General features: G+C 40.6%; 38 protein-coding genes, 2 long non-coding RNA genes and 1 other non-coding gene across 69 annotated transcripts in view; 19 read left to right on the top strand and 22 right to left on the bottom strand.

The window, feature by feature from the left end:
- The first annotated feature begins 1,316 nt into the window (after positions 1-1,316).
- LOC116918964 lies at positions 1,317-6,046 on the top strand. 2 transcript variants are annotated; one of them, XM_045171107.1, is made up of 10 exons: positions 1,378-1,394; positions 1,482-1,669; positions 2,728-2,910; positions 2,981-3,103; positions 3,822-4,016; positions 4,206-4,392; positions 4,938-5,087; positions 5,239-5,376; positions 5,501-5,630; positions 5,751-6,046. In XM_045171107.1, the coding sequence occupies exons 3-10, from the start codon at positions 2,752-2,754 to the stop codon at positions 5,857-5,859; spliced, it is 1,191 nt and encodes a 396-aa protein (XP_045027042.1). In that variant the 5' UTR covers positions 1,378-1,394; positions 1,482-1,669; positions 2,728-2,751; the 3' UTR covers positions 5,860-6,046. The 2 variants fall into 2 exon arrangements, with proteins under 2 accessions (XP_032780676.2, XP_045027042.1); XM_032924785.2 differs by having other exon boundaries at positions 1,317-1,669.
- Positions 6,047-6,703: 657 nt separating this feature from the next.
- Trnat-cgu lies at positions 6,704-6,775 on the top strand. Its single transcript has one exon. It is a non-coding gene; the product is annotated as a tRNA-Thr (tRNA).
- Positions 6,776-7,572: 797 nt separating this feature from the next.
- LOC116918956 (myocardin-related transcription factor A) lies at positions 7,573-17,541 on the bottom strand. 5 transcript variants are annotated; one of them, XM_032924774.2, is made up of 8 exons: positions 16,385-17,541; positions 13,347-13,456; positions 13,094-13,250; positions 12,510-12,575; positions 12,276-12,407; positions 12,029-12,196; positions 11,855-11,956; positions 7,573-11,783 (listed from the first exon to the last, which is right to left on the bottom strand). In XM_032924774.2, the coding sequence occupies exons 3-8, from the start codon at positions 13,242-13,244 to the stop codon at positions 9,226-9,228; spliced, it is 3,177 nt and encodes a 1,058-aa protein (XP_032780665.2). In that variant the 5' UTR covers positions 13,245-13,250; positions 13,347-13,456; positions 16,385-17,541; the 3' UTR covers positions 7,573-9,225. The 5 variants fall into 5 exon arrangements, with proteins under 5 accessions (XP_032780665.2, XP_032780666.2, XP_032780667.2 ...); XM_032924775.2 differs by lacking the exon at positions 16,385-17,541 and adding an exon at positions 16,049-16,067; XM_032924776.2 differs by lacking the exon at positions 16,385-17,541 and adding an exon at positions 15,911-16,026.
- Positions 17,542-17,713: 172 nt separating this feature from the next.
- LOC116918968 (ras-related C3 botulinum toxin substrate 1) lies at positions 17,714-19,489 on the top strand. The gene is made up of 6 exons (XM_032924788.2): positions 17,714-17,955; positions 18,254-18,325; positions 18,384-18,501; positions 18,566-18,628; positions 18,698-18,832; positions 18,896-19,489. The coding sequence occupies exons 1-6, from the start codon at positions 17,921-17,923 to the stop codon at positions 19,049-19,051; spliced, it is 579 nt and encodes a 192-aa protein (XP_032780679.1). The 5' UTR covers positions 17,714-17,920; the 3' UTR covers positions 19,052-19,489.
- LOC116918970 (putative ATP synthase subunit f, mitochondrial) lies at positions 19,483-20,287 on the bottom strand. The gene is given in 5 exon segments (XM_032924791.2): positions 19,483-19,599; positions 19,663-19,746; positions 19,749-19,778; positions 19,844-19,942; positions 20,125-20,287. Coding segments are annotated over 5 exon segments (324 nt in total). The 5' UTR covers positions 20,204-20,287; the 3' UTR covers positions 19,483-19,567.
- A 121-nt stretch (positions 20,288-20,408) lies between these two features.
- Positions 20,409-22,032, top strand: LOC123470606 (probable tRNA pseudouridine synthase 1). 2 transcript variants are annotated; one of them, XM_045171109.1, is made up of 8 exons: positions 20,409-20,553; positions 20,615-20,721; positions 20,779-20,850; positions 20,931-21,068; positions 21,126-21,246; positions 21,321-21,466; positions 21,543-21,641; positions 21,892-22,032. In XM_045171109.1, exons 2-8 carry the CDS (start codon positions 20,622-20,624, stop codon positions 21,921-21,923), a joined length of 708 nt encoding a protein of 235 aa, XP_045027044.1. In that variant the 5' UTR covers positions 20,409-20,553; positions 20,615-20,621; the 3' UTR covers positions 21,924-22,032. The 2 variants fall into 2 exon arrangements, with proteins under 2 accessions (XP_045027044.1, XP_045027043.1); XM_045171108.1 differs by lacking the exon at positions 21,892-22,032 and having other exon boundaries at positions 21,543-21,840.
- Positions 21,962-29,887, top strand: LOC116918954. Of its 5 annotated transcripts, none has more exons than XM_045171100.1 (20): positions 21,962-22,097; positions 23,155-23,252; positions 23,313-23,762; positions 23,821-24,177; positions 24,241-24,582; positions 24,674-25,009; positions 25,063-25,422; positions 25,482-26,150; positions 26,209-26,925; positions 26,989-27,255; positions 27,315-27,442; positions 27,507-27,690; positions 27,750-27,846; positions 27,915-28,174; positions 28,233-28,312; positions 28,374-28,508; positions 28,570-28,689; positions 28,754-28,935; positions 29,003-29,138; positions 29,204-29,887. In XM_045171100.1, exons 3-20 carry the CDS (start codon positions 23,708-23,710, stop codon positions 29,372-29,374), a joined length of 4,596 nt encoding a protein of 1,531 aa, XP_045027035.1. In that variant the 5' UTR covers positions 21,962-22,097; positions 23,155-23,252; positions 23,313-23,707; the 3' UTR covers positions 29,375-29,887. The 5 variants fall into 5 exon arrangements, with proteins under 5 accessions (XP_045027035.1, XP_032780656.2, XP_045027034.1 ...); XM_045171099.1 differs by lacking the exon at positions 21,962-22,097 and adding an exon at positions 22,133-22,421; XM_032924765.2 differs by having other exon boundaries at positions 23,155-23,762.
- Positions 29,888-30,033: 146 nt separating this feature from the next.
- On the top strand, positions 30,034-33,893 carry LOC116918959. Of its 2 annotated transcripts, none has more exons than XM_045171105.1 (16): positions 30,034-30,471; positions 30,543-30,644; positions 30,703-30,769; positions 30,826-31,272; positions 31,347-31,628; positions 31,690-31,829; positions 31,888-32,065; positions 32,126-32,225; positions 32,358-32,548; positions 32,612-32,688; positions 32,751-32,885; positions 32,945-33,070; positions 33,137-33,297; positions 33,355-33,490; positions 33,554-33,644; positions 33,703-33,893. In XM_045171105.1, exons 1-16 carry the CDS (start codon positions 30,391-30,393, stop codon positions 33,756-33,758), a joined length of 2,370 nt encoding a protein of 789 aa, XP_045027040.1. In that variant the 5' UTR covers positions 30,034-30,390; the 3' UTR covers positions 33,759-33,893. The 2 variants fall into 2 exon arrangements, with proteins under 2 accessions (XP_045027040.1, XP_032780672.2); XM_032924781.2 differs by having other exon boundaries at positions 32,283-32,548.
- Positions 33,894-34,100: 207 nt separating this feature from the next.
- LOC116918958 lies at positions 34,101-39,045 on the top strand. Of its 2 annotated transcripts, XM_045171102.1 has the most exons (19): positions 34,101-34,356; positions 34,439-34,556; positions 34,920-35,098; positions 35,202-35,337; positions 35,414-35,559; positions 35,702-36,082; positions 36,146-36,281; positions 36,349-36,485; positions 36,563-36,690; positions 36,762-36,887; positions 36,955-37,101; positions 37,214-37,356; positions 37,421-37,773; positions 37,840-37,916; positions 37,975-38,112; positions 38,195-38,317; positions 38,373-38,530; positions 38,601-38,736; positions 38,840-39,045. In XM_045171102.1, exons 1-19 carry the CDS (start codon positions 34,179-34,181, stop codon positions 38,915-38,917), a joined length of 3,018 nt encoding a protein of 1,005 aa, XP_045027037.1. In that variant the 5' UTR covers positions 34,101-34,178; the 3' UTR covers positions 38,918-39,045. The 2 variants fall into 2 exon arrangements, with proteins under 2 accessions (XP_045027037.1, XP_045027038.1); XM_045171103.1 differs by lacking the exons at positions 34,101-34,356; positions 34,439-34,556 and adding an exon at positions 34,699-34,851.
- Positions 39,046-39,183: 138 nt separating this feature from the next.
- Positions 39,184-40,205, top strand: LOC116918969. Its single transcript, XM_032924789.2, has 2 exons — positions 39,184-39,554; positions 39,637-40,205. The coding sequence occupies exons 1-2, from the start codon at positions 39,516-39,518 to the stop codon at positions 40,117-40,119; spliced, it is 522 nt and encodes a 173-aa protein (XP_032780680.2). The 5' UTR covers positions 39,184-39,515; the 3' UTR covers positions 40,120-40,205.
- Positions 40,206-40,231: 26 nt separating this feature from the next.
- On the bottom strand, positions 40,232-42,834 carry LOC116918961. Of its 2 annotated transcripts, none has more exons than XM_045171106.1 (10): positions 42,556-42,834; positions 42,376-42,493; positions 42,085-42,293; positions 41,982-42,018; positions 41,762-41,908; positions 41,349-41,700; positions 41,183-41,262; positions 41,076-41,113; positions 40,803-41,016; positions 40,232-40,737 (listed from the first exon to the last, which is right to left on the bottom strand). In XM_045171106.1, the coding sequence occupies exons 1-10, from the start codon at positions 42,710-42,712 to the stop codon at positions 40,404-40,406; spliced, it is 1,686 nt and encodes a 561-aa protein (XP_045027041.1). In that variant the 5' UTR covers positions 42,713-42,834; the 3' UTR covers positions 40,232-40,403. The 2 variants fall into 2 exon arrangements, with proteins under 2 accessions (XP_045027041.1, XP_032780674.2); XM_032924783.2 differs by having other exon boundaries at positions 41,183-41,277; positions 42,556-42,833.
- Positions 42,835-43,047: 213 nt separating this feature from the next.
- On the top strand, positions 43,048-128,535 carry LOC116918957 (peroxisome biogenesis factor 1). The gene is given in 23 exon segments (XM_045171104.1): positions 43,048-43,205; positions 43,264-43,497; positions 43,561-43,601; positions 43,658-43,731; positions 43,791-44,338; positions 44,415-44,731; positions 44,793-44,911; positions 44,974-45,081; positions 45,139-45,301; positions 45,381-45,543; positions 45,640-45,802; positions 45,913-46,097; positions 46,155-46,289; positions 46,358-46,411; positions 46,413-46,423; positions 46,592-46,651; positions 47,519-47,708; positions 47,830-47,992; positions 48,593-48,704; positions 48,886-49,061; positions 81,309-81,461; positions 92,159-92,195; positions 128,444-128,535. Coding segments are annotated over 20 exon segments (2,997 nt in total). The 5' UTR covers positions 43,048-43,121; the 3' UTR covers positions 48,959-49,061; positions 81,309-81,461; positions 92,159-92,195; positions 128,444-128,535.
- LOC116918963 (transcription factor Sox-1b) lies at positions 56,863-59,417 on the bottom strand. Its single transcript, XM_032924784.2, has 3 exons — positions 59,016-59,417; positions 58,784-58,850; positions 56,863-58,639 (listed from the first exon to the last, which is right to left on the bottom strand). Exons 1-3 carry the CDS (start codon positions 59,212-59,214, stop codon positions 57,481-57,483), a joined length of 1,425 nt encoding a protein of 474 aa, XP_032780675.2. The 5' UTR covers positions 59,215-59,417; the 3' UTR covers positions 56,863-57,480.
- On the bottom strand, positions 75,689-81,974 carry LOC116918960 (putative transcription factor capicua). Its single transcript, XM_032924782.2, has 5 exons — positions 81,498-81,974; positions 79,830-80,551; positions 78,286-78,480; positions 78,024-78,179; positions 75,689-77,901 (listed from the first exon to the last, which is right to left on the bottom strand). The coding sequence occupies exons 2-5, from the start codon at positions 80,530-80,532 to the stop codon at positions 77,609-77,611; spliced, it is 1,347 nt and encodes a 448-aa protein (XP_032780673.2). The 5' UTR covers positions 80,533-80,551; positions 81,498-81,974; the 3' UTR covers positions 75,689-77,608.
- LOC116918965 (transcription factor Sox-21) lies at positions 110,461-112,689 on the bottom strand. Its single transcript, XM_032924786.2, has 2 exons — positions 112,188-112,689; positions 110,461-112,060 (listed from the first exon to the last, which is right to left on the bottom strand). Exons 1-2 carry the CDS (start codon positions 112,480-112,482, stop codon positions 111,171-111,173), a joined length of 1,185 nt encoding a protein of 394 aa, XP_032780677.2. The 5' UTR covers positions 112,483-112,689; the 3' UTR covers positions 110,461-111,170.
- A 17,596-nt stretch (positions 128,536-146,131) lies between the features above and the next one.
- On the bottom strand, positions 146,132-148,599 carry LOC116918978 (dnaJ homolog subfamily B member 6-A). 2 transcript variants are annotated; one of them, XM_045171096.1, is made up of 5 exons: positions 148,151-148,599; positions 147,951-148,068; positions 147,272-147,651; positions 146,894-147,200; positions 146,132-146,832 (listed from the first exon to the last, which is right to left on the bottom strand). In XM_045171096.1, the coding sequence occupies exons 1-5, from the start codon at positions 148,449-148,451 to the stop codon at positions 146,736-146,738; spliced, it is 1,203 nt and encodes a 400-aa protein (XP_045027031.1). In that variant the 5' UTR covers positions 148,452-148,599; the 3' UTR covers positions 146,132-146,735. The 2 variants fall into 2 exon arrangements, with proteins under 2 accessions (XP_045027031.1, XP_032780692.2); XM_032924801.2 differs by having other exon boundaries at positions 148,144-148,282.
- A 981-nt stretch (positions 148,600-149,580) lies between these two features.
- Positions 149,581-152,425, top strand: LOC116918974 (BRCA1-associated RING domain protein 1). 2 transcript variants are annotated; one of them, XM_032924795.2, is made up of 6 exons: positions 149,581-150,466; positions 150,534-150,996; positions 151,065-151,157; positions 151,210-151,406; positions 151,465-151,787; positions 151,857-152,425. In XM_032924795.2, the coding sequence occupies exons 1-6, from the start codon at positions 150,387-150,389 to the stop codon at positions 152,306-152,308; spliced, it is 1,608 nt and encodes a 535-aa protein (XP_032780686.2). In that variant the 5' UTR covers positions 149,581-150,386; the 3' UTR covers positions 152,309-152,425. The 2 variants fall into 2 exon arrangements, with proteins under 2 accessions (XP_032780686.2, XP_032780687.2); XM_032924796.2 differs by having other exon boundaries at positions 150,520-150,996.
- Position 152,426: 1 nt separating this feature from the next.
- Positions 152,427-155,905, bottom strand: LOC116918972 (ER membrane protein complex subunit 1). Its single transcript, XM_032924793.2, has 6 exons — positions 155,672-155,905; positions 155,476-155,585; positions 153,678-155,413; positions 153,186-153,615; positions 152,882-153,121; positions 152,427-152,787 (listed from the first exon to the last, which is right to left on the bottom strand). The coding sequence occupies exons 1-6, from the start codon at positions 155,761-155,763 to the stop codon at positions 152,627-152,629; spliced, it is 2,769 nt and encodes a 922-aa protein (XP_032780684.2). The 5' UTR covers positions 155,764-155,905; the 3' UTR covers positions 152,427-152,626.
- Positions 155,906-156,036: 131 nt separating this feature from the next.
- On the bottom strand, positions 156,037-158,645 carry LOC116918976 (alpha-(1,3)-fucosyltransferase C). 4 transcript variants are annotated; one of them, XM_032924798.2, is made up of 3 exons: positions 157,715-158,645; positions 156,216-157,653; positions 156,037-156,141 (listed from the first exon to the last, which is right to left on the bottom strand). In XM_032924798.2, the coding sequence occupies exon 2, from the start codon at positions 157,490-157,492 to the stop codon at positions 156,236-156,238; it is 1,257 nt and encodes a 418-aa protein (XP_032780689.2). In that variant the 5' UTR covers positions 157,493-157,653; positions 157,715-158,645; the 3' UTR covers positions 156,037-156,141; positions 156,216-156,235. The 4 variants fall into 4 exon arrangements, with proteins under 4 accessions (XP_032780689.2, XP_032780691.2, XP_045027030.1 ...); XM_032924800.2 differs by having other exon boundaries at positions 156,069-157,321; positions 157,402-157,653; XM_045171095.1 differs by having other exon boundaries at positions 156,069-157,653.
- Positions 158,646-158,662: 17 nt separating this feature from the next.
- LOC116918981 (dermonecrotic toxin LarSicTox-betaID1) lies at positions 158,663-159,956 on the bottom strand. The gene is made up of 3 exons (XM_032924807.2): positions 159,701-159,956; positions 158,977-159,633; positions 158,663-158,891 (listed from the first exon to the last, which is right to left on the bottom strand). The coding sequence occupies exons 2-3, from the start codon at positions 159,574-159,576 to the stop codon at positions 158,805-158,807; spliced, it is 687 nt and encodes a 228-aa protein (XP_032780698.2). The 5' UTR covers positions 159,577-159,633; positions 159,701-159,956; the 3' UTR covers positions 158,663-158,804.
- A 111-nt stretch (positions 159,957-160,067) lies between these two features.
- Positions 160,068-161,826, top strand: LOC116918975 (alpha-(1,3)-fucosyltransferase C). Its single transcript, XM_032924797.2, has one exon. It carries the CDS (start codon positions 160,384-160,386, stop codon positions 161,719-161,721), a length of 1,338 nt encoding a protein of 445 aa, XP_032780688.2. The 5' UTR covers positions 160,068-160,383; the 3' UTR covers positions 161,722-161,826.
- A 95-nt stretch (positions 161,827-161,921) lies between these two features.
- Positions 161,922-162,982, bottom strand: LOC116918980 (dermonecrotic toxin LiSicTox-betaIA1ii). The gene is given in 1 exon segment (XM_045171098.1): positions 161,922-162,982. A coding segment is annotated over 1 exon segment (882 nt). The 5' UTR covers positions 162,804-162,982.
- Positions 162,983-163,294: 312 nt separating this feature from the next.
- Positions 163,295-190,389, bottom strand: LOC116918971 (rap guanine nucleotide exchange factor 4). 4 transcript variants are annotated; one of them, XM_045171092.1, is made up of 22 exons: positions 189,859-190,389; positions 186,494-186,636; positions 186,294-186,409; positions 177,593-177,805; positions 173,922-174,111; positions 170,332-170,624; positions 170,005-170,251; positions 169,711-169,909; positions 169,477-169,622; positions 169,092-169,236; positions 167,240-167,434; positions 166,751-167,090; positions 166,098-166,188; positions 165,806-166,018; positions 165,585-165,731; positions 165,415-165,515; positions 165,187-165,312; positions 164,901-165,079; positions 164,710-164,815; positions 164,520-164,643; positions 164,314-164,439; positions 163,295-164,186 (listed from the first exon to the last, which is right to left on the bottom strand). In XM_045171092.1, the coding sequence occupies exons 1-22, from the start codon at positions 189,894-189,896 to the stop codon at positions 164,062-164,064; spliced, it is 3,603 nt and encodes a 1,200-aa protein (XP_045027027.1). In that variant the 5' UTR covers positions 189,897-190,389; the 3' UTR covers positions 163,295-164,061. The 4 variants fall into 4 exon arrangements, with proteins under 4 accessions (XP_045027027.1, XP_045027028.1, XP_045027026.1 ...); XM_045171093.1 differs by lacking the exons at positions 186,294-186,409; positions 186,494-186,636; positions 189,859-190,389 and adding an exon at positions 181,877-182,657; XM_045171091.1 differs by lacking the exons at positions 177,593-177,805; positions 186,294-186,409; positions 186,494-186,636; positions 189,859-190,389 and having other exon boundaries at positions 164,326-164,439; positions 173,922-175,134.
- A 1,885-nt stretch (positions 190,390-192,274) lies between these two features.
- LOC116918982 (retinal rod rhodopsin-sensitive cGMP 3',5'-cyclic phosphodiesterase subunit delta) lies at positions 192,275-193,621 on the bottom strand. The gene is made up of 5 exons (XM_032924808.2): positions 193,309-193,621; positions 193,174-193,236; positions 192,970-193,105; positions 192,773-192,894; positions 192,275-192,703 (listed from the first exon to the last, which is right to left on the bottom strand). Exons 1-5 carry the CDS (start codon positions 193,347-193,349, stop codon positions 192,622-192,624), a joined length of 444 nt encoding a protein of 147 aa, XP_032780699.1. The 5' UTR covers positions 193,350-193,621; the 3' UTR covers positions 192,275-192,621.
- A 62-nt stretch (positions 193,622-193,683) lies between these two features.
- LOC116918973 lies at positions 193,684-196,393 on the bottom strand. The gene is made up of 5 exons (XM_032924794.2): positions 196,119-196,393; positions 195,944-196,058; positions 195,814-195,887; positions 195,611-195,750; positions 193,684-195,556 (listed from the first exon to the last, which is right to left on the bottom strand). The coding sequence occupies exons 1-5, from the start codon at positions 196,256-196,258 to the stop codon at positions 194,010-194,012; spliced, it is 2,016 nt and encodes a 671-aa protein (XP_032780685.2). The 5' UTR covers positions 196,259-196,393; the 3' UTR covers positions 193,684-194,009.
- Positions 196,394-196,572: 179 nt separating this feature from the next.
- On the bottom strand, positions 196,573-198,735 carry LOC116918979 (protein artemis). 2 transcript variants are annotated; one of them, XM_032924803.2, is made up of 5 exons: positions 198,217-198,735; positions 197,880-198,141; positions 197,372-197,813; positions 197,058-197,306; positions 196,573-196,992 (listed from the first exon to the last, which is right to left on the bottom strand). In XM_032924803.2, the coding sequence occupies exons 1-5, from the start codon at positions 198,338-198,340 to the stop codon at positions 196,912-196,914; spliced, it is 1,158 nt and encodes a 385-aa protein (XP_032780694.2). In that variant the 5' UTR covers positions 198,341-198,735; the 3' UTR covers positions 196,573-196,911. The 2 variants fall into 2 exon arrangements, with proteins under 2 accessions (XP_032780694.2, XP_045027032.1); XM_045171097.1 differs by having other exon boundaries at positions 197,880-198,164; positions 198,217-198,353.
- An 803-nt stretch (positions 198,736-199,538) lies between these two features.
- LOC123470604 lies at positions 199,539-201,460 on the top strand. Its single transcript, XR_006644381.1, has 2 exons — positions 199,539-199,956; positions 200,087-201,460. It is a non-coding gene; the product is annotated as an uncharacterized LOC123470604 (long non-coding RNA).
- Positions 201,461-201,731: 271 nt separating this feature from the next.
- On the bottom strand, positions 201,732-204,281 carry LOC116918984 (mannose-1-phosphate guanyltransferase beta). Of its 4 annotated transcripts, none has more exons than XM_045171082.1 (7): positions 204,125-204,253; positions 203,535-203,563; positions 203,140-203,366; positions 202,875-203,066; positions 202,616-202,771; positions 202,171-202,560; positions 201,732-202,077 (listed from the first exon to the last, which is right to left on the bottom strand). In XM_045171082.1, the coding sequence occupies exons 2-7, from the start codon at positions 203,545-203,547 to the stop codon at positions 201,946-201,948; spliced, it is 1,110 nt and encodes a 369-aa protein (XP_045027017.1). In that variant the 5' UTR covers positions 203,548-203,563; positions 204,125-204,253; the 3' UTR covers positions 201,732-201,945. The 4 variants fall into 4 exon arrangements, with proteins under 4 accessions (XP_045027017.1, XP_045027018.1, XP_045027019.1 ...); XM_045171083.1 differs by having other exon boundaries at positions 204,129-204,245; XM_045171084.1 differs by lacking the exon at positions 203,535-203,563 and having other exon boundaries at positions 204,125-204,281.
- Positions 204,282-204,979: 698 nt separating this feature from the next.
- Positions 204,980-209,049, bottom strand: LOC116918987 (peroxisomal targeting signal 2 receptor). Its single transcript, XM_032924812.2, has 7 exons — positions 208,832-209,049; positions 208,576-208,751; positions 208,395-208,508; positions 208,227-208,335; positions 207,957-208,150; positions 207,145-207,893; positions 204,980-206,199 (listed from the first exon to the last, which is right to left on the bottom strand). Exons 1-6 carry the CDS (start codon positions 208,941-208,943, stop codon positions 207,645-207,647), a joined length of 954 nt encoding a protein of 317 aa, XP_032780703.2. The 5' UTR covers positions 208,944-209,049; the 3' UTR covers positions 204,980-206,199; positions 207,145-207,644.
- On the bottom strand, positions 205,804-207,150 carry LOC116918989. Its single transcript, XM_045171086.1, has one exon. It carries the CDS (start codon positions 207,006-207,008, stop codon positions 206,331-206,333), a length of 678 nt encoding a protein of 225 aa, XP_045027021.1. The 5' UTR covers positions 207,009-207,150; the 3' UTR covers positions 205,804-206,330.
- A 47-nt stretch (positions 209,050-209,096) lies between the features above and the next one.
- LOC116918983 (GDP-fucose protein O-fucosyltransferase 1) lies at positions 209,097-210,760 on the top strand. The gene is made up of 6 exons (XM_032924809.2): positions 209,097-209,257; positions 209,334-209,573; positions 209,650-209,841; positions 209,917-210,089; positions 210,176-210,409; positions 210,482-210,760. The coding sequence occupies exons 1-6, from the start codon at positions 209,158-209,160 to the stop codon at positions 210,683-210,685; spliced, it is 1,143 nt and encodes a 380-aa protein (XP_032780700.1). The 5' UTR covers positions 209,097-209,157; the 3' UTR covers positions 210,686-210,760.
- LOC116918988 (nucleoside diphosphate-linked moiety X motif 17) lies at positions 210,692-211,881 on the bottom strand. The gene is made up of 2 exons (XM_032924813.2): positions 211,094-211,881; positions 210,692-211,042 (listed from the first exon to the last, which is right to left on the bottom strand). Exons 1-2 carry the CDS (start codon positions 211,700-211,702, stop codon positions 210,749-210,751), a joined length of 903 nt encoding a protein of 300 aa, XP_032780704.2. The 5' UTR covers positions 211,703-211,881; the 3' UTR covers positions 210,692-210,748.
- Positions 211,882-212,050: 169 nt separating this feature from the next.
- LOC116918990 (STING ER exit protein) lies at positions 212,051-213,114 on the top strand. The gene is made up of 4 exons (XM_032924816.2): positions 212,051-212,310; positions 212,378-212,534; positions 212,591-212,774; positions 212,841-213,114. Exons 1-4 carry the CDS (start codon positions 212,193-212,195, stop codon positions 213,042-213,044), a joined length of 663 nt encoding a protein of 220 aa, XP_032780707.1. The 5' UTR covers positions 212,051-212,192; the 3' UTR covers positions 213,045-213,114.
- Positions 213,115-213,266: 152 nt separating this feature from the next.
- Positions 213,267-215,665, top strand: LOC116918986. The gene is made up of 7 exons (XM_032924811.2): positions 213,267-214,041; positions 214,107-214,160; positions 214,331-214,448; positions 214,526-214,620; positions 214,682-214,799; positions 214,874-215,112; positions 215,194-215,665. The coding sequence occupies exons 1-7, from the start codon at positions 213,931-213,933 to the stop codon at positions 215,413-215,415; spliced, it is 957 nt and encodes a 318-aa protein (XP_032780702.2). The 5' UTR covers positions 213,267-213,930; the 3' UTR covers positions 215,416-215,665.
- A 762-nt stretch (positions 215,666-216,427) lies between these two features.
- On the top strand, positions 216,428-221,150 carry LOC116918995 (pre-mRNA 3' end processing protein WDR33). The gene is made up of 11 exons (XM_032924825.2): positions 216,428-216,587; positions 216,828-217,173; positions 217,324-217,455; positions 217,533-217,670; positions 217,750-217,901; positions 218,390-218,487; positions 218,552-218,912; positions 218,981-219,957; positions 220,021-220,179; positions 220,249-220,419; positions 220,489-221,150. Exons 2-11 carry the CDS (start codon positions 216,853-216,855, stop codon positions 220,959-220,961), a joined length of 2,982 nt encoding a protein of 993 aa, XP_032780716.2. The 5' UTR covers positions 216,428-216,587; positions 216,828-216,852; the 3' UTR covers positions 220,962-221,150.
- Positions 220,974-223,269, bottom strand: LOC116918997 (4-trimethylaminobutyraldehyde dehydrogenase A). 3 transcript variants are annotated; one of them, XM_032924830.2, is made up of 8 exons: positions 222,893-223,269; positions 222,540-222,829; positions 222,353-222,484; positions 222,173-222,272; positions 221,985-222,112; positions 221,740-221,928; positions 221,437-221,663; positions 220,974-221,371 (listed from the first exon to the last, which is right to left on the bottom strand). In XM_032924830.2, the coding sequence occupies exons 1-8, from the start codon at positions 222,900-222,902 to the stop codon at positions 221,152-221,154; spliced, it is 1,296 nt and encodes a 431-aa protein (XP_032780721.1). In that variant the 5' UTR covers positions 222,903-223,269; the 3' UTR covers positions 220,974-221,151. The 3 variants fall into 3 exon arrangements, with proteins under 3 accessions (XP_032780721.1, XP_032780720.1, XP_045027016.1); XM_032924829.2 differs by having other exon boundaries at positions 222,540-222,836; positions 222,893-223,268; XM_045171081.1 differs by lacking the exon at positions 222,893-223,269 and having other exon boundaries at positions 222,544-222,688.
- Positions 223,270-223,443: 174 nt separating this feature from the next.
- LOC116918999 (28S rRNA (cytosine-C(5))-methyltransferase) lies at positions 223,444-225,752 on the top strand. Its single transcript, XM_032924836.2, has 7 exons — positions 223,444-223,749; positions 223,809-224,085; positions 224,474-224,730; positions 224,791-224,909; positions 224,974-225,146; positions 225,210-225,343; positions 225,409-225,752. Exons 1-7 carry the CDS (start codon positions 223,603-223,605, stop codon positions 225,643-225,645), a joined length of 1,344 nt encoding a protein of 447 aa, XP_032780727.1. The 5' UTR covers positions 223,444-223,602; the 3' UTR covers positions 225,646-225,752.
- Positions 225,753-226,130: 378 nt separating this feature from the next.
- Positions 226,131-228,359, top strand: LOC116919000 (inositol hexakisphosphate kinase 3). The gene is made up of 5 exons (XM_032924837.2): positions 226,131-226,300; positions 226,369-226,625; positions 226,684-226,986; positions 227,047-227,200; positions 227,269-228,359. The coding sequence occupies exons 1-5, from the start codon at positions 226,244-226,246 to the stop codon at positions 227,656-227,658; spliced, it is 1,161 nt and encodes a 386-aa protein (XP_032780728.1). The 5' UTR covers positions 226,131-226,243; the 3' UTR covers positions 227,659-228,359.
- On the bottom strand, positions 228,188-228,796 carry LOC123470605. Its single transcript, XR_006644382.1, has 2 exons — positions 228,361-228,796; positions 228,188-228,298 (listed from the first exon to the last, which is right to left on the bottom strand). It is a non-coding gene; the product is annotated as an uncharacterized LOC123470605 (long non-coding RNA).
- A 4,144-nt stretch (positions 228,797-232,940) lies between these two features.
- LOC116919002 lies at positions 232,941-235,126 on the top strand. The gene is made up of 5 exons (XM_032924839.2): positions 232,941-233,100; positions 233,824-233,921; positions 233,988-234,182; positions 234,253-234,455; positions 234,566-235,126. Exons 2-5 carry the CDS (start codon positions 233,825-233,827, stop codon positions 234,719-234,721), a joined length of 651 nt encoding a protein of 216 aa, XP_032780730.1. The 5' UTR covers positions 232,941-233,100; position 233,824; the 3' UTR covers positions 234,722-235,126.
- The window catches only part of LOC116918996 (gamma-tubulin complex component 3), a 3,849-nt gene continuing 556 nt past the window's right edge, over positions 234,772-238,064 (bottom strand). The window contains exons 3-13 of one of the 2 annotated variants that reach the window (XM_032924828.2): positions 237,951-238,064; positions 237,770-237,872; positions 237,589-237,707; positions 237,368-237,524; positions 236,732-237,292; positions 236,491-236,665; positions 236,089-236,429; positions 235,803-236,023; positions 235,625-235,729; positions 235,483-235,560; positions 234,772-235,415 (exon numbers count right to left, since the gene is read on the bottom strand). In XM_032924828.2, the coding sequence (XP_032780719.2) occupies positions 235,236-235,415; positions 235,483-235,560; positions 235,625-235,729; positions 235,803-236,023; positions 236,089-236,429; positions 236,491-236,665; positions 236,732-237,292; positions 237,368-237,524; positions 237,589-237,707; positions 237,770-237,872; positions 237,951-238,064 (2,154 nt within the window). In that variant the 3' untranslated portion in view covers positions 234,772-235,235. Of the gene's footprint in view, positions 235,416-235,482; positions 235,561-235,624; positions 235,730-235,802; positions 236,024-236,088; positions 236,430-236,490; positions 236,666-236,731; positions 237,293-237,367; positions 237,525-237,588; positions 237,708-237,769; positions 237,873-237,932 lie in introns of both variants that reach the window. The other variant, XM_032924827.2, reaches the window with a different exon arrangement.

The following is a 238,064-nucleotide window of genomic DNA, read 5'->3' as shown; positions in this document are numbered from 1 at the left end:
TTTCATTATTATTTCTTCTTCCTTTTAATGCTTTCCAAGAAATCTTCCTGCCCTCAGGTGAGTAACTTCGGAACAAGAGGAACGATGCACAACTAGGAAGACCTAAAAGGAGGAGTTTTGCTTCCGAGGACAACACGAATTGTTGTGACGGTTTTTAAAGGCTCCTCCGGAATTTGTTTCTTTTTTTTTCTGGTTAGAACTTTTGAGAGCGTATCTTCTCTGTCGGCTGCATTCATTCCTTCTTTCTGTTACTCCTCCGTATCGGCAAGAAAGAAAGAAAATATTTATATTCACGACCGTGAGTGGGAGGCGGAGTCATCCGCACAGCGTTTGAGGATGGGTACATGACGCTTCCAAGGACTTTTCTTTTTCCGGAATTTCTTCTTGAGAAATAAAAAAAGTGCAATCAACCAGCAGATGCCATCCACCTCGTAAAAAAAAACTTTTTCAAAGAAATTTCAAATAAAATGACCATCAATTCAATAAAGGACACGCACGGACGCGCAAAGAGGATACGTCCAGCTCGTGTGTGTTAACTTTGCGCAGTGCAGGTGTGTATATTAGCCTTGGACGGTGCGTGATTTTGTGATGCGCGAAAAGAAGAGTGGGAGGACATTCGTGAGCCGTGCGTACAACTCCCACGTTCGTCCGTGCCGTCCTACTGTACGGATGAACATAAAAAAAAAATCTAACAAAGAATTCGGGTTGTTGTACATTTTAAAATGTTGTACCAACGGCTGGCATTGCGCTGCATTTTGCCGATGGGCAGTTTTTGGTTTCCACTTGATTGGAGAGAATCCGTTAAGCTTCCGACATGATGAAATGTGTCACCCAATAAAAAGAAATTGAAGCTGTTTACCGACGTGAAAGTTAGATGGCGGTAGGCAACAATGCATTTGAATTTCAAAATAAATACGACTTTTTACTCTGAAAATAAAATATAAAAACATAAATAAAATTAGTTTCGTTTTTACCCACACACAAAACAAAACAAAAATAAAAAAATTATATGTAAACAACACGAACACCAGAAAATTGTAAAATTTTGTTTAAACATAAAAAAAGCGAGGAAGCGAAAACAAGGAATGTTTGGAAGCACAATAGTCTTTGGCAACAGGCCGTTTCTCTTTTGTTTGTCTATTCTTTTGTCTCAAAAATAAAATTCTTTTTTCTTTAAATCTTAACACAAAAAGAAAAAGAAATCTATGCGCACGCGCATACATAAACGGAGTCGGCGCACACCGTTTGTCTCACTCTGTGCGTAGATATATATAACAGAAGAAAAGCAAAAAAGAAACCAAAGTCTGCGTGAGTGAGAACAAGAAAAAAAAGGAAAGGTCGACAAAAGAGAAACGGGATCCTTGCAAGAGAGCGACTCTTCGCTACTAGGATTTGTAATTCCTTTTTTTTTTTTTGCGCACGTTTTGGCTCCCCTGCTCTGTTCTTATATTTATATTTACTGTGGTTGTGCGTGTGTTCAGTCTCCGTTCAGCGGCTCCGGGAGCGAGTAAAGTTTTAACGCCCCAGTGCAACAGCTGTTGTCAACTAAAAAAAAAAAAAAATTTTGAATGGAATTGATTGTCATCGGCCAGCCAAGGCCATTGGCAACAAACTTATCAACAAGCCATTAGCAATTTTCAAGAAGAAAAAAAAACATATTCAATTATAGGTAAACCTTTCCCTTTTATTCTGTATGTAATTACTAGTCAATGTTAATTATTTTCTTATCAAATGAAAGCGTCGTAACAAAAAATAGTTGTCCTATTTTTGTGAGGTTTTCCGTCGTTCGCGCATGGATAATATTTTCGATATAGGGGACCCGCTAAGAGTGTGTCGCCTGTAAATATTTTAGATACACACACACCCGCGCCTTGTGGCTTGATAAATAATTTTGTATCATACCTTCCCCCCCAAAAAAAAAGAAAAGAAAAAGTTTTCAATGTCTTCGAGCTATTGGCCTTTTAACTCACGTATCGAGAACTGTAAATCAAGTTGCTGTTGTGGATGTACCACATCTTCAACACGTCCAAAGTGTTTCTTTTTTCTTTACGCCCAGTAAGAAAGACCCTTTTTTACACGAACACAGAGGAAAAGTTTGCCTTCGTTCTCCTGCAAATATTTCATCCGCAATTCTTAATCCGCAATGGACCTGAGAATAGGAAAAATCACGGAGCCCACCCAAAGTACGACCATTAGCCGAATGGGATTTGCACTTAATGAACGATTTATGGATCGCGCAAACGAACGCAATAAATGAAGTCTTCCTCTGTATGTATATATAAAAAGAAAAGAAAACAAATGAAAGTTAGTCCTGAAGAAAGGATTACCCCCGTCTTTGTTTCCAAAAAATCTCATACTTTCGTAATACTTAAGGTTATTTAGTATTTACTGTGGGAAATAGACCGTCACTAGGATGTTTAAAGTGTTACATTTCCCTATAAGTAAATGTTACAATTTACCAGATCTTACATCCGCAGCGTTTTCCCGCGTGTGTATCAGACACTCCATTTCCCACCTTCAGTGTGGGGGGAGGGGTAGGAGGAAATCGATTGGACAGTGTGTCTACGTTGAGAGACAAGTTGGTGGTGAGCGTCCACAAACCTTGTTTTAAAAAGAAATGATTGCATGGGCACAGAAGTCAATGTAATAATAGCCGAACATAATTGATTTGTTTGTGAAATTACTTGAAGGTTGACTTCAAATATGAATTGGTTCGTACTTGTTTAGAAAAAAAACGTCAGATTACATACCATGTCGTCGGATCCGAGTGAAACGGCTGCTTTGTCAGGATTGGAAACGGTTCGTTTGAAACGTCACGGCCATCGACAGGCGAGTCGTCGTCGTGAACGATGTCGCCCAACATTCGGATGTTTGATGATTACCGTCACATTCACTCTACTCGGAACGGCTGTAATTATCCTTTCCTGTCACCACAAACATTTAAAAATATTAATAAAAAACTGTTTACATTTATTTTAAGGCTTTATCAGCTTCCATTTTTACTGATTATTGGGAGAGAATCGACTATAACGTCAGTTCAATCGACGCTATCGCTCGTCGCAGTAACGGAACTCATCGACTTACTTGGCTCTTTAACAAAACAGTAAGTCTTTTATGTTATTCCCTCCTTTTCTTTAATACGTAGACGTCCATAATGCATTGCCGTCGTGACTCATCACTATCGCCTGAGGCGCGGGATCTCTCTCTTTAACCTTTAGGGAATGGTTCCATCAGAAAATACCTCCAAAAATTTTGATAATCACATAGCCTATTATCCTTTTTTAAAAAAAAAAAAAAAAGTAAAGGATCCGTGAAAAAAAAATATAAATAACCCTCCGTGCACGGTTGCACATTTATTGAACCACGAAAAACGGAGTAGATTCTAACAATACGGTCGCAAAAATATGAAAGAATATGCAGTCAAGTAAAATTCCCTTTAGGTAACCTCAGGGGCATCTATTCGTCTGCATGTCTGATGAGTTTGTACAGGATCAATATTACGAGCACCCCCCCCAACACCACCAGCCACTAGTGTGTGGTTCCATGGCCCAAGACGAAGAATAATATATTCCTCTATTTTAATCGTCGTGCTAGGTGTGTTAAGCCACACACACGTGCGGTAGGATTTTCAATGGGGTCGACCGATATTTCGTTTTTAATCTTTTAATTGAATCGAGTTGCACCATTGACAACCACGGTGAATAGCAGATGCGTCAAGTTTTGCCGGAACAGTCACCAGCTGTCGTTCACGCAAACGAGAAGCGCGGCGTAATAATTTGCAATAATAAATAAAAGTTTCATCTTCGATTTGCCGTAAATAGGTGGCGCGGATCGTGTTAAATCCATTGACGTCATCATCTTGGCCATCGACCGCCAATGGCAAATTAGTTCGAGTTCCGTCTAATTTTCACCTGGGCAAAAGAAACGCCAGCGAGGGTCTCTCATTGGACAGGCCGTTCGGTGCCCCAAATTACGTACAGTTCGCCTCTATCGACCGCCAGGAGGAAGTATCTAAGGTATATATATACACGCTCCATCATTCATTCATCACGACCACCACCCAACAACGGGAAACAAGAGGATGGGCAAGATCGATGAGGCAGCGCCAAAAAATTGATCCATCAACGTTGTTGATTGTACGACGTTTTTTCTGTGTTTGATCGAATAACTTTTTATGTTTCTTAAAAACCCCCAAAAATGTATAGATAAGATGGAATGGATTTAGTCATCCGGAAGAATCGTTCAACAAGTCTCGTATTCTCTCGAGACGTAAGAGAAGGCACGTGATGACAACACACGAACGACAGAAACGCTCCCGCCGCCGTCCCGATTCTTTGTTCTATCTGATCCCGCTGCACGGCGGCATCTGGCATCTTTGCGTCGATCTGCAGAGTGGGTCTCTCTTTATTTTTCTTTTTATTTATTTATGTGGGTACATATAAAATCCCTCGTTACTTTATCCCCCTGGAGGATAAAAAAACACGCAACGGCCATTACAGATCCCTCCACATAGTGGGATTTAGCTAAATCTAACTATAAACTAAATAAGGAATTTTTTCTATAGTGGAATGTATCTATCCATCTTTTATTTCCCTTACCACCCACAAAGTTTATCTAAAACGCATTTGATACAATGTCCTGTCGGTTAAATTAAACGAATAACTTAAAATTCCTTTTGATTTCAATAACCCCGTTTTTTGATTGCAAAAATTCCGAATAGTTTTTATCATGTTACATCCTTCGCGCATGAATTGGCCATTCACGTTCCGTTTTGCGCATCTTAAAAGTTGTTTACATACAGATCAATGCAAAATCAAATAACTGGCTTTCCCGTTTGTTTTTTTTTTTTTTCCTTTTACATCAAAAGATTTTAATCGTTGAAAACATTAAAAAAATGCAACCTTTCCTCTTTTTTTTCTTTTCTTCTTCTCGTATAGACGACCAACTGAGAATGTTACAAGAAATGGGACTGGACCGTGAAGCTTGTACGGAATACCTCACCGCGGGAGCAGCTGCAACAGCCTCGGGCATTGAGAATGACGCATTTCGTGTGACGCCAAACTACCTAAACCTTCACGTTCAATCCAGTGAGTAAAAAAAAAGAAAAAATAGAGCGGGGAAAAAAAACTTTCTTTAATTACTGGACTGCATGTTCGTAAACCACCCCGAGGACTTTTTTGGCAAAAAAAAACAAAACAAAACAAACGATTCACGCGAAAACGTTCTGTTTACTCACAGAGATGCACAATTTATCGATCTCTTGCGCCATGGTTTGCGTTATCCTTCTCGCATCGGCCGCTCTGCTCGGCGCGTTTGGAATTATAAAGCGTCAAATCAGCGCCGTGCTTATCACGGGAGTCATGTACATTCTAGCAGGTATTGTGATTTTCAAATGATTTCTTTAGGCTAACGTAAACCTTTTTCGTAGAATAAGAACGTTTGAAGTGGGGAAAAGAATTTAATTCAGACGCCTTTGGCGTCTTTTTTTCATGTTATTCAGCTCTCTTTGCAGTCTTCTCGCTCGTCATCATGCACTGCAAGCGTAACACTCGACGTGAAACGGGCTTTGTCGACGATCCGTTAGTGACTCCAACCGAGTACAACGAGGCTCGCATCTTTTCAAACAGCTGGTACAATTATTTTCTTTTTTTACCCTTTTCCCCTTTTGCATAAAAAAAAAAAAATGACGTCAACTTTCTAGGAAAAAAAAAACGAATTCCGTAATTATTTTTCAACGCTGAACTTTACAGGTCGATGCTACTCGGATGGACGGGCTCTGCGGTCATTTTCGTCGCCAGTATTTTTTGGCTATTTCTGGCCAAGGTTATGCGATACAATCAACTGGCGTTCTTTTTCTGATACCTCGGGATTTTTAATTATTGTTCTTTTCCATCCAAAAAACTAAGTCACGCTCTACCTACGCCCGTTACTAACCGTTCTTTATTGTATCGAACGTGTCTCTCTCTCGCCCTCAACGCTATAAATATACTTAAACTGTATGACGCCAAATCATGCCAAAAAATATACGGTTACTTGTAATATTTTACAACCAGTCTTTAAAAAGAAATATATGCAAATTCAGGATAATAGAGAAACTCTGTAGCCTTGTGCTGTCACTTGACGTACGAGACGGGATTTATAGTTGCGGGTAGCTGCACGGTTATTCATCAATCAACAAGTTATTTTTTATGCTTGAAAGAATTCTTGATAAATGGGTTTTTATTACAAAAACCTCTGACGGGCTTCGAGTACGTGTGGTAACCATGGCAACAAGGGCGATTACGCTGTGGAAGATGTGTCGCATCATCACTATTGCTATAATGATGACGTTTCGGCTGACATGGACAAATCTGGAACGAAAATGCGATGGGAACGAAGACGAGCAAAAACTGTTGAACGGGTTTTTGTCAACATGATGTAATTCTATACAAAGCTGATAGCGATTAAACATCAGTCATACGTGACGTGTCTTTGACGGATGAAAGTTGTGTTCAATGCAGTGTGCTATACTTCATCTTTTGAACTGTACGAAATAACGGCAAGTAAACGTTATTCTTAGGATACAAATTCTTTCGAAAAAAATCAATGATCAAAGTTTTCTTTGGAATCGAAACGAATATTAAAGTAACTTTTCGTTCGCCAGAAAATGTCCACGTAAATGACACACCGAACAAAACGTACATGGCAAAATGAATCGACATGAGCCTGTTTAGCTCAGTGGTAGAGCGCTAGTCTCGTAAACTAGCGGTCATGAGTTCAATCCTCATAGCGGGCATAACTTCTTTTTGATAAAAAACTAGATTTTTCTTTCGCAAGTTCTTATTTCTTTCTACTCATCGTATCACAAGATTTAAATTTGAAGGTTTCGACACGCTCGGATGAATTTTAAACCAATTACGATTGCAACGAACAGAAAAAGTTTGAATTTTGCTACTTACCCTTGGACAATAGCATGTAGAGGATCACCAAACCACTAGTCACAGTTGAACAAGTTCGGTAAAAATAGGTCAACTCTTGAGAACAATTTACAAGGTCATGTCAATGGCCGACTCAATGTCCCATTGCGAATAACTGTTGAATTGTTGGATAATGGGAGGACGTGAATATGAAACCACGTGCCAAACACGCTTTGGCTAATCACAACAAACACCGTTTGGCCTTTATTGTTTTTAACACAATCAACACATGGTTGAGAACAAAGAAAACGTGCATGGAAAGCAAGAAGCACAATCATGCTGGTTTCACCACTGTTGCAACTTTTCGGTGTTAATTAGGCTAATTATGTATCCATGGTTCCACGCTTTGTGCTACACAACCCATAAAAGACTTGGCACGTCACTTAATTGTTTTCAATCCTTTCCCATTCTCATTATTCGTAATTGAACAGAGAATAGAAGCAGCTCAGAGCTGGACAAAATCGCGAATGGCTCCCTCCAAATTTAACCATGCCGTTCAGCGATGCCGAATGTTTGCAATTACGCCAACACATCAAAAGGATAATTTAATTTTTCCTCATTTCTAACGATAATTATTTCTCATGAAAATAAATAAATAAGAAAACACAGACCATCATTATTTGGACAATAGAACGTTCTTTTTTTTCTTTTCTTTCCATTTTTTTTTTTTTTGCAGTGTTGCATATTTACATTAAAGAATTTTCACAATTCACCAGCGTATCAGCGAAAGAGAAGAGCGAGGAGGTAATAAAGCACATTCTTTCTGGTTTTAACACCAATCGCATAACTTTACACAAACAAACAAAAAAATAGGAGGAAAAGAAGAACAAAAGAATTCAATCGAGGAAGAAAAAGACGAGAGGCAGTTATTATGTAGACAGGTTGTATCGATTAATAACACGTACGCAGCATTCTAATCGTCATTATTTTTAAACTTTACACGCGTTCAAACGAATAGAGAGAAAGAGAGGCAGGGGAGAGGCACGCAATAAATCGCTTTTAGTAGCAATTATAATCGCAATATCGGAAGCTTTGACATGGAAAACAATAAAGAATTACATTTTCTTTTCATCAAATTAGTGGCCATCTGATCAAGACACGAGCACGCTTCATTAGAGACAATCTAAACAATTCACGCATTCTGAGACTTTCCCAAATTGCTAAGCGTTTTTCCTCGTATTTTTTTTTTTTTTTTCATTTTTCTTTTTTTTAAGGAACATCGATTTCACGAAGCCCTAATGTGGGTGGAGGATATTGAATAATAATAATAACACAAACAACCAAGCCAAGGCATAAACGTTAAAGAACGCGGGAGCGAGCGAACACATATATCTCGTACAACAAAAACAAAAAACGAAGAAAAACAAACACAAGCTTTTTAAAGGAGAAGGGATGGGACACTGGTCAACTTCACTATAAGACTGGTCAATACATATAGAGAAGGAGGAGATCATTTCCTCTATTTCTCCATTGGTAAATAATCGGGTGGCGACGTTCTTCTTCTACGTGTTACTCAATCCATTTTTTGTTTCTCCATTTTGTCTCTGTTATTGATCCACTGAATACAAAAGAGTTAACTAACCGCACTCTGTCTGCTGTGGAGGATCTTTTGAATAATAATTATTTAAAAAAAAAAGGAACCCAACCGGGTGGTTAATTCCTTCCCATCTTATCAAAATAACAAACTTTGAAAATAATAAGAGGGCGACAAGGGAAAAAGAAATCCTCACATCTAAAAAGGGAACAAATAAGAGTCACGGCAAAAGGGAAAGAAAAAAAAATTCATCTGGATATTGTGGAATGTTGGAAAACTAAAGAAATAATATTATGAATTGGTGGGCTCGAATGCATATTCTGTAAGTTTGAAAAATTAAAAATAATAATAATATCGTGTGTTCGATCGACACACGCACACACCAAGATTTATTAAATTTTTATTATTTTTTTTTAACCTGACAGGATGATGGGAAACCGCAAAAACCACACACTGGTAGGACAACCAAAATCATTTGTTGTCTCGTTACCCTGGTTTTCAAGGCTGTAACTCTCACTTTCTTCCATCGCTTGTGAGAGACCGAAACAAATCTATCATTGTAGTACTATATGGCCAGAAATGAAAAGAAAGTAACAATCAATTATAGGCAAGGTAGCGGTGAATTTCAATGAGCTACTGGTCTGGCGCAGGAGAAGATTGCGTGTGTGTGTGTAGACAAGATGAATGGTTTGATTTTGAGAGGGAGGGTGAGAATAGAAATAACAATAATAATTATCAGGCTGTAAAGTCTAGCCTATCCCATGAAAGGGTGTTACCCAATCCCGGCAATTTCATGTCAGTATCTTCCAGTGCAAAGAGATCCGTGTAGGGATCGGAAGACAAACTGGAAAAGAGCGGATCGCCTGATATCTGTTGATGCGACAGCGTCTGCATCGGTTGATTCAACTGATTCAACTGGTTTGACGTGTGCGAAAAGCTCTGATGCGACGACGGCTGTTGCAGCAAGTACGGATGCTGATCGGAACCCAAACTGGAGAATCCCGAAGTGGACGACGACGTCGACGAGGCCACAGACGAGTTTGAAGACAGCGGCAGCGATGGAGAACCGTTTAACGGTGGCAATAGCGTATCGAGCCAATCGGAGACATCCATCTCCATGGCCGTCACTTCGTCATTGCGTCCATCAGCGGCCGATGATGACGAAGGCGTGACGGTCGGCCCTGTCGAATGGTTTTCGTAGACACCCAACTCCATGGCCTCACCCAGTGAATCTAGGTCGAGATTGAGGCCAAGCTCGTTGATGTCTATATAGGGAAACTTGATCTCTGTGGCCGATACGGCTGGATGTGAAAGCGCCTGTGGCTGTTTGGTCAACAAATGAGATGGGAGTGGCGGAGGCATGGGCGGAGGATCACGAGGAGTCGTTGGTGTTATTGGATCGTGAGCCGCACTAGGAGGCAGCTCACCGTTGCGGATTAGTATATCCAGCACGTCGTCCACCAACTGCGATTTGATGGAAACGCGAGGTTTTCCAGCCGACGTATTGTTGCTCGGCTGCTGGAGCATGCGGGATGCTTCACTGTAGTTGGGCGGAGGAGGTCTCCGAGGATGGCATGGCTCGGACGATGGTTCACAAGGTGAAGGCGATGCGAATTCTGGCACCTCGCCAGAGGATTGTGACGACGCTGCTGCATTGTTACGGGACGTTTGCAATTTGGCCGCGTTCCGGTTGGCTCGGGCCGCCATCCGGCTCGATGTGGATCTGCCCGATGACGCCGGAGAACTTGGAGGTCCTTGCTGCTGAATTTGTTGCAATTGTTCCAATTGCACTTGAATCTGCTGCTGCTGCATCTTGAGCTGTAGGTGTTGCTGCAACAGAAACTTTTGCTGCGACTTTGGATCGTTGGACGTTGCCACATTGGCAACTTGTTGAGCTTCTTCGTGAGCCGACGCGGCCGCTTGTTGTCTAAGCAGTTGCTGTTGTTCCACCAACAGGCGCTGCTCCTCTTGCAAGCCGCGCACCAAGTCTTCAATTTGTTGTTCGACTGGCTGTTGCTGTGACGGAAGTGGCGGAGGTGTAGGCGGAGCTTCCAGTTTGATTTCTGTTGCATCCAGCGTGTTGGAAGAGGCATCGTTCATTTCAATATCCATATCCATGTTGATGACGGAAGGAGGACGGACGGAACAAGGACTGGGAGACATTGAATACGATGCTGCTGAGCTGGTCGGTGAAAGAGAGGGAAGGACCATGTCGCTACTGCCCGCCCGGAAACTACTAATGCTTCCGTCCAAGCTGCTGCAAGAGACACGGCGGGAAGCGTTGCTGGTCGGAGGTGATGGCATAGGACCCACATCGTCGGCCATCAACATTTGCGCAGCTGGCTGTGGCTGTTGTTGCAATTGGCTTTGCGATCCGCGCCGAGATAAAGATCGGCTAGCTGTTAGTGTTGCGTCTTCACCGACAAACGGCCGGAGTCGATCAATCAGTTGCGGTTTTGATCCGGACACGGGCAAGTTACGCTTCTTCAATTCAGCTTTTAAATCGCTAACTTTCATCTCTTCTAGACGGACAGTGATCCGTGTCGTGTTGCTTGGCGTGGCGGACATGACGGAAGCCATGGATTCGCTCTGTGTACTAGGAGCCGGTGAAGGAGCCGCTGTGGTAGAACAGGTCGACGACGGTAGAGAGGCAGACAAAAGGGCGGCCGTCAAATTGTTGGCTGCATCTTCAGTTGTTGCGGCGGCGTTATGAGCCGACGGACTACTACAGGGCGCTTTGGCCGGCAAGATGATTTGCGGGTACTTGTGTTGCCATTCCAGCTGCCACTGAAGGAACAACTGCTGTTGCTGTAAAAGAAGCTCGTAAGATGATTCCACATCGGACGGGACGGCCGGCTGCAGTTTCTGTGCATTTGGTGGGCCTTTGTATTCGTGGAATTTGATGGTGCGCGGCTTGGGCGGACATTTTTGTTTCGACTTCTTCCTGTTACGGTTCTTCGAGATGTCCACAGCGGTTTTGATTACTACGGGCAATGAGCTTGAGGAAGAAGGCACAACTGGAAGAGGAGGAGGCGGTGGTGGAGGGACAGTAGCGGATTGCTCTACTTTCTTCTGCGGTTGCGGAGTAGGCATGGGCGGAGGAGGAGGTGGAGATGGCGCCACCACCAATGATGTGGCCGGTGACGCAACAGAGCTGAGCGATCCAGGGCTTGATGCTACTGTCGCAGGGCTTGAAGAAGCTCCTGCTGTCGTACTTGAGCCACTAACGCCTGTCATACCTCCATTGCTTAGGCATCCATCCAACGATCCGTCCTGGCTGGGCGACAATGCACCTTTTTAAAAAAAAATTTTGTTTTAAATTAAAATAGGATTGAGCAACACGAAAGGGTATTGTCCTATTTACCCTCTGAACTGCTATCGTCGCCTTCGGGCGTGACGTAGCGAATGGGATGCGACGGTCGGATAGCTGAACCTTCACAAGTCGCCCGAAAAGAAATCTGGCCCTCTGTGTGAGATCAAAGGAAAGCGTTAAAAAAAATGCGCAACACAATGGAATGAGTTTTTAAACATTCCATACCTTTGACAGCTCGTTCAACATTTTCATCTGTGTGAAGGATGTTTTTCTGGATCAATTCCAGCGGCCCAGGCCGATGAGACAATTGGTCGTTGAGCGAATCAGCCAATCGGGCCCGTTTCAGCATACGCTGACGCTCAGCCAACGATGGATCCACTTTGCCTGTATCAGCTGATGTTAAAAAGAAAACACAACGGTGTTTTTGTTTAATGATCAGACAATGCTGTAATCAATTGCAATTAAAATATACCTTCGAGGATGTGTTGGCGGATGAGCTCAGTCCTGTCCGGTCTGTGTTGAATCTTGTGCTTAAGCAGGTCACCCATTTTAGCCCGCTGTAGTTTCTGTCGTTGTTCGTGGAACGAAGCTGGAATTTTTAATGCTGTCCATTACGCAAGCCACAAACACACATGCACGAAAACGCAAAAAAAAAAATGTCGTTAACGGAAATGAAACTGATTGAAAAGAATGCCGTATCACTTACGCGGCATAATTCCTTGGTCCACTAATTGCATGTAGGGCCGTCTCATCATCAGCTTCACCTTCAGGGCTGCAAAGAGAACAACACAGCGTGAATGAAATGCGGCCAGAAAACTATGTTGCCATCGCAAAGGATTTCTCATCAAAGTGACGCTAGCACTGAGACGGCGCCAAATGTTTTCCAACAATTTTCTTTTTCTTTTCTTTATATCGAAAACTTGTTACTTCATATCGTCAACAAATAGCGAGAACGGATGAAACATTTTGGCTTCCCATCCTGTGCCAACCACACCAGCACTTTTTAAACATAAAGACTATCATAATCTCGGTTTAATGAAACAATACGATCTAAACGGCGTCATTTTGTCGTTTGGTTTTGTGGTGATTCGACAAAATCGCAACGTCGTTACGATTTTTAATGAACGCTAAGTTGACTTGACATAATCACAACAATTGTAGCCCTAAAGCATTTATGAGCTGCGACATTTTTTGGCTATTGTAAAATTTATTTAAGAAGAGAGAAAGTTGTAAAAGAAAAAAAAAAGCAAACTATTTCTTAACGGAAGTAAACAAATGCGAGAGTCTCACATTGCTTGTTGCGATCCATGCATTTCTGGAGCGGCGAGTCGTCCACCCTGGGCGGTGACGACGGTGGCGACGGCGAGTCGGAATCGGATGAGGAGGAGTCTTCCGACTTGCCACTACCTCCCTCGTGCTCTGACAACATTTCGTTGTTCATCCGGTCCTTTGGTTTTTACGTCATTTTAGTTTTTGATTACGAAACATTTAACACCTATTGCACAATGCTCCTTTTTTATCTTTTTAAATCTTATTTACACACCTCAAACCAATCCGGATAAATGGAGTGGAGAAAATGGAGAAGGTCCCGATCCAAATGGACCGTCCAACGTTGATCCTCCAAAGAATGCGACTCGCAAGGTCCACCGCAATCTAGTTTTTAAAGAAAAAGAAAAAAAAAAAAAACACATAAAACGAAAGTGGTTAGTGCCAGTCCAGAGATAATTGTCATCCCCCGAGGGTGTTTTATTTTGTAATTTTTTAGTTCGTGACGAAACACATATCAAACATGCTACTGCCGGACACGTTGAAGGAATTGCAAGGTCGTGTCCGGAATAACCAGACAACCACACAGAAAAAGAAAAAAAGGTTTCGCTATTTTCGATCCGCTGCGTAGTGATGACTCTGTGCTTATCGTCGATCTATTCTTGTGACCTTGCAAAAAGGAGAAAACGTTTTGGGGTTCGAAATTTCCTCGACCTATTGCCAAAGCATTGGAGAAAAAAAAAATGGGGCAAATAAATATAAACGGGCGGATCCAAAGGTAAAACGGTCGGACAGGATCGACAGGCATCCCCGCCCAAAACGACAAAAACCATTTATTTAAAAACCTGTAGTTTTTTTTTGCTGATGACATCAGAGTCATAGGGGGAAACAAGAAGGAAAAGAGAGAAAAAAAAAAACACGGTCATCGCGTCAGCGTTATTAAGTGGCATTGGAATCAATGGCGTGTCCCGAAATAAGTCGTCATGACCACGGCCGGGAAAAAAATTTATAAAAATGGATAAGAATTCGTCTGCGTTATTAATATGACTAACAATAACAACAAATTAAATTTTAAAAAAATCACCGAAAAAAATTTAAGATGTCAAACGACTAAAATATTTGCATACTGAGTCATTTGACGTCAATCCCTGCTTGGCTTTAAACCGTCCTTTACCGTACACACATCCGACCATTTTATGTTTTTCTTTCCTTCACCCAACGTAATGGAACTGGCAAAGAGAGAGCGATGAATGTAGTGGGAACACACAAGGTAACATTTAAGAAAGATGTTGACGGATGGGATGGAAAGTGAACGAGGGCGGCATCAAATAGGTCAATTGTGTGCAAAAGCATCCGGTGGCTGATTCGCTTCAAGGATGAGACAATTTCAAATCGGTTCCCCATCATTTGGGAGGTAAGGAAAAAAAAAGGAACTCAACGGCCGACGTGAGTTATAAACGAGTTAATCGAAGCATCGGAAACAAAACTCACGATTGGTTTTTTTCTCACGTTATAACGTCCATTAAACTAACCTGTTCGCATAGGAAAAATGCTGTCGCGTCTGAAAATCTACAGGAAATTCCACGGCTTTGAAAAGTCTGGAACAATGCGGATGACTTTTCTCGCCATCGTTCGCCGCACTTCCGTACCCTCTGCCACAAACACCGTTCTTCTCTCTTGCCCAACTCTTTTTTCTTTTTCATCTTTTGTGTGTGTTTGGGTCGGTTTCGTCGAATCTGACTGGAGATCGTACACGCCGGTAAAAATACATTCGACATGCCCAAACAAACATTCCGGCGTCGTTGGGAGAAGAGTCTATGTACACACACACCCAGACACACGCACATAGAAGAATCTATTTCCCCTTCTACCTAATTTGAAAAATAAAAAAGGGAAGCATTTTCTTCTTCCTCTTGTTGAGCAAGGCGAATATAATTAGGCTAATGTGTCTTTGAGGGACGGGCTAAATTTAAAACATGGCTAGCCATAAAGAAGAAAAGGGCGAAACAAAAACAAAGTCTGTGGACGAGACGTTTTTTTTACGCTGTGTTGAAGAAGAGGCTCTCACCTCGGCAATAGGAGCAACTCACGGTTGCGTGAGTGCCGAAAGTTGTTGCCACAGTGTCCGTCAAGGTGCTCACAGGCATTTGAGTGGGAAATCGACACCAACGGGACAAGGGGAGGATGAAAAGAAGGGATTTTCCAGTTGTATGTTTCAGCAATGTAGCCACATGATTAGCAAGTCGAAGGTGGAAGCGCGTAGGAGGACTGCGCTGATCCGTGCCCGACACGCGGGCGCCAACTCTCGACTGGTGGATGATGGTCGGACATAAGGGGGGACAGTGGGAGCTAGCCCAGTCGAAAGAGATGACTCCGAAATTATAAAGAAGAAAAAGAAATCTAGCTAGTGATGCCTGGGTAACTATTAACAAGCTAAGGACGGACGAAAAAATAAAAAAATCGACTACGGTTGTGGCTTCTTTCTCCTCCTTTTTCACGCTGAGGCTGTACTTCTCTCCCCCCTTAAGCTCCGGGCAGCGGACGTGTTTCGTTTAAAAATAGAAGCAAGGCGTCGTGAGATCGTTGACGGCCTGTACGAAAAGAGTCGGGACTAGAGTGGAAGGCAGAACAAGCCGCACTGAATGTGTTGCTTGGAAGACAAACAGCTGCCAGAATGGAAGGGATGAACTTTTTCATCACAACTGCAGAGCTGGAGAAGGGTGTGAGCTCTTTTTTTTTTTTTACCCTCTTTCTCTATAATCGTGCACACAACAGAAACTGATGCACAGCTGCACAACATCCAGACACCATCACTTGATCGTTTCAGATGATAAAACACACCTGTGTTTTCAGACCACAATTTCCTTGTCTGATTATTGACTGACTCAGATGCTAGATAGAAAGCGTAATGGCCCAGGTTGTAAAGTATCTTAGTCTAGCATTCAGGGTTCAACTAGACTAAGCTGTGTTGTAAAGCACCTTGGTCGTATAAGAAATCCACTTCAGCTTGTACTGGTAGACCACCTCACAGCATCTATAGACTTGGCAAAATGAAGAACTATAAACAGTTTCACTAGGAGCGTGGAGAAAGCTCCAAACAAAAAGAATAAATATTTATCAGGCTTGTTTCTCTACAGAAGGCCACCACCCCTCGCGACAAGACACCTCAGATTTTGTTCATAACATACGCACGCACGAACACACATACACACGAACAGCAGCCAGTACATAGAATGAGAGAAGAGAGAGACAGAGAGAGAGAGAGGAGAGAGAGGGCCATAGCTTCTCAACCAAAACATGCTGGTAACAACTTACTGAATATTTCGCAGCCTGGTCGAGGCCGACGTTTGGCGAAAAGCTGCCACGATAGATGAGGTTGAAAATCACCAAGTTACACAAAACAAATCCAATTTAACGTAGAAATTCCCTTTAAAACAGCTTTATTTTCACGAACAAATTCAATAGCTGTACGACTCCAGCTCCATGACAGAGGATTGACGTACGCAACGTTGCCGTTACTACATTTCACTGTCTTCGAGCGCACAGAACCGTACGTCGGTCTCACGGGGTTTCTGTTGCTGAGTTTCAGCAAACGCAACCAAGTTCACTCACGGCTCTGTTTCTACAACGCCATTCCACCACTCGAGTTTCTCAACTTGAGCATGGTGTTGAACGATGAAATATTCGTGGGGTCAAATAGAAACCACTTTGTCACAACCAAGCTAGACGTGCTCGAGTGTTTTTGGGTTGCCGAAGCTCAAATAAAAAGATCATAGCTGAACCCACTTTCGCCCAACGTTTTTTCACGTTAGTCTTTTATACTTTTTTGATAAGACGCGATACCCTTATAGTCCCTGTTTTTTATGTGCTACTAGTCTTATAAGATAGAGCTTAAAAAGACCTACTTTTTAGTTTTATTTACGAACCCATTAAACCCGTAAGATTTTCAATAGAAATGTTTAACCAAATCCTTGTTCAGTTTTCTTGTAAATCTAATGCTTGTCCTCGTTTCGATCTTCTGCACGTTCCTGTCTTTAAAATACCCTCTCCTCTAGGACTTTGCGCTATCTTTATATTTCCACATCCAAAAATGACGAACAGTTTATGCTGTTGTACGCCAGCATTATCGCTGTCTCGGATAACTGATGGCCCATTCATCCGACACGCGCAAGGAACGAACAATTAAACCCATATGCTGCTAAGGAACGAAAAGAAACCTGTTTCGATTTCACATTCGCACGTTTTTGACGTCTGATCGTCTTTTTGACAGGTCGTTTCATGATAACTGCCTGATCAGTTGCCCTTGTCTATTTTTCCTTGATCTTCTATCGCCTCCTTCACTAGAGATACCTAGAGGGATTTGTAGAGATTATTTTGTTACAGGAATTCGAGTACGAAAGAATTTGTTACAATATTTTAGTTCAATTAGCACTGCCAGCCCACTATAATTATAAACGTGTATTGCTAAGAAAAGAAAGAAAGAATTTGGGAAAACCCCTGCATCCCAGATTTCCACTTCTTGACTGACTTGTTTCTTGGGAATTGAGGCATTTGGAGATCACTCCATTTGTGGTCGGCAGATGGCATTAATAGTTTCGACCTTCTCCATAGCGATACGGCCCTCTGATGGGCATTATTTGCACCACGCTTCAATATCCCCAGCCCCCACCCAGACAGTAGCTTTTTCCTCTTGTGGAGTTTCATTAGATCATTATAGTAGCAGAGAGCGAGCAAGAACACAAATTTGTTTTGCGTTATTAATTTGTGACCGATTACGAATAACGTTTTTCATCCGGGTGTTTTTTTTTCTACCACAACTTTTGGTTAAACGTGTGCAGTGTCTAACGGAGAATGCAAGCAATCAAATGTGTAGTGGTGGGCGACGGGTGAGTTAGCTTCAATTTCCTTATCAACCTTTATTATTCAAGGACGACACATAGTACCCACCCTGTTTGCAAATGGAGTTCTTAATTTTGCGTAGAGTTCTATATACAAAATTTGATGGACCTGCTGTCATGTCTTGATTGCAAAATAAAAATAAAATATGCCTCACTTGTTGCCACAACTAGCAGTGTCCCATAAACATTGCCATATTGGGAGTGATTGCAGAATCAATGGGGGTGTCCTCAAACTTGTGAGATTACCTGACACTTCATTCTAGCTTTTTGATTCTCTTTTTTAAAGTGCTGTAGGTAAAACATGCTTGCTCATCAGTTACACTACCAATGCCTTTCCCGGAGAATACATCCCCACAGTGTAAGTGGTTTTTAACACTAATTTGGAACTATAATGATATTTAGTTTATCTGTTTCAGGTTCGACAACTATTCTGCAAATGTAATGGTAGATGGTAAGCCTATCAATCTAGGATTATGGGATACAGCAGGTCAGGAAGATTATGACAGGTTAAGGCCCTTGTCATATCCTCAAACGGTAAAACACTTGTCAGTTTTATTACAAGTGAGGCATTATTTCTAAATATTTAAAAATTTTTTAGGATGTTTTTCTAATCTGTTTTTCTCTGGTCAATCCTGCCTCTTTTGAGAATGTCCGTGCCAAAGTAAGGAAAACACAACTCAACAATTTGTTGTATGTTATAAATGTATTTTATGAATCATCCACCTTGCAGTGGTACCCTGAAGTACGTCATCATTGTCCGAACACGCCGATTATACTAGTAGGAACTAAGCTCGATTTGCGCGACGATAAAGATACAGTGGAGAAGTTAAAAGAAAAGAAACTCTCTCCAATCACTTATCCCCAGGTATGAAGACTTGTACAATTTTTTAGTTTGTTGCTTTAACTACTTGTCATTACTGTACAATAGGGCCTTGCAATGGCGAAAGAAGTTGGTGCTGTCAAATATCTTGAATGTAGTGCTCTGACCCAGAAAGGATTGAAAACAGTATTCGACGAAGCAATAAGGGCTGTCCTTTGCCCCGTTCCCAAACCAAAAAAAGGGTCCAAATGCGGCTTTTTGTGAAGACCAAAACGTTTTCCTTTCATCTGTTCTGTTTTTTCCTTCTGGCCAAAATTCATGTCATCAATTCTTTTAAGTTCAATTTCGTAATCTTTCTTCGTTACACTCCTGGTTGCGAATTCTTCTTGTACAATTTGCGAGTTGTTAAAGGTGAATTAACCCCCCCCTAAAATTTGTCGAGGCGCGCGCACAACGCTGAATTGAAATTACGTTCCAGGGCTTTCTATCTCTTAACTTTAGTGCCGACTCGAAACTTTCGACCTGCGTTTGCCATTGTTAATTCTTAGCTTACATCATTTTTTCTTCTTTCATGTTTCACCTATCATTTTTGATCACCTTTATTATTTTTTTTTTTCAGACTTTGTAGGAATTGATTTGAGTACCATCATAGATGTAATGCTGATCAACAAAAAAAAAATAATAAAATAACAAAGAACTTTTTGTTTTCATGTATTGGTTTTATAAGCTATTGAATTGGCTATACAAATGGAGTTGTCAGACATCTTGCATGACCAACTTTTACCAGTGGTATTTGACGTTACGGTGGTGCTCTGAAAATAAAATTTGCAGGTTAATGAAACTCCCAGTTCCAATTCAATTTGTGTAGTACTTACTCATTTTTCCATAATTGAGGGCATAGAATAAAATCATGGAACCAACAGTAAATTGCACAAATGGGGCAATTCCAACCTTTTTGGCTGAAGGTACTTGTGTTGCCAGCGCCAAAAACCTTAACAGAGTTTAATTAGTTGTATATCTCAATTTTGATGTTAAGCAATTTTATATGCAACTCACCACGGCTGAAGCCTCCTGCAATACCTCCCAAACTCAGGTTTCTACGTCCAAGCCACGCACCAAGTTCTCCCAATTTCACATTGGCTAGGGCAGTATCAGCTTAAGAACCAAAAGTCATTTTATGTCAGTATCTGCACATTGATCTTACTTTATAACAGAATATTTAAATGTGAAATATAAAAATATAGCCACGACCCGGTTTTACAACGAACACAAATTGCAGATACAGCTAATTTTCCTAAACCAATAATTTTTTTGAATAACCTAAACGCGTTGTTAACCTTTTCCATAGAAGCGGGCTGGATCATAAGGTCCATGGACTTTTGGGTTGTAGCCTGCTGGATATTCGCCCCACGCCATTGTAATTCACTGTTAAGAAACGAGAGGATAACCTAGAAAGATGGTGGCTGATCAGGACGACTACATTTGAGGTTGCCATTATTGTAAACGTTACTCTTAAAATTTGATAGAATCCAATAAAATTTATCACCCACGCAAACCTAATAAAAAGGGCACCTTTCTTCCTCGAAGAAAATCTTTAATTTTTGTCTTTCACTTAGTATTAATCAATCTGGCACTTACTAATATGCAAAGTTTTGAAAACTGTCCATGCTCATGTAAAGAACATATGATCATGCTTGTTACCTTCCCTTATGTTTGTGTGCACCTTTACTGTAAAGTGGAGTTAATACTAAGTCTGTTATTACTAAGTATGTTCCCATAGTTTTCAAAGAAATACTGTGGACTTTTCTTAATTTTGTTACGTTTCAGGATAATTATGAGTATCACTCGGTTACAAGGCATTTTCCCGGTGTTCAAACCGCGGGGTATTACTTCCTCTCAGTTGCTAGAAGTCATCAAAATAAAACTAAATAAAGGTAATATTTGGGTAATATGTTTTGCAATGATTTTTTGTTTTTATGTTATATTGTTAGAAAACACGAGTGACACTCCTGTTAAAATGGGCCATGGAGGAACTTTAGACATAAATGCCACAGGTGTACTGGGTATGTTGGCATTTTTTAATTTGTTAGTTATTTTTTTATACCTGAACATTCTTTTAAGTTCTTAAGTTGAAAATATATAGTGGTTGGGATCAATGATGGATGTTCAAAGCTGCCAGCCTTCTTAGGTGGATCAAAAGTCTATCATTCTAGTTGTGTGTTTGGTAGAGCAACTGACTCCTATAACAAGGAAGGCAAAACTATCATGGAAAAATCTTTTGGTATGAATTATTTAAGTTGTACACAACAGCTTACTAATACAGCTTTTTATGTACTAGATCATATTACACTCTCTGATATAAATAGCTTTTCTACAGCAATGAAAGGGCAGGTTTTACAGAAGCCACCGCCTTTCTCCGCCTTGAAGTTTCAAGGTAAAAGGTTGTCAGATCTTGCCAGGTAATTAAATTAATACTATTTCTGAAAGTCAACCAATGTTTGTAAGCAATTTTTTCACCGTATCTTTTTCGTAGAGAAGGAACAGTGGTAGATCCGAACCCACGGTTGGTGAATTGTTACGACTTCAAAGTTATTGAATTTGTACTTCCCAAACTAACATTTGAGCTATCATGTAGCAAAGGTTTCTATGTACGCAGCCTGGTTCATGATTTAGGATTAGGTAGGCATGTGCAGATTTTGAACCACAGTAGATGTAACATTTGGCAATCTAAAGTTGTTGTTTTTTCGAATTTTAGCTTTAGATAGCTGTGCTTACCTCGACGAATTGGAGAGGATTCGACAAGGTCCTTTTGAAACCGATCATTGTCTGATGGAGGAAGATTGCACAGTTTCAGGTATTAAACAGAAAATTCTTGATATGTGGCAAAGTACAGAGGAATATCTAGATTGTCAAATGACCATGTACCGCTCATTAAATGCCTCCAAAAATCAAAGTCAGTTCCCTGTGAAACATAAGCACGGTGGATCAAACAAGATTGGGAAAAAACAGTCGCATAAATGGGAATTTGTCAAATAAATGACAGTTTGATTATTTATTTTGTTAAACAATGCTTTTAAATAATTATCGCTATTCATCGTCGTCAGAATTGCATATGCCATATGCGTCTGCAGTGTGAAGCGGTGTTGGCGGTAAAACTAAAACCGCAGTTTTTTTTATCTACGTCGGCGGAAAGGCAGTAGGGTTTCGATACATATCAATTTAGACCGGAAGTGAATGGCATGAAATGGATCGGGCGGAAGTCAAATATTCGACATAGCTCTCATGCAGTTACAAACTTATGATTTTACAGGTAAATATTTTTAGTATTTATCTTATCTCGTGACTAGTTGCACACGTCTTTATCTATTCTCTCGCTCTTCGCAGTTTGTAGCACGATCAGTATTGTAATTCGTTGACTAGGCTTTGTTCTACAGTCAATCTTGAACACTTGGCATACGATATTGTCGGTTGCAGGTTACTGTGGGTTGTTATTTAGCTGCATCCGTCATGCTCGTAGCCTACGCAGTGACTGCCGTGTTTATTCTTAATTGCGATTTTCGCGCAATTGGAAATGAACTCTTCCCTGCTCTACCGCCCTTGTCCCACAGAGGTGCTATGGTGACAAACTATTCTGGTAGGAATTTCAGAAGGTTTATGTCCTGTACCCAATGAACCATATTATGTCACCTGATTTGCCAATTTTCATTAACTGGAAATCGAATTTTCAAGCCATTGCGTTATGAAGTTGCGATACGAGATATGTGTGGCATCAAGACAACAGCACTCTCAATTTGTAACACGTGAACTACATAAAATTAATGTACTATTACGAAATAGCCTTTTTTCTTTTTAATTTTTATCGACGAATGAAGCAGATAATGTACAAGGTTGGCAAAAGTGAACTAATTTGCTGTCCTGTGGCGATCATTAACCGATGTTGTTCTGTGACCAGTTTTTTCTTTGGTGCACAAACATAATTGCCTTGAAAGCGGTCTTTTTTATGCAATACGTCTCATTCAGTTGCCTCTCCACGGCGATCGTGTGATACGATCAATGTGTCACTTGTCTTTCCACTCTTGACTTTATGGCCTTTGACGACATTTTTGTGGGGTGACCTACGCAACTGTCTATCTTAAATTGACATTTGTATTTACTTAATGAAATAGGAGTTGTTTGGCATGTCATTCGCTTAGGAGTCACAGAGATAAAAGACGAAAACATGTAATTTTAACCGCCAATTCAAACGCGATGCTGTGAAGCGTTTATTTTTTCTTTTCACTTTCTACATTCGTGCATTCCACGGGTTACATAATCAAAGGAGGGAAAAACATAATTTGAAAACTAACCATTGATTTACTTGTTTATAGGGATCACGGCGTCGATTTGGAATGGACTGGAAGATAAGGCTTTAAAATCGCCTACTACCGACTTGTTTGTGAGTGATCAAGCATCCATATCAGACAACGTAACGGAATCATCTATGTCGACAGTTTGGACGATTAAAAATACTATTCTGAAACGACAGCTTCTTCCGCTGTTGAAACTTCGTCCTCTTTGGCAAACAGTCCACCGTCGACGAGAAATTCCAGCTTTGAGCAAACTTCCCTACCTGATACTTCGCAAACCACCTGGGCGGATTTCATTGATGTACCTTCAACCACTTTAGATTCCAACATACTATCATCTGTGAATTCCAATGCTGTGGACTCACAGACGACTTCACCTGCCACAACTGGAGTCGCTTTCTGGACTACTTTATCGACTACTTTGTTGATAAACGACTCACTTGAGTCATCTACTGCTAGTAATGGTATAACCTCAGAGTCTTCATTTACCGACAATCTGACTTACCCGACAACAAGCGTTGCGACGTCTTCCAATTCAACGACTGGAACGACGCGATTTCAGCAAACCTCTGAAATGAGCACCATTATTACTACACCAGGAACTACCCCCACAACCACCCCACCTATATGTAATTTTAGTTTTTAAAGTATAATCGGATAACAGGTATTAGTTGGCGCTTTTTACAGGTACATGTCAATCCATGGAACTGGTATTGGGGCCCACACAGGTTGGCAGCAGTTGGTTTGCTGTTCCATTCAACTCAACTACTTCAAGTACACTGTGTGTACATAGAAATCTAACTGGATTGAACGTGACTCTGTATGGTCCCTTTGAAAAAGAAGAATTCCCTGCAGAGCTTCAAACTTGCTCTCCATCAATCGATTGTTTGTATGGAACAGATCACTCTTTTTTGTTCAATTCGACGTTGTGTTGCAAAGAAGACATTGTCGTTCGCCAATGTAGCAACTACACATTCACGATGATTCCTCAGTATTCGTCGTGCATTGGGCATCCTGTCAACACTTCGATTTTTACCTTGCCAGGTTCGACTTTTTCTTGATTTAATGCTTATGTAAGGAAATTATGTTAATCACAGTTATTGGCAGGTCCCGACGCGGCACCTAAGGAAGTTGAAGTCCTTCAAACGGGAAGTAATTGGGTCGTTATGAGTTGGCAGGATCTTAAATTCTGTGAAAGAGCAATTACTTCCTACCTTATGAGATTCGATTCTTTTTCTCCTGGTGGAGGTAATAACACCCAAAGAATTCGAGTTCCTTTGGAGTGTACAAACCGATCTTCGACTGGGATGACAATCTTCGACTCCAAAATCTGCCCAGAACTGTTGATATTAGATGCTTGTTCCGTCTACTCTGTTGTTATCGAAGTGGAGGTCTTTGGCTCGTACCGATCGCAGCCCAGCGAAAAGGCCACGCTCAGAACCAAACCTCGTCAGTAATCTGATAATACTTTTTTGTTTATTCGTTCGACTGAGAATAACAAACATTTTCTTTTGAAAAATGTAACTGGGCGTGAAAACAGCGGAGTATTTGCAGACACAAATTGATGAACCAGTCGAATCCGGTTCAGATTGGTTGGCATTTCGATGGAACTTGTCCGTATCACAATGTCAAATGGCCACCACCGGGTTTCAGTTTAATTTAATTAGTGTGCGTGAAAACAGCTCCAAACTGTATGAGTGCAACATAACTTCCCAAAACACTCCAGATTCGAAATTCTTTTTCAACACCAGTTTGACTGGTTGTGATCAAAGAATAATAGTACCACCCTGTTCAGATTATCACGTGGCTGTCATCCCCAAAATATTCGATATCTTTTATAACGAATACCGTGACAGCTCAACGGGCAGAACCACATGTAAGTTACGATGCTATGTTTCTTTTCGACAAGGTTAACGCCCTTTTGAACAGGTGAAACCATATCAGCTTTTGTTTTATCGATGAAAACTGGGTCTGACTGGATAAGTTTCAACTGGACCACGTCCGTAAAGGATTGCAGGGACGTCTTAACTGGTTTTTGGCTTAGCATAGCTCCAAGTACATTCAAGTCAAGAAAAGATGATAACCTTCAATTCATACCTATGAAAGATTGCTACTGTAACTTGAAAAATGACGAAGACATCATGTTCAATACCAGTTTCTCATGCTCAAACAATTGGATAAGCCCTGGCATCTTTCCGTGCTCGCAGTATGAAATCTACCTTATACCACAGTTCTTTGACAGTTTGAATGGAAGTGCTAACCCAAGTATCATTAGCAAAACTCTTCCAGGTGATAAATTTAACACAAAAGCAGAGTTATTAAAGCGATAATGAAAACTCTGTATACAGGTTACCACATAACACCTGTAACACAAAATATTGATGCTGGCAAACATTGGATCAGTTTCGAATGGCAAGCGTCAACAGAAACTTGTCGTAAAGACGTCACTGGTTTGTGGATAACAATTAATTCTATTCCGCCAAACCAAACGGTCACGAATGGAAGCCTGCTGTACTTTTGCCCCACCGAAACTAACGACGTCACATTTATCAGCTTCAACACGAGCTCCAGATGTTTCCATGAACAGACCTTATTCCCGTGCAATTATTACACTTTTGAAATCAAGCTTGATATCAATGGACCAATAGGACGTACCAGCCTTGTAAACAGGACGACGACACCTGGGCAAGATGCCACGGTGTTTATAAATGCGCAAGATTCCGGCACGGATTGGATTACCTTTGAATGGCAATCTTCAGTTCGTGAGTGCCAAAAATTTATCACGGAATACCATTTAAACATTACAGATGTCTTCAATGGCGTTTCCCAGTCGAAACATTTATCTCGAAGCTGCAGCACAAATCCCTTGGTAATCGGCTTTAACAGCAGTTTACCCTGTGCCGGATTAGAAATCTCTCCTTGTTCAAATTACTTAGTGTCGTTAGTGCCACAGTTTCACATAGGTACTTCAATAATAAGCGGAATCGGCGCAGTAATCCAAATAGGATCCAAGTCGGGTACAAAATGCCACTTGATAAATTATTTAATTTTGCGTCATATTTCTTTTGTCTTTAGGTAATGGAGGGGAAATTAAACAACCGATTGTAGCTTCCCAAGGTACAAATTCGCTCACCTTGACGTGGTTTGAACCAACATGCCGTTCAACTGCCAATCTAGTGTACTATAACGTGACCGTCATACCAAATTGGAATTCAACAACACATGTCAGCAAGACATTTTTAAAAATTAAACCCGAGTGTCTTGACAAAATTCCAAACGGTCAAGTATCTATGACACTGAATGAATCTGTTTGCGATCGCGGTTATAAATTCGATTCTTGCGCTCCCTACGTCATCAAGATTCTGCCCGTTTACCAATTACCCAGTGCCAATGAAAATATTTTTGGTTGGGAAACGAAAACCCAAACACTTCCTATGCAAAACGAGGCGTCTGTCAACAACTTGACTGTGCAAGATGTTGGTACACGATGGATAATCGTTTCCTGGCCGATGCCAACATGTCATTTACCGATTAGTGTGTGGAATCTCACAGAATTATCATTGAAAAGTTCCGTGATCCTGCCTCCAGATTGTCCCACGTATATGAACGCCACCCATTTAACTCTTAACATCTCCGACTCGATACTCTGCAGAAATGGTGATCATCCCATCAACTTTGAAGTGCCCTTTATCCCATGCACTAACTATACACTTGGCGTCCATATAAAGTACCCCAATCTGGACGTCCAACCTGGAAGTAATAACATTGTTTCAGCTACCACTGAAATCGAACGTAAGTTTTCTTACGGATACACAGCTTAATTTTAAATGTTAAATTGGAATTCAATTTTTTTAGTTCCGGGAGTTGTAAGTAACTTGACGTGGAGTGGAACAAAAAATAGCGTTTTGCTTGAATGGGGTGTCCCGAAGAAGAATCCTCAATGCGTCGAAGGCTATCAAGTACTATGGAACAATAAGGAAACTTTAACCAAAGATACCTATGCCTCGCTGAATAGCTTACGACCATGCACAAGAATTCTCGCATCGGTGAAGGCTCTCCCAAATTCAATATCTGATTTGCATGAAAGCGAAATTCGTGTCTTTGTTTACACAGATGTTGTTGGTAAGACGATTGTTGGTGTTAGGTCAATGTAGAGATTGTAATTTCTCTGTTATGTATAGATCCCGCACCTGTACAGTCTGAAGTCAACGTAAGCATTCTAGACAATGAGTGGACGCGGAACGTATCATGGCTAAAACCTGAAATTGACGATTGTATTTCAGGATACAAAGTCAGCATTAAAGAATCAGTAAGTTTATTTCAACGATACTTACTTACCACCAACTAAATAATATCGCCCTTTGTTTATTCAGACTTCAACGGATGTTGTGTACAACGAGACCATTTGGGGGAAGAATTCAACATGGATTTTGTTTAACGATGGATTTGAAAAAGAACATTTATACAATGTTTCTATCGCCACCTTTTGCAATTTCATAGGAGAAACTTACGTGAGCGATCCTACCTCACATGCCTTCACATGGGACACGGCATCAGGTATTTTATTCTTTCACTTTATTATTTGGTACATCCCAACAGGCGAATCTATTGGACAGGTATGATAGACACCACTTCGTTAGTTTGCGGAATAATTTTCCCAATCTTAGCGCTTGCAATTTTTTACTGTGCTGTACTACGTCGAAAAAGCCAAAAGTATGCGCGTACATTACTTGGTTATTTAATCCTTATCAATGCACTACAATCTCTTTATTTCATTACAGCACTATTTTGAATCCCAGTCTCACAGTCGACCAAGATAAACCAACATCTGTTAACCAAACGCCACGAGCAATGAACGGTAGAAAACGTATTTTAGTGAACGAACTGAGACGAACAATCGAGTGGTTAGAGACAGACTCTAATTACGAACTAAGCAAGGAATTTGAATTGATAAAATCAATGTCGTCAGATAAGGCAAGTTGCTCGGTGGCCAAATTGCCTGAGAATCAAGCCAAGAATCGCTACTGTGACATTCTTCCATGTAAGGTGTTTTTTTTTTTTCGTCTCGTAAACACATGACGTCAAGTTTCTCTTTTTAGATGATCATTCGAGGGTTAGACTAAATACTGTACAGGGAACACCTCCACACTCGGATTACATCAATGCCTCATTTATATCGGTACATTCCGTTCACAGGTGCACAAAATTTGATATAGTGAACTGTACGTTGTGTTTTACAGGGTTATGTAGGGAAGCGAGTTTACATCGCCACTCAAGGGCCTAAACCATCAACCATTGAAGACTTTTGGCTTATGTGTTTCAAACAAGATGTTAAACTGATTGTGGCCCTCACATCGTTAGAGGAAAGAGGACGGGTAAGATAAGTCTGTCTTATCTTGAAATTTTATCAGGTTCTCAGTGTGCATTGGGTTGTAGGTAAAATGTGCCCAATACTGGCCGTCTAGCAAATCATGTGAATATGGTAATATGTACGTTGAACTGATAAATGAAATACGAGAAAGCTGTTATACTGTTCGGGATTTCTTGATAACACAAGTAAGCATTTCGCCTACGAAAAGTTTCACTATTCTCGAGTGACGGTACTTTCCTTCTTGTTTAGATTTTTAATGGCGAATTGAGTGCTCCAAAATTTGCAAGGCAAATGCATTATACTAAATGGCCAGATTTCGGTTGTCCAGAAAATCCAGAACAACTCATTCATTTTATTCATGCAATGCGAGCTGAAAGCGTTTCACTCTATAATACTTACCGGATAGCTTGTCCTATCATTGTTCACTGCAGGTGAATCATCCAACAACCTTTGGCTAAAAGAACCAATTAAAAAATTTCCTAATTTATTATTAATTAGTGCTGGAGTCGGAAGAACAGGAACTCTGATAGCGTTAGATATTCTCATGGAACAGGCGCGACGTAAGAAAATTATCGACGTGTTTGGTACAGTACTTAAATTACGTGAGGATCGTGATCGCATGGTGCAGAACGAGGTAAATTGCAAATTGATTCGTCCCAAGTGGAACGTTTCTCACTTTCTTCCCTGCCGTATTTACAGGAACAATATCACTTCCTTTACAAATGCATCGAGAGCTACTGCCGTAATGAGTTACAATTGAAAGATCGTTGGTCTTTAAATTCGGCCGATTATCAATCGCCTGACAGTATTGCGCTTACTCCTCTCTCGTTTTTCAAGAAAGGTCAAGGTGCTGCATTTAGTGCAGTGTAATAATGCTCACTAATTCATTGCCCATTTTCCGATGTAAATATTAGTTTATTTGCTAGTATGGTTTTATATTTTAAACTATAACTTTGTTGGCTTTTGAAAGCCAACTTCGTGTATTTGAACAGCATACGGTGTCAAGAGGACGGGTTGTGAGTAGGTTTAAAACGAGCTCTTGTCTATACAATCTGTGAGCGGAAAGTTAGATAAGGACGACTAACGTTAAGCAAACAATATTTGCATTACGTGCTCGTCCCGATTCTTGTGGTGGACTCGATGCTCATTTAAACGCTGGCCAAACTGGTTCTGATTTTATCAATGAAACATTATAGTCTTTCGACACTTGGTCAATAATCTTTGATCTATTGTCGTCTACGTGCATTTTCTTCACCTGCCCTTATTTTTATGTATGATGTCATCAAACTTGGGTTAGAAAACGAAATGGCTTTGGTTTTAAACCGATTAAAAACAGACGAAGCGGACCGTTAAAACAGGGGCGTAAATATACATGTGAGATGATATCGCATTTCATTGTAGAGGTAACGCCTGTTGAAAACGCAATCACATGCGAGACGGATAGACTTTGTGGCTATAGTAAGTTCCCTGTGCACGGAATATTCCCAAGCATAGGAACTTGATTTTTTTTTTCTTTCTTTTTGTTTGAACATTGTGCTATCTTTCCTTTTTTTTCGACTAGAGAGCGATAAGACAGTGTTGGGTGCGGAAGTTTTGGTTTACTTGTGCACCAAACTCTATGATTGTGGCTCTAGCGAAAGAAACATTGCGTTTTACATAAATTTGTGTTTTCTAATCAAAAGCGGATATTTCAGAAGGTAGGATATATTATTTTGACTGCAACAGACTGACTGGCCAATAGAAAGTGAGTGTCAAACGTGCTACTCGTTCGTGCCATTCGATCCCGTGAAAAAGAGAAAAGCAGTTACAGTTTGTATGTGCATGGATTCGTTCGAAAACACGTGATTCTAGTCAACAAACTCTCTTTGTATTTTGTTTTTCATCTAATGGCCTACCACAGTGTTTTGGTAGCCATCATTACTGCTTATCTTTCAGCCATCGCTTATGGAAAACTAATCAACACCACTGTAAAACACGAATCAAATTTTACCTACAAAAATTAATTGTGTTTTATTAACAGTATTTTTGTTTTATCAAGGAGGCCAATAGCAGTCATGCCTTCTCACCAGATGAAAAATTTACCACTCAAGTTGATCTATTGACTTCGAAAGTTACATATCCAATGACCACATCTTCGACGGTAATGAAAGCATAAATTATACCCATAGTTTTCCTCCATGAAAACTTGTTTTATATAGGAATCCAGCACTTTTGTTAAGCCATCCAGACAGTCAGAAAAAAATGGGGCAGTCAACACTGTTGAAGGTATCCATGTTCTAAATGAAAATTTATATCGTTTTTAAATTGTTTTCCATCGATAGTGACATCAGAGGCTTCTTCGATTACTACATCTCATTCCTCGACTATCTTTTCAACAAAGTACACGTCACCAGTGCCTGTTGAAATTCATAATTTTACCGCATTCTGGCAAACGGATGAGGATGACGGAGACCATGTCATGGTGTTTTGGTTTGAAGAAAGTCACAAGAATCAACAAATAGGATGGAAGCTAGTTCTTTCAAAGAAAGCGGAAATGCAATCAGCGGTTATTCATTACAATTGTTCTCGGCAAGCAAATTCTGGACAACATCAATTGAAACTAGAAAAATTATTACCAACACGGTACTTTTTCACCTGCGGCGATGGCAGTCAAGATAAAAATGCCGAATTAATTATCGAGCCTTGTTTCTCGTACGAGTTCAGTCTCGTCCCTCTTGATGGCAAAAGTAACCTGAAGAAGACAACCGAACTGACACCTTTTGTAAAATGTAGGTTAGAAATCAAGAAATATTTATTTTAAAGATAACCACATAGATTGAGAAAATATGGAAAATTTATTTAGGGCCATCCAAGATCGAATCATCTTATGATGTAGGCAAGAGCAACCTGGTGATTCGTTGGGAACCATCACTTGAGAATTTGAATTGTAATTTGAAGTATCGCTACAGTTTAAGTGTCGATAAAGTAGGTAACATTACCGAGACTATCGATGATAGACGAATTGAATTCAAAGTTGAGCATTGCACGAATTATTCAATTGCTGTTTGGAGCATCGGTGTAGAGGGCAGTAATGAAATAATATCGAGACAGCCAGCTCGACACATCGGTAGAACTGACACTCAAGGTAAATGCCTAAGTTCAAACTGGATAACACCAGAACTAACAATATTTTCTTTGCTCACAAGGTTTTGAAATTAAAGACATGAAAGCCAACGCAAAGGCTATAAATCAAACATGCCTGATTGTTAACTGGTCACTGAATCGCAATGTTAGGCAATTGGTCAACTGTGGTGTCTCATTTCGAATTCATTTGGACCCTCCTTCGGTACCTTAACTTCCAGCTGAATTATTCAGACAATCTTTAATTATGTTGACTTATTCAGGAGGTTGGAGAGTACGTGTGGGTGTTGAAATATGATAAACAAACACAAGAGGAAATGGTCTGCCAGCTGCGACCTGCAACGGAGTACAAGGTTCATATTGAAGTTTTGGATAATCAAGAAGGAATCCAGCTTGGTTCTCGGTTATACTCGTCATCAGTTAGCATACAGACACCCAGCAGTAATCTGTAGTTTACATTAAAAGTTTTATTTGCAGTCTGATGATACATTTTACCGATAGCGTACGATGCAGTTACAGTAGGACTTATCGTCGTCTCTAGTATTCTTATAATGATGCTCATCTGTGTTACCTTATATTGCTTCCGATCGTGGCATTCAAGGTAAGCTAATTCTAATTTGACTATCGTTGTATACAAGCTTTACGAATAGAAAAATAGGCGTGACCAAAGATCGCAAGTTGCACAGCAAAATTTCCGGTTAAAATCATCATTTTTGGGTAACGTGAACCGAAGACGCGCTCATCCCGTAAAAGTGCGAAATTTAGAAACAGTTACGCAGCGTCTCTGTTCGTTGGCTGGCCACCTCTTGGAAATGGAATTTCAAGATCTGGCCATCTTGTCCGATAATCGTCGCCCAAAGGACGCTCCCGTCGCTTTGTTATCTACAAACACAATCAAGAATCGCTACATTAACATTTTGCCTTGTAAGATACTTTTCAATCGCTATCGTGTTGAGCATTTAACCCCGGGGAACTTCAATTTTTAAGATGAGCATACCCGTGTTCCCCTCAGTTTGTTACCGGACAGTCCTGACTCGGACTATATCAACGCGTCGTATGTCGTGGTAAGATTAATTGGCAAAGTGCATTTAATTTTAATTTCTTAACGTCATTGTTCCTGATATAGGGTTTCAGCGGCCCAAAGGAGTACATTGCTACACAAGGACCGAAAACTTGTACCATAGGAGATTTCTGGAGAATGATTTGGGAACAAAATGTGTACGTCATCATTATGGTGACAGGTCTTGAAGAAAGAGGCAAAGTATAGTAAATTCAAATTTATCAAAATAATGTTCATTTGATATTGGCTTTTCTTGGTAGCCCAAGTGTGACCGATATTGGCCAGAGGACGCGGAAACTCCGCTTGTTTGTGACAGCCTTTCCGTTTCTCAATTGAACGAAATAGATTTTGAAAACTATACCATCCGCAGCCTCGAAGTCAAATTGGTAACAGACAAACCATTATGAGTAAATGTATTGATTGATGTTAACATTTCGTGCACGTTCACGAAGAGCGAAAAATCTCGAACAGTGAAACAAGCCTATTTAAAAGGTTGGCCAGATTTTGGTGTTCCTGAACGTCCTGAAATTCTGATTCGATTTGTTGAAGTCATTCGAATTTTGGTAAATGAGACACCATCATCGTCAAATCAACCCATTGTGGTGCATTGCAGGTATGCCTTCCAAAGTAATACCAAGTACTAGACTTGACATTTTTAACTATTTTTCAGCGCTGGAGTAGGTCGAACAGGAACTTTCATCGCCGTAGACTGGCTGATGCAAGCAGCTCGTGTACAAAAAGAAATTGACATCTTTTCTACTGTATTGCGCATGAGAGAATGCCGAATCAACATGGTCCAAAGCGAGGTTTCATTAGTCTTATTTTTGACGTTTGAAACAGTAATATTGATTCTCTTCGAAAAACTACAGGAGCAGTACGAATATGTATATCGATGTATGTCTCACTTTGTCAACACTAGACTTTTCTCCTCGGGAAACATCGAGGATACACCGGACACAGGTTTTTTTTTCTTAAAATTATGTCTCGAATTTTAACTATTGAATAACTTCGCATTCAGATGCAGAAAACTTGCTGACTAATGGAAATAATCAATTGCTGAACGAGGTAGCGTAAGGAGGTCGATTGCGTGATACGGCACGGTCATTTGAATGTTTTTTTCCTGTATATTTACATGTATCAAGAATTGGAAGTTCATTGTTACGACGCTTGTAAATCTTTTCAAAAGCATAAACAACTGGTACACCATGATTATCTTTGGTTTTTTCATGGCGCTCTATTCTTTCTGTGGCATCTTTTACTAAATTTATTCGTGTGAGGTTATTGCAGTATTCAAATCAAACGAACGGAGGAAATAGATAAGGCCGACTGATCCTGTTTGTGGTTGCTCCGGTTTCCTATTGTAATGTCGCAATTAAAAATGGCCCGTTTGCAGTTCTTTTCTATCCGATTTTCAGTTTCGTAGAATTCTTCAGTTCAGAAAGAAACCAATAGCATATAAAGTGCGTCCTTATTCTCATAATACTTGGAAGAACAATGACCCTCCTGCGATTGCATTACTTGCTGGAGACTGTAATAATAGTTACCTTAATAAGCTACAACTGGGTTCTGTGCATAGAGGAAGGTTCACAAGGAACGGACGCGAAAAGTTGGTACAGGAGTATCGAAAATCCTGCTTACAGACCATTCGAGCCGCATATCTTTAGTACTTTTAGTAAGAATAGAAAAACTAGGCTAAACTCACTAACATGTATTTTAAATTGCACTTAAATTATAACTCTGAAAATAAATTACAGAAATTAGAAATTTCCGTGCTACAGTAACAACAAGAGAAATTCTCCTCACTTGGGATCTTGTGTTAGATAAGAAGGCTGACAAAAAACCGAATTCTAGGAGGATGCTGCAGATTTTCAGGTTTGTTTTCTTTATACACATCTATCTTTATTATATTTCGCCAAAAATTGTTTCTTCTCCTGCCTCCCTCCTGGAACGTTTTTGAAAGTCGTTGCCTTTTTTTCTTTGCATTAGTTGAAACGTAACATTTTCTGATTCTTTGAGATACTACGGAAAAGTCTTACCGTCCCTCCATAGTTTCCCACAGCCTTTGGCACAGCTGTTTTCTTTCTTACCTTTCCTCTTTGTGAAGAGTTGCAACCTAAGGGCTACACGTGTTTTTGGTACTCTCTCATATTGCGTGTACTAGTGTTAGGTGGTATTTTCTTTCTACGTATTCCAATCACCTAAACATGGCTTCAATATGCTTGAAAAATGTTTTAGGGTTAGAAGTTCAGTGACAGAAAATTACCAGAACAGAATTGTGATGAATGAGTGGTGTTATGTTAATCAACATCTTTGGGAGAAAACTGCAACATGTGAATACCCTTATTTCCCGATCGAAAATTGTATGAATTACATGTTTATTCTTGGCCTTCAAAATTCAGCCAATGTCACTACAGGTAATTTCCATTCTATAGATATTTCAGTTTAAAAATTAAACTTGAAGTAAATCACACTATGTCATGTAACATAACATTCTGCTTTGGCATCTTCCTTTTTTAGTGCCCATTATTCAGAATTCTGCAATGTTGAAGCTGACTCATGATGAAGATTACCCAGTAAAACTAACTTGGAAAATTGACTGCAACACAACTGATCACATGAATTCAGTTTCAGTTTCTTTCCCTACAGATCCAAAGTAGGTTCAATTTGGTTAAGCGTATTATACGCCTGTTCACATTTAACGCTTCGTATCAAATTTCTCTCATTTACAGGTATAATGTCATAGTTGATGCCAGGTGCAACTCAACAGCAAAATTTTGTGAATTGCGTCTTGCCAAGGCCCAGATACCTGATTGTATACCTCATGTTATACACGTTAATCAAGAAAAAGCCACATTGGACGTGGAAACATATTATGGTAAGATCAATCCTATCGTCAACAAAAGGCAGTCCCGTATCAACTAGCCTTATTTTACGGTCGTATATACATTTATATATTTTTAATCTCTTCATTTTATTTATTCATTTTCCATTGAATGAATTTTCATTGTGGATTCAAGCACACGCGGTGCATAATCTCTCCGTCAAGGTGGAGCTTGCAGACATTCAATTAGAATGGAATGATCCCATTTGTCCTCTTGGTTCAAGTGATACTGGTGCCTTCTACTCATTGATTGTGTTTGAAACTAATACGCAACAGAATGCGTATAATAGTCAAATAGATTCTTCGTGCATTAAAGGAATTTCAAGGCGCAGATTGACATTCAATAAAAATAGTGCAAATGGATGCCCTGGCATGGGAGAAGCCCTGCGATTTCAGTCTGCCTTAAAATCGTGCATCAACTATTCCATCAACCTTGTTCATCCAGAAAAAAGAAATGATGCATCACTGAAGAGATTCGGATCGTTACCTTTCGTGTTGCAATCGCTTGAATCTAGAGGTAAAAAACATCATTACGATTATTGACTGTGAGATTTTAAAACGTGGCTTCTTGTCGTGGAAGAAATCCAAAATCTTGAAATTGTTGACATTTCGTCAAATGGATTTCAAATCAAATGGGAAATTCCCGTTCGCTGCAAAAATGTTAAAAACGTAGTAATACCCATAAAAATTAATAATCAGATGCCAATCTATTTGAGGTAAAACTGTTATATTTCATACGCATTTACCATGCTTAATGTTGACTCTTTTTTTTTCTATTATCAGCCTGTCGGATGCTAATACAACATGCACCGATAGTACTTGCGTCGTGAATTGGGAACATCGTTCAAACATTGTGCCATGCACAAATTATAGTGTTAAAGTTGGCATAGATACGGTGCAAATTATAACTCTTCCTCCAGGTATTTTTGTATCAGGATTATCTGTTGCGATTGTTTCGTAGTATCCGTGCTTGCAATTCAATCATCTTTATCGTAAGGGGCCCCTGTGGTTAACGCTCTGAGCAACTCATCCTTTGATGGCTCCATTGTGGAGTGGCATGTTCCAGTTGATTGTCTCGATTTCCTATCCACTCCAGCAGGATTGAAGAATGTCATACTTGAGCAGGTAAGTTACCATCCTTTAGAATTTTTCATAGTTCCTAATAAATGAGTCTTTTTTCGCAATTGCATTCCTAGCAAAACACAATACTGTATCGGAAAATCCTGCCATGTGACGTGGCACTCTCAGAAAAAATTTTATCCATGTTCAACTTATACCTATTCCATTGGGCTCGTTTGATGTCCCCGTCAACCCATTACCGGGTAATAATCTTTTTACGTGTAACAAAAGATTTAAAACATTGTCGACTATTCCATAATGCGATTGCAGACGTTCCGGATGGAGTTGCCACTGACGTTTCTATCCGGCCTGAAAAACAAAGTAGCTCTGATCAGCGTGGTACAGCAGTCATCAGTTGGAATCATCCAATTTGTCAAAACTCCAAAAATTCTCGGATGGCAAATCTTGATCAGAAAGGTGCGTTCAAACACGGAATTCGTGAGGAATATTTCAAATCTCGCATCCCGATTTGAATTTGACGTGAAACCGTGTGAAATATATCATTTTATCATCCGAACACAATACGAAGATGGAGGTGATCGCTACTCGACGAGAGAGAGATCTTTTGAAGCAAACTGTCCCGAGAAGTTTCTTGGTGCCAATCATTGCAATTGTAATTTTATTACTGGTCGCCTTCATCATTGCATTCGTCTTTCTAAGAATGCAGAGAAGGTCAGTCCCGGGAAATTTCTATGATACATATTCTTTATAAGAGTTAAATTAATGTTAAAATAAGGGAAGCGATACAAAATCAAACGGAAGTTAACAATTCTATGTCGACAACTGAGAGCCGGAACAGAGTTACGTCTATAAGTCGCAGTAGGCTTCCGTCCTTCAACTTCAACAGGATTTCGTCCAATAGCCGACAGAGCTCCATGGGAAATGCTGAAGATGATTTAAACACTTTGCCTCAAATGACAAAGCGACCACTGTTTGTTCGAGATTTATGTTCTTTCGATGCTGGACAAGCTCGCATGGAATTCTTTTTAATTAATAAGTTGACAGAAATTGAAGCAAAAAAATTGGCTCGAACAATGGCCGAACGCCCGGAAAATAAAATCAAAAATCGATTCTTGAACACCCACCCATGTAAGATTTGCTTTCTATACTGAAACATATTCTAAAAATGTAAATTTCTGTCTTGTGTTTGGCCAGATGATTTCAACCGTGTTGTACTATCTCACTCCGAGGAGCGCCAAAACGACAGTTACATAAACGCCTCCTTTATTCCTGTAAGGTATCCCATTTTACCTGTGGGTAAGTGTCACTTTAACATTTTCAATTTTGTAGGGATTTGATGAGACAAAAAACGAGTACATTGCTGCTCAAGGCCCAAAGGAGAATACTGTAGGAGATTTCTGGCGAATGATATGGGAACAAAAAGTAAAACTGATCGCCATGGTTACTTCACTTCACGAATGCGGCAAAGTATGCACAATTTAGTAATTTATTATTCTGCAGTAAATAGTATGACCTGATTGTACTTGTCTAAAAATTTATTCTAAATTAGAAAAAATGTGAAAAATACTGGCCCGACCAAGGTGAATCGGTGGTTTATGGGGACTTGAAATTAGAATTGGTGAACGAAAGTGTAAACTCGTTCTACACGGCACGGAATATTCTTATATCAAAGGTATTCTAAAGAAATAATTCAAAAAATTCCATCTTTAATTCTTCCTTTCATCTAGTCCTCTGATCTGTGGCGAGAGATCCAGCAATTTCACTTTACGGCATGGCCGGATTTTGAGATTCCTGAACAGCCTGAACAGTTAATTCGGTTTATTGAAATTGTTCGCAGGGAAGCTAGACAACTGAACTCTCCATCACCCATCGTTGTCCACTGCAGGTAAACATGACAATTAAACTATTGACAACCTCTTTGGCTGTAAAAGTAACAAAGCTACCTCTGTTCATAGTGCTGGAGTTGGAAGAACCGGTACATTCATAGCTCTCGATTACCTAATCCAACAAGTACTCATCACTGATGTTGTTGACGTTCCAAGGACAGTTCGTCATCTTAGACGCTTCCGCACATCAATGGTTCAATCGGAGGTAAGTCGCTAAACCGCAGTACTTTATTTTTAACTTAGTAATACTCTAATGATAAAAAATACGGCGTCTATTTGATACGTTATCAATTCCTTATTTCTTTCAGGCGCAATATATTTTTCTGTATACCTGCATTGCTCACTATGTCAAGACAAGACTTTCGTCTAACGGAGGACAAATGTAGCGCCATATTTATATATTTTTTAAATTTTCTCCCCAGTATCTGTGTCGTGTTATTGCACTGCGGATTTAAAGCGGTAAGGCCGGTTTAAAAGTGGATTTGATTTAACGGAAGATCTTCTGTATTCGGAATTTTTGGTGGATTCATTTATTCTCCTGTTCTTGATTAAGCTGTTAGTTCCAGGAACCAAAACGATCTAGGTTTTAAATTTACTTAGATTATCAAGTGAATTCATCACAGAAACCTTTTTCTTCTTGATGGCTATAAGTCGTAAATTCGAGAACAAGCGGCTCTTCATTCTCTTGGGTTTACAATTGAAGGTCGAAATTTGATGAGGACCTTCAGATTTTACATGAACAAAAGACACAAACGAATCCCTAAAGAGTTTGCAGTTGACAAACTGTTGTAATGACCTCGAGTGTAATCCCAAAATATAAGCAAATGGCTGCATGTGACCCAGAAAGGTCAGAAAGGCCCGCCCACTAGTTCAATTTTTAGGTATAAATGCACGGGGAACACAAACTGGATCGTCATTCGACTACTTCAATCGACTTGAGGAACTTCATCCAATACGCAGACCCATCAACTTTAGTCGTACAACATGGCTTCATCGGACCGAATTCTCCAAGTCCTCTTTATCGTAAGTTCCTTCAGCGTTTTAATTTATTTACAGTTCTTCCATTTCAGTGCATAATATTAACCATCCTTTTCGTTCTCAATAGCTGGGAAGCATTCTGCTGATTACCTTGGATAGTTGCAATGGCATGGTGCTAAATAAAAATGCGATAGAGAAGTCAACCGACCTCAAAGAAGATCTCGAACAAAAATTTAACACGACGGTAGTAAAGGCAGTGGAAACTAAAACGTTCTTGATGGACGTAATGTCTTTTTCAATCAACAAAACGGCGAATGTGCTGTTGGCCACTAAGCAGCATTTTAAAGAGGCTAAGGATGCCTTCAAGACGAAAATGTCAGCGTCTGTCAACAAAACTGCACACAAGCTGGAGGAAATGAAAGATGAACTGCACAGTCATAAACGAGCCAAAACAACGACCAAGCAGCCCGGTCAAATCGTTTACGTAACGAGGGATTACCTTGTGGCACCAGTGTTCCCAATGGCAAACGAAGCTGCTACATTCCCTATGTTATCCTCTGAGGTCTCTAGGAATTTTGTACCAACAGGTATTTCAAACCATTTTGCGTAAAACATGTCCTTGAAAATCCTCCTTCTTCGGTAACTGTTCATAAATTGTATCCCTCTTTGTAAAAATATATTGACATGTCACCTTTAGCAATTAAAGTGCAATTCTTATGATATAAAGCTGTGTCGTTTGTTTATATGACCGAAATTCACGTTTTTCAAACAGTCGATTTATATAGGATTAAGAGAAGAACTATCATAAATCATCGTGAAGACAAAATGGTGACAGTGAGCTGGGAAAAATAGGGTTAGCAGGTTAAGACTAAGAAAAAGCGGATAGGGCGAGTTCTAGACGGGAGGGCAACCAGAATGGTATTCAATGTTGCAGTATGGTTTAATAATTTCGAATACCTTAGATACGAAAGCTGAAGGGTAGTATGGGGAACCCAGTTGTGGATACATGGTTGATACGCCACCGCAGCCGTAAGTGGCTGTTGATGACATGGACAGCAGAAGCAATAAAATAAGCACACTGGCCAGAACGAGAAAAGCCATTGCAGCAGCACAATATAAGAGAATTCGAAGACAACATCTTAAAACGTCCAACCCTTCCAATATCTTTGACTTCTTGACCGACAGTTGTTCGCGATTCCCACTGACGGGGCCTGCCGGTGCAATTTTACTAACCGTACAAAATGTTATATAATTTGCAAACTTATAATTATTTTTTCCTTAGCGTAAACAAACCTGATGGGAGTAGAATGAACAAATTCGTTGAGATCGGTGTTGATATTTTGTGTTTCCAAGTTAACTAGGCTAGATATTGCCTGGCTGCGGGTGACCCCAGCTTGTTGATGGGAGATTTCATTTCCTTTTACTGCGCTCGTACTTCGGAAATCACCGAAAGAAGAACTCCTGTTCACTGGCTCATCCTCATACTCTGGCTCGTTGAGCATGATATCTAACGTATTATCAGTGTCATTTGAGTAATTGGGTTTCAAATCAGGAAGTTTAACTTACTCCAAGCAGCTGGATGAATGAAATCGGGTTTTGCAACACTGTAACAGACCCAAAGGTTATCAAGTCAAACAAATAGCTTACACTTAATCGTGAATAGAACAAGTCACCTCCCCATCTGTTTTTTCCAAGGGGTATCGCCTAAAGACGACTGCAATTCCGCCGCTAGATTTTCCCCAGCTTCTTGTCCCTTAACGCGATCAAACTACACCGAGTCAATAATCTTATTCCTTAATAGCGGAATCTTTCTGAAAGGTAGTCGCTTTCAATACGTACCTCATTAGATAACACTGGATCGTATAACAACTGATGGTCCATTAAATCCTGTGAAATGCGCTGAATTTCCTTATCCTTGACTTCCAATTCCTCCTCCTTCACGCGTATTGTTTCTTCAAGGTGTCGAATAGCATCAATTAACTGCTCACAGCGTTCTTCTCCTTTTGTGCGATTTAGTTGCATGGTTTCTAACTCTAGAACTTTGTCTTCGAGTTCCCTTCGACACACGTCGTACTGCGTTGTCATCTTTTGTAAATCATCTTTCATTTGTTTTACTCGGCCTTGAAGTTGGCTGTTGTTTTCCTCCAAAAGTTGAGATTGTTGACCAATTTCAGCCACTGCTAGTTCCACTCTTATGCAGTTTAAACATTTAGTTGAAACAGAATCTTAATTTGCAAACCAATATATTTTACCTGTTTATTTTGTTTTTCAACAAAGAATTCTCAGATTTCAGAGAGATATTGCTTTCTTCCACTGCATCCATTTGCTCTTGCAACAAAGTGTTCTGTTTTTGAAGACGGTTATACTGGAATTGAAGCTCTTTTACATCAACCAGTGCACTAATAAAGGTGTAGAAGGAATTGTTCAAATGACAAACATTCAGTAATTGTGGTTGCATTAATCCTTATATACCATTGTAGCTCTGAAGAGGATGAATCCCTGGAATCAGCTGAGTAACAATAAAATATAAATAATGGAATCATCATAAACATCATTAACCATACACTGCTCATACATTCACGGAATGGGGAAGAAATGGAATGCTGCTGGGTAGACTGCAGGTTATTATTACACGCACTGATATCCAACATCAATGATGAGTCTTCAGTTTTAGAAGTCAATTTGTTGATACAAAGTTTGAGAGCAGATTGAAAATCTTCAACTGTAACCTCTGGATTACTATTAAAAGGGTCAAGTGCAACCAGCATGTGTTGAAAGGTTTCTCTACAAAAAGAATAAAAAACAATAGAACATTAGGGTATTGGATACTATAATACCATAACACCACTTAAGAAAACAAAAATACCTTATTTCATGGCTCTCAGAGGCATATTTTAAAAGGAAATCAACTAAGACTGAAGCCCGAACATATCCTGTTTGTGCCTTGTCACAGCAATTAAAGATACTTTCCACCACAGCTTCATCTGGTGAAAGAGAAAACCATCCGATGAAAAAAGAAAACACTGGAAAAACATTAAGCCTTTACCAGTCATGGAATGATTGAATGGTGGTTGATCTGAAAAACTTTCCTCGTCGTGAGCTCCAAATCCTTCGTCAAAAGACTCTTTACTGCCCTTCTTCTTTTCCATTGGTAGAACTTCACCTAAAGCTTCATAAATAATCTCACTGTCCATATTTAACATAGGTTCTATGTATAAGATTTTATCACACTTCCGACGTGTAGCGATACGATCAACCTTTATAATGTTTCTACGTCTAAAACATTTGAAACACTATGGTATTTTTAATGAGCGCCTGATTCTACCTTACCTTGCACATTGAAATTCTGGCGCCCGAGTTAAACGTTGCCATTTACAACAGACTGCAATAAAATATAAATCTTCTTGACCAGTAGCTCATTTTAATAACACAATAATCTCAAAAAATAATGTGAAAAAGAAAATAGTTTTTTTTACAATGCGTTGTCGTAAATACTTGATTTTACATTTTTTCGTTGTTAAAAAATGAGGGAAAAATAATCATCACAAACAGCTGATTGTCTGTTCAAAGTTCGAATCGTCGAATGTTGGTTCTTACTTCTGAGTTCTTAACATGTGGGTTGCTACTTTGCATACTGATTCCAGAAAAACGTGTTTTATTACAATACCTCAAAAATGGGGTGTAAACTTGTCTAATGTAACTAAGACTTGAGAATGTTATTCATTGTTCTAGAATACATATTGGTTGATTTTAGATTATAACAATAAAAATCCAGCAGTCCAATATTTCTGCACCTCCTGTTTATGCTACATGCATAGGCGAAAATGGACTTGCCGAGAACGAAGATGTGGTTATCGGTGCACAGTTCGCCAGATTAAATGGCCTGGTTCCTGATTTGGAGACAGCCTTTGAAATTTTTTCAAAAAATGTTCCAATAGCATCTTCAGTCCTAGCAGAACCATGCGTGGAAGAGGATTGGGAACTACTGGTAATGGTTTAGTATAGGAAAAAAATTGTGTTGTCAATGTCAAAGGTTTTGCATCTTTTGTAGGAGCTGAATGTGGATCAAATTCAGTCTGAGCTTCTGAATAAGTATGTAACTCAAAGATAATAGTGAAATACCTTGTGCTTACCCTAACACTTGTTAGAGTTCGTGTTGTTTGGTCTGGAGCAAAAATACCCATATGGCTTAGTGATTTTGTAAGCCTATCTGTAAAAATAAGTATGACTGGATGCTTTTTATTTTTTATATGTTACCCTTAAAATTTGTCTTTCTAACAGTTGAACTTGAGCCTAAAGAACCTGTTGCACTACTGGCTGCAGACACAGAAGTCCATGTCTGCCCACCTAAAGCTCAACCTCATATAGGTCCAGTTGTTGATCATCAGTTATCTTCGCTTAAATCTGTTCTATTAAATCTGCTGAACCAACGTTTTCCCAAAACTCCTGAAAAATTAACTAGCACTGCTCTAGAACTTAGAGTACTCCCAGTTGAAGAAAAAGACACCTTCCTCAAATTAGCTCTAGCAGAGAATCCTGATATTGTTATGCAACCTTATCAGGCATTTCTATCAAATGTTCATTGTTGCATGTTTGAGAAGAATCAGAACTACGTAGGCAGCATTCAGAATCATGAGCGCATCTCTTATTTTACTATACATTTCGTCGAGAGTAGTAAAAACTGGCCGATCTATTCAAATGCCATTTATCTATCGGAGGCTGTTATTCGTCAGCTAAGTTTAAACGTGAAACAACGTACTCAAGTGCTGGTTCAACTTGATGATCTTCCTAATCGATGCGAAGATGTCAGCTTTTACACGTTTGTTGAGGTGATATCGCGTGTTTTTTTTGTTTTTTTTACATTTCATAAAGTGTCTTAAACTTTATCGTTAAATTCTTTTGTAGGATTACGATTTAAAAGAGCTGGAAAAAGATGTCAAAATGTGGTTGCAATCGGTTACGAAGGACAAATGTAACCTTCTTCTCAATCACGGGCAGCACTTGGATATCCCTTGCCTACTGAAGGGGAAAACAAATCGCATATTTATTGGAATTGAATCAAAAAGACCAAATTCTAAGTTCTGCCGTATCGATGAAACTTCGTTAACCAGGATTCTGGAGAAGCTGAAAGTTAAACGTATACGGTTAAAGAATGCACCTCAGTTTTTGCAATTGCCGGAAACTGATTTCCATAAGCCCTTAAAACACGCGATACAACTCGGGTATGTCATAACATAATATCTTAAGCAAAAAAGTTGTTACATGCCCGATCTTTCGTTTCAGTGGGGTTAGCGGAATACTCGAAGAAGCCATGAATTTCCTGAAAACTGGACTAGGTCTCATTGATAAAAGTTTGTGCTCGTCGTGCACGGGATGCCGCCATGGAAATTTGCTCCTAACTGGTATCAGTGAGACAGTAAATATTTTTTTATTGGAGGTTAAACTTTGTTTTTGGAATTTGCAGGTCCACGCGGCTCTGGAAGAACTAGTATTGCACGTACTCTTTGCAATCAACTAGAAAGTCAACCATTTTATGTTCACACAGTTTTGATTGATTGCTCATCACTAAAAGGTATTTGCGAGATTATTATAAATTAGTACTTTGAGGGAAAATAACCTGTTGATCAAGGAAAGAGAGCAGAAACACTCCAGCGTGATTGGGAAATCATGTTTCGACAACTACTTGACCGGGAACCCTCGGTCGTGGTGCTAGATGATCTTGATCTCTTAGTGAGTGCGCCACAAAACGATCAAGATGATACTTTGAACGGAGAAGCGTGGTACTACAGAAGGTTAGCTTCCTTTTTTCTCTCGTTGATTGCATTTTCCTAGCATGTCTTCTTGACACCAGATTTTTCTCGGATATTTTAGACTTGCCGCCTTGATCTTAGAACTTGTTAAGAGCGCTCCTCTTCTCAATCAGGTCATGGTCATTGCTACAGCTATAAATGGAAAATCACTGCACCCTAGGCTTTACAACTACGAATCGAATCATTTCTTCACGTGCGAGTTGTCCATCCCTCCTCTTACTAAAGTAATTGTCTTGCCTTACTTGAATGCATGTTCTGTTGTAGCACTTCTGCTACAGAGCTGAGCCGTAATTTCTCATTAAATCTTTTATACGACGTAGGACATGCGATTGGAGATGGTGCGAAAAATGTTGGAAACGGATGGCTTGAAAATCGAGGACGATATTAACCTGAATACTACAGTTTCCAGAATGGATGGATACGTGGCTATTGATGTTCGTCACCTAATAGATAAAGCGATGCATCTTGCTGCATCTGAAGCAGGTAAATAAAAACTTACTTTATTGTGATCCATCCAGTTATTTTCTTTGAACATTACAAATTTAAAAGATTATACTTAAGTGCTGCCATCTAAACCGTTATTCGTGTTACAGGCTCTGTAAGCGAAGTTTTGGTGAAAGCCAAGCATTTGGAACTTGCATTGGAAGACAACGTTCCTATCGGATTACATGGCATTGATTTGAAGCCTTCGATAGACAACCGAGTCGCCTGGAGCGACGTCGGGGGTCTCACCCACGCGAAAAAAATAATAGTTGAAACTCTTAAATGGCCTACTCAAGTATGGAAATTGGTTGTTTACCTTTTTGGATTGCTGCTTGTAACCGCCATGTTTTAGTACCCAGAGTTGTTCGCCAATTGCCCAATCCGGCTACGATCTGCTCTTCTTCTGTATGGAGCCCCTGGTACCGGTAAAACAATGTTGGCTCGTGCCGTTGCTACTGAATGCGAAGTCAACTTTATCAGCATTAAAGTGAGAATGAACACAAATTTTGTTTTTTCCTAAATGAAAGTTTAATATGAAATATCCCTTCCAAACAGGGACCAGAATTGCTGTCCAAATATATCGGAGCTAGTGAAGAATCTGTTCGTGAACACTTTCCGACGGTAAATCTATTCATAAACCATTTTACTAAATACTTGACAAAGATTCACTACTCATTGGGGTAGACAATTTAGCTTTTGCTCAGTATGATCAATAATTAGCGCATAGCTAGTAATTCGTGTTCGCCAATTTAATTTGTTAATACTTATTTGTTCTATTTCGTATTCCAGGGCCAGAAGTGCCAAGCCGTGTATACTGTTTTTTGACGAATTCGACAGCCTTGCTCCCAGGTAGCGTGTTCTTTCATTATATGATTTTTTAATATGCACTCTTTGAATTTTAAACGAGCCATTTGAAAACACCATTTTATAATCATCGGCCATGTTGTGGCAGTGTACTGTGTAAGCGAACCAGCCACACGGAATTAATGAACGTCACTTGGATGGGCTAGAGCATGTAGGATAGGTGAAAGTCGAAGGTGATGGTGATATTTCATCGCCGCTTTTATCAGAAGGTGTCATTGTGACGTTCGGGCGGTGTGTTATTCGAGCACAAAGCCTTGCTCATTAAGCACCCATTCACTTCGGGCTCATCTTTTTTTTTCTTTTTTCGTATTCTTTCCCCTTTCTTTTCGGTTCCACTGTTTGAGGCTTGGCTTGTTTATTTGTATTTCGGACGAGACCGTCTTTAACAAAGATGTATGTTTGTTGGTCCTTTGTGGATTGACACCGCTTTAACCGACACCGAGGTTCACATATGTAAGATGATGCATGCAACATCGCCCGCCTGCTGAGTGTCCCAACACCTTACCATACTCTACAGCGTGTTCTCCCGTATCCGCTATCAGATGTAAAAAGAAAACGCAGGGGGATACCTTTTTTTTTCCCTTTCTGATTTTCACAATCGTTTATTCGTGTTATTTTTAAAAGCCACAGCGGGAGGGGGGATATTATTTATTTTCTAAAATGTTTCCCCCCTTTTTTTTCTTGTTTGTTGATGTCTCACAAATCCTATTTGGTTTTTGGAGCTCTCTAAAGTTTCATTCTCTGAAATAATAATTCCCGCATCTACTCTTTCTCCCTTTCATTTTTGTTCCTCTATGTGTCTGTGCTTGCCGTCGCATTTGAAAACTTTTCTTTATCTTCATAATTTTGCAGGAGAGGTCATGACAGCACAGGTGTCACGGATCGGGTTGTCAATCAGCTGCTTACGGAATTGGATGGGGTGGAGGGCCAAGAAGCAGGTTTATGGGTGCTGGCAGCCACATCCAGACCCGACTTGATTGACCCTGCCCTTCTTCGCCCGGGCCGTTTCGACGTCTCAGTCCGTTGCCCTCTACCGGACAAGGTACTTTTCGAAGCTTCTTCTCGTCTTGTTTTTTGTGTACATGTTTTTATAGTACTTTTTCCCCCTTCTATTTTTAATTTGATTTAAGTACTTGAAAATTTTTGTATTTCGTTTCCTGCAGGATGAAAGGTTAGACATCTTGAAGGCGCTCAGCTCCAAACTCCATCTACCTGACGACGTCCGATTGGATGAAATTGCGCTCGAGACGGAACATTATTCGGGCGCGGACCTGCAGGCGGTCCTTTATACAGCCCAGTTAAAGGCCGTGCATCAACTGACTCAAAGTAAGAACCCAAACAATCAGTCTGACTGAATCAATCGAGCCGTAAAGAAATCTATTGGAAGAAAAACCTATCGAGCCTAGTAAAGAGAAAATTCTTCATTTTTTATATTTTATTTTGTAGATTATGAATATTGTATGAGTACCGAGTTTAGATTTCTGATGAGAAGCTACAGGGAAAAAACAGCAGCAAGAGAGTCTCGAAAAGATGTATGGATGAGACTTTATTTATTCCTTCCTTTTAATTCTTATTCTTCTTTTCTCCAACGTAACTGATCAAGATTTATGGTTCCCGTTTGCTCTTCCAGTCATAGAATTCGGTTTCTTTTCTGCCTTTTTTTTTTGGAATTGCGTGACGTCGCTTGCGGGGACATTCGTGCTCGAAGGCTTGACATATAGTCGCATATTTAGTGGGTGTCCAGAATGTCGCGATAAGAGGGTTAACAAATTGCTAGGATTATTCATTGGTTCATTGGATATTTTTATTCATCGACAATTTTCGGCAGGAAATAAGGGAAAGGCTATAACGAGCCTTGTTTGTAGGTTGCCGAATCCTTTATCAGATTGTGTATGTATGTTTCTTTATTGTATGCTTTGGCTTTAGGTGACAACAACGAACCTTCTCCAATACGTATCACTCATCAGTTGCTTATGAACGCTCTACGGGAGACCCGGCCATCGGTCTCGGCTTCGGAGCGGCAGCGCTACGATCGAATGTAAGTTACATTTGTTTACTTGTCTATATATCCCATACTTCTTTTTCTGACTTGTTGTCCAACAAAATAAAGCGACTAGATAGAAGAAAGGAGTTAAATTCAGTAACACGACATATTTCTGATTTATGTTTTTTCCTTCTTTCTTCTTATTTGATTTTTCATTTTTTTTTTTTTTGTGCAGTTACGAGAATTTTGATGCTGGACACAGCGGTACGACCGATGAGCCGGGTCCCGCCCGGGTCACGCTGGCTTAAAAAGAAAAAAAGAGGACGGCGGGCCAAGGAGGAGGAAGAAGGCAATCTGCATCATTCTACGTGGAAACGTCTTGGAGCGACGTGGGACGACTTCACATACAAGGTAGGCACATTTTCCATTCTTTTTCTTTCTTTTTTTTCCGGAAAAGAGAAATCCTTCCATCTTCTTACCGATGGGAGGGAAAAAATCGAAAAAATTCCGGCGGATCTTATCGTGTACTGACGTTCTCTCAATGAATGCCAGTCGAGGAAGAAAGGGTGGGGGGTAGTATAGCTGTCACGCGTGAAATAAGAACACCCGACGAGATGGTGTTTGTTCGCCTTTTTTTATTTTAGTTTTTTTTTTTTTTATTTATTTCTTTCGTTGTGTTATATTCAATTCAATATACACAATAAATAGATGAGTGAAAACCTCCAGCGGAAGGGAGAGGGGAACGTTGGGGCGAAGCCCGTCCCTTCTTTTACGTGCATGTGTGTGCAGACAGTCGGTAACTGATAAGCGATTTAATAACGACCCCCTAAAAAAAAAAAAAAAAGGGAGGGAAAATGGGAGACTAAGAAGATTAGAACTTCGTTCGGATGCTCTGAATGCTCGGATTTTGTTAGCAAAACCGACACAAGTCGTCGACTTTTTCCGCTGTTTCGCCATCGGATTGACTTTTAAACACGGAGTTGGAATAAGAGGCAACAAAGGAGGTTTAGACTGGATCGGGTTTTGAACTCTTGTGAAGTTTATCAACAAGACAGTGGCAACCGTGTCGTAAAAGAGATGATAGTTTTTTTTTTTTTGTGTGTGTCATTCTCTTTCTGCTTTTCCCCCATCAGTTCTGCGACTGTGACAGGCGATATACTACTAAACTGCGCGCATTTATTTCTATTCCTTTTACTCTGTTTTTTTTTTTTTTTTTATATTTTTATTTGATTTTATTTTTTGAGTAAATGGAATAGAGAAATAAGCCGATCCTCCTTTTTGTTGCGTTATTATTACTATTATTGTTATTATTCCAGCCGATGCGAGACGATAGCCGCTTGATATATATACTGTTTTTCTTTGCCTTCTTTTGTGGAGCCCACCGTGCTCGAACTTCTCCTTCCTTTTTTGTTGTTGTTGTTGATGCTACCCATTCAGTTGGTACATTTGAGGCAACCGTCGACGACGACGTCGTCTTCTTGCCGGAAATGAAAAGCCCACTCCAGCCGCGCGCGCGGCAGCTACCGGAACTGCTGGTAGGCGACAGGAGAGAATAGCTAGCGATAGGAATAGGAAGAAGGAAGAAAGAAAGAAAGAGAGAATAAGAAGATCGACAAGATAGTAGCTGATTCTTCCCCATCTCTCGTTGATTCATTTTCTCGTTGCCGTATTCTGTCGGTCTCCCTCTTTTTTGTTGTTGCTTTCTGTCACAACTAGTTATGTCAGTTGGCCGCCTTGTTTTGTCGCTTTTTATTTTTTTTCTTTCTCTCCTACAAAGTCGGCGCTTGTTGATCCGTCAAGGGGTTTTTCTTTTCTTTCTTTTCTGTATTATTTATTTTTTTTTTATCCGCTTTGTGATTTTTGCTACCGGAACAGTCTACTAACCGCCAACGCGTCCGATCAACGGCTCTAGGCAACTTGGAATCAATCGTCTTTTTTTTTCTTTTTTTTTTCTGTTGCGTTGATTGATGTCAACTTCTGCTCGAAAGCGTTGAATGCGACTTCAATTGTAACGATTCAATGGCCATAAATGACTTTTTGAAAATTGCGTTTTGATGGGACCTGAAGATAACAGGGTTTCTGTTTAAGAGTTCAACGATTGGCACGGCGCTACGTAGAGGCGTTTTCAAGTACCATTGACGCCAACCGAGCCTTCGAATCCATTTTTTCTTGTTTAGTCCGTTGAACGCATGACCGGCTTCGTTCGATGTCAGGCCGGCCGTGAAAATGAACGAAGATTTGAAACACCTAGAACGATCGGATCTTTCCCCTGTCTTTCATTTGCCTCTTTTTGAGGATGCGAAATTGATTATCACTTTGAATTCCGCTCTTTTAGGTCACTAGATGTTGTTTTTTGTTTTGTTTTTTTTTTTTTTTTTTTTTTTTTTTTTTTTTTTTTTTTTTTTTAAAATAAAAATATTTGGGGGGGGGGGGGGGGGGGGGGGGGGGGGGGGGGGGGGGGTTTTGCCCCCCCCGGGGTTGGGGGGTTGGGTTTTTTTTTGTTAAATGCCTTTGGCACGAAACCGCCATGAGTTTTCCGCCAATAGGTTTTTTTTTTTTTTTTTTTTTTTAACTTTTTTGATTGCAAATAAAGGGGATGAACGGTTTGGTGTTAACCGGTTGGCAGACGTGTGTCTGTTATCCCCGTCGGGGGTGGATAACGGCCCTTGTGTTAGCACTCGTGCGGATGGAAAGAAAGCAAATGGTAGGCGTCGGTGCATGATGTCGCCTCACTTTTTTCTTTCCCCTACTGTTATCGTGGAGATTGAAATCCACAGTTGCCGGACAATTCAATTACAATCGCTCCTTCTCGATCCTATTGACTTTTTTTATTTTTTTGTTCGTTTTCTCTTTTCCCATTTTGTCTCATATGTAAACTGGGAAAATCGTTTCGAACTGGCAAGGTTTTTTTTTTTCTAAGAAAGTTGATTTGCTGGGGGGAAGCGAATCCAAATCGATGAACCGTATGTCTTTAAAACGTTGATTGCCATCTTGTATTCGTCCTCGTCGAACTTCAAAACTTGTGATTTCACAAAGTTAACTTGCTAAATGTTGAACGACAGTTCCACGTGAAACTGGATGCTCTCCTCCGTGGCATAACCAATGCTTGTCCCAACATTTTCCTGCAAGCAGTTGAATTTTCTTCTTCCTTGTGGTCATGGTTTCTTTGCACACACACAAAAAAAAGGAATTTTGCATCGGGTTATGTACGGTCAGAAAAATTCGTTGGAATTATCCGCCAATTCATTCCCTCGGTTTTTATTGTTTTCATGTACGAATATGGTCCACTGAGTAAAGACATATTTCTACGGAGGGAGAGAAAAAAAAACGTGACGGGAAACGTACGGTATCTGCTCCTGTGTCATGGCATTTCCTCTGGCCTTTTTTTATTCTATTTCCCTTCAATTTTCCCTTTCAAATCCCTTTTTGCCTTGATGCGTGTGCGTACCATATTGGATGGTGTATAGACTATCTTTTCCCCCTTTGATTCGCGGCGTTTTTCCAGCACTGTGTGTGTTCTGAATAAACCATCATTTTCGGCTGGGCCGTCTCTCTCTCTTTTTTTTTTTTTTTTTTTGGCCGTTGGGTTGTGTCCGTGTATAGGAGCGTCGAGGTGATGATGCCGACGACGTGTTATCGTACGTGTGAGGGTAAGGGAGGGGGATAATTGGCTGCCAATGAAAGCCCATTCATTGGCCGCACAATAGTCGACTAACTGGGCCGATGAGTGCAGTGCGCGCACAGAGAGGAGAATTGCGTAGCGGCGTCGCCGGCGTCGACACCAACTTTCTTGCCCGCCATAAAAGCATTTCCAATTTTTCTTTTCTTTTTTTTTTTTTTGCGTTAGATTTTCTTGATTTATTTGATTACAACGCGTGTGGCTTTTTATCTTTGGGGGCGGTTCGTTTTTCATCGATTCGTTCATTTAATAATGGCAGAGAATTTTGTGCTTGAAGTTGTACTTTCTGTTCCCTCACACCTGTTTGTTTTGTTTTTGTGTTTTTTTCGCTCTTTTTGTTTTGCCAAGAGGCTAGTGTATTCATCACACAAAGAGGTTGGGTGAAGAAGGGCGAACGCTGTGGCTGGTTCATAGAAAATGGGACACACACACACACACACACACACCTCAGATGTTTGTTTTCTAGCTCGACGATATAGGGCCAGGGTGGGTGGTCAGTCGGGTCAATCTACACCGCTATTGCATAAACAGTGGATCAACGTATTGTGGACACAGTGGATCGTGTTGTTGCTCGCTGTATCGTACAAGTCGAGCCTTTTTGATGACCGACCCATTCTGTCTTTTTATCCGTTTTTTTATGTTTTGTTTGTTGTCCCCTTTCTCCCTTCGTAGCGCCTATTCTTTTTCGCTGTTTTGTGTTTGTGTCTGGCAATCGGGTTACACACAATGTAATCTACAAGGCAGGCCTCTATAGTGTTATTCTTGTACACTCCTTCGCGAGCGCTATTGCAGGGGCCCGGGGTGTTGTCCCTTTCTTTTCTTTACTTGTCTGCGGTGGGGCGAGCGATTGAGCGGCGTTGAACTGTATGAAAGGCGCTGCCTCTGCGCCCATTTACGTGCACATACATATAGCCTACTACTATTCGTGTAGTGTAGCGCATTGCTGGTCTGTCACACTCACACAAAAGTCTCTGTGTCGAAGCCAAAGTTATCCTTCGCCTCCCACCGTCCGCTCCGCAACCGACTCACAATAGGTGCAATAAAGGCGGCATTCAGGCGAAGCCAACAGCGACAAATTGCTGATCTGATTGCAGCTTCGTGTCCTCGACTCTTGTCCTTCCTCTTATTCTCCCTTTTTTTTTTTTTTTAGACGAAGAAGAGGGACAGGATTTTCTTTGCTATCTTTGGTTATGCGACCGTGGTGCCATGGTGCTGGGATCAGCATCGAAACCTTCTCGCGCATTGCGCTGTCCGTTTTTTTTTCTTTTCCCCCCAATAACAATACAAAAGCGACCGTCTCTCTTCTTGGTCATTGTGCGTCCATACATATGTATACTCTACGTACACAAACAGAGAAGAAAAAGAAAAGAAAAAAACACAATAGATAGACAACTCTGGAGTCGGGATTGTTCAGCGTCCAGGGGCCGTGTTGGCTTACCGCGATTGTGTGTCCAAATCGTTCAAACTTTAACGTTTGGGGGCCGGCCCGTAGAGAGAGGGGGAGGTATGTAAAAGATGAGGGAAATGGTCGAAACTCTTAAAGTCAGCAAATTTTAACTTTTTTTTTTTCTTTTTCTTTTCGTTGAAAGCGTTTTGTGTTTAGAGCTCCAGAATCTTTTGTGTCAATTTCTGTTGAAGTGAAGAAAAAAATAAGCGGACGACGGAGACACATCCGTTTTGATTTGTGTATAAAATGGTCGAATGCGATGTGCATGCACCGATCTTTGAATGGGGTTGTGCCATCCCGAGCTTTTGAGGAACTGTTTCTGTTTATGCATCCCTCCAAGGATTCTGGTCTTTGGTCAATATTGATCTTTCATCTTTGGCCTCTCGTGACTTGATTCTCGTTTCACTTGAAAATAAGATTCGCAAGTCATTGAAATCGCTGGCCGGACCCGACCATTTCCATCATTCAGGTTGTACCCCGTCGGTAGCTGCGATTCTTATTGAACAGCTGTTGTAGATGCTACTAGACCTTGTACAACTTTGCAAACCTACCGCATCACACTCGTTTCTCAGTTTACAGAATCACCTGTTCATACCATTAACGAATGGATGAGGCAGAGTGACATCTGTTCCGCGTTTGCATTCAAGTTCTGGCCATGCGATTCGTTCACGATGAGCGTGAATGAATTTTCCTTTTTCTTTGCTTCGTTTCTCTCATCGAATCGCCATAGTGGTGCATAACCAAAATTTTTGTTGAATCAGCATAGCTGAGTCAACAACTCGAGTGTGTATTTGTGGCGTCGATTTGCTAGGGCATGTGTTTAAGCCCGTGCGTAGGAATGTACATTCAAACGAAATTACGAATTGGAATAAGTATGTCGCCCCACTGGCACACCTGTCAATGTCCCGACACGTGCCTTATATAACTCGAACACATTTGCTCAAACTTCTGGTTTAAAAAAAAATTAAAAATTGTTTAGGAAAAAAGAAAAGGCAGCCGTGTTGCGACATCAACACTGCTTAATGCGTCCTTATTGTCCGTATTTTTTTGTTTTTTTTCCATTTTCTAACTATCGGAATCCATTTAAAACACTTAAAAGCGATGGTGGCGCAATCTTTGTCTTCTTTTCTACCTGATGTCATAATAATATCGTTGAGGGTGGGGGGGGGCTTTTGTTTCTAGTTGTGCGATGCACAACAATCAGGTCTGTGATGATGTGACGATAATAGAACGCCCGTCTCTATTTGCCCAAAGTGCCGGAACGAAGAAAAGAACGCAAAGACAAATAATAATAAAAAAAAGGGACAAAACTATTAAAGAGAATAGCCGGCAGATGAAACGAAACCGCCCATATTTTTTTTTCTCCCATCTGATTAGTTACTTTTTACTCCTATTTTGTTTTTTTTTTTCCTTTTTTGTCTATGCAAGTGTGGTGGCAGGTCTGTGTGTGTGTGTGTGTAGGACACAGTATTGTACTTAAAAAAAAAAAAATGGAAAGCGAAACGATATCGGGTGGGGTGGGGGGTTTGTGGGGTGGAAGATGGGGGACGGGAGCGCGGCAGTTGTGTGCGGTGTGGGTTTGGCGGTGTCCTTTTGATGACGCAAAAGCGCCGCTCCAACTACTCTCGTTTTCGTTTCATTTTCTCTTTAGTCTCGACTCAGCCTTTTTTTTCAGGACTCCGATAAAAAATGCAAAGTCTTTCGGCCCGCGTTGACAATGGACAACGACAAAACGGTAGATAAAGAATCACCCCATCGGTCTGACGTTCTCTTGTCTTTCTTTATTATTATTGCTATTATTATTATTATTTCGCGTTGTATGTCGGAATACGGGTTGCAGTTCATTGTGTTTTAAACTTTGTAAAACAAAAAAAAAATGAAGCGGTGACGGGGAACAAAACTTAAGAAAAAAATGAGGGCAATTAAGCCACAAAGTCTCATTAAGTTTCGCCATTTATTCATTTATTGGTTTACGATGTTCAATTTTGTAATTGTAGTCGTAATTGAAATGACCGCCTTGTGTTTAGCACTCGAAAGCACAGCGACAGGACCGTTTCTCGTTTTTGAAGTTGCACTGCCAAAAACAGGGATGAATGTGACGACACTGTCTTTTGTGTGCGCTTGTTTGCCTTTTTTTTTTGTGGGTTTAAACCCCCCCGCTGCGGTTGCGAATGAGGGAAACGATATGGAAAAGAGACAGAAAGAGAAAAGGCCTTTTTGGTTGAATGTGGTTTTTGTTGTTTGTTTGATTTTTACGACGATTTGGACGTTTCAATCGTTAGTAGAAGGTCAGAAAGATTGGGAAATTCCAAAACTGAAACGCCAAACAAAATTGGAAATAAAACCGAGAAAAGGAGAAGAGAGAGAGACAGTAAGAAGAGAAAGAGAGAGGGCAGACGCATATGGAATGCTATGATGCATAGTAGAGTCAATTATAATTTTTTCTTTCCTTTTTTTTTTTGTTGTTGTTGTGTGGATTACACTATTCATGATTCTATTCAGTGAAAAATAGACCACAAAAAAATAAGAAAAGGAATAGATGGGGGGGGGGGTTTTGTGTTCCATTCTTATGGAATTTTTTTGTTGTATTCCATTTTTTTCCCCTGTTGTTAGTAGACCATCGAGAGAGGGCTGTCAGTTCACTTGTCTATCATTACGACTAGTGGCCCTGCTGCGGTCTTGTCACATCACCTGCTGTGTTCAACCAGCAGACAATCTGAAGCCCGGAACTCTTGGGTTAGCATTTTGACGGGAATCTGCTCTCTCTCTCTCTCTTTTTCTTGCTTCGTCGTCGTCTTTTTGGTTCGCTCCAACTGTGCAGGTTGTCCTTTACCATTTTTTCTTCACCATTCTAACTCGTATTTTTTTTTTTCGTCGTCGTTCCTCTTATTTTATCCGCCTATATTCCCGTACGTAGTGACATTTGATGCCAAGCTGGACATGCGCACGAGCCAACAGGCCACGGGCCCATTCTCTTTCCTTTTTTTCTTTTTTGCCTTTTTTTAAATTATGGATATTTTACAACGTTTAAAACACAACAGGATTCTCTGAATTTGGTATTGACTTGACTACACCTGTTATCGTTGTTTTGTTGGTGTTGTTGTGTTATTCTTTATTCTCTCTTTTCGTCCCTCAAACACTTAACAAACCAAATCACCAATTGCCCCGCAACAGACACAATGGGCACCAACAGCATAGGAATGCACACATTTAAACAGTCACACAAGAACACAACCGTCTCTCTGATTTTCTTTTTTTTTTTTATTATTTTCTTATTTATCGTCTTCTCTTTCTTGTTTGCCCTTCTTTTTTTTTTTGCTTTTTACTGAAATTCTGTGAGAATTTCTTTTTTTTTTTTTCCATTTTTACAGACAGGCTTAAAATTTAAAGAGAGTTTAAAACAGCATAAACATGAAATGGCCTATGACAAAGAGAAGCAAACCGAATACGCAAAGCTCAAAACTAGTCAGGGACGGATCACTTAAACACAACTTTTGGGATCCGGTTATCTATTCCGATACTTTTGTTTCCTTTCGTTTTTTTGTTGTTTTTATTTTTATTGTTATCCTGATTTATTTATTTTTGTTTTTCAATTGAAAATTTGGGGGATTTAAAGGATCCAAAGAGAATCCACGATTTATCTTTACGCTGGCTACGAACACGGGGGCTACAACATCGAAACTAATAATGTTGTGATTCGGGTTTTACAAGATGCTGGATAAAGAACACCGATGTTGGCGAGATGTTGGTATGGGCGAATTTGCGTTGATCATTGCGCCTCGTTGTTCGGCGTGCATCTGTTGATGATGATGGTGATTCATGCTAACACACAGTGGGCTACAACTGCAGCCCAAATGAGCCGATGTGCTGCTACCGCCACTTGGGCTGTTGTTGGTCGGATGGTGAGGATAAGACGCGGCGGCGGCGGCTGCAGCGGCTGCCGCAGCCGCTCCGTAATGAAAAGGAAAAAGACCGGCCGCGGCTGCCGCTGCCATCGTGGCAGCCATGGATGGTGGAGGAGGAGGTGGTGGCAGGAGTTGCATACCTCCTGTCGATGATGGAGCGTTAGATAGACTGATCGGTGTGGAGGACACTCCTTGCGTGCCGCTACGGGCCGTTACGATGGGGCATTCCGAATCGTAACTGGAAGCGGCCGATATGGGTCGACTGCTGTTGTTGTTGGACACTGGCGATACCCTGTCGTCTGGCACTGGAGATTTCTTGGATGAAACGGATTCGTGAATGGAGCGCATCATTTTGTGGTGGGCGACCAACTGCGAATCGAAATTGGCCAGATATTGTTGTTGCTGGTGATGGTTGACTGAATGGTGTTGAAGGCCGGCCGAAGCTGGATGGGTCAGCGGGTTAAACACATTGGAATCCATGCTGTAGTGGTACCACGGTATCTGGACGGTGGTAGCAGCGTGAAGTGCCGGATGACCCAGGGTGGCGAAACCCAAATGAAGACCGGGCAACTGCGAAGCGAACAGCATTCGAGAGTAGTTGAATTCGGCCCTTTCATTGGCTGTTCGGTCGTTTGCGACTGCTGATGTCGAGCCCGACGATGAAGCTGACGACGACGAAGCACTCGGGTGCGCTGCTGGAATCGTTCCACCGACCGGGTCAGGTGGCGAGAAAAGGTTACGGTTAAAACTGGGCAACATTGTCGAATTGTTTGGTTGAATGTGGTGGTGAGAATGCGTTGGCAGATGGTGCGACATTTGGTGATGACGGTGCGATGCCGTGTCTACCGAGTACGGATAACGGCTCGATTCTTTGGTCTTGCTGCCACTTGACATTCCGCTTTTGGGTTTGCGACGCGGCCGGTACTTGTAGTCCGGATGCTCCTTCATGTGCAACGCTCTACATAATCCATCGAAATTTTATTTTATTTATTTGATTTCTTTTTTTTTTTTTTTTCCTGTACTGGCTGTCATCGTCAAATCATTTTGAAAACCATTTTTCCGATCCGCCCTTTTTTTGTTTCTTTTTCTTTTTTTTTCCTACCTGAGTCTTTTGGCTTCGTCGATGAAGGGTCTTTTCTCGATTTCCGTCAACATTTTCCACTCGGCACCTATTGTAATGAAAGAGTTGAAGAAGAAAAAAAAAAAAATCGTTGACGGGGTGACTACGATCTTGATGGTCTGATTTTCTTTTCAAGTTGCTGACCATTTTTCTAATTTAATTTTTTTAAAGACACGAGTAGCACAAGAGGGAAACCGGTACAACCGGGACTTACCCAGCCGTTTGGATATCTCTGAATTGTGCATTTTCGGATTGTCTTGGGCCATTTTACGTCGTTGTCCTCTCGACCAGACCATGAATGCGTTCATAGGCCTTTTGATGTGATCGTTGTTGATGTTGTTGGCGTCCCTCACGTGTCCGTCCACGGGCGATGACGAAGTCGACGATGACGATTCCACACACATTGCAGCCATTTTGCGGCAGTAAACACTGGCTGTTGTAGGCGGCCGTTATGAAAATTAAAAAAAAGAAACACAGTCCAGATGCACACGTGTCGCGCGGGAAAACACGCAAAGGGCAACAGCCGAAATTCAGTCACGGACTGAATTGCTGCCTCCGTTGCAGTTGAATGTGATGTACGACCGAGACCCGACCGAACACGAGACCTTATAGGAAGTATACGAGCGCGCTGTAGCCTGCAGTCGAGGGCTGGTCGGTAGGGGGAGGTGGGGTATTAGTTAGGAGATACGTATGGAAGGGTGGGGGTGGAGTGTGTGCCAGTCCCGCGCCGACGCAGAGATCCAATGCGGCAATCTCTTTTTCCCTACTATACAGTTGCCTTCTTTCTCTTTTGTGTGTGTGTGTGTGTGTCTTTTCCTTTTTGTTTAGTCTTGTCTGTTCGTTTGGGAAGACGGTAGACAGAAGAAAGAGAGGGGAGAAAAATGGAAGAAAAGAAGGGGTGGTGACGTTTATGTAGAGCCAGCTCAAGATTGGCGATCTCTTCCTACATGCGTGTATGCTCACGTGACGCGTCTTTTGTTCCCATTGGCAAAGAAAACAATGCCCTCCTCTTTCTACCCTGAGGTTACAAGCTCCTCCTACACCGGAGGTACTTGGCATTCTGCCTTTAACCCGCATCACCCTTTCCCCTATCACTATATGATACACGCTCGTATGACACACCGTATTTCTTGTGCCCCCTTTCTATAAGATTTTTTTATATATTTTGTTTGAACGGGAATTCCGCATGGTTAATTTATTAGGGCACGTTGAACATATCGAATAGTGAAAACGTGCGCCTTCCGCGTGTTCTCGGCTCAGGTTGTCGCCTTGATCCATATGTTGATGTTGTCGTTTCACATGCTATCCAATTGTTGTTGTTTTTCATCCGTCCAGCCAGCGATGAATTAACTTGATTGTCCAGGTGCGTTAGCCAGCGACGCAAAGCTACTAGGCCCACCAGTTAATAGCAGTGAGCAAACGTGTTTGATAGCTGGGATGTTCTTGTTGACAATGTGAATAGGAGGTTCTACTTTTAGAACTAGTCCATTCAGTTTAGTTAGACAAAACATGAATTCCATGAATTTTTGTTGGTTTTTTTTTTTTTTTTGTTGAGTTTGTTTGTTGTTTTTCTTTTTATGTGTGTGTAAAATCTAGTTCTAGCCGTTTCGAACTTCGAACTTGACCCGCTGCTTGAATGTCCACAAATGATGTTTGCTGTGTTCGCTATCGACTTGATCGATTTCACGCTAGGTGGCGTTACCAGCCAGTAGAAGGATTCTTTGGAATCACGAATTTTGCACGGCATTTCGCCTTGCAATGTCTTTAAAGATTCGACCCAAACCGGCTTTTATCGTCGCATTTTTTGTTTTCTTTCACTTCTTTTTCTTTTTTCATGCACGTGTTCAATCAGTTTTTTCCGTCGTCGTGTTGCAGTGTCCGAAAGCAAACAGGAAGATCGAAAAAGCGGCCTCTGTTTGGTGGTTGCTTTGTTCGAAAAGGGATGCTTTTGAATTGCCATTTGATCAGCCCAAGCTCTGAATATTTTGCTGAAAAGGAGCTCAAGTTGTGAACAGGTTTGAACGATGAAAGTTGTCATTCAACGCTGGACGTTGTAGACGAAAAGAAATTGGAAAAGTTGGAAGGGTTAATGGTTAAAATCGTAGTCAAGAAAGCGTGCCGTTTTAGTAGATCAGCGACGTTTCTAATAGTTTGGTTGCACTTCATTCGTTCGGTCGGACATCCACAAAATATCGAAGCTCTTCGCGTCTTTGCAAATTTTGTGTTTTGTTTTCCGGTTTTCTCCGAGCTCTTCTGGGTCGTGCAACCTAATGAATCGAACGGAAGCGTACTTGAAAGAATTCGAACCTTTTGTTGCGGTTTTTTTTTTTGCTGTGACATCAAAACAGCAGCTAAACAAAGTCTTTTTCCCAAATAGAGTGGCATAATCAGAACGAAAGAATGTGTGCATTCCTTCTGGTTCTCGTTTGTACACAAAAGGTGAGGAGAACGAAACATTGAAGAGAACCCGCAATGTCACGGCTGTATATACGTACCATATATACATACAAAAAAAACACGATGACGACGCGTAGGGACAGAGAGAAAGAGAGAGAGGGTATACAAGTGATTGTAAAGAAATTTAAAGAAAAAAAAAGATATTCCCTGAGTTGTGTTTTTTAATTACGTCTGGATGTTGGGCACATTCCAGTCGACTTGCTATTCTGCTCTGCATTCACATTTCATAGAGAAAAATAACAGCTTTGCTGCTACTGCATTCACCCCTCCCACGTTTTTCTTTAATAGGCTGTTGACTTTTAATTGAGATCATTTTCCCGCCCCTTCTCGTTTTTCCGTACGCCTTTCAAAAAGTGTGGGGGGCTTTTGAATGTGCCATTAGTTACAGTCTTTCGTTTTTCTTTTTCTTTAAAATCCTACATGAAAAGAAAGTTTTGAGCGCAGAAAGAAAAAAAAAAAAATGTTGAAGTCTCTTCCTGTCGTTTTCTCTCTGTCTCGCTGTCATGTTTTGTTGTCGTCAAAGCTCTGCCACTGTATAGAGCTGCTTTTGAAGTAGAGGAAGTGTGGAAGAAGTTGTCACTTTTTCCCGGACACATCTTCTCTTTATCTTGTGTTTCTCCTCCCAAATTTTTGTTTTTTCTCTTTTTATATATTTTTTCTTTTACCTTTGCTCCCTGGTCGTTGATGTAGTCTCCGTTTTCTTCCTTTGTCTCCCTCATTATTTTATTGTTTGCTTTTTATTTTCCCTTTTCATTTTCAAATTTTTTTTTATTTGTGTTTAAGGGAGTCGCATGGAAGTGATGGCTGTTGTTTCGCTTTTCGTAGAAATCAAGTGTCTTTAACAGCAGCAAGGCACACTTAAGGTTTTCATGAAATAGAAAAAGAAAAAAGAAGAAGAAAAAAAAAGAGGTTTTATTTTATGACAATAGTTTTCGGAACAGCGAACAAAAATAAGCATTGCCGAGACGTACCTCTTTTCTTTCTGGACGATGTCCATCCTGGAAACTCTCTTGTCTCATTTGGGGAGGCACAAGAGGAAGAAAAAAGCAGCAGCGTCACCCAATCTATAACGACGCACTGACATCCCCCCCCCCTCTTTTTTATTTTATTTTATTTTTTTTTCATCTTTATTTCGTAAGCGTCAAGAGAAAACAAGGTGACGCAAAAAAAAAAAAAAAAAAAAAGAATTTTTGGTTTGGGGAGGGGGTGGGGTTTTCAATCAGCTCTGGTGCGAAATATTTCTTAGAATTCTATTCTTTGAACGTTTTCCCTTTAATTTGGAAATTCCCGAGCATTTCTAGCTTTGTTTTTATCTCGTCTTTTCATTTGGTTGTGTTCCCGTTGAACTTTGGCGATGAAAAAAAAAAAAAGGAATAATGAGCTTTTCTGTAACAACCAATTTCATTACAATCATCCCTGCTGCCAAATCACGGGGGCTCTTATCAATTCAGTCGTTATCGGCCTGAATTTGAATTATTGCAACGACATTGCCTTTTATTTATTTATTTCATTTTTTTCCATCTCGTATTTGAGGTTCTGGCTTTTTTCTTTTTAAACTTTCTGGTTGGAAAGAGCTCCATTGGCGCGCATAAACATAAACAGTTCAACAAGAGTTTTAATTTTTTTTTTCTCTTGTTTCAGTCATTCTTCTGTCGAGTTGATAAGCTCAACAAAGATGTTGGCGGGGTGTAGGTGAAATGTGTTTTACCTTATTGTGCACCAAACAGAAGGTTCTTTTTCATTTTTCATTGACGTCGTCGTCGCGATCAACTTAATGAAGTATTGTATGATTGCATAAAAAGGCTGTTGAAAAGGATTTTCGATATGTTGTGCTTTTTCTGTTGCTACTTTCACAGAAGGAAAAGAAGAAATTGGGCGTCATAAAAATTTTTGTTTTCTTTTTTTTTTTTTTTGCAATGACATCCTCTCATTCTCGCCTTTTCATACTTAGTTCCAAAACTGCCTTTTGTTGTTGTAACAAGTTGTCATCCTTTTTTTTTTTTTTCTTTTCTTTATTCGGCAAGTCATGTCGCTCGTTCAACCTTTTCTCTCTTGTCGTTTATTTTTTAGCTCCCGGATAACAAGGTGTTTTTTTTTTTCTTTTTTTTTTGCTTTAACACGTTTGTTATGATAGATGCATTTGTTGCATTATTCATCTTGGTTCTGTATCCTCCGTGAAGCAAACCTAAATGTCGGGTCGCGGTCAGTTCACGCGCGTGATAACAACTCAGACACCACAACTGTTTTGTTTGTTTGTTTTTTCTCCTGGTAGCAAAACGTGAATTCAACTTTCAAAAATATCGAAAAAAAAAAAATTAGAAGCAGATTTTTGTGTGTGTGTGTGTGTTTGTGGCTTACTACCGAAATCTATGCGAGTCTTCCACACTCGTTAGGCTTTATTGTGTCTTCGGCGCATATTGTTCTTTCCTACCGTTACGGCTGGTAGTGGTAGCTGTGTACTACAACAAATGGATTGTTTTGTTTTTTCAGCTGTGTCCCCCCCCTTTGGCCGTTTGCGAACGATAGTCTTGTTTTTTTGCCCCCTCCTTTTCGGTTACGCCCTAATATTTAGTTTTTTTTTTTTTCCTATTGTAGACTCGTTTCACGTATGGGGTCAACTTCAATGAAGTGGCATATTTGCTACGCATTTGGCTAATTCAATGAAAAAAGCGAAATGAAAACATTGTTCTTTTGTTGAGCAATTCGTTTCGCATTTGAACTTTTATTTTGTTGTTGTTGTTGTTGTTGTTTTGTGCGCGTATTTTGCAATGGGAATCTCTTCGTCATTGCCGTGTTTGACGTATTGCTCGACTAGCCCTCAGTGTCTCTTTTCAGGAAGCGAATCTAATTAGTTGTTTTGGAGTAGTCACTAAAAGGAAACAGGCTCCGTGATGGGAATAAAGGAGGCAGACATTGCGCTGGTAATTCGCTACGAACTGAAGAAAAGGTCGACACGAAAAAATGGAAGCCAGTTTTCTTTTTCTTTTTTTGTGTGTGTTTGAGGTGGTAAGCGGGTCCCCATTCTGTCCCGTTCAGCGACTCCTGCTGTGAAAGAAGGCAGTGACAGTAGAGGAAAAAAACCAAAAAAAACATTTGATTTTTTTTGGGGGGGGGGAGCTTTGCAAGAGTCATAAAAAGAAACGTTGGCTTCCACTGTGCACTACACTATATGCCTATACATTCAAACACCCCCCCGTTTTGTTTTGTTTATTGGAAGGAGAGGAGAGATTCTTTCGCGCCAGCGAGTGACACAAAAGAGGGCGTTTCGTTTGCAAAAGAGATTGTCACGCTCGAAGCTCTTTTGCTTCATGTTGGATCTTTTTCGATGGGATGTCGAGGCCCATCAGGTGTCTAGGAAAAGCTCTCTTGCTCCTTCTTCTTTTCTTTTCTTTTCTTTTTTACCTTTTGGCCCGGCTTTTTTTTTCGATGGGATAGGAAAGAAGAAGAAAAAAACTACGCCAGCCGTGACAGCGTTTTCTTTCCTCCTCATCGAGTCGAAAAGACACACACACACACACACAAAAAAGAGAGAAATAAAAGCTACTTGTCTTCGTCAAAAGAGTGAAGACCGTGGACGGCCGGACCAGTCGTGAAAATTTTCCATTTTTTTTTTATTCAACAATAAAAAAAAACAAAAATAAATAAAAGAGGGGGATGTGAAGTAACTGACCGCGTGTGCGTGAAAATGCAACTACGTAAAAACACTCGATGGAACGTGAACACAGCAATAAGGGGCTATGGGTCCATCGCATCAAAGTTCCAAACTTGTTGTTGTTCTACCTCTTTTTTTTTTCTATTTCTTTTTTTAACGATAACTTTGAGCGACTATTCAAGCGATGACAAATACTCGTCTTCTTCTTATTGCTTACGTGGTTCTTGGACGATTCTAGTGGGTGCAGGTTTGTCCAGAGGTAGTACCAACAACTTTGTTTTTGCAGTTTGATCTGCTCGTTCAAATTCGAGAAACAAACGATCAAATGGGAAATGGCAGCGCAGGAGAAGTAAATAAGGACAAACGTACCTTTAATCTTTCAATTCCATAATGTTTAGAGGCGTTTTTCTATTTTTGAATCGGTTGCTGCGCTCGATTGTTTCGCTAGTTGTATCGTTGTTGTTGTTGTTGTTCTAGACACTGTCCCGTCTTTCGTCTTTTTCATTCGCCCTGTCTACTGGCCAAGAAGAAAAAGGGAGCCCGCTCTTTTCAAATCGAATCAAAAGGTTATTTTCTGCTTGTTGTTTTCGCCTCTTTGTCGTTGACGAAACGAGAAGAGAATCGAAAAGTTTCGTTGATCGTAAACCCCCCCAACTGTGCCGGCAGTTGGAAACGTTTTGAAACAATCTCATTCGAGACAGAAAGCAGTCAACTAAGAAACAGCAGGTTTCCTTTTTTTTTCTTCTTCTTCTTCTACGATCTTTCTTTGAAAAAAAAAAAAAAAAAATCCTTTTTTCTTCATTCTTTTCAGGGTTTTTTCCATTTGATTCTAAAGGCTATTGATGTTTTTTTGGGTTTTTTTTTTTTCATTTAATTTAAATTTGAAAAGGACAAAGAGAAATCGTGAAAATGAAGAGAATTAAAAACACCCCCGCGTCTCCGTAAAAGGCTCCAGCCACTTGCTGAGTTGACACAAAAAAGTGCCCAATTCTTGAACATCAAACAATTTGTTTTTTATTCACAAAGGTCATTCGAGTTGATTGTCTTGCTCAGCCGCTTTTTCTAGACGACAATTCATTTGACCGACTGATTTCGATAGGTCCCTAACCTTAAAGTTCTCTCGCCATTGGAAAGTACTAATTGTAAGAGAAACCAAGACTTTATTCGCGTTTGAATATGTTTCGCGCGAGCTAAATGCAACTCAAGTTGTCATGTGCACCTGAATAATATAGTCTGCATCTATATGCGCTCACTCCATTCTGTCGCCGTTCTGTCTGTCTATCTGTCCTTGTCGTCTGAGCTTTTGGTTCTTTTTTTGAATGCGCCCGTGAATATAACGAAGAGCGAACGCCAGCAGTATGGAACTTTATTGAAATGTAAGCCGATTAGAGCCCAATGAAAAGCCGACTGGCGTGTCATTGCATCTCTCTTACTCTCCGTCTGTGTCTGTCTGTGTGTGTGTGTCGATGGGAGTTGGAGGGGGGGGGGAGCTCTGTGTGTCTGTGCGCTAGGAGATATGACACGAGAGAGAACCTTATTGTTCCCCACCGTACGCGCATTCAAAAAGCTTTTGCTGCTGCTGCTGCAGACAGAAGACACAGAGCCGGAAATTTCGTTGGCTGTTGGCTGCAAGGGAAAATCGTGTCACGCAGCGTTCCCGACTTGCTTCCAGTTGTTTGAATCCAGCGGCTAATGGAACCTATTATGATCCGTAGTCGTCTACTTAACGTGTGTATATTAAACAAAAACGCCTTCAATGTGTATGTGGCATCTCTTTATTCTATGCCGCGTCATGTTGAACCGATTCACACGTACGTTCCGCTAAAAAAAAAATAACTTCCGATCTTAGATTTTTTGTTCTCGGAGTGAGATGCGAGACTCTCAAAGGACAGGCTATGCGGAGAATAAGTCAATCATTGATCAGGATTTGATGGCGTTATGATGAATGCACGTCTGGTCTATTCACTTCTTTTTCTTCTTCTTTTATTCAATTTCTTTTTTTTTTATGTGTGGGGTGTGACAGCCGTCTGGATCATTGACTGGTTTTCCATCATGCTTTGATAAAGGACGGATTACGTCCCGGCCGTGTATTCATCCGCCAGACACGCAGACGTGGCGGGAACCGGAGAGAAGCGATTGCCGCCCCTCTCGCCATCGATGGCATCTAGGCTATTCCATTTTTACAGGAATTTTTTTCTGGTCATCATTTTTTTCTTTTTTTCTTATTTCGACTGTGGATTCCATCACTCTTCCCTTGATGATGATTGAATTCACATTATTCGAGCAAGTGTTTGCAATCATTTGAATTCTTTCCCCCCTTGCCACTTTGAATTCGATTTTTTTTTTGCCTTCCCCTGTTGTGTTCAACGAATGCACATCATTTATTCTTCTAAATGAATGTCGTGAAAGACCCAAGTGACCCGCTACACTTCCGTTTGCTTGATATTCTCAGTTGCAAAAGTCATGACCGGATCTGTTTTCGGCTTCGGTTGTTGCCGTTCGTTTTTCTCTGTCCTCTCTTGCCTTTATGGGTCGCTGAGCTCTGGCCTTTTGTTGTTACTTGGTTGCCACTTTTCAACATATTAGCAACGCCCGATTGCGTTCTCTCTTGGGCCGTGTGCGCTGCTGTCTTGTCCCCTTCGTCGCCCATCTCCATAAAAATCTGTTTTCGATTCTAAACTGCTTTGAAACGATATGAAAATCATGCCCTTTCTTTCTTTCTTTTTTTTGTATTTTTATTAGGCCTTTTTTTTTTTTTCATGCTCATCCCATTCAGTTTCAATGCCCTGTGTCTATACGTCGCTGTCGTGCGCTCTTGTTTATTCATGTTGTCGTCAACTCAGCTCCCATTTCTATGTATATTATGTAGGCTATACAACAGTAGCCTTTAGCAAAGGCCTTTTGATATCGGGAAAAGACATTTAACCTTTTGTACAAAACGCTATATAGCTTGTAATGTACAAGCAGCCGAAAGAGCGGATTGACTATTCATTCAATCAGCTGCTGGTTCATTTTTTATTTTTATTTTTTTTTTTAGACTGAACAAAAAAAAAGAAAAAAAAGAAAAGAAGAGTAGAATGAAAAGAATGAGGGTTTTTTGTAAAAGAAAAAGAAAAAAAAAAAAGAAAAGTAGCTAAAATAATGATAATAATATGGAAATACAAAAGGGGGAAATTCCAGTCGGCCGTTTCCCTTTTGGCTCGTGACTCGCAGCGAAACATTTTGTTTATTTCATCTTCTTCTTGTGCTGTCCCGGTGTACTGTACGGACATATTTATTGGATCGCTTTTGAATAGCAGACATAGCGTAGAGGGGCTACCGTGCAACACAAACAGTCATCCCCTTTTTTCCTGATAAACATACCTTTTCTATCGAAACATTGTTCCGTTCCCGCTTGTATGTCCTGTTCGGTCGACGCCCATGGTAGCCTAACAAACGGACCTCATCCCCCCTCAACAACAAAACGTACAAATCGACAACAACAAAAAGAAATTCGTTCCCGACTTGTTTTTTTTTTTATTTATTTTATTGTCATTTCCCGAACGATCACGCAATTCCGATAGTTTTTTTTTTTAAATCTGTTGAAACGTTTTTTTTTTATTATTTTGTTGTTGTTGTTGTTGTTGTATAAGGCTGTCTCGGATTTGTTTTATTTTTCTTCTAATGTTCTACGCTGACCTAAGATTTAAAGCCCATCATCATTACCTGGAACGGAGCGAAACAATTGACGTATTGTGACCGTACAACAACAACAACAACAACAAATAAAAAAAGTAGCATTTGGTGCTAGTTTTACCTTTTGTTTTGCGGCCATTGTTTTCGGTGCCCATTTCTCCGTAAATGATTCAATCCAAAGCGATTGGAAATTCTTCTTTTATCGATGATGATTTTGGAAAATCTTTGAACAAGTTCCGGACACCAGGAGGGGGGGGCACTTTTAAATTGATTCTACCTTCTTTTTCTTGTCGTTGTTGTTGGGTGGGGTTTTTTTTCTTCTTTCAGTTCCAGTCTAAATGCTATTGAGCTCGAAGTAAGAATTTTCTCTGCATTCTTTTCAAGTGACATTGCAAAAAAATGTACCAAAATAAAAAGAGAATAATCTTTAAACTTATTTAAGGCACCGATGTTTCGCACCTGCTTTGCAAAATTCTCGTTTCGTGTTGAATTTCCGGTCTGTCTTTTGACAATGACCTACATAGCATCCCCACTAACTTGGAACACACCAATAGATCCGCACTTTTTTTTTGTGTGTGGCTGATGCGGATCGTGACACTCAATTTGACTACGACTTGTTTGATCGATTGTAATTTTAATTTTTTTTTCTTCTTTCCTTTATTGCCGCGTGGCCCCCTTTTCACGTTGAATTATATAACGGCAACTGCAATCACCTCTTGTATACCTTATTCACCAGCTCCTCCGCCTTATTTTTTAATAGATCAAAGTGAGGAAGTACAAGCGGGCGCTGGTGTAGAAAATCGAGACCGGCCCGTTCAGTTATTGACTCGATAGACAGGATCTTTAAAAGCGGAAAACTCTTTTTTTTCTTTTCTTTTGTGTACAGCTCTTTGTCGCGCATACTCTCTTTCACTCTTTATCAAAAAGAATAAAAAGGTGTGTGTGTGTGTGTGTGTGTGTGTGATGATGGACACACACACACGTACCCACCGTGAGCTACCTTAATTAGCGGTGGCCCGGTGACGAGCGCACGACGGCAACAGCAGCCGCACACATGCGGCCTGATCGACACAATAGGCCGCCATGGCTGCTCGACAAAAGATTGAAAAGGATATATTTATATGTTAAGGAAAGCTGAGTTGCAAAGTGTGGTAGTGTGTGTGCTCACCGTGGTAACACCGGCCCACTGTGTCTAATATCCTTCATCCACTGTGTGTCGTTGGCTTTCCCCCCCTTCCCCCGTTTTTCCCCTCTTTCTATACAAGTTTGGTTGACGATGAGGAGAAGCGTCAGAGGATCGTTTCCTCTTCGATCCTCAACCACCACCGAACCCTCTCATTTCTTGGGAGGGGCAGCCTTGTCCGCACACAATGAAGGTGTGGACAACAATGCGAGAACAAAAAAAAAATCGAGGGGCTTGCTTAGGAGGGAGGGGGGGGGACTGTCTTTTCTATACACAACTACGGCTTGTGTTGAGCCTTTATTCTTTTCCATTCTCTTTTCCATTCTCTTCTCCGTACAGTGTGAACGCTGTGTGATGGTCGCTAGTAGATTCATTAATTCCTTTCAGAAATTGTGGTGGCTGTCGCAGCCTGTAGGTTCGCTCTCTTTTTCGTTTTCTTTTTTTCTTTATTGGGGTCCTTTCCCGAAGGCAGCAGCCGGACCTTTCGCTCAATTCACGAGTCAAATAGGCGAGAAAAGTAGAAAATAAACGACTTGTATAAATATAATGGCCAGTCTACCTTGAAAAAGAGAGAGAGAGAGACCCCCTCCACTATTCACGCTGAGACGCTTCTATAAAAGCCTTTGGTTGTGTACATACACAATGTCCAGCTTTGGGGGGAGAGGCAAAGAATGAGATTGGTAGGTGCATACAATTAAAACAAAGGGGGTAGGGAATTTGCGGTCTCTCTTTTTGTCGTTGATGGCATTTTTTCGTTCAATACCCCGCCGGATTTTTAAAAAAATTATGAATTTCTTAGGCCCCTTCTTTATGTTTTAAAATAATGAGTAGACCAGGCGTAGCCAATCAATCTCATGCTCGTCGATGTCTTTATCATCATCCAAATGTTTTACATTCGTGTTGTGTACAACGATAACATCTTTGTAATTCGAAACTAATTTCTTTGCGTTTCTTTCTCTTTTTTTTTTCTTTCTTGTCGTGATGTTTGTCGAATTTCTCCAGTCCTCGTCGTTAACAGGTGGGGTCAGCACGCCCGATGAATCATATCCTGGAATGCCGTTATTTTGCTCGCGTGCCCTCAGAGCCTCGGCATCTTCCCGTTTCATCTGGAAAATGTGGATGGACTTTGTACACTGTGTGTGTGGCCTGCCCCATTCATCCGCCCGATTTTTCTCACTTGCGTGTGTATCAATTTTCTTCTTTTTGCTGCCTCTGTGCGTGTTGTTATTCGCCCCAAGATGACGCTATTGATTGACGTGGAAAAGAGGCAACCGTGTGCCACTTCAAAATGTAAAAAAAATAATAATAATAATAATTCAACAAATAGGAGAGTAGATTTTTCAACGTTCCCAACGCCTTCATCCAATGCAAAGTAGGAAGAAGAAGAAATAAAGAGAACCAAGGCGCTTTTTTTTTTTTGATTCGTCAAGAACTCGAAACGAAGGAGAAAAAAACAAACAATCGAGGCAAACTTTTTCACAGAGAGAGAGAACCTTAAAGCTTTTCAGTTTGGCGAAAACCATCAAGTTTTTCGGGAGTTCTTGTATCCGTGCGTATAACATAGTTTCGTTTTTTTTTTTTCCGGAATAGAAGAGAAGAGGGAGGGGGGGGACTTGTGAGGAAAGGGTGGGGTAGTGGTATTATATAACAAGGGAAGAAAAGGCTACCCTCAAAGTAATCATGTCGTTGCCATTCACACCAGATTAAGTTTTATGTTCCATGGCTGTGTGTGTGTGTGTGTGTGTCCCAAACGAGCAGAAAAGAGACTGTATAATAGCGTAGTATTATAGCATATATCTTGGCTTTTATTCAATTTTCTTAAAGGGAGAGAGAGAGAGAGAAAGGTCCTTTTATTCGCAGTCGGGTTCCTCGCTCGTTTTGTTGTTGTTGTCGTTGTCGATTGAAATGAAGGGGGGGGGGGATCAAAAGAGAAGAAGAAGAAAGAAACTTTGGCAGCTGCTTGGCTGTATAGATGCGTGCATATAGGTGAGGGGAGGAGAAAATAGAGAGTGCGGAAAAAAAATAATAATAATAAATAAATCAAAAAAATTGTAAGTTATGGCAGAATGAGAGTACATACAGTGTTGAATAGTTAGTCATTGTGCGGTGTCGACGCCCTGTTTCAAAGTGGCTGCCTGCCCTTTTGTGAGACTGGCGGAGAGACTGGTGAGTTAGTGTTGGATGGCCGATTTGTGCATCCAAACAGGCAACTGTTAACCAATCTACTTAGAAGGGCTTCCTTTTTTTGATTCTCCCTATTTTGCTTTGCTTTTGTTGGCAAAGAGCTCGCAAAAGGTCTTGTTCTCTCTCTTTTTTTTCTTTCTTCTTCTTTGCGATCAATGGCCGTCAACTCGTCCTATACTCTTTTTCATGTGTTGTTGTATCACAGGTGTTGGGATTTGCCGAAAGTATTTTGTTGAAAATATATTTTCAAGATCATTTTAGATCCGTGTGGATTTTTCTATTTTTGCTTGAGCTCCTGTTGAATTATCGTGTCTGGCGTGTTGCGCGTTTCTCTTTCATTTTTTCATTTTTGGAAAGAAAAAAAGAAAAGGGACGTTGAATCGGCTTTTGATGGACAAATTTATAATGACGTACTTTTCCATCACAAACGGTAATTGTGCATCATAATGTGTGGCTCTTCAAAAAATGGACGTTGGGTGGATTCACGCCGTGTGGCCGACAATAGCCTCTACTTAATTGTGTCTGCCTAGTACCTTATTATTATCTGGGGATGTCGGGTGCATGTCTATTCCTTTCCCGCAAAGATCCCCCACCAATGAAAAATGGGAATAAAAACATGGCGCGTGTGTCCATTTAAACTGGGAGAAGAGAACACGGCTCACGAAAACATTTCTTTTCTTTTTTCATACTATTTTCAAACCCTACACTCGGATGATGTAGCAAAACGCTTTAAAAAAACAAATCGGGGGAGGACATGCGTCCAGGTTTATTACCTCTCCTGGTTCGTCATAATGCACGCGTGTGTCTGTATGCATCTTTGCGTGATTTCCCTCAACTGTTTGGCTTTTGTTAGAGCCAAACTATAACCGGCCACGTGTCCGACTCTCATTTTTATATTTGTTACCGTGTCTTGGCGCCCCACCTTCTTTCCGTCTGTACTTTTCTCTTGTACACCCCCAAAATTGCCATCGTTTTGACCGGCCGGGGCGAACGTGCAGCCGAATTTTAAATGCCGTCCGAGAAAGGAGCTGAAAAGCACCACCTGCTTTATATATGTTGTCATATTCGAAACAACACTTGAGTGTCGAAATTGCCCCCTCATTTACTTGTCACTTGCAAACCCGTACTTTACCGAACCCTCCCTCAATTTGGATTGTCTCGTCCGGTTCGAGTCCCGTTTTGCAGGTTGTTTGTTTATTATTATTTTTTTTTTTACGTCTCATGATTCCAAGACTTTTCATTTTTGGGGGACCACGAACTTCTTTTGGGTACGCTGTTAACTGGCCTGCGTCAGATGATGACGCAAATGGCACAACCGGTTGTCATCATTTCTCGTTCACCTTTTGATAACGTGTTACGCAAGAGATGTGGATGAAAAGAAAGATGAAGAGGCGCAAATGGGGATAACGAGACAAGCCTATCAATCGGCATTGAATCATTTCATTACTGCGCAGTTGGTCACGCCTATTGTGGTCGATGTCGGTATACGCCGTGAAATGGTGGGAGGGTTTTTTTTTATATTGAGCTCCAGGGCGGTGCTCGATGCTTGTCGGCCGTGTGACCATTGACTTACAATTTTTTTACTATCAGGTATCACCTTATTGCGTGAGAATTCTTTTTTTTTTTCGAACCAAACGCTGTCGTAAAAATAGAAGGTGGGTGTCGGTGGAATGCCTGTCAGAGTAGCGTAGGTCGGCATCGAGGAGAGAGACTATTCGTTTTATGATATCGTTCGGAAATTCGTGCGTCAGTAGACAGACAGAGAGAGAGCGACGACTGATGATGCGTTCAATGTTTCCTTTCCGTTGCTTCGGCTATTGTTTGATTATTCCCTTTTTTTTTTTTTTTCCTCTCAATTTTGATGATTTATGATTAGCATTTTGAAATGCGAGTTTTTTAGCTAATGTTTTTCGACCTCTTTTGTTGCGTGAAAACGGACGTCAACTCTTTCCAGGGCCGTCTCGCGTGTTCTGACGCACTTTCGTAGGCCACTGCCCCATTTTTCTATCTCTCTCTCTTTTTTTTTGATACTCCAGGTACTTGAAATGGCAGAGTTAAAACAGCACGTGGAGTGGATTTAAAAAAAAAAAATAAAATAAAAGTTTGGGGTTAAAAGGAAGCAAAAAAAAAGACGCAAATAGTTAGGAAAGTTGAAGCTCATTCAGAAATTGGACAAAAGTTTGAAGAAGTTTTTCTCTTTTTTTTTCCATGATAGACTAGGCCTGAATGGCCGTACTCTTTGAAACGTATTTTTCGCTCTTTTCTATTCAATTCCAGCAGCACACAGCTGTGAAAAAGGGTTAAGAAATTCTTCTTTTTTATTTTATTTTTTTTTATTTGCCCTTTCTTTTCACCCCGCACGTACATATAGAGTACACTTTATTTTCTTTGCCCCCCTTCCGTGTGCGCTGTATGAAAAGAGGTGCCCACCCATGGCTAAACTGAAGAAAAGAGCCTAGCCGGAACTTGGCACTCCACCCTCTTCCCATTGACGATGGGTCATGATGTGGTAGGTGGCGGACGGCTACCGATCCGTCACACTAGACAACTCTTAAACACGCTGAATACACATCGAGAATGAGAATAGTGAATAGATATATATATGTATATACACAGAGTACAAAACAGTATGTAACGTGTCTTGCTCTCTCTCTATGTGTGTGTAGCTCATAGGGATAGCACACACACACACCGTTATCCTTCCTTTTCTGCTCTTTAAAGAGGAGGAGGAGGTTATTATCGGAGTGTCAATGGTTCCGGGCGGATGGAAAGGAAGTTAAAGAGTGTTGACGCTTTTCCAGGGAGGTGTATACCCTCTTTTCGCTTTTTACATTCCTCGTCGTACTCGTCTTCCTTTTTGTTTTGTTTTTCTCTCCCCCCTCCCCCTTCCTTTATTTTTTTTTGTATGTGAATAATAACAGAAAGGAAATTAAAAGGATGAATGAACCAAAAAAAAAAAGATTGGGTCCATTATGTTACCATTTCTCCGCAAATGGTGTGGAGTATTCTTCGCATTTAGAAGATGGTGATCCCACTTGATATCACGTCCTCTTATTTTGATGGCACCGTACTCGGTACTCTGTTGAATAGATTATTGGCCAGTAGCTGTATAGACCCTGTGACGTAAGAGTTTTCCTTATTTTATTTTTAAAAGATGTTGTCGTGAAAGTGGGGGGGGGATGACTAGTGTACGGTCTAGAGGACAAGATTTCATTTCAAAAACATTTGATTCTATTATGCGCAAGTTGTTCTTTTTCTTTTTTCTTTCCTTTTAGCCCTAACTGCATTTGAATGTCGCTTCGTATCGCTGACGGGTTGGCTGTAACGTCCATAAAAAAAGAACACGTTGAATGTATACGTCTCTTGTCTCATTTTTCAATTCGGTCAATGGGCAGCTGCTGTTGGCTGCAAGCCGTCGTGAAAAAAAAGGGGGCACACAGAAGAACTTTGTGTCCTAATGAGGTTCTTAAAATGTCAGCCGACATGACGTTCGTTTATTTTTTTTATTGGTGACGTCGTCAAGATCGTGTTGTTGACGATACAGCTAATTTATTTTAAAAAAAAAGAGGTAGGGTGTGTTTGTCTGTGTGGATATGACTAAACTCTTTTTCATGTCGATTAAACAGTGTATTTTCTTTAACTTTCCCACGTTCTTTTCCCTTTTGATTCCATTGGAAGAAACAAAAGGTTCTCTTTGTGTTGACGTCAACGATAGACATAATATTAAGGATAATGTTTTTGTTTTTTCTCTCGAAAGGGAGGGCTGTACAACGATAGGTAATATTCAATTTTTAAAAAGAGAGAGAGAGAGGCCAGAAAAAAAGACAATCTCGAATGGAAACTTAAATGAAACAGGACGGGGGGGGGGGGAAGAGGATCAACAAGAAAGAGAGGAATTTTGTTGTCAGGATTTCTATGCAACACGACGAATTATCGCAAGAGTTGGGGACGTGTAGTCAAATGAGTCGATTACACTGGCGTATGTATAGTTTGTGGTTTCCTGTCGTCCAAGGAATTTTATTTCATAACAAACAATGCACACAACAAAAAATAAAAGAAACGAAACGTGTGAAGTCGAAGACGGAAAATTGCAATCGATTTGAATTGTGAGAAGAAGAAGAAGAAAACAAAAATGAATTTCGACCGACATGATGGAACAGTAGGGAATGGGAGCGTAACACAAATAGCCAAACATAATGAAATGGAGGCGAGACGAATTTGAAACATTGGGAAATCACAATCAAGAGAACAAATTTTTTTTTTAAACGATTGCATTAAATTAGAAAAAAAAAACTAAAATTCTCTTCCAAATACACAAGTGAGGAACATCAAAGCTGTGGTTGTTTACATTTTTTTTTTTCTTTTTTTAAATTCTTTTTTTTTAAGACGATCAAAGTGCAAACGTCAAACCAAGAAATCGATTTTATTTTATTTACTTTTATGGTTAATAACAAATTCCAATTAAGAGTTAATACAGCGTGATTGGGGTGGGAGGGGAGTGTTACCTTGTTTGCAAATGAAATTTCGTGAAATACGTTCCAGATTTTAAAAAAAAATCACGTAGGGAGTGGCAGGAGAGGGGATGGGGGAAAGGACATTGTCATTCTTATTCAATGAAAATTTGAGTTCATTACTTTGTTTTGTTCTATTTGTTTTGAATCTGTTTTTGTTTGTTTTTTGCGTTTTTTTTTTTTTATGTATATATTTTTGTTTTGTTCTGCGTAGGGCAGACAAACTTTACGACACGAATCACAGATATTAGAATGGTGTTGAAGTCATTTTGCTTTTGTTTCAGAGATTGAAGGATGAAAAGCAGATGGGGGGGGGCGTATCCCTCAAGGTTTCTAACTAAAGACGCCCTTTGAATCTATTTCCCATTATTATCTTCTAATAATTTCTCGGAATCTCGTTTCAATGGGAAACACTTCAACCGTCAAAATAATTGAAACTGTTCTACTTACAGGCTATTGTAGCAAAGATTTTTTTCTTTTCTTTTCTTTTCTTTTTGTCAAACAAGAAAAAAGCAACAAAAACAAGAAGGAAATTTCAATGCTGAATCATGTCGTAACGCATCAACGCGATGCAGTTATTTGACAGCTAAAGTGTAGGGAATGGTTTCTCTCTCTTTTTTTTTTTTTCGAAAAGAATTGAAAATCTCCTTTAGAAAATGACGGGTAATGGTCGTCTGTACTCGCCAGGTGATGGGTAGGTTCCGGTGGGCGGGGCGTATTGCGATAAGGAGAGAGGAACGATGCCCGAAAGGGCCGCTGCGGCGGCCGCACCGTTGGCCACAGAACTACTGGCGGCCTGTCCGGCAGCGGCCGCCGCGGCCGCTTGACTGTAATAGTTGGCCAAAGCCGACGGGTTTGAGAATGGAGAGCTGGACGAATGGATGGCCGACGGAGAGGATCCATCGGAGCGTTCGCCCTTGATGGTCCCTGAGCCGTCCATCGATGCAGCGCCGCCGCCTCAGAGTTGCTGCTGCTGTTGTGCTGGTCGTGTTGAACATTCTTGCCGTCGCCGTAAGATGGATTTGGCCGCCGCGTCCATGTAGGCCCTCTGCACTTCGGCCGCGTAATTTTTCGAATCCATGTACAGTTTGGCCGTCTCTAGGTAGGCCTTTGCTGCGGCCGAATTGTCGCTATTGCTGCCGTTCTCAGAGTAGCTCTTGTTGTTGTTGCTGTTCGGGTAGTTGCCGCTGTCGCTCGCTTTGCCTCCGCTCAATTCCGCTAGAAATGCGGAGCCCTTTTGCGAGCCACCGTCGTTGCTGCTTCCGCTCGTGTTGAATCCTTTGCCGGACGATTCCAGGTACTTTGCAGCGGCAGCGGCCGTTACGGGGTCGACCGGTGCGGCGCCGTGACCGTAAAGATTGTGATGACCTGCCATGTAACCGGCAGCAGCGCGATATTTTTCCGCTTCGACTGAATAGCGATCCAGCGATGAGCCCACCTTTTTTTTTTTTTTAAATAGAAAATGACGTCATTTGTTTTGTTTTTTTAGCATTCATCTTTTTAATTCGAATATATCTATATATTTTTTTTTTTCGGTGGAAAATTGATTTTGTTTATTACCTGTTGTGAATTTGGATTGGCCAAGACCGGCGATGGCATTTTGTTGGGCGGCAGCAGCAGCTGCAGCGGCGGCCATGCTAGCAGCGCTCAATGAGCTGTAGGCAGCTGCAGCCCCCGGATAGTAAGAGTTCATTTGCGTCATTGGATTGGCCATACCTATTTATTCAAATTTAAGTTTTTTTCAAATTGTAATTGAGCAGGCGCCTTTTTTTAAGTTTTCTATTATTTAATTTTAATCGGATATCGTTTTTGTTGTCTTTACCTGCACGAAGCGCGTCCATGGAAACGGATGGATAAGGTAGCGAATAAGGGTAGCCATCTTTGCGAAGTGTCTTTGGTTTGCGACGGGGTCGGTATTTGTAGTCGGGGTGTTCTTTCATGTGTTGTGCTCTGAGACGTTTGGCTTCGTCGATGAATGGCCGCTTCTCATCTTCGGTCAACAGTTTCCATTCAGCGCCTTTTTAAATAAGAAAAAGAAGAAAAGAAAACGTCTCTATTAAGCAAAATGTTTTTTAATTACTTTATTCCTCCCTGTTCAGATAATGAAAAGGTCTATTCAATTATCGAACGAGTTCATACAACTCCGCATTGATGGCGTCATTTTTTATTTTTTTTTTTGATGGATCTTGTGTCCGTATGAATAAATCGAACGGGTATGTCTAATGCACACAATCTCGTACTGCACGATGATTGATCCGTCGGGATCGTTACAACCCTCCATTGTGTCTGTATAGGGCATAGAGACGGACTTAGGCAGACAGTGTGTCAATAGCTAAATAATATAATATATAAATGGGCATATGTAAAAAGTGCCTCCATACGACATCGCCCCCCCCTTTTATTCCGCCTATCGTTTTTTTGTTGTTGTTGTTGTTAACAGTACAGAACGTATCCCCACAATGGAAATGTAACAATCCGGCGGATTATGGATGAATTCGACGCTTCACGAATTATCGGCGGGAAAATGCGAAAAGAATGAGACGAGAGAGGGTTGGCTGCGGATTTACGACAGACGGACAGCTGCGTGTTGTTTGCACAGTATAATGAAACGAGCCGACCGCTGAATATATATCAGCAAACCCTACTCCTCCACTTCTTTTGTCAACATTTCAGGCAAGAAAAGAAATATAAAAGGAGGATGGCGCATAAGGTTTTTTTTTTTAAATATACATATATATAAATTTTGTCTCTTCAAATGCAATAGGAAGGGGGGGGAACGAAATCCAAAAATAGAGAGAATCTAAGTGATAAAAAGAAAAAAATGTGACTGGATAAAAGAAGAAAAAAAAGAGAGGCATATTGTCCCCGACGCCTTGTTTAAACACTTGGAGCCTGTCAGTGACAGAAATAACGTCGCCCTTGTACTCTAACCGCTTCTCTTTTTCTCTTTTTCCTTTTATCCAACAATCAAATCACAAATGAAAAAGAATCCCACCCAAATGGTTTCAATTGAAAAAAAATAAAAAAATACGTTATCTCAAATTGACTGCTGTCAGAAAGAGAAGTCTATCTTTGTATGGGAGGTGGGGTATACGGGGAAACCTTTTTTTTTTTTTCGTTAAAGGTTTAAATAAAAAAAAACGAGCACCCAAGAGTTTTCCCGAGTTGCTTGTCCTTTTGTGGCTTATTCAAATCGAGTTTTTTTATATTTCACGACTATGGAGGAGGAAAAGGGCAGAATTGATTACCAACAATCCCGTCCTCTCTCTCTCTCTCTTTGTTGTTATTGTTGTTGTTGTTGTTGTTGTTGTTGAGGGGATGATAGTATTCAATTTAATTTGTGCATTAAGTTCGTGTTGAACTTACCGAGTCGTTTGGATATTTCCGAGTTGTGCATTTTCGGATTGTCCTGCGCGATCTTGCGGCGCTGCAGACGAGACCAGACCATGAAGGCGTTCATGGGCCTCTTGATGTGATCCTCTGCGTTCTTGTTGTTATTGCCGCAGCCGCCCTTGTTGCCCCCCATCGTCATGCCAGCCACCATCGATTGCTGGTGGTGGATCATGGACGATCCGGAGCTCATGGACAGCGATCCGATGGAATGATCGCGCAACGGCTGGCCGTGTTGATGATGCGGAATCGGCGAACTCGATGGCGACGACTCGGGGGATGACGGCACCGAATTGAGGACGTTGCCGACGTGATGCTGGGCTGACGGGTGGTGATGCGGCTGATGGACACCGACCGGCCCGAAAGCCGCAAAATGATGGGCGGCGGCTGCGTGTTGGTGCGCCAGAGAGCTCTGCATCATGTGATGATTGCGCACAAGCTGTTGGCTTTGTTGGTGTTGCAAGTGCTGCTGCTGCTGCTGCTGCTGCTGCTGCTGCTGTTGATGATGTTGTTGCTGCTGCTGTTGGTGGTGCTGTTGTTGTTGCTGCTGCTGCTGCTGCTGTTGGTGGTGATAGGCCGCCACCTGGGCCGCTAGGCTCGGCGATGACATGGACGCATTCATGGCGTTCAACCGGTCTAAAGCGCTCGACAGTCCAAACGGTGATCCTTCGTCGCACATGTCCGTTAATTGAGTTTTTCTGCTCAACATTTTTTTAGAACAAAAGTTAGAATTTGAGTTTAAATAACCGCGAAGTTTGAGAGAGAGAGAAAAAAAGGGAAAAATTTAACAAAGAGAACAGAAAATGACGAGGGGTTTTAAAAATCAAACATCCGTGACGTATCATCCTTAATTATGCTTTAACTGTGTGACAGCCGTTGAAGAGAAACCGCAGCTAGAGCTTCCCCTTTACTAGAGTTATGCATTTATATTTGTGACGGATGGTGTGGTCACAAGAAAAGGCAGTTTTAGTTTTTAAAAAAAAACCAAGGATATGTCGAATGGTACACACACACACACACAAGTATAAATAACAACATGAGAGAGTCAAATCCTATTGTATACGCGACGCGGGCTGGCCATGTTACATATACCGGCGCCTCCAGGGTGTGTGTGTGTTTCAGGCATGTTTCAACAACAACGAAAAAAAAAGAGAGAAATGAAGAGGAACAGGTCGGCAACTACCAACTAATTAGAAAGAACGCGAACCCCTTTCGTCGGCGTCGTTACGTTAGACAAACAACACGAATAGGCGTGGCTGTTAGAATCAGCCATACATGTATACACTGTATCCGTTAATACTCACTAACCCCTTTGGAAATATTTTCTTTTCTTTGAGAAGATCGTGTGTTTCTCTTTTCAAACTGTACGTGTCTTGTTCATTTGAACAATAATTCTCCTGTTGGCATATGATTTTATTTACATTTTTTTTTTCTCTTTTTCTTTTATTTACACAGGTAGTTTTGGCCTTGTTTGAAACAGGACGCCGCCGCCGTTAATTCCTTTGACTGTGTTGTCTTCAATTTTCGTTCTTTTACACCTTTAAACTTCATCGCGACCTGACACACACACACACCGGCCAGACACCCTCTCACACCACCGGAATAGATGTAAGTGAATATACGCATATAATTCTTTCTATTTACCTTTGTTTGTTTTTGTTTTTGATCGACGACTAGTTGTGGCTATTTTTTGGCTGCTAGATGTTCTCTTTAAAGAAGCCACTTGATCACTCACTTTTCAATTGTCGACGAATTTTGTTTTTTGTTCTCTTTTTTTTTCACATGCAAATTTTCACTGACAGTTTTTTTTTTTATATACTGGGCCACACTTGGAAACAATGTCCTTTTTGCGATGACACCTCGTTTGATTTGCGGAGTAGATTGGCGTTGACACGGTGGTCGAGTGTCTTGTGTGTGTAGTGGCTGAGGAGTGTGGAGAGGAGGGGGGGAGAGCTGGAAGCGAGTGCACAAATAAAAAATAAAGAAATTGGAGAGACGGATACTCGAAATTGGGAGAGCGATGGAGCGCACGAACACACCAGACGGGCTGCTGAGGATGTAGTGAGAGAAAAAAGGACGACGAAAAGCTATGGCCGTTTCCGCTGGGGCTAATATACACCAAGAGCCAAGCAGCGCTCTGCCGCGTGTGTGTGTGTGTAGGTGTAGGAGAGGCAGGGCGATGGGAAGAAAAAAGGGCGGCAGCGCAGAACCGAGTCCTCTCGTCCAATCACAGCCATCCGCATTGGTACGAGGGAGCTGGAGCGAACGAGATGGATGAAAGGCAGAGAAAGGGACGTCCTCGAGGAGGGCTGCCTCGTATGGATTTCCCCTTCCCCCCCCCTTCTCGCTCTATCTCCTTGTTGTTTTTTTCTTTTTCTTTCATGGACTTAGTTTTTCTTAAAAAAAAAAAAATTTGTTTTCTTCATTCCCGTACTGTACGGGCGAACGGAGGTCTCTCACGGAACTCCGCCCACTCTCTTTCACAACGCCCTCGCATTTTTCCCTCTCGTTCCAACCTTTTGTTTCTTTTTCAGCTTGGCTTCGTTTCGAATTGTTTTGTTTTACAGCTCTAATTGACTAATGATCATGGAACGACCGATATTCAATCGATTGCAAACAAATTTGTAATCACAAAAGTCGAGAACTATTTATAGTTTTCGATTCTATTGTCAATTTTTTTTGGGGGAAGGGGGGCGGACTAGAGCTTCTGTGTTTCCAAATCTAATTGTAGAAATAGGAAAGAGACTGGAAACATGAAATTGTCCTTTTATTTTTTGGAACAGAGGGTCTCAACCCCCAACTGGGATTCTCTTTTTCTCTGTGTGTGTATTATTTGCGTATACAGTCGGCCTTTAGAGGCCCCCCCGATGGTTTAAAAGAGACGTATAATAGGTGAAAAAAAAAAAGAAAGAATGAAATTGTCTGTGTGTACATGTGTGTAAAATGAAACGAAAGAGAAAAAAAGAAAGAAGAATAGAGTTGGCCGGAAGTTGACATTCCTCTGGACATAATAGGAAATACGGTAGAAGAGGCAACTATACGCTTATACTGTTGTTGCGTTATGTGTTTGTCACACATAACGCAAACAATTCCATTCGATTCTTTTTTCCAATAAAAACCAAAATTCGATATTTCTGCATGATTGACTTTGACACTAACGTTCGTAAACATGTGGCTATTCGACGCGCAATTACAACTCGCCTAACAAATATTGAACGACAAAAGCATCCTCCGTGTACAAATCATTTTTTGCCATTCGAAAATGTTTATTCTTTTATTATTATTATTATTATTGATATTTTTCATTTATAGCCATTTTTTTTCGTTGTTGCGTGTGTCATCATTCGTTGGGTGTAACGTAACGAGATTAGGCGATGTTAAAGCCTATATGTGTCTATTATGTTCGTTTACGAGCTTGTCTGATTGCTGTGACGGAGGGAATTCGGAGAGGGAAGAGCCCATCATATTGCCTTGAATTTTTTTTGCTCCAAAATGATAATAGTTGCTTTTTTCCTGTCTTTTGTTTTGTTTTCCAACATTATTTATCTGCCTCTTTTAAGCGTCAAAGGAACACAGAACAGGCGGGCGGGGAGGGTACAGGACATTCGGCGTTTCAAGTTTAAAAAGACGCACACGCAGTCGGTTTGTTGGCTAACGTAAAGTGAGAGGAAGATAAAGAAAACATTGAGAAAAACGAAGGAGAAACGGAGGAGGGAAGTTGTGGCTGCCTCTTGTCATTAGTTAATTAAAAAGCCGCCGTCTTTCTTCCCTTTTTCTCATTTGTTATTCGAACCTCCTGTTTGTGTTGTGCCTCGGATTCGTGCGCGGCCGCCCTGCTGCTAATGAGAGAGAGAGACTTTTCACATGTTTGTTTGTTTTTTTCGAGACAGATAAAAAGCACTTCGACTTGCAACGAATAGTACGGCAGAAAACAACAACGCACGTCGTACATTTCTTTCTCGTTCATTGAAGAAGGAGGAGGGGGGGGATTCTTTTGTGTCGCCACGTTTACATGCAGATCGATGCGTTAGTATGTAAGCCCACAATCGGAGTAAAAGAATAGGAGGGCATAAATAAATAAATAAAGAACTCCCTGTACTTTGTAGTTTTGAATGCGACGTGTATTCCCGCGTGCGCGCGTGTGTGTGTCTCTCTCCGCCTCGCTCGCTCAATTTAAATAAGTGCGCTATTGCACACGAAAGTTCTCTTTAATGTTCGGGACACGGAATAAGTAAAAGGGGTAGGCTTATATAACATCCGCGTTGTTTCCTTCTTTTTTTTTTCGTGAGTACATCGCCCATAGACCGTGAAAACCAACTGCGTCTTGTTGTTTTTGTGTCTCTCCAATTTTGAAAATGCTTTTGCTTGTGTCTATTTTCATTTGGATTGTTGCCCCCCAATGTTTTGTTGGTCGCTAGTGGAGAGAGATTTACGATGTCTCGACGGTGTCGATTTGAACGACCTCGATCTACTTGGGTTCGAGCCGTTTCATAACATTTTTGACTGCTGGCAAAGCTTCTTTTGTTTATCCTTGAGATTGATCCTCTTTTACCCTCACCTACTTTCCTAATTGATTTTAGATGCGCTGAAAGGCGATGTCCCCAGCGACATCTTACCTCATCGAAAAAAGACCATAAATACGAACAAGGTTAATAGCAAGAAATTGCAATTTGTGCAATTTTTCCTGGCATGTTTTGTCTTATTTTTGTGTGTGTGTTTGGTCTATTTCTCTGTTGAATTCGCCAAACGGATGGTTATGATATGCGTATAGCTACCGTCGATTTCCGCGTGTCCTCGTCGCACCTGGTGGTGGATTGGGTTTCCTTGACCAGCCCTTCAGTTTTTCCTCGGCTTCTCTATTCCCTTTTTATTTTATTATATTTTTTTTTTTTGTAGTTTACAAATCTCGACGGAAATGACTTCAGGTGCGAAACAATAGACCCAAGGTACCACACACAAAAAAAGAGGGGGGGGGGGTCGAATGAAAGACGCAGAACAGGACGAATGGCAGGGAAATGTAGTGTGTCCATTTACTTATTCTTTTTGCTTTTTTTTTTTTTTTCGGAAAGGGGGGAGAAAATAGATAGAGGAGTTCTCTTGTCGTCTTTTCTATTTTTTTTTTAAAGTTACAAATGGGACTTAGAGAAAAGAGAGAGAAAGAGAGAGAAAAAAAAAATAGGTGTCAAATCCTCTGAGGAGAGATTAAGAAACGCACTGGAGAAAACAGTTTGTACTGGAGGGACTCGATCGCTGCAGTCTATAGGGATTGAGAAGCGGAGCTCGGCGGAACGCGCGCGCGCGAGCCCTGCGTCTTATCCGCCATCGAAACCGCCGTAAAATCATTAAGAGTCTTTTTTTTTTTTTCTTAACTTTTATTTTATTTTTATTTTTTTGAATTTTCATTTGGTCCTTTTATTTTTATTTGGGAAGGAAGAATGCAAAGCAAAGCGGTTGGCTCATAAAGATTGAAACTGGGCGATAAAAGAAATATGCGTACACACATGTACACACACACTCAGTCAACCCCCCCTCCCGAATGAACACTTTTTTTTTTCCACTATCGTTGCCACTAAATGGAAATCTTTTTTATTATTATTATTTTTTTTTTTTTAAATATATTTGATGGGGAGTTTTTTTTTGTTTTTGTTTTTTTTTTTTTGCCATGCCGCATCGCATACAGACGGGCCAGAGAGTGGCCACAAAGTCCTTGCAGCTCGGATTATTACCTGAATGTGTTGGCTTCTTCTGCAAGACATTAGTGGACGGGAAATGATGGGCTAGCAGCAGCACATGTCAGTTAAGCTTTAAAACTGTTTCTTTTTTTTTCTCTTCTTTTCTTGTTTTTATTATCTCGGCTAATAAAGCCTTCCTATTTTCCTATTCAAAAAAAAGAAAAAGAAAATCTTAATTCACGTCCAACTAGGCAACAAAACAAACAACAATAAGCGAAATTGGGTCCTCTTTGTCGTAGGCACACCACGTTCTTATTTAAAACAGTCGAGGCTCTGAATTGGAGGTGGGGGCATCACGTACTCTATCATCTTTATTCGAAGCAATCAAAAGCGAGCTTACATACACGTAGGATTATTGTGTTATTTATACACATTTTTATGTGTGTCCCTTTTCGATCCCAGGTATAGAGCTGCTCGCCATACAAGACTATTTATATTAGATGTATTTGATTTGGCCATTGTCGCCAATAAAGAATGGTTGTGTAAAAAGGAAGGAAAGCAGACACACACACACACATAGACCGTGGGCTCTCTTCTTTCATATTTGTGTGTGTGTGTGTGTGTCCCCCCTCAACTATTCCCTTCATATCCCGTCCTCTCTTTTTTTCTGTTGTTACCTGGGCCAATTCACACCCGTTTGTTGTCCACGTTCAATGCAAGGGGGGGATGATAATAATATCTAAGAATGGCTTTGATATACCCTGAAGGGTTGGGGGGGGAGAGATGAAAGAGACAAACAAAAAATAGGTTGAAGGGAATATAAGAGTCTTTCATTCAATGGCGCGAATAAGATTAATGTATAATGTGCAGCATAGTGTGTAGTATATAACACAGACACAACAGAACACAAACGAAATAAGGGAGTTTTGTACCGCGTTTGCCGTATGTGTGTGTGTGTCTATTTGCACATCGGACATGAACGGATGAAAAGGAGGGTGGAATAAAAGGAGACGCTGCTAGGTAACAGTTCCGGCAACAGTTTGCATCCTCCTTTTTTTTTAAATTCCCTTTCGTGATTTCGTGTGTGTATTGGAGCTTCTCATCGAAGAGATGGTCCGATATCGTACGTAAATAGGTATAACGTGTTTTTATCTGCATGTTAAAGCCCGAAATGAAGGACGGAAATCAATGAGGCCTAGCAAGATTTCCGATATCGAATGGGATCAACAAAAAACGAAACGAGAATCGGAAAGTACGTAGGAACTGCTGGCTAATAGTAAACAGAGACGACTGAATGATTCGAGGATTGGATTATATTGACCATCGTTTGTTACGGTTCTTTTGTGTCCATTTTTACCTATGCACGGATTGAGAGGCAGAGCTCGACAAGTTTGGGTTCCAGCTCATGTATTTTCTCCTTTTTTTTAAATATATATATATTCTTGTTGTTATTCTCTCTAAAGAAGAGGGAGAAAGAAAAAAAGTAGCTTTTTTTTTCCTCCTCTCCCCTCGGTGTGTATGACCGATGCATACAAGTTGCTTTATTCCACACAACCAAACCCCCCCTTACTTTCTCATTCAGCTTCAACTGGCCATAAACCTTTTGCTTTCAGTTCTCTCTCTCTCTCTTTTACTCTCTGTTTAATACCTTTTCTTTTTTTTTTCTACTCTTTTCCTCCCGGCCATGAGGTCCTCATTGTGAACGGAGCATTGCACACGTATACATACACAGATGTGTGTATTTATATACACACAGCAAAGCTCTTTCAGTGTCTCTGTATATAGTAACGTTCTTTTCTTTTGATTATTCCCGCCCTGTATGGATATGTGTGTGTCTCTTTTCTATTTCTTGTCCTTCAAATGGCCATTGTGTGCACACCTTGGACGTAAATCCGCCTGTTTGAAACTTGGCTGCACATCTACACACGAGTGTCTAGTAGTTAGCCTATGAAGACCCTCCCCCTTTAATGTCGGCGTTCTTATTTATAGCTCTGAAATGTATGAACGGTGTAAAGGCATACAACAATAGGCAGACTGATGTAAAACTGTGAAAGAAGAATTGATATAGGCTTCATGTGAATCATGCTCGCATCGTTGAATTTTTACGAGCCAGAATTTAGGTCAGTTAATTCGTCCGAATTGCGATGGTCCAGTAGTTTTGATTTGCGTTTTTCTTGGGTCTCCAATTGAATTTTGATGGAGGTTTGTATAGAAACGACTGTACCGTTAAGACGGTAGGAAGAGAATCCAAGTCATTAGCCTTTAAAGAAAGGGGTGGATGATGAATATTTTGGTAGAAAAAAACAAATTAAACACCTTTTTTCTTTCGGCAATTTTTTAAAAATTAATTTTCAGGCTTTATGTCAATGACACTTTGCCAGAAAACATTTGCAATTGGATCTCTCCCGAGAGTTTTAGCAGAAATGGTCATTGGATACCTATCTCCATTTTCTTTTTTTTTTAAATAAAGGAATTGCATTCCCATTTTCCTTTTATACAATTGCGATTGTCATTGTTCTCAGCAATGAGATACCTACCGTACACAAATGCTCATAAATGCTAAATGCATTTTGACCCGTCGTAAAACACCCCAAAAAAACTAAAAGAAGAAATTAGTTTATCTTGGCTCCCTTCCATCGATTTGATGTATGGGCAATAAAAAAAAAAAAAAAAAATGGAGAAAGGTGGATTCAGGCTGACCGCGGCTAATGGGCTTTTCTCCTCTATTCTCTACTTCTTTTCGCTTTAAAAATAAGAAAAATTTATTGATTAACAATCGAAACTCCTTTGGGTTGTGTTCTTTATGTGCATGCCCAGTTGAATGGAGGGAGCGTCGAGGTGAGAGGTCATTGCCGCTGATGCCTTATTGTCCGTCATTTTTCTAAAACACCAATCTATTCCAAGAGTGGCAAAAGAAGCCAATGGATTTCTTTTTCACTCAATGTCCTTTTCAATGCGTGCACACAATCAGAGAATATAGACAGCAAAATCAAAAGGAAGGGGGAGTCTATTCCCGGCTCCAGTGTGTCTGGCAAAAACGACCCGGGTTTCTTCATCTTCTTCTTCTTCCCTCCCAAAGAAGAAAATAAAAACACACACACAGAGACACATTTACAATGGGACAGAGTGTTCGGTTGGGGGGCCAGCAGCAACAGGAGCTATGCCTCAGTTGACATGCAAGGGACGAGAATAGGGGGGGAGGAGGGATTGAAGGACGTGATAGTAAGTTAAGTAGTAAGGACTGGCCAATGTATGGGAGTTGGTTACAATTCACCGTGCATGGCATAGTGTCGCTTCATTGAAGCCGTTTCCAGGGTGAATGTGAGTTTCTCCCCCTTCGTGGGCCCGTCTCATTCTACTCGCACTGTCGCTCAGTGAAAAACCGCGCCCTTGTCCTGTCCAGGAGACACGTACAATCACATCAGAGAAAGCCAAAAGAGAGAGAAAAAACACAACAATCTCTAGCTGTTTCACTAGAAAACTACGACCTTTTGCTAGTGAAAAGCCAGGGTTCTTTTCTCTTTCTACCTGGGGCAGCAGTTGCGTAATCAAATATCTCATTTTTTTCTTTTTCCATTCTGCTTGCGCATTTCTGTGAATGGGAATGAATCTGTCTAGTTCACTGGACGACCTCCACCTGTAGATACATTTCACTATTTTTTATCAATTCCCGTCAGCTCCACCTATCTTGTCCAGTGGTACATATATATACTATATACACCGTCCATATTGTTTAGCGTGAGATATCCGGCCAGGATCCCATACGCGTTTTTCATGAATGTGTGTATCCACCCACTCAAATTGAGTCGGATGTAATGCGCAGTGCACACCCGAGAATATATTTATATATGGCGATGTTAAATAGAGATAGCTTGTAAGCTGCTTTTCAGACCACAGAATGTTTGCCCTCCCTCTTTCGTTTTTTTTTTTTTTAATTCCCCATTTTGTGCATGGCTCTTTGCAACCTCCTCTGCTCTCAGATTGCTATTATCGCCGATCAATAAAAGGTTACAAATCCAATAGAAAACCCGATGCTATACAGTTTATTATTTTTTTTTTTAAATAAAGAAAACGTAATAGCTATACATGTGCAATGAATTACGTTGAATGTGCACACAGAAAGGCGGGGGAGGGCTGTTGGAATCTGGAAACTCTTTTTTTTTTTGCACAGTTTGATATCCCCAAAAGTTTTGATCTTGTCTTATAAATGGGGGAAAAAGATCGGACTATTTCTCCCATTTTTGTTGGTCGCAATGTTGTCTGTCGTACTTTTCTTTTCGTCTCTGTTGTAAGAAAAAGACGCTGTCAAATGCAAATGCTGTGCGTGCGCTAGGAAGAAGAAAGAAAGTCTTCCACTCTATCTCTTATCTTCTTTCTTTCTTTCCAATCGGCTGTGTGTGTTGTCGTCTTCTTCGACGTCTCTGTAGATTGAAAAGAAGTGGAGCGTATGTCCTTGTGTCCGTCGATCTCTGGTCCCATCGTCTTCTCCATTTTCTCTTTCCGATACCCAACAGCACAGACAGCCTCAAACATCACAATTCACACGCGTCACGCTCTGTGTCTGTGCCCTACTGAGAATTGATTGATTTCAGCGCGCGTGTACATTCAAAAAGCGGTTCCTTCTTTTTCACCCCCTCCCGATTCGAAGATGAGATCTCTTGTGTTATGGGAGATTTGAATATATTTAGATGTGTGGGTCTTTCCTATTTTTGAGAAAGAGTTGTAGGCAGGAACGTTCGCCCTGTTTGGAATCCATCACAGACGTTTGAATGGAAAGGGGGCAAAAAGCAGCGGCTCTATATCTTTGCTCACAAATGCCGTCTCCGCTTTTGCGCGATTCACCAATTCAAACTGCAGCTATTTAACGTTTGAAACGCTAGACTTTGTACACGCGTCGCCAGCAGATGATTTTGCGGACCTTGTAACCTTTAATGAGCCGCTTTATTCCGCGGTCGTGGGGGACGATGTTAGTTGCACGTTTGTTTGTGTGGAAGGAATGAGAGCGATGCATTCGGCGTTGGAATTCAGGGCGGTCGTTGCGCGATACAATTGCGGACTGCCCAATTGAAAAGAAAAGAAAAAAAAAGGCTACACGCCTGTCAGCTATAGTGGTTTTTCTAGTATTCAATTTCGAATATTTTTCTCTTGTTGTGCAAATGAACGGGAGACTCCCAAAGACGCGTTTCAATCATTTCCTACTCTGGAGGTACGCGCACGAGCCAAACGTGAATGCAACGCGTAATCTCCACCATCTTGATCTGACTTTTTTCTTTTTTTCTTTATTTTTTTTTTTTAAGAAAATTTTAAAAAATGAAATAAAAAAATGAAATCGCACGGACGAACGTCAACAAATTTATCTGTCACCAGAAATCCGGATTACGTTGAAGCGAATGATTCAAGAAAGGTCCTATTGGATTAACCTATTCGTCTTTAACCAGTTGATTTTTTTTTTTACCTCATTTCATTTTCTTCCCCACCCCCCCACAAAAAAAAACAAATTCTCTTCTTTTTGACTTGTTGTAGCGCCTTCCTTTTCTTCTCGTAATCTAAGAACGATTGATGATGGGAAATGTGGGCCGGGTCGTCTCTCTCCACGCTCGTCGACTTCTGCCGCTTCTGTTTGGATTCGATGAGAACGAGATGACTCGGCATATTAATCGTTGTCGGATGATGTTGACGCTTCGCTTTCCTGCTGCTGTCTCATTCCGACGATAGGCCCCCAACAACCACCGGGGCCCCACGGGCTAATGATGGAGGCTTGTTGTTGTTGTTGTCGTCAGTCCTTTTCTTTTCTTCTCTTTTTTTTTTCGTATGTGAGGAAAGGCCTCATGCCGGGATTGTGTCCGTCCGAGAATGCATTTCACTGGATACAGGCTGTGTAACGTGCCCATCATCAGCAGAATGAAAACGGACACCCTGGTTGCCTTTGAATTTCGGAAGGGATTGGACGCAAGAGAGTCGGCGGTGGGCGAGAGAATCGACGTCGTCTACCGGAGGATTGTTATTTATTCCATGTGTGTGTGTGTGTGGGTGACACACACGCTTTGCTTTAAAAGAGCTTTTGAAATGGACACGATCGACTCGTTTCTTCTCCTTTTTTTTTTTTTTTAAACTCCGTCTCTATTGTATCGATGCGAAAAAAGTTCCTCTCTCCCTGTCTACAACATTTTTTTCTCACACACACACACACACACACACACACAAGCGGAGCAGAACAACAGGATAACAAAAGATACCGTCATTGCACGTATATAACCTTCGCTGTATCCTTCTTTCACCTTATTGTTGCTTATTTTTATATTTATTTGCGTCAGCTATAGACAGTCTCACTCTACGCGGCCATTGTTAGGCGCAGGCAACACATCCTTTGCTGGGATTTTCTTTTGGCTGCATTCAATCTTTTGTGATGTTGGCCAAAGCCATTTAAATACTATTGACAATGTTTGACGTTCAAATCAAAATGAAGAATCGATTCCCCCCCCCCCTATCCGTTTTTCAATCCAATTTCGGATGGTATCAAATGATCAGGTTAATCGAGATGTGTTTAATTGATCGTATCGTTTGTTAGTTATTTAATCCTGATATCATTTGCCGATGACTAACGTTTTGTGATTTTTCTTTTCAATGTTTCAGGTTCCACGAGATGGACGGATCAACAGCGACGTCAAAGGTAGGACAAATTTCGCTTTGTATTTCTAAATTCTTTGCGAGGATCTTCCTCGTGGTGACGCAATCGGGCGGCAAGAGGGGGGGTTATATTCGAGGTCCTGCGCATTCGAGTCTTTTGAATGGCGAACAAGTTTTCCATTGCGCACCGGTCTGTTGTCCTCTTTTCCGTTTTGCACCGACCCTCCCTGTTTTTCCGATCGATGGCAACATGTTGCCGCGGCAATGCACCTGAAAAACAAAATCGAATGCCAATCTATACACACGCACATAGTCGTGCGCGCACATAGTCGTGCGCGCACATTTTCATTCTTGACCGAAGGGGATGAACGAGTCGGAACAAACACATGTGCTGCCGGACAATCTATTCATGTCGATGCTATTGGGGAAAAAAAGAAAAAGGAAAACAAAACAGAAAACAAAAAACCCCTACCCACATCTCTTGCAAGTTCTCATTTGAAAGTAGCGCCGAACGAACGAGCCGAACATCCGCTCACGTTCATCCTCCCACCTGTTTTTCGTTGATGCCATCCATCCCCTTTGGAAAAGGAGGATTACATCAAAAGCTTTTGCCCGGACATCATTGATGAATAGGAAGGAATCGTAGCGTATAGCGATCGCTCTTCCGCTTATTTATTTTATTTTTATTTTTTTGGGAGGGGGGGATTCAAATCCTCGTTGCACGTGCTGGACGCAGTACACCTTTAAATCCTTTTCCATCCAGGTGATGGGCAGTTTTCAAAAATGTTTATCTTTTTTTTAATTTTCTTGCACAGAGTCTCTTTTGAATTTAAAAATCAAATCTTTTTTTTTTAATCTCACGTGCAAATGCGAATGAAATCAAAAGATGGAAAGGACCAATGTGATAAGTGAAAATGCCCACTTGGTCCTCGCATGTGTTCTACTTGATAATCTGACTTGCTCTTCTTCTTCTTCTTGTCGATTTGTCGGCACTATTGTATTTGAGCAGAGCCTATCGCAGGGCGTGATTGACATACGAAAATCCTCTTGACTCTACTGGCATCTCCGCCTCTTCCCCCCTCCATTTTTTATCATCGCGTATGTGATTTTCTCGCCTCGCAGCATCACTGCGAAAAAGTAGCCGAAAACAAGGAGGAGATGTATCCTCTAGATATAGGGAATTGTGTGTGTGTGTGTGTTCATCTAGTCGAAAAGTACAATCGATTTACCTTTTTCTCTTGTAGGCTTTTTTTTCGAAACATCTTAAAAACGCAGACTTCTGAACGTGTTTTTTCTTGAAAAGAAAAGAATAGCAGAAATGAGGAAAGGGTGTCTTTAGAGGCTTTTCTTTTTTTTAACGTTCTCTCTTCTTTTGACAACAAAAGGCAAAGTGGAGGAGAGAGGGGTGAAAAAGAGTTTCAAGGCAATCCGGTTGATGTGGTAGACGGCTTGACGACGATGAAGAGACGGAATCCTCAGGTGTGTGCGTGCTGATTTTTATCTTTTGCTTGCCTTGAGAACAGGACCGAACAGCTTTCGGTTCAGATTCTTCCTTCAAACTGACTTTTTTTTTTTAAATAATAATAATAATAAATAAATAAAACTAGTAAGCAAAATGCAAATTCACATTTCCCACGGCCAAAGTTGTCTTCCTTGATGGCGGTGATTTGATAAAAACGCCAAACTAATAGAGACAAATAGGTTGTCGCTCCAAGTATAAAAATGATGTTTAAAAAAATAAAATAAATAGATACAATATTATATGTTTGAATTCATTGCGACATGTAAGGTTATTTATACCCTATACTAGCAGCCGAACAAGCAGGGGGTGACCGGAACCAATAGCCTCTCTCTTTTGCTACCTATAAAAAAGAAAGAAAAAGCGTATCATTAGACAGACTTGTTATGCCTTACACACACACACACACACAAAACACATACGTATAATACCGGTGTAGTGTGTCTATATATATATACTGGCCATCCACTGACAAATCCTCGTTTCACAGGTGTGCGCCTCGGTGGCGGTGGTTTCTTTTCTTTTTCATTCCTCTTGTGTTCTGAGGAGTGGGAGCGTCCCCTACTGAGTTGGCGCATTGTTGATCTCACAAGCTGCTGTGTATTGCTATCAAATAAACTTTTTTTGGTGGGTGCAGGGGTTGGGGGAAGAGAGAAATAAATAGAATAGCTACAACGGCGGCTGCCCAGGTGCTGGTGCTCTTTCCACTTCTCTTCTGCGCACCATCGTCCAGCATCAGTTGTTTGTGTCGTCTGTCTCTTTTCTTTTTATTCTTTTCTTTTCTAGACATAGGACCGTACAGCGATAATGGCGCATCGTTTTATTTTCTCCTTTTTCTTTCTTAAATGACAATTTTTATCGGTGAGAAGAAGAGAGAGATCCCTCCCTTATAAGACGAGCCACAGCCGGAAGGATGCGTTTGCATTGTAACTGACAATGACGACTTTGTGTGTGTGTGTGTGTGTGTTCCGTCTTCTTTTTTTTTCAAAATGCTGGACATTTTTTCCCTTCTTCTCCGTGTTTCAGCCCCCATCGTTTTATTTCTTTTCTCTTTTATCGAAATCCATTCTAACTAGTTTGTGTGTCTCCTACCCATTGTTGGCTAGGCGATAGCTAAGTGCCGAGTCAGCTTCTTTTTTTATTTTCCTTTAGTTTTTTTTGTGTTGTGCATTTCATATCCACCCATGATGAATGTCGTCCAAGAGTTTAGTAGAAAAAGAAAAGCGACGAATATATATATATATATTTTCTATTGATATAAACTTCAACCAGCAACTGATGGCCATTTCTTTACGCTTATTGTTGAACCGGATCGAATCCATCTCTTTATAAATTCCTTTTTTTTTTATCTTTTTTTTTTTTTATATTTTTTATTCGTAAACTGAGAGCAAAAGAAATTCCCCGTTTTTTTTGGGGGGTGTTTTTTTAGACATTTCCTCTGTTGTTGTGGTTCTGTTTGTGGGTGTCTCGTGTGTCCATCGTTTTGGGTGGTTCCCATTCTTTAGTCCATTTTATTCAACCGAAAACTTGTCACGATTCAACGACTTCGTTTTTTTTTTTTCTTTCTTCTTCTTTCCCCCAATTGATCTGAACATTCCACACATCATAATAGAAACTTTTGCGCTGTAATCGGGGGCGTATTCTGTCGTTAATTCGATTCATTTTCCGTATAGAACCGCCATCCTATATCATTTGGGCCGAAGTAGAGGCAACGCACGTGCCAGTCCACCACGTTTAAGTACACGACTTGCCGGCCAAAAATGCCTCGTACATTTTGAAATCACGCTGCACTCAGTTCTGCCCTTTTTGTGATGTGGAGCAGTTTTTAGGTTTCCCTGGAAATCTTGCGATTATCGTTCGACACTTGTCTCTTCGATTTTATTATTTTTTTCAGCGGCTCAAAAATGTTAATTATACAGACGTTTATCCCCGGAATAAAAAAACACGCAAGTTATTTTCAATTCCAATCTTAAATTATTATTTTTTTTTTCTCTCCTCTTCTTTTTCGTCTCTTTTTACGTGACCAGAGCGGTGGATCCTTTGCTATGCTAATCACCACGTTTTTTTTTTTTTTTTAGAACCCCTTTCTCCATGTCCAATCCCATGTTGCATGTTGTTTGGGCCCTGTTACAAAACCCCGTGAGCGCCATTTTCTTTTACATTTTTATTTTTTTTCATTTTTCGACGGCCATTCGGACTGTGCAGGGAATTTTATTTATTTATTTTTCGTTGTTGAGAAGAGCCGGCCGCTCGTTCGTGACAACACGCGCACATTTCTTCTTCTTCTTTTCTCTTTTCAAATTCCTTTGTATACGGTCTTTTTAGGTCTCCTTTCTCCAGCGTGGAGTATATCGCGACTCGAAGACATTCGGTGATCGACTGAGCCGCGTGTTGTAACGGCGTCTGTAATTTGATGTTTCTGCTCGTTGCGTATAGGCTAAAAGGGCAATGGCCAAAGAAAAAAAGAAGGAAAAGCGTAGTAAAAAAAAAGAAAACGCGATAGGATATTATAATAGTATATAATAGAATGAAGAATGGCATGAAAAGGCTGGTTTGGTGTGTAAATCATTGCGTGTGTGTAACATTGTGACCCGACGCGTCGCAGCCATTCAGGAAAGAAGAAGAAAAAGACTCTTGAAGTGTCACCTGTGTGTGCGTGTGTGCTACGAGGCTTCGGGGTCTCGCACGGCAGCGACATAAAGTTTGAATAGGTTAGGCTGATTGGGAAGGAAACAAGAAAAGCAACCACCTCTTTAAGTGGATGAATAGATACGCAGAGGTCTATAGGCAGCAGCAGCAGAGAATGGCCTGTATAGAAGAAGACTGGACACAACTACGAGAAGGAGAGACTGCACTTCCGGCCGTAAATGATGGTGTGTCCCTCTGTTGAAGAAAGAAAAGGTGGAGAGGACCTTTTTCTATCCCTTTTTCTTTCTGCCTATCTTTTTATTGTTATTATTATTTCAGCTGAGGGGTTAGAATATAGGGAGAGAAGCTGAGGCGACAAGCTGTCTGTCAGGTGAACCGCTCCTTTTTTTTTTTCTTTTGGCCTCTCTACCTTTGCAGCATTCCAGGTAGGGTAGACAAATGCTGGAGAAACCCCCTATTTTTCCCCCATTTTATTTTTTTATAGTATGCGCATTCTAGTGTGTGCTTGTACAGTGACACAGTAACTATGGCCGGTAGTATAGCCTTTTCTCAATTGGATTCTCAACACACACACACACAAAAAAAGGAAAGCCCATGCACACCCTAAAGCGCGTTGGAGAAGAAAAAAGCTCGTAGGACAAATACCAGCCCTCCCTTGACACCATATCCTTAAAGGTCGATTCTTTTTCTTTTTCTTTCTTCATGAATGTCCAGCGTTCAACTAGAAAGAAAAAAGGAAAACGAGGAGGAAGTTACCAGAGTTGTCTGCTTGAGATTGTATGCACATTCCAAAACGAACAGGTTGACCTTTGTGACCTGACAGGTGGAGCAGACCATCAAATGAAATAACACACAAAATTCGAGCGAATGTTAACCGCCCATTAACTTTATTTTTATTTTTTGCTTTCAATCTTCGATTTCCCTTTTTTTTTTTCAAATGAAAAATGGGTTGCATTTTTTCTGTGTGTAGGTGGACGCATTCTAGCGCAGGGCGGCGGCGATCCGATGGCCAACCGCATCTCTAAGGAATCTCGTTTGTGTACCTTGTAACGTTTTGTGATCCCCTCTTTGATGGCGTATCGATTATACGAAAAAGAAAGAGGAAACCGATCATGTGTTTTTTTTTTTATATTTCCCTTCTTTCCTCCCTTCTCTTCTTCTTCTTTTTTATTAGAAGAGAGCCAAACGAGAGACACCACGTGAAGTAGAGTGAAAGAGATACGATCGAAAAGATGTGATCGCGATTGGACAGTGACATCATATATCCAACGGTGTCGGTGTCTAACACGAACCACCATCACACACACACACCGTGTGATTTTTTTTTTTTCTCTTTCTTGTTTCTTTTTACCTCCCCATTTTCTTTTGAACTTGCGCGCAAAGTGCGTGTCTTGCCTTATGGTGGTAACACGAAAGATATGAGACTTCCCGAGGTGTTTCACGTGACATTGCGCCCAACCCGAACATATACCGCCCGGACTAATGGGATACCCGCTGAGGAAAGAAGAAGAAGAAGAAAAAAAAAGCTTTAAAGAACAAGATGGAAAAGAATAAGAAAAAAAAAAAAAACGAATAAGGAATCATTTGACAGCATCTTGGGGGGTCAAAAGACGTGCGCGCGTTTAGCCTCTATATGCGCTGGAGCCTTGATGTGCGCAAAGAGCTTTGATATATATATTTTTTTCAACTTAAAAGAATAAAAGAGAATAGAAATAATAATTTAAAAAAAAACAAGACAACTGAAGAGAACAAGATCCAATGAGCTGATACATTGTTTCTGTGATATTAAGCTCCAGATGATGCTATTAAAATGTGTTGCTGTAGTGAGAAGAAAGACTCTTGAATCTTTTTGATGTTGTGAAGAAAAAAAATGGATGAAAAGCGAGCGCACGTCATTGTCAGTTGGACAACAAAACCAAATTGGAAGGAGGAGGGAAAAGAATCACCTTAAAGTCGGTCTTTATATAGAATCATACGTGCATCTCCGAAGGGAAATGCTATTGAAACGTTTTTGTTTTTTCATTTACCTTTCTGTCTATGGGCCATTTTTTTTTAAATTTTATTTAAAGGGGGGATTGAATTCCTTGTGACCCATAGAAAAGTAACTCCTCCCGTTTGAAATTGTAGGCCTCGATAGAGAGAGAGAGAGAGACAAAAACAGTTGGGGGTATTTTGGCTTTAGTTCTTCTCTCATCCGGTCCTTTTTTTTCCTTTTTCTTTGCCTTTGGTTTTGTGTGTGTGTGTGTGGATCGGCCGGCTCTCACCCGAGAGACTTCCTCCTTTCACAAAAAAAAAAGAAGAGAGAGAGATATGAAGAACAACTGGGCACGTAGGATGGATGGTCGTACGCGCCAAAGACACAGGGACGCAAAACAAGACAAATGTCGCATTTTCCAAAAGAATGGGAAGGTGTCAGGGCCGCCTGCCGAGTCAGCCCAAACCACTTTGCCAAACGGACTTTGGGGGCCATTGTTCCTAACTTCATCCTTAAGATCCTCTTTCTTCTCCCCCCCTGCCCCTCTTTCCCATCCCACCGCTAGGCCATGTTTCTTTTGGCGCACAACACCTGATACAGCCTCAACATTAGAGGGAGGAGGGCTAAAGATGTGCCCACCTCCCCCACCTGTGTAGTTTCTCCTCCTACTACGCCAAAGTTTCTTTTCTTTTTTCAATTTTTTTTTTCCTGAGGTTCCCCCCTCCCTTTTTTTTTGAACTTTTTGGTTGACTCTATTGTAAACGATGCACTTTACCTATACAGAATTTCTTATTTTTATTTTAATTTTTTTTTCTCCTTTGCTTTGTTGAATGTTCGCCTTCTGACCGCATGTTGTAAAGGCCGGATGTTGAATAATAGCTTTTTTGGCAAGACACGAAAACGCCAATAATGGCTGCTGTGACGCGTCAGGTAGTTGAGGCAACAAATGTCACATTGTCAATCCGTCTCGAACACAACGCCGAAGAATGTCGGCTATGGCATGCCGATGAAATAGACTCCCCCCTTTCCCTTTTTATTTCTTTTTCGTGTGTGTGTGTGTGTTCCTTCTTCCCCATCTTCAGCTACACGTCGGTTCAATGTGAGCTCGTCAAGCAGTATAAACTATTCACACGTGTCAAAACAATCCAATCAGCACCGAAAGCCTATATTAGCTGTCACTCGTCACTTTTCAATGAAAACAATATCAAAAAGAAGAAAGGTATTGTCCAACACGCACATTGTCTTTAATACGTCATTTACATACCGTTAGAGGAGACGGGTGGGAGGGGGGGAAAGTTTAAAAGGCCCCTTGTCATAATCTCGTCTGCTTATGAAATAGGCGGACAGAAATCACACGGATTCGATCCGTCTATGTTTAAAAAAGAAAAGGGCCTAAAAATCAAATGAAAACAAAACACGGATAGAAAAAAAAAAAGAACATGTGAGTGGGGGGTTGGAGTAGAGGCGGATAATGTGTTGTTGTGTGTTGTTTGAATTCATGTTTGCGTAATGGGACGTGTGTGACGCCGAGGCCAAAACTGAGAAACGCCGGCAGTATTTCTCCTTTCATTCCTCTGTGTGATGATCCCAAAGTGGAGTGCAGCATCTCCTTGCCACCCCTGCGCGCCTGCGCGAAGCACATGTCGCGCATAATTTCAAGTCAGCGTGTTATCCACAGCGCGCAAAGTAACCGTTTTCTCAAATCACTCTCTCGCTTCTTTCGTCTCGTATAGAAATGAGAAGGGGGGAGTAAGGAACAAACGAGAGCCAGAAAAAGACAAGAGTTTGTTGTTGTTTTGTTTTGTTTGAATAACATTTCGGATAGAAAAATCTCCCGTCGCTAGCGCGTCTGATCTCAAAGCTAAAAGGTGATGATCGATGGACGATTAAACGCCTTTTTTCCTTGTTTTCCCTCTTTCTTTTTTCTGTATATTTTTCACGATGTTAAAAGAGAGAATAGAAAAAACACGCATGAAACTGCTCCAGGGATGCAGGCATATAACGATGAGCGCATAGTCATATTTGTTACCCTGCAGTTGACTGTGTTTAACACCAAAAAAAAAAAAAGGAAGGCAGCTCTGTCTGTGCATGTGTCCCTAAGATGTGCATAATTCACGCGACTGCCGCCGTCGGTTTCCTCTTATACGCTTTTTTGCATACGAAATAGACAGGAACGAACGCGGGACTCTCGCAGCGGTGAGTCCCTCTTGTTTTCCCTTGGCGACTGAAACCTTAAAAAAAAAATGAAAGAAGAAGAGACACGTATAGAGACAGAGAGAAAGAATGAGAAAGAAAAAGAATAATATAGTAGTCTTAAGCGAGAACATAAGCGCCACCTACGGCGCTGTAAGCGGTTGACCGACGACTCTCGCGTTCGCGACGGGACCAACACACACACACAAAAATAGATACCCCCTTTCGTAATAGGGGGATCTGTGGGACCTTCATCATCATATATCCCAAGTTTGTTTCAAAAAAAAAAAATTATCGACATTCACCGCAAAAGGGGCCGAGGTGCTAATTATTCACGGGGCGTCCTCAACCTCTCTTTGGTCTTTCCTCTTTTTTTTTTTTTATTTTCCCAGCAGCCCATCGTCTGTTAGAAGAACAACGTTGTCAATAGAAACTGTATAAGAAAATGAGAGAGAATAAAAGAAAAAAAGAGGTTGAAGGGGGTCGTGAGAAGCACGACGAGAATGCCGGTGACTTCATTGGCACGTTTTTCGAGACCAGCGCGCACACACTCACAATCGTTCAACCACAACATTTTTGGTGGGGGGGGGGGGCCTCCCTCCAGTGAAATACATTCTTTTGCCAGCACTGTGTAGCTCCGGTCCTTTCTTTCTTTTTCTCACTGTAATAACACCCTCTCTTGTTGGCTGCTTCCTATCTATCGAGCGTGCCGTGGAAAACCTTTTGATTTGATTTTTTAAGTGTGAGTGTATCTCTCTCTCTCTCTGGATTTCTTATAACTTGACAATGCTTGTTTATCCACCACACACTACCAGTTCATTTCCTTTTGATTTTAGATTTTTTTCTTTTTACCTGACGTCAATGACGCGTGTCATTTTCTTCTCTCTCTCTTTTTTTAAAGGAGGGATTTCTTCTCCTTTTCTTTGCTATCGTCCTGCTTTTATTTCTGGTTTTAAAATAATAAGAAGAGGGGAAAGAAAAAAGGGCAACGGCGACTTCAACGCCCGTGTTCCATCAGAGCGGTTCTCTCTGTTTCTACGTCAATCAAATATGTAGATTCAAAGAAAGAGAGAGAGAGAAAAATGAGCTTGACAGCTGATTTGAAAGCTCTTTCTGTTGTTTTGTTTCTTTTTTTATTTCAACTTTTATTTTTTTTTGTTTTCTTAGTGGGGAGACGTACACACGTGAATCAGATGGTGTAGAGCTTGTTTGTTGGTGGGCCCCTCTTGTTTCTCACACACACAGCACTGACAAGATCACTCTGCGAGAAAATGAAACGGACGACCGGTGTCTGATTGTGAAACGATTTCAGTTGTTCCACCACTACAACTGACGTTTACTATTTGATTTTAGATTTTTTTGTTTTGTTTTTTCTTATTTTTTTGATGCAGCTGGCCTCGGACGTGGCCAACTCATACATATTGTTTCCTCTGATTGTATATGTATATAATATATTTTTTTTTCAAATTTTCATTTGTCGTGTTTGCGCATGTCGTTTTTCTAGAGGGTTTTGTTTCGACGTGTCAAATGGTGCGCAAAGAGACATGCCTAAATACGGGTATATTGTTCGTGTTTGTACACGTTACAATGAAGCACGTTTACGTGTGGCAAACTGACTGAAAAAACAAAACACCAATTGTTTTTTTTATCTTCTTTTTTTTTTTCAATTTTGGCTTACCTTTTTTTCTTTTATTATTATTATTGACAATAAAGTCGTATTCCGTTTTGGTTGGGCCTTTATTTTATTTTCCCCCTTTGTGCGAGGGTGTCGCGCTAACACACACACAAAAAAGTGCCTAATTGATTGGGCAATATTCATTGACCGCTGGTTGATTTGTATCTCTTTTTCTCTCTCTCTTCTTTCTCCTTCGTCTTCATTTCTCCCACGTTTACAGCTGACGTTGTGTATAACAGTCGGATTAGATACGAATGTAATATACAACTGGCCATAACTACAGGTGTCTGTATTGGACATGTGTTCTTGCTTCTCTCCAATTGGAAAGAAGAAGAAAATGGGAAAAGGTGTTTTTGTTTTTTTCTTTTTCTTTTTATTCGTCTCATATTTTTATTTTTTTTTTCTTTCAAAAGTCGTTTCCCCCATTTATGACCCGTCATCTTATTGAGTTTCACATCACCTTTTGGTAGCCCAACACGCCACCATATCGAGGTGAGCAGAGAGCTATAGTGATTTTTTGTGTGTGTGATGTTGTTGTTGTTGTGTGTGTGTGTCTGTCTGTCTTGTTGTTGAGCAGTTGTTTGGTTATTTCTTCTCTCTTCGTAGTGGTTGGTTGGTGCTGATGGTGCCCGGCACTAAAAGCCCACAGGGTCAAACAAAAGCCATCACAATAAGAACATTTTTCTTTTCTTTTTTCCTGATATTTTCGTTTTGGCTATTATGTTGTGCGGAATGAACACGTCACGTCTTTGGCTCGATTTTTTCCCTCTAGGCCCTTTTAGTTTGTTTTTTTTTTTGCTCCTATTCGGAGACCTCCTCCATTAAAGGTTGTGTTAGCCATCGCCTTTTGGACACACCACTTTTCTTTTACTTATTTTTTTCCTGTGTGCTACGAACAACAAACTAACAATGGATGCCGTTCTTCCGCCCGTTGTATCTGTCGTCCGTCTACATTTTTTTTAAAATTTAGACGGGGGGTTAGTTTCGACCACTTTTTGTCTGATTTCTTATAGCCTGGCATCGTCACGACATTTTTGGGGGTTTCGTTGAATGTACAGCACCAAGAGAACGATGAAAACAATTGGAGGATGACCGTAAACAAAAGCGGCTTTTATTTTGTGATGTTATTATTATTTGTCAGTTAACGTGTAAACACAAAATGGAAGTAGACACACAAAGCGAAAGAAAAGAGACAGCGTAACGTTGAACGGAGAATGATCAAAAAGGGGAACTCGGATAATGGTCTCGCATTATTCCTCGCACTTGTATTTTTCTTTACTCAAGTGTCGCTAAGAACAACAACAGTTTGGAAGACAAAAGCGAGCGACGAGCAACGCAACCAAAAATAGCCGAGACGTTGGTTCGTATAGATTTTCGAATAAAAGAATTCTTTTATGTTTTTATTTTTTATTTTTGTTTTCCCCTCGTTTGCGGGAAGCGGATTATTCCGGCTGGGAAACTATCGTTGCATCTCTCTTGTCTTCCCTTTGGGCTCTTGATACTTGTCAAGCTTTATGTTCCACTATTCTGGTCTGCATTAAAAAGAGTGGCCCTTTAAATCAAAACGCCAAACAAAACAAGAGGGGGGTTCCCTGTTGATTGAAGAGAAATCTCGTTACAAGTTTGTCTTTTGTTTTTTCAAATTTTCTTTCTTGTTTTATCTTGTTGTTGTTTGCTGTGGATGACTGAAAAGGTTCACCGAGATCGAGGTGTTCTATTCTACTTTGCCTCTTTTTTTTTATTTATTTTTTTAAATTTTATTTTCCGTCTTTATGTATGGACGATGTTATTGTGTTGACATATTGGAGAAACAAAAAACCTGCCTGCACAATGAGGGGAAAATAAAAAAAGAGAGCCTTTTTATATTCCTTTGAAAATTGTAATGTACCCAGCCACTTGATGTCTGCTGGGCTGGTCAGAAACAATGTGCCTCTTGACTGGAACCAAAAGTGGAACCTTTTTTTTTTATTTCATTTTAATTTCGTTGTTTTTTTTTTTGTTTTGTTTGCCTTTTATTTTTGCTGCAAGGAAAAGATAAAAAAACAAAACAAAAGATGGTGGAAGGTGTTTTGTTTTCACTTCTTTTGGCTTGGCCTCTTTAGACCTTCTCTTATTCTTGCAACATTTGCCCATTTTCATTCGACTATGACGTACCACTTGTGTAGGAGATTAGAAGCTGGAACAACAACAACGACGAGACCAACTGAGGAAAAACGAGGGCTGGGCTTTCCAATTGAACGAGAATTGATCAAAAGGTGCGCGCAAAAGAGATGAAGGGAGAAGGCCTACCGGAGGACTATAACAACATCCCAGATCTATGGGTCCCGTCTTTTGTTTTTATTTTTTTTCCCTCTTCAAAGTGCTATGGACTGTGCGAATGTCTTTTACCTTCCATCTTTGATTGGACGAAGAACAAAAAATCCTCCATAGTCCCCTTGCAAAAAAAAAAAAAAAAGGAAATTGAAATAGTTGTGGCCCAGGTGTCTTCCGCCATCGATGAAGAATAGCCCAAAGAAAAGAATAGAAAAATGCCTCTTTAAGCGATTCGGTTTGTCCATCCTACTCCTTTTTTTTTTTTTTCGCCCTTTTCTTCGTTTCTTATTGTATTTTCAAACCTTTTTATTTTTTTTTATTCTTTTCTTCTCTCAGCAAGCTTTTAGGCTCTGTACTCGCGACGTGTGTATAAACTAAAAATGGGGGGGAACCCACCCGGCGATCTTCTTTTGTTGACCATAAACGGGTTGACAGGCTGGTCAAGGGAGCCTATTCTTCTGCGTGTGAAGCTAAAGTCGAAGCCGCTTCTGAAAAAAAAAAAGGAAAAAAAAAATGATTTGAAAAATAGCCAGGAAACACATGAAATTCTCTTCCAGTTGATGGCTCTCCTCGATGCATTTTCTCCAACCTGGGACAACTCGATTGCTGGAAGACATTTGCCGGCCGTGTCGGCCAACCTCTAAAATTATTGCTTACATGCGACTCGTGACGCGTTTATTGACAGTCCCGTTTTCAGATTTGGATGTAATCGAATGAAATCATTTTGATTCAAGTTTTCGTATGGGAACAGGATAAATAAAAAGGAAGGGGAAATCAATGGTTGTTTGGGTTTGCGAGCGGAGGCAAATTCTTTTCTCACCTGATCTTCACCTGGTAAGGTGAATGGCAGGAATGAAGAAGGTGGGAACGTATGCAAGGGGAGTTGGTGGGGGTTATTGGAAGGTGGGGAGGAAAGAAGCCCAGGAATGTCATACGACGAAATGCGTCGGGTGTTTCTGGTCCAAGAAAAGAAAAATAACCGTTTCTTTTTTCTTCTTCTCACCTTTTTCTTTTTGATCTTCTGGTATTTAGTCGACTGACGATGGCTCTTTCGATGGTCGTACATGCCGAGGTCCTCCTTCTCCTCTCTCCCATTGATCCACATAACTCGACACCTTTCAATGGTATGTGTGTGAAAGGCGGGGGGACCTGACGCTGAGAGCATTCAAAAACCAACTTAACAGAAGAATGGAATAAAAAAAAAAAAGAGCAACAAACGAAACTGTGTGTAGCGTATTTCTACACTTGTCTCATTGACTGGGTTGGAAAGAACTTTTTGCAATGAAAAAAAAGGGAGAAAAACCGTTGCAAAATGCCATCCATAAGTTCGTTAATACGGTCGACTATCCGCCAGTTGCGTTCAACGAAAATGTTTTTATTCAGCCGTGGGATCATAGATCAGGTGCGTATACCTCCCGACCGGAAAGGGCTGGTTATTGAGACGCTCGTATTTTGTTGTGTACAAAATACCTGTAACGCATAAAAAGCTGATGTTCACTCGTGATACGATGAGAAAAGGACGGGGGAAAAAAAATGCTGATGCAATCTTGTTGTTTGGTTGTTTGTTTCATTGATCAGCAGACCGACGGGGTCGTTACGGTTGGCAAGAATTCGCCACGCATTTTGCGCCAACCGGAATTCCTGTACTGCCTTTCTGAATCCTATACGTTCGTCCTTTGATTGCCATCCAGTTTATTCTCACAAGAAAATCGAAACCTTTTTCTTTTCTTTTTTTTTAATTAGTGAAAATGAAAATCGAATTCTAATCAAGCCAGCCCATCTTGCCCTTGTGCTTCCTGTTTCTGTTTGATTGGGATAACTGACGATTCGGCCATTTATGAAAATGTCGCACAATGTCCTGTTTTTGCCGTCTGCCTATGCCAGCATTTTCATTTGCGTCGTGCACAAAATTTGAGTTTGCATTTGCATTTCTCCGGCTTTCGACATTTCCATCGTAGTATATACTATACGCGGCCAAACAGGGATCTTTTGAAAAGCTGCTGGTATTGAACATTGATGACAAAAACAGTGCAGCAAAAGAGAAACAGGAAGAAGGAAAACAATAGGTCGTCGTTCTGTTGGATGCCCTTTCTCGTTCTTTTGGCTGTTTGCTTTAGGGACAACTATATACAGGGCCAGTACGACTACTGTCGGTCGCTTTATTCGTTTGCATATTGCATGGTCGAAAGACACGCTAACTCTTCGTAAAAACAAAAACAAAAATTCTTCCTCTTGTGTGCTCTTGTCTACCGTACCAATAGAAAACATAACACAGTATATATACACACACATCTACATGTATACGCATATATACCGTATAACTATATAAGAGTTACATAGAGGTCTGCCTTTCATTTCGTTCGTCCCTCCGGTTGTTGCTGTCATCATCACAAAAGCGACGCACGTCAGCTTTTGGCTTGTTTTCGATTTAGTTTTCTCCTCCTTGTCTATCTGCCCCGATTCTATTGTTTCTCTTCTCCCATTGTCCTGTTTAGAAAGGGGTGCAAGGAGCGAGGCAAACTATGTAGGAGGAAATGAAGAGGATAGCCAATTTTCGAATATGCAAAACTATTGATGATGAATGTCCATGTCTATGCTACATTACTTTTCTGGCCATGTCTTTGCGCGAAATTCATCTCAGACAGTCGGATGTTTCTTTTCTCTCTTCTGCTATTGTACCGTCGCATTGCACTGCCTGTGTATACAACCCAGTACTATATACACGTGGGATATAAGTTAACAGCTGTACACGTATAAACGAAAGCCCCCCCCCAAAAAAAAATGATGGAGGGCAAGAAAATGACACCCCACCACGCAACCGCATTTCAAGAAACACACAGAGAGGAAATCGTCTTGTTAGCAATGTTAAAAGAGGGAAATTCAAACAAGCAGTATCGATGCCGACAAAGCCCTTTTTTTCTCCCCTTTTTCACGACTTCTAGGGTGATGATATACATGCGTGATTTAGCTATGTAGTCTACAGTATAGGTACACAGAAAAATGTTGGGAGTTTTTTTGGGGGTTTTTTGTATGGGGGGCTAATATACAAAAGCTCCGGCAACGGGACGACACGTGAGCCCGACCGCATATGTGTAAAAAAGGGCCGTCCTTTCGGCCATTTTCATTTTTTGTTTTGTTTGTTTGAGTGGGCGGGCAGAAGAAACAGTTTTTGTTTATTTTTTTTATTCTTCCCGACCGTTCCTCTTGTGTGATTCGAGCTTTAGCCGTCAGCGTGTTATTATAAACGTATACCTAGAATGAAAGAAAAGATTATGGAAAAGTGAAGCGAAGAGAATCGAAAGAAAAGCAACAAACGAGTCGGGGAGAATTGAACTGATGTATCGTGGCTGCTCTGTGGTGGTGTGTGTGTGTGTGTGTGTGCTGGTTTTGTATTTGCCCAGTGCACGCCCGCATGTTTGTCTAATAGACAAGGCAAACAAGAGAGCCGACCAAAGTTAAAAAGACACTTTGCATTTCTACCTTTTGAAGACGAAGAAGAAGAAAAAAAAAAAATGATCGGCAAATGTTCATTTTTCTTTTCTTCGGTTCCGACTCGGTTGCGCTCGTTGTGCCCGTCCGCTCCCATCATTGAGCGTAACCGACATCGGCTCGTTGTTTGAAACGAATAGGCTTAATTATACAGGACTGGCTGCAATTTTCTTTCTCTTTCGGGAAAAAAAAAGAAAGAAAGAAAACAGAAGGATAAAAAAAAAAAACCCTCCCACCTCATAAGAGTCGAACCGCCTCTCACTGCTGTGTAATATACATAAGAGGGTGGCATCCTCTTCCCTAACTTTGCATGTGTGTGTTTTGAGCTAGTTTTTTTTTTTTTTCTTTCCATCGTTGGCCGATGATGCGCTTCTGCCCTGTACTTATCCCATTAGAAGTTGGCGCATTTTAAAAAACGGCCTCGCTGAAGAGACGGTGGCCGACACTAGTTTTGTGTGTGTGTGTGTGTTTGGAAAAGCCAACCGCTGGCACTTCTTGCAGCCTTTTGGCGGCTCCGTTTTTTTTTTTTAAGTTAGTGTTGGTGCGGTAGGCTAGTGGCAGTAGTGGTAGCGTGTAGTGCGGTGATGATGGCAGCGCTGCCGTTTTTCGCCCCGTTTGGAAAGAGAGAAAAAAGCGGCGGCGTGTGATGGACGGGGCCAGCGCTTGGGCGGAAACTGCCTGTTGTAGCTTCTTCTTGGCACCGACCGACGTTTGCCGACACACCGTATGGGCACCGCCAATTATTTACGACCGCTTGATGAGATCATTTGCCTTTCAAAGAGGCAGATCAACACGAAACCTAATTATCCTGCAAAGGGTTCGGCCCTTTTCGCCTCTTGCGCGCGCCCATTCCGCCTGTTTCTACGCATCGAATTCAGCATAACTCTTCTCCTTTTCTCTCTTTTGTTTGTTTGTTTCTCTTTTTCTTCTTCTTTATTTTTTTTTATTCATTCTATTTTCAACGTTTTTTTTAGGAGGCTTTTTATACGTACGTAATGCGTTTCTAAGCATACCCCTCGCCCATAAATCTCCATACTCCTTGAGGCTATTCAGCTTCATTTTTGTTTTGTTTTTTTATTCTTTTACGTTTAGATTTGACAACGGATGATGAACGAACTCTGGAATTTTTGCTCAGACATTTTTGTTTTTCGTCTTTTGTTTTGTTTTGTTTTTTTTTTCTTGCCGTATATGATCATAAAGCTTTGACGTTAGATCATATAGCTTTTCTTTTTGAGATGTCATTTCGTGCGCTATTGACAGATCTATCGCGCGCCCGTGTCGAGTGTCAGGATCTTTCCCTTTTTTTTTTTTTGTTACTCTAAATATGTTGCGTCTACCTGCAAAAAAAAAAAAAAGGTGGCGACCCTTCTTGAATTATTCATGCTGCGACTGGTTTCTATATACTTGTTCGTTTGTCTTTCTTTTCGTGGGCTATATATTTATAGAAGCGGACTTTGCGTTGTTGCGCTATCAGCCATCACGCAACTGTGGCATGTGTCCGGCTGACACTTTGATCTAAATTTCACGTAACACACACAAGGTAAAAAAAAAAAAAATAATAATAACGAAACAAAAGGTAAGAAAGAAGAGCGACAGTTGAATAATGAAAAATATTACAACTATAAGGAGATATCAACTTTGTTTATCTTGACACACGAGTCTTTTCTTTCCCGATTTCTGCACAATTGTGGAATTCAATTCTGTTTCTTTCCCCTCTTTTCTTTTCTCGTCACTTTCAGATACATTTTGAGCGTAATTGAGAAACAAAAACAAAAGATGGCGACATTACTCCGCCTCCTCATCCGGCACGACCTTCTTCACATCAAGGCCTATACACTCGCATGAAAATAGTACACCTCTCTGTTATCAGCGGGAGAGCTTAGTTTTTTTTTCTTTTAACTCTAATAGGCGAAATGATCTGTACATAAATGACCTGTTACGTCAGTTAGTCCCCCCCACACACACACACTTCCCCGAAACGTCTGACATAAAACATAAGTAAAAGAGGTCGTTACTATGGCGAGTCGCACTGGAAAATAAGAGTGTACTGGATCTTATGTACACAGAGAAAAGAGTAATAAATGAAGACCTTCAATAGAATATAAGGTATTACAGGGTTTAAAAAATAAAAAGAAGAAGAGAGAAAGAAAGGGGAGCGGCTATTGTGTGTTTTCCCCCATTTCCTTTCTCTCTTTTCATGGGAAAATGTGGAAGAAGTAGCAAGAGGCAGGGACAGCAGTTACAGTTCCGACTCGCCTTATGATACGCTTCGGTTTCATCATCAATCAGGTGAAAGAGTAAAAAAAGAAATAAAGAGGGGGGGAAATGTGCTAAAGGATACGGGGGAGGGTTTGAAAGGCAAGTCTCTTTTTTTTCTTCTTTCTTTTACAGAGACCCACCTGACACTTTAGTACAAATAAGTGGATAAAAGAAAAGCCTCACGCCCTGGATGTCTTGATTATGTTTAAAAATTGAGAGTATAGAAAGTATTATTGTTATTTTTTTATCCGTTTATAATGAGCTCGTTGTAATTACATGGACACAAAGACACACACCGTATGTACAGCAGACGACAATCAGAAACATGTAGTATATGAGGGAAACTGCTATCGTGATGAGGTGACATCAAGAGAAAACACAAAATTTCAATTGATTAAATTAACGAACGAATGAACGAGTCGGCAGGGGAGGAAAAAAAAGAGGGATATGACAAAAGAACAAAATATACTCTTCTCTTTCAGGCAGACATACGCGTCCACACACACACACACACACACATCTATATAAGGTGAGGGCCTATATAGCATACGCACTTTCAAAAAGAAAATGTAACAGCGCTTGTTCTTTCTTTCGCCTTTGTTGCTTTTTTCAAATATATCGTAATGCGTTGGAACATCAAATGTGAATTCTTGGGAAAAGAAAATTACTTGTGTGAATACAAAAAAAGAATTAAAAGGGGAATACGAGATTGAAGAAAAGTTAACATTTACACCAAATTTGACTTTTTTTTTTTTCTTTCTTTTTCTTTTTTGCTGGGGGGGGGGATGCAGTTACAGGTAAGATGCCTCGAATCACCGGTGTTGTCCCTCTACTCTCTCTCTCTGAAATGCTTAAATTAAAAAGACATTCATCTGATTTTCTTGTAGATTATTAAAAGGAACAGTCCAAAGAATTAAAATAAGTAAAAGCGTCAAGTGGAGATGTTTCAGTAGAGAACGGGTACGGGTCTTCGTAGTCCAGCCAGTTGATCTAGGGAGGGATAGCCAGCCGGAGCGACGGGATATTGCATTCCGGCGGCGGCAGCGGCCGCTTGAGCCGCCTGGTGGTAAGAAGCGGCGGCTGCAGCGCTAGCCTTGGTGTACATCAACGACGAATAGAGAGCGGCCGGTGATTGCTGTTGTTGATGATGTTGAGGGATTCCGGCCGACGTACTCACGACGCAGCCGTTGTTACTATTACTTCCATTGCCGCCGGATGTCGAGTTGACAGACGCAACTGGCGATGGCGATCCTTTCATACCGAATCCGTCCATTCGACTGACGGGCGAATTGCTGTCCGGTGACATTCTGTGTCCGTTATTATTTGCGTTGAGATTGGGAAGTCCGGCCAATCCGGCCAATCCGGGCATTCCTGGAAGTCCAGCCATACCGTAATAGTGATGCTGGTGAGAGCCGTACGGCGAAGGGAATCCAAACAAGCGGCTCTTGTCCAAGTCGAGCGAAGGAGTCACCGACGCAACAGATGAAGCAGATGACGACAAACTGCCGGCCGTCGTGCTGTTGGTGGTGGTCGTCGTGGCCGATAAAGTCGAATTCACGCTGGCGGCTTGAACGGAAGCGGCGTGCTGGGCGGCCGATAGCCAAGAGAGGGTGTCGAGTCCGGCGGCGGCTGCGTGATGATGCGGGTTCATACCGCCAAGTGAGTAGGGCATCGGGAACGAATAGGCCGCCGTTTTGTTGGCCATGCTCGGCTTGGGTTTGCGACGGGGTCGGTACTTGTAGTCCGGATGCTCCTTCATATGCAGAGCTCTTAAACGTTTGGCCTCGTCGATAAATGGCCTCTTTTCGTCCTCGTTCAACAGTTTCCATTCGGCACCTTTTTTTTTTTAAATAAAAAATTATTGTGTCCATTAGTTTTTGTGAATCTAAAAGAAGATTCTTTTTCTTTTTTGTTTTTTGAAAGCAAACGTTTTCTTGTATGGAATGTGTCGTGTTGAACTTACCGAGTCTTTTGGATATTTCCGAGTTGTGCATTTTCGGATTGTCCTGCGCGATTTTGCGGCGCTGAAGACGGGACCAGACCATGAAGGCGTTCATGGGCCTCTTGATGTGATCGGAAAGAACGCCGGTCAGGCCTACGCTTGCGCCGACATTCTTGCCGTTTCCGGGCGATGTTTGTTGTTGCTGCATCATGCTCATTGCAACAGCTTGCTGTTGCTGATGGTGATGGTGTTGCTGTTGCTGATGATGAGCCATCAAGAGGCCAGGTGAAGACTGCATAACTGACATGTCCATCATCTTCGGTGATTGCTTTTAATTGTCGGCGTGCAGAGTCGATCGATTGATTCAAAAAGAACAACAACAACAACAACAACGATGGGAAATCACTGTCTGGTTTTAGTTGGAGGTGGGCGATTGAATTCTTGTAACGGTTGGGAAATGAGCGCTTCTTTTTTTAAATGGTTCGTCAGTGGCGAGAGTTCGACTGAGACTGAGGTTTCACACGGCAGCTGCACACCATTTTGCTGCTGCTGAGGGGTTGGCCCAGGTTTGAAAAAAAAAAAAAAAAAAAAGACGGATGGCGAGGGGGTAGAAGGGAGAGAAGGAAAGCCCACCCGCCGTGAGTGGGCCGGCTCTTGGGATTGGAGAACGTTGGCCCTCATTGGCCGGCCGGGCTAACCGAATGAATACAAGATGGGTGGAGCTACGACACTACTTCCGACCAATTGTTCTGCGTAGCTCTTCGTTGGCCTGGCGAAACAACTGAAAACACAGCCAAGCTATAAATTGAATGTTTTTTTCTTTTCTTTTCTTTTCTTCTTTGCCTTCCTCATCCTCTTTCGTCTTTCCGTCGTCTTCCTTTTCTTCTTGGCAGCTTTTTCCGGCTCTTGTTCCCTCGGCTTGCACCGAGTTCCTTATATTCTAGTTAGAAGGTAAACAGTGAAAAGAAACTCTTCGGATCTTCAAAGAATAAGAAAAATAGTCGAAGAAACAAACTGAAAAGAACTTGGGGACACACACACACACACACACACACAAATAGGAGGGAAAAAGAGGTTATTTGTATGGCACATTATAATAGGACCGTCTCGTTTTCCTCGATTCCGGAAGAGAATAACACTAACCGCTTAAACTTCATTCACTCTCATATCGTTCAACTCAAACTACTGTACATTTTTATTACCTTTCATCTTCACATTTTGAAAATCCCTTTCGCCTTTTTTTTTTGTGAATTTTATGTCGAGTTAATAATCCCCCATCAATGAAAGAAGGCGCGAAATTTGAAATCGAAAGATTCTATATACTTCCCAGCACATTCTTTGAATGGTGAACAGCATCTATATAAGTTGAATGCTTCCATAATGATGTATATACATGTGTCATCCTCAGTTGTAGTGCCGCTCTTGTCTGCACGTGTGGTAATCCTTTTATTCGGGCCGTCTAACGACTTGCGCGTCGTCCACTCGTCCGCGTCATTGCTAAATCTTTATACACAACAAGCACACACGCTTCTATTGCTATGAGGTTTGCCTCAAAGCGGAGTACATATAAAAACCAGCCGAAAATACAAGAAAAAAAGAAAAAAGAGTGGGCGACAAGAATATAAAAGGAGGGAGAGAACTCTGTATAGATAGAGATCCTTGTTTGAGCTATATACGTGTATATACGGTATATGTGTGTTTGTGTCACCATCCGTTCGATAAAGCATTTATCATGCCAACGTGAAGGCTATAGAAGGGGTATATAGTAATAGACGAGGGGGGAGGATTGACGCTGTTGAATTGGAAGACTTTTTCAATGCGCATAGCACACGCTGTCACCTAAAGCGGTCCCCGTTCCAACTGTCCATCCGTTGTGAGGCGTCTATAGTTTGTATATGGGCGAATATACGGGCCGATGTTTACCGTATATATATACGTCATGGACAAAACTCTTCAACAACAGCCAGCACGACGCCACACTACCAAACACAACAACACCTCCCCCCCCCTTTTTTTTCTCTTTCGCTTTTTTTGCATTTGAATCTTTGAATAGCTCGGGCTCTCGCTTTTCTTGTATACGCTTTCTTATGTTCATCCGGCTCATCCTTCTTCCATATAACCGGTACGAGCCTCCTTTTCGCTCCCTTTACACATATTTTGTGTGTTGTCGCTACTATAGTTAACATTATATACAAGAGCTCGAACGCGTTGACGTTGTTGTTGAAGTCCGCTATTCTTTCGACGTGCTACTTTTGAAGAGCTTGTTTTGCTGTAGCAATCTCGCCGCCCCCGTCCCTGTTTCATTAATGAGATTCATCGGTCTTTTGTGAGTTGTTGTTGCGGATGATCTAGACTGGTTTGTACATATACGCAGCATTGTATACACAAACACGCAGGCCTGAAAGTGAGGCAAGTGAAGAGTTGAACGGGTGGAAGAGCGGACCGCCCAAGAGACGCCACTCGTCGTCGTTTGTTCAGAATTGATGGGATTTTTTTTTTCTTCTTCTTTTATTCATTTATTTATTTTTATAGCCGAATAAATGTCGTCTATGCTGTTGTTGATGCGGTTTGTTTTCCTCGCCCTCTCGATGGGAAAAACGTTTTTGTCACCCCAGTTCGTCGTCCCTTGCCACCCATCATTCGATTCACTATAGCGCCGCGTCTATATGTGGGCGGGTTTCGTGTATAACAATCGAAACAATTTTCCCTATCTGTGTTGGGAGCTCAGCAGCAACCAAACCAGAACTAAAAACCCCACCCTGTCTATACTTGAACCCCCCCTTCTATATAGATGCCCTATTGTTATATATACCTTGTTTGCCCCGTGTTTAATCGTGGGCTGCTGGTTGAACGCAGGAGCCCAAACGTTTCGATGCCTACACCGAAACTGATGAGTATGTTGAATCGGTTTTCGGCCATGTGCTGTTATAGGTGGGCGGCTGCCACCGCGAACAACCGCGTGATATTAGACGCCATATTTCACTGTAAAATCAGATGATAATCGATTTGCGCTTTTTTAGAGGGACGACTGGAAAAAATAAAATCTCCGATATTACGGGACAGCGTTTTTGAAGAGGGCCCCATCGAGACGACTAACAATACATTTATGATACTCTTGTAGTATTATTCTTGTGATTCGATTCGACGCTCGAAATGAAAAAAAAAAAAAGTCCAGATGCGTCGCCTCGTAGAATAAAGGGAAATAATAATCCGGGGGTGGAGGGATATGTAAAAGGGAACCATTAAGCAATTAGGCAAGCCTGCTTGACACACTCTATATGTATAATAAAAAAAAATCAGCGTGAAAAATGAAGGAGAGGACACTTACGTAGGCCCTTGGAGAGAATCCAGTGATTTTCAAATAGACAGCCCCTTCTTTTTTCCTACCCAATAAAAACGGAGACAAGGTTGAATAAGAATGCTAAATATGGCATCTGTTGCAGCATTTTTTTTTTTCTCTTTATTTTATTTAAATAAAAAATTTCTTATATAAAATGGACACGCTCGATGTGTAGATACAATTGAAAGAGGTGTTTGGAACTATTCAAGAAAAAATATTTCAAGGACCCCCTCGTGACTTGTGCTGGAGAAGTCGTTTGCTTTCGCGCTCAGAAGCACAAGAAGCCGTTCGAATTATATTCGATTTTCTTATTCTTTTTGACAATAAAGGAATCATTTGTAAAGGGCTATATATATATACGCAGCTCCCTTTTTTTTTGCTAACTTTCTCTGTATTCAATGTTCCTATTGAGCTTGATGTTTTCGGTGATTGTGTTTAAGAGCCACCGCTGCCCCTGCTGGAACACATTAGACATAGACACGCGGTGTAGCGGCACTAACAAGCCTTTTTTTTTCTTCTTCTTCTTCTTCTCCCTGCTGTATGTCTTTTGATATTTCTACACGACGACTAGCAGGACAAGAAAGAATTCAAGCCATAAATATCAGCAGCTCTCATCTATTTATTTAATTTTGTTTTTTTGTTACCTTTTTTTTGTGTGTCTGCCCAGTCGAGAAGACGCGGTTTAGAGAGCTGTGCACACTTTGTTATTTCGTTTCGTTCTGCCGCGTTCAATTGGGGAAGAAAAATAAAATAAAATAAGAAACGAGCAGTGTATATAAGCTGCTGAAGTTCGGCTGTTGTTGGCCATAATCCAAAAGGAATGGATAGAAATTCCTACAATGTGTCAAAAGGGATGAAAGACGAACTTCAGCACTGGGAAAACCTCACGCAGTAAATGGATGCCTGTATATATATCCACGTTTCTTCCCTTCTTCTTCTTTTTTGAGAAATAATATAATAATAATAAAGGCAAAATATTTTTTTTCTCACAAGAAATAGACTAGTGTTGATTATTAGAAATAAAAATAAATAATAGCAAATAACAACAAATAGAGGGGGTGGGGTGGGGGCTTATTCAGTGCCATAAAATACGATAACATTCGACGTGGCTTTATATGCAGTTGGTTCATAGAGGATTGAATTGTTTCCATTAAGACAAGTTTTTTTTCTTTCTTCGGCTTTATACTATTCAATTTCCTCTTTCATTTTTGTTTTTTTTTTTCTCCTCTCTTTTATACTACTCAGTATTTTTGGTGAAGTGCAACGATGAATAAAAAAAAAATAGTTTTCTTCGTCTTCTTCTAGTTGTTGTTGTTGTTGCCCTGTCTGCTGCTTTTCTAGTGGTTTGTTTATCTAAACATTGAGTGGGTGGAGGATGCATCTAAGAGGCCGCAATGTTGCTGATGCCATTCAAGCGCAATAGGAAACCTTATTGATACAACATTAGAGGTTGGCCCAACGCCCGACTTGCTACAGCAATCTTACTCCATGCTCTCCTGCATCCATTTTCTATTTCTCTTGGTTGTTTTTTTTTTAAATCTCTTATTGTTCGACCTGAACCTTTTTTTTTTCTTTCCTATTTTCCTTCAATGGACAGGAGCAAATAGAAAGAAAAGAAAAAAAGAAGTTTGAGGGAGATAGAAAAAATATATAGATATATATTGGGTATATACAACGATACAGTTACAGATAAGAAGCTGATGGCGCATGGGAAAAAGGAATGATTTGTTTTCAATGTGATACACACTTGGCCCCCGAAGGCCTCCGTATGCTGTTGCGTCTGCAGCCCGCGTAGCCGGTCTTTGGATTTTTCTCGCGTAAAGATGTAATATGTGTGTAATAGTGTGCGGTACTTGAGTGATGAACGGCGGGGAGCTAAGTGACACGACAAAGAACCACTCTGGCAACACTACTGTTTCCGGCCTCCCTCTTTTTCTCTCCCTCCCCTATACGCACATCTATACGATACGAATATTATATATGTATATTCCCGGCTCACCCAACAATAGTATACATTTAGAGAGAACAATTTTCGGCAATGGAGTACTACTACTAGTGAAATGAAAAGTAAAAATATAAAAAAAAATGATAGAAAATAGTTGGGGGGTGTCTGAAAGGAAGGAGAGAGAGAGAGAGGGGGTCCGGGATTTGGTGGCCGATTCAATGGAGCACATTAGAGCTATTCAAGTTGTCATAATATCAGCAAACTGTTGGGGATGCAACAAAATAATGCTTCATCCACCCTCGCGCACATACAGACAACATGACACACAAAAAACTAGGGGGGAAAGATGATGAGATTCAGTGTGCTTTGCTGTTTGATGTTTTTTTTTAATACACCGGTAAATGTTGGGGGCCCCATCTCTCCCTTTTGTGTACGTGTGTGTTGTGCACCAGACGAAATGATAAACCATTACGTCTATAGTGTATATAAATGATGGATCATTCGATCTTCGACAGCCTTTGACTCGCGCGATTCTTCGCACATAAATAGAAAATACTGTTTTTTTATTTGTCTGTGTCGTTTTCATGGGACGACAATGTAAACATGGCCATGTTTCTCCGGTTTAGTATTTCTATGATTAGAATAACCTTTTCTAACAATAGACTATTTTTTTGTAAGTCCATTAAAAAAACGAGAGAGAAAAGAACGAATAAGACTGAAATCAGATCGATCTTTAAAACGCTGTGCCCAAAATTCACGCTAATAAGATTCAATGTTATGCAAGCTACCCCTGCCGTTTGATTCCGTGCAATTGCTTTTGATAGATCCCCCCCGTGGCGAGTTTACCACTGAATGGGGTCGGCTTGTAAAACAGTCAACCGCATCAGTTGTATAACCCTTTTGCTCGCCTTTATTACAACAACAGAGAGGAGCCCACTTTTGTAAAAACCCATATGCTCTACTCTAACTGCGTTCGATTCTAAACTATTGAAGTTGCCACTTGACATGTAGGGCCTGTTACATTGATGTGCACGGCGCAATTCGATTTCGTAAAAGTAAACCTCGGCTTCCTTTAACGTGCTTGAATGATGTAACTTTTTCCCACGTCAGTGAGGAGATCCTCTTATCGGCCATCGAATACGAAAAAGAAAGGGGTTGGAAATTTTATTTCTACCCTTTCGCTGCAATGATGGCCGTAGTCTATTCAGTAGACACTTAAAGGTCTCGTATAATAGTTGAAAGATGATGTCATTATTGATGGAGAGGTGTTGAGGCGCGCCAACAACATCTCTCCGGCTCCGTCTATCTCATCCATTTCATCGGGATGTTTGTTTTTGTTGTTGTTGGGGGCTGCCGTTCGCCGTCAATCGGCTCTCTCTTCTTTTCTTCGAACTCAAAAGTATGTTCGATTGCATATACACACATCAGGGACCATACAGATAGAAGCCATCTGTATCTTTATATAATATATTCGATTTTTCGTTGTTGTGAAGCTGCTCCTGCTTCTGGGTCAATAGAGAATCCTTTCTATATGAAATCTCAATGGATTTTTTTTTTCCTCGTTTTTGTTGTTGTTGTTGGGCTGGCAGAGCAGAGCTCTCTTTCTCCATGTCTTTATTCCACTTCTGATTAAATTTGCTAGCATCTATTCTTCTGCTGGCATTTCACTTCCTTTTTTTATTTTTTACTTTTTCATTTGGTTGTGTGTGTTTTTTTTTTAGTTGTTGAAATGTAGAATGTAACATAAGGAAAGATATAACAAGTTAGAGAAGAAGAAAACTTGTAGATGACGAGAAAGGAGTGGTTTTTTTCCCCCATTTTTTGAGCTTTTCTTGGTAAATCAGCTTTAGCTGATGTTTTATCACTATTCATTCGAGTAATTCAATAGTCATTTTCTTTTTATGCATATGGTCATCAGCCCGATGCTGCCAAAGAAAGTCTCTCTGCGCAGGCCCACTACTAACACGCCGCACTTGTATTGAATAATAATAACAATAATAAATAAAGAAATCTTTTGTTCAAACTCACTGGAATATTCCAAACATTTGCTGGCTATACAATCGTAAAAATAAAAAAATAAAAAATGAAAGACACCGCTCTGGGTGTGTGATGGATTAAGTTTTCTAAATAACTTATACACCAACGCTATACGTGATTGGCTGGTTTTCTTCGTTTTTTTTTCCTTATTTCATGTGCAGTTGTGCACAGTACCCAAACTGTTATTTTTCCATGAAATGGCGAACAAAGAGAGAAAAGATTCGTCGTCTTTATTCGATCCCTTCTTCTCTTTCTTAATACCAAACACGTATAATAATAACAGGTTCTCTATGTGAGCACCGACGTACACAGATGCATCACCTTCTTCTTCTGATTCTCCATTTTCTTATTATTTTGATTGTGTTCTCTGTTCGTTTGTCCGTAGCAAGTTTCCCGTTTTTTTTTTTTTAAGAGCATAGCAGTTTTTATTTTCCTTTTTATTTTTTTGTCCATCTTTTTCTTGAGCTGTACGAGCCAGAATATAAATAATGTTATCGTCGGCGTCGTGGCCTGAGAGTCTCTCTCAATCCCGCCTTCTCTGCACGAGTATTTCACCGAATTATGACTGGGCGGCGTTGGATGAGATTTCCCCTCTTGCCTTGTTATTCTTATTCTTCTACCATACAACAACAATGGCTGCTGCTGCTGCTGTCCAAAGAAATCCGTTCCACAAAATCGTGGTACGTGGGAGCTCGACTGGATTGTCTGATTGCTGTTTAGATTGTATTGCACAAGAACCGTCTGTCGGTCTAAAGTGTATACGCTTTCGAATCATCGACATTGAATCTCCGCCATTGCCTAGTTTCGTGTTTATTCGCAACGTAAAAATTACCGTAAATGACGTCGACATTCTCTTGCTGCGATTCGGGGAAACGAATTTAGTGAGTTGTAGAGGCTTGTCCAGTTGTACAGGCTCCGACAGTGGCCCAATCCCACGGTACAACCTCCTTGTTCGATGGCTGAATCTCCGCATTTCTTTTTGGATTTCCACTTTGGTCGCAACATCATTAATTTACTTGGCTATCGCTTCCGCTGACTGAAAAATCGCAATCTGCCGCCGCCTGCCGCTATGTAACTGTACACGAGACATTGATCAAGCATTTGTTATCAAAAGAAATGGAGGAGCGCGCTTGATTTGATGAATGGCCGGCTCCAACTAGTTACTCACTTTGTGCGATGTTATATACGGCCTATGCGCTCGCATTTGTGTCAAGTGGCTAACGAGTTTCGGAAGGAAATGCAGTGCATCGCATCGTCTCCCTCTTTTGTAGGCCTTTTCTCTCTCTTGGCGCTTGGCTTCCACATAGCACAACAGCTGAAAACATTCTTTGACATTTTTTGTTATGAAATATTAATTTGAAGAACACAACAAATTTAAGTCTTGATAATTTTGCATCCGATTTTAGCAAGCGCTGTTATTGTCAGACAATACGCCACTATAACAGCGTAGAAACAGCGAAAAAAAATGGCTCGTTTCATTTATTTCCCATTAAAAAATCGGCAGGAAGTCTAGCCAACTTCTCACTATATGAATATAAACACAAACGCACACACATAAATACTTATCTATTTGATATAATCTAGTGTGTGTTTTTGGAAGTGGATGTGTTCAGCGCTAAGAGTCCATAAATCACAACAAGAGCGCGGACATCAGTTTTTTTTTTCCAACCCCTCCCGTCGTCCGTGACGCAAGTATCAATTACGACCGGCGGCGTTCGACAATTAATTATACAGAGCAAAAAAGAAAATGGAAGGGCAGAAAAAAGAAAAAGCAAGCCGGGCTCTATTCATGGCATATGGACGATGTTGCTAGATGCTGTTTGTTGTTGTTAGCAAAAGGAGAGGGAGTCACTCTCTGGAAACACGGCCAACTTTCAGCTTTTGTTCGAGCTATATACGCTCTGTGTACATCTATACGCAGCAGCAAAATTTTACACAAAAGAGAAAGAAAGTCCCGTCTGTGCAGCTCTTTTGCTCCCGATTCCCGCACGCCGACTGAAATATGATATACATCATCATCGTATCACATCAGTCTGTGCTTTCTATACCATCATACTATGGCAGCCGTTGATCTATTGTGTCCTTCCCCCTCACGTTCATTTTTTTCTTTTTTCCTCCATTTTTATTTTACTTTACCATTTTCTAGCAACGTCTTGTTGGATTTCTCTTCTCCTGGTGTTTCTTTCCATTTGTCGCCAGGATCAAAACAAATTCGTAATGCTATTCTTACCAGCCATTGAAAAAGTCGGTGCTTTTTCTTTAATCATATTGATCCTTGACGTGTATTGCGTGGACGAGCGTCAATAACATTTCACATCGAGTATTACCAAGCAAAAGTCATTCATTATGCGGGCGGTGACGCTGGCCACCCCACGAGAGATCCTTCTCTTTTTTTGTGTGGTCCAAATGTAGGGAAGACAAGCGACACATATCTTGTTATCAATCAACACAAATATTCAATTTTGCTCGTCATGGGCCTATGCAGACGCTTAAGGGAGGGAAGAAGGCATTTCTTTCGAGGGGAGACATTTGTTGTTGTTGTCGAGTTTTGGGTTTTCTTGCGTCAAAAATGAATTTGGTCTTGTTCAATCTTACTGTCTATACGCCCGCTTCCCTAAAGCAATATCTGCATATTAATTGAGTTATGTGAGCTTTTTCCTACGCCTCATTTGTACGCATCACGTATGAATCTCCATACGTACCCTCTTGTATATCTATACGCTTTTTTCAGTCACGATATACAAGAGCAAATGTTTAGAATCACAACTCGAAAATTAGCCAGCCTTTACAGATGTTGTTCGTATTGTGTGCGAGTAGAAATGCAGTTCTTTCTAATAAAAAGATGTTGAGATACTATTTTTTAAATAGACGTTTGTATCTATCTTGCAGCAGATCTTTTTTTGTTTTGTTAAAGTTGTGCGCGTCAGTGTCGTCTGATTGGATGTTGTTAAAAAAAAGAAAAGAAAGCAAAAAATCTTGTAATAAGAAAGGAGAAAAACGGAGGGGGTTATAGAATATAGGGATGACATCAGAGAGCGTATAGAAGACCATTATAAAACTGGTTGGTGTCTACTGTGTACATATAAATGTTAAGAAAAGAAAGCCCCCAAAAATAAACCTTCTGGAAGTGACACCTGACGCCGCCATATTCAGCAGAAGAAGAGGGAACTATATTCTACCGTCTGTTGTGCGCATTCTGTCCGCGATTGTGCATAGTACACAGCCCGTTCTCTTGAAAGGAACCCCCAATGGCCGAAAGAGATCCACCACTGTGTGTATACACACACTCAGTCGAAAAGAAGAAGCGTCATATATTTATGTTTATTATAAATATCAGACAGGAAGGAAAGAAAAAGAGTTGCTTCATCCATATTGAGAGAATAATAAGCGACAGAAAGGGGGAATAATAAAGAAAGAGAAGGGCACAGGACAGACACAGGAGGGTTATGTGAGCCCTGACGGTCGGAGGCCGTGCGGCAAGAAGAAGAGGGGGGTACACAATGCCACAAAATCAGCTTGTTATTGAAAAAAAAAAATGGAAGGACAAAAAATGAAATAAAAACAGTTTTGAATCGCTCATCCAGCGAACCAACACATCTACAAAACACACTGGACACACAAAAGGTGAGCTGCCGTTGTTGCTTCTGACTGGCTGCTGGACTGGGCTTTGGGCTTCTATTGCTGGACGAGACTTTGGCCGCCAGGTGCGTGCGTATATGGGGACTCATCATATATGCGCGTGCATGTGGCGTGGGAACTAACACGACAATCGCCGCTCCTTTTACGCGTCAAGGTCCCCTTTTGCGTCTCTTAACGAACGTAACGACGGGCCCTCGTTATTGCGTCTGACACTGCGACCTGGCGCTCGACATTTCTTTCTGGCAACAATAGTTCATGCAACTATCGCTTCGAGAAAATAAGTTACGCAGCACGCAATCTGCCCGCTTATTTTCTATTCTTCCATTTTTCTTTCCCCCTTTTTTTTTTTTCTTTCTTTCTTTTCTGTGGAACTTGATGGCCCGCCTTCCCATTTCGGTCAATCGACCGATCCAAAGAGAAACCAGGCCGTCCTTCTCCACCTGGCTATTACCATAAGGACGAACTTTGATCTTTTGCGTCTTAAATCTTGACGTGTTTTGTCACAATCGTCGCTTATTCCTTCTCCAACAGTCACGATCACACTTTTTTCGTTTAGCCGCCTCCTTGGACTTGTGTTCATCGGAGCCGATAGACGCGCGGAAAAAAGAGAAATCTTCTCGATTGACGTAATTCTTATAGCTCGTAGTTGTTGAAATGATTTAGGAATTTTTTTAAAGAAGAAAAATCAGATCGTGACTTCGGCAATGTCATCAGAAGAGAATCGATTTACAAGTTAACAGTGCGACGTGCTGAGTCGGCGCAAGCTTATTTGCTTTGCATGTTGAATCCATCAGCGTGTAGTTTATAGGTCTCGAAAGACTATAGCTTTGTGTGTAACTTTAGTGAATAGCTGACGAGAGCCTTAGCGTGAGCCGACCAATTCCAGTGCTATAGTACTATCACTCTGTTTAATCAATTCCGGCTGGGAAAATGGTGTTGACTCGGGGTGAAGGGAGAGCGAAAAGATTCTATTTGCACTTGTGAGCAATTGAACGAACTACGTATTTCGATACTGGCACACACACACACACGTACACACGTGCGTGAGTGTTAAGTATTTGAATATACTGGAAGACGTTTGCATAAATTCTACCGATTCTTGTATACATCTGCGAGCGCTTTTACTTCGTCTAAAGCCACGATAGTTTTCTGTTGTATTTTTCTTCTCCTGGGACACCGTCGATGGAGATCGAAAAAAATTGGAGGACAGCTTGGGTGTAGAAAAGACTTTTTCCATTGTATCATTTGCTTCGTGATTTGTTTTTCTCTTCTTTCTTTTTGTCGCTCTTCAGCAAGTTTCAATCTGGTTGTGTCTCTGTCTTTGAACTCTGCGCCAACCGGGTTTCCATTCATTTTTCTTATAGCATTAGCGAATGATATCTTATTGCGTCGAAGCGAAGCGATCAAAAAGACTACCGTACTATTTGAGACATCTGAATCAAAAACATTTGCTTCTTGCTTGCTCTATATCATGTCTTGTTAATGCGTTCAGGACGCATGGCTGTCTTAAAGAGTTTTTTTATCGATGAAACATCACATTCTAATGATTGGCTGTAAATATCTAGTTGTTATTTTTTAAAATCACCACCTTTATTTGCATTTTTTGAGAAGTCCTGTCGACCATACTTGAGTGGCCTAACTTGGCCGGTCCATAATTTCTCCCAACTTGAGTCGTTTCACAAAGAAACCTAAAATCAAAGGGAAAAGAGCGAACGCAAGGACGAGAATCGAATGGCTTCTCCATCCTGTTAATGGCCATTCAATTATTATTATCAAATTGTAATAATAACAATAAACAAAAAAGCTACCCCCTCTTGTACACAAATTCACATTCACACACAGGCAAAGGCTAATGTACAAAGCGGAGGGGGGTGGGCAAGAGCATTGCGTCGATGCTTTGGGTCAATCAAAGGGCAATTGTGTTTGTAGAGACACAATGCAAGCCCTCTATCCTATCTCTTTTTTTCTTCTTCTTTCTGTGTATGTATATTCAAATTTTGGTTTTCCCATTCTATATAGTTCCTCTCTCCAACTTTTTAGTCTCTCTCTATGCGTCGGCATATGTGTTTTGTTGCATCTATTTCTCCCTACTTGGGATGTATATTTTCTTTTTTTCTTCCTTCTTTTTTTTTTTTTCTCTCCTTTTCTTCTGTGTCCATCGGGGAGAAAAGGAGTTTAGAAAAACGCTACAAAAGGCATCTTCCACATCACTTTAATACCGAAATAGAGATATAGTAGTATATTTCTATTCATTTTTCCCCGTGTGTCTGTTGTCTGCTAAAAGGAAAGGGGTTGCTTTGAGAGGATAGGGCTAACATATCAGTGGGAGTGAATGGGGAAAATATGAGTGTATAAATGTATATATCTCTGGCGCATTGTGTAGTAAAAATATATAGGACGAAAGAGAGAAAGAATCACGGATGTGCGTGTATAGAATCCGGTCGGAGTTGACTGTGTATAGGAAACGTACAAGATGAGATTGATGCAGGGCTTCCAACAACAACGCCCTCACACACAGATAGACAGACGAGCAAAAATATGAAATGGAAAGGTTGTGTACAAAAATAAGGAGAAGAGATGGCACAATGCCTTCGTCTTCCTTTTTTTTTTTTTTCTTCACCGTTGTTGTCGTTGTGTGTACTATATTGGAAGCTCCTCTTGTGTCAGTTGAAACTTTCAATATCGAGTTCAACCCTGCTTCTTCCTTTTTAATACCACTATTTTATTCCTTTTTTTTTTACTTCATCCGCCCCTCCATTTTTGGCCTTGTGCACGGCTGCAGCTTCTTCTTCTCAGTCATCTCATTTTCTTTTTTTTTTCCTTTCTTCTGTACGCTGATGAAAACATTGTTGTCGGCCTACCGGGACACGACAGAAAAACATGGAAGAGCTGCTGCCTTCTATCATATTTTCTTTTTCTTTTATATTTTTTATCATTCATAAACCATACATGTATAGTAATAACTCCCACCCTCTCATCGTCTTTTTCCTTCTCCTGAGAGATATGTATTTCTTGTGCATTCAAGTTCGATTAAAGGTATCTGCGTTTCTCCATCAATTTCGACCCAGCCAATATTCGACTGATCGGATTTCTAAGAATCAAATCGAACGCGAATGGGAATTTTTCCCTATTCAGATTTGATGTGCGTATTGAACTTATGTCGATATTCTCTGAACTTTGTTTCGTTTTTCTGATGTAAAATGCTTAACCGGAAGTTAGACAGTATTGAAGTGAGTGGGTGAGAGTAAAAAAAACAACAACCAAACAACAACAACCTAGAAAACAAAACACGGAAAAGGGATTAGATAGAAGCCTTGTACTTCGTCAAAATCAAGAATCATTAACAACCAAAACAGGAGAATCATTACGATATAAAAGCGAGAAGCCGAACAGACGGACAAAACGGCCCGGCCGCTTTCTACGCGTCCCATATCAGCAATCAAAAGAGGAGGGAGGAGACAACCTTTCACGTGTAATGACTGATCACAAATTATATAGCATGAGCTTTCTCGCTGGATTCTCTTTTATATTTAGACGGGTTTTTTCAACAATACATTCGTACTTTGTCGAATTGGATCGACAACATCTAAAAGCGAAAATGGGAAGAAGAATAGAAATCGGAGGGTAGAGAAAGGGAGGACGGGATTCATTGGCAAACTCACCTTCTGACGTGTTTGAAGTCGGTCGCTTCCAGATGCCGTACAGTCCAGTAAGCTCTTTCAATTCGGTAAAATAAAAAAATAAAATTTATACAAAAAATCAATTGAGCGTCACTGACGATTTGTTCTCCTGACCCGACGTATCGTACATAGGAAGCGTCCGACTGGAATAATTCCCGTTTTCTCTCTGCACAATGCACAGCTATACCATATTATTCTCTTTTTTTGAATAATGAGACACTATATGCACTTATAGTGGGTAGATATTTAATGCTGAAAGATTATTTTTTTTTTTATTTCTTCTCTTTTTCTTTTATTATTCTTGATCTTTCTGTCTCGTTGATAGTAGCTGAGATCCTCCTTGTTCTTTTTTTCTCTCTCTGTCAAGCAAAGAAAAACGGAAAAGATATAAAATGTTCAAGAAAAGAACAAGTGAGGCTAAATGGAGAAGAAGCTGACATGTGCTAAATGCTCTGCGGAGGATGTTCAATGGCTCGGATCGTCATCATCGTCATTCTGAAAGGCTACTTTATAAACTTTGAAAAAAAAAGAGAGAGAGAAAAGAAAAAAATGAAAGGAGAATGTATTATACGATGCGGAAGAAAACCACCTAGGGAGAGCGCACCCATTCGGTGGCTAACACCATTTTTTTTGTGTCAACGTTGTATATTTGAAATAAATACTCAATGGAGACCGTCCGATGTGCGCATACACAGAATAACATTCCGCAAGTGTATATCCCTATAGAAGAGTATCCATAGCCTTATAACAAAAGCGCATCCAACGGCTGGAGGTGCGAGCCGAATAGTCCAGTAGCTTTGGTGTATATACACGGTGGCTTTGGCTGCCGGTCGGAAATGCCGCGAATACCCAGGTGGTTTCCGAAGAAAAGGGCCACCAGTCTTCTTTGGCGAAGTAGAATGAGAATAATAGACGATTTGAATTCGGAAGGCCATACAAAACAAAATGTAAAGGGAAAAAAAAAAAGAAACGTCCGAATGGGCTGCGACATTGCAAATGGCTGTGGAAATGTGACCACTGTGACTACTTACTGATACTATTAAGGATACAATTCTTGACGCACTGTATTCAAATACAATGCAGGCCATTTTTATTTTTTTCTTCTTTCACGGATAACACCCCCGGAGTTGTATATAGATACGGACACCCTTTTTAAGTTATTGCTGATTGTGTCCGAGTTACTTGTCTCGATTCAAACCCACTCGAGTTGAAAACGTTTAAGGAGGACCCGTGAAGCAGAAGAAGAAGAAGAAATCCTTCTTTCTTGTATTGTTGTTTTTCTTTTTTTTTCTCATTTCTTCTGTGTGTCTGCGTCGCGGCGGACCATATCGAAAGCGTCCACTATCGCATTAGACAAATTCTATGGAGAGAGAAACGAGTTAGCGCGGGACGGTAGTGGTAAATATCAAGTAGAAAAGAAATAAATGCTCGCTAATGTTTCTGCCACGTACACAACAAAAAAGTGGGAACTGCTGTACTCAATGACAATTGAAAAAAAAAAAATACTTCTCAGAGCATTGAACGTCAATGCTCTCCATGAACCGGTCAGGGCGGGGTGGAGGTATATAATTCAAATACTGTGTTAAAAATAATAAAGAAAAAAGAATAAAATCGTTCGACATTGTGCCTTTTCTAGAGGGACGAACCAGCGAGGTGACAATTAAGCATCCCACAAAAAGAAACCACCCAACCCAACAGCCAACATTTGAGAGCGATGGGAGAAAAGAAAAAGAAAAAAAAAAAAGAAGAGAGAAAACGAAAAGCAGCCTGCGCATCACTGACGGTATACATTTGAATTATTTTTTTCCCCATTATTTCTATGAAGAGAAAATAATATACATTCTCTCTCTCCCTCTTCTTATACATATATACAAATAGCGAATTAAATTTACGCTATTGTCAACGGTTCTTCATGGCTGAACGTTTTTCTTTTACTCTTAGGTCTCTCGTCCCCCTTGTTCTGGCCCCTCTTCATACAGTTGGGGAAGTGCAGCGTTTAGAGGAATTGTTCAACTTTCTCTCGACGACCAAGAGTCATTGAATCGATCGGATATACACAAGTGTGACAGCGAATCGAATCGCCACTTTGACAAATGACATTTCACGCCGACCCCCAAACTCCCCTTGTCTGTTGCATGAGCGTTTTCCTCTGCCCGTCTGCTGTATGCCTGCCACCAAAATGCATTGTGACCGGCATGCACGCCCGCCATCTTGCCACACACTCAGCCATGTCCACGTACTTTTCTTTCGAGAGCTCTTTTCTCTCCCACACTCGCTCAAAGACGATTCCAAGTCTGTCGCCTTTTTTTCTACCTTTCACGCGGAACGACCCTCTTGCTCTTTCTAAATGCAAGTCGTTGTCATCTATCTATTATAAAGTGATGTCGCCCCTTTTTCGGCACGGTCGCATACAGATCCGCACCATTCAAGCTTCATTACCAAGCCGACTGGCCAGCCAACGGGCTTTTTGGGGTAGCCCACCTTAAGACGAGTCAGTGGTGCGCGCCCGCCAGTTTCGAATTCCCGCCGAGCACTTCTCCATCATAGTGTCGTGTTGATGTGGCACCCTCTGCCCCTCGACAGCATCATACGTTGTTGTGTACCGCGTCAACTCTGCTGATTCGTTTTTCTTTACCGTCCGTGTCGTCTTCCTCTTCAGGCTATGGGCTACATAGCCATCATAAGAAAGAAAGAAAAAAAAGGGAAAACTCCAGAACTAAATGGACTCTCTGGCATTCTCAAAAATCTTTCACGGTGTTTGTCATGGCATTCTTGCGCATTCACGAATGTCTTTGTGTTGGTGTAAGCACGAGTGTGCTGACTATAGGATGACCGCTGCTGTGTTGGTAACAAATGCAGTCATTCATTATTTCGGTTTTTGGGCACGATATTTTCGCACCCTCTTCCCGAATAAGGAAAAATACTAAACAGACTATATCCCGTTCAAGAAAAATGATGTATGCCTTAATGAACTTGAATAGGATGGGCTTTCTTTTGCAGGTAACTTTAAAATTAAGAGATCGTCAACTTTATCATATCGCCGTGAGAAAGTGAGGCTAGAAAGAAATGCTCTGTGGAGATGCTGGTTATTACCTTTTTATGGCGCAACATTATATTTGCCTGTAAAGGAATAAATACTGTACGTCTATGGAAAAGGATTATTTTCCATTTAAAATATAGGACATTCCACATTACTTGGCTCTTCTTTGCTGTTAAAGAAGTTAGTTTTCCCCCAGAAAATGCGCACAGACAGTGAAACGAGTTTCCTGGAAATGAGCAAACATTCGATTGTTCAATAGACTGAAGAAGATGGTCTGTGAGGTGTCTTTTCTTTTCAACTATTTTTTAGGCTATGTCTCCCTCTATTTTTTTACACTTGAAAACAGAGTATACTCTATTATTATAATTTTTTTTCTTTTAGTTGGAGGATCTGTGGTGAATAAAGCGGTAATCACAACCAACTGCAACACCAAGGTTGGCTGGAGACCTTTTGTCCAAAGGCCTTCTCTTGTGTATCGTCTAAAGTCGACACGTCATGGCCAATGAAAAGCCCACTCTGACTGTCATGCCATCACAGAAAAAAGCTTTTATTATTTTTTTTATGTGCTCTCTTGCCTATTGCGTCTTACCCCCTCAACCGCTTTCTTCTTACATATTCTTTTCTCTTTCACTTCTTCAGGCTGAGCTGTCAGTTGGTCCAACTGGCCGGACAATCGTCCCAAATTAGCGCAACGTCCGTTTGAATATTCATTGTCTCGACAGCATTGATTCATCGGACGGAGGCTGTATAGCTATCTTTCACTGTTGTTATTACAGCTACTAGCTTCTTTGCGGAAAGACCTTCGTAAGAAAGCCATCAGCTACCGTGCGTAAGCTGTTCCATTCCAGGAGAGGATTACGTTCTCTACGTAAAACTAGATTTCCAGTAGGTTGCCATGTTGTACGTGTTTTGAGCCGATTGATTTCGTAGCAGTCCGTTTAGTTATTCGAGAAATGAGTAATTAAACAATGATATTCATATGTGTGGGCAATGAGGCAGTCATCAGCAATCTTCTACTTCCAAGATTCCGCTTGTTGCAAACTGGGTTTTCCTTTTTCAATGTAAAACCATATGGTAAACAGAGGTTTAGGAGACACGCCGTTCCTAAACGGGTTATAGCTGATTGTGTACTACATCCCAGTTAAACGAGAATCGGCGATTTTACGCAGCACCAGACAAGCAGTCTGTTGAGATTGACGATTTTTGTAAGTGGTACCTTGGACATAGTGATTATAATGATTCCTCTTCCCTCCTCCCGCCATTCATTGCAACGTGCGTCGTGTCGACAGATTATACGTTGATATGATGACATGGAAGTCAGTGATATTTCCCTTGTGACCGAACCCATTCGATGAACAAGACTTTTTTTTTATTGTACCACTACAAAAGTGGCTTCCAGCTTGTTGGCATAATATACTATTTTTCCTTTTTGTTAAAGAAAAAGTGCTTGTCGTATAAAAAGCCTTTTCTTCTATCTATTTAAATTGAAAATTAGAAGTTTTCACGAATGTTGGCTCTTGTGTGAATTCATGGTGTACGTGTACCCTGTACCCATAGTCCGTTTACGCAGCCTCTAGTTAATTTGCATCCCATTGACAAATAATTGGAAGCATTTCATTACAAAATTGCAGCAAAGACTAGTGTGCTATATTTTTGGTCACTTCGCCAGTTGATAAATATGCATTAGATGTTATGATTCCATAAATACCAGAACACAGTTTAAGTCATTCTTATAGAGCATGTATTCCGGAACGAAAAGACTGCTGTATACATGACCCGTCGTATGCCAAACAACGGTGCGTCGTAGCTATCGGCGGGGAAGGTTGATTTTTTTCTAGGAATATTCAGATTAATCGTGCGTGTACGTCCAACACTTGATCGTCATTATAAAGAATGACTAGCATAGTTTCGCTCGTGACATGGTAAGATTTCCATCCAATCTTCATATTTCTGCTATTATACTTGTAAGTTTGAATACTCGACTAAAACTCTCAATCTCCAATAGAATAGAAATTTTTAAAAATTTTATAAAACAATATTGGTTTTAGTTTTCGTCAGCATCAACATAACGAGGCAATCAACACATATAGAGGACTTTTTAAAAAAGAAATTGTTTATGAAGCAGTTGTGCTAAAACGAATGGGCATTAAAGGAATGCACAAACACCATGTGTCGTGGTTATTTATACATGAAGGACACATTTCAATATTGAGACATCTCATCGCATCTCCTTATCTAAATCTCAGAAATTAACTTCAGGATTAAACTGTAAGCTGTAGCTCGTAACTTCAAGGTTCATATATATGGCGTTAAAAAACTTCGTGTAGCACAATCACTACACAAGCGCCACCTGGTATCTACGAGGCAATAGCACTTCTTAACACTAAAGCACCGTGTAATCCACGGGGCAATAGATTTTACCGTTCTGTTTCTGTTCGTCTAGTCAAGGCCTAATTAATGGTGAAGGTCTGTAAAATTGAATATCTTCAAGGGAAGTGAGAGCTGTGCTCTGCGAGAGCCAATGAGACCCAAAAAGAGGGTTAAGACTACGCTATCTGCCGCTTGCTTCTTGCTACTGCTACTGCATCGAAACCTAAAGACAAGATTGGACAATAACAGGGTTTCCATGTATTTTTAAATTAAGAGTAGTCTATCTTAGAATACCTTACTTTTAGTAAGAGAATTCCAGCGAGTGTAAAAAATCCCCACTTTGAGAAAGTTTTGTGTCCACTTCGTAATATTCTCATTATTACATCTCACCATTACTGCGAAAGTTTCAACGGTATTGAAATGATTGTTAAAGACTTCGTCTAGAAATCTATGGATGTGAGGTAGAAGGTTCAAATCTATTTTTTATGTCATGTTATCAATGTGAGTAGAAGTTTATAAATTTTGAATTTTATTTTTAAGTGAAAATTTTTTTCCTTTTTTAAGGTTTTTATCTAAATGAGTAATTTTACAACTACAAGTAGAAAATTTTTCATCAACGTGATTATAAAACTTATATTTTTTAAACACACTACTTTTTTTCTGTTTAACAACTCAATTACCATATTAGTATTACTGAAAAAATAGCATAACTTTTCATTTCAAAAGCTTGAATTCCTTGTATCTTTATATATATATATGTATATAACTATATATAACAAGTGTTACATTTGTTTTGGGAGGGTTTTACCAACGAGGTAACAGTACGAGCGCCAGATGGCGCAAACGAAACCATGTTTTTTCTCTGATTGGCTCTCACTGGGTAACGCCTCGGCGCCATTGAATATATTCAAGTTTAGGCCTTAACCATTATGTTGGCCGTGGTGGCGTGGTCTAGTTCGAAACATTAGGTAGAAAATGTGGGCCAGGATAAAATGCGGACGCGGACCGCGGACTGCGGACAGGAGAAACTGCGGACTTTCACCTGCGGACTGGCCCAAAATTTTTGACAGCAGTCCGCAGTTTCTCCACAGGGTAGCTGTCCGCAGTCCGCGTATTATACGGGGATACAGCATTCCATATAGACATGTCTATGCGTTGGTAAGGCAGAAAATTGGTAAGTAAAGTCTTCATTTCATAATAGTATTTAACATTAAAATTTCCTAATATATATAGCAGCAAAATTTGACTTGTTTTAACAGGACAAGACAGATCAACCTTATTTTTGTCATGCATTGGCTGTTGTTCGATAACTGTTGCTTTTTAAAAATATGTATGCATGCAACAATTCCAATGAATAAAAATAAAAATGCGCACAGCTCTTAGCAGCTGACTATTTTATTTATTTTTTTCCTATAGGCCAAATCCATTATATTTTATTTTCTTTTATGCACAACTAAGAATTTGAATTAGACAACCGTAGCGCAGTTAATTCTTCTTTCAGAAGGCGGCAATGTGGTACCAAACTTTGCAAAGAATGGTACCACAAGGAATGTCTTCCAAAAGAACAGCATTATGCCTTTCAGGAGTTTTTAAAAACCCCTTGGAAATACCCCAAATCCTTTTAAGTTTATTACATGTTTTATTTGCATTGTTGTACCAAGAGTTTACCTAGTTAAGAAGTAACCATGTTATATAAACTGTCCTTTACTTTCTTCTCAACTTAGTTGTTGAGCTAACAGCACTTTGTTATCTTATATTTAGAAAACGGCTGGTTTTAATAGGAAATCAATTACTGAATCTAAATCAGCGCTTAATTTTGATCATGCCTTGTGAATTTTGTCGAATTCCAAGAGATGTCGTTTTTTGCAGATTTTGACAAAAGTGGGAAGGCTATACCCTTCCCACTTTTTCATTTTTTGCCAAATTTCAAATTTGGCTTAAAATACATGGTTTCGATTCCGAATTGAATGAAATTGACGGAAATCAAGTTAATTTTTCAATTGGCCTTATAGTTTTTGAACTATACGTATAAAACCAAAAATTTGGTTGTTGAGCTAACAGCACTTTGTTATCTTTTATTTAGAAAACGGCTGGTTTTAATAGGAAATCAATTACTGAATCTAAATCAGCGCTTAATTTTGATCATGCCTTGTGAATTTTGTCGAATTCCAAGAGATGTCGTTTTTTGCAGATTTTGACAAAAGTGGGAAGGCTATACCCTTCCCACTTTTTCATTTTTGGCCAAATTTCAAATTTGGCTTAAAATACATGGTTTCGATTCCGAATTGAATGAAATTGACGGAAATCAAGTTAATTTTTCAATTGGCCTTATAGTTTTTGAACTATACGTATAAAACCAAAAATTTAGTTGTTGAGCTAACAGCACTTTGTTATCTTTTATTTAGAAAACGGCTGGTTTTAATAGGAAATCAATTACTTAATCTAAATCAGCGCTTAATTTTGATCATGCCTTGTGAATTTTGTCGAATTCCAAGAGATGTCGTTTTTTGCAGATTTTGACAAAAAGGTGGGAAGGCTATACCCTTCCCACTTTTTCATTTTTGCCAAATTTCAAATTTGGCTTAAAATACATGGTTTCGATTCCGAATTGAATGAAATTGACGGAAATCAAGTTAATTTTTCAATTGGCCTTATAGTTTTTGAACTATACGTATAAAACCAAAAATTTGGTTGTTGAGCTAACAGCACTTTGTTATCTTTTATTTAGAAAACGGCTGGTTTTAATAGGAAATCAATTACTGAATCTAAATCAGCGCTTAATTTTGATCATGCCTTGTGAATTTTGTCGAATTCCAAGAGATGTCGTTTTTTGCAGATTTTGACAAAAGTGGGAAGGCTATACCCTTCCCACTTTTTCATTTTTTGCCAAATTTCAAATTTGGCTTAAAATACATGGTTTCGATTCCGAATTGAATGAAATTGACGGAAATCAAGTTAATTTTTCAATTGGCCTTATAGTTTTTGAACTATACGTATAAAACCAAAAATTTAGTTGTTGAGCTAACAGCACTTTGTTATCTTTTATTTAAAAAACGGCTGGTTTTAATAGGAAATCAATTACTTAATCTAAATCAGCGCTTAATTTTGATCATGCCTTGTGAATTTTGTCGAATTCCAAGAGATGTCGTTTTTTGCAGATTTTGACAAAAGTGGGAAGGCTATACCCTTCCCACTTTTTCATTTTTGGCCAAATTTCAAATTTGGCTTAAAATACATGGTTTCGATTCCGAATTGAATGAAATTGACGGAAATCAAGTTAATTTTTCAATTGGCCTTATAGTTTTTGAACTATACGTATAAAACCAAAAATTTAGTTGTTGAGCTAACAGCACTTTGTTATCTTTTATTTAAAAAACGGCTGGTTTTAATAGGAAATCAATTACTTAATCTAAATCAGCGCTTAATTTTGATCATGCCTTGTGAATTTTGTCGAATTCCAAGAGATGTCGTTTTTTGCAGATTTTGACAAAAGTGGGAAGGCTATACCCTTCCCACTTTTTCATTTTTGGCCAAATTTCAAATTTGGCTTAAAATACATGGTTTCGATTCCGAATTGAATGAAATTGACGGAAATCAAGTTAATTTTTCAATTGGCCTTATAGTTTTTGAACTATACGTATAAAACCAAAAATTTAGTTGTTGAGCTAACAGCACTTTGTTATCTTTTATTTAAAAAACGGCTGGTTTTAATAGGAAATCAATTACTTAATCTAAATCAGCGCTTAATTTTGATCATGCCTTGTGAATTTTGTCGAATTCCAAGAGATGTCGTTTTTTGCAGATTTTGACAAAAGTGGGAAGGCTATACCCTTCCCACTTTTTCATTTTTGCCAAATTTCAAATTTGGCTTAAAATACATGGTTTCGATTCCGAATTGAATGAAATTGACGAAAATCAAGTTAATTTTTCAATTGGCCTTATAGTTTTTGAACTATACGTATAAAACCAAAAATTTAGTTGTTGAGCTAACAGCACTTTGTTATCTTTTATTTAAAAAACGGCTGGTTTTAATAGGAAATCAATTACTTAATCTAAATCAGCGCTTAATTTTGATCATGCCTTGTGAATTTTGTCGAATTCCAAGAGATGTCGTTTTTTGCAGATTTTGACAAAAGTGGGAAGGCTATACCCTTCCCACTTTTTCATTTTTGGCCAAATTTCAAATTTGGCTTAAAATACATGGTTTCGATTCCGAATTGAATGAAATTGACGGAAATCAAGTTAATTTTTCAATTGGCCTTATAGTTTTTGAACTATACGTATAAAACCAAAAATTTAGTTGTTGAGCTAACAGCACTTTGTTATCTTTTATTTAAAAAACGGCTGGTTTTAATAGGAAATCAATTACTTAATCTAAATCAGCGCTTAATTTTGATCATGCCTTGTGAATTTTGTCGAATTCCAAGAGATGTCGTTTTTTGCAGATTTTGACAAAAGTGGGAAGGCTATACCCTTCCCACTTTTTCATTTTGGGCCAAATTTCAAATTTGGCTTAAAATACATGGTTTCGATTCCGAATTGAATGAAATTGACGGAAATCAAGTTAATTTTTCAATTGGCCTTATAGTTTTTGAACTATACGTATAAAACCAAAAATTTAGTTGTTGAGCTAACAGCACTTTGTTATCTTTTATTTAAAAAACGGCTGGTTTTAATAGGAAATCAATTACTTAATCTAAATCAGCGCTTAATTTTGATCATGCCTTGTGAATTTTGTCGAATTCCAAGAGATGTCGTTTTTTGCAGATTTTGACAAAAGTGGGAAGGCTATACCCTTCCCACTTTTTCATTTTTGGCCAAATTTCAAATTTGGCTTAAAATACATGGTTTCGATTCCGAATTGAATGAAATTGACGGAAATCAAGTTAATTTTTCAATTGGCCTTATAGTTTTTGAACTATACGTATAAAACCAAAAATTTAGTTGTTGAGCTAACAGCACTTTGTTATCTTTTATTTAAAAAACGGCTGGTTTTAATAGGAAATCAATTACTTAATCTAAATCAGCGCTTAATTTTGATCATGCCTTGTGAATTTTGTCGAATTCCAAGAGATGTCGTTTTTTGCAGATTTTGACAAAAGTGGGAAGGCTATACCCTTCCCACTTTTTCATTTTTGGGCCAAATTTCAAATTTGGCTTAAAATACATGGTTTCGATTCCGAATTGAATGAAATTGACGGAAATCAAGTTAATTTTTCAATTGGCCTTATAGTTTTTGAACTATACGTATAAAACCAAAAATTTAGTTGTTGAGCTAACAGCACTTTGTTATCTTTTATTTAAAAAACGGCTGGTTTTAATAGGAAATCAATTACTTGAATCTAAATCAGCGCTTAATTTTGATCATGCCTTGTGAATTTTGTCGAATTCCAAGAGATGTCGTTTTTTGCAGATTTTGACAAAAGTGGGAAGGCTATACCCTTCCCACTTTTTCATTTTTGGCCAAATTTCAAATTTGGCTTAAAATACATGGTTTCGATTCCGAATTGAATGAAATTGACGGAAATCAAGTTAATTTTTCAATTGGCCTTATAGTTTTTGAACTATACGTATAAAACCAAAAATTTAGTTGTTGAGCTAACAGCACTTTGTTATCTTTTATTTAAAAAACGGCTGGTTTTAATAGGAAATCAATTACTTAATCTAAATCAGCGCTTAATTTTGATCATGCCTTGTGAATTTTGTCGAATTCCAAGAGATGTCGTTTTTTGCAGATTTTGACAAAAGTGGGAAGGCTATAACCCTTCCCACTTTTTCATTTTTGGCCAAATTTCAAATTTGGCTTAAAATACATGGTTTCGATTCCGAATTGAATGAAATTGACGGAAATCAAGTTAATTTTTCAATTGGCCTTATAGTTTTTGAACTATACGTATAAAACCAAAAATTTAGTTGTTGAGCTAACAGCACTTTGTTATCTTTTATTTAAAAAACGGCTGGTTTTAATAGGAAATCAATTACTTAATCTAAATCAGCGCTTAATTTTGATCATGCCGTGTGAATTTTGTCGAATTCCAAGAGATGTCGTTTTTTGCAGATTTTGACAAAAGTGGGAAGGCTATACCCTTCCCACTTTTTCATTTTTGGCCAAATTTCAAATTTGGCTTAAAATACATGGTTTCGATTCTGAATTGAATGAAATTGACGGAAATCAAGTTCATTTTTCAATTGGCCTTATAGTTTTTGAACTATACGTATAAAACCAAAAATTTAGTTGTTGAGCTAACAGCACTTTGTTATCTTTTATTTAAAAAACGGCTGGTTTTAATAGGAAATCAATTACTTAATCTAAATCAGCGCTTAATTTTGATCATGCCTTGTGAATTTTGTCGAATTCCAAGAGATGTCGTTTTTTGCAGATTTTGAAAAAAGTGGGAAGGCTATACCCTTCCCACTTTTTCATTTTTGGCCAAATTTCAAATTTGGCTTAAAATACATGGTTTCGATTCCGAATTGAATGAAATTGACGGAAATCAAGTTCATTTTTCAATTGGCCTTATAGTTTTTGAACTATACGTATAAAACCAAAAATTTAGTTGTTGAGCTAACAGCACTTTGTTATCTTTTATTTAAACAACGGCTGGTTTTAATAGGAAATCAATTACTTAATCTAAATCAGCGCTTAATTTTGATCATGCCGTGTGAATTTTGTCGAATTCCAAGAGATGTCGTTTTTTGCAGATTTTGACAAAAGTGGGAAGGCTATACCCTTCCCACTTTTTTCATTTTTGGCCAAATTTCAAATTTGGCTTAAAATACATGGTTTCGATTCCGAATTGAATGAAATTGACGGAAATCAAGTTAATTTTTCAATTGGCCTTATAGTTTTTGAACTATACGTATAAAACCAAAAATTTAGTTGTTGAGCTAACAGCACTTTGTTATCTTTTATTTAAAAAACGGCTGGTTTTAATAGGAAATCAATTACTTAATCTAAATCAGCGCTTAATTTTGATCATGCCTTGTGAATTTTGTCGAATTCCAAGAGATGTCGTTTTTTGCAGATTTTGAAAAAAGTGGGAAGGCTATACCCTTCCCACTTTTTCATTTTTGGCCAAATTTCAAATTTGGCTTAAAATACATGGTTTCGATTCCGAATTGAATGAAATTGACGGAAATCAAGTTAATTTTTCAATTGGCCTTATAGTTTTTGAACTATACGTATAAAACCAAAAATTTAGTTGTTGAGCTAACAGCACTTTGTTATCTTTTATTTAAACAACGGCTGGTTTTAATAGGAAATCAATTACTTAATCTAAATCAGCGCTTAATTTTGATCATGCCTTGTGAATTTTGTCGAATTCCAAGAGATGTCGTTTTTTGCAGATTTTGACAAAAGTGGGAAGGCTATACCCTTCCCACTTTTTCATTTTTGGCCAAATTTCAAATTTGGCTTAAAATACATGGTTTCGATTCCGAATTGAATGAAATTGACGGAAATCAAGTTAATTTTTCAATTGGCCTTATAGTTTTTGAACTATACGTATAAAACCAAAAATTTAGTTGTTGAGCTAACAGCACTTTGTTATCTTTTATTTAAAAAACGGCTGGTTTTAATAGGAAATCAATTACTTAATCTAAATCAGCGCTTAATTTTGATCATGCCTTGTGAATTTTGTCGAATTCCAAGAGATGTCGTTTTTTGCAGATTTTGACAAAAGTGGGAAGGCTATACCCTTCCCACTTTTTCATTTTTGGCCAAATTTCAAATTTGGCTTAAAATACATGGTTTCGATTCCGAATTGAATGAAATTGACGGAAATCAAGTTAATTTTTCAATTGGCCTTATAGTTTTTGAACTATACGTATAAAACCAAAAATTTAGTTGTTGAGCTAACAGCACTTTGTTATCTTTTATTTAAAAAACGGCTGGTTTTAATAGGAAATCAATTACTTAATCTAAATCAGCGCTTAATTTTGATCATGCCTTGTGAATTTTGTCGAATTCCAAGAGATGTCGTTTTTTGCAGATTTTGAAAAAAGTAAGGGAAGGCTATACCCTCCCCACTTCCTTTTCATTTTTGGCCAAATTTCAAATTTGGCTTAAAATACATGGTTTCGATTCCGAATTGAATGAAATTGACGGAAATCAAGTTAATTTTTCAATTGGCCTTATAGTTTTTGAACTATACGTATAAAACCAAAAATTTAGTTGTTGAGCTAACAGCACTTTGTTATCTTTTATTTAAAAAACGGCTGGTTTTAATAGGAAATCAATTACTTAATCTAAATCAGCGCTTAATTTTGATCATGCCTTGTGAATTTTGTCGAATTCCAAGAGATGTCGTTTTTTGCAGATTTTGACAAAAGTGGGAAGGCTATACCCTTCCCACTTTTTCATTTTTGGGCCAAATTTCAAATTTGGCTTAAAATACATGGTTTCGATTCCGAATTGAATGAAATTGACGGAAATCAAGTTAATTTTTCAATTGGCCTTATAGTTTTTGAACTATACGTATAAAACCAAAAATTTAGTTGTTGAGCTAACAGCACTTTGTTATCTTTTATTTAAAAAACGGCTGGTTTTAATAGGAAATCAATTACTTAATCTAAATCAGCGCTTAATTTTGATCATGCCTTGTGAATTTTGTCGAATTCCAAGAGATGTCGTTTTTTGCAGATTTTGACAAAAGTGGGAAGGCTATACCCTTCCCACTTTTTCATTTTTGGCCAAATTTCAAATTTGGCTTAAAATACATGGTTTCGATTCCGAATTGAATGAAATTGACGGAAATCAAGTTAATTTTTCAATTGGCCTTATAGTTTTTGAACTATACGTATAAAACCAAAAATTTAGTTGTTGAGCTAACAGCACTTTGTTATCTTTTATTTAAAAAACGGCTGGTTTTAATAGGAAATCAATTACTTAATCTAAATCAGCGCTTAATTTTGATCATGCCTTGTGAATTTTGTCGAATTCCAAGAGATGTCGTTTTTTGCAGATTTTGACAAAAGTGGGAAGGCTATACCCTTCCCACTTTTTATTTTTGGCCAAATTTCAAATTTGGCTTAAAATACATGGTTTCGATTCCGAATTGAATGAAATTGACGGAAATCAAGTTAATTTTTCAATTGGCCTTATAGTTTTTGAACTATACGTATAAAACCAAAAATTTAGTTGTTGAGCTAACAGCACTTTGTTATCTTTTATTTAAAAAACGGCTGGTTTTAATAGGAAATCAATTACTTAATCTAAATCAGCGCTTAATTTTGATCATGCCTTGTGAATTTTGTCGAATTCCAAGAGATGTCGTTTTTTGCAGATTTTGACAAAAGTGGGAAGGCTATACCCTTCCCACTTTTTTTTTTTGGCCAAATTTCAAATTTGGCTTAAAATACATGGTTTCGATTCCGAATTGAATGAAATTGACGGAAATCAAGTTAATTTTTCAATTGGCCTTATAGTTTTTGAACTATACGTATAAAACCAAAAATTTAGTTGTTGAGCTAACAGCACTTTGTTATCTTTTATTTAGAAAACGGCTGGTTTTAATAGGAAATCAATTACTTAATCTAAATCAGCGCTTAATTTTGATCATGCCTTGTGAATTTTGTCGAATTCCAAGAGATGTCGTTTTTTGCAGATTTTGACAAAAGTGGGAAGGCTATACCCTTCCCACTTTTTCATTTTTGGCCAAATTTCAAATTTGGCTTAAAATACATGGTTTCGATTCCGAATTGAATGAAATTGACGGAAATCAAGTTAATTTTTCAATTGGCCTTATAGTTTTTGAACTATACGTATAAAACCAAAAATTTAGTTGTTGAGCTAACAGCACTTTGTTATCTTTTATTTAAAAAACGGCTGGTTTTAATAGGAAATCAATTACTTAATCTAAATCAGCGCTTAATTTTGATCATGCCTTGTGAATTTTGTCGAATTCCAAGAGATGTCGTTTTTTGCAGATTTTGACAAAAGTGGGAAGGCTATACCCTTCCCACTTTTTCATTTTTGGCCAAATTTCAAATTTGGCTTAAAATACATGGTTTCGATTCCGAATTGAATGAAATTGACGGAAATCAAGTTAATTTTTCAATTGGCCTTATAGTTTTTGGAACTATACGTATAAAACCAAAAATTTAGTTGTTGAGCTAACAGCACTTTGTTATCTTTTATTTAAAAAACGGCTGGTTTTAATAGGAAATCAATTACTTAATCTAAATCAGCGCTTAATTTTGATCATGCCTTGTGAATTTTGTCGAATTCCAAGAGATGTCGTTTTTTGCAGATTTTGACAAAAGTGGGAAGGCTATACCCTTCCCACTTTTTCATTTTTGGCCAAATTTCAAATTTGGCTTAAAATACATGGTTTCGATTCCGAATTGAATGAAATTGACGGAAATCAAGTTAATTTTTCAATTGGCCTTATAGTTTTTGAACTATACGTATAAAACCAAAAATTTAGTTGTTGAGCTAACAGCACTTTGTTATCTTTTATTTAGAAAAACGGCTGGTTTTAATAGGAAATCAATTACTTAATCTAAATCAGCGCTTAATTTTGATCATGCCTTGTGAATTTTGTCGAATTCCAAGAGATGTCGTTTTTTGCAGATTTTGACAAAAGTGGGAAGGCTATACCCCCCCCCCTTTTCCATTTTCCTTTTTTTTTGGCCAAATTTCAAATTTGGCTTAAAATACATGGTTTCGATTCCGAATTGAATGAAATTGACGGAAATCAAGTTAATTTTTCAATTGGCCTTATAGTTTTTGAACTATACGTATAAAACCAAAAATTTAGTTGTTGAGCTAACAGCACTTTGTTATCTTTTATTTAAAAAACGGCTGGTTTTAATAGGAAATCAATTACTTAATCTAAATCAGCGCTTAATTTTGATCATGCCTTGTGAATTTTGTCGAATTCCAAGAGATGTCGTTTTTTGCAGATTTTGACAAAAGTGGGAAGGCTATACCCTTCCCACTTTTTCATTTTTGGCCAAATTTCAAATTTGGCTTAAAATACATGGTTTCGATTCCGAATTGAATGAAATTGACGGAAATCAAGTTAATTTTTCAATTGGCCTTATAGTTTTTGAACTATACGTATAAAACCAAAAATTTAGTTGTTGAGCTAACAGCACTTTGTTATCTTTTATTTAAACAAACGGCTGGTTTTAATAGGAAATCAATTACTTAATCTAAATCAGCGCTTAATTTTGATCATGCCTTGTGAATTTTGTCGAATTCCAAGAGATGTCGTTTTTTGCAGATTTTGACAAAAGTGGGAAGGCTATACCCTTCCCACTTTTTCATTTTTGGCCAAATTTCAAATTTGGCTTAAAATACATGGTTTCGATTCCGAATTGAATGAAATTGACGGAAATCAAGTTAATTTTTCAATTGGCCTTATAGTTTTTGAACTATACGTATAAAACCAAAAATTTAGTTGTTGAGCTAACAGCACTTTGTTATCTTTTATTTAAAAAACGGCTGGTTTTAATAGGAAATCAATTACTTAATCTAAATCAGCGCTTAATTTTGATCATGCCTTGTGAATTTTGTCGAATTCCAAGAGATGTCGTTTTTTGCAGATTTTGACAAAAGTGGGAAGGCTATACCCTTCCCACTTTTTCATTTTTGGCCAAATTTCAAATTTGGCTTAAAATACATGGTTTCGATTCCGAATTGAATGAAATTGACGGAAATCAAGTTAATTTTTCAATTGGCCTTATAGTTTTTGAACTATACGTATAAAACCAAAAATTTAGTTGTTGAGCTAACAGCACTTTGTTATCTTTTATTTAGAAAACGGCTGGTTTTAATAGGAAATCAATTACTGAATCTAAATCAGCGCTTAATTTTGATCATGCCTTGTGAATTTTGTCGAATTCCAAGAGATGTCGTTTTTTGCAGATTTTGACAAAAGTGGGAAGGCTATACCCTTCCCACTTTTTCATTTTTGGCCAAATTTCAAATTTGGCTTAAAATACATGGTTTCGATTCCGAATTGAATGAAATTGACGGAAATCAAGTTAATTTTTCAATTGGCCTTATAGTTTTTGAACTATACGTATAAAACCAAAAATTTAGTTGTTGAGCTAACAGCACTTTGTTATCTTTTATTTAAAAAACGGCTGGTTTTAATAGGAAATCAATTACTTGAATCTAAATCAGCGCTTAATTTTGATCATGCCTTGTGAATTTTGTCGAATTCCAAGAGATGTCGTTTTTTGCAGATTTTGACAAAAGTGGGAAGGCTATACCCTTCCCACTTTTTCATTTTTGGCCAAATTTCAAATTTGGCTTAAAATACATGGTTTCGATTCCGAATTGAATGAAATTGACGGAAATCAAGTTAATTTTTCAATTGGCCTTATAGTTTTTGAACTATACGTATAAAACCAAAAATTTAGTTGTTGAGCTAACAGCACTTTGTTATCTTTTATTTAGAAAACGGCTGGTTTTAATAGGAAATCAATTACTTAATCTAAATCAGCGCTTAATTTTGATCATGCCTTGTGAATTTTGTCGAATTCCAAGAGATGTCGTTTTTTGCAGATTTTGACAAAAGTGGGAAGGCTATACCCTTCCCACTTTTTCATTTTTGGCCAAATTTCAAATTTGGCTTAAAATACATGGTTTCGATTCCGAATTGAATGAAATTGACGGAAATCAAGTTAATTTTTCAATTGGCCTTATAGTTTTTGAACTATACGTATAAAACCAAAAATTTAGTTGTTGAGCTAACAGCACTTTGTTATCTTTTATTTAGAAAACGGCTGGTTTTAATAGGAAATCAATTACTTAATCTAAATCAGCGCTTAATTTTGATCATGCCTTGTGAATTTTGTCGAATTCCAAGAGATGTCGTTTTTTGCAGATTTTGACAAAAGTGGGAAGGCTATACCCTTCCCACTTTTTCATTTTTGGCCAAATTTCAAATTTGGCTTAAAATACATGGTTTCGATTCCGAATTGAATGAAATTGACGGAAATCAAGTTAATTTTTCAATTGGCCTTATAGTTTTTGAACTATACGTATAAAACCAAAAATTTAGTTGTTGAGCTAACAGCACTTTGTTATCTTTTATTTAGAAAACGGCTGGTTTTAATAGGAAATCAATTACTTAATCTAAATCAGCGCTTAATTTTGATCATTGCCCTTGTGAATTTTGTCGAATTCCAAGAGATGTCGTTTTTTGCAGATTTTGACAAAAGTGGGGAAGGCTATACCTTCCCAATTTTTTCATTTTTGGCCAAATTTCAAATTTGGCTTAAAATACATGGTTTCGATTCCGAATTGAATGAAATTGACGGAAATCAAGTTAATTTTTCAATTGGCCTTATAGTTTTTGAACTAAAATTACAGAATTACCTCAATTTTTCAATAGTAAAAACGACAGAACTTATCTTTCAAAGTGAAACTCAATAAAGCCCAAGAGAGGATTGCGGCAGCCTCATGCCAAACTCGGTTATCCATGATCATTTATCTAGAAAAAATTCCTATCAGGAAAAGAGAATCAATTGAAGTATGTGGAATCAAATAAAATGAACCAGGCATGTTCTAGAGATCATCAAAATAGGTTTTTACTCCGAGAGCAACAACACAATGTACAATTTGTCTAATTATCATAGTAAACAATGTGTTGATTACCTCTTTCTCTTCAAAGGATGAAATAAGTACAGTTAAAATGCTAACCTAAGCTGTTCCCTATTTAAAAGACATGGTTCTGCATATCAAACACCCAGTTTTGGGCTATGGATAAAGAAATTATCGGCGGCATGTTGGATCGGTAGCTTTAGTTCTCGTAACTACAACAACGAACAATGCGGCCGATAAATTACATTCATTTGTTAAACGAAATCTCACATTTTTAATGATCGACATGACGAAAGGTGATGGTTTCCATCTACGGTTGACTTTTTCAATATCCATATGTCTACATTTAAAAAAAGTAATTATCAGCACGCTGTATTGGCGTAAGTAAAAATAATAAAGAATACAAGAAATGCTGTGCTATTTTCTTCCCACAGTCTTTTCGTCATCAGGGGAAACATGGTGCAAGTAGCCATGAAAGATCACTTATGCAAGGAAATTTTCAATTCGCTTTTAGGCTACTCCGAATTGGGTGGAGCACGTGAAAGAAAGAAGACAACGACAAAAAAAAGAAGCATGAGGTTGCGAGAAAGGGCAACCGACATACACGTTTACCCAATTATTTCAGTAACGATCTGCGAATTTAATTTTCAGAGAATAAAATTTCTCTTCAACTTACGCGTTTTTTTTTACAAACCAAGAAAGCAGCGAACAGTTCCTTTTTTCCTTCATCAGCAAGTACGAGTAGGACATAATTCCCTGCTCTCAAACCAACAACAATTTCCCCATTTTACATAAATGTAATTTTTTTTCCTTTTTTTCTTTTGTTCTTCATCTTTGCCTTTGGACCTATTTACAATACACATATGATCGGAGAAAACTTGAGACGTTTCCTTCCACAGTTGAATCGTAGATCTGTCATGCGTGGAAAGAATCTTATTTTCTGTTGAAGTTCTTATGACATTAGTATGCAATAGCCTGAGAAACACCATTGATGGTTTTCGATTTAAGTACGCCGTTTTCACTGACCGTGACCGTTTCTACTCCATTCTCCACGACTCTATATCGAAAAAGAATAATTTAAAGTTTCTCTTGAGCAAAATGAAGTAGTAAAAACTGACTTTTTCGTGACGATTTTTTTCCCGTTGCTAACCCGTGTAGAAGTCGAAGTTCGTTTGACGGCGGGGACGGGCTGTCCACCGGCTCCGACGCCAAACGTGGTGGTTGAAAAAAATTCCGAGCCCCCCCCGCCAGTTCCCATACTGTCGTGCATACCGAAGAAGTTGCTCAGACCCATAGGACCACCTAACCCAAAACCCATGGGCGAGAAAAATGGACTGGCGAGAGAGTTGTTGGGTTGCCGAGATAATCCACCACTAACAGATGGTCTCTGAGCTCGATTGTTGTTGTTGCTTCTGTTCCTCGAGCCTAATATTTTTAATAATGCAAAATACATCCTAAAAAATCAACAGTAAATTTACATGGTTAACTTCTGTTACCTCCAAAAAATGGATCATTTCCGAAGAAATCATCCATGAGATCAGCCATAGGATCACCACGGAAGAATTCTTTGAATACTTCTTCTGGATCTCTGAAAGCAAAGCCAGTGAAGCCAAAACCGAAGTCGAACGGTGACCCGAACCCAAAGGAATCAAAGCCTCCAAAATTCGCACCATGATCGCAACGTGATCTATGATGCCCGCTGGCAGGTCGACCGGAATTGAGGAGTCCCTCTTTACCATACTGATCGTAAATCTTTCGTTTCTTTTCGTCAATTAGCACCTCATATGCTTCAGACAGCTCACGGAATCGACTAGTGGCTTCCTCTTGGTTATCGGGATTCTTGTCAGGATGCCATTTTAAGGCAAGTCGTCGGTATCTACAAAAATACAAGCATTGCCAAATTGAATAGATTTGGTTGGACACCTCCCCCCCCCTAAAAAAAAGAAAGCTATCACAGGTATTTTTTTGCTAATTTATGACAATTGGGTTGCTAAGAATGTTGTGACATCACAGATTACAACCGTGACCAGAGCTACGCCGATGCCTGTTAGTACAACCGTTTCTACTGTATCTAAAAATAAAAACAGTGGGATGTTTTTCATTGTGCTGGGCCAAAATCACTACCACATTAGAGACAGCAAGCTTGCTTAAGAAATGTACAAAGGGAATACATACGATTTTTTGATATCTGTTGTTGTGGCAGAACGTTGTATCTCAAGAACTTTGTAGTAGTCTACCATTGTGGTGGATGGGCCAGCCTCCTCGGCTGCTGATGTACTTTCGTTCTTGAGACCTATAGCCATGAAACAAGAGTTACATTACCAAGCTCGATAAGCAGTACAGAAAAAATAAGATGGAAGAGCACAACCTTTGCCCTTTTCCTTTGTGTTCAGCTTTACTCTTATTACTAGTACTAGAACTCTTAAACCAACCACTTTTTCCACTTGTTTCAGGTTCTTTACATGCAGCAGACTCTTTGTTTGATGATTTCTGGCCAGTTCTGCCAGAAGGCAATCCTGTATCTTCGTCTTCTATTATTTGCACGTCGTCGTCAGAATCTCTCTCAACGCGCAATCGCTTTCGACACCTTTCATCTTGTGGTCGTCTGGTGTACGGTTTGGTCGTTTCCGCACCGCTGCTACTGCTGGCGCCATCGGTTTTCCTGACAGGACCCATGGCCTCGTTTAAATCACTCGTGTAAGACAGACGGCAATAATATGAGTTTCACTAGATGGGACCAGAAAAGCAAACGCCGCGGAATCGTCAAAATACGTTGTCAGCTGAGTATGGCGATAGCCATGTTTTCCTTTACCCTCTTTCTGGTAAATTCCCAAAGAACGCAGCCACCTAGCGACCAGCTATAAAACGTCGTCTATGGATACGTCGAACTACCAAAAAGGTGGGGGGGGGAGGTGATTCCTCAACCCCCTCTCCAACAAACACACCCGAATGTCAACAGAAAGAAAACAATTTGCGTGCAGTGTCGAGGTTTTCCCAGGTCGTAGATCAACTTCAGCTAATGAAGGAAGCTTTTACCGTAGTGAACGTTTACTAGGAGTGAAAAATACTAGTTTACAGCCTTTTTTAATGACGTTTATCATAAAACTTTTGTCAACTCGACGTGCAATATTCTAAGGTTTTCCCATCACACCCACAATCAACCCCTTTTTTGTAATTCCAACAGTCGGCGTGAATCAAGTGGAAAACGGGAACGACGATCAAGTATTCACGGTGCGCGCCCGAAAGACCACTCATCGGGCCATACAAGGCAACGAACGGTTGAGACCAACAACCAATAGGCAAGGTTATAGTCATCGTTTAAACATCCCTTTTAAAGCTCACAAATCGCATACGAGGGTTGCAAATCCGCAAAAGTCTAACACTAGACGGTGTTGTCCGCGTCGTGGCGACGCTCAAAAACTTATAAATAACAAGGCAAGGCCATTACGATTCGTGGCAACTGTTGTCCATTTGGCCACTGGAACTTTTCCCTTTGCCATTATCTCCCAAAGAAAACGATGCTTTGAGTAGAGAGAGAGAGAGAGAGGAGAAAATCCTTACAAGGTTTCACTTCAAAACTTCGCTGCTAACCAACTATACCAAACTCTACCCAACCTTGAAGCGGATCAAGAGAAGCAGACAGACATTGGCCTGATTACAGTTCGGTATATGATAAGTTATTAGCTAGTAGACTAGGCAATATCTATACCAATCACGTGGTTTGGTACATACTGGTATCGGTAAAAAGAGACCTAATAAGAAAACAGAGCAGAGTAGCCCCGGGCCCTTTTGTTCCGTCATCTTCGCATGCAGGGCAACAAACTTGCCCGAATATTCGGAAGGAAAAATACACCCATCGAACGTTACTTCGATGACTGTTACCGTTGCTTTATCCTATGTAGAACTAATAACTGCACTCGCTCGTCCGACAAACAAACAGTGTCTTTGAATATTTTTTAAGAGTAGCATTAACAAATGCACTCTGATAACCCAGCCCCAATGGCGGTCGTATCGTATGTCACAACATACAACAAAATTTTGTAACTTAATCATTTAATCGGACTTACTAAAGAGTCTGACTGAGGAGAAATGTAACCTACAGACCACCACAATGAACTCTCACCGTCTGGTAACAACAACAAAAAAAACCAAACGCGGGGGCTTCTAACAACAAACCATATAAATAAACACACATTTTAATTTTAAAAAAGAGATCAAAAGACTCGCCTTTCGGATCCACTGGGTAATATAATTGGAGATCGGATGGGTTTTGTTTCCAACACAGAGGTGTGAAGGAAAGGTAAAACAACACACACTAGTCGAGCACCAAACGGCTTAATGGGTTCCATACATTGGATACAGACTACTACTGGGGAGCCTGCCTCTGGGATCTAACGACGATGCCGGAATCACTCTTGTTGAATATTATAATCATTTGCATTTTTTGAATGACCAATAACATTAGATATTTACTAGTTTTTTTAATAATTAAAAAATTAAGTTTTAACCTTTTTTTTACTTCTGCTTGTATAAAAATCTATCGGCAACAATGAGAAACGAACAAGCAACTGTAAACAAAGCGGGAAATTACCTAAACAACAGAACCATAAAATGGCCAACGTAAATGACAAGTTTGTTAGAAGCCGTCAATCATTTTTGGAACTTGGGAAACATCTTCAGTGTCAATCTTGGTACATTTGTTATGATATTAATAATTTAAAAAATTTAATGTCTCATGTATTAGTTCTTGTTGCATAGTGAGAAACTGGCTTACAGCCCCCATATTCTAGGAGGATGTGATCATACTTTTTGTCAGTCATGCACAAACATCCATTGTGGAAAACCGTGCCCAGTTTGTGGCGTTGTCTCGTTACCAGACACCTGTAAACCAGATACTGTTATTGAAAATCTCATAGAAGCGTACCTGCCTATGGCTGAATATCTTGGAATTGATGTAACACCAGCAGTTCACAATGATATTCATTTGAATAAGGAATTAAGCAAGAAGCTAGTTCCAGCAACACCAGCATCAACAATCAACAGACCTGTTAAGACACCAAAAAACTCACTTAAACCTGAAAATTTTTCAACTCCCGTTCACACAATCAAGAGGTGTGGGAGGACAGGAAGTCTCAGTGAAAGTTTAAATACTTCAATTAGTGGAACATCTGCCTCAAGAATAGACAAACGTAATGCAAAGGGTGAAACTCAATTGCATGTGGTAAGTGTGGTTTATCCAAAAGTAAGTATTTTGTAAATGTAAATCTTATTCTATTTTCTTTTGAAAAGGCTTGCCTTAAACAGGATGTACAAAGAATCAAAGAACTGTTAGGACTCGGGGCTAATCCGAACACGCAAGATAATGCCGGATGGACGCCTTTGGTAAAGTACGCATTAGTTTACTTTTTTCAGTAGAATTTAATCTCTGTCTTAGCACGAAGTAGTCGGCTGTGGAAACGAGGAGATAGTAACTCTACTCGTGGAAAATGGGGCGAACCCCAATATTCCTGGTGGCCAGAATGAGACATCTCTTCACGATGCCGTTGCCTGTAACCGAACCAATATTGTCCGGCTCCTCGTGTCACACGGCGCAGACGTAAACGCCCGAAACAGTCGAGGGCTTACTCCTAAGTAAATAAATACAAATTTCCTTTTAACGAAAGCCGTTTTAAGACGTTTCTCTTCTCAGAGACTTATGCTCAAAAGACAATGAAGACATGACTGCTGCCCTTCAAACTTCGACGATCATGCCAGCAGCTCCTAGCAATCCCGATCGAACCAACGCCCGTACAACTTTACAGACAATTTGTCTTTTTGTTCTTAACATGGAAAAAAAATCTCATCCTGGATTAAGCAAACTTGCTCGTACTCTTAATTTCAAGATATCAACTAACTATTCCAGCTCGGTCACTCATGTGGCTGTCCGGTTGGATGATCCTTGTAACGCAATCAAGGCTAACGCGCATTTCTACTCTGCTGTCCTTCAGGGCCAGTTTATTGTCGATTTTAAATGTATGAAATTATTTTATATAGCGTTCGTATCTTAACGTTCGTGTTTGCTAATCAACGTCTTCGTTGTAGGGATAGAGGAAAGCGCAAAGTTGGAACGTTTGATAGATGTTTGCCAGTATGAAATTGATGGAAGTTTGAATCGGGCACCACCGGGCGGATCTCTCAGTCGGTTAAATGTTGCTAACCAACTACCCGGTCTGTTCAATAATTGCTCCTTCTACCTCAACGGCCTGTTCTCCACACCTAGCAAGGCCGACATTACGCAATGGATCAAGCACGGTGGTGGTACATTGTTGACGCGTAGCCCAAATCCGGAGAGCATCTCTCCTTGTGAAAAGATCCCGTATCATGCCTCGCCTACCAGTCCATTGGTCCAGTGCTCACATTTCATTCTATATGATTCTAGGGCCAAGGCGCAGCCAACTCTCAAGTATAACATGTCTCACGTAAAATCGCTTTCCGTTGATTGGCTAGTGGCGTCCATCGAGAATTTTTCTCTTGTCGATCCTTTCGGATTTTGATTTCTAGCTCAGGAACCACTTTTGCAATAAAAAAAAAAGAAAAAAAAAGATAATAATAAGAAAATAATCTGTGATTTGTCTTTGTTCGTCAATCCTGAATACAGACCATTTACCAAGCTGGCGTTTAAAAAGTTTAATGAAAACCTCTGACTAGCCCCAACTACAAACGGGCAGCTGACCTGTATGATTGACAACTCAACATCTAGCGGAACACATTCACGCACACAAACACACAGGAAAGAGGGGAATGGGCATTTTTCTGTTATTCTTAATATGATGATAGGTCAGCAATGCCATACTGATTCAAACTTTTCGGATTTACTTCCAGGCTTGCCGAAGTGACTTCTTGCCAGCTAATCGTTTGGTTATGAATGAAGCCAGTGTCAATCCAATCAAAACCAATGCGATAAAGCCATATTCGAAATCATCGTTGAGAACGTCAAATGTCCTGGAGGGTGTCACATGAGTAAAGAAGATATCTGCAGGTATAAAAAAATAAATAAATGAAACAAAACGGTAAGATAAAAATCATTTTCAGTACGAAAGAAACGAAAAATGAGATGAAGATTATACCCAAACCGCAGACGAAGACCAGTGCAGTAGATTCTAGCGAAGACGGAGTAACGTAAATACTTTTAATGTTGGAGATTGTCTGATTGTAATTGATGATAGCTTCGGCTGGGATCGGCAACTCTGGCAAATAAGGCATGATACCTTCTTCGCGCATTTCAGGTGTCGCAGCAGCCACAACTGGTCGACGCGGATCTAAGAACGCACGTGGCATTTCTTGTATCCATCCATTTGTTAGTCCAACTGCAAATCGATTTCAAATATAGCTAAACAACGGCACCAAAGACATTAGATTTATGATACTCACGAAGAATGTGTTTCGCGGTCATGCCTTGTTCGGACACGGTATCTTTCATGGCCGTGATGTGTGCCGGATAGATGTAAGCTTGACGGTCCACCAATGGTTGAGGTGCCGAAAACGAGGAAAACGCTGTGCTGTTACTCTGCGTCTGCCCTTCAAATAGTTCAAGCGAGCTCAGTTCAGTTCGTCGGTATTTCTCGTTGTAATAGGAGTAAACGATCCAGTTTTCTGCGTAAACAACATGGTAGGGTGACTGAACACGGCGATGCGAGGTGGAAAAGACGACAGCTCCAGACACAACATCAATCAAATACAGATTGAGATATCCACGATGGTGTGGATGATTTGTTCCAGCAGTCGCCACGACAACCATGTTAGGATTAAGGTACTTGTATAGAACGCTTCGATCAGCCAATACGCGACCTTGCGAGAACACCTGCAATAACATTTCAAATGGAATTTAACTGAGACACTAAGGACTGACGCTAGTACTAGTACCTTTTCCTCTGGATGACGAGAGACAATGGAAACAATTTCTTCCTCTACTGAATCACTCGAAGAACAAAGCTGCAACTGCCATACCGCGGCAGAGGACAGTTGATCAGCCCTACTCTTGGCCAGCGAATAGCCACGTAATACACAACTCTTCGTGTCTGCTACGAACATAAATAAGTTGTTGGACATTTTGAATACATGATTTATGGCTGATTCAGTTGGTGGAAAAACATGCGGAGCAGCGGACTCATCTAGCAGCAGCAGCGGTTTCATGTATTCGGTCTCCTCGTTTTGGGGCAAAAGCAGTGCTTGTTGCACATTGTAGGATAGATTTACGTAGCCTTCACTTCCAAACTGAGCCGGCTCACCAGTGATTGGATGAAAGATAAAAAGTACGGCTTGGTTAGAAGTGGAACTTTTGGCTAAGATAGTGCATTGCGGCTCCAACGGGTAGTGAATGCTGGTTCGCTGGACGTAAAGGCGAACTTTATCGGTGTTGACATTCTTCAGTAATCGTTGCCAAACAATCCTACCGGATAATGTGTCCATTGCAAACAGCTTACCCGGTCGGGTAAGAATAAGAATCAATTTGTGCAAACCGAAACGATCCCTTTCAAGTGCTTTGTTGTTGCTTCCGACAGCATCGCGATGGACCAAACTAATCTGGCCTGCCACGAGTTGTTGGGCGACTATCAAAAGTTGCCGAAACTGCGAACTAAGCCGTCTGATGGTATGACCCAAGATGCCACTCAATGGCTGGTCTGAACCAAATTCTTCTTCAATAGAAGCTTCAATGGAAGAAACAGGAAGATCAACCATCTCTACTTGGACAATGGAAGTCAAAGCCTCTTCACGGGTCCAATACACTTCTTTTTTGGAGCCATAGTGAAAAGAATCATCAGTGGTGCTGATGGCATAGCGATAGCTTAGCTCTCCATTCGGTTTTCTCATCAAGAAGGTCGAAAGCAGGTCAGGTTCACCAGCTTGATCTGGCAACTTCATATCTCCACTGACATCGTCAAGTACTTGATCGGTTTCCAAATCGTAGATTCTAACTGAGTAATTTTTTTCGCGTTTTATTAGGGCAGCCATGTATTGGCCGCGAGCTTCAGTATCTTTGACTGTTGGAACGCTCACCAATACAGTTTCGCTAGGCCATTCAGCACCGGTTCTTTGGAGTCCCTCATCAGTTACTTTATACAAGGAGAACGTACCTGTCGTTCTCAAAGACACGAAATTTTTCGTAACCCCCAAGGTGACCAATTGGCCAGCACCAACAGTTATACCAAGATACTGTAACTCGATTCTTTGATGAGTATCAGAATTTCTTACGTCCACAATGTTGACGGCGTCATCCTGAGGATGTAGGCAGACCAAATGGGGGAAAACTAGCTGGCAATTAGTTCCAGGGGTGAACCATGGCAACTCAGTGGCTGGTGAAACATTTTCTGTTCCACTAGTTGCGCTGTACTCAGTCAAGCGGAGGTCATAGCCAGACCTGGAAGGATTGATCTCAATAGATATTACATCTCTCTTTGAGACTGACCACTTGCACAAGACAGGTTGTATGTCTTTGGCCACAGCAGTTTCCCACTGAAGGATTCCTGATGATACATCAAATACCCTTACAATTGTAGGGAAATTGCTGACAGATGCTACTTTTCCATTGCTGAGCAAGAAAAGAGAAGTAATTGTGCTTTTGGCGCTACTGCCTAGCAAATGACGCCACTCAATTTTTCCTGAGAAAAATGATTGGTTATGTTTTTTTGTGTGGAAGGGAAAACAAATTTGTAAGACTAACCTGTGCCAGCATGAAGGAGAGCTAGTGTATTTTCTTCTGTGCCAACAACAATTTTCTTCCCCGTAGAATCAAAAATAGCATGTTTAACTTTCCCGATGTACTGTTGGCGCCTGCATCAAGTAAAATCAATGCTTACGTAAATGCAAATTTATGTTACTTTTAGAAGTTGTAAGTCGATGAGAAACCTTTGGCGTACCAATCAAACTTCCCGATTTGGTCTTCATACAATCCGTTAATTGTTTGTATAAAAATAAATACTATACATAATGAGGAGCTGGAGGTTTTCATGGCGGAAACCAATTAAACAATATTAATAAACGGCGCCGTGTTTAAGAATGTCACAGAAAAAACGGAAGCAACCGGGAAAAAGACTTGTCTCTGCAAATTCACTGACAGCACCTGGTATAATTGAAGGTGAAGGCTAAACAGAAGTCGGGTTGGCTTTCCGGCAGCCGGCAAAGCAGCGGCAAAGCGCGAGCAGATATATCATATTCATATGTATCTATTCTATAACTCTGGCTTCTGGCCTGGGAGAAAATATATGACAACTTGACGAGCTTCGATAGTTCAAGCACCTGACGAAACTGTTCAGGTCGTGTAAATATATATTTAAGTTTATTCCAGTGCCAGTGCAATATTTTTAAAATCTTTGCATCACATGGATAGCTATAAAATTGGGCAGCAGAAAAAATTCACTTTTAGTGATTTAATAGAGAGAAAAACACACAAAGAAAACGTACCAAGAACGAAAGATATGTGATCATGCAAGAAAGGACTCCCAGTAAAAATCAGCATCGTGTTTGGGCATGATGGTATTGTTGATAAAGGCCACAGTCCGGCATTTTGATTGAACATCCCACCATTGAGTCATATTTTGGTAAACTTTTAAAGGTAAAGTTGAGTTGTGTAAATAATCACATAAACGACACATGCCCCCTTTAGCATCCCTAGGACCCCCACCAACGATATAATGCTTTTTCCACCAAAAATATTCGTTGTAAAGCGTATCGTTTCCATCCAACAAGAGCAAATAATCAGCCAATTCTCGTATTGATTGATAATCAGCAGCATTGATGTAAGAATGTGGAGGAGCTATTCGTTTGTGATGACCGTGGAGATCGAAAACGATTGGAATAATGTGGTATCGCATTTGATCAAAAAACTTTTCCGTGACGTAATCCTCACACAAAGTGTTTTCTAATGATAGATAGAATTTATAATCACGCTCCAACATTTCGTGACACAACTCAGAATTTGAACGAGAGCATCGCATTGTTCCGCACTGTCCGTAAATGTCGACGTCGATGAAGGTTTTCAGTCGATTGACGTATTCGTTCCGAGCGCTAAGAGATTTGCAATTGGAGACGAACCAGGCAACCTTTTTCGTTTTTCCAGCCCCGTAGTTGGTGGTATCAAAGTGAACATCACGCATCAGTTGCTTAAGGGTCAGGGGATTTATTCGTGACGAGTCGAGCGTGACACTTTCTGTAAGAGCACTGAACCAACCATACGGATTGTAAATATCAGAATCTCTGCGATATGTCATTGTTCTGTTGAAAAAATTTTTCATCGATTCAGTATTTACGAATCTCCACGCAGGGGACTCCATGCTTAAGAAAACGTAGTGCTGATGAGGCCACCTCTTGACAGGTACATCATCAGGCGTCCAATCGTGTTGGTGGAAGATGATGGCATCATATTCTTTCAATAGTTCCCAGTTAACAATACGACCACGGCTAAATATATCACACTGTAACTGGCAGTGAGTAAGACGATAGGCATCCTCTGCCATGCCGGTTGGTCCCTGTGCAATTTCAAAGCCGTTTCGTCGTCTGGGTGGTTTGTACTGTTCATACCAGAATAGTATCTTCTTTACTGGTTGAGGGCTAGGAAAGGTATTGAGCAAATTGGTAGTTGAAAAAGTACCGCCTTTTTTAAATAATGTCGTTCTGTAGTATAGTCGCGTTAAAAGAATGATGATCAATACTGCAACTACGCAGCGGTGGTATTGGGACATCCTAAGGTTCAGCAACTGTAGTCTATTCTATTGTGAAAACATCTCGTTGTAACTGAAACTCCCATTCAACACAATGTGGAAAATGTACGAAAATTCACATTAGGTATTTCAAATGTAAACTGAAAGTTGAATTTATGTTTCCCAAGAGATCTTCACATTACCTACAAGACCAAAATTGAAATTTCTTTACTTTTTTCATAGTTTTAACTTCAGCTGATGTACCTTGTGCTGATAAAATAAAAGGCATTCCATGATACTATAACCTTATAAACCAAGGCAAGTCACAAGAAAGCCAACTAAGAGTAACAATATTCACAGCGTGTATTGGCAGTATCCACCTGAGAAAAGTACAGGTGTGTTGCCAGTTTTGGTCAGCTCAGCCAGCTGTTGTAGTGTTGTTGGTTTACGGACTCTCCAAACGTGTTTCACCACAAAGCTATACCTTCTTCTGGAAAGTTTCCTTTAGCCTGCAGCAATCCTAAACTGGTTTTCACTATTTCAAATTCAAACTTAGTTGTCTAACTAAAAAAATAATAGCAGACGCCTTTGTTTGTTGGTGAGGTAGTACGTACCACTGTAGTCAAATGTGCGTACAAATTGTTATCTATTAAGTTGCTGCAGAGTCATAGCGGTCATAGTATAGACCCCTGGGGTCTATGACTCTGGTTGCTGGTTTTTAATCACGAATTTGTTCCACTGACTTCTAAAGGTGGATTTTAACATAATGTACGGAATAAATTTTTATAAGGATGAACAAACACAACCAAAGTTTCGAAAAAAAAACAACTCGCGAATGACTATATGGCACCAGGATTAATTCAATAATCCGAGTTCTGTCGCAGCAAAGCGAACTGCATTATACATTGTTTTTTATAAAATGCAATTTTGACCGACCATATCGACAACACAAAACCAGTTGAACCAAGTAATAACACAGGTCTAGGATAGTTCAGAATCCATCACCAAAAATGTAAACAATTCTCATGAATTTTCCGGAAGACTATGTTCGACAAGATTGGATGCCAAGCTTGCAAAGCTACATTGTTTCGTGATCACAATTTTAACCTGTTGTTCAACAACAACAAGCGTTATCGGTACGGAGTCACGTACCTGGGCAGAACTAACGTTACAAAAGCGATTGCAACAACGATAACCAACTCGCAACATCAAATATAAGAACTTAGTTTTGGAAATGACTTGGGTTTCATTGCTTGGCCGGGCAAAGCGATGATATAATCTTGATCAACCAAGTTAGCAGCCACGTTTGGTCTGTTTGTTAAGATAAAATCCACACCTGCCTCCAGGTAGTGCGTCATTGTAGATTCCCGATCGACCGTCCAAACACCAACAGCAGCATACATGCCCATATCAAGGCTGTACTGGATGGCGTTGTCATATGCTGCCGGTAAAATATGAAAACATGCGGTTATCCCTGTGTCATAAACAATATTTGTGGTCTTCAACTGGAGCGAGCTTCTCAAGACCTTTTTTGCTTTTCTCCCTTCGTTGTCGATCGTGTAGAAATATTGGTCAGCATATTTGGTATTGCTAGCTTCTTGAAGGGCACCACGCAGGTAATCAGCACGTGATATTGTTAAACATCCGAGAAGAATCTGTCCGCGAAAACCCCGTGCAAGCACTTTCTCGTTAAACAATCGCACTACATTTGCGCCTGCTTCGGCATAATTCGGCACTGTTTTGTCCAGTTTAGCGTCAATGTAAATGAGTGCTAATGGAGAAGAGATAATCTCAGAGCTTCCCAAGAAGTCTGTCATTTCCGTGACACTCGTCGAAGCGGAACAACCTTCACCGAGAACCCCACATCCATTGTCCCCATTGGTAAACAAATGGATAAAGCAACTGCAATCACAAGGAAATCCATGATGAAATTTACTAGGATCGTTGCCTTCGAATTTCAAATCGATTTCAATGCCGTTGGCGCCTTGATCCAATGCCCATCGAATGGAATTTGGTGTGTTGACCATATGGGCGATGACGGTTATTGGACGCGATGCTTCGACCAGGTAGTAGCTGACGTAGTGGAGAAACAGCCACGGTATAGAAGTGAGGAATCCCGTTAGCATCTTCAATAAGGTTCACTTGAATCTCAAACGTTTGTCGAACAATTTCAGTTTGGGTTTCTGTCGAAAAGAATAGAACAGCGATGATAGTGTTACTTCTACCAGTTAACATCAACAGTCTGCTTACCTTGCCTGGAAGCAACTTGCTTCAAAAATGCAGGTGTCACACCAGAAAAAACATTGACCAGAACACCTTGAGAGTTCAAGGTGAGCCAGGTCCTTGATTCTTCCTACCTAGTACAATACGTTCGCGGAATTTTCAATCAGCTTTGGCACCTGCGGCTCAAAGCAAACTAAGGGACCATCCTACAACTCGTTGGGTGAGTATACTGTTTTGTAAACTTGGGAGAACGTAATTTCATAGCTGTTCACAAGGAAACCGTTAACCCCTTTTTTTTTCCCGGAAGAGATCCCCCCCCCCCCTGTGTCTGGTAGTACAAGACAAACGAGTGATGCTAGTACAGTTATGAGATGTAATCAAGGAACGGTCGCCTTTAACTAAAAAGTTTTGGCAAATATGTATCATAACGGCGAAAAATAAGAGTTCATTGGGTTTTAAATAAACAAAAAATACGTCATTCCACTCGGCATGAAAGGATGGACATTTGTCGGTCATTTGCACACAACCGTGAAATACCGGACGACACAGTTTCTGAACGTACCACTTTCTAAGCAGATGTGTTTGACAGACATTTTCACAGCTGGTTGGATCGACCAGTGTTTGAGCATTATTCGCCGCAGTTGGGGGTGAACACGAATCAGCTGCACTGATTCAACAACAGTCCCCAATTTCATTTTGAAGTGTACGGGATGAATCGAACTCGTTTGCGAAATTGTTCTCGTTTTTGCCAAGGAGGGACAGCGCTCAGTTTACTGTCGATAACACTCACCTGTTTCTTGGGATTGTTTTGGTTGAAACGAATCTCAGAACCCGTATCAGACTGTCAAAGCGATTTCAACTGCCAAAAACAGAGTGTCTCGTCTTTTCGAATAAATTTCCTCAGGAATGTACTGGGTGACAATCAAAGGAATAAACAACTCGCCAGTAATTGGAAGACGATTCTTTTCTGGAACGAGGGGCACGCTGGAAATAACACGTTTGATATTGGGACTGGAAAAGATATTTTTCTGAAAGCCGGATGCCCCGTTTGGCATTGTGAGGCAACCACAAATCGTACTCTTTTAGCTGACGAGAGTTATGATGCTGTAGTTTTCAATCAGCGAAAGTGGGATCCCTTGGATCTTCCAGCTAAACGGTCAACCCATCAACGTTACATTTTCTGGAGCAGGGATTCGCCCGGCTGGCGGTATGTCAACACCAACTCCATGGCCGAATTTTTCAATTGGACGATGACCTACCGCTGGGATTCGGATATCATTTACCCGTATGGATGGATAACTTTGACGGATCCTACGATTGTTACAAAGATGGATGCACAAGGTTTGCAACAACTAATGGCTGAAACTCAACTGGGTACAGTTAACTCCGCAACTGCGAAAACGAAAAAGGTTGCTTGGTTCGTCTCCAATTGCAAATCTCTTAGCGCTCGGAACGAATATGTCGATCGACTAAAAACCTTCATCGACGTCGACATTTACGGACAGTGCGGAACAATGCGATGCTCTCGTTTAAATTCTGAGTTGTGTCACGAAATGTTGGAGCGTGATTATAAATTCTATCTATCATTAGAAAACACTTTGTGTGAGGATTACGTCACGGAAAAGTTTTTTGATCAAATGCGATACCACATTATTCCAATCGTTTTCGACCTCCACGGTCATCACGCACGCATGGCTCCTCCACATTCTTACATCAACGCTGCTGACTATGAATCGGTGCGGGACTTGGCCGATTATCTGAACCTGCTGGATGGAAACGACACGCTTTACAATGAATACTTTTGGTGGAAAAAACATTATGATACTCACGATAACACTGAAGCTGCAAAACACAGCATGTGTGAGCTTTGCCGTATGCTTCACGATCCCACCAAACCTGAAAAAATTTACAAAGACATGACGAATTGGTGGGACATCCAGGCAACTTGCCAAACGATTACATTTTCCGACGGGGATGAGACCACCAAAGAGTCCCATGTTGAGTACATTTGGGAAGCCAAACCCATGTTAATCAGATGGTTCGGATGAAACAAAGATGTACTATGTAATTTCCATTTGTTTAAGTCATAATGTTTAGTATTGGAAGCAAGTCATTATTTGCGTTGGAATAAACCAGAGATTTTATTTGTGAGACCAATTAATTAAATACGAATATGAAAAAGGGAAAATAAAGTTAAAATAATTATAATAATTCTTCAAATTCTAGTAGAGTGGAGAAATCCTATTTGTCAATCAACAGGTAGCTGTTTCAGGTAAGGAACATTTTGGCGGCCTATAATGTCAGCTGCCACCTTAGGTCTGTTGGTCACGATGAAATCGACGCCAGCATTCAGGTAGTTTTTTATGGAAGCCTCTTGATCTACGGTCCAAATGCCAACGGCAGCATATGCCTTTGACTGAAGGCTATATCGAATTGCATTGTAGAAGGTTTTGTAAGGAAAACAAGCACTTGCTCCGGTATTGTAAACAATATTTCTGGTGCCCAATTGAAGCGAGGTCTTCAACACTTTATCCGCTTTTTTTCCTTCCTGCCCAATGGTATAGAAGTATCGGTCAGCATAATTGGAATTGGCGGCTTCACGTAGAGCACCACGTAGAAAATCTGAACGTGAAATAGTTGAAGAACCAAGAATAATTTGACCGCGATAACCCCGCCCTAAGACTTTCTCGTTAAACAGTCGCACCACATTGGCTCCGGCCTCGGCATAGTTCGGCACAGATTTGTCCAGTTTAGCGTCGATGTAGATGATTGCTAACGGAGAAGAGACAATCTCAGAGCTACCCAAGAAGTCTGTCATTTCCGTGACGCCCGTAGAAGCGGAACAACCTTCACCGAGAACCATGCATCCGCTGTCCTGAAATGTTGCATAACTCAGAAAGCAGGTGCAATCGCAAGGGAAGCCATGATGAAATCAACCAGGATGACTATCGTCAAATTTAAGATCGATTTCAATGCCATTAGCACCTTGTGCTAAAGCCCATCGGATAGAATTGGGCGTGTTCACCATGTGGGCTATGACACTAACTGGACGCGATACTCCTGTGCCATACCGAACGGCACCGCAGTACACAATCAACAACGAAAGAAAAGTTGAACGTCTAGTGAACATTTTCCCGGATTGGTAGACTGATGAGTCCCGATTGGAGGACCTTATCGTCCTTATTTTTCGCTGTCAAAAGAACCAAAAACAATCGAGAAACATTACAAAGACGAGATTAGACTAGAATTAGGAATTATCACAACAAATATTCTTACCGAATTGCACGATGCAAATGGCAGCAATCAAACACTGTTAGCTCTTTGTTGGTGCAAGTTAGACTGATTGAACAGGCAATTCTTGTCGTTTCCAATCTGTTGTACGAATCATCTCTCTTAAGACGTAGGCTACGTCGGGGCTGTTTAACATTGCCCGAATCGATCATCTAAATAGGAAGATATAAAGAAAAGAATAAAAACAGTCTACAATAATGATAGGGACATGTCCTGTTGACCTACCAATTTCCAGCGAATCAACGGCAATAATGAAGCAGAATGGATTGCGGCCAGACCTAGAGGGGAAAATACAGCTAGGTCGCTGTTGTACAACTAATCGCCAAGCAATTATGATTGAAACATATATATTTTTCCCCCCTTCAAGATCAGAATGGCCAAGACTCGAAATTGAAATAATACAAAAGTGTCACAAGATAAGTTTATATAGGGAACATGGATTATAATTTGGACGTTGATGAATAAGATTGGTTGATGAAGACGTACCACAACAAGGCGCAAATTTGAACTGGCTCTATAAAACGTAAAAGAGAATGACAAATGAACTCGGAACGGCCATAGATTTTCATTAGCATTCTTCAAAACCAAGATATACAGTAAACCAAATGAACAGTTTTGACGTCCGTAGGCCTCTTTAAACTTGCGCTAAACAGTGTGGACTGAGAAAACAATGATTAAGAATGTAACAAACACGCCTAGCATCAAAATGGAGGCAAATTCACACACAGGGATCTGGATAGGAAACTGCATCATGATATCTTTGATAAATATACTGTATATATATATTTAGGTTTTTTTTTTGATAAAATAGTAGTAATATGTTTTATGTAAGATTCATAGCAAAAATAGAATGATCAGAACGCCTATGGAAAGAATGATGTGCGTAGAACGTATCGCAATTCGGACTTTGGAAACACACTCGGAAATATCGAGGCAAAAGGAAAGATGTAAGCGTTTTGTGCAAAAAATTTCTGTCGAAATGGTATCTTCCTTTCATCTATCTACTAGTTTTAAAAAAATCACCTTTCTTTTTACGGAATTCTGGGACTATTTGGTAAATAATAGTAGGCTGCGTGGTGATATGCTTTCAAAAGAATTCAGGCCCGTTTCGGCTCGAGTCGCTGTGAGAGGCCGGTCAAGATGCGCTGATTATCGATGACCCTCAAATTACGAATGTAGTTGCGGACTTCCTGTTCGCTACGCGGAGTTGGCGGTTGCAGCACTACAAAAATTTAATAAATAAATTTTTAAAAAATGTTTAGAATTGATGATCTTCTGGGTAGTTCAATAGATAACAAAAAATATTAACAAAAAATGAAAAAAAAAAAAAAAAATAAAAATAAAGTTACGTAGTTGCCGACTTCGGCAGTAGCGGAGAGTTCGCATCGTCTGGGCCAGCATGTGCATCTTCTCGAAATTGATCAATCCGGCGCTGTCGAGTAGAGTCCGATTACCCTCGTGCGTAAACGTCATATCTGTCACACGATCGATCAAAAAAACGGAGATTGAACAGTCAATTTTTTGATAAATTATACAACAAATAAGTGGGGCGCACCTTTCAAAAGTAAAGGCATGAAGGGAAGAATGGGCGGCTGGAGTTTCCCCACAGCGATCCGGTATGCCCGGTGATTGCGTGATGGTTCGATTAAACCGTCAAACTCGTTAAACATTTTCCTCAACTAGACAATAGAAAATATTCACTGAAATTTCAGGTTGAAATCGAAGTTTACTGTGCACGAAAATACCTTGGACGGAAGACGTTCCCAAGTCTGAGTCAGACGACTGACGGCCACGTTACTCAGACCCATGACGAGCGCAAAGAAAGCGTTCAAGTTCTGGAACTCTTTGCAACTTGAAAGCGAAACAATAAAAAAAAAAAAAAAAACACGATCATGAAAACGAAAACAAAGGAATCACCAAAGATCGAGTTGCTTACTAAGCGGCTAATTTGATGAATTTGCGTAACAGTTGGACTCTTTTGCCCAACGTGTTGGCCAGGCAAATTTCCGTGACAACCCAGTACTGGATTTCATTGAAACGGCGCAAAAATAGATCTAGGTTGGACTTGATCTTGCGGAAGGGTTGTGCTCCGGCAACGTGATACAGCAGCTCATACTACATCGACGAGAAGCAAATTTTAATCGGAAAAAGTTTAGAAACGGACTGGTTAGCGCCATCAATCAAAATGAGAATCCAGCAAAGTGAATGGCTCGTGTGCTTACCTCGTGAACAGAACAGAAAAGATCCCAATCGATCAGGGTGATGTAATAAGCTAACTCTCGCGTGCTAAACATTTCCAGCTCGTTACATGTCCCGTCGGAAGGTCCTTCCTGGTCGGGCAGCACCGTCTGATGACACCATGGCACGGAACAAAGAAACAAATTTTATTTTATTTTTTAAATTCTTCATTTTAATTGAAAAGTTGAATACATTTTTGCATAATAACATACCATGGCGTCGAGGTGGTCTTTGGGTGAAACAAAAATGCGTCCGTTGATGGACAAGCAAGTGGCAATGCTAACCTCGGTATCGCTAATCACGGACTTTTCACCTGTGCATTAGCAAAAGAATTTATCAAACAATCCCTCAAAACAAAAAAAAAATCTGAATTGCAATGTACCATTGGATTTGATTTCAGCTAACACAAGTTCCTCGTGGCGTAGGCCTAACTTGTCGGCGGCGTTGAGTTTAATAGTCTCTGCCGTGGCGTTGACGGGTTGCCGCAACGTGCAATATGTATGGTCGGCGCAGTACACGCGGAAGATGACTGTCAAACAAGTAAAAAGCGTGATCGTGAGATTTCGCTCCTCGGAACACAAACAAAAAAAAATAAATCATTACTGTCGTCATCAGCGCGGATGGGTCGTCTCTTTTCCGCACTAAAGGCACTGGCCGCGTTCGATTCGCCGCTGTTCTTTCTGTTGCCGGCGGCTGCAGCAGCTGTGGCTGCCGCGTTGACCGCGGAAAACAGGACGACCGATTGCCCTCCGGCAGGCAACGTCCACGTTAACGTCGCCAACGATCCACCCTGTTGTCTGGCCGCACGGTACTCTCCTTCAACAACAAAAACAAACACGGACGAGTTTCACTATTGGATCTAATTGAGTAATCGCCTTTGAATTTTTTGTCTCACCTAGCAGCTCTTGAACGTGATCCAGCATGGCAGCTTCTTCTCTTAACGTGTGGTAAAGCCGGGCATCAGCGTGGACTTCGCTGTGCAATTGCTATTCATTTTAGAGACACGCAAGAAAAAAAAATAAAAATAGAAACAAAAGAAAATAATCAATAAAAGTCCCATCGACTGGGCAGCAATGGTAGCCGACAAAAACAGCCACCCGGATGAGCTATTGTTCACGATGATTACGTCAGCCCAGAGTCTTCGGGCGTTGTGGCTCTCGTTTTTCCACACAAATCATTGGAGCTAGCCGCTCAGTACAGAAAGCCCGAGGGCATCAAACAGCTCGGTGCTCGAATGGTGTATGGGTTACACCAATCATCCCCTTTCCTATTTTCTTATATTCCTCGTTTGAACCCCCCCGGAAGGGCAGGTGAACGAGAGGGAACGGACAATGCCATTTCGTCAAGTATTTAAAGATCCCCACAGACACGAACGTTACTTGCATAATAATCGAACATCACAAGCCGGCCATTATCATGGCACTTGATAAAGGGCAGGCAAGGGGATTCGGTACCGGGGAATGGATGGTGGGCATTGAATTTTCGCCGGAGGGCCACTAAAGGGGCATGTTACGCGCAAGGCCTTAATCAACAACGTAATAAACGCACCTCGAAGAAAGAATGAGTGATGGTCTCGTCAAAGACTGGATCGCGAATGCTGGTGACCCACTGGTAGACGAAATTAACGACACGTGATTTGCTGGCCACGACGAATTCCTTGTCCTGCGTTGGCGATTCGATCCGGTAGTTCCTCATCAGCTCCGTGATCAGCTGGTGCGTCGGCATGAACATGATGTGCGTCAACAGGAAGTCGTCGAGGAACATGTCCGTAGCAGACGAATAAGGTCGGATGATATCCTCGTCGCGGACGCTCAAATGCCTCGCATCCAAACGCGTTTCCAATAAATGTTCCAGCATCTTTTGCGGCATTCCCGCCATCACCGTATACCTGCGCGCGTTAAGAAACAAAAAAAAAAAAATGAATATGAATAAATAAAAGAATATGAAGAAAATGTCACGTGACATCCTGAGACCCATGTCCAGTTAAAAAAAATAAAAATAAAAATAAAAGGGTCTTGAAGTTTTTCATCCACTCACTTGTAGTGTGAAGAGGCGGAATGTCGATGAGCTGCGCTCGGATTGGCGCTGACCTTCTCCAAAACGAGGACGTCACGTCCGTGCTCCTTGAGCCGGACCGTGTTGGCTTCGACGTCGCGCAGGATTCGATTAAAATCGTCCTTGTCCACGCGCAGGAACTGACAGCCGTCTTCCCTCGTGATGATAGTCGCAGCTCTGCAAACGAAAACAAAAAACAATAATAATAAATAAATTTTATTTTGTAAAGCGATATCCAATTTTAACAAAATTTTCCCCGTCCAGATGGAGCCACACACGCACAATCTACCAATGAAAAATATGCAGACATATTATTCATCAATAACGTTTTTTTTTGTTTTTGTTTTTTATGTTTCGTTGCTGGCAAAAATCCATTCCATTACACGGGAATAATTCGCATTGAATACAATTGAAAATACGCCATTTCCCTATTCTCCAGGGTGCGGCCCGATGATGAAACGTATCCCATATCCTCCCCATCTATCCTTCTAACGGGGTCAACGTGCACACGTCCGACACACACACACACAAAACTCGGTAATGTGTGTAAACTGGTCAGCCTATTATCGATCTATTGTGTACTCCCTCATATTTTATTTTTCTTTCTTTCTCTCTTTTTTATTTATTTTTAAATGCAATAAAACTACTGCGTTTCTCATGCCGCCTCCGGGACCAAGCAGATCCGCGTGACGGTGTTCACACATTGTGTTTCGTTTTTATCTTTGACTGCAGGGCCATCATTTGGTAAGTGAGTTCCATTTTTATGGATGCGTGGGTCCGCTCACACGAGTCGTCGGGGGGTCAAAAATAGTGTGCCAAGTGAAGTGCCAACTAGCGCAAAATAGCCTTCGATGGTTCGGCAGCACAGAAACCCATAGCACTTTTGCTTCCCCCCTCTTCCCAATTGTCTTAACTATTCATCCAATTTTCCCTTTTTGTTTTTTCTTTTTCTTCTTCTTTAGCCTCAATCCATAATGGAAAGAGCTCGGTCGTTTGTTTCCGGATATATGCGAACTCACGATCACGTTCGTGGCAGGGCTATTCCGGCAGATCCATATTGGCCATCTCGTTCCGTTCCCCCGTTACCCACCGCGGTCCCTTGTGTTAGAAACTACGCCGACCGTAAAGCGGAAAATGAGAAACGGGCGGAAAAGAAGGCCGGCCATCATAACACGATACACTGTATAAGCCAAACACACTACTGGTGTCTGTGTGCGTTTATCTGGCCGGTTGCAGTGGATGGCGCTATGGATCGTAGATCATCAATCAGCGATGATGATGATGATCAAGAACGAGAAGACCGTCCTCCCAGCCGTCACATTCGTTTTATTCTTAGCTATCTAAGAATCATCGCAAGAGGCCATCTGTAATAGAGTTTTAGCTGCTGGGTGACAGTCAATGGGGATCGTCCTATTACTTGGTTGATAGCAATGAAAACCAGGCCCCATTTTTCCGGATCAAAAGGAACCTAGTGACATAAAGACTATCTGGGGATTGATTGTCAGACATTACCAATCAAATTCATGGCAATCAAATTTATACACGGAAAACTCTTTGATGATGAAAAGTTCGGTCGGTTGGACGGATTGTCAAAAGGGAATACGACGACTAACTGAAAATGTTTCGTCTCTCGTCCAAACGCTAGACTGCCCGAGGCTCGTTATGGCGGCCAGATTATTTAATCGAAAATGATCCATCATCGTCGCTCTCCGCCTGCCCCCAAAACTTGTGGGGAGGAGGCGCGCACACACACACAAAAAATTCCCACTGACCGAATATATTTTTTTGTCAAAATTAAATTATCTTTTAAAACTTTTCCCAAGTGAAATTTTACCTGGGTGCGTTGTTGATGAGCGCCAACTGGCCGAAATCGTCGCCGTCTTGCAGCGTCGTGACAACGCCCTTGCCATGGATGACGACGTTAACGGAGCCTTTGAGTATAACGTACCACGACACGCCTTCGTCTCCTTGATTAAACACTGCGGATATATCGCCAAGAAAAGAAACAAAAAAATAATACGAATCAGAATTGCGTGTCAACTTCCCCCTTTTTTTTGTGCGGGGGGTCGCTCTTCTTTTAAGGGCAAAAAGATCGTTGAAAAAAAAACAAACAAAAAAACTGGACGTGATATCGCACTGACGTGAGGCACGAAACACACACACACACACACACACACAAACAAGAGGTAAAAAGGAAAAAGAAAAGAAAAACAACTTACAGACAGTTTCTGCTCGTGGATGTGATTCAAAGACGATTATGTTGGCCAACTCTCGTTTGACGGTGGTCGACAGATGCGACAGGGCCCTGATGTGCACCAACTCTTCGTAGATGATCTCCAAATCGTCGGGGGACCGGTCGTGAGTCCTGTTTAACGATGTTTGTGTAGTGACATGGAGAGCGTCGTCGGCCGCCGTATCGAGCGCGGCCACGGGCAAAATCTAATAATACTTACGGTTTTCTTAGGATGGCTTTGAGGACGGCATCGGGTGCCAGTTGAGTCAACGTCGAGATCACTTCGTCCTTCTTCTGTTGGGCGTCGCGCACCACGTCCTGACTCGGTTTGCGACCAGCGGGGCCGTCTCCTCGCCCCTCGGCGTCTTCGTGGAATCGGTAGAAGACGAACTTGTCTTTAAATTGATGTTCCTTCGACACTGGCAGCAGCAAAAGGACGAACAATTCAATTAGTTGAACGCAATCGAAATGAATGAGAACAGCAAGTTGAGTACGGGATTTTCATTTCACTTACGGGCTAGGATGACTTGCTCGTCCAGCAAGACCTGCCACATGGCGGACGCTTGGGCACGGCTGTGCACTTCGGGACTGAGGCCGAGCAGCCAATCGACCATTTCCGTGCCGACCAGGCAGTGACGAACGGTGCCACGTCCGGGTACTTTACGGTCACGGATGAGGGCGGAGGCGGGCGACGCCGAAGACGCTGCCATGATGAGCGTTTTCAAAACTTTGCCCATCATCATGGCGCGTTCACTGGGCGACTAAAACAAAAGCAAACAATCAAAAATGTTAGTCCAATGGCTAAACGTCACACCGGCCTTAATTTTTGTTTTTGTTTTACCAAAGTAAGTTGGGCGATTTGATTGCTGTTGGGTCCCGTTTGGCCGGTCGGTTGGCCGGCAGGGGCCGTTGTTTGCTGAGCGTTGCTCGGTGGCGAAGGATTGCTGCGTCCGTTTCCGCTGGCCGTCGTGGCACCGCCATCGACTGCCGTAGCGCTGACAACCGACGGATTGCGCTCCTGACGCTGTGGCGACGACGGCGATTTGCTGCTGTTGATATTCGCGTCGGCCAGCGACGGCTCCCTAGAAGGGATACCCAATCCGCCGGACGTCGAACTACTCCTTCCGTTATTAGCTAGAAAAAGAGCGAGCCAAAAAATGATTCAATATAGATATATTATTATTTCGTTCAAGAGATGCATGATCAAATTTCTCGTTGCTGGGCAGCCGGCCCTCCAGTCCGGAATGAGTAAAAACGATATGTAAACAGAGCTGCTGCATATGACGGGCTGTGAGCGTTGCACAAGATCAAAGGGGAGTTTTGCATACATCGTTTATTTGTACATTTATTTGGCGCAATAATATCTCAAAATCGAGACGAGAATAAATTGGGATTTCGATTTCTGAATCGAATCGATTCAGTCATGTGGTCAATAAATCGGGCGGGCAGCTACTCGTGTACAAAATGTCACCGTTTTTTTGACATGTTGATGTAGAAATAATTCAAACGGATGGCCAGGCCAATCAATGATGTCCCAGCTGACATGTCTGACGTCCCACGCTTGTAACGCGGGTGAGGTCACTCCCCTTTTTTTTTTTTAAATAAAATTGTCAACCATCAATTCACCAAGTCATCGCCCATAATTGAATAATATTCTTTTTAAACAAATGAAATGAAGGACAACAATTTCGCTTTTTGTTTGCTTTAATGATTGTTATTATGTTTTCTTTTTCATGCGATCAAAGGATTGTATAAATAGAGTCTGCTTTTGATTTAGTTGCCTGTAGTTGACGGAAGTGAGAAATGAGGAGGCGGGAATTTTGAGAACGAGTCACGAAATTCAAAAGCTCTTTCTATTTAATTTTTTTTTTTGCTCTATCGATTGGGCTTTCTTATGTGTACACTGTTTCCGCGCAGTTGACGTTAGTTAGTTGACAAGTTGCCAGTTGAGAACTTTCGGTCGTTCTTCAGGAAGTGGTAGTGTTCGTTAAACGAGACAAGAAAGAAAAAAACAAACAAAAAACGAAATGACATTTCTATCTCTGGGTGGGGCCAATTGAAAACGGGACAGTTGCAAGAGAAGACACAACATCCGAACCCAATTTATTAAAGAGGATCGAAGTTGTCTGAAACACGAGATTTTCAACGACGGCCGTTGAGAGAGCGAGAAGAGTTTTCGCCAATAAAGAAAAATGGTGGCGGATGGCATAATATAAGAAGAGGTTGTGTGATTAAAGGTTCACAATTTATGCCCACATCTTTGTGCCTCGTTTTTCCTTAGCAACTGTCAGACTCGTTGAACCCAATCTTAACAAAGGAAGGAGAAGCAAAAATGGGGGAAAAATATATGGCCTTTACTGCGGATTCCAGTTTCCTTCATAAATAAACCAGAACAACAAGCTAAGTCCATATGGAAAAAAGGACACAAAAGAGAAAGAGAGAGAGAGAGAGAGAGAAAAAGAAGTAGAAAAGTAGGGTAGTATCTCCCCCTGCTCAGCCAGACCCCACAATTTTCTTTTTCTTTTATTGATGTATATAATATCAGTGTGGGTGTGGTGCTCCGCTTTTTCCAGCTTCGCGGCTAGTCGCGTTAGTACAGGGCGTCACCGCTATTTCATTACAGAATCATGGGAGGAAAGTATTAATAAAAAGAATTTAAAAAAATAGATCGTTGTCCCAACGGCTACTGATTTCGATCCTGCCATAATTAGACACGCACACACACACCTACACTCAAAAAGTGCTTTTGAACATAATAGCTCGCTATGGGTGGGTGTATTGATTGGCCATTTGCCTCTGTGAAACTTGGGTATTACCTACAATAAAAACTGGCAAGCTTTTCTTTTAAAATTAAGACTTACACTATTTTCTCTTTAGATTTTTTTTTGTTGTTTTGTTTTGTTTTCGGCTCTTTGATTTTCTCATGATCGCGTTCACAGATTCTATTCTGGCAAAACAAAAAGAGAACACGAGTCCTAAAACATAATAGGCCATGAGATCTATCGCATTGTCTCATGTTGCCCCTCTTGTTTTGTTTGTCCACTCGGATGTTTACCCTGTTTGCAGAATGCAGACGATGCTCTTCCGCTTCGCAGAGGAAACGAGAAGAGGAATCCTTAAGGAAGAAGAAGAAAAAACAAAACTGAGAAAAGTGCATTGTGATCGTAAGGGGCGTGTACGTGCGTACCATGTCAACTCACGGTCTTTTGCCATTCGAAAACTAAGGGTCCCTTCGTTGTTTTTTCTCGCCAAAAGTTTCAACAACCTACTACTCATTTGGAAACTTTAAAATTAGACTGTCGTATTCTTAGAAATACGGTGAAATCAGACATTTTCTAACGCATTTTTTTGAAATTCGGATTTATTGTTACGTATTTTTGCCTATACTTTTGCCACTAGCTCTACTTGTAAACGAAGCGCAAAACTGCATTTGATGCATAAAATCTAAATATTTAACCGTTTTCCAAGAATGCGAGATATTGAGTTCCTTCCGGCCGTAGGAGAAGGCGGCGCGGGCACATCATTAAAGAAACCCACGGGCCAACGTAATAAGGGACCTGCCGGGTACGAGATACGCACACTGTAACGGTACATATGGATGATTATGACTTGTCTTGACGCCATGATGACTCAATTTACTACGCTCGGTTGCTTACCAACTCTCCCTACCCTTTATAATATGATCGCCTTCCATCGTCATCAACTAACCAATCAAACATCTAGGCAACAACAAAAAAAAGAGAGAAAAACTCAAAATCATGTACTGATTATTAGGGAGAAAAGGAAAGAAGATGACGAGGGGGGTAGAACGTCATCGAGCAGCCACTAGAGGTGGGTTATGCTGCAAGGGTGTGTCTTTCCCGTCCTTCGTTAGAGCCGCCCTTGTCTGTTTCACACACAAAGTCCATAACGAAGAGAAGGGCAAATGAAGAAAAGATTCCAGTCATTGTGTGAAGCCAGTGGAACTGTAGAAGGTCCCAACGAACAAGAGTCAAAACTGATTGTAAATCATCCAAACACAATCATGCGGGGGGTTTCTTTTCTATATATTACACAGGCCTATCCTCAAATAGTCTATAAAAAGTATGACGATTCTTCTTTCTTGAAGAAACAATCAAACCTAAAGAAAGGCAATCAGCCTCTATGGTCTACACACACCCCCCCACACACACACAGAGAAAACAAAGTTCGGTCGAAAGAATAGAGTAGATATACGGGCTTGTGTTATATCGCAGTCCTTAATAGGTGATGCTATTCTAAGCTGCTTACCCTTCTTCATATCAGAACAGGATTTCCTTTTTCTCGTTATTTTCAATCTGATATTTTTATTTTTGTAAGTAATTTCTTAATAACCTGCTCCGCACAAATGAGAGTACTAATTGTTTGTTTCTTTTTCCAAGAAAAACTAAAAAAGAATCGTGAAAAACTTACAGTTGTTGTTTTCTTGCGATCCTTGACGACTGCTGATGCCACCGGTGCTGTGATGACGTTGCGATTGCCTTTTGCCACCTGGCTGATGAGACTGCGGTTGATGATGACTGTGTTTGCGGTGATTGGCCGGTGACGAAGCGGATGGAGACGAAGGATTGGCCGACAGTTGAATCAACTCGTCCTGATGTTTCTGCAACGAGAAAATGGAGATCCATCGATCAAAACCGAGTCCAGTTCCGGCGGCGCTGTTTCCGGCTTCCATTTGCCAGCACAAATGACCCAAACAGATCTCGTAAAATTTGTCCTCTTTCATCGTTTTCTTGTCGTGACGGCCAACGTTCGGAATGTGATCGCGGCCACCATCTTGACGGTTTCGATTGGTTCGACTCGTTCGACAGTTGGACAAAGCTAGCGAATGATTCCGGCGAGCCGGCCGTCGCTGCTGCAAAGGCGAGCAACTGATCAAATTCTGATAATCGTGTTGATGCAACGGGATGGCGTAATTGCGACCTTTATCGCCCAAACTGGCGCACGCGACGGGCGAATGGCTGCCATTGGTCTGACACTCGTCGTCCGATTTGTTACTTTCGACTCCGCTGTCCAACGATTCGGGCGGATCGAGCGACTCGCTGAGGACGGTCATCACTTTTTGACATCCAATAACCGATCGGACGGGCATCATCGAATGGCCGACATTCGATGACGCAGGCATTTCGTAGACGGAAGCAAAAGACAAGTCCATCACTCGCTGGATGCATTCTTCTTCTTCGTCCGCGAAATTGGATCGAACGCGATCCGATGAAGGGCTCAACGTCTTCCGACCGTCGGTCTCGTCCTTCGGCTCGCGCTGCGTGGGAGATGCAGATCGCATCACCACCCCATCGACTGTTTCTTTATTCCTTGCCAAAAGTTGATCCAAGTAGCCGATGACGCTGTCCAGTGAACAACTGGACAGCCGGTCCATCGGGACCGACTCCATCAATAAATCGTCACTCGTCATTCAGTTGGTAAGGCTAGTCCACGCACATGTACACACGGACGATCGATTTGTAATCGCAACAGAACTTTGGGCCGCTCTTCTGCAACAAGAAACAACTGGCCAGTGCGGCGATAACAAGAAAAAAAGGTGGGTGGATGGGGGACACTTGTTGCAACTCGGCTCGACTACTCTCGACTGAACCTCTTCTTCTCGTCGGCTCAACACTTGATGGCCTCTGCGAGCTGTTGCGTTTCACTTAACGAGGGATGAAGACGAGCGCTTTCTCAGGGGGATAGAGAGATCGGGTGGTTGTGGGGAACGGGAAAGAAGGGGGGGGGGGCGAGTTTTCAACATTAAATGGACGACAAAAAGCGGAACTGGGTTTTTATTTTTCGAGAGAAAGAGAGAGAGAGAAGGAAATACAATCACACGGAGAATTCGACACCGCCACGCTCTCTCTCTCTCCTGCCTAGTTTTCCTCCCTATTTCCAAAAATGAAAAACATCCATTGATTCCTAACTGATGGAGTGCCCCCCCCCCATCCTTTCCCCTTCTTATAGCTGTTGTAAAGAAAAAGGGGGGAAGAGACGAAGAAAATCACGTGCTGTATAGCAGATTTTTACGAATGGCATCTTTACTTCGAGTTATTCGATTCCTTTTCAGCCAATCCCGCTCTCTTAAAAGTCCCCCCCACCACTACCACACCCAACAATAATAATGATAGTAATAATAATACAGTGAAATGAACAAGTGAAAAATGATCCGTTCCAAGGCGGACAATGGCATGAACAAGAACGCTTGGCCAGTCGGTGCTAGAGTCGTCTTGTTGCTAATGGCAGCAAAAATGGACGACCGTTGCACTTTTACACGTTTCCGATAGCGATCCGTCCGACCACCATCCATTTCCCACGAATCCCACCTTACGCGAGTATCCATTTTGATTGAGCCTCAATTCCTACCGACTTGAAATGACTTAATTATTTTGTTTTTTCAACTTTAACTCGAAGGGGACAAATGCTCCCCCCCCCCTCTTTTTTTGTACAGCAAATACAGGGACCAAAAAAATAAATAAAAGGTGGCCACCATATGGTCCAGCACTTGACATATAGGTCATATAACCGTCTGTTTTCTATAGCTCTACGTATAGTTGTGCGAGTATGCACAAAACAACTGCTAACGGCTGTCTCTCCTTTTAGACCCCCCCTTCTTTTTTTTTTCCGGCCGGAGCGGAGGCGGCTTTGTTTCCTTTTTTTGCGCTCGGTTACAGACGAACTGGAAGCAAAGAAAAAAAAAAAAGGGCGAATTGCTCCACTGAATAAAGAAAAGATTTTTCGATTTTTTCCCCTATAACTGCGGAAGACTTTATGTATGCACGGATGGTGGAAAAACTTCCGGCTGACTCACAAAAAAAAAAAAAGAAACGACGGGTGGCACAGTTCACTCGTGCCCAGTTACCTCCCTCTTAAACATGACGCGTCCCTATCCCTCGAAGCAAACAAATGAGATCCAGCTGAAATATGTTCCAGTGAGGGGACCTAAGCAACACACACAAAAAAAGTGTCGTTTCTTTATGCGAACCACGTGTTGTCAACCTGTCATCTTCGAGTCTTCCTACGAAAAAAAACAAAACACGACGAATAGCAAAAGTCCATTTTTTTTTTCCGAGTTGCCCCCCTCTATATAGCAGACGGCCCAATGACATGTGGACGGAACGACTTGTTAAACAAAAAAAAATGTGTTCCAGCTGTCGGTTAAAGGCCCACTATGTAAAGCTGTTTTTATCTGCTGATTTGATAGTCTTTTCTTTTTCGCCAATGGCTGACGACTTTTTCTCATTGTTATTGGCTGTCATGGCGCACAACGGCTGCCAACATACCCACCCCATCCATCAAGCATAAGTGACGTCAACCCGTCGATGGCCGTCATCGTTGTGCGGACCGACAAAATTAGGATGATATCAGGACAAATTAGATTTGTATACGGACGTTATCGCAAAAATCGGACGATTTTTTTGTTTATCGATCCAATCAGACTAGACACACCGTTGTATTTTTTATTGCTTATGCAAAGAATACAGCAGCCCCGAATGCTCATTGATCCCGTCTATGTATAATGCCACGGCTTGCTTGCATGTATTTCAAATGCATTTTTTTCCCCTTTCTTTTAGTTTTCACTTTGTTCCGCTAGTTGCCCTTACAGACGCACCGATCGATTTCTTTCCTCTTCCACGTAGACCTCATATACACACCCACCCACCCACCTTTGTCGTATGTATGTGTCTCCATACATGCGACCCTTTTTCGCAGTGTCCGTATGCAATACGACATACAGTGATGATTTCGCATCAAGTCCTTTACCGATTCCCCGTCTCTCTCCAGGACCCATTAGAGAGAGGAGGCCAAGCCAAACGACGTCAATGCTGTTGTTGTTACTGTCGTCTGCCTTTTATTTTCCTTTTACAGAATAGCCGAGAGCAACAACAAACGACAGTTGCCCAGGCATTATTCCGGTGCGGATCATCAATCTACCAAAAAGGCACCCTCCCCCTTTTTTCTTCTTCTTCTTCTTTTCGTCATGGATATAACGACGTATTTCACCATCCTCTAAGACATCGTTAACTTATAGATATGGGGAGGGGGAAAGAGGAAAGAATAATAATACGGGGGGGTATAGAGCTGGTTGTTGGCCTTACCTGCCATAGTGAGCGGAAGTCACGTTGTTCGACGCGCAACAACTTGCACGGCCCGCGGGTGGAGGCGGTGGCGTCGCGGGGCGAATCGTCGAGAACCGAATCACCGAACCAACTGCCGCGTCCGAGCAACCGTCGACTATAAGTCGCTGCCGATGTCAGAGGCGAACAAGACGACGAAGAGGACGATGGCGAAGGCCCATTATTTGACGAATGCTATTGAAAAAACAAACAACAAATTATAATTATTTATAGAAGGGATTTAAATATCATTTGAATGCGGAAAAATGAAGAAGAGCAGGTGAAGATTTGATTGAAAGCAATCAGGCGCAACATTGATGGCCAAAAAGGTTTTGCAACAGGCAATCGACAAAGAGTTCATGAATATTTTGATGAGCACAGCAGCTGCGTACGATTCGCATCAAACTGCGCAATTTTAATCAATGCTATTCCTCGTCTCGATTTTGTCGATAGCCATTTTCCTTTCTCCTTTTCACGCACAGCCGATTTGCTTTTTATTCGATGAAAAAGGTGAACCCATTGGTGGAATAGCTCAAAATAACTAATTGCGTCAGCGATGGATTAGGAACTTTGCATAAGACAAAGTGGGAGGAAAACCAATCTTTTCTTCCGACGTTAAAAAAATATTAGAAAAATCAATAAAAACAATTATTTAATGACGCAATGAAAATGGAAAATGAGAGGGAAATATGAGGGGAACAAGGAGGCAGACTGCGGATTCGAATTTCAATAACACACGGCGGGGACTTGAGAAAATGATGGAGGGCTACAGACGGAATACACAAAACGCTGTTGCTCGAGTAGCAGCAGGAAGTGAAAGGAACAAATGGATGCGAATCGGCTATTGCGCGCGACCAAATGGAAGAAAAGACGTCCCAATTATGACGACATGGACGATGTCATCTTTCGGCTCTTGTTGTTGATGTTCTCCCCATTTTTCCTCCTTGTTTATCCCAGACGTTCCCTCTCTCAAATATCTCATCTCCAATTCTATCCGGATCCACCTAATAATATTTCTTTCCTTTTTGCTTGCCCCCCTTCGCTAGTGAACAGAACAAACGTCTACCATCTATAAGCCCCAATTTCGTACGAGACATTCAATGCGACCGAAGCAAGTCGCTTACGCTAACCGGCTACCATGAGGTAATCGAATCCGTAAAAACCGGCAACAGATTACACAGTAGCTCTACATGATTTTCTTTTTAAAAAGGCGGATGGAAAGAGAAAAAGAAAAACGAAAATAGGTTCTCTCTTTAGAAAAGATAAGGTAGCGAAGAAAGTATAGAAAAGAACTCATCTAGCGGACGTGCTATAATTCATGAAAGAAGCCTATGTCACCCGTTCATACATTAGCCCATAATAGTCTATACATGGCTAACTAGAATAGCTCCTCCTTCGCAGTTTCTTTCGCTTTTCATCGGCTCTTAGGCAAAGGAGATGCTTCGAAATGACGAAGCGAGAGTCGCAACTTCTTGCTCAAAACTATATTTAGGAGCGTTTCGCTGTGTGTACAAGTAAAACCACCGACTTTGTCGCCCAATTCTACCTTTTAACGCACCATTACCCCGATTCGATGTTGTTTTTTTTGTTGTTCAATTCTGGATGTGTGCGGATGAAAACTTTTCACTTGAAATCGTCGTGCATCCTCCACTATGCATCCAAAGCTACTGCATCCCTATAGCGCCAGCTGTTTCGACATTGGGTGATCATGTCGGATACACTTTTTCTTACTCTATTTTTAATGTATGCAACAACACAAAAACCAATTGCGTAGCTCGAGCAAACAACGCAGCAGCTCCGCGAACGGCAACAACAAAAAAAAACCTGAGCCGATCGATGAAGAGCCTGTCTCGGGATATAAAACGCTCGGCGAAGCGTCAAACAAGTAGACATTTCAGCCCTTGAAAATATGGCGCGCGTTCAAATATCAGAGTGCACACTCATCACACAGGTTTTCCGCTTCCGACAAAATCCATCGCCATTCTCACAATCTTTCTAAAAACATCGATAGGAAGTAGCATCGCTATAAGAGATTCATCGAAAGAAATATTCAAAATTTGCATTTCATTTCGACGCAGGAAGTAGGGGGAAAATAAAGTTCTTTGCTTCACCATTTCCCTGCATGCGCACAAAAGTTATTGCAACAACTTTCCTTATCCTCGCATCCCTTCCAGAAAGCAAAGCAGATCGTGAACCTCTCACTCACAGCGGCTGTCAGCCGTGCAAACATCGGCGGGAAAAATGTTTCGTTCAGTTGAAGGCGAAGAAAAAGCCGACCCAAAATGAACGCTTAACGGTCCCGCCCGGATGAGTGTATACAACCCGCACACTGGGCTATAAGGATGTGGTTTTACATGCATGAGAAGAGACGTCTGACGTGATACACACAGTCTACACCCCAAACCCCCTCTCTTTTTTTTTGGGGGACCAAAGCAGCACCAACTTTTTGGCAATATGAGTTGTGCCTTATTATACCATCAGTTAGATGACTTGGTTTAGACAGAAAAGCGATGGGGGAAAATAAAAAAAAAAAAATTGGGAATCGTCGGCTCGGAAAAAGTTGTCGTCAGTGCGGGTGAGCTGAACGAGCTGTGGATAATTAAATACATCCAGCAGTGGAGTTGACAGCGAGACGACGTGTGTAATAGAGAAGCAGATGTTAAATCTTTTTTTTTTATTATTATTATTATTTGAAAAGGGAGAAGTTGCGAGCGGATGGAATAATAATAAAAAAAAAAGTCAATGGTCGATGCTTTTAGCTGCGAAATTGAGTTCGGATGCGCAGAAAAAAGGGGGGAAAAAACGGCATGTTTTTCAACGGATACCGCACGCAAATCCAAGTCAAGACAACGTACATCAAAGGCAAACACTTTCACGCTAATTTACATGCAAGCGGCAATCGATTCGATTGATGCGCCAGGCCAATCCATTCTCTGCTGACAATCGATGCAATTAAGTATTTTTGACGTCTTTCCATTCCCGTCGGCGCTAATATCGGAGCACATTTTCCATCCAAATGCATAGCTCACGTACAGAATGGCAAGCGGGACACGTTCGTTATCAGCTCCTCTTGTCCCCCCTTTTTATTTCTCTCTATTTTTTTGTTTACCCATCCTAACATATCATCATTGGGGATGGTGGTTAAGTTAACACGGTGTATACAGACAGAAACATTGGTAGTGGATGAGTGGGCCAACGAGAGAGTGCGGACGGACGAAATCCAATCACGAGGGGTTATTCTAGTGTACGTCCACCCATTATAATTAGTGCCGGCTCATCAGTTTCACGCCAGCGTTTCTTGCGTCGAAACATCCCCGCACCCGATTACATTTCCATCGTGTCTCTATTCTGCGCACCACCGTTACTCTGACCGAGTAAAGACTCCATTGTTTAAGTATGCTGTATCGCTATGGCGAATTTTGTAAGGCACGAAAATCAAATTAACTTTCGTCCATCCAAGCGGACCATCCTTTCACAAAGTTTCGTCCCGTTTGGGCAAACGTGCAGCAACAAAAGCCAAAGTTGATTTCAGAGAAAACGAATCAAATTTGAGTTTATTAGAGAAATGATTTGCAAACGATAGCCACTGATTTACCGCCTTTAAAAGGAGAAAAAAAACAGGGAGCACAAAAGTAAACACAGAGTCTGATCGAATTGTCGGCCAAATCCCCATGTTGGTTCTATTACGGATGCGGATCACGCGATCAAATTACGAGCGCCAACAAATAGGGGCTCAGGGGTGTACCTCATTCCGACAACAATCCATCGAACGATGGCACGTAAAAAAAAAAAATAAATAGGAAATCCAAAACTTTTATTGTCTTTACACACAACGGACAAGCGCCCCTAATATGTGGGTTGTAAAAAAAAAATAAATGACTTGATAATTAGCTAAACTTGACAATTCTTTTGGTGTTATCAGCCGAGCTAATCTAACGGCTAGACAACCCAACTACGGGCCTTGCTGCGCATACAAATATCTACACGTTTGTCAACAGACCACGGGGTGTCCGTGTGTGTGTGAGCTGTTCTAGTTAAGAAGGGCGTCACGCGTTGATGATGTGTCACACACGAAATAATTGCGGTGGGACATTTGTGGACACAGCCCTCACATAAAGATGGCGATAAAGATAACGGATGAGCTGTCCCTTTACGACAGCAGAAATGTTTGTTTGAAGTGAAAAACAAATAACGTACGACACGAAGTCATTCACAAACGAAGATGGCAGTAAACAAAGTGATTCATTTAGAGAAGGGGAAACATACGGCTAGGAGGTCAGGTCGATTGCAATGATAAATGCCACGCCACGGCAACATTTGCTCCGTTAGTTTTTCTATTTTCTGACGGAACAACCGGCGTAGTAGACGCAATGTCATGGAACACTTAACGGACGGTACTCAAGAAAGGCAGAATCGACAGACGGGAAAATGGATCAATGTTTGGCAAATTGACATTTTGGACGACTCGTGGCAGTCGATATTGACTACTTCCATCCGCCCATCTCCTTTAATGTTTTTCGTTCCCTGCCCGCTTGAATATTTACATGCAGCGTATCACAAAAGCCGAGACAAGAAACTGTCTAGGGAAAACTGCTGGAAATCTGTTTGCTCGTCGGAGACACTTCACTTTTTCTAACGCCGGTCATTAAAAGCTATTTAAAAGAGAAAATACATCTCATTTTCCTGCATCCAGATTCCAGAGAAAGGAGAGAACGTTTGCAGATCACGCGCTACGCACAGATATAACCGCCGGTCGGTTGGATCGATCGCGTTTCAAGTTTTCAAAAGGTGAACACTGGGCCAACGATTTTGCTTTTAAGGATGCCGTCCTTCTTTCTCAAGCGGAATAGCACCGAATTTCCGTTCGCTTTTTCCGTACACATCACTCACACGCAAACTCTCATTTTGGAATTTATCCATGTGCGGATGGTATCCACGCAACTAAGGGGGAAGGGGGGATCAACCGGAACGAAAAAAAGACGTCACGATCGAGTCAACGGTCCACGTCTAGAGTCGACGGTACACTTGACATAGAATGTCCTGTACGTGTTGTGTGAGCCTGTCGTCACCTGGGTAACTATTATCCAACACGGTCACATGACACGGCACAGAGGCGTCGGCTGCAACCACAGCAACACGCGAGCCGACCGAGCAACAAAACAAAAGGCCAGATGCAGGCGAAAACAAATAAAATAGCTGAACGGAGAGGAGAGAGGGGCCGACGGTAGGAATTAAAAGGGGGAAATGGCCACGAAAGTGCCGATTCACGCTAGAAAAGCAGCTGAGCGTGATCCAATGCTATTAAATATATTGAGAGAAATTAAAAAAAAAAATAAAAGAAAAAACTGTAAAACCAAAATGATATACCCATAAATAATAATTCAGAAAAAAAAAAGACGGGGAAAAAGTGTTAAAAAAAAGGGGGTTTGGTATTCAAGTTGGGCACATTCACGCGGCAGTTCCCGCAGCGGCTGAATTTAATGGGCGTCGCAAAGTTTTTTTAGCACGACAAGGTGTGAGTTGTAGTTGTCGGATCGATCGATGCCGGCAATAATGGCCAAACCCACGGGGGAAACGTCATTTCACGCAGGGGATCCTTTCCCGAAAAGAAGACAAAAAAAAAAAAAATACAAAAATAAAACTGTACGACTGAGGTGGATAGCGACTGCATGACCCCGTTGCTGCTATTGGGTTTACACATAAAAATGGGTGCCGGCCAATGGCCGTGTTTCAATCAATTGCAATTGCAATTGCACACACACAAAAAAAAGAAACGAGGAAATTGATCGGAAAAAAGCTTGAAAGAGCGCACAAAAGCGGAAGAATTGAACTACAACAAAACGCGGGCCCACGAGACGTTTTTCTTTTCTTTCTGGGAAAAAGAGTTTCGTCCCACTTTGAATTTTCATTGCCGAGAGGAAAAAGAAAAAAAAAATAAGGTGGGGGGGATAAAACTTTGGCGACAATAAATAATCCACCACTTGTCTCTATTCTCTTTGTTGGGTGTCATGTGCGTAAGACTCAACACTTTTTGCTCTCAAAAAAAAAAAATTCACACAAAGCAAATCGTTAGATGAAAGCGTCGATTCTTCGGCCACGACGGCCTGTGAATGCGCGTTGCTTTTATTGTCGACTAAGTCAAGCCGCAAAAGAATTTTAAAAAATCGCTATTGTCGGGTAGAACGAAAAGAATCGAATAAAAAGGCGGAAGGCATTGAAGCGACGGAATGAGAGGGGGGTCCGCTCTGGTTTCAACGTTCTACTGTTTACCGTAGCTCCGGTGGCACCACCTCTTCGAGAAGTGGAGCGAGCGGTTCGTCTATTGATTCTTTCCATCCGTTTGATTTTGTATCCCCTTTGCAAACGTTTGTGTCGTTTCCGTCGTCAATCCCCGTCGGTCCGCATCGATCGTCAAAACGCAGTTCAAATGGACGACAAGACGAGATCCCATCTGAAATTGCCTTTGCACGGCGGAGATGCTAAGGAAAAGAAAACGACATTGCTATTTGTCAGAGTAACCGATTGGCTACATCGACGAGTGGACGACATGATGGAAACTTTCGAGTTTTTTTTTTTCAAACAAGAGGAAAAAAGGTCCAGTTTCAAATTAAACGGCGCGATTCGAAAAGGGTGGAAACTCGGAAGCGCAGACCATCGTGCTAGTAAGAAGTTGCATCATCCTGGACATTTGGCAACGACGACAGACCAACAACGTCCTCGCTAGAAAAAATGAAATAAATAGAATGCAAAAGTGTTTGTGTAGGATGTTTTCCCTTCTGGCCGGATCAGGTCGAATGGGAAAAGACTAAAAGTGCCATCAAATCGACTTAGTTTTTCTTCTTCTTTCTTCTTCTCTAGAATGCAGCGTCAGCAAAGGCAAGAAAAACGGTTGATTCAAAGAGAAAGTGCTAGTCCGTATTGGCGAGAAATTCGGAGAAGAGCATTTATCAAGCGCAATTGAATGGAACAGCAAAGGACGACAGAGGGGAGGCGATCAAAGTTTCAAATGAGATTGAATTTATTAGCTCATGCGAGCTCCCGTAATTGGCTCCAAAGTTCGGCCGACTATTTCCCTTTGCACACCCGTAAAGAAAAACAGACGACCCACGTATTACACAAGGCAACATCCCAAATTTCGCGACAAAAAATAAAATAAAATAAAAAAAGGGGGCCAAAAATAAAAGTTTTAAAGGCAAAATGCCAGAAAGGCAACAAAGGAATATTCACTCGAGCCCAGTGTTTTTGCCAATCGCCTAAAGTGCGCACTCATTTTTCGCGTAAAGACACTCACGCGAATAGCTAATGGAAGCTCGATTCACTTAGGCGAATAGCAAAGGAGGCAGTCGCGTACAACACGGTGGGTTCTTTTAAATATGATTATGCTCAAATTCAATTGGCGAAGGCTGCTCTAGTTGAATGCTAATAATCAACAACACGGAAGAAAGAAAAGTGCCGCGAAATAATTGACGATTTCAAACGTGTGCAGACGAAGGCTGTTTTAGGTCCAGCCCTTTCTTTCGTCACGTCTGCAACCGCCGTAAAGAGACACACACACACACACAAAAGGTTTGCTTTCTTTGATGGCTCAAAGTTAAAAACTAGCGCAAGTTTCAAACCCTTTTGCCGTCATCAACTTTTCATGGATGAATAGATGGGGTTATAGGTCTACACTGAACGCTCACAGTCCCGAATCTATCAAACAATGACGTGTTTGCATTGCGCCAGCTCTTGGAATTAAATGGGGGGGGGGGACTCTGTGGATCTTCGAGAAGTAGGGCACAAGATGGAATAATTCAACATCGTAAATGTTGCTCGACTTTGTCGATCTGTCTGTCAGCTGATAAAAACTTGCGTACGAAATGCACGTGAACGTGAGACAAATAAAACAGAAGCCGATCGTCTCTTACATAAATCAACTGAATAATTAAACTATTAAAATAGAATGGCGAAGGGCAACGGGGCACGTCTAGTCAAAACTCAATAATAAAGCCATTATGACGATAACGATGCATATGGGACAATTGGGTAAAAGGTCAACGCCAGATGTTTGTAATGGCTATCGTACAGGACGGACGGCAATTATGAATTCACGCTGGAAAATAAAAAGCCAAGGCGAAAAAGAATGAAGTTGGATTGCATAAGTGACGTAACTTTCGATTCCAGCGCAATGTCAATAACGAAATCCAGCCGAATGGGAAATCGACACAGTTCTTTTATTTCCTACGAGCGCCCTCATTTTTTCTTTGTGTTCAAAGACAACAATAAAGAGAACGATAGACATTTTTGAGACGATATTGAAAAAGCGGCGTGGGCGAAACGAGAAAAGGGCGGCCTTTCGGGATGGATAGGGAGAGCAGGTAAACAATCAGCGCATCGGTAAACACAAAGCGAAGAATATCTAAGACCGACGAGCCGTTGCTCGGCACGTTGACGTAAAGACGCAAGAGCTCGTCAATTTCAATGTGTCCACAATTATTTTTGGCACCGTTAAAAATCATTTTAACGGCATTCTCTTACCCATTCTTTTTTCCCTGATTGCATGACATTTTATCCAGACGCAAAACAAACAAAAGAAAAAAGAAGAGATTGAAAAATGCTTCTGCCTTTAGGTAAAAAGGCAACTTCGGTCGGGTAAAACGAGGAGAAAAAAATAAAAAAATAAATTATCTTTAAATGAACTCACATGGCGGAAACTGCTACTGGCGTCCTTGTTGTCACTGCGATCGCTACAAGTGGCCATGACGATTTCGCCGCTGAGAATGAAATACCAATTGGTCCCGCGGTCGCCTTGTCGGTACACTATACAACGAAATCCATGAAAAACATTGGAAAAAAAAGAGGTTAGTTGGTACCAAATTTGTTGTGGAAATTTGGCAATGTTACGTGTAACGCCGTCGTCGAGGTCCTCGAGATAAGCGACGGATGCCAGACGCCGGAGTAAAGAGTTGCTGAGAGAATCTAGACAGCGCCATTTATGCAAATAAGCGGCTATTACTTCCACATCTCCGGCCCGACGCTCCGACGATCTAATTACAAAACAGATGCGTAAGATAAGTGAGAAAAAACAAAAAACAATATCGATTTTCAAAGTTGCAACAACTAAATAAAAGACAAACGACGGATGGAAAAAGATTCTAGGGGGAGCAATCGAACTATTTAAGAAAAGACCAACGATGTGGCCATTGGAAATCGATCGACAAGTCTGATCGGAAGCAGCGGAAGAAAGAATAGGAAGTGGCCGTGTATAGATAGTCGATAAAGCTAATCATAAAGAAAAGAGGCCAAAAGAAAAGGAAAATGTAGACGGTTGAAAATGTGCAAGGGCAATCGATCGCTGGGCTGCTACAAGTTGCCACTCTTCCGTCTCAAAAAGTAAGGAGGACAAAAATTCGCTGGATGTGCCCCGGCCATTCTTTCTCATTCTGCCCCTTTCTTTTTTATGGACCAGCTACATGTGTACGTATGCGACCGACATAGGGCGGGGACCAATACTATATCAACCAATTCCGATCCGATTGGATGGGTACCATGAGCTACAATGGTGCCGAGCAAAATACACTCGCATCACTGCACGTAGGAGGATTTCGACGAAATACGAAAGCTCATAAAAATACACGCATAGTATAACGTATATTAAAGATGATGAAACTCAACTTTGGCTTTTCTCTGTCAGCACACACAAGAAAAAAAAAAGAAAATTCCCGCGTTGAGTGGCTACAGCCAATAGGTAAGCTCCTTGCTCCCTAACTCCCTTTCTATGCTTTTTGTTGTTGTTGTTGTTCCACTGTTGCACGTATATGCGATTGCATTGCACCAGGGATATACTTGGCCCAACTACAATGGTGAAGATCTCAGGTATCCAGCGTGGGGTATCCCACGTAGACAATTCGTGTGTACGGCGAACTACTTACTCACTAACATGGAAGCCCGTAGACAACCAACAATGGCAAAAGAAAAGCATCGCCGGCTTTTGTTTGGCCAACCGATGTTTATGTATATGCAACCGTGGTATGTGAATGGCACGCACGAGCACAGGCCAAACAACAAAGAAAAGAAAAAAAAAAGGCGAACTTCAACAGCATTTCGTCTCCTTTTGGAACAGCAAAACAGAGAGCTAAAGTAATTGCTAGAATAGTTTCGTGTTTGAATACTAGGCGATGCGAACGAACGTTCTAATGACGAACGAATAATACACCAGTTCTCTTACTCGTACCAATAAAGTGAGCTGCCTTTTCAAAGGTGGAATAATCTTTCCTGCCTTTCCGTATTGATCTTCTTCTTTGCTCCCCTCCACCCTCCATCACCTAGGATGGGATCCACGCATCTTAAAATAGTCCCCGTGTCCTTTGGCTGCGGATCTTGAAAGCAGTACCGCGGATCACGGTGAAGCGGGAAATATGATATATATTTTTTTTTGCCTCAACATGAAGTTTATGATTGTACTTTACCTGTCTGCCTCACACAACAAAGTTTCATTACGGAAATGGAGTGGGTAAAAAAAAAACAATTTTTTTTTACATCAAGGAGACGCACAGGTGCCACTTGTTGCGTTAGTCGAGTCACTGAGCTGATCTCACGGCGTATGTTTCACCATCGATTCAATGTTCTCTTTCTCGTCCATTTGTGGATTTGTGAGTCAACAGTTTTTACCCGAGCAAGTTCGAATCCGTAACTTAGTTGTTGATTGAGTATCCCTAAACGAGTTTCCCTCCGTTATGTTACATAAAAGCGATCATATGCAAGTCTATTTCTACGAAAAACGATCGATAAGGCAATGATGAAACAAGTACAAAAACAAAAAAACGGAAGAGGCTTCATATGGTACAATGGAAAAATACACAAGGATGGACTTACGACATCAGCTGAGACCTCGCCTTATGCTTAGATAAACAGTATAGAACATTGATTTTTTTTTTTCGTGGTTTTTTTTTTCTCCCTCCCTCTAACGGGAAGTAAACATTAGGCCGATTGATCCCGCTTTTTATATATACGTATATTATTATATTTATTTATTTTTTTTTTCAGGAGGTGGATCAGCAGGTGATTATACCGGCACCCACTGGCTGTTCTCCCACGTTACTTTTTCATCCATCTATATTTTATTTTTCTACTCATCCCTCTATTTAGGGATTTCAGAGGACATCAATAGCAAGAGATTGGCGTCTAGATCTAATCGGAGATGACGCACGAGAACATCGAGGAAAGAAAAAAAAAGGAAAAAGTTGATCCGCCTTTGCTAGTCGTCATTGTCGTTGTCGTGGATGATTGATTTCGTTAGCCAGAAGACATGGCATTTTATTATTGCCATTCGACTGTCAAAAAGATCACATCACATTTAAAAGACGATCGGCTTTAACACAAAAAATTGCCCTTTTTTCATTTTCCATTGGCTTTGTAATGGACGTACGATAGATACCCCCTTAGCCTTCAGTGGTTCATGCGACGGAAGAGTCTTTATCATGTGACAACTTCTAACATAGTAGGAAAAAGACGGTCACTTGATAAATCTCGGTCATAAATCTTGCGGAAACTGACAAATTATTTAATACCCTGCCCAATGCAAAAGAAGATAACATCAAAAGGCGAAAACAACAAGTAGCTTCCGTAAATGGAGGCCCGAGCCAACGAAAAAAACAATTTTAAATAAAAGAAAAGAAAAAGAAAAAGGGAAAACGTGAATATAATCACGAGGTTCACGACTAAAAAGCAACATAGAGGATGAGACAGGAAATGACTCTCTCCCTATTTGTGATCAACAGCGAGTCGCAAGAGAACTGGAGAAAGGGGGGAGCTCGACTCCGGGACTACACCTTTTATCGATCACGTTCAACTTGGGCCAAACATCCGCACACAGGGAGACGCACAAATCGACCGACAAATCGGCAAAACAAAAATCGATAGGCCATCGCCACGACAAAACAAAAAAAAAAAAAAAAAAAACACATCAACTGGAACGATATCGAAATAATATTGCGTACTTTTTCAAGCGCAATTTACTAAACGCGGCAGATTATTTCGGCGGAGGAGGGGGGGGGGGGAATAAAATAAAATAAAACTGAATCGTAAAACAGGTGGTTCCGGGGCTGGCACACGTCAGCGTTTCCCGTAACGCAGCGATATCAAGCGGGTCATGCATAATCAAGCAGATCGCTTTTGCCTTCTCACCATCTGCTAACGTTTGACCTCAGATTGAGGGCAATACCCAGATAGCGTCGACAAACAAACGGACCGTGCGATTCGTCAGTTACCTTGTATCGAAAGACGAAGTCCAATGATGAGAATCCATGGCAATCTTTTGGTTGATTGTGTTTGATTCTGACTAAAAATGCACAATTGAACTAAAGGGGAAATGTTTCAAGGCATCTTGAGCAGCTGGACCACTGTTAAGTTGAGACTGCAACATCTACCAATAATTCCGCATCCGGATAAGTTTCAAAAAAAATTTCTTTCTTCTTTTTTTAGGGGGCGATGGTAACGATATCAACCAGAATTCACGCAAATCACAGGCAAAAAAAAAATAAATAATAAAGTACACACTGGACGACTAAACAAAAACAAGATTTCAATTCTCCGTGGCGCGTAAAACGACAAATCTGAAAATTAAAAAACCGTAGGTGGAACAGAGCGGGGAACGATGGGCGACCGCCGCAACGCCCGAAAGTCTCGCAGCTACTAGTGAAACGGTGGGATAGACGCGCGAAGAACACAGCGTCCGTCATCCACGTGCGGGAAAACGACAAGACCCGACACCGAACGCTGAGGCGAATGAGAGACCCAATTGAACCGAGAACGCTGAAGACCCGGTGCGCAAGCGCAAACGTTAACAGGAGAAAAAGAGACTCACGAGAATTACACATACACACACACACACAAAATAGATAGTTTTTTTTTTTTTTTTTATAGCCGAAAACCTCATCGACCGTGTGGGTGGTGTTGGGTATCAGTTCCGTTTCATATCTACGCTGGAGATGGAGAAAAGCACTAACAATGAAACTGGTTTAATCATCATCGTCCTAATAAAGATTGTCTGCTTGTAATCACGTTGGCGTCTCATCTCATCACACAGACATTCCTCAACCAAGAGAAAGGAAGGAAAATTCTCATCTTGCTATTGATGTTAAGAACTTCTTCTTTCGTTTCTTTTTCGCTTATTTTTGCCGGTACGCGCGCGCGCACGCCCCTATGGACGGTTGTGTCGTCCATGAAAGTGAGCACACACACAACGAGCAGCAGCTAAAAGCTGTTGCTGATTGTGTCTCGACGGGATCTCCTCCCCATTGGGACCCACCATGGGACATCACATGAAATCAAGGCGTGGCCAAAACCATTGACTACAGGATGGTAAGACATTGTATATCCCTCCCAACAAAGACATGGACGGCTGTCGTATAAGAAACATCGACGAAAAGAAAGTAAATAAGAATTCAGTCGACCAAACCGTAGATCCAATGGAGTAGTAAAGCCCTCAATTGAGGGCACGAAACAAAGCAAAAGGTGGGAGGATTTTCTCAAGTTCCAGAAATTCGGGTGAAGACTTACGGTGATTAATTGGACAGAGTGTTGGGTATAAGAATAACGCGAACGGGAAACACGTAACACAAAAGGACAAGCAAACGAGGGAAGGCGATCTATCACATTCAACGGAGAAATATAGCTATTTCATGCCCATTGGATGGGCCCGCACGCACCCAATAAGGCTTACACAAGTCGAATGGAACTAATAATCCGGCTTGCAACCATTTGATCCGGGACACGCGCGCCGCATTTGCTTTTAACATTTTCGTTCCTTCCCATTTTTTTTTTTTACCTATTTCCATCGAGCGCTCTGAGCTTCTACGAAACTTTAAAAACAAAAAGACGCTCTAATAATTTTTTCGTGAATAAGAAACAAACTTCTTCTTCCCACTGCTTCAGATACGAAAAAAAAAAAAATCCGTGACAAAAATATGCTTGTCAGTATCAGAACACGATATTCTTTAAAAAAAAAAAAAAAAAAAAATATCTTTTTTAAGTGAGGACCATGGATATGTGAAGTAGACGGATTGAGGCACTCACGAACAACATGCTACAACTTACTTATGCTCAGTCTCATCAAGGACGACACAAGAGTTTATTCTGTTCAAGTCAGCAACATACGCCCAACTCCTCCCGCACGGTTTCTGAGTGATGTCGCCTTTCATCTCGTCTTTCGAGCCTCCCCTCTTTGAATATACACACTTTTCTTATTTAGTCGTAAACATTCGTCTGTCCTTTCAGCAACTCCCATAACTCAAATATTGTCCACAAAAGGGTTGGCGGAGTTGCTGCTGGACATGTAATTCACCAGTCAACTGTAATTGATGAACACGCGAATGCGAGAGCTCGAGGAAATCTAATTTTCGACTGGAAAGGGAAGGAGAGAGTTGAGGCTGGGTATAATTGCATTTTGGATGGCTATCCATGTCAAGCAGACGACGGCAGATGCAAAGGATGTCCACAAGAGTAGTAGGTCACTATAATCCGCTCAATAACGACATCCACTTTGCCTATCGGTGATGTGTACACCCGCACAGCACCACGACCATCACCCACCTTTTCGAACGGCACCACCATGTTCTTGATAGTAAATGCCTTCCATGTAACCCATCCTGATAGCCGAGGATTAAGGGTACCACCAACATGAGCTCAGTTTATACACCGATTGAGTTGAGTTTTATTATGTACTGACAGTCAACGGGTAAAATTTGGAGCGCAGGAATAACAGCGGCAGCAAATGAGATATTGACCGAGAAGTATGGCAGGTGATCGCAAACAAATAGCGTGTGTAGCATGTGTGTGTGAGCGGAATTGCATTGACGTTCGTGGAGAACCGAAATCGCTGCGTAAGGAGATGGTACACAATGTGCAGACTGTGTAAAAAGCGCATCATAATGCCGGTATTCGCTTATCCCAATTGCCATAACGACTTAACGGGAGAATGTCAAACGAGGAAACGACAGAGAAAAGAAGAAAATGGAGGGGAAGAGATCGATTCAGACATAGAAGAGCCTCACTTTCGACGTGGAGACTAGAAGCGTATCATCGTAGAATTTGGTTTCGATGGTGACATTCCCACTGCACAAACAAAAAGATTTTGGCTTTACTTTTTACAAGCACATTTAAAGATTTAAAGAGTTTTTTTACTTCAAAATTTGTGCAGGCATCATTTGTGATTCTGGTGCAGCCTCAATAATTGATTGCCATGTGTTTGTGGAGTTAGGGATGACAAATCCAAAATCAAATGTCCACTCTTCCAACGCTCTCCCCTAAGTTAGCATGACAGATACTAAGTCATGTTGCTAACCACATTTTGCGCAGAACAAAAAGATTCAGTCACATACCTTAAATAGCACTTTCTGTTCCAGTCGAAAGTTCTCCAAAGGTTCAATAGAAGAGAAGTTTATTTCCCGTGAAACTGCTCTGCAATTCAAAATACTTTTTGGTACTCGTGCTTCATGCTCAACATCGGGCTGAGACCTAAAATAAGTTTTTGAAAATTCCAATCATTAAGTATTCAATCATTCAATCGAAAAACTAAAACTCACAAATCATCTGTGTTTTGCCAGAGCAGTTTGCCAGTATCCACTTCCCGAAGACTCATCCAGTTCCTGCAAGACCAAAATTTGTATTTCATCAGATGAAAACTTAAGCCATACAAATGATGCACAAGACGAACTTACACTCTGAACCCCGACAAAATATCTTCGGCTTTGGAAGGCATTGCGTATCGTGGCTTATCAAGATGTTCTCAAGCGCACAGCCGGTCGACACGAGGACGACGGCGACCAGCCGACCAGCCTTAACGTAATCTTACTTCAATTCACACTTTTGCAGCACTTCGACTGCAAGTCCGAATCGGACGAGTTCTCTTTCAAAAGTGTTTATGCTCACAACCCACACGCAGAGGGTAAAACTTTCTGTATAAGGATAATTGATTTGGTGGGCTCCGATCAATAGCAAGGTCCTATTATATGTAGAGCCGCCAACGGTTACCCCGCCAAGTAACAACTTCCGATGCAATGTCAACAAAAAACCAATAAGGATGAATTCCAATAGACGTTGCCACTTTCATGTATTTCAAACACACATGACACAAAAGGATGAAAGAATAACCTTCTGATTCTGAGTTAGGAACGAACCAAAGTCGGACACAAAGTATAATTGTGTGTCAAAACGTTCTTTTTAAACTTAAAACATAACAGTTCGATTGCGAAAAGGGAAAAACTAGAAAATTTAAATAAAACATAAAACCGAATACGGGTACACACTTCTTTTGAACGGAATGATATTGAATACAAGAATTGTGACACATTTTTCCTTTTGAATTTGTTCGTGGTTTGCACCAAAAAGATTCCTTTCTAATACATCAGTTTCGTAAAAATTAACCTTGTTTGGCTTGAGCACAGTTGCAATAAACAGTTGGCCAGCGTGAACCTGAATCTTCTTGGAACCTGATCATCTCGTCCGGATGATGGTGTTTGACGTGTTTTTCTATTATATCCGCCCAACAAGATGGGATTTGCAGACGTATTTTTGGCCAGCTTACAAGCTTGGGGAGGTCAGTTAAACTCTGTGCAGAAGTAGTTTCGGTAATAGATAGTTGAGTTTCTGAAAGTTGTTTCGGCAGGTCGTAAAGGGTTTCAGAAAACAATTTTTTGTTCCGAGGGAGAAGAACATTCCCCTCTTTCTCGCCGGATGGCGCCCGCTTGAGCGGACTTTTCTTGATATTAGGTTTTCGAACGGGAAGAGATTCAGTCGTAAATTTCAAAGGTAAAGGTTTGCTAGCCAATCTTGAGCTCCTCCTACGTTCCAACTGCTGTTCTGGCGACCGGTTTAGTGTTTTCTTAGAGGCTGAAGAAGCAGAAGCCTTCGTCACCCGTTCATCTTGGCAAATGATGGATGCTGTTACAGGTAAGAGATGTTCAACCTTAGCATTGTTATCCCCATTTAATTTTAATAATTCAGGGTCAATAAAAAGTACGCCTTCATCTGGATTGAGTCCTGACTCTATTTCATCCATCAGCTCAACGTCAGATAGACTAGCCTCGCAACCCATAAGATTACCTTCGATTGACTTTTTCAATTCAGTATAGCTTTCTTCGTGCCTTTCTTGGGTCGGTGATTTGGGTTTTTCGTCTTCCGGTGTCAAATTCTTCTTGGAGGAGCTGGGAGAGTCAATATTCCGAAGATCCCTCAATTTATTTTCTTCGATATAATTCAAAGTATCGTCACACGAAAAAGATTTTGTGGAATGCTTTTCTTCATCCGGAGAAAGATATAAAGCCAACTGACTTGATGAAGAATGAGCTGAGCTTTGGCACGAGTCAGTGTCAAGAAATAACTGTTTCCTAAGGTTACAGGAACGAGTGGGAGACCTAGTTTCAACGACATTCCAAGAAGATAGCTGGGGCCGACGATGTGATCGAATGGTACGCAAGACATATCGGCGCGCTCTTTTCTCGGTCGGAGTTACGACAAACGGTGTAGGAAAGCGTAATCGGAGGGATTTTTGAAATTCAGCGAGTGGCGTCTGTGACGGAGTCGGAAAAATTGGCATAATTTCGGTTTGAGGCTTTGAGGATACGCCAGCATCAATGGGCTCGGTTGAGGGAGGCGTCAAAGGAAACAAGCATCCGGCTGAAAGAGGAATTATACCCCTTATGGAAGCCACCCCGATGCAAACAGGTTGAGATGATTTTAACGGTGTTTCTGGTATAGTGGAAGGTTCACTATTTACATGGTTGTCATTTTTTCTTTCCTCATTTTTATGGTCATTTTCACAGTGGCCTCCATTTTCTTCTTTGTTGAAATGCTCCAGGTAATTCATGTCTTTTTCTATTTGATTATTTTCTGTTTTAGAGTTTTCAGCTGATTTTTGGGTGCCAACGGCATAGCAGTGTGATCCTTCCAGCTCTACAGGTTCTTCATCTAGGGAATCAATGTTATAGTAAGGATTTTGTTATACTGAAAAAAAGTAACAACCTGTGATTTCATCACACAGCAATCTTTTTAAAAATGCTGCAGAACGCTCACGTGTAGTCATACATAGAGAAGGATGCATTGATAAACTATTCAAAAAGTTACAAACTTGAAGTTCATACTCTTTTTGCGACTCAGCTTGCCTAAGACAAAACATTTAAGTCAACCAAGTTATAATTGTTGAACAGCTATGACGAAACATTTACCTTGATTGGAATACTACCAATTCAGCATACTTTGAGAACAATGGTGTAATCTTAGTATCAAAATCTGGTATTGCCTATGGAAATAACAAATATTAATAACTCCACGAATTACAATGAAAACTTTTGGTACCTCTACTGAGGAGCTGTGGACTTCATTCACATTGCTAATAAACTCTTTCAGTAGAGTTATGCAGGTATTCAGATTTGGCAAAGATTGGATATTTACAATCTCTTTTCTTATTGACCTATCATGATGTTGGGCTAAGTTCTGTATTCCAAGTGCCAAAGATGGAATAAAATGTTACCTGACCGACCGAGTAATTAACTCGTCAAGTTGCTCCCGGAAGTCTTCGTTTTTCAATGAGGCTTCAATCAATTTGTTAAAGTGCAAAAAAATTTCCTTGGACCAGGAAAACTCTGGGCACAGAAATCTGAAATTCATCATGAAACACGGAAATAGACGCCTTGAAGAAGAACACTTAAATATGTTGAACGTTGTTTGTCTTGACCCGACACGTGCTTCTGCGTATCTGCTGATTTTTCATCTTTTGATTTTTGAACCGGCAAGGGAAGGGTAAATTGCTACGTCGCCAGTTTTACATGGGGATTATAAAAAGAAAAAGAAAAAAAAAAAAGAAAAAAAAAAAAGAAAAAAAGAAATATGGAAAAGGAAAGGAAAGAAGGATAAGGATGGAAAATACAGAAAAGGATAAAAGATACAAAAAGATACCCAGGGAAATTTTCACTGAGATAATCTGCTTCTGTATGACTTGTAAATTTATTCCTTTGTGTACGACAGTTGTTAGTAATGATTCCGAATTCCCGACCTAGACCATGGGGGATTGAGCTAGACGGAAGAGCATAATTTCATATGGCGCTTTAAAAAAAAAATCACAACAATTTTTTTCGCAACGATGAAATCGCTGCACGTTATTTTTCGCAAGCAACCACACAAATTGATAAATCGTCGACTAGTTAGTCAGTTAAGTTCTCAAACAATATTGAAAAAAATCTTAAATCACTGCTTGTCGGAATATGTACATGTATACTCGAGCTTCCCTACTCTTCCCTGTTGCACTGGAACAGAAAACTGTCAACCTAAGAATAATCTTCATAATTCTCACGCGAGAGGAACCGGTTGACGGGTAAAACAACTTCACAGTTTAAAAGCTGTTGTATCTTGAAAATAAAAAATGAAGGGGCTTTAGTTTGATGGAAATTTCGACTGTAGGATTCATAAAAACCTTTTCTTTTGACACTTTGTTTGGCTTGGCGATGGGCGTGACTTTATAGGGTTGGAGGATTTTTACAAAATCTTGAATTTCTTCAAGCGAAGAATGCATGGAATAGAGTACTCGCTGGATTCCGCCTTCATCAACAACTACTCTGTGGTCGACGTTTTTCCCCTCCATTAGATGCCATTGAGTTGTTAGTCGAATCGTGAGCAACTTGCTAGAGTCTTTGAAGCATGGAGAATGTTTTTTTGTTGACACCTGGAATTCGAAATACCAGACTTGTAGCATTACATATGACACGTAGCAAAACGAGTAGTTCTCACCGTGCCTTCACCACATGCGTGAACGCTGGTCGTGTGCTGACGGCTAATGGCGTTTCTTAGATCAGTCAAGTTTTTGTAAATTTTATGTTTAAATTCTGATATGTGAACTTGAATATTCAGTCTTCGATGCACTTCAACGAATAAAAATTCCGCACCAAAACCTCTCCCGGCAAGGGAGAATAATACCTTGTGTTCTGGACTTTTAGAAATCCAATTACTGACTAAAGCTATAGTGACATCAACACTTATTTGTCTGGATGGAAATGTTTTTGCACTATCTGTACAAAATGTGCAGTCTAGATAAACATGATCAATAGTTTTCAGTCCATATTCTGGTCTTGAAGGATTTGACATGAAGGCTTGAAACTTCCTACAATCCCCTTTAGCTATCCTGAAATCACCAGTATAGAGGATAGTACCAAAAGAACCTTCATATAAAAACCTAAAATATATAGAAGTTTAGTATTTTATGTTCAATATCATTTGAAGAAGTGATTGAAGGTCTTACATTACACTGCCAGGACAATGGCCAGATGGAATAGTTGTCACACAAAAAGTTGTTTTGTTTGCATTACCATTACAGGAATCATCAGGTAAATCTATTTTGACAGTATGATTCAACTCCAATGCTTTGAGATAGCGACCTAGCTTAGAGTAGGTTGGCCAATCAGTAAGAATTTGTTTAGTTTTTTCACTGCAATAGATGAAGAAACCAGGTTTGGTTTGCAGAGTTTGATACAAATCATGTGAATCTAATCCTTTCATGTGATCTATACAAATGTATAAAAAAATTCTATCAAAGGGAATGATTATTACAACCAATTACAACTATAAAAGACATTTACCAGCATGACAATGAGAAAGGAATAAAGCAAGAGATGATTGTACGTCTAGAAAATAATCAACCGATATAAAAGGAATTTCGTTAATCACGCCCTGGAAAATCTGATCTTCAGAATCCTGTGCCATTACGGTTGTTACCAATATATTATTTTCTAGAAGTACTGGTACACTAAGTTGTTGGGTCGTTCTCAAACCCTTTGGGATAACTGATCCGACATATCTACCTCGAATCGTACATTGCGCAACCTCAAAGTTTCCCTCGAAAACCAATTGTCGCCTGCTATCCTACTACAGGGTTGCCGGTAGTTGGATATAACCATTAAGTTAATAAATTTACTTGTGTTTAAGTTTCAGTGTTTGTGACAACTTTGTAATAATAATAAATATGCATCAGTGACTTGTGATGGAAAGAACTTGTTTCACTTTCACGATTTTATTCAGTTAACATTTTTTCATTATTACACGTTTTCCACGTCTTCAGAGTCATAGACCCCTGTAGGCTCGGTCCCGATCACATTCTAATCGGGGACACCGCTAAGCTTCCCCGATTAAAATGAATCGGGGGTGTTCGGTGCGGAACGGTGCTATAATCGGTGCTGCACCCATAGCACCGCTTCAGCCATAGAGGGTTAGTCTTACCAGTGACCTTGCGTTCTGATAGGCCAAGGAGAATCACGTGACTAGGGTCACATTTTGTTCTTGTTGGCCGCGGGGCAACTGCCAATTTAGATCACTATTCATTGATAATCGGGGAAGGCACCGATCACCGATATCACCGCACCGAGCACCGAAATCACTTCCCCGATTAAGATTATCCCTGCACCGGATCGACTAAAAAGCTCCCCGATTGGCGCGGGCCGAGTGCTAGCACCCCTGGTTCCTCCACTATGGCTATTTTGGCTATTTTTGCCTCTCAGAAAAGGGGTACCCTCTTGCGGGGAATACTATACAAAAAAACGAGGGTTTTGGGCCGGGGCGTAAGAGTGATTTTCCACCCGTGAGAGCGCCTCTTGCGGGTGCGTTGTTTCACTCCACCAGAGTCATAGACCCCTGGTTGCTCCACTATGGCTATTTTCCCTCTCAGAAAAGGGGTACCCCCTCTTGCGGGGAGTACTATACAAAAAAAACGGGGATTTTGGGTCGGGGTGAAAGAGTAATTTTCCGCCCGGTGGGAGCGCCTCTTGCGGGTGCGTTGTTTCACTCCACTCAGAAAACAAACAAAAGCTCATTTGTCAACAGATGGCAGTCCCACCGGGCGAAAATCACCCATACGCCCCGACCAAAAAACCTTCTTTTTTTTGTATAGTAATCCCCGCAAGAGGGTACCCCTTTTCTGAGAGGAAAAATAGCCACAGTGGAGCAACCAGGGGTCTATGACTCTTGACTCCACGCAGAAACTCGTTTGTAGCCAGATAGCACTCCCACCAGGCGGAAAATCACTCTTACTACAGACCATGCCCCGACCCAAAACTCTAGTTTTTTCTGTTTAGTATTCCCTGCAAGAGAGTACCCCTTTTCTGAGAGGGAAAATAGCTATAGTGGAGGAACCAGGGGTTTATGACTCTGCTTTCACATTGATAAATTTTAAGAAGGGGCAATTAAAGCTTCAAGCATTCCATAATCACAAGATAACATCACCTCAGATTGGAAAGTATTTCCCATGCAAAAGCTGAGTCTCAAGGTGAACAGTGCACCGAATCTCTAGGCTTCGCATTCTCAAATTCGCCTTTCGTTCATCATCGGTAAATGTTAGTCTTGTAACCAATATCAAGGAAGAGCTTCATATTGAAAACTTACTAACATGATTAAAAGCAGATAATGCAGAATTGACAAAATTGCTTAAATATTTCTAATTCGATTCCTAATCACTAGCTTCTACTATCTTGACGTGGTAACAGACAAAACACAATGAGTCTGTCGTTGTGAGAGGACTAGCGGATAAACCTGGAAACTGAAAAGTACTAGTGGTGGGAGGAGCTATGTTAATGTGCCAAAACACCATCGCCAAATCAAAAAAATTGCATTATTTTGTTTTAAAAAAATTATTACAAAAAAAAATATATATGAATAAAAAAATCAATTTTATTTTACCGAAGAAAAGAAAAAAAAATAGAATAAATTTAAATGTTGTATTAAGTCCACATTGAGTCTTAATTTTTACATTACACTGATCAAATATTCAGGGTTTTTTCCCCTTTGTTACTGTAACCCATCCATCTTCATCAGGTTCACTTCTAGTTGATTTCCTTGTGGTATCTAAATCTTCTCTGTGATTTTGCAAAGAACCTTCAAGATCATTCTCTTCATTCAATGTAGAATTGTCATGATTTGTGGTGGTTTTGGAGAGATGAACAGAGCTGCCTTTAAATTTCTTTAATTCTAAAATGACTTCTGCTTCGTTTCCATCCTTGATTAATTGGAAGTATTTACACAAGCTTTCCCCCATCTCTTCGAGACTGCCATCCTCACACAAAGTGTTGAATTCATTATTCATAAGATCTTCCATGTACTCTGCAATTTCCTGAGCCAAAACATTATCTAAAAATATTTTTAACAATTATTAAAAAACTACTTGTGGAAGTAAATTGCATAAAACTACCATTTTCTTTAAAAAAATTTTCTACTACAGTTACCATCCATTTTGCTATTTCTTTGCTTTGTGTTCCACCCAACTGGTGCTCCACTGCAAGCTGTTAAAACCAACAAACAAATTGAATCACTCGAAAATTTATTTTGGCGAAAAATATCCACACAATTTACCTGCAGTGCAGTCCAATTATTAAAGAGAGTTTCCACTACCGTAAAAAACAAACTCATGCTTGCAAATTCAAGAACATGTGTCAGTGTCTCAGGCGTGTAAGCAGACGACAAACAAAAAGAAAACATAATCGACAGCCGTCCAGTCAGGAAGACAAGGTAACACGCATACATGCAAATTTAGGAGTGAATCGTTTGCCAGTGCTAGTAGCTGTGACTGATTCATACATCTTTTCAAGTGTTTTAATGCAGTCAAGAAGTTTAAAAGATCTCTTGGACAAATGGCCTGGTAAAAAGTATCTGGGTATCTATCGATTCCTACCCATCTTCTTTGCATTAGGTGCTGCTCTGGAGTTTTCTATGATACATTGGAAAGTGGGATCAACAAATTTCTGTAAGATCTAGTTATTAAAAAATTTTCATTCAAGTTACGTTAACAATTTGTTACTTTCCCTCAGACTCTACATTCAAGAAAAGCCAAGCAGAAAATTTAGCAAAGAAAGCTTTAGGTCTTGAGTGAAGAACAAAATGCCAGCAGGAGTAAGTTTGCCTACATACCTCAAATTCTTTGTTGCCTCTATGCTTGCAATGATGGCTGGATCCCAAACTATCCATGTAATATATCATCCATTGGAAGGAATGGATAATTTAGTTCAACAAGAAATTGAAAGGCTGAAGAAAGCACAATTGCAGACTGAAACCAGTAGTAGTATTTAAATAACTGTGTATTTCAGCACCAATAATTAAAGAAAACACCCTCAAAAGTGTTGGAATGCTTTGTATTCTGCAAGTGATTAGAATAGCTATTCTTTTTGTAGATACACAACAGATACCCCTGACCAAACCACATTTCCCAAACTTGTACCAACAATTTTTTTTTTTTTTTTTTTTTAAGAACAAAAGGAGAACAAGGCACACAGTAAAACATGCACTTTAAAAACAAAACAAAACAAGTAATGCTTGTAAATAGTAGTTCACATGATGATTTGTGGTTCAGGGACAGAGTCAGATATGGCTTTGTGAGGAAGAACTTTCCCGCCATTGATGTAAATCTCATCTTTGACAATGACGTCTTCGCCCAGAACGGTGACATTTTCCAGTCGGACCTGGTAGAAATTCACAGGTAAATAGTAATGACAAATGAACTAGGAAATAAAATTTAAAAATTAGACGAGACCAATGACGTTAATCGAACATACCCATCGTCCGACAACACATTTCCATCCAACTATGCAAGAGTCTAGCCACGAATGTGATTTGATTGTTGCACCTCGCAGGATAGTGCACCGCTTGACGCAAACACCATCTTCGATTACTACTCCCGGTCCAATAGTTACGTTCGGGCCTATTCTGCAGTTAGCACCAATAACTGCTGTCGGGTCTACTAGTGAGTTCCCTACCACCCCGGGGCCCGTATATAGCATAGAAGGGTTTTTTTCACGCACTGACTTTAAGTAAAGAGATGTGCCTGTAATGAAATCCTTAGGTTGTCCAACATCCATCCAAAATCCTTGTAACTCGTAAGCAAACAATTCAGCGTCATTTGCCATACAGGGGAATACTTCCTTTTCAATACTCATGGGTCGCAACTAAAATAACAAACAATTGTGTAACCGCTTTTTTTTTTAACCACAATGTTTTTACCTCAATGCGCTTCATAATTGAAGGATTAAAGATATACATTCCTGCGTTGATTTTATTTGAGACGAATTCTGTTGGTTTTTCAACAAACTTTTCGATTCGGCCTTGATCACTGTAGACAACTACACCATATTTGGAAGGCTCCTCCACCTTGGTTACCTAAGATAGATAGATTTATATATTTATTACTTTTTTTTTTTTTCGTCAGAAGAACGAGAAGCATAAGGTGGATGAAACAGTTGCAATTCTTCATCACACTCACCACTATAGTGCCCTCTTTGCCGTGAGCCTTGTGAAAATCTACCATTTCCTTGAATGGGAAATCACATATGACGTCCGAATTGAGAACGAAGAAAGGTTCCTCGCCAGAGGCTAGGATATCCTTGGCCAGGGCTAAAGGACCGGCTGTACCAAGGGGTTCCGTTTCATGCGAAAATGTAAGCGTGATTCCTAACTAAATGGCGCGAAAAAACAAAAAGTTGAAATCAAACAGGCAAGTTCACTATTCATATTTAAAAAAATTAGACCTTGTCCGTTTCGGCCCTCAATTCGCTTTCCATTTGTTCAGCTCTATAAGACACGGCCAAAACAACTTGAGTGACTCCGGCCTCGAGCAGCGCTTCAATCTGGTGCATCAGCATTGGTTTATTAGCAAATTCAACCAGAGGCTTAGGTCTGCTAAGCGTGAGTGGGCGTAGGCGGGTTCCATAGCCTCCAACAAGAATAAGAGCCTTCATTGTGCCGAGCTTTACATCTGTGAAATAAACAATCAAGCTGAATCAAATAGCACACGCAGTTTCATATAGAAATACGTGGTGTCACTAGATAGAAATTTTTTGAAGTATCACAGATATCCGTCACCTCTACAATAATGAATAGCAGACCATCACCAATAATCAACAATCTGTATAGAATGTGTTACCTTTTCCTCCCATTCTGGTGTTGATATTGCTATAAATGTTGAAACACACACAAGGAAAAAGCTGATCTAGTTGATGAAAACCTAATACAGGGTGCTATATACGTGATAACTACACAAAACTAGAACAACAGCACATAGCCCTAACATAAAATTCTGCTTCAAAATTTGTAAGAAGTATTGCTTTCTTTGGTTAGCAATTTTGTCAGCAATATAAAACTTCCAAAACTACTTCAGATAATGCACTACCAAGTCCTCACCACTGCAACTAACACAACCTACATAATGTCAGCATAACATACGTACATAACTAGCATAACTTAGGTAACCCAGTCACAAACACAAACTGATGTATACGAATAATGTATACGAATAATGTATACGAATAATGAATACGAAATACGATTCACAGAACACGGCAATCATGTGAAAGAGAGGTAAAATGAAGCGACTCTTGTCAGGCTTAACAAATAACGATCCTCTCACCCAAAGCAAGTAAAGCATGAAATTTCGAACATATATTCGGTATATAAATATGTACGCATATAAATATTTTACGGCACCTATTTGGAACGGAGAAACCAGTTACTTACGTACAGAAGATGAAGCGATCTTCTCCAACTGGTTCACGAAGAAAAACCGTCTGTTTTGCCACGTACTCAAATGATACGCCTTTCCTCACGTAAGCTTTTTTGACACTTCGAGGTTTACACGTAAACTGTTTCTGTAGACACAGGGTTGCAGACGACCCACCACCATGTATCGATTACGGATGAAGCGATAGGCTGATTAACTTAAAAGTAGGGAACATTTAAGAAACAAGTCGATCGGTTTAATTTTGAAAACATACTTTTTACTTATCTAACTAGTTAAAATGCAGTCGTTTTCGTCCGTTCCACTCTGCATTTCGACTTTTTCGTTCATTTCCCAAAATTTACACATTCAACTTGCATGCCCATAAATCTAGAAAAATTTTTATTAAAATGTTCTTCGATCTAGCAAGCCGTAAGCAACATTGGTCTAAAAATATTTTATTTGCTGACTCAAGCGGAAGCTTTTACGTCTCGATCTATATAGCTTTGGCCGTTGCCTTACGCAAGTTCAGCTGTTAAGAAAATAATGGATTTCTTTATTTCATTTAGTTAGTAAAAACTATTTCAATGTATAAATAACATCATGTTTTCTGTATTATTGCAAGTCAAAAACATTTCAAATTGGTAGAATTTCTAACGGAACAATCAATAGCAAGGAAAATTAAAATAATAAAATCAAACCATATAATACTTTCCCTCGACTCACGTAACCACGCAAAAGAAGTTTTATCACAGGAATTTGTCAAGATGTAGCTTTTGCTTTCATTGCATAAGAGGCCAGAAGAAGGGTGACGTGCAATTTCGCTCTCACAATCATAGTGAACAGACCAACCAACTTTTAGTTGAACAATTTCATTTGTTTTAACCAAGTTTATTTTCCGTGACCATCACAATAATTGACACAGACCGTACGTTCCTTATGAGCAAAAAATCAGAAAAATTATTGCCGTTGCCATCTTTACTGTGAAGTGTTTTACCACCAATCGTCATTACCCAGCTCGATCCGACCTTTAATGTTGTGCAGACTGGCAAACTGGTTGGAGAAAATTTCGACTAGCAGATAGCCTTCCTGAGATAACTACCAAGAAGAATTATGCGAAAAATCACTTTACCATTGTACCCCACGGTTAACCCCAAAACATCAAGGGACATAGGAAATGGAAGGCGCATTATCGTGGAACAGTAGGGATGGTAAAGCCAATGTTCCATCATCGCCCGTTGCTTGTCTCTGGCCTGAATCGACAAAAGGAAAGAAATGCATAAATTTAACCCCTCGCTTAACTAGGAATCTCACCAGGATTAACGATTTTCAGGAGGATGACGAAAAAATAAACAATTTGACCATCAAGAACTTCGACATTGTAAGGAATAGAAGCGTCTCCGTTTAGCTGGAAATGCTGGAGGAACGTCCAACTAGGAAAAAAACTGGTCTCTTGTTTTGCTGATGCCACGGCCCACTAAAAAACAAACGGAACAATGGTTCGAGGACGGGTCGAAAAACAAACAAACAGAGAAACATTCCCTTTGCAAACTATCCCACATAGGGAAGTCATACCGACATAAGGCAATGGCAAGACGAATTTCAGCTCCAAGGATACGGTCGCTTCAACCATCATAGGACACAACCGTGTGCGAATTCTGTAAAAAAGTAAAAACTCGTAGATGTGTACAAGATGAGGTTACACTTTGAAAATCACCATTATATTGATTACCATAAGTTGCAAGTCATTCTGTACATGGAAATGTTTCCACACTATGAAAATCAATGATTCAATATGAACCAACACTTAGTTATGTAGATTTTTGTGTCTGATGCTGCTGAGTTAACATGTTTTAAGTTTTTAAATTTACGATCACTTATGGGTTTGGAACTAAGCCCAAAGGGAAAAGTTTCACACCTGAGCAAGTCGGGTTCATGTTTCGTTCTTTCACCTCATTCATGGAGTCATCAACTACCTCATGGACACCGAGTGATCCATATCTCTCAGCTATGGACATGTTGACAATGTGCAGGAGAATGGCAACATCTCAATCAGTTGGACACATTTGGTAGACGAAGATGTTCTCCCAGTCAACTGTAAGACAAAAACAAAGCAGGGCATAACACAAAAGCACTATGAGGAAAAATCAATTGCCATAACTCAGACATTCAGAAAGAAGATCGTTAAAATGAAATTATGAATATATCGGTAAAACGGCGCAAAATCTAACCGACTTGACGACTGTTACAATGTAGAGACAAAAGGAAACGGTCCAAACTCTTCAGATCGTCATCTTCATCTCGTGATGAGGGGCGAAATTTTTTGTGGGCTTGAGGTATGCTGGGGTCTTCTATGCCACAATCACATCTGTTGGACGGCAAACAACCACAACGATGACGTTTAGAGGCTGCTGTTACGCTAGGAAGGGGCGTTGAAGGTCTTTCCAAATCCATTTCTTCCTCGACCGCCATTTGCTGAACGCCATCCGCCATTTTGTGAGCCGACGCCGCCATTTTATTCTCTCCTCCCCTTCCCAGCTCGTCGAGTGCAGTCGTCTCCAAAAACAGCAACGGTTTTAATTCCTTCCACCTTTTCTGGCGCTCCACTTGACGACATCTGACCTCAGACTGGGCGAAAATGAAGGCATTGTGAAGTAAAACCTCTCGTCGCAAGTCGTGCTGCTTCCGCGACGCAATTTTCGCTTTGGTAAAGCGCTGGATCCAACGGGAAAGTTCCTCGGTTGTGTACCGCCGTTGTTGCTGAACGCCAGGCTCTTCTCTCCACTCAGCATCGACAAACTTACAAGAAGGTTTGGTTGTTTGATAAGTGACTTGACATAAGCCAGAGTTAAACTGAGCTGGAATACACTTCTTAACAGAAAAATTCAAGCTTTTCTGACCCATTACAAAACGTTCCACTCCCACCCCTTTCTTTGTTTGCTAAATTAAAGCCCAAAATTGGCTCCAGTCACCCGTTAACACGTAATGGTCTTAATTACGATCTTTCTCCAAAACTCGTTCTGGGGAAGTTGGGGTTTACCTAGTCGTCTTGTAAAATGATTGAAGAGCACTCGTGAAGGTGATTCTTCTCCGGAACACACGAGATTCGAGGGATGGCAGGACAAACGCTGAAAAACGACTACAGACCAGAGCTTTCACAACAGTGTGGCGTCAGGGAAAGCCACTGGAAGGGTTTTTCTTCAATAGTATCCCTACACCCTAAGCGCGAGCGCCACCTAGAAGTAATTCTCCTTGACAAAATAGTTCCTTTATTCCCCCCGGACAAATTTAGTCACGTAGGTAAATGTTCTAGGGGAAACCGACAAGACACTGGCACAGGAGAAATAAAAATATGAGGGAAAACAGACAGATTAAAAAAAAAATACTTTCATTTATTTGTATTCGGATTCTCAATATAATTCTCGGTGCATTTCATAATTATTCGAATAGATAATAAAAACTTGTGGAGAGTTGCACAAAAACTCATAAGAATACCCGCCATCATTTTTGGTACGAATTTCGTGCCAAATATTATCAACTCTAGACAGTGTTCAACACAGACGGTGGAGTATAAATGGAGACTGTACGATCCCAGGAACAATCCACGATTTTGTCTGGTGTCAGGCAGCTAAAATCGAGTCCATAAACAAACTCACGATGATGAGAAAATACTTCTGGTTGAAGATGGCATGTATCCCAAACACGTGTTGTCATATCATAAGAGCAAGATGCCAACAGGTGTGCTTGATGGGGCGAAAAACGCAGCCTTTTAACAGCATATTCATGTCCCTGAGCAAATTAAATTTTAGTCACAGCTTTTGTTCTAATAAATGCTATGTCTATGGTAATTACAATTAATTCAAAGCATGGAGTACTAGTGTTTCTCAAATCCCATGCTTTAATCCTGCCGTCTACACCTCCCGTCACGATGACGTTACGGTCATATTTGGACCAGTCACACGCTAGCACTTCTGTTGGATGAGCTGTTAATTTCACCACAGGCTGACCTGGTTTTGTGCTATTCCAGATACACAATGTATGATCACCTTTGAAATACGGAAGGTTATTGTCAGTTCTAATTATTTTTTGGCATCGATATTTCTCCTTATTCCGTTTCCTCACCTGATACGGAAGCAAAGCAGTTCGGTAAATGTGGAGACCAAGAAACATTATAGACTAAATCAGAGTGTCCCAGGAAAGTACAAAGACTATTGGTGCCCTTAGGATCCCACTGCAATAAAAAGTAAATAAAACTATTCTCTTTACAAGCAATTTTTAAGCTTTTTGTACCAATTTTATACTCCTGTCCCATGAGGAACTCAGAACAAGCTGTTGTTGTCTTGTTTGATTCCAGTCCAGGCAACATACTTCTCTTGAATGTTCTTTCCACACAAGCTTTGGCACCTAATATTCCAATTAATGTATTATTTTATATGATTTTTTCGGTACAATGAACATCACATAAAATTACTTCTGGAGTTTTCAAGTCCCACAACTGGATTCCTCCATCACCTGATGCTGTTAATATTATATCAGGATGGTCTTCAGCAAATGCCAAATCAAAAAGCCCATCAGTCCATCGGCTCTCAACTGCTAGTGTTAAGTGATTGCTTGGGCTTAAGTCGAGAATGAAAAGAAATCCCGATCCTTGGTCAATTTGGCCGTTAATAAGCATCAGCCAAAGTTTTCAATGTATAATGATTGCTAAGTATTTTGTCTCCAATTACCTGAAAGTCCATAATTTTGTGAAGCAACACATGCAATTCTTCGTTCAACAAAAGGGGAAAACTTCACAGAATAGCCATGGCAATCATTTAAAGGAAAGGACACAAGATCCATTATGGAATTATTATTATTTTTTCGCGATACTTTTCAATTTCAGTACAGGTCCTTGCGGAATGAAGATACATGATCAAAGAAATTTTTTTTTTGTTTATCTGTCATCCGGATGGAAGCCATCTAACAAGCACATTATGAACTACTAGGATCGCCATCTATCATATGTCTGTCAGTAACGTTTGAAATTTCAGAAGTAACATTAAAGGGTACTAGCATGATGTTAAAATTACTTATTCCCGTTCTTTTCTCTGTATCAATATTCGCAGATGTGGACATAGATCAGAATGGATATATTCTCTACTGCCCCTGCATGGGTATAAAATTGTTTAGATTTTTTACTTGTTTCCAAACTTTAAATTTAAAAGCTTTTATTCTTGATTATTTTTCCAGGAAGGTTTGGTAACCAAGCTGACCACTTTCTTGGGTCACTTGCATTTGCCAAAGCCCTTAATAGAACACTTGCTCTCCCACCATGGGTAGAATATAGGTTTGGGGAACCTAAATCAGTCCAAGTTCCATTTTCTCATTATTTTCAATTGGAACCTCTTTTGAAGTTCCATCGTGTTGTTACCATGGAAGAATTCATGGAAAACATTGCTCCTAAAGTCTGGCCTCCAGAGAAACGAACAGGTACATTTTTCAACCATTTTGTTTTCTTTTTTAATTACCTTGCCATACATTTTAATACAGAAAAATTATATTACAGCATTCTGCTACATGGCTAGAGGCCAGGGTACAGACTGCAATGCCAAGGAAGGAAACCCCTTTGGCCCCTTTTGGGATACTTTCAATGTAGATTTTGTTCAGTCTGAGTTCTATGGACCACTAAACTATGATGTACATCATCAAGACATGGCTAGAAAATGGAACAATAGATACCCACCACAAAAATCGCCTGGTATGGTGTGGATGAAATTAATGTTTTGCCAGTTAAGTTAACCTTAGGTTCTGTTTATTCAACCTTTTTCCTCAGTGCTGGCATTTACCGGAGCTCCAGCTAGCTTTCCCGTTCAGATAGAAAACAAGGACTTGCAAAAATTTCTTGTTTGGACTCCGCGCATAGTCAACCGAGCAATAGATTTCATCCGTAATGTACTTCCAATCGGATCATTTGTTGGAATCCATTTGCGAAATGGCGTTGACTGGGTTACTATCGCTTTCTAATTAATATTTTTCCCAAAGAAAGCGTTTCGATCACTTGAGTTAACTAAAATGTTTTCATCCTATAATAGACAAGAGCTTGTGAGCACCTAGAGCACAGCCCGAACTTGTTTTCTGCACCTCAGTGTTTGGGTTACCGCAACGAGTTTGGCATTGCGTCGCAAGATATGTGCTTTCCGACACCCGACGCAATAGCAAAACAAGTAAAATTCGCCGTCAAGGAGTACCATGCGAAGTCAGTGTTTGTCTCTTCCGACAACGACCATCTCATTCCTTTTTTGACCAAAGCTTTGAAGCGAATGGAGGTTACTTGTTTACATTATGCTTTTTTTAGACCCCATAAAGTAGTTTCTTGTATACTTTATTTTTAAATGCAGGTGACGGTGCACAAATTAGCCAATCCGGAGCCTCACGTTGATCTCGCCATTTTGGGTCGAGCAAATTATTTCATTGGTAATTGCATTTCGTCGTTCACGGCATTTGCCAAACGTGAGCGAGATGCCAATGGTTTGCCGTCTGGCTTTTGGGGGTTTCCTTCTAACAGAGTAAGTGCAACCAAACAGAAGCATGAAGAGTTGTAGAAGACATGGTGAACAAAACCGAAATAATCTCGTGTGTATGAACTTTAAAGTGATTATAACTGTTTACAATTTTGATCCGTACTCGTTGGTTTTGTTCTGATTCCATTTCATCCACTGCTGAAGAGCGAATCTCGTTCCCCACGTAAGCCGCTCAATGTCTAAAAAAGAAGAATCTGGAGGAGGAGCAATTGCTTCCACGATCGGTGCAGTTTCAACGCTATACTGCTCATTCTTTCCATCTACATGTTGTAAAACAGACAATTGCTTGGGTATCTCTTCTACTGAATGTCCAGTTGAAAGCTTCTCCACAAAAGAGAAGGGAAGCCACATGGCAGCATCTGTTTCTTCAGGTTCCAACTTAAAAAACCAAGTCAAATTTTGTAACAATTATGTGTACAAAAAAAGTACCTTGATTTGTTCAGTTAGTTCTCTAGATGACAAGTTGCTAGTTAAAACCAAGTAGATGACAAGGTGTTGCCTCAATGGATGGCCAAACTCCAACTTGTGGGGATAAACAGATTCCCATAGCCCTAGTAAGTGATAACCAGTGTCTTTTAGCTCCAGCCCTGTCTCTTCTTTTAATTCTCTGAGTCCTGCAGCAAGTAATGTTTCCCCAGGTTCCACATGGCCACCTGGTGGAACCCAAACTCCTGGAAAAGTCCTCATATGAGGTGCCCTTCTGGTGACAAGAACACACTGGTCCAAACTAGCCAATAAAACTGCAACTCCAATTCCAACACCTTTGTCTTTTGTCTCCTGAGACAGGATAGCTTTGTTGGTCATTTTGTAGACTGGACATTCAGATGCATGTCTCAATAGAATAGCATTTGTATCATCAAACGAAGTCAGCTCATGAACGACGAATCCGTCTTTTTCTTGAGTTAATCCAACGTATCCGGAGCCTTTGTCAGCGAAGCCGAAGAACTTGACAATACACTCTCCAAATTTTGCCAAAATGCGTTGGTTGCTTGCTTTTTCTAGGTAAACTTGCACTCTAGGAATTCTGGGAGAACTCATTTTTTAAAACGTAACTTTGGAACTAGTACGTTCTAATATCAAAGCGAAGGACTGTGGCCAGCCATTTGATAACATATTAGATTTTGATCGGCCACCTATGATTGTGGAAACAAATATTATTGCTGACTGTTACTGTCGAGCACTACTTGTTGAGAGGAAAGTGATCCGGCACGGCAGAGCGTCTGCAAACTATGTTTATTAGTCTGCCTAGGGATTGGGTTTGCATTGCATAAACTACAATGCTAAGGCCTATGGGGTACTGTTATTCTGGACATGAAAATTTTCGTACAGCGTAAAAAAAAATTATATTTAAAAAAGGGAATTTTAACCGCACGGTTATACTAATGACCAAGGTAATCCTAATCCAGATAGCGCTATTTGCCTGCATAGCAGACGAACAAGAATGAAAGTTTTGAAGTGAAAAGTGTGAACCTGAAAGCAACATTTTCGAATTTTCAATTAGATATCGAATCTTATTTTAACTGACACAATGCCAAAAGTTGTTTCCAGGAGTATTGTTGTGTCAGATACCAAAGATCAAGAAGAGCAGGAAGAAAAGCCCCTTCAATCTTATTACTGCTTGTGCGGCCAGTTTACCTTAATTTTAGGTGGTTTTTCCAGTATATTGACAAAGTTCTTAAGTATTATTAATTTTTATATTGAATACAATCTTAGATTCATTGCTTGAAAAATTACCACTACGGAAAAGAGATGGTTCTCGAGTCATTGATGGCTCCAAACAAGTTAACAAAGTTACTTGTGATCCTGATGAACTTATTTACATCCGGCGTGAAGAAGGCATTGAGAAACAGCACAGATTTTCTTGCAAAAAGTGACTAGCATTATTCTAAAAATGAAATCAAGTCTCTAATTCTTTTCAAAAACTAGGTGTGGTCTTCAGCTTTATTACAAGCATGATCCAAAAAGTAATGTGACTTTCATACTAAAGGGGGCTTTAGTAAGATCAGGTGAAGGGCAATTGAGGAGCATGTTTAACACATTAAGCACAAGTGCAGAAAGTGCACAAAAACAGCCACAGAAGACTATGGTTACCAAACATACAAAAAATATGGTACATTATTATTTATTTACATCCTAGAATATGATCAATAAATTAGATTTTGTTACTGTTTTTCAGGGTAAATTCTCGTCCGTCACGGTATCAACTATTGAGGACGAAGAAGACGAAATGGAAGAACGAGAAGTGGCAGATTCATATGCTAACAATGCACGCATCATTGAGAAACAACTAGAGAGAAAAGGAGGATTGAAGCGCAAAACAGATATTCCCGAAACCGAAACACAGAAAAAACTTGTTCGGGGAACGTTGATCGATAAGTGAAGCTACTAAGCTATTACATAATTTCCTTTTTTGTAATATCATTCGAACTTTAAATAAATTCAAAAACATACCTGACCATTCTAAGACCCATGTTTTAGGATCAGCTTTTTCATATGATATATTGCGTGTCTCAGAGGGTGAGACGAGGCTGGATTGGTTTGATTTTTCTATTCTACAGGTACGTCAAGAGCAAGACCACGGGAAAATTCTTTGTATAATCTTGCGTGTTTGTTAAAATTGATGTAATCGCATATTGAGTCACAGTGTTCGTTGGGTTCTGTGAGATTGTAGAATATACTGATAGATCAAAATCTTTGTTTGCTGTTCCGTCCCAATCCACATGATTAGGATATGTACTCTATTTAACCTCGAAACAGATATACTCAATATCATATCCTTGCAAGTTCCAAGTCAATTGAAGGCGAATTGTTGCTATGCAATTGGGCTGTCCTATTTTCCTTCGCTGATCTCTAATTGTCGTTGAAGAAATTTAAATAGTGATTATGAATAATATACGGATGTTGGCACAGCTAGGTACACGATACACTGCCTGTGACCACCTCTTATCGCGCGTGCCATAGAGTTAACTTCTGACATGATATATTTGATAATAGCTCTAACGTTAACGCTCATATGTCTGAAGAATCAGCCCCTCCCGTTTTGGATGAGGCCCATCTCAGCTGATCCCTTGAAGTTGTATATAAAGTTTTGCATCTATCTCTTGATCATGCAGCATTTGTGATGTAACTGGTAGGATCGTATCCTGTTGTCATGATTTGAGCTGTTATTTCAGTCATTGACATTAGCAGTTGGCTCTCTGCTTGTTCGTGTGTGCTACGATTACGGAGCCAAGACTTACAACAGTGCTTGGAATTCCTTTGCTGTAATGTCAACGACAAGACAACATCCGCATTTAAATAGGTTTTGTCTGAAGGTTGCCATAATCTTGATGGCTCATCAGATGTTTCCAAGTTTTGCCTTTGGTGATATCTTTGTGGTAACTTGTAAAAATATGGTTTTTAACTTACGATTATGTGTGTAACAAATTCTTTTTATTTAAAGATGAATGCATCCATGATTGAATCAGATTGCGTGGCTTTGTGTGACACAACGCAGGTAAAATTTTTGTTTTCTTATTTTGACGTTGGCTGAAAGATAAATGCACAACTAATTTTCTCATCGGAATCGGAAAACTAACAATATGCACGCAGACATCGACATCTGACAAAATGCTCCCATACATTATTGACGTATAGTATTTCTAAAATATATTAAAAAACAAACAGGCGGATTACGTATTCAATTTTGATTGCCAACGTGGTTGTCGTTTCTTTGAAACGTTCAGGACAGCGTCCATTTTCGTGCAGTTTGACGACATGGCTGCACTGAAAACTTGCCATCAATGTAAATACAAATGCATTGTTGTAAAAAAAACTGTAGTTTTCTTGTAAACTCTGGTTTTTATTTATTGTTATTCTTAGCTTGTTTAGAGGCATATGGTAACCAAACGGGGAAGAGAATGGCTTGCTCTGATGGTTGCACTAATGCTCAACACGCGTACCGTAAAGTCTACTCGGTATTTCAATGTGCTCGAAGAATCGACAAACATCTTAAAACTAAATTTTGTTCTGTTGCAGTTGTCTTTACAATGGTTGCAAGAACTGCATAAAAACGTGACTTTTTTTGAAACTTTTATGGATATGACAGATGCTGTCGTCAACTCAAGACGTTTTGTGGATGTTCCAATCCGTTTTAGTGAGTCATTTTATCATTAATATTTTGTCTACGTGCACAGTCACTTTAACATGCTTTTCTTCCTTCTATTTTAGAAAGCACTAACAAGAATAAAAAACGTTTACCTGTAGAAGAAGAACTTTTCCCCAGTCGAACTCAGCAAACTATAGAAAAGCAAGCCGATTTGTCAGAAGAAAATTATGACGTGAAGAAACCATCATCCATGGTGCCAGATTGGATCGCTCAAAGCGCTTTCGTTTTTTTTACACTCGGTATTGTTATGTTGCTGGGAGTTTGTTGTTACTGTTGCATTTTTGCACATTTCTTTAGACACGTAAGAAGAATTCAGTAATTTTATAACGTATGCTAATTGGATAACACAGAATGTTTACTTTGTCCTTCAACCCTTATGCAGACGCGGGAAAAAGACATGGATACCGAATTGCCACCTAGCTACGAAGAGCTTGTCAGAAATAGTTACGTCATAATGTCACCATCCAGGATAAATCATTACCACCCCGTAAGAATCAACAAACGAGAAGAATCATGCAGCATCGACCTTAACGCAACTGCAGAAGACACTCTAGCAGAAGCAACACTCATTTCAAATAGCTATGGGGAAGACCTTCAAGGTTAATGAAGAACAACTCCATGAGGCATGACCATGAATTTTTCCCCACTCCCTGTTTATGAACAACTGTAAATATTGTACATTCATGTATTTATAACGACGAAATACGTGTGAAAAAAACAAGAAAAAAACGGGGTTGAATTGTTTCCCTGCACAAAGGTGAAAGGTTTGCCATCTTTGGTCCATGTCAAAACCCTCTACTTTAAGTTGCAATTTTGCTTAATCTATCACAATACAAATTCTGTTAAAAAAGTAATTTTTGCAAACAAAATAATTGAAGGAAACATTATAGTTTATAAGCAGTCAACAAGTCTATAAACATATTTTTTTGTTTGGAGGGAAGGGGGGGCGGATGAACCATGTGTTGCTAACTTTTATGCCATGTAGGGCTCGGTGCCTCGGCCCCGGTTGCCATGAACTTGGGGACACCACGATCCATCCCCGAAAAAAAGATCAACGGGGAAGTTCGGTGTGGGGATTTCATATACGGTGCGGTAAGGGGCTGAATACGATTGTAAAACTGCAGCTGAATTGGCGCCAAAACAAAACCCAAAACAGTGACCTTATTTCCTGATAGGTCAACCAGAATCACGTGACTAGCGTTTTATTTTACTGTAGTTGGGTGGGAGGTAACTTTCACTTTTAAGTTATTCTAAATAATTTAGCCTAAACTTCTAAATAGTAATAAAATGCAAATATATATGTGTATATAATACATATGTATAAATATACTGTATACATGTATATATTATTTATATAGTGTCCAAAAAAGAGAAAACAAATTATCTGTCAAAGAAAAAAAGAACAAAATTTAAACTTCATGGAAGAAGTAGGGAAGAAGTAAGGATATAAAGGGAGAATAAGGGTGCATAAGTTTTGTAATGGAAAATGGTTGTCTCTTATTGAATTCGGGGTGGCACTGCAATCCCCGCACCGAAAAAGCCCTCCGATCTACGCGGGGCCAGGTGGAGGCCATGGGGCTGAGGCGCCGAGCCGAGCCCTACTCTAGTCAGGTCAGAGTCATAGACCTCGGGTCCAGAGTCATAGAGGGGATCCCCTCTATGTCAGGTTTATGGCAACCCGGCTCATTGGAAGGTAGAATCCCATAAAGTGGCAACTCTGTTTTCCAGCCAAACAAAATGGCGCTTTACAGCTAGAACAACTCTTAAACGTTTTAGGTGAGTACTTCTTTTCTTCATAAATTCTCGTTTTTTCGGTTCTGAACAAATAAGCTTAGCAATTATGAAATCATCCTTTTGAAGCTAAATGCCAGTCGTGTAAAGGAATGATTATATTCATGGGCATCTGTTATTTCTGACAAACAAGTAGTTGACATGCGATGAAGACACCGCTCTCTCCCGTGTTTACATCAACTGTTTTTCACAGTCGCTAATGTTTTTTTATTGTGTCTCTTTTAGCTATTTAACGAATTATTTCCTGGAAATGGCAACCCAAATGGCATATTATCCTGGTGCAAATGGTATGAGTCAGTCACCATTCCAGTCAAGGCATGCCACAGGCCCCAGCCAGAGCCCTGCAAATGCAGGAAACAACTCCTTTCTTGGAGCTGGATTACCTAGAATTGTTCCAGGGGGTGATCCGTTGAGACCACCAATTCCACCTGGCCGTCACATGTTTCACCCATTCAACAGACCATACCCTAAACCTGGCCAAGATCGGTCTGACTATGATTCCAAACAGCTGCGCAAAAGCTCAATGCGCAAAACTGTAGATTATTACTCATCGGTGATTCGTATGCTAGAGGTAATTGAGAGGGTGTAAATACAAGGATTGCTTCCCTTTTGCTAATTAACACATGTTAAAATTATTAAAGTTTCTACTATTATTAATCATGTTATGATTTTTATTCAATACAATTTTTTGTTAAATAGTATTATCTTGCCTTGACTTTAGACAAGGGTCTGGCAACGGGACGCCAGAGACAGGAGAAGTCTTCAACCCGACGTGTGTTATTATCCAGAAATGCTTCCTCCCTCTTGCTATTTGGATATGCCCAGCGATGCCATAACGACACGTTTTACAAAAGTAATGCATAACACACACATTAGCTGTATTTGAACATTTTTCATTTTTCTTTTCTTTGTTTTCCCCTCCTTTAAAAGGTGGCAACAAATAAAATTCGTTGCCCAGTATTTTGCCTTACATGGACTCCCGAAGGCCGTCGTTTAATCACAGGTGCATCAAGCGGCGAGTTTACTCTGTGGAACGGCCTGACGTTTAATTTCGAAACAATTTTACAGGTACGGAGATTGAAGAAATTTCATCAGAATAATTCATTAGAAGCTGTTATACGTTTTGATTCTATGGATTCCTAAATAGGCACATGATAGTCCGGTCCGTAGCATGGTTTGGTCCCATAACGACATTTGGATGGTGACTGGTGACCATGGCGGCTACATCAAATATTGGCAGTCAAACATGAACAACGTTAAGATGTTCCAAGCTCACAAAGAAGCCATTAGGGGCATCAGGTATTGAATAAAAAATAAATAAATAAAAATCATTTTTACCATGGCTGTGATACGTATAACCTCCGAACTTTCCCATTCCTTTCTTCTATAAATGCTCAATGTCCAATAATACAAGTTCGCTTGTCAGTAAAAGGGAAAAAAAGATAATTGATCTGTGATAGATGCAACTGAGGACAATAAAAGACACTTCTTTTCAACCCTCTTTGTAAAAATTTGAAGTAAACATTTCATACGCTTCATTTATGGAATGCGACTGTTACACACCCAATATTGTATAGTCGTCATAGGGCGTACATACAGCCGAAACTTTTACGGAGACTACGGTCCCAAACTTTCTTAGGACCCCCGCCTCTTCTCGTCTTATTAATTCTTTCTGTTTACCATTAGTCCACATATACACATGTCTTACTTGTAGTATGACAGTCATGAACCAATTTAAATGGGTATGGTCTAAAAAATGCTCCACCTTTTCTATATGTTACGAACAGTTTCAGTCCGACCGATCAGAAATTGGCCTCTTGCTCCGACGACGGTACAGTTCGAATCTGGGATTTCGTCCGCTGCCAGGAAGAAAAAATTCTACGAGGTACTGAATAATTTGCTTTTATCGAAACCGTACATGCATGATTTGAATCAATTGTTTTCAATAGGACACGGTGCTGATGTTAAGTGCGTCGATTGGCACCCTCAAAAGGGTTTAGTCATATCAGGGAGCAAAGATAATCAGCAGCCAGTTAAACTATGGGATCCTAAATCTGGTCAGTCATTAGCTACGCTACATGCACATAAGAGCACCGTAATGGACGCAAAATGGAACAAGAACGGCCAGTGGCTCATTACCGCTTCGAGAGATCACTTGATTAAGCTTTTTGACATTCGCCGTCTGGACCAGGAGTTGCAAACGTTTCGTGGCCACAAAAAGGAGGCTTCGTGTCTCTCATGGCATCCTTTTCACGAAGAGCTTTTTTGTAGTGGTGGATCTGACGGAGCGATATTTTTCTGGAACGTTGGGTAAGACAACATTTTGACCAAAATCCACCAATAATTTTTCTGAGTTTTCCGACTTATGCTTAACATAGAACGGATAAGGAAGTCGGAGCTATTGATCAAGCCCACGAAAGCCTCATTTGGTCCCTAGCCTGGCATCCGATCGGCCACATTCTTTGCTCGGGATCGAACGATCACACTTCAAAATTTTGGACGCGAAACCGACCAGGTGATAAGATGAGGGATAAATATAATCTCAACACATTGCCACCAGGGGTGATGCCAGAAGACGCCGAGCTGTTGGACGACCATCACGCACCCAATATCCCCGGAATGGGGCCGGATGACAAAATCGAAACCGATGGTGGAGATGGGCAATTAAGTCAAAGCAGCCTTAGTTTATTGAGTGCGGGAATGATTCCTGGTCTGGATGTGGAGCCGTTGGCGCAAGACGTAAAGCCCATCAAGAAAGTACCCTACGCTAAGCCTATTCCGCGTCACTTTCAGGCCCAGTGGAACGATAGTAATGCTAGTAAAAAACCGGCCATTTTACCCACACCCAATGTGTTGTCAACATCCGTTGGTCAATCTGATGATGAAGATTACGTTCTTGGTGTGGACCCCGTTGCTTTCGGAATGGAACAGCTTGGACGCGCAACACTTACGCTTTTCGGTATGCCGGCTAACGATGCAGAAAAAATGCAGGAGTTGCTCGACACGGTCCAATCGCAGCCAGCTGCTCAATTACCCGTCCCAACAGCAATTATTATCGACGGTACGATATTATCGATCGAAGCCGACTCGGAATTAGACAAAGCCATCCGCACGGGCGAAGAGGAGTTGAACGAAGTTTTATTTTCGATGGGTCTAAAACTGACTATAGAAGAGGAGGAATCCAAACCAGTAACAGTTCCGAACGACGATTACAATCAAGATCGGGAACTGGATGATGACGATTTCTACCCGCGTTCTCGTACACCCGTCCTAGATGATTCGCCAGGCTATGCCAGGGGTCATTCGGGTATCGGTCCAACGCCAACTGGTGGCCTTCTAGGAGACTTTCCCAGAGGTAATCTGTTTCAGTGGTCATCTTTTTCTTTTCTTTTTTCTGCACTACTAAACCCTTTTGTAGTTGCAGAATTCCAGCAGAGGGGCCATCCGGTCCAACCAATTCGTCATCCACTACCTCCAGGAGTCGGACAGCAACACCACCATCATCAGCAGCAACACCAACAGCATCATCACCACCATAATCACCATGGAGGTTGGCAAGGACAACCCCCTCCTCAAGGTTTGATTTAAACCTCGCTTAATTGCTTAACTCAGTTAATTACAATTGTTTTCTTTTATTTTCTTCCAGAGATGGCTAATTGGGATCGTCCACCTTTTGATCCAGCACAGCAACCACAAGATCGATTTCCTCCACGACCACCTCATGGTCAGGGCCCAATGAATAGACCCTACTTTCAGCCACCTCACCATCAAGACCGATTCAATCAAAGTGGACCTCCACTTCCACCTCCTGGCCGAGGTAAAAATTAATAATTCTGGTTTGGATTCCATTACTCGGTTAAAATGAAAATGCTTTTAATTGTAACAGGAAGAGGTCATCACGGCCCAGGAGGGAATGCGTGGGGTGGTCCTCCGCCCATGGATAATGAAGAGGAAATGCATTATATGGGAAATGGTGGACCTCCAATGCCACCAGTTGAAGACGATATGCGGATGGAGGGTGGTTACGCTCCTCCTCCTCCCCCTCAAATGAACGAGCGACATGGAGATGGAAACTTTGGGTGGGGTCCGGGTCCCAACAATTACAGAGGAGGTAATGTCGGAGGTGTTGAACCGCCTGGGCCTTACGACAGAAACGATGAAGAATATGGCAGTAGAGGTCCACCAGGTCCACCAGGTCACTTCGCGCCGAACTATCCTGGACAGTTCCATCCACCACCGCCACATCATCAGCCTCCATCGGGTCGCTGGAATCCAGATGGTGGTGGTGGTGGTCGGGGAGGTTACGGAAGGGGAGGAGGAGGTCGGCGGCCTCGAAGAGGAGGGTACAACAACTACTAATAAAAACATTGCTTTACAAACGATGGATGATTTTGTATCTCTTACTTTCTCGCCATTTTTTTATAAAATGTGTACAAAGACGATAATGGATAATTCTCGCCATGTTCACCGTACCAACTGACTGCTAGGACCAAACAAAATTAAAAACACTGAATAAAAGGTCAGTCCTCGCTGGAAATTTCCACACAAGCTATTGAGTATTATACAAAGGGCAATCAATGTCGTTCATTTCAATGTACGTAGATTTCAATTGAGTGTAACATTGAATTGCTTCGGTACTGCATTCAACACCTATGCCGCTTTGCTTAAATCCACCGAACGGCAGCTCGACTGGCGTGACATTGAAATTGTTCACCCATATCGTGCCTGACTGCAAACGATTTGAAGTTCGATGTGCTTTCCTAAGGTCACTGTGAAATTCAATACGCAACTCGTTGGCTGAATTCAATTTGATTTTATAAATTTCATAACAAACTTTGTAAAAATGCCCGCGCTTAATCCATATGGAGTTTGATTGGCACGGTGGATGACCTCTTCTTCGGTGTCAAACGGCAAAATGGTAGCGACTGGTCCAAAAATTTCTTCCCGCACAGCCGTCATCTCGTCGTGGCAATTAGTTAAAATACAGGGCGATATAAAGTAACCATTCTGAAAAGGTTTGGGCATGTGGACTCTTTCCCCACCACACAACTGAACAGCTCCCTGTTTTTTTAGCACCCAGCAAGTATTATACAACTGTTCAATGGCTGTAAGTTGGTATCATTTTATAGTTACGTGCCTCTCCTACTCCTTGTTTTATGTAGGCGAGAACCTTTTCGGCGTGGGTTTTTGAGACCGTTGCCCCTACTTGTGTTTTGTTGTCAAGCGGATCGCCAATTGCTAGTTGAGTAGTAGCTTTTACAAACTCATCGGTGAATCTGTCAACAATTGAGCGTTGGACAAAGACGCGAGAACCATTTGAACAAACCTAGATGTACGAAAGACTTAAACGTCAATCTTTTTTCTTCGCTAAAAACTAGTTACTTGTCCTTGTGACAGAAAATTAGCAAGAAGGGCTCCTTTAACAGCATTTGTAAGGTCGCAATCGTCGTAGATGATGAGCGGATTCTTTCCACCAAGTTCTAACGTCACCCGTTTCAAATCGTCGGCAGCTTTAACCAACAGAAATTGTCATTGTTAGCTTCTGTCATCGGCTTTCAAATTTTGCATACCGAGTTTCAGAATATTTTTCCCAGTTTGCACAGATCCCGTGAAAGATATTTTTGCCACATCAGGATGACAACATAGATGCTTGCCAGTTTCGCCTGAACCCTATAAGTTTCGGACCAGAAAATTTAATGTATTAAAAAATATAAATATAGATATAAAATGAAAGCACTTGTTTGCCATGCCTGAACAATGTTGAATACACCTCTGGGAATTCCAGCTTCAGTTGCCAGCTCAGCCAATGCTAAAGCTGTGAGAGGAGTGAGTTCTGATGGCTTATAAACCATTGTGTTTCCACAAGCCAAGGCAGGAGCTACCTATTATAACTTGTTATCAATCATGGTATTATTTTTACTTATTTCAGTTGTGTACTTTCCAGGAGCATGTCTGTAGGGGGTAATTCCAAGCACCTATGCCTCCTACCACACCAAGACTTTCTCTTTTCACCAATCCAAATGAACTGTTGGGAAGCTGTATGTGTTTTCCACTGATGGTGGAAGCAATCCCACCAAAATACAGGAAGCAATCAGCACAGCTTTGAATATCCAGTCTAGCTTCCCAGATAGGTTTTCCATTGTTTTCAACCTCCAAGTGAGCTAAAGCTTCAAGATTTTTTAATATCTTGTGCCCCAACTGAGAAACCAGTTTTCCTCTTTCAAAACCTGACAACTTAGAACAATGTCAGCAACCAGGAAGCATTTATGTAACTTAAATGAAAATAGTACCATAGACCATGAATCATAAGCCTTTTTTGATGATTTGACTGCCATGTCAACGTCGCTTACTCCAGACACAGCTATCTTTGCTAGACGTTTACTTGTTGCAGGGTTTAAAACATTTGTGAAGCCATTTGAATCCATAGAGTCAGTTTTCTGTCCGTCGACAAAGTTGTAGGGCCCACCTTTCACATTAACTGTGCTAAACGAAGAGAAAGGCATCCATCTAAAAAGACTTTGTCTCATTGGTGAAGTTGGTAGTAACAACATTTTTTATGTTGACGCATTAGGCTCCAGGACACGTGGGAATATTTAGTTTGTGTACGGACTTCGAATTACTGCGTACTAACGTAGTCTCTAGTCTGTGCTCTACTGCTCTGTCGCTCTGTGGTTGTTGTGAATTCCAATGGCACCAATGCAAAAGCTAATAAAATCTCTTTTAATGGACCAGAAATAAATGCATTTTCATTTTAAAATTAAAAACTATTTTTCCATTTCAGATTAGTATAAACAAAATAACGAGACATCTAATAAATTTCAGTTTCTTTCTTTTTTCTTTAATCTGGTAACTTGGCATTACTGTGATTTTAAACTTTGTCTGCTTGAATTAGTAGTTTGTGGCTCCCAGCCCAGCGCATCAAACTACAGCATATCCAATCAAATCATCTTAGTGCGTTTCCAACTCACGTGAAGGATTGTCGGACACGTGATAGTTCTAAATGGACGTAACGACTAATGGTTCCCAGCAGATTCGACTAAAACGTGCCACTGTCCCAGAAATCTATCGGAAGGCTGCCCGGATATTAAAATCAGCAGAAGAAAGGAAGGGAAGTCTCAAGAATTTAATCTACTCTTCAGGTTTCCGTGTAAGTAAACCCTCTGGATGTGGGAGTATAGTTGTTATTTAATTTCGAAATCACTTTAGGATGTCAAACCTCTGTATGCATTGGTTGCAGAAAGTTGTAAACATCAAAGTGCATTGGATGAGCTAATTAACAACACCGCAGGTTTCCAAAACGTGAAACCTTTTGATCCCCATTTGGCCAGGATTTTGATCACAGAGTTGATTTGGGGGAAAGGGTATTTGAAACCTATAAATGCACGAGCCATCAGGATAATTCTAGAGTTAGAAAGTGATCTCAGGCAGGCATTAGACAGCCTAAATTCACAGGAAGAAAATGACTCTGTGCAACAAATTTCAGGTAGGTTAACCAAATCTCTCTTTTGTATTTTCAGTCATGAAATATGGAGCCTAACACAAACAAAGGATTTTACCAGACGGACTACCACAATCCATCTTCTGCCCTATGCACCTTGTTCCTCTTCAGTGTTGCAATGTTTTCCCTACCTATAGCTTCCTATTTTGCCACAATTCATCTTCTAGATGAATATTTTGGTATCCCATCATCAGAGAGTTATATCTATGCTGTTGTGGTGGCCGTCATAATGGTTCAGTTGATCATAGCAGCATATATATATAAAGCATTCCAAGATGATAAACCTCCAAAACAAGATTAAAGCCTTTGCCATGTTCATTTCCACAATACAATTTCTGGGAAAGGAAACAATTTTCTTATCCTTTTATTTCAGCTCCGCGTTATGTCCGTGTCAACACGCTGGTTTCTACTACCGAAAAGATCTGCAACCAGTTGACTGGAGAAGGATGGAAACAAGTTCGTTCAAAAAAAAAGTCTGGTTATGAAGGTTTCATCGAACGAGTTAAAGGCCTCGGTGAAAATGAATTTATTCTCGATTTTCATTTGGATTTTCTGCTGGTTTTCCCATCTACCGCGCAGTTTTATAATCACAACCTGTTGAAAAGTGGAGCCATTCTCTTGCAGGATAAAGTATGTCTCTATAAAAAAAAATGGGTTGCTCGGAATTATCACTTTACTCGAATTCCAAAGGCAAGCTGTTTGTCAGCAGTCGCGTTAAAAAGCAACCCATTTTACGGCAAGATGATCGACGCCTGTTCCGCACCTGGAATGAAGACTTCTCTTTTGGCTGCATTATCCAATAACCAAAGGTATTTAAATGATACTTTTCTTGCTAGTTTTTAACGATATTAATCGACATTTTTGTAACCGTAGTTCCATCATTGCGATCGAACGAGACGCAAAACGATGCAATACTCTGCGGCAGACCATATCAAACACCCACGCATCGAAGGTAACAGTTCAACAAGCCGATTTCCTTACCCTTAATCCGTCTGATTATCAAGACGTGAAATATATCCTTGTGGATCCATCTTGTTCCGGAACAGGTAAGATTTCAGTACAGAAGTGGGTGGCACAGGACGGATGAGAAAGTTCCGTTTTGTTAACAGGGATTATCAGTCGTTTGGATTCAAAACGGAAATCGGAAGAAGGGGCCAATTTGGAACTTCGTCTGAAACGTTTAAGTTCTTTGCAGTCACGGTTGGTGGAGCATGCAGCAACGTTCCCTTCAGTTGAACGCATTGTAATAACATTTATTATTTTTCATAAGATTGCCACCTGTATTTTTGTCATTTGAATACTTACTAGGTGTATTCAACTTGTTCGATCTACGAAGAAGAAAATGAAGCTGTCGTGAGACAAGTCCTGACAAAAATTGGACAATCATTTCAATTAGAAGAAGCATTGCCTTGGTGGCCGAGACGAGGAACGAACCGTTACGATAATCCTCCTGACGACGTAATAGGCGTTAAATGTGTTCGAGCCGAAGCTGGTAAGGACTTAACCAATGGCTTTTTTATCGCCCTTTTTGTGCGGAGAATTTAAGCTGGAAAACTTTGGTTTCGTATGATTTGAGAAGAACTCTTTATTCTAATGAGTAATGATAAGTTGGCATTGACTTTAAAAAATACAGCCAATGTCTCTTGCCTTGATGAATCGACCACATCATTCCTTCGAATACGTTGTTATTCGTTTTCGTTCGTATTTTTGATTATAAAAGCTGACTTTGATCTGTTACGAAGCAATTAAAAGATAGGATTGTGATAGAATTTTTTTTTCTGTCGGCTTTTTTAGGACGCGCATTTTTAGTCGAATATGCAAGCTTTTGTTTTTTTTGTTTCTTTTATAATCTTAAACAAAACCAAAATCATTGACCGTCTAAATGGTCTTCAGTAACTTCTGAAACTACAATTCCTCAAATTTAGTCCTATTCGTTCTGTAGTGTAAACTGCATTTCTGTCGAAAAATTCAAAATCTAAATCCGGTGAAGAATAAAGTGAAAACAAAAGTTTTCGTCTGGTATGTAACGCCTGTTGCCAAGCAACGGCTTGCCAAACTACACCGAGGTCGTCCCTGATACATCCAAGTTATATATCTCATGGTTGTTATTTAGTTTATATTCCCACTCATCGTACACCAGTCGATGGATTCTCCCAGCCCTAATGAGGAGCCTAAACTTCCTCCTCAGGTGTCGCTCAAGGTAAGATTTCAGTTGTCCGTCTAGAGTAAAAACTCAACACTCATTTGGTACTGAATGGTGGACATCAGCTGGAGCCGTTCGTGCACCAGGTCGGCGGCCACTCATCAATGCTGTGCCTCGATGAAGCAACCGTCGGAAAACCACTTCTTGTCAGAGAAAAAGCGTTTTACGAAAACTTGCCAGAGATTCTTGTTCCATTTACTGCCCAGTACCGTGGAACAATCCAAGTGACTTGCAACGAGGATGCTGGTGGCTACCTCACCCTAACTACCTTCCCTCCTGCAGGCTATATTGCATATGAAGGAACTATGCCAGTGAAACATAGGTATAAAATACATTTTAACAGTTTATGATTAAATTTATTCTTGGGTTTGTGTAAATAGAATAAAATGGCATCATGGGATATGCATTGATATTGAGTGTGTGGAGACCTCCAGTGATGAAGATATTTTCGAAGATGATACCAGCATGACACCTGTAAGTTCTTCACCATGTGTGGAGCATTCTATCGAAAGAAGGCCAAGTCATAGTCACAACCCTTGGATTCTGCACTGCCACAGAGGACACATAGCCAAAATGCTTGGGTTAGACGTGGACGCCATCCACTCCCAGCAGAGTCACTCTCCGTGCCATTTTGAAAACTTGCCGTCCTTTGAGTTCCTTCTCCTCGAGAACCTCACGTGGAGGTAATTAGCTCATAGCCATAATTTCTTGTCATGATTCAGATCTTCATTGGCGTTTGGTAGGCGGAAACGACCTTGCGTCTTGGATGTTAAAATGGGAACTCGACAGTACGGCGATGACGCCCCTGAGTCAAAACGTCGTAGTCAGAGCCTGAAAGTTGAAAACTCAACTTCAGGATCTTTGGGCATTCGCCTGTGTGGTATGCAAGTCTTTCAGGTATATTCATATCCAGATTACCAGTTGCCTTTTAAAAGCAAAATTTTCTTTTTCCGTTTTAAATGAAGGTTTCGACCAATAAGTATTTATGTCGCAATAAATATTACGGGCGATCGTTGACAGATGATGGTCTTCGCTGTTCGTTGGCGCAGTTCTTCCACAACGGTGAACGTCTGCGAACCGACATTTTTCTGCTTCTGCTGGATCGTTTGAACAGATTGCTGGCCGTTATAAGCCAGCTGGACTCTTATCGACTCTTCACTAGTTCGCTGTTGATCATCTACGACGGCCTGGATGGCCAACCGAGTGAAATTGACGTGCGTATTATTGATTTCGCACACGCAACTCAACGAGACATGACGGCCGAGTCCCAGACGTACACAGGGCCGGATGACGGTTTCATCTTTGGCTTAAAAAGTCTCATCGAACTGATTGAAGAACTCTCGAAAAAGGAGTGAAGAAAGAAAAAAAGCAAACGAAACAAGAGACGACCGATGAATGTAAAAGGAAAAGAAAATGGGTGCTTCCAGTTATAGTTATATAAACCGGTTTCGCCTGCTTCGTCTTACAGCCACCACCAGTCCGCACGTCATTTGATCCGTTCTTTTGACTCAGCCAGTTCTGCACGCTTCGGCTGACGGGATATCGGGGGAATTATGTTTTAAAGAAATGCTAGTCTGCTTCTTTTTTGTTATTATTTTTTTCCCCCGATATTCTTTGCTTTTATGTCTAATCTTCTTCTCTCCAATATAGGCCATGGGAGATTGCTCTTTTTTGTCACCGAGCCAAACGAAAATAAGGGAGCTGGAAGAGGGAAAGGTCAATCGTTGTTTGTTTTTCATCATCATTCCACTTGTTTTAGTGAGTAGATGAAATTGCTTTGCCGTGGCGACATTTGGAAAAGAACAAAACAAATAAATCATGAGCTAAATTTTTCTGATTGGACCGGTGATGAGTTACAAAATAAAAAAATTGCTTCGTGTTAGATTGGGAAAGTAAATAACAAAAAAAAAAAAAAAAACGTGAAACACCAACTCTTGCATATTTGCTATAAAGGTCTTTACCAAAAAACGATAGCGTTCCAGTAATGTTGCAATCCTGGTTTATAAAAAAAAAAATTATACTTAAACCAGAAATTGAATACATTGTTTTCTTTTCACTTGGTGTTTCCATTGTTGCTTTTTCAATGCCTCTATATTTCCCCATTTTTTTTTTATTTTCCATTCTTTTTTAGTTGAACTTGCGTACACAGAAAGTAACTGTATAGTTGGGGCGATGTGGTTATATCCTCGTAAATTCGACATTAGGCACCGGCGCCATAGTTGGACGTAGAGTCGAATGTAATAAGAAAGCGTTCATACAATTGAGAGACGAAAATAATAATGATTATAATAATCACCGCCAGTGCCGCTCCGTTACAAACGTATTTCACGATTCGACGAGTACTGTATACGCACACAAGTTCTCGCGTTCGGGAGTAGACCGCAGGGCGATTAGACAGAAAAGGTGTGCAACGGGACTGCGCCATTTGGCATCCCATTTCGGAAACCGTATATAAACCGCATTTTTTCTCTCCGTGTTGTCTATATACAGTTCTTATGTTATGACTTAGGTTTTATGCACTTTTAAATACGGATACCGTCGGAAGAGCTATTTCCGCTACCTGTTCCCGATCGATCATTAATTGGACGGGAGGAGAGAAACGGATACGGAGCCGCCCTCGAGCTCTAAAAGATCGTCGACCATTGAAAAATATCCAGTGCCGCAAGAATGCCATCATCTTCCGTTTCGTGAGTGTGTTAGTCACGCCAATCGTCATACTCGGTTACGCAATGAATATGAAGACCGACTGGCAAATGAATTGTAGAACGATGGATATCTTGTCTTGACTGTTTTCTTTCACGCTCCTGAATGTGGAGTTAGAAGGAATGACTCCGGAAACCAACATTTCCGTCTGGATCTATTGAAAGAAAAAAAATGTCTGTGGAACTGATCGTCAGCGCGTGACGTGAAACAAGCGAAACGGAATTGGCAAAAGAAAAAGCCTACCAACATTTTTTGGAAAGCAATGTGGCATTTAGCAGTGAGTAATTTTCTTTCGTTTCAGGATGATGATATCTTTTTTGGCCATAAATAAATAACGACATGAGAAATGCTCACAAACATCAAGTACCGCAGCAGCAATCAACCCATTTCTGTTGCTTGAACTAATGAAATACTTTGAATGCTTCTCCATATGTTAGAACTATTTATATACGAGACGCCATACAGTTACAGGTTAATTGTTCTTGTTAATGTGACAGGTGGGCTTAATGAACAAAACTTGAAAATTACATGTATGGGACTGTAAAAAAGTAGTAACAAACTTCCTTCTGAAAACAAAGAGGCATAGTTTTTTTGCTTCCGTAATAAAAAAATTATCTTTAAACCAAAAGAATAGTAGTCCGTGTTTAGAGTGCAAGGTCAACGAACTGACCGGTGTGTATGTTACATGAAAAACAACACGTCCCAGGGCCGAAAAAACCCAAAGGAGAATCGTAAATTAATTTTTTAGTTTGTTTGTTTCCATACACTTTAACACAGAACAAGTTTCTTAAACTTTTGGTACACTGGCCTATATCTCAATACGACCTGAAGAAGAAAAACCAGACTATTACATGCATAGACGACACAAATGTGCATACACACTGTCATTCAAATTAATGACACGGGCATTGGGAAACGCAATAAAACCTCAAAAACCGCCCATCAACATTTTCTGTTCCTCTTTTTCTGTGATTGCTTTCCCCCAAGCACAGTTGTTTCCATCATTTCTCTTTAATGACAGAAACTATACTCGTCCCGATTGTTGGCCTGGTCAAAACAAAGCCACAGCAAAATGCAATAGTACTCTTTCTAATTCTTACCAAAATCAAACGTAAATAAAGGTTTGATTACACTAGAACAACCTCGTGTGTTTTTGCTTCGTCGATGTGAATCGAAGTGAATCGACAAGCAAAATATCTCGGCACTCCAATCCTCTTTGTCTGTTTTCCAAGAGAAATTAAAATGAAAAAGAATCAAGTTGTCAAATTAATTTCTTAAAATGCATGCCTGGATTTCGTTAAAATGCAGAAACTCGTTCACGTCTAGCGAAACAATGAACCCCGTGAGCTGCACTCTCTAATTTCTGTACCAGACAAATCATTTTTGTTGAGTGAAAGTCGCGCAGGTCGTGAGTATGGTAGCATATCCTGACATGTAGTTGTTATCTGATTTGCCTCAATAGAACAAGGAAAAGTAGAGAAAGAAAAAGAGATTCATTTTCTCTTCCGGAGGGCATCAGCAATCAAAAGAACAAAAATTTTTTGTTTGTCTATTGTTTCATCTGCATTTTTACCTGTGGTCGAACCCCCAAGGCAGGAACTTGATCTCTTGTTCGTGAGTTTGAAAACGAAAATTTTTCGACATTGTATTGTAGTGCAACCCTAATGATGCCCCTTATTCTCGGATGAATTTAAATACAAAAAAGGAGACAGGGAGACCTACATGATGTATAGAGGGCGAGAAAGAGAAACGAAAGAACGCGCCCAACTTTCACGAAACATCCGTCTCATTCTTGTTTTTATTTTTCCTTTCACGTTCGTAGCCTAAACGTACCTTTCACCCTATACACTACGTGTGCTTGTCTTATTATCTGCAATTAGCAAGGCGGTTACTTATGCTTGTAAATTCAACAGCGAAAGGAAAGGCGGAGGAGAAAGCGATTTCCGTGACTAATGTGTTACTGAACTGTTTCTTTCAACTTTTCCCAACGGTGAAAAGTTCGTCTTTTCCTTTTGCATGCAACCAGACGCTTATCCGGGAGTGTATTTTTAAAATACAGCTTCACGACTTTTTTTTTAAATAGATTATTTTGCCCTGAAAGTGATAACTTCAACGTCAATTTCACATAAAAGAAGGAATACGGAAAAAAAGAAAACTCGAAAATACAAAAGATTTTGAGAGAAATGTCAAGCTTTAATGTCCTTTTGTCAAAAGATAGGGAATGAGATATAAAAAGCTCTAATAGCATTTAATGCAGGCCGCTCTATAATATCACAGCTTATACAGAAAACAGGATCCGGACAGGGCAGAACATTAGAACTTTATTCGAAAAAACTAAAAAGTAGGTTGTGAGTTGACAGGGTCAAACTAAAAATTTAAACACAAAATAAATTAAAAGAAAAAACATTCTTCCTACTCCACCTCTTCTTTTCACGCTAACGGCTGCCGGTCAGATGATGAGAAAAATCGTGTACTGCGGCTATACGTTTGTTAAAACGCATTTTCTAAAAGGAACGTTTTGCACATGAAATATTTCCGCTGTACCGTTTGAAGAACATTTCACATCGTTTTTATCAAAATGAAAAAAAGAGGAGAAGAAGACGAAGAGATAAATAAAGGGACGTCTCAAAGATACATATCACCTTGGCCGTATAAGGTGCTGTAAGGAAGTGGAACGGGCCCAAGACGCCGCGTACCCAACGTATTCATTTAAAGATCGTAGACGAAGCGTACGGGAGAGAGACGGACGCTGCTGCAGTCCCGTTAGTTCCTTTATTCAAGGTTTGGATTACGGGCACGATAGAACTTGGACGCTCATGAAACATTAACAAAGGAATTGAGGGGGAGAAGTAGAAAAAGGTTAAATCCAACAAATCGTTGTCCGTCTCCATGGTCGGTAATGACCCACACCTGCGGCTTTGAATCCACATTTCCGCATGCACATGTACGTTTTTATATCATTTTGCTAGCTGATTGTTGACCTCTACCAGGTGACCTGATGACCTTGGTATGCAACAATAATCTGAAAACGTAAACTTCGTAATAAAAAAAAAAATTCCCGAAATGTAGAAGGTCTCGTTTATGCGTGTATGGTGAATATAAGAAAGTGCAGCATAGTTCAGCTATATTTCTAATACATTAAAATGGGACTCTCCTTTTAAAAGGTCATTTTCTAATGACGGGAATCGATGCTCTTGTTGTTTGGCTTCTGGTTGTTTCTAGACGCAAAAGTCAGAGATCGCTGGATTCGAAAGAACTTGACTACCGGGTTTACTGTTAGTTTCAAGATCAATTTGGAATTCAGATATGAAAAAAGAAAAACGAGGTTTCAAAAAAACAAACGAAAAATATTTGACAACAGTTGCAAGAATGCAAACTGCATGTTAATCTAATCACAGGGTTATTACTCCCCTTTTCTGAAGATCCGGTTTTGTTTGCCAAAAAAGCGTCCCCTTTTTCGGCTGTAACGCCGAATTGGAAAACGAAAAAAAAAAAAAATTCGGTGTAAATTTTCGTGCCGTATTCAATTTCACGTTTTCTGTTGGCGGGGGAGTGCCTTAAAAATTCCGTTCAAATTGCTGCTGGTTTCACGTAGGAAAACAACAGCGTCATCGATGTGGGTTATCGGTAGGTCTTCGCCTAATAAATTGCGCAGAAAAGATTGCTATTATCTGAGGTCTTCCTTTCTTCTCGTAGTACTGACAAAACTCTGAAAACTCTTTTAAGGATAAAAATAAGTTAATGGAAGAAAGAAGAAGAAGAAGAAGAAGAAGAAGTAAAAAAAGATAGATAGAGACCTGGCCGGAGAATGTGGGTCAGAGTCCTTCTTGCGGGCAGGTTTCCCTCCTCTTTGTTCGAAAAACCCACCTCTTCGTTCTTGTCTCCCGCCCTTAACCGAAACGCGCAACGCACACACAAAACCTCACGAACATTCCCGTCCCATCCCGGTGCGAGCATAAATACCTGCGGACCGAGTAGATTGCTGATCATACCTCAGTCAGCAGCAGCAAAAGCTAGTGCTGCACAAGATAAGCGAGAACAAAAAACAAAATTTGTTGATATTTGTGAAGACACTTCAAATTTCGCGATCAAAGGTATTTCATCATTTTTCTACATTTTTTCCACTGGTTTTATTTGTAATCCTTTGAATAGCTAACCGAAATGTTGTGTTTGTTCTATTTGTCATGTTTTCGTATTTACAAGTAAATTTGAATTCAAATTGGAATGCTAAAAGTTTAACGTGATTGAAGCCTTGTAGTATTTATCAGTTGGGGTATTTTGTCTAGTTGATTGGTCCTTCCTGTATGTGTAGGAAAGAAAATTTCTGATACGAATCTAAATTAGGGAGTTGGGGTTGTTTTGCGCAAAGTTCATTGACATCAAATGACATGACCGACGAAGCAGGTGGAAAAAACAGGGGAGAGGGAGAGGTCCTGTTTTACTTTGTGGGTCAAGAGTTAAAGGCTCTCTCTGTCTTTCATCTTCCTTTGCCCTTCTTATTCATCTCCCGAGGCAAAAGAGGAGGTGAGGCAGGTATACATACACCCGGATATTCATTCTGCGCCATCTTAGCCATTAAGGCTTTGCCGTACGGTTCATTGAACTCTCGACCTCGACCTCTAAAAACATACACCTTTCCTTAAGTCACCTTCTCATTTGGCATGGGCTTTGTGCAGGTAAAGGGGGAGGGATGAGTTCTCCGTCTACCGGCGGACGCTCTTCTATGTCGCTCACTTCAGCTCCGATCGCAACCCAATTCAAACCGTTTTTTCACTGCTGTCCCGATTTGATAGAATCACTTTTATTCTTATTTGCAGAATGTTGCTGCAGACATTGTTCATGGTCGTTTGCGGCTTGACCGCCGTCACTGCCCAACGAGTCTTGGCTCTCCCCGACCCCAAGTCTTGTGCCAAACGTGAGTTACTCATTTCCGTGTCCATTGCGATGTTCAAATTTTTAATAAACATGATTGAATTGCTAGGTGTTAAACATGCCCTATGGACGGACCCCCTTGGCAACACTCACAATTACTTCTTCAGCTGGTTGCATCCGGCCACCGCCTCTTTGGAAGTCGACTGGCTCGACGCCCGTAACGTCTGCCGTCGCCACTGCATGGACGCCGTCAGCCTCGAGACTCTCCAAGAGAACGAATTCATCAAGCAGCAGTTGGCTCGCTGTAAGTACTTTTTTTTATCGCGTTGGCTATACAATTTCATTTCATCCGAAAATATTCGTTCATTCACCAGATGGCGTCAAGTACATCTGGACTAGCGGCCGCAAATGCGATTTCGACGGATGCAACCGCGCTGATTTGCAGCCAACCATTGTCAACGGATGGTTCTGGTCCGGCTCCGAGGCTAAAGTCCCACCTACTGACCAACGTGCTTTGGGAGATTGGTCCAACACTGGTGGAGATGGTCGCCCACAACCCGACAACCGCGAAGATGATGTGAGGATCCGCCTTTATTCTTAAAACATGCTGCTAATCTCATCCCCTTTTGCCCACCTGTACAAAAATTAAAACGTCATCTTTTTTTTCTTTTCAAAATGCCTTTTCAGGAAGGTGAGCCTTGCTTGGCCATCTTGAACAACTTCTACAACGATGGCATCAAATGGCACGACGTTGCTTGCAGCCACGAGAAACCCTTCATCTGCGAGGACAGTGAGCAGTTGCTCAACTTTGTCCGCTCCCGCAACCCGGAAGTGCCCCTCTAAGGGAATGAACAACTTCTTGTTTGTTTGAATTTATTTCATTTTTTTTTTATAATAGCTCGTTTATTTTCGGATAAGCATTTAAATTACGAAAAAAAAACAACTCAATCATTAATGGCCGTAATGCTGCGCAACGGTTCACATGGCGATGTACATACAGCCAGACCCTTTTGCAATCAATGTTCACGCATACACAAACATGTAGGGGTCTTTGATGACCCCAACCGTATTGCTGCTCTTCCCCTATCTCTTTTGTCCTCTACAGCAGGTTTCCCCATTTGAAAAAACCCCAGTTATTATTACACACGCAAACACCACACTGACACCACACATGAAATGAAAAAAGCATTCGCGTAACATTCTCTTATGTCTCTTTTCGGCCACGCAATACATCCTTTTGTTATCTTATACAGCATCAAACCACCGATTTCTTGGTACGAAAAAAGAAGAAAAAAACATAACTAATAGGGAAAAAGAAGTTTATTAGATTTGTTTTTTCTGTGTTTACGTAGTCGCTTTAGGGCAGTAGAGACGGGACAGACAAGGTAGTCATTCTTCTATGAAAATATGTCAAAGACATACTCAATCGAGAATCTTTGCGCTGGTAGCATTCATTAAAGTCTAGCCGAACGCCAAGACCTTGCAGATTGGGGTCGGAATGTGACGACAGCATGAACAGAAACGTCTGAACAAAGTTCTGTTGGAAGCCATAAAAGAATATAGAGCGAAATTCGGTGGTACTACTTTTGGTTAAATTCTTTTACCTGGTACGAGGCGCTGATGGCACACAGTTTTGCTTTGATACTGGGGAGGAAGGTCTCGATAGTCGATTTGGATTTCCCCTAGATCAGAATCAGAAAAAGGAGAAAAATCAACTTGAATTCGTGACCCGTGGATTTTATTTACCTGGCGTTTTTCCACTTCGAGAATGGCGGACGAAAATAGTCTTTCTTGGATTTGGCTGAACTGCAACATGGCTTCATGGATGCCTCTCAAATGATCTCGTATATCCTGAAGCATATAAAAAAATACATTGATGGAAGATTATGTGAAATTCATTCGCAAATTATTATTCACTTCTCACCTTTGATTCTTCGTCGAGAAGCGCACGACTGGTTACAGTTTGTAGGAAGTGTTCGTGCGCGGTCAAGAGTTGATCCATGGTTTTTGAACTGCGTAGAGCGATGCTCAACTGCTCCCAGGCACAGGCCACTACCTCAAAGGACAGATAGTGTGACATCTCCTGGGCAAAATGAATCATTTCAGACAGCAACAGCTGGGCTTGATGCAATACTCCTTGGACCTCTGCGATAAAACCATTTTCCTCTTTTGAATTTCTTTACTTCTTCAAATGTTAGCAAGGCACGAACCCAATAAGCCTCTCAGCTGTCGTCCCTCCGTCAGCTGTTGATGGCGCAGCTTGGACATGATCCACTCCATACGCTTGGACCGCCAAAGAGCGTAAAAGAGCGTTTCGTAGCGTGTTTTGACTTCGGGTGTCAGAATGGTGCCGAGTGGCCCATCTACTTTGTAGTCGAGGCTAAAGACATCCCATCCGCTGTCACCTTGCGACGGTTCGCTGATGCGGACATCGAGTCTTTTCAGCACGTCAGCATCGTCATATTGGCTATTGGTGCAGCGAATGCACTTGTCAAGAATGGAGGCCAACAAACGGCTCATTCGGGTGGTAGCAGGCTTGTCTAGTTCAGGCCTGGAAGAATTACGAATAGTTAAAGCCTGCGTCAAGAGCTGTTTCAACAACAATTCCTTACTCCACCAGCTTCATTAAATGATTGACGAAATCTCCTTGGCCAAGTAACAAGTACTGACGTAACGCACATAAATGAAGCTTGATATGATAGCGGTCCAGCAAGACTTGTAACAAATATTGAGACGCAGTGCTGTAAGCTTCTTCTATCGATTCCCAATCTAGGGACAGCAGCGATTCTAGATTCAAGGAAAATTTCATCTAGATGTTTAAAAGATAGAAAACCAATGTTCATCGCTTCATACCACTACGTTCCTCAGCTGTACGGCGAATCTGGTTCATACCAGGTATAGGGCTTTTATCCAGACATATCTCGCGAAGAAAGCATATGCTTTTTCCTGTGGTGGCTACTTGATGGCCCTGCTCTTGGGTGAAGAAATTTGGTACCATGGCAGAACGTTCATAGTACTTGTCATTCCATAAACTGCCTGGATCTACAGCAAGGTTTACGCCGATAAAGAACTCGCCGTAAGGATCACGCAATTCACCCTCAAAGGTCCAAAGCATCAGCATCTCATACAATGGCCGACATACTTGGACAAGAATTTTCAATACAACAGTTTTCAAGGTGGCGTTGCCTTGTAAAACAAAAGAGTGAATGACTGAAGCCAGAGCTCCGCCTCGTTGACCATGGCAAGCTTCCACTAGAGCGGCCAGAAGTTTCATCCGGGCTTTCGGTTCTTTCGTCCATACTAACAGTCTCTGGAATGTTAAACCTTGCGTCTCTACTCCAACGGTATCACCTGACCTGATAGTGTGCACCTCCATCTGGGACTGAAGAACTGCTAGCAGTCTGTAGTACTCGCCTAAGCAAGATAACGAAAGTTATGCATTGTGCTAATGCTAAAAAAGAAAAACTGTTGGCTTAAGGACTTTCTTACTCAGCTCCTCTTGTAAAGCAGCGCCAAAAGCTCTTGCCGCTAAGCCACAAGTTGATTCTGTTTTGGGGGATTCACAATATTTTTGCACTTTGTGGAAAAGCCAGCCTAGCTCAACCAGACTGAGGACCATCTGCCTCAGAGCTTTTGGTAATTTTACCTTTGGGAAAAGTAAAGAATTTTTTAAATGATCCACAAAGTAAGTTATGCAGCTGTTTGATTACAGTTGATTTAAGTTGAAGATTCTCATGTGTTGCATCCCACTGGAAGACTTGGCCTTGTATCCCCTGGAAGGCATACAATATTTCTCGAAGTAAAATGTGATTGGAGACATCTGAATGACCTGTAGGATGAAGAGAAATGACTGCTAGAATACTGTTGTTTAACAATTAGCAAAAGATATACCATAAAGTGTTGACTGTGCAGCAGTTTTCTTTTGTGATGTTGCTGAAGCCAAAGGGCAATAGGGAACTTCAGTGTTCTTGGGAGTTTTGACAATTGTTGTAGTCTAAAAAAAAAAAAATGTTAATGCATAAGAAAATTTTTAAGTATTTTTTAAGCATCTTGCATCAGAAGTAAATGTCACCAATGATGGCAATGTGAATGAATGGCGAATCACGGGTTCTGTAGCTGCTGAAGCAGGAGTTTGAGCCAAATAGTACATTAGTTCTAAAACAGCTTTCCTGTTTTTGAGGATTGA

This window comes from Daphnia magna, linkage group LG3, assembly GCF_020631705.1.
Source record: "Daphnia magna isolate NIES linkage group LG3, ASM2063170v1.1, whole genome shotgun sequence".
Classification (NCBI taxonomy): domain Eukaryota; kingdom Metazoa; phylum Arthropoda; class Branchiopoda; order Diplostraca; family Daphniidae; genus Daphnia; species Daphnia magna.
Note: the sequence above shows the minus strand (reverse complement) of the source record. Positions and strands in the feature narration are given on the sequence as shown.

Excerpts from the sequence above, each read along its gene's own strand:
- LOC116918959 (XM_032924781.2), top strand. The coding sequence starts at position 30,391 with ATGGCCTACCACAGTGTTTTGGTAGCCATCATTACTGCTTATCTTTCA. Across the intron at positions 33,071-33,136 it reads GCAGCCTCGAAGTCAAATTG|AGCGAAAAATCTCGAACAGT; the intron begins GTAACAGACAAA and ends ACGTTCACGAAG. Across the intron at positions 33,298-33,354 it reads CCCATTGTGGTGCATTGCAG|CGCTGGAGTAGGTCGAACAG; the intron begins GTATGCCTTCCA and ends ACTATTTTTCAG.
- LOC116919002 (XM_032924839.2), top strand. The coding sequence starts at position 233,825 with ATGTTGCTGCAGACATTGTTCATGGTCGTTTGCGGCTTGACCGCCGTC. Across the intron at positions 234,183-234,252 it reads CAAGCAGCAGTTGGCTCGCT|ATGGCGTCAAGTACATCTGG; the intron begins GTAAGTACTTTT and ends TTCATTCACCAG. Across the intron at positions 234,456-234,565 it reads CCGACAACCGCGAAGATGAT|GAAGGTGAGCCTTGCTTGGC; the intron begins GTGAGGATCCGC and ends ATGCCTTTTCAG.
- LOC116918995 (XM_032924825.2), top strand. The coding sequence starts at position 216,853 with ATGGCAACCCAAATGGCATATTATCCTGGTGCAAATGGTATGAGTCAG. Across the intron at positions 218,913-218,980 it reads ATATTTTTCTGGAACGTTGG|AACGGATAAGGAAGTCGGAG; the intron begins GTAAGACAACAT and ends TGCTTAACATAG. Across the intron at positions 220,180-220,248 it reads AGGACAACCCCCTCCTCAAG|AGATGGCTAATTGGGATCGT; the intron begins GTTTGATTTAAA and ends ATTTTCTTCCAG.
- LOC116918965 (XM_032924786.2), bottom strand. The coding sequence starts at position 112,482 with ATGATGGACATGTCAGTTATGCAGTCTTCACCTGGCCTCTTGATGGCT. Across the intron at positions 112,061-112,187 it reads GGAAATATCCAAAAGACTCG|GTGCCGAATGGAAACTGTTG; the intron begins GTAAGTTCAACA and ends AAAAAAAAAAAG.
- LOC116918987 (XM_032924812.2), bottom strand. The coding sequence starts at position 208,943 with ATGGATCTTGTGTCCTTTCCTTTAAATGATTGCCATGGCTATTCTGTG. Across the intron at positions 208,752-208,831 it reads ACAAAATTATGGACTTTCAG|GATCGGGATTTCTTTTCATT; the intron begins GTAATTGGAGAC and ends AAATTGACCAAG. Across the intron at positions 208,509-208,575 it reads GGGACTTGAAAACTCCAGAA|GTGCCAAAGCTTGTGTGGAA; the intron begins GTAATTTTATGT and ends TTGGAATATTAG.
- LOC116918986 (XM_032924811.2), top strand. The coding sequence starts at position 213,931 with ATGTCAACGACAAGACAACATCCGCATTTAAATAGGTTTTGTCTGAAG. Across the intron at positions 214,449-214,525 it reads ACTGAAAACTTGCCATCAAT|CTTGTTTAGAGGCATATGGT; the intron begins GTAAATACAAAT and ends TGTTATTCTTAG. Across the intron at positions 214,800-214,873 it reads GGATGTTCCAATCCGTTTTA|AAAGCACTAACAAGAATAAA; the intron begins GTGAGTCATTTT and ends CTTCTATTTTAG.
- LOC116918960 (XM_032924782.2), bottom strand. The coding sequence starts at position 80,532 with ATGTGCGACGAAGGATCACCGTTTGGACTGTCGAGCGCTTTAGACCGG. Across the intron at positions 78,481-79,829 it reads GGAAATATCCAAACGACTCG|GCGCTGAATGGAAACTGTTG; the intron begins GTAAGTTCAACA and ends TTATTTAAAAAG. Across the intron at positions 78,180-78,285 it reads CATGGACGCGCTTCGTGCAG|GTATGGCCAATCCAATGACG; the intron begins GTAAAGACAACA and ends TTGAATAAATAG.
- LOC116918963 (XM_032924784.2), bottom strand. The coding sequence starts at position 59,214 with ATGGCTGCAATGTGTGTGGAATCGTCATCGTCGACTTCGTCATCGCCC. Across the intron at positions 58,851-59,015 it reads AGAGATATCCAAACGGCTGG|GTGCCGAGTGGAAAATGTTG; the intron begins GTAAGTCCCGGT and ends TCATTACAATAG. Across the intron at positions 58,640-58,783 it reads GACGAAGCCAAAAGACTCAG|AGCGTTGCACATGAAGGAGC; the intron begins GTAGGAAAAAAA and ends TGGATTATGTAG.
- LOC116918979 (XM_032924803.2), bottom strand. The coding sequence starts at position 198,340 with ATGGCACAGGATTCTGAAGATCAGATTTTCCAGGGCGTGATTAACGAA. Across the intron at positions 198,142-198,216 it reads CCTTTCTCATTGTCATGCTG|ATCACATGAAAGGATTAGAT; the intron begins GTAAATGTCTTT and ends ACATTTGTATAG. Across the intron at positions 196,993-197,057 it reads ACAAAGTGTCAAAAGAAAAG|ATACAACAGCTTTTAAACTG; the intron begins GTTTTTATGAAT and ends TTTATTTTCAAG.
- LOC116918958 (XM_045171102.1), top strand. The coding sequence starts at position 34,179 with ATGACCCTCCTGCGATTGCATTACTTGCTGGAGACTGTAATAATAGTT. Across the intron at positions 36,888-36,954 it reads CCCCGTCAACCCATTACCGG|ACGTTCCGGATGGAGTTGCC; the intron begins GTAATAATCTTT and ends ATGCGATTGCAG. Across the intron at positions 37,774-37,839 it reads ATTCTTGAACACCCACCCAT|ATGATTTCAACCGTGTTGTA; the intron begins GTAAGATTTGCT and ends GTGTTTGGCCAG.
- LOC116919000 (XM_032924837.2), top strand. The coding sequence starts at position 226,244 with ATGGATTCTCCCAGCCCTAATGAGGAGCCTAAACTTCCTCCTCAGGTG. Across the intron at positions 226,626-226,683 it reads ACTATGCCAGTGAAACATAG|AATAAAATGGCATCATGGGA; the intron begins GTATAAAATACA and ends TTGTGTAAATAG. Across the intron at positions 226,987-227,046 it reads CTCGAGAACCTCACGTGGAG|GCGGAAACGACCTTGCGTCT; the intron begins GTAATTAGCTCA and ends GGCGTTTGGTAG.
- LOC116918975 (XM_032924797.2), top strand. The coding sequence starts at position 160,384 with ATGAATCGAACTCGTTTGCGAAATTGTTCTCGTTTTTGCCAAGGAGGG.
- LOC116918964 (XM_032924785.2), top strand. The coding sequence starts at position 2,752 with ATGTCGTCGGATCCGAGTGAAACGGCTGCTTTGTCAGGATTGGAAACG. Across the intron at positions 2,911-2,980 it reads TCACTCTACTCGGAACGGCT|GCTTTATCAGCTTCCATTTT; the intron begins GTAATTATCCTT and ends ATTTATTTTAAG. Across the intron at positions 5,377-5,500 it reads AGTCATGTACATTCTAGCAG|CTCTCTTTGCAGTCTTCTCG; the intron begins GTATTGTGATTT and ends CATGTTATTCAG.
- LOC116918976 (XM_032924798.2), bottom strand. The coding sequence starts at position 157,492 with ATGTCCCAATACCACCGCTGCGTAGTTGCAGTATTGATCATCATTCTT.
- LOC116918982 (XM_032924808.2), bottom strand. The coding sequence starts at position 193,349 with ATGCCTTCCAAAGCCGAAGATATTTTGTCGGGGTTCAGAGT. Across the intron at positions 193,237-193,308 it reads ATTTTGTCGGGGTTCAGAGT|GAACTGGATGAGTCTTCGGG; the intron begins GTAAGTTCGTCT and ends TTGGTCTTGCAG. Across the intron at positions 192,895-192,969 it reads AACAGAAAGTGCTATTTAAG|GGGAGAGCGTTGGAAGAGTG; the intron begins GTATGTGACTGA and ends ATGCTAACTTAG.
- LOC116918988 (XM_032924813.2), bottom strand. The coding sequence starts at position 211,702 with ATGAGTTCTCCCAGAATTCCTAGAGTGCAAGTTTACCTAGAAAAAGCA. Across the intron at positions 211,043-211,093 it reads AACTAACTGAACAAATCAAG|TTGGAACCTGAAGAAACAGA; the intron begins GTACTTTTTTTG and ends TGGTTTTTTAAG.
- LOC116918978 (XM_045171096.1), bottom strand. The coding sequence starts at position 148,451 with ATGGGTCCTGTCAGGAAAACCGATGGCGCCAGCAGTAGCAGCGGTGCG. Across the intron at positions 147,652-147,950 it reads ACAACAGATATCAAAAAATC|ATACCGACGACTTGCCTTAA; the intron begins GTATGTATTCCC and ends GTATTTTTGTAG. Across the intron at positions 147,201-147,271 it reads AAATGATCCATTTTTTGGAG|GCTCGAGGAACAGAAGCAAC; the intron begins GTAACAGAAGTT and ends TAAAAATATTAG.
- LOC116918974 (XM_032924795.2), top strand. The coding sequence starts at position 150,387 with ATGGCCAACGTAAATGACAAGTTTGTTAGAAGCCGTCAATCATTTTTG. Across the intron at positions 151,158-151,209 it reads ATGCCGGATGGACGCCTTTG|CACGAAGTAGTCGGCTGTGG; the intron begins GTAAAGTACGCA and ends TCTCTGTCTTAG. Across the intron at positions 151,407-151,464 it reads AGTCGAGGGCTTACTCCTAA|AGACTTATGCTCAAAAGACA; the intron begins GTAAATAAATAC and ends TTCTCTTCTCAG.
- LOC116918968 (XM_032924788.2), top strand. The coding sequence starts at position 17,921 with ATGCAAGCAATCAAATGTGTAGTGGTGGGCGACGG. Across the intron at positions 17,956-18,253 it reads TGTGTAGTGGTGGGCGACGG|TGCTGTAGGTAAAACATGCT; the intron begins GTGAGTTAGCTT and ends TCTTTTTTAAAG. Across the intron at positions 18,629-18,697 it reads TTGAGAATGTCCGTGCCAAA|TGGTACCCTGAAGTACGTCA; the intron begins GTAAGGAAAACA and ends TCCACCTTGCAG.
- LOC116918961 (XM_032924783.2), bottom strand. The coding sequence starts at position 42,712 with ATGTTAAATATGGACAGTGAGATTATTTATGAAGCTTTAGGTGAAGTT. Across the intron at positions 42,294-42,375 it reads TCTGAGAGCCATGAAATAAG|AGAAACCTTTCAACACATGC; the intron begins GTATTTTTGTTT and ends TTCTTTTTGTAG. Across the intron at positions 41,017-41,075 it reads CATTCATCCAGCTGCTTGGA|ATATCATGCTCAACGAGCCA; the intron begins GTAAGTTAAACT and ends ATAATACGTTAG.
- LOC116918954 (XM_045171100.1), top strand. The coding sequence starts at position 23,708 with ATGAGCACCATTATTACTACACCAGGAACTACCCCCACAACCACCCCA. Across the intron at positions 25,010-25,062 it reads CTCAACGGGCAGAACCACAT|GTGAAACCATATCAGCTTTT; the intron begins GTAAGTTACGAT and ends CCTTTTGAACAG. Across the intron at positions 28,313-28,373 it reads TCAATGCCTCATTTATATCG|GGTTATGTAGGGAAGCGAGT; the intron begins GTACATTCCGTT and ends TGTGTTTTACAG.
- LOC116918972 (XM_032924793.2), bottom strand. The coding sequence starts at position 155,763 with ATGAAAACCTCCAGCTCCTCATTATGTATAGTATTTATTTTTATACAA. Across the intron at positions 155,414-155,475 it reads TCTCCTTCATGCTGGCACAG|GAAAAATTGAGTGGCGTCAT; the intron begins GTTAGTCTTACA and ends CATTTTTCTCAG. Across the intron at positions 153,122-153,185 it reads GACCGCGAAACACATTCTTC|TTGGACTAACAAATGGATGG; the intron begins GTGAGTATCATA and ends ATCGATTTGCAG.
- LOC116918990 (XM_032924816.2), top strand. The coding sequence starts at position 212,193 with ATGCCAAAAGTTGTTTCCAGGAGTATTGTTGTGTCAGATACCAAAGAT. Across the intron at positions 212,535-212,590 it reads CACAGATTTTCTTGCAAAAA|GTGTGGTCTTCAGCTTTATT; the intron begins GTGACTAGCATT and ends TTCAAAAACTAG. Across the intron at positions 212,775-212,840 it reads CCAAACATACAAAAAATATG|GGTAAATTCTCGTCCGTCAC; the intron begins GTACATTATTAT and ends ACTGTTTTTCAG.
- LOC116918989 (XM_045171086.1), bottom strand. The coding sequence starts at position 207,008 with ATGGGTCAGAAAAGCTTGAATTTTTCTGTTAAGAAGTGTATTCCAGCT.
- LOC116918971 (XM_045171090.1), bottom strand. The coding sequence starts at position 174,921 with ATGACGAGTGACGATTTATTGATGGAGTCGGTCCCGATGGACCGGCTG. Across the intron at positions 166,019-166,097 it reads TCACGTTCAAGAGCTGCTAG|GAGAGTACCGTGCGGCCAGA; the intron begins GTGAGACAAAAA and ends TTGTTGTTGAAG. Across the intron at positions 165,313-165,414 it reads AAGACCACCTCGACGCCATG|ACGGTGCTGCCCGACCAGGA; the intron begins GTATGTTATTAT and ends TGGTGTCATCAG.
- LOC116918983 (XM_032924809.2), top strand. The coding sequence starts at position 209,158 with ATGATGTTAAAATTACTTATTCCCGTTCTTTTCTCTGTATCAATATTC. Across the intron at positions 209,574-209,649 it reads GCCTCCAGAGAAACGAACAG|CATTCTGCTACATGGCTAGA; the intron begins GTACATTTTTCA and ends ATTATATTACAG. Across the intron at positions 209,842-209,916 it reads CCCACCACAAAAATCGCCTG|TGCTGGCATTTACCGGAGCT; the intron begins GTATGGTGTGGA and ends CTTTTTCCTCAG.
- LOC123470606 (XM_045171108.1), top strand. The coding sequence starts at position 20,622 with ATGAGTATCACTCGGTTACAAGGCATTTTCCCGGTGTTCAAACCGCGG. Across the intron at positions 20,722-20,778 it reads CAAAATAAAACTAAATAAAG|AAAACACGAGTGACACTCCT; the intron begins GTAATATTTGGG and ends TTATATTGTTAG. Across the intron at positions 20,851-20,930 it reads AAATGCCACAGGTGTACTGG|TGGTTGGGATCAATGATGGA; the intron begins GTATGTTGGCAT and ends GAAAATATATAG.
- LOC116918981 (XM_032924807.2), bottom strand. The coding sequence starts at position 159,576 with ATGCTAACGGGATTCCTCACTTCTATACCGTGGCTGTTTCTCCACTAC. Across the intron at positions 158,892-158,976 it reads AAGGGAGAAAAGCAAAAAAG|CATATGACAACGCCATCCAG; the intron begins GTCTTGAGAAGC and ends TTTTACCGGCAG.
- LOC116918984 (XM_045171082.1), bottom strand. Across the intron at positions 203,067-203,139 it reads TGAGGGCCGAAACGGACAAG|TTAGGAATCACGCTTACATT; the intron begins GTCTAATTTTTT and ends CGCGCCATTTAG. Across the intron at positions 202,772-202,874 it reads GCAAAGAGGGCACTATAGTG|GTAACCAAGGTGGAGGAGCC; the intron begins GTGAGTGTGATG and ends TATCTATCTTAG.
- LOC116918997 (XM_032924829.2), bottom strand. The coding sequence starts at position 223,153 with ATGTTGTTACTACCAACTTCACCAATGAGACAAAGTCTTTTTAGATGG. Across the intron at positions 222,485-222,539 it reads TACAGACATGCTCCTGGAAA|GTAGCTCCTGCCTTGGCTTG; the intron begins GTACACAACTGA and ends AAGTTATAATAG. Across the intron at positions 221,929-221,984 it reads ATTTTCTGTCACAAGGACAA|GTTTGTTCAAATGGTTCTCG; the intron begins GTAACTAGTTTT and ends TCGTACATCTAG.
- LOC116918969 (XM_032924789.2), top strand. The coding sequence starts at position 39,516 with ATGGCTTCATCGGACCGAATTCTCCAAGTCCTCTTTATC. Across the intron at positions 39,555-39,636 it reads TTCTCCAAGTCCTCTTTATC|CTGGGAAGCATTCTGCTGAT; the intron begins GTAAGTTCCTTC and ends CGTTCTCAATAG.
- LOC116918999 (XM_032924836.2), top strand. The coding sequence starts at position 223,603 with ATGGACGTAACGACTAATGGTTCCCAGCAGATTCGACTAAAACGTGCC. Across the intron at positions 224,731-224,790 it reads CCATTCTCTTGCAGGATAAA|GCAAGCTGTTTGTCAGCAGT; the intron begins GTATGTCTCTAT and ends CGAATTCCAAAG. Across the intron at positions 225,147-225,209 it reads TCCATCTTGTTCCGGAACAG|GGATTATCAGTCGTTTGGAT; the intron begins GTAAGATTTCAG and ends TTTTGTTAACAG.
- LOC116918956 (XM_032924772.2), bottom strand. The coding sequence starts at position 15,216 with ATGCCTGTGAGCACCTTGACGGACACTGTGGCAACAACTTTCGGCACT. Across the intron at positions 13,251-13,346 it reads TTTATCCGGATTGGTTTGAG|GACCGGATGAACAACGAAAT; the intron begins GTGTGTAAATAA and ends TAAAAACCAAAG. Across the intron at positions 11,957-12,028 it reads TGTTGAACGAGCTGTCAAAG|AGGGCCAGATTTCTTTTCGG; the intron begins GTATGGAATGTT and ends GATCTCACACAG.
- LOC116918973 (XM_032924794.2), bottom strand. The coding sequence starts at position 196,258 with ATGATGAATTTCAGATTTCTGTGCCCAGAGTTTTCCTGGTCCAAGGAA. Across the intron at positions 196,059-196,118 it reads TTAATTACTCGGTCGGTCAG|GTCAATAAGAAAAGAGATTG; the intron begins GTAACATTTTAT and ends ACATCATGATAG. Across the intron at positions 195,751-195,813 it reads TTGGTAGTATTCCAATCAAG|GCAAGCTGAGTCGCAAAAAG; the intron begins GTAAATGTTTCG and ends GTTTTGTCTTAG.